Source organism: Cryptomeria japonica, chromosome 8 (assembly GCF_030272615.1).
Source record: "Cryptomeria japonica chromosome 8, Sugi_1.0, whole genome shotgun sequence".
In the NCBI taxonomy this organism is placed as follows: domain Eukaryota; kingdom Viridiplantae; phylum Streptophyta; class Pinopsida; order Cupressales; family Cupressaceae; genus Cryptomeria; species Cryptomeria japonica.
In genome coordinates, this window is record NC_081412.1 from 517,382,938 (window position 1) to 517,671,295 (window position 288,358).

General features: G+C 38.3%; 1 protein-coding gene across 3 annotated transcripts; it reads right to left on the reverse strand.

Moving 5' to 3' along the window:
- Nucleotides 1-23,896: 23,896 nt before the first annotated feature.
- Nucleotides 23,897-234,388, reverse strand: LOC131056045 (ribonuclease J). 3 transcript variants are annotated; one of them, XM_057990359.2, is made up of 18 exons: nucleotides 234,090-234,382; nucleotides 233,851-233,946; nucleotides 164,035-164,263; nucleotides 113,200-113,323; nucleotides 89,222-89,278; nucleotides 88,639-88,830; nucleotides 88,468-88,545; nucleotides 78,974-79,156; nucleotides 78,713-78,793; nucleotides 78,194-78,259; nucleotides 78,001-78,093; nucleotides 72,973-73,098; nucleotides 44,836-44,949; nucleotides 44,583-44,678; nucleotides 44,365-44,462; nucleotides 28,273-28,745; nucleotides 24,815-25,191; nucleotides 23,897-24,473 (listed from the first exon to the last, which is right to left on the reverse strand). In XM_057990359.2, the coding sequence occupies exons 1-18, from the start codon at nucleotides 234,130-234,132 to the stop codon at nucleotides 24,393-24,395; spliced, it is 2,607 nt and encodes an 868-aa protein (XP_057846342.2). In that variant the 5' UTR covers nucleotides 234,133-234,382; the 3' UTR covers nucleotides 23,897-24,392. The 3 variants fall into 3 exon arrangements, 2 of the variants coding, with proteins under 2 accessions (XP_057846342.2, XP_059065582.1); XR_009358649.1 differs by lacking the exon at nucleotides 23,897-24,473 and adding an exon at nucleotides 27,751-28,062 and having other exon boundaries at nucleotides 25,054-25,191; nucleotides 233,851-234,388; XM_059209599.1 differs by lacking the exon at nucleotides 72,973-73,098 and having other exon boundaries at nucleotides 233,851-234,383.
- Nucleotides 234,389-288,358: the final 53,970 nt, after the last annotated feature.

The window sequence follows — 288,358 nt, forward strand, 5'->3', positions numbered from 1 at the left end:
GAAAGTAAGAGACTTCCCCAATAGGATGATAGGCAACCGCTCTGATACCACTGTAATATCCCTTGCTAAATCTGATCTCTAATTGTTGACTTGGACCTCAAAGAATATTGTCAAACAATTGTCATGAAACCTCTATCTTGTTGTCTTTTGTTTTCAGATTGTTTTTGCTTGCTTGAAATGGTTTCAAATGAAGTTTAAATGTTTGCAATTGATTGCTAAAACATCTAGGCCAAGAGCTAAAATGCAAAAGCAATCCTTTTTTGCCTTTTGAATACACACATATGATTTCCTCATGTAAAATGTGCACCTACAACCAATGGACATTTTAACAAACACTTCTCATGCATCCTAAGATAACCAATATGCAACAATTAAGCATTTTGAAGAACAAATGGCATGCAACCTTATACTATATTCATTTAATGCTAAACCAAATACAAGTTGGAGTGCACAACGCATATGATGATTTCAACTATCCAATATTCAATGCCAAGACTCTTGGCTCACAATATAAATGCCTTCACAAGTCAGATAAAAAATGTGCATCTACAACAACAATTAGCAGATCAGTATGACAATGCAAATAAACAATAAAGAACCTAATGTACAAATCAATATGCTCTGTAACAATGTTGCAACCCTTGATGCTGATGAAACTTCACAATATTTGATGAAATTGTGCCCTCTATGTATGTCGCCCTTGCTGTAGTATATCAGTCCTCATAATTAATTAATTGCAGTTTTGAGACATCTCCGATTTATTCCAAAAAGGACCTCCAATATTCACAAATTTGACTGCTGGTTACAACAAACTCAAAAGCAACCCTCAAAAGATCTTTCACCACCTCAGATTAACTGTCACAATGAAGATACTACGTTCTCCAATGCCCTAATTTACAGAAATGCAGAAACCCTTGGATTTGCCTTCTCCAAATGCCAAGAAATCATAAATGTCAAGTTATCAAATGCTCATAGAATGAATGAAATCCCTTTTCAAATGCCTTTATATAATATTTAATTTGCATTTGGCTTCATCTCATTTAATTTCACTTTAATTTCATTTACTTTTCCCTCCATTTGATGCACAATATAAAGTATACTTTATTAACACTTATATCTCCCTTTAAATAACACTTTATCACTCATAATAAAATATACTTTTAAAGCATTTAATATATCATCTCTTAAAGTGGGCCCCCAATATAACTTAAATGCACTTTAAATAGTTGACTTCATATTTCATTAAATAACCCCTTCATAATAAAGTCAATTAGATATTTAAATGATGTGCATTTTATAATTAATTAATTAATTATTATTATTAAAGCATAACTTTAATAATAATAAAAATGCCATAACTTCCACAATAATGCATATAATTCAATTCCGTCTGCTCTAGGACGTAACCCACTGCATCCACTATGCATCCAACCACCTTACTAAAAATAGTAACAATCCCTCTCTAACATCCATTGACTTGCTATAAATAGTAAATTGAGCCCAAAAGAATTCCAATCTCAGCCAAACGAAGACCAAACTGGAACAAACCGAATTCTGGAGAAGACAAGAACCTCCATTAACCAAGCCTCGGCCTCAGAAGACCCTCTATCCACAATTATTAGCCTGCAAGGGTTAGAATGATAGGCTAATCACTCAAGAATAGGAACGAGCGAAAAAAGGGACATTACATAAACCTTTTAATATGTAATTGCAACTCATTTGAAAGGATTGGAATTTTTTTTGAAAATCAATACAAAACAACTTCGCTTCACTTTTAATTTGTGCTTTTCTACTTCTTGTGGTTTTCTAATTTCTAAATATGTTATCTCTTACTTGTACACTTCATGGATTTTGATGAATTTGAAAGCTAGAACATAAAAAATATTTTTAGTCCTTTGTATATGGAGGATATTTCTTCATCTTGCACAATGAGTTGGGTGTTTGAGCTTGCAACTTTCAATTTCAATCTTTTTTTTTTAAGATCCACCATCTTGCATATTGATTCTATTATTTTAGGTTGCATTAAGATTGTTTTGAAATTGAATTCATTTTTCCAACAAATGGTGTATTGAGTTAGCGAATAACAAACTTAGGCTTCTTTACCCTTCTCTTCTCATTCAAACTTAACAAATTTTTATATTATTATTGGATAAGATTAATAGGTAAAGATTTTTGTTTTATTTTCTAACTTCAACATTAGGGTTTTATGATGATGAATTTCTTCACAAATCATGTATAAAATAAAAAGTATTTGCTCATTTCTCATGTGTAGCAACTATGGTTTCAAAGTTAATATGTTGTCAAGTTTAAATGCACAATCTCTTTCAAATTTGTGCCAAAGTAACTAGTAGTAATGCTTGGGACTACAAATTATACTTGGTGTGAATTCTTGAATATGTAATTACACATGATAAAATGTATGTTTGAATTGCATATAAGCTATTTTGCAAAATCACACTCTTAGACTTTTGTGAATGATTCTTTGTATTCTACTAATACCCCTTGAGTAGGATAGCCAAAATGCTCACTTGATTTCAAGCAACCATGGAATTTGCAAACCAAGTAGAGGGACATTTGTCATTGCAGTGTGTTGGCATGTCAAAATACATATCAATGGAACTTTCACTAGAAGAAGGGTTAAAATGAGGAATCTAACACATGTTCACAAATATAAAGTTTTGTTTCAAAATTATTTTAAATTACCTTAACTTCATTAAAATTCATCATCAACAACAAAAAAAAAGATGACGATAAAAGTAAAAAAGTAGGAAAAAAAAGAAAGAAAACAAAGATAAACATACAATGGAAGTTGGGTAGTTGTCCTATAAATATCATGTACACCTAAGGATATTTATGAGCGAATTCCCTCATGCACACCTGGAGATTATCAAATTGCACTAAAGCATGTTCATTTCATAAAAAAAAATGACTATACAACACCAAGTCATGTATAAGGATTTTATTTACCATTTGTTTGCTAACACATTGAGAGATGTTGCATGTCATTGGTATGTTAGCCTTGCACCAAATTCCATATATGTTTGGGCTTAATTAAAGAATGCCTTCTTAAGACAATTTGAACAAAATTTAGATCTATGAGAAGCGTTATTATTGTTTGCAATAATTAGAAGACAACCCAATGAGTCTATTTCCTAATTGAATCAAAGATTTTAAGAGGCACTTGAAAGAGTAAATATTGCACATAGGCCAAGTTATGTTGATGTCTTGAGCCATTATATATGGGAATCATATCCATCATTTGTTGCACTTATTGATATACTCCAAGAGTAATCATTGTAGAAGACGATTTTCAAAGAGCCCTAGATTTGGCTCATTTGGGTTCATTTCTACTCAACGTTTAATGCAAAATCATACATGGTACAAATTGCAACAAAACCAAGTGGCTTATCAAGAAAATTTGCATATTTATGGCATCTAACAACACCAAATGGGTTATTGTCATCAACAAAACTAGACAAGTTACTTATTTTAATAAAGCCAAACAAATTTGGTATCTCAACTAAATTGACTAATTACAAAACCAATATGCAGTTCCTTATGCAACTAATATGTTCCAACTATCCATAGTGAAAGACAAGAAACTTACATATTTGAATTAGATGATGACTCAAATTGTGTAGTCATTAGTGTAGCTAATGCAACTAGAACTCTTCTAAAAGTGATTGAAAATAACAAAACAATACTTAATGCAAGTAGTTTTGGGGACATATTGGATGGACAAGTTGAAACAATGAAAACACAAGCACTCATAATGGAAGAGGATAACAACTTAGATATGCACACCTTTTGCTAACAAGATGGATGCATAGGAGGAGAGTGATGACAATTTTTCCAATGTTGAAATTGAGAACTTCTCAACAAATGATACTAAAACATGTTATGAGAACTTAGACCCGTCCCATGAACCTTGTCAAATAGTCATGCCAAGTATTGAATTGAATATTCTAGAGAAAATTGAGAAATTAAACACTATCAATTCTTATATTTTTAAAAACATTAAAAGCCATGAGTTTACATCATTAATACTAGCTCACAAGATACCTGAGCATGGATAGACTATTTAACCTAATTTCATCATCAAGTTGGAATTGGCCTTAAACGATATGATGAATTCATTGCCATCCATTGACAATATGATTGGTAACTGACATACTAAAGCTTGAAAAATAAGAACATGATCTTGTTTCACTTGGAGAAGAAGCTTGTGAACACATTCCACTAAAAAAAAAAAGAAGAATATCATAATTGCCAAGGTTCATTTGGTGGAGAAGATAATTCAATTATACTTGAATTCCAAAAAAATAATTCTCATGATGCTAACACACTCTGCTTTAGATTTGAAAATGGAGTTGAGGCAAATGATTTCACTTGGTTTAGTTTTGAATTTCATGGTAGTGTTGGATTTGATGTTGAAAACAATTATTATCATGAAAATTTGGAATCGACACGTTTTCCTGAAGATGTAAATAATGTTGATATACTTTGATTAAGCATGTGAGAACTTGTGTATTCCTTAATGGAGATACACGTTCCCCTTACAAAGAAAGAAAAGAAGACATGAGTTATCATTTACTAATGCCTTTGAAACAAGAATTTGGAATATCTAATGATTTGGTCATCACTTGTCCACATTGTTGAATATCCGAGCAACTGAAAGTTGGGGGGTGAATCAATTGACAACAAATTTTAACTTTTTAACCTTGATGCAAAGATCTGGAATATTAAGTAGAATTAACAGAATTAGGAAACACATGCAAAATTCAGATTAGACACAAGAAACACCAAAATTTACGTGGAAAACCCAAGATGGGAAAAACCATGGAGAATGCTAATTCTCAATAAATGAACACCGGTTAAGGTGACTTTTACAATGGGTGGCTCACTACCAATGTGCTCACTATTGGTGGGCTCACTGCCCTAAAAAGGCTCATTGCCAATATGCTTACTACAAATGGGCTCACTACCCTAAAAGGCTCATTACCGAAGTATAAAGAAAGACAACGAGAATCCACCACAAGAAAAACAAAGTTTGTACTGCTAGAACTGCTTCCGGTAAATATCTCACAACACTACACTCACACAATCACTGGATTCCTTCAATCTTGCATGTCTTCAACACAAAAAGCCATATGTAAAATCATTAAATAACACTCCTATATATACTATCTTCGGAAATCATAATTCTCAATGTCAGCTGAGACAAAGATCTAAAATAGGTCTCCACTAAACATTCTGGTGGTGGCAAGGAATGAAAAGTGAACCATATCACACTGTTCCTCCTCGAACATATCAACACGCTACATACATCACCATAGTCTGTCCTAAAACGTATCCGCATGCTATACATCCTCAATATACGATCTAAGGCCTTGAGCTCTGGATCATGCTGAACCCAAAGATAATATAGAAAAACATCTTCCGAGATACCAAATGCATTCAGTGAAATTGGGAAACCTTCAATTGTACAACATGCCTAAATTGAACACTCCTTCTCATTATACCACATTCAGACTTAATCCAGCCCCAAAGGATTTGACGTCAATGACAACACATAATGCAATGCTAACAATCTCCCCCTTTGTCATTGATAGCAACATCCATCAACAACAATCGACAAAAGATCATCATTGAGTGCACAACCATTTCTCTCTCCCCCTTTGACAACAATGACAGAGGTGGTCAAAAACTCCCCCTAAGAAACTCACTCCTGCTCCCCCTGAGAGGAAGCACATCAGAGTCAGTCTAGAAAAGAATGTACATGTTGCTCACTGGACCAATGTACACTTGAAATGCACATTAGTTGAATCCAGTAGGGGGTAACACCCCTAACTTCTGCCTGAGATACTCAAAAGTATCTTTGCATAACGACTTTGTGAAAATATCTACAATCTACTCTTTTGTGGGCACATACTCAAGTTTGACCTCATTATCTAGAAATTTTTCCCTCAAGAAGTGATACCTGATAGATATATGTTTTGTTATAGAATGTTGTACCAGATTCTTGGAAATGTTTATTGCACTAGTATTATCACACATGATTGGAATGGGGTCATCAAATTTCACACCAATGTCCTTCAGAGTCTGCTTCATCCATAAAATCTAAGCGCAACAAGAAGATGTTGCAATGTACTCTTCTTCTGTCGTAGATAAGTACATAAAATCTTTCTTTTTGATTGACCAAACGACTAACTGGGAGCCAAGAAAGAATGCTCCTCCACTTGTGCCTTTTCTGTCATCAACACTTCCAGCCTAGTCTACATCTATGTAAGTTGTGAGGTTAAAATCTGAATTCCTAGAATACCATAGACCAAACTCTTATGTACCTTTGAGATATTTGAAATTCCTTTTTACTGCCACAACATGTGATTCTTTTGGTTCTTGCTAAAACCTTTCTACCAAGCATATTGCATACATGATATCCGGTCTGGTAGTAGTCAAATATAACAATCCTCCAATCATTGACTTGTACCGACTTGCATCAGCCTTAGATGATTTACCATCTTTAGTTAACTTGCATCCGGTAGTCATAGGTGTACATATTGGTTTGGAATTATCCAACCCAAACTTCTTCAACGGTTCTTTGACATACTTAGACTGAGTAATGAAAATTCCTTTATCATTTTGATTATCTTGCAATCCAAGGAAAAAATTCAACTCACTGATCATGGACATCTCAAATTCTCTTTGCATCTCAACAACAAATCTTCTGCACATATCTTCATTTCCTCCAAAGATTATATCATCAACATTTATTACCACAATCAAAATTTTGCCTGATTCTATCTTGAAATACAAGTTATTGTCCATTGAATCCTTTTGAAATCCTTGATCAGTTAGATACTTGCCTAACCTCCCATACCAAGCTTTAGGAGCTTGTTTCAGTCCATACAAAACCTTTTTCAATCTACAAACAATGTTCAAATCATCCTTCAACTTGAATCCTTCCGGTCATTCAATGTAAACTTCTTTTAATTCTCCATTAAGAAATGTTGATTTCACATCCATTTGATAAACCTTGAAATCTTTGAATGCTGCAAATGTCAGGAACATCCATATTGCCTCCATTCTTGCAACTGGGGCATAAGTTTCATCAAAATCAATTCCTTCAATCTGAGTGTATCCTTTGCAAACCAACCTTGCCTTATTACTCACAACCTTTCCATCTTCATCCAACTTTTTTTGGAATACCCATTTAGTATCGATTACATTCTTGTCTTTCGGTTTGCTGACTAATTCCCATGTCTGGTTTTTAGTAGTCTGATCTTGTTCCCCTTTCATTGCCTTCATCCAATTTTGATCTTTGCAGGCTTCTTCTACTGTCTTTGGCTCAGTTTCAGATAGCAGACATAGCAAGACTTGTTCTTGTGTTGCTTTGCTTCTTGTGATAACTCCTTTGCTCGTCTCCAATGATGTGTTCTTCTAAGTGATATTTCTTGACATACCTTGGAGTCTTGGATGCAAATGCCAGAGCATCCTGATCATTCTTTTCTTCACTCCTGGTTTCTTCCTTCCTTTCCTTTTCTTTGGACTCATTTGAGTCATATCCTGCTGCAATTTTTGATTCCTTTGAAGTGTTCTCATCAACTTTTACACTTGCACTTTCAAGAAATCTTATTCAATCTTTTGTTAAAACATTGATATGCCTTGCTCTTTGTTGAGTAACCCAAAAATATACCTTCATCTTCCCTACTGTCAAACTTTCCAAGATTATCCTCATCTCTCCTAATATAGCACTTGCTTCCAAAAACTTTGAAATATTTCACTATCAGAGTTGTGCCATACCATAGTTCATAAGATGTCTTGCCATACTTTGTCCGATACAAAATTATTTTGAGTGTGTATGTTGTTGTATGAATTTCTTCTTTCCAATAGACTTCAGGTAACTCTACACCTTTTAACATGGTTCTGGCTGCTTCTTGTATAGTCTAGTTCATTCTTTCTACTACACTGTTCTGTTGAGGTGTCTGAGGAGTTGATAACTATCTTTTGATGTCATGCTTTTCACAAAAGTCATTGAACTCATCCGAGATGAATTCTCCTCCTCTGTCAGATCTGAAACACTAGATTTTCCTGCCAACATCATTCTCAACTTTTGCCTTAAATATATTGAACTTTTCTAATGCTTCAGATTTTTCTCTAAGAAATGCAACCCAAGTCATTCTAGAATAATCATAAATCAGTAACATGAAATACCTCTCACCTTGCAGGCTTCTTGTCCAAGTCGGACCACAAAGATTTGTGTGAACCAAATCTAGTAATCTAGTGGATGAGTACTCATTTCCTTTGAATGTGCTTCTGGTATGCTTTCCTATTTGACATTACCTACAGATGTTGTTCTCTGGTTTAGACAATTTGGGCAAATCTCTTACTGCACTCTTTGAACTGATCTATACCAAATTATCAAAGTTGATATGGCACATCCTCCAGTGCCATAGCTAGTTGTGACCAAGTTGTGATATCAAGCAATGTTTTGTAGAGCCTTCCAACTAGTACATATTTCAATTTGTCCTTCTTCTAGATGCAATAACTATTCCAGAATCCTTCCGGATCTCACATCCATTGCCCTAAAAGACATTATATCCATTTTCACACTTATGTCCCACACTTAAGAAATTATGATGCAAACCTTTCACATAATAAACATTGTCAGTGTTATGCTTTCCATGTAAGGTAATTGAAACAATACCAATGATTTGTGTTGTCTGATCATCTCCAAATCTAGCTGAACCTCCATCATACCTTTCAAGTTTTATGAATTTACTTTTATCACCAGTCATATGATTTGAGCATCCACTATCAATCAACCGTTCATTCTTATCTCTCCTAGCATGAAATGAGTTAGCAACAGTCTTAGAGATATCATAGATAGGAACATCCTTTTCTACAAAAAAATAAACAATCACCATCTTCATAGTCTAATTCATCATCTGAAATGCCAGCATCATCCTTAACATAATATGCCTTCTTATTGAACTTTCTCTTGTTTTCTTTAAACTTTTGTCCATTTCCCTTTTCTGGACATCTAGTTGCAATACGACCAATCTTACCACATCTAAAACATTTAAAGGGTAACATACCTTTGTATTTGCTAGTGCCTTTCTTTAAATTTCTTACAAAGTTTGTTTCTATCTCATCTAGGCTTTCCTCATCACCTGAACTGTCTTCAGATGCCTTGAATGCAGTTTCTAACTTGTCTTTATCCTTTCCGAATTTCCTTACTTCAAATGCAGTCAGGGTACCAAACAATTGCTCTCTGGTGAACTTCTTTGGATCATAAGTTTATTCAATTGCAGAGATCTTGTCATTGTAGCTTACCACTAATGTCATCAAAATCTTGTCAATCACATCTTCATCGCTCAAAGTGCCTCCGAGTTCTCTAATCTCGTTCACTATGGTATCAACCTTCTCAAAATAGCTCAAAATAGCCTCTCCTTTTTCCATCCTCAGGTTTTCATATCTTCTCTTAGCAATTAATCTCTTTGTTAGCTTGACTCTCTCATTCCCTTCATAGAGTCTTTTAACTTCTATCAGACTTCATGAGTAGTATTCAAAGAGATAACCTTAGTCAATTCAGTTTTTGATAATACACTGAAAATAACACACCTTACTTTTTCATTTTCTTCATAAGCTTGAATCTCATCTGGAGTATTGAGTCCATTCATCGGAAGGACATACTTAGTCTCCACAACCTTCCAAGTATTGTAACCTAGAGAAACCAAATAATCTCTCATCTTCACTTTCCAGAAACAGTAATCAAATCCTTAAAAGATAGGAATGGATAACTTGTGTGCAATTGAATCAGGATCTACCTCAAGCGATTAAGCTCTATATCAAGGAACCACAACTCTGATACCAATTGTTGAATACCCGAGCAACTAAGAGGGGCGGTGAATCATTTGACAATGAATTTTAACTTTTTAACCTTAATGCATAGATCCAAAATATTAAGTAGAATTAACAAAATTAGGAAACACATGCAAAATTCAAATTAGACACAAGAGACACCATAATTTACGTGAAAAATTGAAGAAGGGGAAAACCATGAAGAATGCTAATTCTCAATATACGAACACCGGTTAAGGTGATTTTTATAATGGGTGGCTCACTATTGGTGGGCTCATTGACTTGAAAGGCTCACTACCAATATGCTTACTACAGATGGGTTCACTACCCTGAAAGGCTCACTGCCAAAGAAGAAAGGAAGACAAAGAGAATCCACCACAAGGAAAAAACAATCTGTACTGCCGGAACTGTTTCCGGTAAATATCTCACAACACTACACTCACACAATCGCTGGATTCCTTCAATCTTGCATGTCTTCAACACAAAAAGCCATATGTGAAATCATCGAATCAAACTCCTATAAATACTGTCTCCGAAAATCATAATTCTCAATGTTGGCCAAGACAGAGATCTAAAATAGGTCTCCACTAAACATTCTAGTGGTGGCAAGGAATGAAAAGTGAACCATATCACACCATTCCTCCTTGAACATATCAACACGCTACATAAATCACCAAAGTCAGTCGTAAAATGTATCCGCATGCTATACATCCTCAATATCCGATCTAAGGCCTCAAGCTCCGGATCACGCTAGACCCAAAGATAATACAAAAAAACATCTTTTGAGATACCAAACGCATCTAGTGAAATTGGGAAACCTTCAATTGCACAACATGCCTAAATTGAACACTCCTACTCATCATACCACATCTAAACTTAATCCAGACCCAAAGGATTTGACATCAATGACAACACATAATGCAATGCTAACACACTTTACTCTAAAACAAGTATGCATGTTGATAATCAATCTAGTGATGATATGTGTCCCAATTTTGTAACCAAGGATATGGATTTGTTGTTCCTTAAGGTTGAAAATGTGATTGTGTTGTTAGATGATATATCTCAAAAACTAAAATGAGAAATTCATAGAGGATTTAGATTCGACAATAAAGTTGAGATGAGTGATTTCTCTCTATAAGACTTTCAAATCTATGATAATCTCGTTTTTGAGGATGAAGAGAGCGACACAATTCTAAAAGGTTTATAAAAGTACTGATATTGACATGCTTGATGGACATAACCTTAATAAATCACATGTCAAATCTAGTTAGGTTGCAATGATATTCCTCACTTAGGTTTTGAATAAAGAGTTATCTATGCATTATAATTTTCAAGGAACAAGTCTAATGAAAAACAAGAAAATAGTAAAGAACCTTTGGTTGATTTGAAATAGTAGTATTCATTGCTAACTAATGATTATGTGGGTAATATGCATACAATTGTGGAGTACATTGAGTTGGATGGAAAGAGATATATTGTGGATAATGAGAAGGATGGTGAGAAACACACTTCATGAATGGATGTCATCATGGTACAAGATATCTCTAGGCCCTTCCTAATGTGTAATTAATATTATTTTTCTGATTTGGATGGTAAGGAAGATGAAAGTCTTATTATTTTTACCTAATAGAAGAGGTAATGGAGATCAACAAATAATTGATTTTAATTCTTGTAATGATGGCTTAATTTTAATTGATGTTAACAATAAATGGTTAGGATCTAGCCATGAGGCTTTATTGCAACTTTACTTAGATTTGATTAATAATTCTTTGAGTCATGATGCTATTTGAAATTGAAATGAATTTATCTTTGTAAATATTTCCTAGTGATGGCCATGAAAAACATAAACTTTGTTATCATTTTGATTATGTGAAAAAAGCTGAAGTTTATGGATAGAACAAAATAATAATGAGTTGCCTTAACTCTCAACTTTACATGATGGACATTTGGAGTATGATCCCAAGTTGCATAAACTCTCAAAGTCTTAGGACAAATTTTCTAGGTTTAGGACCTTGAATATAAAGCTCTTATTGCTAGAAATCATGAGATTGATACTATCCATTGTCATAAGACTTCACACTTGTATGGGGCAAGTACCTTAGTTTTTTATTAAGAAAGCAACAAGAACAAGGGTGTTGACCCTTAATACAACAACCCGAAGGAAGTAAGAGAGATAACAAAACATGGGGCAAACCCCCCAAATAATAGTCAGACGGGCTAAAAGGAAAAACCTGTCAAACTAAAAACAACAAGAAACCCCACTCAAGGAGAGGGAGAGACACCCAAAACTTGAGGAGGGGTTTGGGGGAGGGGAGAAGGCCTCCCCTTCCACCTGCAATAGAACATGGTCTAGGAAATACTATCATTAGGACCATCACTAGAGAGATCAAATGAGGAGGACCCTGCCAGAATACCATCAGAGGCTAGCAAAGTGTTGTTGTAGAGGAACAACTTCATGAGAAGATTCAGTAGGAGAAGAACGAAACTGCAAAACAAGAGCAACAAGAGTTGAATCCTCAAGGATGACAACATCAACATCGACGATAGCATCAATGATGGTAAGAGGCACATCATCTCAGGAGGAGGTATCATCCTCTAGAGAGGAGTCAACAAAATCAGAAGCATGGATAGTCAAGTGATCAATTGTAGCATCCTTCCACTAAGTAGCAACACCTTTGTGACACAAGAGAGAGCAATCTGAAGCTAAATGACCTGTAGAGAAGCATTTCCAACAGCGAAAGGGGAGACTCTCATAATCCAATGCTTGAGTCCAAGGTCTATCCCCAACCATGAAAACCACATACCTAGGAAGAGACGAAGAGATGTCAATATTGATTAAAATGCGGGAAAAAGTGAAGTGCCCCATAGAAGATGTGGCATCATCAACCTTCATGAATTAGCAAATAGAGTTACCAATGGCCTCGTAACAAGAATGCTCCCAGAAATGGAGGGGGAGATTAGGAAGGCAAACCCATACTGGATGCACATTAAGTGGTTTAGTAAGGGGATTAAAAGAAGTAGTCCAGGGCTTGACAGAAATAGAGCGATCTCCCCAAGCCCACAACTTGCCCAACACCAAATCTCTATCTAAGAAAGAAGTAAAGGAAGCAATGAAAAAACCTTTAGCACAAGGAAAAAGCTCAATGCTATGAGCAAACAAAGTCTTCCAAGAGTCACTCACCCAACGATGGAGGTCTAGTAAAGAAGGTCAAAACCTAGAAAACTTGTACAACAATGTACAACGTTGATAGAAGCCAATAATATCCACAACATCCTATCCACAAACCACAATTAGTGAGGATTTGGCACAAGGAAGAGGATGAAACCCTTTGGAAGGATGAGAAGCAAATATGGCCATGTGAGCAAAACTTCGTCCACCAGCGAGAGGAGAAGGTTTGGGGGGGGGGGCATGACACCGAAAACACCAGTAGAATCCAAAACCTCGACATTAACACTAGAAGCAATAGGAAGAACCCTTGAACCAACAACCACAGCAACACCAACACCCATGGGAGGGGCGAGGGGGAGGGATCCATCCACGACAGGAGCAGAAAGAGTCAACCCAACAATAGACGCAACATAGAAGGGAGTGACAACTACAGTGGGCTTCAAATTTTCCTAAGCGGAAGCACCGCTTAGGGCAGAGCAGGAGCGATCCATGCTAAAAAACCTTCAAACCAAAACATCAAAAATAGGCAAGTAGATTAGTTGTTTCGTGTGTTCATTTTTTGTTTTAGTTTTTCTCTTGGTTATTTAGGTGTTTCATTTTGTTCTTCTCTTCGAGCATTGAGTTGATTTTTCTTTCCTTTTCCCATTCTATTTGTGGATTAATCAATTCTTGAAGCATATAACATTTCATTAAAGAGAACAAATCATGTATAACTTACATCCATAAGTTCAACCTCCTTTTTTCTATAAACAATTCCACCGTTTTAACATTTATAAAAGGTTGATTTTCCAAAGTCAAAATGACATGGATTAGTTCATTTGTATGTCTAAGGATGCATTTATACTTAAATAAGTTTGGTTGGTTCCAATATGTTTTATATATTATTACAGTAGAGGTCTTTGAACTAGAGATAGAATTCAATTCTTGTAAATTGAGAAAATTGAAAAGAAACAAAGAAAAGTGAAATAAATATATGGCATTTAATCTCGATAATCTAGATCACCTCTATCAGATCTATGGAAGCTTGACTAGAAATAGAGCTATGTTTAGAGTGAGACTATAAATAACTCCATTGGAGCTTTGAACATTTGACAGGTAGTAGAGAAATGCCTACATGATCAAAAGCCATGTCAAAGTGGTACCCATGTTATATATAAAGACCCCTCCTTAATATAATGATAACCTATAGATTATGATATCTTGATATTTGAGTTGTAATAGGTAGGTATTTTAGATAAAAGAAGGAAAATAATAAATGTGCACCCACTTGGGTGAAATGGATGCTAGTATTATTTTAAAGTCTATCTATTTCGACTTGGATATGAACATAGTTATCCATGCTTCAATGCATTGTTTATCAAATACTATTCTCCAACCAATCATCTTATTTTGACAACATATTGGGATGTATTTTCTTAAATAATCTTTTTGGGGATATAATTATTGGTTGGTCTTGAAAAATGGAGCATGGTTTTGCTAATTCTTGAGGGGTTATTTGTTCTAGGATTGGGTTAACTTTTACTTTGTTTCATTTATGATTCAATAATAGTTGGTCTTATAAGAAAGTGCATTTAGATTTCTACCCTATTTATAAATCATTTAGAAAGTGATTTCTTGTTAACCATTCATTATAGATCTTCCTAACTTATTCATTTTCCATATATCTAGTGTTCATATTGTATCAAGTTATGTGATGATTTGTTGGGATTTAATTGTGACTTCAATACAATCTTCAATACCCATATTTCATGAATATTGTTTGAGAAGTACCTATCTCTCAATGACTATTAATGGTCCAATCGACACTCATTGGAAGCACCAAGCATTCAAGGAGGTCACCCATACCATACTAGTTTGGATAAAGTACTCTTAATGATGTAGTTTTCCCTACAATCAATTCCACTTAACTAGCTAATCTAATTGCAAAATCTTAAGAAAGTATTGTCATATGAACCATTCATTATATTGCTTCCTAGCTCATTTAATTTTACACATGATAAAAGTTTATTAAATTATGTGAGGACTTATTAATATTCAAATATATAGTTTCAATTTATTATTGATTGATCCATATTTCATGAGTTAATTCACAAGTACCCATTTCTTATATCCATGAATAGTCCACTTAGCTCTCATTGCGTCTAGGTGATGCTCATAGGGGTGAACCACTAAAACTTCATATGATGTATACCCTCAAAGTAATACTTTGTATTGCACACATTTAATGATGTTTCTTTCCTCACAATCAAACTCACTTAGCTCACCGCCCTATTTGGAAAACCCAAAACAAGTATTGCCTTATGAATTGTCCACAATAGGGGTGCCTAGCTCATTCTTTTCAAATATAATGCGCTCTTGTATGTTTCAAGTAATGTAATTATTTATGAGTATTTAACTATGTGTTTTTAAGTTAATCTTCATTGACCAATATTTCACGTGCATTGATTCATAAAATTTATCCATATATCATGACTAGGACTAGTCTGCGTAGCATTCATTGCATCCAAGATATGTTCACAAGGTTAATGCACTAAAAATTCTTAGAAGATCAACACTAAAATGGTTCAAGAAAACTTAACCATTTATTTTCCCTCACAATTGAGCCCACTTAGCTTTCTATCACATTAACAATGATGAGTACACAATTATACAAAGGGGGGAGGGGGTGAATTAGTATAATGCAACTTTACCAATTTAAAACTTTATCAATCAAAATAACATCATTTACTCAACATCAATAATCATGCACATGAGAATAACACAATAACACATGATATTTACAAGAAAATCCTTAGGGAGAAAACCACAAAAAAAATATCATTTTTTTTAATCTTCTTTTTACAATTTTGTAGTCACCAATGCCTCATTCAATTTGTGAGAACCAACCCACTAGAGGCACTAACCTCTCAATTCATAGGCACCAACCCTCACTGCTAAGCACCAACTTAATGAGAGACAAAAATATCTCCTTTCAGAAGCACCAATTTTCAAAGAAAATTACCACCTTCTATGTTTCTCTTTCAATGGATGATCAACACTACGATGATATTATTTATCTCCTACATATATTCACCTTATGGTTCTCTTCTTCTCATTAACTTTAATATAAATATACTTGTATGTTAACACACACTTGCATATTCTTCCATATATTCTCCTTATCTTTTCACATATATATACATTATAGATCTCCCATATATATTTTATAAATTTGCTCAAATCTGATTCAACACTTGTATATTCTCTCCACACTTGATCTCTTTGAGTATTTTTTTATTCACTCCAATGTTTCACTCAAATCATGCATATTTTCCTCTTTCAAATTTGCATATTGAATGATCTTTTATGTCTTCTTTATGTATAAATCTACTAGTATGTATATATCCTTTTCTCCACTTGCACTTATCTCCAAAAACCTCACTCACATCTTATATCTTTATGTCTTCATGAAATGATGCATCTCTTAGAAAGTAGACAACTATTTGAATGGATGAGTCTTTTAACTACAAATCTGTCTTGATCATGTATATATCTTCCTTGCAAATCTCAAATCTGTCTTGTCTATATATTTCCTTCTTTATGGTATTCTCTTCTCCTCAAGGTCTAGTATAAGTCTGTTTACAAATTTGCCACAATATTGCCAATAAATCCATCATAATGTCTTCCTTTAAATTCACTCTAATAGTCCTCACAATCCCTTCATAAAATACACAAATATACTCCTTAAGATCTACTCTTCATATGCTTCAATATGTTGGTGCATTAATGATATATTTCTATTTGCCTTCTACACACATCTCTCACTTCTTTCATATCATATTTATATTTCCATATGCTAGAAATTTAATTTATTATCTTCATCCCTCCATGAAGAGAGGCATCTCTTTGAAAATATATCACCCTTTGTTAATAATCTTACCTTTTATAAACTAATAATTGCTCTTTAAACCTTTTATTTATCTTCAAATATTTATTGTGATCTTTTTATATATTTTATTTTCATCACACTTCACAAATTTGATGCAACTATTTCTATATATTTTCTTTCTCAAATCTGCATGCTATCCATGGTCTATTGTTGTGTATTTTATATTACATGTTTTAGACACCATCTTAATTCACAAACATCTTCTGTATCTTCATATCCTAGTTGAAGGATGCATCTACTGTAAGAGAAATAACCCTTATAAAAGTCACCACCTTTTCATTATCTTTCTTTATCTTAATCGTTGCGTTGTAAAATGTTGTTTATTATCTTTAACACATCTCTAAACCATATCCCCGCATTTGTGCCCTTTCATAGGGTCTGTCCCATTGAGGAGGGTAATCATTGCCTTCTATAACAAATGATTACCTTCTAATAAAATTTAAACACAACCTTTAATAATAAATAATCACCTTCCTCTTAAATAATTGTTACTTCTTTGATTCAATATCAAGCAACAATAATCCACATACCTACACCTATTAATCACATTTAAAGCATGTTTAATTTTCATTATAATGTGATCACTAAAATGCAATGATAATAGCATTACTATATCAAGCAACAAAGTCATTGCGATGTCTAAGGAGGCTTGCCTTTGCAAAGCTTGAATTTATAGTTTAATATTTTTCTTGTGATGCCCATCTCTCCATCATGACAAACAAAAGTTTACTATTTCAATGGCTCTTTGAAATCATTTCATATCATTCAAGTCTCGGTATTTATGCGATTCTATCAATTTGAAATTTGTTTGTAACTACATTCTACCATGTAATATGACTACGTTGATGTATGTCAACCTACTCAAACTACACCATTTGATATGATAGAATGTATCATCTCAGATGTGGAAGAATCATTCAATAGAAATCTGCATTTATCTTTTGCATTTCTTTTAATCCCTCAGCGATTTCACTAACCAGATAATTTCTTCAAATCCAATCTATCCTTTGACATCAATGATTGTATCAATCATCTATATACCTTTGACATTAATGACTATATTTCAAACAATCTATGTCAATATTTCGAACAAACAAAACTTTCAACAAGTGCCGTGCCTTATGAACTGCTCATTATAGAGCTCATTGATTGATTCATTTTCATTTTGAGAGTATTTTAATGAGATTATTTTGTAGACTTTAAAGATTGGTAGATTCAAGCTTTTAGTTTTTTTTTCCTCTAGATTTAAAAAAAAAAAGAGAATTACTAACTTTCAATTTTTAAAGGGTTGTGTCTATAACTCCCCCTTGCCCCAATAAATTTATTAAATCATTTGGGAGGGGGGTGAGAGGTGAGCAAAAGCAGGCTAGGTTTCAAATAATTGACCTTGCTGCCAACAAGTTACTCAATCTAAATTAGTCCTACTAACCAAACCCTTCCTCAATAACTTTCACTATACCTTATTTACTATGTAGGATTCTAAAATCTAGTATTAAAAGATGTTTATTTTGAGTAGATTAAATCACACAAAATATCAAAATTTTCCCTTAATTCTTGTAATAATTGAACAATTTCAATAAAAGATTCTCAAATAAAATTTGATGTGGAATTTCGAAAAATTTATTTATATCTAAAATTTCTATTTGAAAGGGCTTTAATATTAATGATTTTTTATTAGATCATATATTCCGAAAGCTTTCACAAATTTCTATTCTACAATTACAAATTTTATCATGTAGATTTGTTCTTCACAACATTTTGCATTACTTCAATCAAAATATATTGTAAAATTTGTGTTCGATTCTCTATATACTAAATTTTAATCCTTTTTTTTCACTACTATTGAATGCTTCCTTAAAAATAATCCATTGATATTCCATTACCCAAATGATAAATATATTAAGTTTCAAATTTATTCAAATCTTCTTTAAAGAATGAATTTAAGCCTTTGAAAAGATGAAAATAGAAGTATTCAAGAAAGAGTGAAAAGCATTCCGTATACAAGAGGGATTAGTCTAAGTGAAAACAAATCACCTAAAGTAAAGAGATTTTATATCTTTATACATGCCTCAAAGTGTAACATGCATTAGACATATGCTAATGCAAGGGATGATTGATATATACTTAGAATTATTAATTGTCTAAATTATATCCATCATCACATTCAAGCGTAGAAATGCCAATATTACATAAGACTTGTATAGAAAACGATACCAATTTCTTATGTGAGACTTCATTTTTTCTGCAAATATTGCTTGAACAACTTGAATGGTCAAAACTTTGCTTATGTCTTGTGTAAGTTCTTTGAAAAAATCTTTGAGTGAATAACAAAAACAATTTGATTTCTCATCTTCAATAGTGTCTTCTTGAACAATTAGATGAATGAGAGTGCTTCTTTGCTCTTCAAATGCATGTTTGGCCTCATCTCCTTTAGAGTGCATATAAAATAATGGGTTCTTTCATCAACAACCCAACCTCAAACTTTGAGCAAAGTAGGTAAGATCTCTTATTCTTAAGAATACGATAGTTCTAATTGTAATTTTCCTTTTTTGCTTTCTTTTCAACTTTCATTCATATCTAACTTGTTAATTTTGTGAACACAAGAAAGAATTTAGTAGATGAATGAAAAGTATTCCTTACCTTATCAAGTTTATATTTAGTGTATCTCATCATGAAAGAATTTGGTAGATGAATGCAAATTATTCCTTACCTTATCAAGTTTATATTTGGTGTATCTCATCATGAAGTTGTCATCTCATTCAACTAATAGATGTTGAGGATCACTTGAAAACCCTTGATTAGTATTTGAAATTGCCAATAACTATTTGAATCTTTGCGTTTTAGAACTAACTTCTTCCATCATGTTCATATGTTCCATGAAACATGCAATTGTGCACGATGAATAAGATACCCTTGATATGTGAATGAGAGTGCTTCTTTGCTCTTCAAATCCATGTTTGATCTCATCTCCTTTAGAGTACATATAGAATAATGGGTTCTTCATGAACAATTGAGCCTCAAACTTTGAACAAAGTAAGTAAGATCTGTTATCCTTAAGAATACGATGGTTCTCACTATAGTTTTCCTTTTTGGCTTTCTTTTCAACTTTCACTCATATCCAACTTGCTAATTTTGTGAACACAAGAAATAATTTAGTAGATGAATGAAAAATATTCCTTACCTTATCAAGTTTATATTTAGTGTATCTCATCACGAAAGAATTTAGTAGATGAATGCAAATTATTCCTTACCTTATCAAGTTTATATTTAGTATATCTCATCACGAAGTTGTCATCACATTCAACTAATAGATGTTGAGGATCTCTCGAAAACCCTTGATTTCTATTTGAAATTGCCAATAACTATTTGAATCTTTGCATTTTAGAACTAACTTCTTACACCATGTGCATATATTCCATGAAACATGCAATATGTGCACAATTAAGAAGACACCCTTGGTACTAGCTTTAACAAAAGAGTGGGCAAAAATGACCCTTTGTCATTATAATTGTTGAAAGAGCTATTTCTCCTTAAAGGTGGTGGATACTATTTAAGTGATGGAATGTTCTAGAGAATTGTTTTCATATTTTCCAAACCATTTATCACTATTTGCAATAACGAATCTATTGATTTTTAGTCTAGTGGCCTAATTGAATCTTTTGAAGTTAAGTGATTAAATAATCCCCCAAAAATTGTTTGTTATTGGGCATCCTTTGGTTCAATAACATGCCCTATATTGATAATCAACAACAAAAATGAAAAACAATATTTGGAGACAACATTTATGAAGCAACTTAAAAGAATCTCAAATATGGCTTAAGAATGTTTGTGATGTTGACAACTGGATTAAATTTTGCAACAAACTCCTTCCAAGGGTCATTGTCTTCTTTTTTGGCACTTGAGTGAACAAGATATGACTATCTTTGATTGGTTTGAGGTGCACAAGAAAATTATCATTCAAAGGGTTCCAATTAGTGATATAACGAGCTTGAAGATATTGAAATCAGTTAATAGTTATGCTTACAAATGTCTTCACAAAAATCAAACCACAACACCCTCACAATCAACACTCAAAATTCCACATGTGAATGTTGACATATGCTTGTCCAAATATTAGCTACTATCATTAAAAAGCTATGGAACGCCCTTTCATGATAAGGTTGTGATATCCTATTAGAACCAACAAGAATTAATTTTCTCCTCAAGACAAAGAAGGATGAGGTGGACCTTTTCCATTATAGTTCTTGCTCTCTTGATCAACCATCGCATGTAGTGGTTCTTCAAATTAGGTTAGTTTTTGATACAAGACGATTCCTCTATAATTTGAAGAATGATCTATTGTACACATTTTAGTTTGTGTTGCATAAAAATGTGCAGATCAAAACACTAACAATGATTAAAATCATAGATGGAACACTCGCAGAGTACTCGGCGAGTTTCAAAAACTCGTCGAGTTTTTGAGCTCTACGAGTTTTTACCACTTTAACTCGCCAAGTAATCGTAAAAAACTCGGCTAGACTAAAAAAAGAGGCCCAAACATGTCAAAAAAATATCTATTTTTGTTTTTTTAGGTCAATTTCATTCTCTTCATCAGAATATATACATGAAATATAACATTTAAGTATAAGTTCTTATACTTTTAAGTTATATTTCTGCATGAATATATTGGTAGGATGTTTGAGAGTGGTTTTAGATCTCTAGGAGTTAAAATGCAAATTCTAGGTTTTAAAAGATCTTTTAATTTTTCAGACAGTCAAATTTCAGTAATCATTATGCTCTTATTAACATTCTTTCGCTCTCTTTATCTCACTCACTTTATCTACCTTGAATTTTAGAACTATCTATCTCCCTATCACTCTTCCTCTATCCCCCTCTCTACCACACTCCATCTCATTTTCTCCTCTCTTCGCCAAGATCTAGACCTATCTCTCTACCCCTCTTTTTCTCACCCTCAAACCCCGACGAGGGGTGCTACTCTCAACCTAATTTTAATTTGCAGATGTTTGGTGGCAAAGTTGGGGTAGAAATACCCCAAATCTCAAAAAATTTGCCCTCAGAATCTTATGTCAACCTTGTAGTTCATCCAGTTGTGAGTGCAATTAGAGCTTGTTTGAAGCCATCAACACAAAAAAGAGGAGGAAGTTAGCTCAAAAATGCCTCAATGACCTTGTCTTTGTGCAATATAATCTTCGATTGCACGTAAGGAAGGTAGAGGAAGTAGCACACGGTCCACTTGACTTGGATGCTATAGATCCTTACATTGATTGGACATCACAGAAGCAACCTCCATTGTTTTCTGAGGATGACATCACTGATTTGGAGAGGCAGGCTATTGGGGGGGGGGTGTGGATTTGGTTTCACGCTAGATGACATTGAGGAGGAAGAGGATGAGGAATGAGGAGTCATTTCCAATGCCAACCATCCAGGATGGAGGATGAGCCAACCATACCGAGCAAGGAGGCACAGTCACGCCCACTGTAGATTTCTAGGACTAGACCTTCTAGTTTTACCTCTCCCCTAGTTTTTGCTAGAGCTGGGAAGAGGAAGTTGTAATTGTAATTTGTAATGATGTATTTACTTTTGGTTTTACAAAAACTATTTACTATTTTGCTTCCAGGCTTCCGGCCATCAGCATTCCTCATGAGGATGCGATTTTGTAGACACTTTGTATTTAAATATATCTAGAATCAGCTTGTTTCTTTTGTTTTATCATTTATTGACTCATTGGATGCATCTTCTCATTAAATTTAAGTGTGTATTTAAGTTGCCGAGTTTTGCCGAGTTTTTGTAGAGTTTTTTTTCCTAGGGGCTTGGCGAGTCGAGCCGAGTCGAGCCGAGTCGTGAGTAGTCCAACTATGATTAAAATCACCACCCATGAACTATGAAAAAAAAAAGTCCTAACAATAACACAAGACACAATGCATGCACAACTCATGTTAAATAACTTGCCACCGCACTATGGTATCTATTGCTAAGTACACATTTTGCAATCTATAATAGGAAAATGAGACCCATAACACACGTAAGCAAATGAGAAAGGGAAAAAAAACCTTAGACCTCCTTAAGATTTTAAAGGAGTAACCTTAAAACAATAGCTTTTGGTGCACAAGAGTCCTATAAGATATTAATTGACTTACTAATTTGAAAGCTATGATGTTTCATGATGAATTTCTGTGCCTCTAAATTCTTCTCTTCCATGATAAGCTTTCAACCTTACACCTATGTGTTCTACTTGTTCATCTGTTCCTCCGATAAAATGTAAATCAAGTTCTTTACTGTTCTTTATAAAGAAATCATTCTCTTTATATTGTTATAAATCATGCTCCATTTGAAATATATATCAAATTAATTAATTTAATCTAACTTTCTCCATCAAATATTTACTAATTAGATAACATAAAAGGAAGTTATTTTACACTGTATAATTTTTTTTTTCAATCTTTGATTGAAACGTTGTAAACTGCACTACATTCAGATGCACATAAGACATGAACCAGTGCTACTAATTATTTCATTAGTTTGGAGTTTTCATAACGCACACCTCTAGTTGTATGGTCTGTATGTCAATTCCCCCAAAATTGGGTATTTCTTACAATTTCATTCCAAACATTCGTTGTAAATTAAGTGAAGTTCTAAACAAAATATAAAAGTGCATCTGCTCCAACTGACAATAATATGCATGTTAAGACTAGAAAATAAACACTCCCAAAATGTAATGTAAACTCCATGACGCTTACAGTGTAAATTAGGATTGCGGAAGACAAAATGGCTTCAATATTAAAGTGTATTTTATTTAACTGAAAAAAGATAATGACTACATAAATAATAAATAATGATTTGTTACAAAGTATAACTATATAGAAGAATCACTTTATGCTACGCTCATTTTGATCAGATAAAGTAAGAGAATTATGTTACTTGGAAAGAAACTGTTCGAAAGAACTATTTTCAGATTATTGAATCAAGGAGCCCAATTTATTAGGCCATGGGAATCCCAAAGATTTCTTTGCATCAAATTTTGATGATATACAAGTCCATGACAGCAACCATTTTCTTCTAATGTCGCTATCCAAGCAGAATTTAATCTGCTGTGTTTTGTTTGTTGTGGCACCATTTAAATTAAAGCATATTTTGTGGACACTTCCCACTTACAAAAACATGGAAACTAAAAGGCTTAATGGATAATTTTGTGAATTGTAGATGATACAAACTACTAAGAGGGATCGAACAGTCAAATAATGGAAGATACATCCAGCAGATATTTTATACAGCCAGGTATGGAGCATTTGTCGATTTGGGTTCAACACAAGTAACCACTTCTTATGTGTACGTTCAGCACAAAATGCTTTTAATTGTCTCTCTAATAAAATGAACATGCAGTGATCTTTAAGGTAGGAGGCCCTCAGAAAAGTACTTCTTTCATGTCGTTCATGATTGATTTGATAAGATCTTATCCATGTCACTGAAGAATGGCCATTTTTTTTTGCTCTGCTCACCTTGAAGAATGCTCTGTGCATTTCAAATTTAAAACGACACTTCAGTTTATGAAATAGGATGAAAAGTATAAGTCTTTATACAAGTACCTAGGAATGGCTGATCCTCTAAGAGGAGAATTGAATTGACAAGACGGATATAAACTATTAAAAATATTATTTGACTTCTTAACTACAAATACTAAAAAACAGGAAGTAAACATGAGCACAAATGATGAATTTTGGTAAAATCATTAAAAAAACATTTAGGATGATCATAAATTGCTTGCAAGGGTCAAATTTTAATGTAATATCTGGAAAGCATAACCACAAGTGGGAAGGGAAGAGAGTGAAGGATCATAAGGTTTGATGCCTAACCTCATGTTTCTTCACTAGAGATTGCCAGAGAGATTTGCACTGGTCTGGACCACGCTCAATTCCATGTTCCAACAAAGTCTTTGAGACCTCTTCCCAGAGGACCTTTGCCTTCTCTGTTTTGAATTGAGTATCCATATTCCCTCGTATTTCAATAAGCAACAAAGTTTCATTTCGCTTCCATTTGTTCCGTTTCTTAGCTGGAGAGTGAACTGTCACTGATGCACTCAAACTTTCAGTGGATTGATAAGAAAATTCAGCACTCCATTTCTCATCTCCAACTTTGGAAGAATTGTCTAATATTATAGGAGGCATGGATGAAGATATTCTATCAACCTGATCTTTATAATATCTTGCTTCTGTTGATGTTTCAGGTGTACCTGCAGCAATTTTGTTTCAAATAAATTTCATAACTTCAACTCACCATTTCCAAGTTTGAGAACAATAAGAACAATTGAAATTTTTTGTATTTATCTGAGGCATCCTAGAGATCAGATTATTATATACTGATTAAATAGTGTAAGTGTAAATGTAGACAAGATGAGGAGGGAGCAAAGTCTAAGCAAAATGTTATCGGAATTAAAAAATAGTTGCAGTTGATAAGCACGTATAGCAAATATTAAAGAAAAAACTACAATATAAGGAACATAAATATCAGTACATTGTATATATGGCTATAGTAATTTCATCTCACAATTCGCAATTTTTTTAAATGACATTTTTTGCATATCTTGAATTTTTATTTCAGTACACTTTAGAGTTCAGACTGTTAAATTTCCAATAAATCATGTCTAGAAGATAAATAGAAGGGAATATCACAAAAATATTTCAATGCACAACAAATTTGTGTTTATCCTTTGCAAAGCCTATCTTCTATAATTTTCCTTATAATTAGTGATCCATTTAGGAAAACATAAAGTGGCAGCTTTTTCTTGCTGCTGATCCATTTTATGTCAATTGTATCGGTATTCTTAGCTTTCACCTTATTTCCATTATTTGTACGATATATGTAATGTCTCCATTTTCAGGTGCTCTTGCAGTGCAGCTGGAACTGACTTTCTAGGTTTGTGTCAGCTTGATCAAAGGGGTATTTTGATGTTACCAATGAGTTCAGATGGTTTAGTATTTTATGCCACTTTCTGGGGTGATTTCTGACTTTTGGTGTGCTCTCTAAGAATCTTGGAGAGGCCATCTACTTATAGTAAGTCATCCAGTCAGCTCCATTTGTCATTATTCTCCGTTGGGATTACTCAAGTGTGATAAGATTTTGATTCCAATGCATTTCAACAATTTTTGCTAAATTGGTGCATTATGGCTTATTATTATTTCTTTTACTAAAGCTGCTAAAAATTAATTAAAATGTTTAAAATGCACCTTAGTGTGATAGTTCATCAGAACCGAGGCACAGAGTTTTAAATCTTGGATGCATAAAACAAGGACCTTGTGTGTCAAATGGTCATTATTTTAATGAAAAGGTTATTTTCAGAGCTAAAAGAGAGTTTAAATTAATATAGTGATTTTATAATGGAGTTTTTAGAAAGTTCCCTGAAAAACTTATAACTAAAAGGTTTGAGAGGTCATTTGGTATGTTGAATTTATTCCATTTCTCTGATTGAAACCCTTGTGGTTTTGGAGTTTGGACTTGTTTCATCTCAACCTCTAGAGGATGAAAACCCTTTTAGGAAAGTCAATTTCGGTGAAGAAAGATTCCTTCCTAGCTGGTGATTTTGGCGGAGTCTCTCAGATTTCGCAGCTGGATTCGGTAGTGCAACAATTCTACCCTAGCCAGTTTGTCAGAGATATTATTTAAGTATTTCATAGTGCACTCAGTGTTACAGATTTTCCAAATTGTGAAGTCTCTTTCAGAGATAATTTGCAGAGTTTATTGGAGATTTTGCTTAATTTATTTCTCTTCAAGATGGGCACCATATGGAGGGTCTTCAATGAAGATTTAAATATCCTTATGCTAGCCGCCTAAAGGTAAATATGCGTGGATGCCAAACTTGAGAGGAAATATTATTTTCCTTGGATGAATATTATATAACCTTCATTATGCTTAGATGCCATGAATCAATAAAGAAAGACAAGGCAATTAGGAAGCTAGAGTTTGTATGAGGAACTCGTGGGTTTGTAAGTGCCAAATATCTGGTTGATTTGCAAACCAGGCCTAGCGCAGCTTCAAAGTCATGAACCTCTTTTCTGGAAGATAAATGATGCATCTCTTGACTGGGCATTGATTTTCTAAGCTTTTTCTGGGACATGGCATGAAGATTTGTTCAACAGTATGTTGATTCAAGGTTTCCTTCAAATTCTTGCTGAGTTATGCTTTGCTAAGCTCCAGGGTTTGAGGAATCAGATTTCAGTTTGGGCACTTCTATTGTTGGATGTGGTAATACCATCTTGGACGTAAAGGGTGAATGAAGGGCATGGAGCATTCTTGGACATGGGCATGATCTCTATTTGCTTCTATATCATTTCCAGATTTCTTATATATTGTAAAGTGATTGCTTTGCATTTCTGCTTGCTTCCATAACTTTCCCAGAATTGGAATTTGAAATATATCTGCTGAATAATGTTTTTTGAGTTCTATATATATCCATCTACAGATGGGTTTTGCAATGAAAGGTCAGAAAATAAAATATGCTCCATGTATTTCTGACTTGAGTATTATTCTGATTTTATTTCAGTAATTTGTTTAAGTAAAGTTTGCATCATATTGGTACATTGAATGCATGGAAATGGATGTATCTTGAACTTGGAAATCTTGGCATTTCTTGAAACACAAATCTGCAATAAGAACGATCAGCCTTTGCAAACAAACATTAAAAACATGACTCCATACATGCAAACAAACAGTTTGACGAAATTACATTTTAAAAGGACTATTTATAAGCTGTAAACTCATACATTTATTTCTTATGAGATTATATATTTTGTACCTGTTTACTGGTGTATGTTCTGTGTTTGTAGTTCGTACAGTTCTTAGCCACCAATGAGCATTAATTTTCTTTATTCCAAAGCTAGACAAAGGTCTACTAATTGCCAACAATGAACAAATATAGATAATACAAACTCGAAATTTGACATTGTAAATCTGGTTTACCATGCATTTTTGAAAAAAATAAAAATCTGAAAACGGTTAATGGCAATGTCAGATTCCCTTTTCCCTACTATTAGCGATGTTGCTGTTGACAGTGGAAAGCAAAACGAAGGTGTTCTGAAAATGCTGAAGTAGTGTGATATGTAAAGTCCTGGACAAAACATATTTATTTACTTTTTAGGATCCAACTCACAGTATGCATTTCAGCACTCCCAACATTGAACATCAAAGCAACAGAAAGCATAACTTCTAGGATAACTTAATTCTTATATATACTTAGAGTATGCCATACATTGTCATTTCAATTAAGGACAGCAAAATCTGTACTCAAAAAGAAAACAATAATATAATGTTTTTTCACCTTTATTGTCATCTTTCATGTGGGAACTTATCACCACTGCATCTGTCACATCGCTGATTGTAGTACCTAGTTTGTACTTATCATGGGAAGAAATTACTGATAGAAGATTCTTCAAGTCTTGATGCACGTTTGGACCTTTTGTGGATCCTTTTAGCTTTGTATTGTTGGGAGTAATGTCGGTAATATTATCCACAGCCATTACAATTACTTCTGGTCTTCTATTATTGTACTTCCTGACAACCTTCCTCATTACTGTAGACATGGTGTACTCTACATGAGCAAGTGGACAATTTGGCGGGCAGCTTTCTAATGCTGCATGTGCAGCCTTCTGTAATGCATCCAGAAGTTTTCCATTATCAACCCATAAGCAACGAGTTGTGATGCGTATTTTTCCTTTTAGCAGTGCCTGTGATTCAGATTCTCGATTGCCAGCTGAGTCCAAATGGGTTTTCTGAGGCCGCATAACTTCCACACTGCAACACAATTAGAATCAGTAAATATCTGAATAGAGCACTACAAACAATGTGTTTGCTACGATCTAAAGTTTAAAAGTAAAGGGAAGTTCAAAATAATCTATAAACAAGGTGTTAGTCTTATGCCTCTTAACTATTTAACCCCCACTTCTTCCGAAGGCCTGAAAATAGCCTATTATCATATAAACTGCCACAAAACATGAATAGAAGCTTACTTAAAAAAGGTTAATCTGACTCCCATTATTAAGTTTTGACTCTAGCTCTATCAAGTGAACTGCATCTCTTACTTTAGATATGTGATTTTCATCTTCTAAGAATATTTGCATTGGTAGAATGCAATGTTACTGGAACCAATAGTCACATGATCTGGAAACATTGTAGATCTAGTTTTTGTTAATCCCTCAAATGCCGGCAAACTGCATCCTTCAACCACTACTAGGTATATCATTCTAATAACAAGTAGCAGCACACATTTGCACATATTAGCTGCTGTTAATGGGGTTAATAGCATAACTTATTTTTGCAAGGCAAGGAAAGATACCTCCACCTGTGCATTTGGCTGATTTAGGAACACAAACGATGCTGATGTTTGTCTGCTTCTCTATGTAGATTATTTACAATAACATATACTTTCGGATTTTTCCTTCAGCCCTTCATGCGTTTATATCTGCTATCATTTGAATATTAGGTTATTTTTTAGAATGTAGCTGTTGTGTTCTCTATTAAGCATTTTCTACACAATTAATTGCAATTTAGTTCACAAGATTGAAACTGTTTTACTTTTACATGCTAATGTCAACTAAGGTTTTAGAGATGTTCCCTGGAGTAGGCATGTCCCAATAGCAGTGGGATGGGGATGATACATCCACTCATCATCTCTTGCATCTAGAGCCCATAGGGGCTTATCACCAAGACAACTGTGCACATGCAAGGATGCCTTGCCATCCCCAAGATGTCCGAGGAATGTCCAAACATCCTTTGACTGTCTCAAGGTTGGTAGGACTTCCTCTGTTCTCCTTAAAACAAACCTTGGAACTTAAAAAAATGTAAATCCCCTCTTGCCCCAAGAAAACCCTAACCCTAAACCTTTAACGAGGGCCTGCCAAACCTGCTGCACCCTAGCCCAAGGTCACTGCTGGAGACTACCATGGACCATGCACCATGGCAACTATTGGAACTTACCCTCCCAAAATACACCACAAAAGCAGCTCCTTTTTGGTGATCATCAATAGAGGAAGAGAGGAAGACCACTAATAAAATTAAGAAAAATGACATGCACCATAAGGTCCTTGTGGCCCAAAAGGCCTGAATTAGGTTTAAAGGTGAGGGCTCCACTCCTCAAACTCATCTTGTATTGTGAAAAGGAATACGCCAAGAGTGCTGCCTTTTGACGGGGGCTGCTGCCCTTAAACCCTGACTTTGGTTTTAAAAAGTTATATATTTTGGTCTGTGCTGGATAGAAAAGTAAGCTTCATTCCTATTATCTGGCTTGAAATAACAGAAGCAGTATTTTCCTCACTTTTTAATAAATATTCCAGCATTTTAGGTTTCCTAAGTTTTTCCTATTTAAAACCCCTATTAATTGAATTAAATTTGTACTTTTGGTTTACTGAAACTAAGATCCCATGCCAAAAAAATTTGCACTTCCTCCAATATTTAGTGAAAAGTATTTTGTCAAATGGTTTAAGTGCAATATAGTTTTGTGAAATGTAAGAATGCTACTGCTTTAATAAATTGATAGAGTTTATGCAATACGAATCCTTGCTATAGAAATTCATATCCATCAAATATTTAAAGTATAACATTTAACATACTTGCAAAATGAAACCATATTTCTGCTGTGAATGCCAAGCACTCAACCTCATATATTGCTGCTAATACCCACAAAGTGATGGGTCTCCAAATGCCAACACCGTACTCAGCAAACACCAATAATGGTGCTCAGCAGCTCACACATCCTCTTGGGATCAACAACAATTTCCAACGCCACCTTTTGAGGTGCAAAAGCCTTTCAATCTGTTCCTCACACCACAATCTGGAATAAGTTGTGTCAGCTAAATGACTACCTCAGACCTGTGCCAGCCCCCTAAAAAGGCTCTAAATTCCACATGAGCTTCAATTTCTTCAACTATGTGGCCCTACAAATCCATCAACCTGTTTCTCTTTTCCCACTCCGAGTTAGGTTTTCAATGGCAGCCAGCAATATTTCTTAATCTGCTCCAACTCCATGCCCAGTAAGAAAAGGATCAATTCCCAGCCAAAGCTATTTTTCACACCCACACAATCTTCCAAATACATCATCCATCTCTCCTGTAAATCTTTGCATAAAATTCTAATAATTTGTCTTGCTTGCAAGACTTCACAAATTAACCAAACGTTTAATCCAAGCATGAAACCTATATGATTCCACCTGCAATCAGGTAGGAAATATATTGCACCATTGAAACTGATTTCCCTTAGGGTTTTCATCCTAGGGTTTTGCTCCAAATCCACCATAGAGAAAAATAAACAAGCATGCCCAAATGCGCTCCCAATTCCTTTTTTTATATTTTCCCTTGGAACATCCCACTTAAAATATTTCATTAAAACACTTTAACAAAATGACTTTTAATATTTCCTTTTAATTATATTTTTTTGGTCGATAAAGGCAGAGCCGAGATGTTTATATTAAGGTACATTATCTCTTTGATGTTGTCATTATGCAAGTAACAAGTGTTTTTGATGGACAAGGCAACACATGTCAAGTATCCTCAGATTTTGTTCTTTAGAGATAGTTAATAGTGTATAATTTTCTAGATACCCTTTCCAAAACCATGCTGATGACTATAGAGCAATCCTAGATCAAGATATAAAAATCTTTAGAAAAACATAAAATCAAGATTTTGTGACTAGGGTGCTAGAAGCCTAGAAGGAATGATAGTATATCTTCAGGATCCTAATAATTTCAGTTTACCCAGAGTTAAATTCTATCCCTTGAAGGAAGACTAGACATCCAGAGTCGTCATCAATAATTCTCAAGTCATGGTGAAACCTGCAGTAACAGGTCAAAGGAAAAAATGAGATCAAATCCACTGTGGGATGTTATATCATCTGATCTTTGGATTCTACCCAGATGACTCTAACAAAGATCACTAGCATGTGTTCCTAGTGCTAGGAACATGGACTTAGGATGATCACGTAGAAGGGATAGTGGCTCACTTCACACTTTATATCCACATATTACTGTACTCTTTTGGCCACTTCAAAAACGATTGTCGGCTATATATAAATATTCTTGTACTTTTGTTTTCTGCCTTAGATTTGGCATCTTTTGTAATCACTGTTGATCCGTTCTGAGAACTTGATATAAATAAGGGAAGAGGATGAACAAAAATCAGAGGTATAAGAAGAGTTTTGGGAATAAATAGGATAGTTGGGGGATGTAGACTAGCAGAATTCTACTATGTGATACGTGTACTTAATATTTTTCACATAACAAGATTGTCTAGTAATAAAATGTCAAAAAAGCTATAGAAAATCGAGCATTCAAAAATACAAGACCCATAAAGGCATTATGTTGAACATAGAAAGATAGATTTCTTTGACCCATTCTCTGGGCCAATGGTGATGGTATTTGCTTCTATGGATTCATCTATGGCTTCTTCTACATATGACATTTTTTAGGATTCTTCCCATCTCTGGCCAGCCAAACACACTGTTTTTCAAGGTATCTATGTGGACCATTGAAATCACACTATAAACCCACAATGAGTTAGTGATTTAATTCTCATTTAATTTATAGTATATTTTATTTTTCCATGCCAACTGTCACTTTTTCATTCATTAATTCCTTTAAACTCACTAATGTTTTATTTACTTCTTGTGGAATGCTCACCAAGAGCATGTTTATTGTCAGTCACTGGTCATTTCAGTAATCAATAACTGGTGTTCACTGGACATGTCCCTCCATCAACATCCGCTGATTATGTCTTCGATTCTTTTGTTTTCCAATCCAATTATTGGTCAAGCATCATCCTTGGGGTCCAAGATGTATGTCAGCTGCTTATGCTTGAGCCTGATAGAAGATCAATGGATAGTACTACCAATCAACAAATGTTGTTCCACAACAGCATATATCATTTCTCCATGATTGTAAGTGGTTCAATTTTTATTAAGTTTGTTGTGAGTTTCTGTCTCACATAGTATTATCCTAATTTTTGGTGCACTGATCAATGTTTTGTTCCATCTATGCCATCCATGTAGTCGGGAATAATCAATTATGTTATAGTGTCGTCATTATGTTGCGTCATCATCGGTAATTGTGTGTTATGGGAGTCAGTTAGTTCACCCGAAGGGCAGTTGGACGTGACGGTTGGTCGTACCCCCTTGGGTATTATATATTGTATCTTGTTCCCTCGGGAAATCATCATTGTAACTGGAGACTATATGAAGGAAAATATACTTGTTCTTTGTAGTTATAACACTTATCTTATGGCATACTAGCATCTCTTATTTTGTACTATGCATTTACTTCTTATGTCTCTGAAATAGTTTCCATAGGTGAAACATCTGGCGCCATTGCCAGGTCTAATCCGGGCATACATGGCTGAAGGATAAATGGGTCAACCTATCCGCGAGAACATCGTCGATGAGGGTGATGAGCGACTAAATGAATTCTATGAAGGAGAGGATGCATTGACGAGAGACTTCGTAATCCGGTTCCAGGTGGCTATAGAAACCTTCGTGTGGAGAGAGGTGACACGGGAAGAAGTACTGCAGGGTGCAGTGTGGGACGCTCTCAACGTCAGTCCAGCGGCAAACAGACTGTTGCACCAACTCCCTTGTCTCCTGGCCCAAGCATCCCTCGCTCACCAGCACCGAAGGGAGGAGATTGAGCGAGAACAGAGACGACAGCAAGTTCTCCGTAATTATGAGGAAAACAACCGGTGATGGGAAGAAGAGCGTGATGAAAGACGCCGCAGGGGAAACTAACACCTGAATCCCTACGGGAGGAATAAAGAAATACTGTAATAATCCCGACACAATATTGACATGAATTGTGGCCGAAAGGGAAAAATAAAAGCTTTTTTTGTTTTATGTACATAATGTGTGCTTGCTATGTACGGAAGTGATTTATGCCCAATATACTAAAAAAGGACAAAAATAAAAAGATACAAAGTGACGAATGTTGGCGGTATTATTGTACACGGGAATAATATTAGTTAAGTGTAATTGTTTTGGTTAGTTGGCAACCGAGGGGTGGAAGTTGCGGTGCGACGGTTGGCGCTCGCACCCCCTCGGTACCCTTTTATACTTCGGAATGTAACTTGTAAAATGGACTGATGATGAATAGAACATCTGATACACTTTGTCTCACATTTACGACATTATTCTGCGTTATGTTCTTTATGTCTTAAGTTATTCACCCGAGAGGGCAAACATTTGGCGCCTTTGCCTAGACGAACTCGGGAACGGAAGACACGGATGGCGCACAGACACAATGGGCCTACCCATTGGTGAAGTAAACCCGGAGGCCGACGACGTGCGGACAGAACTTTACACAGGAGAAGACACAGCAACGCGAGAATTTTCAATTTTGCTCCAGGTAGCCATTCAGACCTACGTCCGACAAGAGGCGGCGGAGGCAGAAATCCCACCAAGTGCCGTGTGGACAGCGCTAGAGGTTAGCCCGGCAGTAAACAGGTTGATGAACCACCTCCCCCGGTTGCTTGCACAGGCATTGCTGGCACAACAAGCCCACTTGGAGGAGATTGCCCAGGAAGAGCGACGACAACAAATCCTGCAACGCTACGAAGAGAACAGCTGACAGGAAACGGAACGAGATGGCGCCAGGCCAGGAGGAAATTGAACCTTGTAATAATCCCGACACACTGCTGATATAAATTGTGGCCGAAAGGCAAAATAAAAATAAAAATAATAAAAGTTTTTTTTGTGTACATGGCGTGTGTTTGCTGTGTATGGAAGTGACTTATGCCCAATAGACTAAATAAGGACAAAAATAAAAAGATACAGAGTGACGAATGGGAAGTGGCACAAACCGCGTTGAATCTCAGACAACAGATAGAACGAAGGCGTAGGCTAAGGCAGCTTGCCGAGGGACGACCGACCGAGGGGTTGCCCGAAGGGAACCCAGGAGGTGTCACGGAGGTTGCGGAGGCAGAGATAGACGGAGAGAACTACACTGTCTACACTGTTGTAGGGCTGCCAAAAGGAGTCACGGAGGGTGCCAAAGGAGAACTCTACAGTTCGCCAGAATACCACCGTAGGGTAAGAAGCCGCGAAGAGTTGGTGGAACAAACAAGGCGAAATCTAAACCTAATTGATGCTACTAGAGACTTGCTAAAGAATTTGTCCATTTCGGAGGACAACCGGAGGGAGACAACGGAAGGTGACGGTACGACCGAAGGTGCTGAGGGAGCACAAGGGTACTGTACGAGAGGCAATTTGTTTGGTTCGGTGCCAGCAACTTTTTCCGGAGGACCCACGAGTGGAGGTTCAGTTGCAGGAGGCGGAGGATCACCAAGTACAAGCACACAAGGAATTGGAGGAGCGAGACCCAGCGGTGGGATGATGAGTAAACAAAAATTGCCAAAGTTCACAGGGGAGGGCAAGGAAGACCCCTTACGGCACTGTCGTACATGTGAAACCATTTGGTCCGCCAACGGAGTAACAGACCAGGATGACTGGGTACAGCAGTTCCCAGCCACGTTACGAGGAGTTGCCATAGATTGGTACTCCGATGTGGACAAGCAAAAAGTGGCCACGTGGGCTAACCTACAGAAGGAATTCACAGGGGAGTTTCGGTTGCTCCGTGATGACAATGAAATTGTAACGGAGATATACAGTACCAAACAAGGTACCAGGGAGACAGTACGGGCATACAGTCGGAGGCTGAAAGAACTCTTGGGTAAAATGGAAAGCTAACCCGCAGATGGATTGAAGAAACGATGGTTCGTTGAAGGGTTGAAATCTTCCCTACAGAGGAAGATGAAAATTGTACCCCCAACGTCATATGACGACGCTTATAATAGGGCGATGGACCTGGAGAGCGAACACAAAACATCAAAGAAGAAGAAAAGTAATAAATCCTCATCCGAGGACGATGACTTTTCACAGGATAGTAGCAGCCACGACGAGGCTGGCAAACGGGTGCAAGCGCTCCAGAAAGACATGGAGCGAATGAGAAAGGAATTCAAAATAATGAGAAGCATTGGTCGGAACGAAGGGGACATATGGTGCACTGAGTGCAAAGAGGAAGGGCACACAAAGGGTACTTGCCAAAAGAAGGCATTTTGTGAGATTTGCCAAGTGATGGGACACTCCACCAAGGAGTGCCCATACAACATGAAAACCCGATGTACGCAAATGAACCAGGTGATGTTCACGGAGCAGGCCACAACATCCGCACCAGCGGGTACTAGCCAACATACTAACACAACGGCATCATCTGGAGGATATCGGGACAACAGACGCGGCGGCAGAAGGAATAGCAACAATACCAATAACGGAAGCCGTATCCAGTATGACACCAAGGGCCGGCTAATTATCCAATGTAGGGCCTGTAATCAGTGGGGGCACTTCGCCCGTGATTGCACGAAGGAAGCCACCCCTCAACACCTCTGCCGTTGGTGTGGGCCAGGCGACCATGAGGATGCAAATTGCCTGCAAGCAGGGGTTAATCTCCTCAACATTGAGAAGGCTGAGAAGACTAGCGAGAAAGAAGTACTGGCGATCACCCGCGCCCAGACGGAAAAAGCCACTTATCCCGACCCCAGTACGGAGAAGGAGAGATTACGGGAGGCAAAGGCCAATATTGAACGTGAGACGACGACCGAACGATGGCACCACCGACGGTGGAGCCACCGACGGTGGAACCATCGTGCGGTGGAGCCACCGACGGTGGAACCATCGTGCGGTGGGACCACCGACGGTGACACCACCGTGCGGTGGGACCACCGACAGTGGAACCATCGTGCGGTGATCACATCGACGGTGGGGCCACCGAAGGTGGTCATCGCAAGCAGCCGCGGAAGATTAAAACACCGCCGACGAAGGATAAAACACCCCCGTGCAACATAGAAGCCGCACAACGCCAAACACCGTCGAAGGCACATCATCGCACAGCCAGGAATAAAGGGAGAGGAAGACGCACCGCACGGCTCGACCACACACCGCACGGCCCGATCACACAACACGCACAACAAGGGTTACACGCAGCAGCCACAAACGGAAAAATAGACCAAGTCCGCACAATCCCACGCAGCCACGCCACAGGTAGACCAAGCAGCCGCACAAAAAAAAAAAAAAAAAAAAAGACGACGACGACCAGATTTAAAATGATTCGCTGGAGTTTGAAGCCAGGACACTGGAAATTCAGAGTGGAAAAGAAGGGTTTTTGGCATCTTAAAATATCACTGAAATGCTGTGCGCCATGGACTTTCGTATGGTTCTGAGGGTTGTAAATTGCTGCCCCTCGACCCCGCTGGGGGCGTTGCCCCCAGACCCCCAGTTTATTTTTGAGCTATAGAATACCACGAGAAGTGTTGTGGTTGTCTGTACTGTGAGAAAGAAGTCTGCAGCTAAGTATTGGCGGGGACGCCATAAGCCGTAGAGGGAGACGGATTTGGAGGTTGCAAACAAACAGAGTTTGAGGGAAGGCATTGCAGGTCCGTGCAGTTGTATGACACCAGGGAGTTATTCAGTTCAGTTTTTAGCCTTTGGGGAGTGTGATGGAGGATTTGAGGTGTCTCCTAGCATTTGTGCCAGCGGATTGTGGCCACCTCCAGGCATGATTGGTACGCTTTGAGGAACTCGGAGTATGTCTCGGCTGGACGTGAGGTTGCCTTGGTGGATGCACAGAGGGCTCGGGAGGAGCTGACCACCAGGTTGGAGGCAATAGTCGCGTGAGACTTAGTTCAGCGTACCCAGGAGTTGGATGCCGGGAGAGCAGCTCGGGTGGCTATCAAGGACAAATTGGCTAGGGAGACAGTATCATTTGCGTAGTAGTTGGTGGAAGCTGAGACTGCAAAACATGTTTTGCAGACAAGTTTGGGTTAGGCACAGGAGGACTGTGATGGCAAAGGAAGCAATATTGGTGAAATCCGCACTTGAGCATCAGATGGTAGTAGAAAAGGGTTTTCGGGCGAGGACGCAACAAGTGTATAAGATCCGGGAGGTGGTGCACCTTCGATGGCAGAGGCAGTACCTTCACAGCAGGATACAGTACTGACCGTTCCTCCAGGGACTTCACAGCCTTCAGCACAGATGGGGGAGGATGTTGAGACCTATCTAGCTAACATGGCTGATATGGTGACAAGAGGTAGGCGGGTGGTGGCCGCCGCCCAGACGCAAGCAGTGCAGCAGGTGGTGGTGGAGCTAGAGCAGGTCTTACAGTTTATGAGGGTGGGCTGCCCGACAGCCTTTGCTACCTACTTTGAGTCTCAGGGGTGGCCGACTGCAGAGACAGAGGAGATGCTCCAGGCTTGGAGGCTGCGTCAGCCCGTTGTGGAGAGTCGGGTGACGACAGTTGTCCGCGAGATCGAGCAGGTCTACCGGGATGCCTACTATACATTGAGGCGTACACAGCAGGAGTCTACAGTCAGGGAGGCTGCCCACGTAGCGTTGGAGGAGGAGGTGGCCAGTCGGCAAGCCTCCTGGGCAGCCGAGAGGGCGCAGTTGTTGGCACAGCTAGAGATGGCCCGCACAGAGATGGCTGAGACCCGAGCAGCGATGGCCCGCACAGAGGAGTTGCTGGAAGCCGCACACATGGTGAAGACAGCTTTAGAGAAGGTACTGGTGGCAGAACGAGATGTGGCTGCACGCACTCAGCAGGTGTACAAGCTCTGCGCCCGCTTGGTGGCCCAGACACCGACATCTCACGCTTCTGCTTCATGGACGCTTTCTCAGCCCCCTCCCTAGTCTTTCAGATATATTGTATAGGTTGCATTATCTCCATTTTTGTAAGTCGCCTGGAGACGACTTTTCTTTTTGGGGGGGATGATGTTGGTGGTATTATTGTACACGGGAATAATATTAGTTAAGTGTAATTGTTTTGGTTAGTTGGCAACCGAGGGGTGGAAGTTGAGGTGCGACGGTTGGCGCTCGCACCCCCTCGGTACCCTTTTATACTTCGGAATGTAACTTGTAAAATGGACTGATGATGAATAGAACATCTGATACACTTTGTCTCACATTTACGGCATTATTCTGCATTATGTTCTTTATGTCTTAAGTTATTCACCCGAGAGGGCAAACAACGAATGGGAAGTGGCATCGAAGGAGTGAGACCCAGAGGTGGGATGGCAAGTAAGCAGAAATTGTCAAAGTTCACAGGCAATGGCAAGGAAGATCTTGTACGACATTGTCGTACATGTGAAACAATTTTGTCGGCCAATGGGGCGACCGATTATGACGACTGGGTGCAACAGTTCCCTGCCACGCTAAGAGGAGTTGCCATCGATTGGTACTCTGACATGGACAAAACTAAGATTGACACATGGGAGAAATTGCAGAAGGCATTTAAAGCAGAATTTCAGTTGCTAAGAGACGATAATGAAATTGTAGCCAAAATCTACGGTACCAAGCAAGGTACTAAGGAGACCGTCCACGCATATAGCCGAAGGCTAAAGGAATTGTTGGGCAAGATGGAAAGCCAACCAGCGGATGGATTGAAGAAACGGTGGTTTGTGGAAGGATTGAGATCCTCCCTGTGTAGAAAAATGAAAATTGTTCCACCAACATCATATGACGATGCCTATAATAGGGCGATGGAATTGGAAAGCGAACATAAAACATCAAAAAAGAAGAAAAACAATAAATCTTCATCGGATGAGGACGATGACTCTTCCGAAGGGAGCAGCAGCAGCGGGGAGTCAAGTAAAAAGGTGCAAGCGCTCCAGAAAGACATGGAGCGAATGAGGAGAGAATTTAAAGCAATGAGAAGCACGGGTCGGACCGAAGGGGATGTATGGTGCACAAAGTGCAAAGAGGAAGGACATATGAAGGGTACTTGTCCAAAGAAGGCTTTCTGCGAGATTTGCCAAGTGATGGGACACTCCATCAAGGAGTGCCCATACAACATGAAAGCATGAAACCAACAAGTATTGCTTACGCAGGAACAACCAACTACATCAAGCGGTACCGGCAGCTCCCAGGCGAACAACAATGCAACATCGGGAGGCTACCGAGATAACCGGTGGGGAGGATGAAACATCAATAACAATACAAGGAGCCGGATCCAATACGAATCCAAAGGCCGACCGATGATACAATGCAGAGCGTGTAGCCAGTGGGGGCACTTCGCCCGAGACTGCCTGAAGGGAGAGGCCACACAATATTTGTGCAAATGGTGCAGACCGAGAGACCACGAAGATGCCACCTGCCCAAAGTCCAGTGTCAACTTGCTCAATATCGAGGAAACCAAAGAAGAGGAAGTGCAGGCCATAACTCGCACCCAAGCCAGACAAGCAACATGCCCAGACTCGGAGACGGAGAAGCGAAGGGTACGGCAGGTACTTCCAGCCGACTGGAGGCGGAGGAGGCTATACTAAATCAAATTTTAAAACTGGAGGTGCCTATGAAGGTACACGACCTGCTCCAGAAGATGCCTCAATTACGAACGGCGTTGCTAAATAATCTCTCCCAACCATGCACCAATACCAATCACCGCACGGTTGTTCTTGGGGGGTCTGCAATAGACCCCAGGCTGCTGGCAGTTAACACTGGAAGGAACCCGACCATTGTGGAGATGGGTATCCTTGGCACCATTCTAACTGATACCATCGTCGATGGTGGATCGGGAGTGAATGTTCTTCCAGAAGAAACCTGGCGGAAGCTGTGGCCATCTACATTCAATCTGTTGGGAGCAGATCAGCATGGAATCAAACCCATCGGGACACTGATTGGCCAGCAAGTTACCATCGAGGCGCAACCCTTCATACTGGACTTCATGGTAATCCCACTAAAGAAAAAAGGGTATGATGCGATCTTAGGGAGAGGGTGGCTAGTGGCAGCCAAGGCCATCCACAACTGGAAGATGAACACTCTGTCTATGGAGAATGGAGGAAGGAAGTTTATCATAGACCTTGGGATGCAGTTGTTTAGTGAGGAACTGGCATCATCTTCGAAATCAAAGGGTGAAGGAGAAGGGGACCTGAGGGGTGAAGGACGGGGTTGCATGGAGCCCAACGACGAAGGGATTCTCAAACTAGGAGAGTGCACCAAGGATGAGACAGGGTCATTGAAAGGGCTCTTCCACTGGGAGATGGAGGATTATGAAATGTTCTACAGCTACAAGCTCGAAGTAGAGGAACCAGAGCAAGTAATAGAGGAGGTGTACCTGCTGGAATACAGAGAATATTGGAAGGGAGACGCCCGTGTGAGTGACACCACCGCACACCAGTTCCCAAAGGAAGAACCCATCAAGTATCAAGAGGTAAAATTGAAGGAGACAAACCTCAGTGACGTAGATAATCCCAAGATCATTCGTGTCGGCAATGATTGGAACCCTCTGTGGAAGGCCGCAGCCTTCAAAATATTTATTCTTCTTCTTCTTATGTACGGGAAGGAGACCGTGGTCCCTGTAAAATTTATGGTTCTAGGTCTTCAGATGGCCATTGAAAATAGAGAAGCTTGCAGGGGACCCAAGAGATTGAAAGGACACCCGAGAGTCCGAAAGGGGACCTGAGAGGCTGGGCAGGCGACTTGAGAGGCACGGGACCAAAGCGGGAGACTCTCGGGCGAGGCAAACCAAGAAGGATGAAGGGCGATCCCAGAGGCACGGGACCAAAGCTGAAGACTCTCTGGACAATTAGATTAGGAAATTAAATTAAAAAAAAAAAACGTCGACTAGATTGAAAAATCATTCGATGGAGTCTGGAGTCAGGACGCTGAAAAAAAATTAGAGTGGAGAAGAAGGTTTTTGGCATCTTAAAATATCACAAAAATGATGTGCACCATAGACTTCCATGTGGTTTTGAGGTTGTAAATTGGTGTTAGGGAGTCCACTGGGGCGCTGTCCTCGACCTCCTACCCATACATCAACTGGAAGGGTGTGGGGGAGTTCGTATCCACTGTAAAGGCGCAGGAATTGGGGAAGGATCAGACAAGTACTATGGGCGAAGAGGAATGTTGGCTAAGGGAGATGGAGATAACACCTATGTCGCCTAGGCCGGCTACTACCATTTCTCCCCCACAGGCGACTTCTGGGAGTAGGGACCCTCGGGAGGACGTAGAGGTGGGGGTGGTTGACATAGACAGCCACGATTCCCCTGGAGATATGGCACATTCGACAGAAGTGCAGGGTAGAGAGTTGGCACTTGAACAGAAGACAGAGGTCCCATCAGACAGAGTGGAGGTTCACACGGAGAGCAGGCACCCAAGCAGGATAGACGTGGAGGCTTACCTCCAGGATGTGGTTGGTCGAGGGCAGACATACTTCTAGGAGATGGTGCAGACTTATCTACAGGACGAGTTACGTAGAGGGCGGGAGGTCATAGCATCCCTACAGGCAGAGGCCTCGAAGAGCACCGCCTAGGAGTTGGAGCGGATGCTCAGGTTTGTACGGGAGGGGTGTCCTCAGGCATTTGCTGCCCCGTTTTGAGATAAGGGGATGCCCAGAGACTGAGACAGCAGAGATGCTGAATGCATGGGCAATGAGGGAGCCAATAGTGGAGAGTAGGGTCGTGTCTCTCATGAGGCAGGTTGAGCTGGCTTTGAGGGAGGAGTATTACACTCTTTGCCGTACGGAGCACATTTCTGCAGGGCATGAGATTGCCTGAGTGGCCGCAGAGAGAGCTCGGGAGGAGCTGACCACCAAAGTTGCGGAGTTGCAAAAAGATTTGGATATCGAGAGGGCTCAGTTCACCACGGAGAGGGCTCAGTTCACTACCGAGGAGGACCAGTTAGCAACAGAGTTGGAGGCTGCCAGAACGATGAAGATGACCCTGAGTACAAGTTTGGTGCAAGCTAGAGAGATCATGGATGAGAAGGAGAAAGTACTGGAGGCTACCAGGATGGTTAAGCTTGCCATAGAGAACAGGAAGATTGCAAAGCGGGACTTGAGGATACAGACACAACAGGTGTACGACCTGCGAGCACAGCTGGCATCACCATCTTCCTCAGCCCGCCACCTACTGTTGATTCAAGGATGCCTTCTCAGCCCCCTTCTTCTGTTCCGTGATTTTGTCTTTGATAGTCATGTATGTCATCCCTATTTTGTTTTGAGTCATCAAGAGACGACTTCTTTTTTTGGGGGGATGATGTAGTCGGGAATAATCAATTATGTTATAGTGTCATCATCGGTAATTGTGTGTTATGGGAGTCAGTTAGTTCACCCGAAGGGCAGTTGGACGCGATGGTTGGTCATACCCCCTCGGGTATTATATATTGTATCTTGTTCCCTCGGGAAATCATCATTGTAACTGGAGACTATATAAAGTAAAATATACTTGTTCTTTGTAGTTATAACACTTATCTTATGGCATACTAGCATCTCTTATTCTGTACTGTGCATTTACTTCTTATGTCTCTGAAATAGTTTCCATAGGCGAAACAATCCAAATGTAGTGATACATCATCAAAGATTTCTATAATCTATTTTCATCAATGTTTTCCAATTCAAATAGCCCGCCTTGCAAACTTTCTTCATCACCTATCAATCTTCTATCGCCATTCTCAAGCTAGGTATGAAATCCATTGGTGCTGCAGATTTCTAACCATGAGTTGAAACAAGATGAGCTCGGATCCTGTCTTAAAAGTCACTCTGTACCACTGCCTTTCAAAAATATGGCAATGATAAATAAACTAACCGTAGGGAAAAAGAATACAACTGGATGGTAAAAATTGCATGGGGATAGAACAGACTCACCCCTAAGAGAGTAGAAAACTGATTGTTTTTCATAGTAGCCTTTGTCTCCAAACTAGAAAGGCTTTAGAGTATGCAATTCAACCAGAAATTTATGGCATGTACATCTAGAGGATGCTGCACAATCCATCAGGAGGATATATAGATAAGAATATAAGTTTGGTGGTTGGATATCTTCAATCAGCACAAGTGCAGTGACAGGAAAGAGATGAACAAGTATGAAACCTTATGAACAATTTAGAGGCAGATGACCAAGCACAACCTATTTGAGCCATATCAGCAAACATGATAAATTGTGCTAGTTTTAGTTTTTTATGTATCAATCTGATGTAGTACAAGACTACTGGATGAACTATTGCAATTAAGTTTAACATTTTTTGTGTTTTATTTGTAATCATAAATACATCATTGCTTTTTTATTTGATTTTAGTATTTTCTGCTACTATAAATGAGAATATCAATGATTTCATCGAACTCGTTTATTTTGTCTTTATTTTACACTTGCAAATGTTGCAACATTAATTGAATTTTTTTATTTTCTTTATATTTACTTTTATATCACCATCCCCTCAGATGTCCCCATTTCCCTAATTATTTGCGGGAGCTCCCACACACTTCTTTTTTGTGTCCTCACATTTCCAAGTTCCCCTAAAAAGGGGACTATGTGGAACAAAACAAAGAATCTATCCATTATAGTACAAACTAAAACTCCAAAGTAATAATGTAGATATTATTCAACCACTCAAGTATGTGTACCTGGCAATTACAATGCCATCCAATGCTATTTTCATCCTCTCATCAATGCAAAGTTCTGTTGAATTTCCAAAAGCTTTATCGCCATCATTGTACATCAACTGTGTTTTGCAAAAGAAAAATTTTAATCCAAGGGAAGATGCTCAAATTGGCAAGACAATCATTAAGCAATATTCTGCAATTTAAAATCAGAAAGATTGTTTTGTAATAATCAGGCCAACCTGTAAGTTCTCCTTGCCTAGAGGAGAAAAACCATTAGAAAGAACTCTTCTGTTTCTAAGGTGAGAAACTCCCAGCATCTCACCGTTTTTTATTACCTAGATAAAAATATACAGAGGCAATTAGAATACGTGAAGCTATTATTCCTTGTCAAGCGACTAAAAATTAGTAATAGCATATAAAAGGGCATTCTCATATCTACCAAACGTTTTTTATTACTTCATGGATATAAGTAAAAAGTTGCCCATAACTTACACTTGTATGTTGAATCCCAGTAGACTTTCCAAGTAGTTCATGTTCTTTGAGGAAAGCAAATTCACCATGGATAGGTAAGAAATGCTGGGGCTTTACCATCCTAAGAACTTCCTCCTTTTAAGACAAATTATATAAGATATTAAGATTTGAACTAGATGATAAATACATTGAGAATTTGAGACATGCTTCTTCAAAACAAAAAAGATATATTTAATGTATTCTCTTCATTGAAAAAGGCACAATAAACATAATATCAAAGATTCCATCTTAGGAGAGAAATTCCCAGCAAAAGACTTTGAGCTAATCTTTAGAATATTTAAGTGGAAATGCAACCATTTCCAAATTTGTTGAGTTGGGAGGCATAACTAGTAATATCCCATAGGATGATAAATTTTCATCTATATAGTAGCAACACAAGAAACAAAAAGATAAAGTTAGAGCACATCCATCCTGCTCAAGCACTAAAAGCACATAAGCCATAGAACATTCATCTAGGATCAGTATACGGGAGATGTCCCTAGAGACATGAACTACAACCATCCAAATCTACAATTTAGTTCCTTGTTCAATCATGTGGCTGTGCTTCCCCTGTTTGTGATCCATAGCTTGAGAATGCCTCATACATGACTCGATCATTCACCATATGGTACTATTTAAAAAATCCATTTACCCTTCAAAGCAAGGTCAAAAGAGTTCAACTGTGCGTGGAAGATGCCCCAAATTTAAGAAGCTACATTCATAAATAAACCAAAAACGATTCATTATTGAAAATCAAAATGAATATTCATCATGCGCAGGGTACTCTGACAGTTTTAGTCTTTACATTTGGTTAGCTTGACTGATAAGATTAAATAATAGATAAATTCTTGGATTTTTCTGAAACCCTTAGACTCCACTCTATCATCATTAGGGAAATTACGTTAATACTGTGTTTTAGTATCTCTCTAACTATAAATGCTCTTTGGAAGTCAGAAACTAAAGACAAAAAAATTATTTGTAGCGAAATAGTATCTTTGAACCCTGAACATAATTTAGAAAAAAATCAACCAAAGTATCAGACCTCTGACAGAGGTTCTAACCAAAAACTAACCAGTTAATTGACTGCATGGCATTTGAACCTAAGCAAATCCAACATCATTACATTTAAGCAAATTTTTTTCTTTCAAAGTTGAAAACTACTCAATGCTTCAAATATTGTCTGAAAAACTTTCATGGATGCTAATCATCCCTCTGTGCCATGCAGTTATTAATGCATTGATGACAAACTATGGGATTAATGGTCTGTAATTATTTGGATATCGCATCAAAATAAAAACCACAGATTTACAGGAAAATAATAATAGTGACGAGAAAAATACACAGAATCAATTAGCTTTACCCTTCCATGTGTGAAGCCAGATATAGATTCTCTTAAGTTGGAAGCAAATATCGCATGGAAAACCAGATATTAATCAACAAATCAGATTTTAAAGGCTAAGCAGACCATGAAATTTTCAAAAGTTAATATAAATTGACTCAGACTTGATAGCCAATTGACTAGTGATCAATCTTAGGAAACATTTATCAGTGTTTCACTATTGCCCTCAAGATGTTTATGACTGTGTACAGCCAAAATGTTTCTGACATTTTTTTTCACTAAAAGAATTCTGTGACTGACAAATTTGAAAGCTTTCCATGGGAAAAAATATCTGCAAGCGTGTTCTTTGAAAATTAAAACATTTATGCAATTTTCTTTTGTTTTTTTAGTTGTATATCTTTTGCATGTTACAATATCTATTCACAAGTGGTGCATAAGTGCTTCATGTTTAGGTGTTTTACAGTAGACATGTGTATATCTAAGTTGTAATGTGTTTGTAAAGTAAAGTAGTTGGATGGCTAGTTTGCAAAGAAGGCTAAGGAACAACAGCAGGACTTGGCTGCAGTGCTGCACAAAGAAAACATGGAATGAAGAGTTCTAGAAACAATCTTAAAAACCGTGGTTCAAAAACAAAACAATAGAGCTAGACTTAACAAAGGCAAAAAGAAATCCATTAAAAATATTTGTAGCATGATTTTGTAACTCAAAGGCGTCACATGAAAGCATTCAAGCCTAGTTGGTAAAGATACAGATAAATTTAAATTCTGAGCATTTCTTAAGCAGAATGCCTTGGAGCCTACAAATATTATTCTTAGAGATCACAGATTGCTGGAGAGACACAGATGTTGTTTTTATGATCAGAATTCAATTAGACAGAGATAAAACAATAATGAACAATAATACACAGTCAATACCCAGCAGCAATTATATCTCTTATATAATAAATGAAGGAGCAGAAAATCTGCTTTACAATTTAGCCACACACTTGGCTAATATGAAACAATAAGAATAGCACCTCTCCTAGGTGCGATTATACAACGAATGATAAATTTTCTTAATCACAATCTGCCTGATAAAAGAGATGTCGATCTCCCTGTGGTAGTACGCACTTGTCTTAATGAATTGATTATCTTTATAGAGAGAGCAGTGCCCTCTACAAATACTAGATGATATGGACTCTACCAAACAATGCGTCTCTCCAAGATACGTCGGTCTCTTGCAAAATGACATATCACTTACAAAAGGTGGTGATCATTAATGAAGCACCTCTTCACGAAAATGGGCTCCAAATAAATATATATATATAGCCACAACTTATTTATTTGCTTATTAATTATACTTATTTATTTGCCTATTAATTAGGTCGATAGAAGGATGAGGCTCAAAGCTATATCATCAACACTCCCTCTTAGCTAGGGAGGAATCCTTCTAGATATTCAATGTCATGGAGTCTCTCAACATAACACCCACAATGGCTACACCCATTTGTGGAAAAGAGCTCATCAAGGAGTCACTCTACTTGATATCATCATGGAGCCACTCAACATGACGTCCACCGTGACTACACTCATGTATGGAAAGAAACATGTGCACAAGTGCCCATCACGGAGTCACTCAATGTGATGTCATCATGGAGTCTCTCAACGTGATGTCCACCATGGCTACTCCCATGTGTGGAAAAACACAAGTACAAAGAATTCATCACAGAGTCTCTCAACGTGATGTTGTCATGGAGTCTCTTAACATGACATCCACCATGGCTACTCCCAGAGGGTGTAAAGAACCACATCTGTAATATCCCCACTTTGAAATAGAATTTAATAATAAATTATAATAATAAAATTAAAATATAAAATGATATAATTAAATATGATTAATTAAAAATTAATTAAGTTAATGAAAAGTCAAAAGACATGAAAGGAAAAGTTGTGACTCCCTCAACAATGATATATAAGAGGGAGAAGAAAACCTCATTTGAGGGGGGGATAATTTGGTAATGAGAAGTGCATATCTGATTTAAATAATAAGTGCAGATTTGATTATGAAAGGTTGTGTCCCTTTCAAATGGTAGAAATAATGAAGAGTTGCACTCTTTCAAAGGGTGATAATGGTGAAAGGGTGTGTCTCTTGCCAAAGGGCATACATGATGAAGAGGTGTAACCTCTCCCTCAAATTGAGAGATATAAAGGGAAGGAATCAAAAGCATCTAGTGAAATCACCATTGATAAGATTAGATCAGAATTGTTATCAAGTTATAGGAAGTAACATTTGTGTTCTTTGTGGTATGCCTCCCAATCTGCAGGCAACATCTACAATGCGAACTCTGACCGTAGGCTACAATTCGCGTACAGGTAAGAGGGGTTAAGAAATCTTAAGGTATATATGTGTGTGGACATGTGTGCCACACACACACATATATATTAATGCATTTTTATGAATACATATATCTCTAATGATTACTTATATGAATGTAGCAATAAAGATAGGAATCTATGTAGAATATAAAGATTAAAGAATATGTAAATTATGGAATGGAAAACAGTAATGAATTATAAAATGTAATATTAATGTGATTATATGATGGAGGCTATAGGGAAGAAATTCCCTTAGCCTAATGGAGGGATTATGATAATCCCTGGTAGGCAGTATATACTGAATATCTATATGCATATATATGGCTTGGTTGACTAAGTTCATCCAAGAAGAGACGGATTTGGCCGGTCCCCTCAAATGGACTTGGATGATGAGATGCATCATCCAAGGCAAGGAATTGACATATGGTCTTCCTTGGATGGCTTGAGTGTAAGAAATTACACCCAAGACAGGAATCAAATTAACTTTCGATTTCCTGGATGGCTTGGGTGTAAGAAGTTACATCCAAGACAGGAGTCGAATTAACCTTCGATTTCCTAGATGGGTTGGGTGTAAGAAGTTACATCCAAGACAAGAATCGAATTAACCTTCGATTTCCTGGATGGCATGGGTGTAAGAAGTTACATCCAAGACAAGAATCGAATTAACCTTCGATTTCTTGGATGGCTTGGGTGTAAGAAATTACATCCAAGACAAGAATCGAATTCACCTTCGATTTCCTGGATGGCTCGGAACCAAGATGGGTTCCAAGAAGGCAAGCTTCACAGCTGCCTAAGGACATATCTTCGTATGGCATTCGTATCCTTTTTATTTTAAAGAATTGAAAGTAGTGTTAATTAAGTAATTGAACTTTAATTGCAAATTAGATTAGTTATGTATATATATTTTTGTTGTGTTCTAACAATCTGTTTTGCAGGACAATGATCTCTAACTAGTAGGGACATTACAACATCTCCCTCTCAGAGATTGACAAGGGCTTTCACCTCAAATTTCTCCATCTCAGAGAAAAATGCATTATAGCAAATCACAAAAAGATCACTAATGCTGAGTATCCCTCTCAGCAAGGGCTTCATTCTCCAAAACTCCAAAGCTTGTCTCGAAAATGAACAAACTTCACTCTAGAGAGAGGATTGGTGAGAATGTCAGCCGCCTAATCATCAATGCAAATATATCTCAACTGAATAGCTTTCCTCAATACCATATCTTTGGTGTAATGGTATTTGATCTCAACATGTTTTGTTCTGTCATGGAACACTAGATTGACAGATAGCTTCACACAGCTTTGATTGTCACAATGAATAGTAGTAGGCTCCAAATATTGTATAAATAAACCTACAAAGAACTTTTGAAGCCACATTGCTTCTCGAGTTGCTACACATGCTGCAATATATTTGGCTTCTACAGTGCTTAGAGCCACTAAAGACTGCTTCCTGCTACACCAAAAAATCATGGCAAACCCCAAACTAAAGCAACATCCAGAGGTGCTCTTCTGTCAGTTACACTCCCGGCCCAATTAGAATCAGAGTAGCCTTGTAACTTCAAATCTAACCTGGAATTATATCTCAAGCCATATCCTACTGTGCCACGTAAGTATCTCAAGATATGCTTTGCTGCAACTAGATGAATTTGCCTTGGTTCACTCATGAACTGACTGAGGGCACTCACTGCATAGCAAATGTCTGGTCAAGTATTGACTAGATACATCAATGATCCAATCAACTGCCTGTACATGGTGGGATCTACCAGATCTAACTAGCTGCAAACTCACTTAATTTCTTCAAATTTGTTTCCATTGGTGTAGACATAGATTTGCAATCCAACATCCCAAATCTCTTCAAGATACCTATAGTGTACTTCCCTTGACTTAGAATAATCTCATTGGGTCTTTGCCACACTTCAAGTACTAGGAAGTAATGCATAAGACCTAAATCCTTCATCTCAAACTCAGAAGCTAACTCCTCCTTGCATTTGACAATGAGATGTTCTTCTCCAGTAAAAAATAAGTCATCAACATAAAGAACCAATATTAAAGTCTCACCATCAATTACCTTGAAGTAGAGGTTTGAATCTGCATCATTCTTGGAGAATCCCAAGCTCATCAAGTATCGATCAATCTTCTCATACCAAGCACGAGGTGCTTGTTTAAGGCCATACAATGTAATGTCCCCTTTTCTAGGCGACATGAGATAAGAAGGGGTTGACCTATCATTTGAGTTCCCGTAGGTCAACGGTATGGTTAGGGGACTCATTCTAAGGGTCATGGAGCTTTGCAGGGGCTCTACGAACCGTTTTGGTCCTTCAGACAATAGTTCCTACTTTTTAGGGAGGTCTGCTATTTTTTAGGGAGAACTAGCAATTGACTGAATGACCACCCGGGGGACCAGGGAGCAGAGAAGGATCCTTTGAGCAGTTACAAGTGTTTGGAGAGAGGTTCCTATTTTTTAGGGTGAATCCCTACTTTTTAGGAGGAACTGTCAATTGGCCTGCAGGACTTAGGCAACATCAATGATCACAATGCTTCAGATGGAATTCATATCTGAGTCACGGATTTCATTTTATTAAAATATTTCCTAAGTTGGATTAAATAAATAATAATAAAGTGGAATAATATAATCACTTTATATTAATAAAGTGGCCCCTTGGCACATTTTCCTAGAAGTTATAACTTAAAGGTTATAACTTAATAATATGGCCACTTTTAATGAGGAATTAGACCCTCAATGGGTCAAACCACTTGGGGGAAGTATTTTTTTTAATAAAAATAAACCTTTTAACATGTTTTATGATGCCAAAAGTCCAACCCTAACCCCAAATTCGAATTAGGGTTTGAGGAATGTTAAAAGAGGATTTCGGAGTTCATTTGTGCATTATGTTGGATGATTTTTTGGAGAATCATTTACTTTCAGCAGGTCTGCAGCAATTTGGCAGAATTCTGCAGCAGATTTGAAGACGAAAACCTTCAAATTGCAAGTGTAGGACGAAAACCCTTCCACCTATCAGCATATTGATCTTCATTGGAGGCTATTTTCAAGTCACTGGGGCCAAATTTTAGAGCAAATCAGAGAAATTCAGCTTCACAGAGGAATAAATTTCAAATCTGAAGAGAGAGATCACAATTTCCAGCAAGTTTGTAACCCCAATCAGCAGATTGTACCTTCCCCAAGCTCGCCATACCACCAAATCTTGTCTAGAGTTTTCAATTAAATAAATACAAGGGTTTTAACTAGGTTCTTTGGTACCAAAATTATTGTTAGCAGCTAATAAGAAGAATTCCAATACTCATTTGGTGAAATTGGTTCATAATTCATATTGGAGGTACAGGAGCAAATCAGTGGGTAGAAAGCACACCAAATTGGAGTCTCTCCTGCGGAAAGTTCAGGAATTGCATTGGAATCAGGATTTCTTCACAAATTTGTTTTAGATAATTATTCAATAGGTGAATAAAGCTCATTGGAGCCATTAGTTGCAGCTGGAGGTGCTTCATTCAATCTTTCCACCTGTTCAAGCCAATAAGTCACCTTCAATTCCTAGCACTGGACTCCTGGTAGGCCATGATTGGCTTGGGTTGTTAAGAATAAACATGTATTTCCATTTGTTCTTTGCTAATAAATAAAATCAGAAGTCTGAAATTCATTTTCAGTCAATTATTTTATGTATTGCATTTGTTATTCATTTTGCATAGTCAAATTCCAAAAGTCAATAACACGCAAGTTATCCTAGAAACCTCAAACTGCATTAAAAAACCCAAAATTCCAACCAGTGCTCAAAGAAATCAGACTCAAAAAAACATATCAGATTGTTCCAATCAGCATTGGCATCTTTCATACAATGCCCTTTTTAATCTACATACATGAGATTCCTTTCCATGAATCACAAACCCATCTTGTTGTTCAATGTACACTTCTTCAATCACACCATTAAGGAATGTTGTCTTTATGTCCATTTGGTGTAGCTTCCATCCTTTAGCTGATGTAATAGCAATAATAGTCTCGAAGGATGTATAGCGAGCAACAAGAACAAAGGTCTCCTCATAATCTATTCCCTCTTTCTGAGAGAATCCTCTAGCCACAAATCTTGCTTTGTACTTTTCAATGCTCCCATCAGCTGCATGCTTGATCTTGAAAAGCCACTTGGAAGATACAACCAATTTACCTTCTGGTCTAAGAACAACATCCCAAACATCATTCTTGAGAATGGACCGATACTCCTCTGTCATAGCATCTTTCCACACTTGTTGACTTCATGCCTCCTCAACACTGGAAGGCTCGGACTCAATGATGTGACTCATTAATGCCACATAGCCTAGAAAATTTTATGGTCTTTTGCTTTCTTTGAATGTGCCTCTAGGAGTTGCATACTTCTCTGCATCTTGCATAGTCTGTCTAGCCCATAGAGGTCTCTTTCGACCTATAGCAATATCTCTCGGACCATCAGTAGGTTGCAAAGGCTCAACTAGATCAATAGCCTCTTTTGGTTCAGAAGACTCCCTCTGAACCTCAAGAGTATGATCAACGTCCATGTCCTCAGGAGTCTCTTGTTCTTCATTATCTATCTCCATGTAAGAACCTTTAGATCTTTTGAATGCAACATCTTCTTCAAAAGAGACATCCTTGCTGATCTCTATTTGTTTTTGTCCTGGAATGTAAATCCTGTAGGCTTTTGAAGATTCACTGTAACCCACAAATATCCCTTTCTTGCCAAATGGTTCTAACTTAGATCTCTTATATTTAGGCACATGAATATAAATAGGACAACCAAAGATTCTCAAATGACTAACCTCAAGTTTCACACTTGTAAATGCTTCTTTAGGAGTCATATTTTCCAATATTCGATAAGGGCTCTGATTTTGAACATATATTGCAGTTTTGGATGCTTCTACCCAAAGGAAGGTTTGTAAATCTTGATCATAGGTCATGGCTTTGGCTGCCTCTGTTTACCCTCTAGGTGAACAGTTTAGAACATACAGATAGAATACTCAATGCAAAACAATAATGCCATAGATACTAGATAAGATCAAGTGAATATAAGAGATACTATTTAATTCATAATCATGTGTCTTTACAAGTGACCTTCCATGGTATATAAAGGTACCGAGGGGGTGCGAGGGACAACCGTCGCACCCGTAACTACCATCCCTCGGTTACATTACTAACAAAGTAAAGTACTACCTAATTAACTACTGTTTTATTCCCGCACAATATTACTACCAACATCATCCCCCCCAAAAAACAAGGTCGTCTCCTGACGACTGAAAACAAAAAGGGATGATTAACAACAGAGCATTCAAGACTGAGAATGGGGTGGAGGAAGCGTCCCTGGTGAGGGGGGTGCCGACGCACGGAGTGTGCCTACCAAGCGAGCTTGTAACTCATAGACCTGCTCAGTCCGTAGCTTGAGGTCCCGCTCCGCAACCATATGGCACTCCATCGCTGTTTTCACCATCATCACCGCCTCCAAGACCTCTTTATCTTTTTGCTCTACCATCTCCAAGGCACTACACAAGCGACTCTCCAACATAGCCCTGTCCTCGCGAGCTTCCGCCAACTCTACCTCCAAGGCACCCTTTGCCGACCTCTCCTCGGCTAACACTGAGTCCAAGGTAGCGTGCTCTGCATCCCATGAGGCCATCTCCCGAGCCAATTGCTCTTTGTGCGACTCCTCCATCTGCTAGAGTTGAGCATCCAACAACTCTCGTGCCAACACAGTCTCCTGGCGCTGGGTCTCGGTACTCTTAGCAATGTACTGCGTCCTCTGCAACTCATAGTAGGTCTCTCAGAAAACTTGCTCTATCCTCCACAACAAGGACTGTCTACTGGTCTCGCAGAGGCCCCAATCCTCCAACATCTGTAAGGTTTCCATAGCAGGCCATCCACCAAACTCAAACACTGCGCAAAGTGTGATGTGCACCTTCCCCTCATAAACCCAAGTAGCTGCTCCAACTCCTCATCTGTCTAAGCATCTCCCTGAGACCTCGCAGATGCTACCATTCGTTGGGCTTCCACAACCATATCCGCAAGGAATTGCTCCAATTCCCTATCGCCCTCCACTCTCAGAGATGCTAGGACACCATCTCTGTGAGGACTCTGGAATGGCTCGTCAAGCGGGGGGCTCGGGATCAACTCCTCCTCCTGTCTAGGACTCAGCACCAACTCGCGAATGGGTGAGTGGTCGTTCTGCACAATCCGTGATGTCTCTGGTGAACTGTCTCCGACCAGGTCCACAATCTCGTGCGGGCTCGGCTCATGCCATGGAGAGAGGACTGCTACCTCAACTGGTGCTAGTGGCGTCATTTTGTACCAACTCAGCCACACACTCATGTCCATCTGGGAAGGCATATTCATCTGGGAAGGCGTACCACTCCCTGCAAGCTACTTTGCTCGTATGGCCTCCCTATCCACCTTCCCGCTACTGTCCCCAATCTCCACTGCTGCCATGAGACTCCTATTGTCGACCACGTGATGCTTTGGTAAGGCTACCAATGCCGCGACTGCTTGTGGGGGGACCATAATCACGGGTGTCCGGCCCTGCCCAAAACCAGGAACCGGCACTGCCAATATTGCCGCTCCAGAAAGAGGCTGAGTGGTACTTGTTGAGATCGTCTGCTCGGGTAACTCACCCGAGGGTCGTGTGGCTGCTGCTGGCATAACTAAGAGAGGTGGAGGTGTGGCCGTCTGTGCTACTGCAGAAGATGTTGTCCTCGTCTCCTCCTCCACTTGTTGTTTGCCTCTACCCACCATTCTGAAACTACCCCCGATGGCCTGTGATGTATCACTAGAGTCTTCTGCCTCCTCACTCAGGTCACTAGACACGGACTCTAACTCTGTCTTCGCCTCAGACACCACCACCCATCACTTCCATTTCTTGCCTAATTGTGTATCTCTGCTCAGTGCCATCATATCCAAGTGAATCCAATAAAATATAGGGGGTTGCCTAGGGTGTACACGGCCTTGTGGTGCCAAGTGTTGTGCGTCCGGTGAGCCCTGAACGCGTACCGCATCTAGGAAGAGTCCAATCGCATGGTAGGGCATGTAGAAGGTCCTGTGCTAGAGGGTCATGAATTCCTCCATCCTATCTGCGAGTACTAATGCCCAGTCATAAACCACGCCATTACGGATGCCATTCACCAACACCACCTGCGCCATGGCAATATCTAAAGCCCTACTCGCTCCCATCAGGCGGCTCTTCAATACATCGACAAGGCACCGCCATATCCCCTCTCTCAAGAATGACTTCTTCAGACCTCTTCCTTTGCTTGCATGTTACAGACTATCAAGTTCCACTTGTGTGAGGTTGTCACGACACATCAGCTTGAGAAGTTTATCTTTTAAATCTGGGGAGATTTTCTGCCCCTTGTCCACTGTCTTTCCTTGCATCCCCGTAATACCAAAAACTCTTGTAAATTCTATCGAAGCAAAGGGCACTGTAATCTGTTGGTGCTCGTAGTCAAATACGGACTGTCGCTTGTGTGGGTCATAGGCACCAATCATGGCCCGCAGCACCACCTCAAAGTCCTTAATGCAAAAAATGGGCATCTGGATGGCCCACAGTACTTGTGCAAGTCGTAGTTGTGTCTTCATAGGGTCATCATGCGGGGTCTCGTTCCACCAATTCCTACAATTTGTTCCAGTCAAACCATCAAAGGTAATGGTGTCCATCGTCACATCATTCTTTGCTGCCATCGGCTGCTGCACTTTGGATTGCACCTTTTTCCCTTTACTTTTGTTGTTGTTAGCCATGCCGCCCCTGACCTTCACACCTGAAGGAAGAATCCAAACAACCTTCTTATTCCCAGAGGTTGACGGCACTGTAGCAGGTAACTGCTGTAACTGCTTTTGCCAATTTTTTCCACCGCTGGTGTCCATTAAATAATTCTGCCTTTGTCTTTTGTGCCCTCTTTAATATTAAAAAATAGGGTTAGAATAACAAGCCTTTGCACGTGCCTATTATCCTTGTGGGACCTTTCCTCCAGATGCTGCCCCTCGAAAAAAAAAATTCTTTGTTTTAAATGCTTCTGCGGGGGTATAACATAAATCCCACTACCATGGGAGCACAGGCTCCACCATACGGTGAGCACATGGCTCCACCGCACGGTGAGCACGTCGTGCCACCGTGCAGGAGCACGTGGACTCCACCGCAAGGTGGACACGCCGTGCCACCACACAGGAGCACGTCGTGCCACCACGCGGGAGCACGCGGGCTCCACCGCACGATGGACACGCCGTGCCACCACACGGTGAGCACGTCATGCCACCACATGGGAGCACATGAGCTCCACCACACGGTGGGCACACGGGGCTCCACTGTAAAGTGGGCACGTGGTGCCACCGCACGGTGAGCACGCAGCTTCGCCGTACGGTGCACTTTTCATTTCCTTTTTTTAAAAAAAATTCTTCCATACTGTTGTACGTTTTTTTTTTGTATTTTTTATTTCTTTGGGAGGGTTCGAGGTCGGACGATCGCCTCTGCTCGTGATACAGTTTTAATTTCAACCCATTGGTGTTGCCTACAACCTCCCGTCCATCGAGTGTCCACAACTTCACTGCTTCGTTCTCTGCCACCTCGCGGACTTTATATGGTCCTAACCATCATACCTTGAATTTACCTGGTTTAATCTCATTACACCCATTATATTTCAGTACCAGTTGTCCTAGAGCAAACCTCATTCGTTTCAAGTGCTTGTCGTGCCACAACTTCCTCCTGTTGCCTCTATAGCCCACTGGGCCATCATTCTTTTCTCATCCAGCTTGTTCAAGAAATACAATCTCTCCCTCAAGCTCTCCATGTCCCCCAGTCTATTCTCCATTGCAATGCGAAGGCTTGGTACCATGAATTCTGCTGGCACAACAGCTTCCTGCCCGTACATGAGTTGGAACGGAGTCTAGCCGATGGTCACCTTGTAGGTTGTGCGGTAGGCCCACAAGACCGAAGGTAATTTTTCTTCCCAGTCTTCTCCCTCGACACCGCACGACTTGTAGATTACCCTCATGAGAATCTTGTTGGTAGCCTCGGCCTGCCCATTGGCTTGCCGATAATAGGGGCTGGACAGTGAATGAAAATTTTTAAATTCAGTAGTGAGGAATTTAATAACGTGGTTCACAAGATGTCCACCTCAGTCGCTGGTCAATTGCATACGGATACCATACCGTGTAATGATTGGCTCATAAATGAATCTTGTTGTACTTACAGCCGAGTTGTCAGGTAGGGCCCGTGCTTCAACCCACTTGGTTAAATATTCTGTGGCTACCACAATGTAGCGACACCTCCTGGTGCGGCTGGCCTTGAGTGCCTGATAAAATCCAACCCCCAACACTCGAACAGTTCCTAAGCATGGGAAGGGTTGAGGGGCATGAAATCCCTCTTCAGCGGCTTCCCCGCTCTCTGACATGTATCACAACCTACTACCCATTCTCTAGCATCGTTATACAATGTGGGCCACCACAGGCCTGCTAGCAACACCTTTCTTGCCGTAGTGTTTGGTCCCATATGGCCTCCCGCTGGCCCCTCATGTGCCTCCCTCAGAACACTTGGCACCTCTTCCTCCATCACACACTGACGTAACACCTAGTCGGGTCCCATTTTATACAACAATCCATTAATCAACTAAAACGTGCGGCTTCTCAACACGAGTTTTCTTCATTCTCTCGATGGCATACCTTGGGGGAACACGGAGGTGGAGAGATATTCCCCAATGGCAGTATACCATGGTGGCAGTACTGCAATCTTGAATAGGTGAGCATCTGGAAAGTCGTCATTCATCCCCTCTGGCGGTTCTCCGGACCTAATCCGAGACAACTGGTCAGCAATGACATGGCTCTTGCTTGGTTGTACAATTATTGTGAATGTGAACTCCTGAAGGAGTAGTAGCCACCTACTTATCCTGCCTTGGATGATAGGTTTGTTTACCAAGTACATCAAAGCCTGGTGGTCCACATAGAAAGTGAAGGGTGTCGCTAGCAAGTAGTGTCGAAATTTCTGTACGGCATAGATCATTCTGAGGGCTTCCCTCCCGGTGGTACTATAGTTCTTCTCGGCTTTCGACATCAACTGACTGGCAAAGTAGATGGGATGATCCAACCCATGTCCCTCTTCTTGCACTAGTGTAGCCCCAATGGCATAGTTCGAGGCATCCACGTGTACGTGGAATTCTCGGTCCCAATTTTGGATAAGCCAGAATGGGTGCTACCACCAGTCTCCTCTTGAGTTCTTCGAATGCTTCCCCTTCTGCCGATTCCCATATGAACAGTTCACCCTTCCTTGTCAGTTTGTCCAGTGGAAATGAAAGTTGGGCAAAGTTCTAAATGAACTTCCGATAATATCCGAGGTGTCCCAAGAATGACTTGACTCCCGTCACATCAATGGGCGACTCCATTTCTACAATTACCCGTACCTTATCCGGGTCAGTTTTCAGCCCAACTTTACAAACGATATGGCCCAGCAACTTCCCTTGTGGTACCATAAATCTACATTCCCATGGATTTAAGGCGAGCTTGGCCGTTCAGCATCTCTCCATGCACTCTCTTAGCGCTACCAAGTGAGCGTCTTCGCTACTGAAAATTGACCAGTCATCCAAAAAGGCTTTAAAATTTCCCACCGACATCTTAACGAAGATGTGAAGGACTATCCTCTGGAAGGCTGCAAGACCATTGCACAACCCAAACGGCATTCGGTTGTACGCATAGACTCCGTCCTCCACCACAAAGGTGGTCTTCAACTTGTCCTCCTCAGCTATCGAAATCTGGTTGTATCCTGAAAAGTCGTCGAGAAATGAGTACATTTCATGGCCTGCCACATCCTCCAGGATGCGGTCTATGAAGGGTATAGGAAACGGGTCCTTGATGATGACTGCGTTGAGGCACTGAAAACCCACACAGATACGGATTTGGTTGGCCTCCTTCTTGAGTGAGATCACAATCGGCGAGACCCACTCACTTGTCTCCACCCGAAATATGATGTCGGCCTCTAGCATCCGTTCGATCTCTTCATTCACTTTGGCAACATAGCTCTTATTCATTCGGTACAGCCTCTTCCGTACCGATTGGGCTCCCAGGACCAATGGTATCCGGTGGACGCACAATTCTGGCGGGACCCCCTTCAGATCCTTATAGGACCAGGTGAATACGTCCTTGTATTCCATGAAGATTTTGAATGTTGTGGCCTTCAGCATCGGGCTCCAATCATCGCCTACCCAGATATTTCGAGGGTTGGCAGTGTCTCCTAAGTTTGTCTCCTTCACAGTGGGTTCTTCGTACCGCATTGGTTTGTCCTTCGAAAATTCGTACGTCGGGACATCATCTACTTTGGCATCTCCCTCCTTATACTCTGTGTACTCTGGCGGGAAGTCCTCTTTCTCGCTTGGCTCATCCTCAATCTATAGCATGTGACAAGCAGGGTGAAACACTTCATAGTCTTCCATTTGCCAGTGGAAGAGTCCATTCAATGAGGAAGTGTCATCTTCTGAGCATCCACCGAGTTTAAGCACTCCTTCCTCGTTTGGTTCCCTCTCGTATTTACCTTCATAGGAGTCCCACTCCCATCTGTTTGAATTCTCCGAATCCGAGTCAGATGACGCAAGTTCCTCGCTGACAACTTGGGTCCTCAGATCAATGGTGTACTTCTGCCCCCCTTTCTCCATGGAAAGGGTGTTCTTCTTCTAGTCATGGTTCACCTTTGCTGTAACCAGCCACCCTCTCCCTAAGATGGCGTCATACCCCTTCTTCTCGAGTGGGATTACCACAAAATCTAATAGGAAGGGTTGTGTGCCCATGGTCACCGGTTGGGCCATCAGGGTGTTGAGTGGCTTGATGTCGTGTTGGTCTGCACCTACCAAGTTGAATGTGTGTGGCCATAGTGTTGGCTTCCCGAGCTTCTTCAACGTATCCTCCAGCAACACATTCACCATCGAACCTCCGTCCACGATGGTGTTTTTGAGGATAGCCCCGAGAATTCCCACCTCTACTACCGCAGGATGCCGACCACTATTTAAGGCCAACAACATTGGGTCAGCCGAGGGGCTGACTAGAACTTCTGCTTATGTCGCACCCGAAGGTGCCTACGCAATGGTTTGTATGGAACTAAAAATGGCGGCTCTCAACTGTGGCATTGTGTCTAGAAGGTCCTTCACCCTTATCGGGACCTCCATCTACAGTACTTGCCCAACTATGTTATTTTCGGCTTCAATACGGGATGATGTACTCACCACCTCTTTGTTCCGTCGTTCGACCGTCATCTCATGCTCAATGTTGGCTTTTGCCTCCCGTAATGTCTCCTCCATACAGGGGTCGGGATAGGTGGCCTTTTTGGTCTGAGCACAGGTGATTGCCAGTACTTCTTTCTCACCAGTCTTCTCAATGTTGAGGAGGTTAACCCCTGGCTTCGGGCAATTTGTCTCATCGTGGTCTCCAGGACCACACCATCTGCACAAGTGTTGGGGTGCCTCCTCTTTCTGGCAATCCCACGCAAAGTGTCCCCACTGGTTGCATGCTTGACACTAAATCATCAATCGTCCCTTGGCATCATACTACATTCAACTCCAATTATTACTATTATTGTTGTTGCATCTTCCTCCCCTTCGGTTGCCTCTGTAACCGCCAGCTGATGTAATGTCCCCACTTTAGCAGCTGACCAAGTGTATGTGCATTAGCCTAGCTCTACGTGGTCCCGAGGGCTAACGAAGGGTTTAAGGGGATCCTGGATTGTTTTGACCTAGTCATTTCCAATTTGGGCTCAAACGGAGTTGATTTACTTAGTTTCAGGTATACTTACTATTTTTAGTAAGTCAGTAGGACACAACGGAGGCTAGCTTTGGTGATTGGATTCGATACTTGTCGGCGAGAGCTTTCTGATGAGCTATTACTCACACTATTCGAAATCTGATTGCTAATATATTTTAATGCCTGAAGTGTTATTAAAGTAACATTTAATTTAATTGTAAAATATTAAAGTGTTACTTTAATATTTATTTTTATGGGGATGTGTGCAAATCAAAGGGGCACCCAAGGGAGACATAAGTGAATATTTTAATATGTTTTATATTGCACATCTTTTATCCCACATTGCTCAAGTGAGTTGGGTCGACCCTTGGAGAAAGAATAAAAGGAAGCTTTTGTGGCTTCGTTCGGCATGTTGAATATGAGAAGAAATTGATGTGTGAGTTGCACATCCATTCTTGGCATTAGGGGACATCTATCCTCTCTTGTGACATTCTAGACGTCATTCCTTTGGGGTTTGGCCTTTGGGATCCATTGCTATCAGCTTCATTAGCAGGCAGATTGGGTGCATCTCCAGCTACAGGTAGATTTGGTGTTTTGCTCATACCTTCTTCACTTCTTGTCCAATGCTTATGCCATTCTGAAGGGATGATTTTATGAAGATATTGGACTGATTGAAGACTAATTAATACTGTAGCGCAGCACTATTCACGTTACTGTAGCACGACACTATTCACACCACTATAGAGCGGCACTATTCACGTTACTGTAGCATGACACTATTCATGTTACTGTAGCAGCAAGATGGGAAGTCATTGTTGGAACATTATGTCAAAAATGCTGGAGTATTTAGTGAGTTGAAAAATCTACTATGTATTTGATTTTATTAATTCTCGAAATAATAACATATCAGCAGTAGTTCAATCTTCATGTTGCATGTTATTGTAATTTCCTTCTAGTTCATGTTATGTGATTTTAAATCTATGCAAAGACTTAAAAACAAACATTTCATTTCCGAAGCCATAAAGGGGTTTAAACATTGAACGAAGAAATAAGGAGTTGGATGCAACCTGTTTGACTAAATTCCTATCAGCGATTGGTTTAGTTTTTGGGCATTCTAGGGTGTCCATTACAGTGGTATCAAAGCTTGTTTTTCCTGCCATCCTGTGAGGGTTTCATGCGTCCAGCACATCAATATTACTTGAGGAGAAACAGGTCAAACCAAAACTTACAGAATTCATCAGAGATTGAAGAGGAGGGTGACCCTTTTTCAGCACCAGCCATGGGTGACAAAGATGGGGAAATGGGAGAACCTAGCACTAAGGAGATGCTCAGTGATCTTGCTAGGGGTCAGAGGGAGCTCCAGGCTACATTGCAGCAGATGGCTATAGCCATTACACAACATTTGATGAGAGCAGATCAAGGCAATAATGCCAACCAAGGTAATAATGGCAACCAAGGTAATAATGGCAATCAGGGTAATAATGCTAACCAGGGAGGTGGACAGGGTAATGGAGGTAATGGAGACGCATCGGTTAACAAGGGAACCAGGACATATGCTAGAGCAGGTTCTTCTACTACGAGACCACTCATGCCACAGTTTCCTCCAAGATAAAATGACCAGAATAATGTCAGTCCTACACAGCAAGAGATTCAAGATATGATTATGGATGATTGGAGGGACTCTAGCCCTGAGTTACAGGCTGAGATGACATTCAGGGAATATATGGATGTTAGACTCAAGAATATGCCCATGAGAGGAAACCGACAACAGAATTATGAGATGAGGAAGAAGTTGGGAAAGTTGTCTATTCCATACTATGATGGTACAAGGAAGGCTTCAACACGGACATGGGTCCAGAAATTAGATACTTATTTCCAGCTTAATCCCATGCTTGAGGAGGATGCAATTAAGTATGTTGCATTGCACTTGGATGGGAGTGCACACGAGTAGTGGCACCACAGTATGGTCACATTGGGCCATAACCAGATAGACACATACGCAGAGTTCACTGAGAGGTTGATTGACAGGTTTGATACGAAAGATCCAGAACTCCATTTCAAGGAGTTAGCCCAGTTGAGACAGTGGGGTCCTATCGACAGTTACATCTCAAATTTCCAGAGTCTATCAGTGTTGGTTACAGACATTTCGGAGAGGAGGTTGATTGTACTATTTGTGGATGGATTGTCAGAACCTCTTCGTGTTTGGGTGAAGGGACATGATCCCCTCACATTGCAGGATGCCATTCGGAAGGCGAGAGATCTTGCACCTTCCGCTTCTAGGAGTAAGTTCACTCCTAAGGATCCACACTTCAAGAAGGATAAGGATAAGAAACCTCTACATAAGGATTCTCAACCTTAGAAAAAAGAATCAAAGAGGTTCGACGATGAGACACTGAACGAGTTGAGGCGGAAAAAACTATGTTTTCAGTGTAGGGAACCGTGGGATTTATCTCACAAGTGTCCTCTGAAGGCTAAGGCCAACTAGATGGAGTACTTCCCTGCTGAGGAGTAACAATTAGAGGATGAGGAGCAGCAGTCAGAGTCTGATGGTGAGAGCAGTGCCACTGAGAATGGTTCAGGGAATGAGAAGTCCCTAGCTAGATTGACAGGTGCTCAAAAGGAAATTACTTTTAAGGTGTGTAGCACCATACATGGACAGAAGGTGGTTGCTTTGTTGGACACTAGGGCCACACATAATTTCATAGATTCACAGTTAGTGGCTAGGAGAGGGTGGCAAACTGAAGAACATTTAGGATTCCGAGTCATGGTAGCTAGTGGTCACAAGTTACTATGCACACAGAAGATTACAAATCTTTGCATCAGATTGGGAGATGGTTATGAGCTCCAGGATGAGTTCTATGTTGTGGACATGGGTGATTATGACATTATCTTAGGGATGACTTGGATGGCATCGTTGAGAGAGTTTACTCTCAACATGGAGAGAGTAGAGATGAGGTTCCAGCATGAGGGCAGGACCGTGGTACTCAGAGGATTATCAGATGGCAATTGTAGGGTAGTTTCTTTGAGGAGGATGGAGAGGTTGTTAAGACATGATGATGTTGAGTGGGCAGCGGAGTGCTTGATTATGCCAGCATCACCAGAGCCACAGGTTAACAGTTACCCGCCTGATATGCAGGACATCCTTGATAGACATGCCAAGGTATTTGGCAGTATTCCACATGGCGTTCCTCCAGATAGGGGGATAGAGCACATCATTGAGTTAGAAGAGGGGGCTAAGCCCATTATGATCACGCCCTATCGTCATCCAAAGAAACACAAGGATGAGATAGAGAAAGCCATCAAGGAGTTGTTGGAGATGGGGCACATTAGGCCAAGCAAAAGCCCTTTTGCTTCAACAGTTGTTTTGGTTAAGAAGAAGGATGGAACAATGCGCATGTGCATTGACTACAGGGCTTTGAACAAGAAAACCATTAAGAACAGGTACCCCATTCTGAGGATAGATGAGCTGATAGATGAGCTACATGGGGCATGCTTATTCACAAAGATAGATTTGAGATCAGGGTATCATCAGATCAGATGAGAGCAAAGGACATTGAGAAGACAACTTTTCGGTGTCACTATGGTCATTTCGAGTTTCTGGTTATGCCATTTGGGCTAACCAATGCTCCTGCTACTTTTCAGAGTTGCATGAACCAGGTGTTTAGGGGGCATTTGAGGAGATTCGTTTTGATTTTCTTTGACGATATTTTGGTCTTTAGCAAGACATGGGAGGAGCATTTGCAGCATCTTGAGGAGGTGCTATCTATCTTAGAGAGAGAGTCACTGTATGCCAAGTAGTCTAAGTGTGAGTTCCGGATGACAGAGCTTTTGTACCTTGGTCATATTATCAGTGCAAAGGGAGTTCAGGTGGATCCTGAAAAGATTAGAGCTATTGTTGATTGGCCCACGCCTACGAACCTTACTCAGCTTAAGGGGTTCTTTGGCTTATGTGGTTTTTCTAGGAGGTTTGTTAAGGGGTTTTCTCAGATAGCTGCTCCCTTGACAAATCTTACTAAGAAGGGGGCCTTCATGTGGACAGGGGCAGCACAAAGGTGTTTTGAGCATTTCAAGCAAGTGATGTCTTCATGTCCAATCCTAGCTCTACCAGACTTCACGAAGCCTTTTGAGCTTCATTGTGATGCATCGAGTGATGGGGTTGGAGCAGTATTGATGCAAGAGAAGCACCCCATCGCTTTTGAGAGTAGGAAGCTCCGAGGTGTGGACAGGAGCTATTCTATTTATGATTGTGAGATGTTGGCCATCATGCATGCCTTGGCCAAATTCCGATAAAATTCCGATCCTACTTGGTTGGAGGGAAGTTTGTGATCAAGACGGATCACAACAGCATAAAGTATTTCAAGAGCCAGCGAGACTTGAATGACAGGCAGCAAAAGTGGGTCACTAAATTGCAGGCTTATGACTTTGACATTGAGTTTGTCAAAGGGAAGAAGAATGTAGTAGTTGATGCCTTATCCAAAAGACCTCACATTTGTGCTCTTGCAGAGATTACGGGAGATTGGAGGGATAAGATTATAGCAGAATATGTCGGAGATACTTGGGTCATCACTGGTTTACCACGAGTGCAGGGAAGAGATGGCATTTATGTGGTGGTAGACAGATTGACGAAGTTTGCTCACTTCTTTGCTATTCCTTCTACTTACACAGCAACTCAGGTGGCAGATTTGTTCTTCAAATAGATTTTTAGGTTGCATGGGCTACTGAGATTTATTGTTAGTGACAGGGATAGCAAGTTCATGAGCGCCTTTTGGCAGGAGTTGTTTAGGCTGTGCGGTACAGATCTTACACCTAGTACGAGCTTCCATCCTCGGACAGATGGGCAGACGGAGATAGTAAATAAATTGGTGGAAGGTTATTTATGGAACTATGTGACTGCACAGCAGAGAGCTTGGGTCAGGTGGTTACACATGGGGGAGTATTGTTACAATACCACATATCACATGACCATTAGGATGACTCCATTTATGGCATTGTATGGGTATGAAGCACCAAGCTTCATGGATTTGGCTTTGGGGGACAGCAGAGTGCCCACAACCAAGGATCTGTTGCAGGATAGTCAGGATATCCTGAGAGCGCTCAAGGAGAATATACAGCAGGCTCAAAATCAGCAGAAGTTGTATGCCGACCAACATAGGGTAGAGTGCAGTTTTGTGGTGGGGGACATGGTGTATTTGAGGCTACAGTCATATAGGCAGTCATCGCTCAAGAGGAACGGAGCAGAGAAGTTGAAGCCTAGATTTTATGGTCCCTACAAGGTGATTCACAGAGTGGGCGTAGTCGCCTATTAGCTTGAGCTTCTAGAGGGCAGTCGGGTACACAATGTATTTCATGTGCCTAGGCTTAAGAAAGCCATTGGTCAGAGTGTAGTACCTTCTGAAGATTTACCCCCTTTGGATAAGGAGGGGAAGCTCGTGTTAGTACCTAAGGCTATTCTGGACACCAAAGAGAGGAAACTTAGAAACATGATAGTGAAGGAGTATTTGGTCAGATGGAGAGACCTGCCGGAGGAAGATGCTACATGGGAGAATGAGTAGGTGATATAGCAGGCTGGACTGAGATTGCTTGAGGACAAGCAATTTCAAGGGGGGCGGAATGTAATGTCCCCACTTTAGCAGTTGGCCAAGTGTATGTGTGTTAGCCTAGCTCTACATGGTCCCGAGGGCTAACGAAGGGTTTAAGGGGATCCTTGAGTGTTTTGGCCTAGTCATTTCCAGTTTGGGCTAAAACGGAGTTGATTTACTTAGTTTCAGGCATACTTATTACTTTTAGTAAGTTAGCAAGACACAACGGAGGCTAGCTTTGGTGATTGGATTCGATACTTGTCGGCGAGAGCTTTCTGATGAGCTATTACTCACACTATTCGAAATCTGATTGCTAATATATTTTAATGCCTGAAGTGTTATTAAAGTAACATTTAATTTAATTGTAAAATATTAAAGTGTTACTTTAATATTTATTTTTATGGGGATGTGTGCAAATCAAAGGGGCACCCAAGGGAGACATAAGTGAATATCCCACATTGCTCAAGTGAGTTGGGTCGACCCTTGGAGAAAGAATAAAAGGAAGCTTTTGTGGCTTCATTCGGCATGTTGAATATGAGAAGAAATTGATGTGTGAGTTGCAGATCCGTTCTTGGCATTAGGGGACGTCTATCCTCTCTTGTGACATTCTAGACGTCATTCCTTTGGGGTTTGGCCTTTGGAATCCATTTCTATCAGCTTCATTAGCAGGCAGATTGGGTGCATCTCCAGCTACAGGCAAATTTGGTGTTTTGCTCATACCTTCTTCACTTCTTGTCCAATGCTTATGCCATTCTAAAGGGATGATTTTATGAAGATATTGGACTAATTGAAGACTAATTAATACTGTAGCGCAGCACTATTCACATTACTATAGCACGACACTATTCACGCCACTGTAGCGCGGCACTATTCACGTTACTGTAGCACGACACTATTCATGTTACTGTAGCAGCAAGATGGGAAGTCATTGTTGGAACATTATGTCAAAAATGCTGGAGTATTTGATGAGTTGAAAAATCTGCTATGTATTTGATATTATTAATTCTGGAAATAATAACATATCAGCAGTAGTTCAATCTTCATGTTGCATATTATTGTAATTTCCTTCTAGTTCATGTTATGTGATTTCAAATCTATGCAAAGACCTAAAAACAAACAAACATTTCATTTCCGAAGCCATAAGGGGCATTCTAGGGTGTCCATTATAGCTGATGTCGTGGTGTTGGCTTGAGGCTGCGATGTGCCTACAGTCGCTGATGACTGCTCTTGCGTGAAGAGCACTTAGTTCCCACGTGTCTTCATGTTGTAGGGACATTCTTTGGTAGAGTGTCCCGACACTTGCCAAATATCACAAAAGGCCTTTTTTGGACAAGAGCCTTTTGTGTGACCTTCCTCCTTACATTCTGCGCACCATACTTCCTCATTTTTGCTGTTACTTCCCTTTGTGCTCTTGAATTCCTTCATCATGCGATTCATATCCTTTTGAAGGGCTTGAACCTTTTTACTCGACCCCTCGTCACTACTACTTCCATCGGAGGAGTCCTCTCTAGAGGATCTGTCTTTCTTTTCCTTGGATGTCTTCCCTTCACTCTCCAGGTCCATTGCCCGGTTATAGGCATCGTCATAGGATGTGGGGGGTACAATTTTCATTTTCCTTCTGAGTGACGATTTTAAGCCCTCCACAAACCACCTTTTCTTCAACCAATCGCCGGGCTGGTTATCGATTCTTCCCAACAATTCCCTGAGGCGTCGGCTATATGCTCGGATGGTCTCACTTTTCCCTTGCTTGGTGCTCGGGATTTCCGCTACAATTTCATTATCATCTCTAAGTCGAAACTCCTTTTCGAAGGCTTTGTGCAATTCATCCCAAGTTGTTAGTTGGGTTTTGTCAGCGTCCGAGTACCAATCGATGGCTACTCCTCGTAGGGTGGCGGGGAATTGCACCACCCATTCTGCCCCGTCGGCCACGCCATTGGCCAACCAAATTGTTTCACATGTACGGCAATGCCGTACGGGATCTTCTTTCCCATCTGTGGTGAACTTCGGCAATTTTTTGCCGATTCGCCATTACATTTCTTGGTGGCAGCCGAGTCTGCCCTCCGGAACTCGAATTTGACCCTCTAGGAACTCCTGCAGACAGTGGTCCTTTTGAAGGTACTCCGCCGAGATTTGGTCCGTTGGGTCCCACCAAGTTTCTCTGACTACCAAGGTGTGATGAGCCTGCCCCGAATAGATTGCTTCTACTACCGTGACCTTGCGTCCTGCCGACACCTTCAGTCACACTGGTATCCTCGGCCTCTCTATTCTCAATCTCTGTCTCGTCTTCCCTCCTGGTCTTGGCACCTTTGTATGGCATGTACGGCTCTACCGTACTCCCGTCACCGATCTCCTCCAATGTTAGGGAAAGGTCCCCCAACCGTTTCCTGGTGATTTCTATTAGTGTGGAAACTTGGCCCTCGCCAGAGCCATTGCTGTCATTTCCGTCGCTTCCTTCCTCGGCAATCCTCTTGAATCTTCTTCTTCGTTCTACTTGTTGTTCGAGAATTAATGCTCGTTGGGCGGCATTAGAGTCCCCTATGTATTCCTTCTTATTTTTGTCCTTATTTGGCAGATTGGGCATTAATTCTAAATTCTTCTTATGCAATAGAACAAGGCATCATATTGAAAAGAACACTTTTATTAATTCATCCCTGGTATACAATGTATGTCACTACAGTGGGGGTGTTCTTTGTTTTATTCTCCTTCGCCCGTACACATTCAGGGATTATTCACCCCTTGGTCGGTTTTATTGCGCTCCTCCTCTTGGCGCTCATGAAACTCCCATAGGATTTGTTGGCGTCGGTTCTCCCGATAGGTGTCTTCCCTGTGGTTTTGGAGAGCCAAAAATGCCTGTGCCAGAAGGTTGGGCAAATTGCTCATCAACCGATTTACCGTCGGGCTTACACCAAGCGCACTCCACACAGCGTCCTCTGGAACATCCTTGGTGGTGGCTTCCCTTCGTACATGTGTTTCAATCGCCACCTAGAGGATGTAGGAGAAATCTTTCGTGAGTGCTAGTTCTCCCTCGAACAGTTCTTCAGGTTCTTCGTCCAGGTTACTGCTCGTCCCTTCGGCCAATGGTTGTCCCATTATCCGTGTGCCATGTAGTATACTCCCATGCTCCGGATAAATTTCAGCAACGGCGCCAAATTTTTACCCTTTGGGTGAACAGTTTAGAACATATAGATAGAATACTCAATGCAAAACAATAATGCCATAGATACCAAATAAGATCAAGCGAATATAAGAGATACTATTCCATTCATAATCATGTGTGTCTTTACAAGTGACCTTCCATGGTATATAAAGGTACCAAGGGGGTGTGAGGGACAACCGTCGCACCCATAACTACCATCCCTCGGTTACATTACTAACAAAGTAAAGTACTACCTAATTAACTACAGTTTTATTCCTGTACAATATTACTACCAACATACACTGTAGTTTTAGATGATTTTGCCCAAAGGAAGGTTTGTAAATCTTGATCATAGGTCATGGCTTTGGCTGCCTCAACTATGGATCTATTCTTCCTTTCTGCAACTCCGTTTTGCTAAGGATTGTAAGGAACACAAAACTCCCTCTTAATCCCTGCCTCAATACAGAAGTTACGAAAGCCTCCAGAGGTGTACTCTCCTCCATTATCAAATCTCAGAATCTTGATCCTTTCCCAGGACAAATTTTCTACTTGAGCCTTAAATTCTTTGAATTTCTTAAGTACCTCTTCAAATTCCTTAGACTTCAAAAAATAAATCCAAGTCTTTCTAGAGTAGTCATCAATGAAAATTAAATAATACCAAAAACCACTCAAGGATGCCCCAGACATTGGTCGACACAAATCAGAATGAACAAGATCTAGAATACATTTTGATCTACTTTCACTACTATGAAAAGAACCCTTAGTATTCTTACCCATTGCACATCCTCTACAAGTACCATCATGCTCCTGACTGAGTTTCGGAAGCCCAGTAACCATCTTCTCCATGGATGGAAGAGCTTTGAAGTGAAGGTGAGTAAGTCTCCTATGCCATAGCTCACTCAAACTGGAAGAATCATGCAGCAATGCTTTAACTAGGCTAGTAGAAAGTCTATATAGACTCTCTTGACGAACACCAATCACCTTAGCTGGTTTGATGTTAGAGTTCTTTGGCCAAGCAAGAACTTTCCCTTCTGAGAATGCAACTTGATATCCTTTGTCCTCCAAAGCTGAAATTGATACAAGGTTCCTTTTGATGCCTGGTACGAACAAGACATCACTCAAATGAAGAGGGATGTCGGAATCTAGATGAAGAGAGGTGGCTCCAACACCTTTCACTGAATAGCAAGCATCATCTCCGATTATCACTTTCAAGTTGGTTTCTCTTTCTACCAAGTTAGAAAGATGCCCTTGATATCCTGTAATGTGACGTGAAGCACCACTATCAATCAACCAAGTGTTACTGTCAATTGGGACATTGCTTGAAAGAGCTGAAATGAATAGAAATCCTTCTGAGTTGTCTCTAGATTCCCTTTGAGGTGACACTTCATCTACATCAGTCGTAGAAGCATGTTGTTTTGGTCTTGTTGGACAATCTCGAGCATAGTGACCATACTTGTCACATCTAAAGCATTGAATGTGAGAGAGATCCTTCTTCTTTGGTTCAGGAGCAGAATCTGATTTTCTATCTCTATTCCTCTTTAAATTTCCTTTTCTTCTGGAAGTATGAGCAGCAAGTACCTAAGTGTCTTCATTGTGAGAGCTTCAACCAATCCCTCTTGCAACCAATCTAGATTCCTCTTGAATACAATCAGCTCTAAGGTGATCAAACTTAGGTAGCTTAGATCTTCCACTGATACCTTGGATAAAAGGTTCCCAAGAGTGAGGAAGACCATTAAGTGCCAACATGACTAAGTCTTTGTCTCCAACTATATCTCCAATGGCATATAGTTGATCCTTCAATTCAGTAATCTTCATGAATAAGGAGATGGCTGAATCTCCTTTATCCATCATGATGTGGTGAAGTTGTTGCCTTAAAGCAAGGGCTCTACTAGTGTTATTGATCTCATACAATCCCTCCAAGGTCTTGAACATGTCTCTAGCCATCTTCATCTTGGAGATGATAGGCACAAGGTGATCCTTCACAGAATCAATCAAGATCTTCTTGGCCTATGTGCCATTCTTCCTCCATTGAGTTTTCTTAGACTCATCATCAGGTTGGGGCACCTCTCTTTCCACGAATTCGAGAATATCTTCATAGAGAGAGCAGCGCCCTCTATAAATACTAGACGATATGGACTCTACCAAATAATGCGTTTCTCCAAGATACGTCGGCCTCTTGCAAAATAACATATCACTTACAAAAGGTGGCAATCATTAGAAGCGCCTCTTCACAAAAATCGGCTCCAAATAAATATATATATATTATATATATAGCCACAACTTATTTATTTGCTTATTAATTATACTTATTTATTTGCTTATTAATTAGATCGATAGAAGGATGAGGCCTGAAGCTATATCATCAACAACAAAGATAAATGCTTTTCAAGCTTCCAATTCAAAATATGTTTTAGGGACTACTACTATGACTTCCCTATGTCACCAGCTGCTATGTCAACTGAAAATATAGAGTCTACAACTCAGCCAACTTTACAACCTATGTGAATTGCAAGGCCAGATACACACAATGATTCACCATCTTATTCTGGCATAAATGAAACACCGTCCATACACAACCCTCCTGTATAAATATACGCTTCTAGTAGGACATGGAGTATTTGAGAGTGCGAAATGCAGGCCATTTTTTGGTATTAAGATATGTTGTATTGCCCACATAATAGACTTATAACATTCACATCATAAAAAGGAAATTAGAAGCCACATACTGGGTTCCCTTTGGTGTTTTTGTGATAATGACATCTTACCTTATGTATAAATGTATACCAGATCTTAGCTACATCCTTGACAGCTCAATATTGTTTCACATCCACTAAACAGGTTAATTCCTCTTATATGTTAACTCATAAAGTGCAGTAGATACAGTGAGAACAAAACAGATTCCAAGAATTATGTAGGATCTTAAGTTAAACTGCCTTAAAAGCCTGTAAATCAGCATAAAGGATAATTTAAAATCGTTCTCACCAGTTCCCCACGGTAAGCATGGCCAGAGGTATGCAGCTTCTCCCCCCTTCCCATCACTATTGTAGGACCAAGCTCTGATATACGATTCATCATTTTAATTACACGAGGTTCATTCCCAGGAATTATCTGTAGTATGTACAGTTACAGAAATTAGTAAAAGCAAACATGTAATCTATCCTCCAAATAGATTACAATAAACCAATAACATCTCCTGCCATAACATGTAAACATCATAGCCTGTATAAGATAAGATCTTGGAAACTCAAAGACTACTGTCTACACTTCATATTACCACTTTCAGGACCGACAGAATTGAGCAGGCATTCTATCTCCTGCAGGTAGCAAGAAGTTCATATTTAACTTTGTTGAAACCAGGTCAAAGCGTTTAAATGGTTCATGTAGTGTGTGCCCAGAAAGAGAAAAGACATCAATTCAAACTAAGGTTTTTCCATAGGGCAGAAGATACTAGGATGTTTACCCTTTTTGACAGGACATAATGAAAACAAGAAAATCTGCACTCCCAAATTCCCGATATTACCACTTTCAGGACCAACAGAATTGAGCAGGCATTCTATCTCCTGCAGGTAACAAGAAGTTCAAATTTAACTTTGTTGAAACCAGGTCAAAGCGTTTAAATGGTTCATGTAGTGTGTGCCCAGAAAGAGAAAAGACATCAATTCAAACTAAGGTTTTTCCATAGGGCAGAAGATACTAGGATGTTTACCCTTTTTGACAGGACATAATGAAAACAAGAAAATCTGCACTCCAATTTCCCGATAATACAAAAAAAACAACCAGAAGAAACTAAACAGAAATGTTGTTGCAAGGCATCGAGTTAGAAGAAGTTTTATACACAAAAATCTGCTATCCTGTCAGGATAGTTTTAGTTCAAGAGATAACATATCTGCAATTTGATTGATAACCTTGTGCACATGTTTGAACCCAGTATAAGTTGTGTATATGAGGATTTGGTTGCTGGCCGCTCACATCAATTGGTGGGCATTAAAAATTCATGGATGAATAAACAAATTTTGTAGGTCCATTGAGGTTGGGAGTCTTGACTTGGTGGTCAGCACCTCCTTCGGGGTTCACGACATGGCTTAACCGCCTCCCGTAGATCTGGGTAAGTTTGGTGTTTGTGACGTTCATTGACAGCTCGAGCTTTTGGCGCAACGTCAAACCTACCAACAATTGGTATCAAAGCCTTGGATCACGGGTTCGAATCCCGGGAGGTCTCCTTCATTCCGTCGGTGCGGAACCCTCAATCGGTGCTGAGGGGGAGATTGTTGACTTGGTGGTCAGCACCTCCTTCGGCATTCGCGACATGGCTTAACCACCTCCTATAGATCTGGGTAAGTCTGGTGTTTGTGACGTTCATTGACAGCTCGAGCTTTTGGCGCAATGGCAAACATACCAACAGGGAGTTGGTATGAAGAATTGGTAGGTTAGCAGGGGAGACTTGGATGCCATTCTTGCTGATTGGCATGTGGACCAACATCTACTGCTAGTTTATCTCCATGCTTGCATAGGCGTGAGGATTTATGAATGTGCAGCTCATAGCCTGCATTAAATCTGCTATTGAAAGGTAAGAATATCATAAATATACTCCTCTATGCTCTGCTGTTCGTTACACCTTGTTTCTATATGACAATGTTGTAATTATTAATCATTTTGATTAGTTGATAAACTCAGACTCGGCAATGACTTGGCTGGCCCAAAAAAATTTAAAATTCAGGACTCACCAAAAAACTTTGGAAAAAATTAGCAATAGCTCAGAAAATTTATCAATTTTTTTAAAATATATAATTTTTAAAAATATTCTTAAATACACGTACACTGAATTTGTAGAACATATTACTGATTTCCATCATATATAAATCAAAATTTGAGTTAAATATAGATCATGGACCAAAAAGCAAGTGCAACCTCAAAAACCTTAATATTTTTACTAAATACATATTCTTACTACATCAGAATTTGAGTTAAATACATATCATAAATTAAATTATTACTATTAATATGATTATTTTAATTATTGAAATTACTATTATTCTTGCAAACGATATTATATTATCAACATAAATTTATTACTCCTAATATTATTATTCTTGAGGGAATGATATGTGAATGGAGAAGTGTGCCCTTATTCACATTTTCTAATGCCAATTCTTTCTTCTTCCTTGCAATGCCCTCGAACCTTCTTTTCTGCCTCTTACTAATATGAATTAATCCTTGGAATGAGACAAGAGATCATAATGATATTCACAGTGTATAGATATCTATTTCTCTTTACTCTGAGCAACTGATTTATGTTACAACAGAAAATCATGTCAAAATGTTGCCCTTCGCAACAGCTGTGCCCTCTTATCAAGCACAAATTCGCATCCAAAATGGTTTTAAACATTTAGGGTTTTTTTTCAGCCGAGTTTTATTGCCAATTTGAGCAATTTCCAGCAATTTTGTTTAAATTGCTGCAAGTTCACAGTATAACTCATTGGCGAGTGACTTGCTGCCAGTTTTAGTGTCCAAGTACTCACAAGTTACACAAGTTCTGCACAAGTTTTTTCAAATTTGATTAACACAAATGATGGTCAAAATGTTCAACAAATATATATATATATATATATATATATATATATATATATATATATATGTGAAGTTGCATGAATGTTTGAACTTTGAACAATACCGTCTGAAAGCTCTTCAAAAGATTGCATGAAAATTGTTTGACAAAATGGCTATTCTATGAGTAATAGGAAAATGAAAACTTTCACATAGATTTTTGGCATGGAATCTTACATTTTTGGTTAATAAATATTTTTCTGCCGTAAGTTATCAAAAAAATGGTTAGCAATAATTGATCTGATACGTCATCATCTTAGGTGAAGTGAGTTTATTTTGGGTCTATAAAAATTTATATATTAGTTTACAGTTTTATTTTATTTTAGATTAAACATATTTACTAATATTTATATATTCATGAAGACAGAGATATAAAGCCTAGGTTTCAGTATGTACAATTTAAAAATAGTTTTAGAAGGTTTAACTGAGGCTTATATAGTTTTACACTTTTGGATGTTCAACACAGAATAAAGGTTCACAATGCAGATAGAGATGTTGAATGGTTAAAAGCGAGATTAATTAAATGAAAAATCCTATGGGTTAAATATTTCAGTTAAAAAAGGTGACTTAACTAATGTAATGGTGATTTATGTTGAATTTATGTTGATTAAACTAAGTTACTGAACTGGAATTGGGTACAGGTATGGGTAGATGAATACGATACGCTGGTATGGCAATTCTTTTGGGAAGGGGGCTGGGTACGTTCTAGGTAAGTCTATACAACACACACACACACACATTAAGTTACTGAATTGAGATTGGGTACAGGTATGGGTAGATGAATATGATACTCTAGTATGGCAATTATTTTGGGAAGGGGGCTGGGTACGTTCTAGGCATGACTTAAGTAATGTAATGGTGATTTATGTTGATTAAACTAAGTTACTGAATTGGAGTTGGGTACAGGTATGGGTAGATGAATATGATAGGCTGGTATGGCAATTCTTTTGGTAAGGGGGCTGGGTATGTTCTAGGCATGTCTGTACAACACACACACATGTAAGTTACTGAATTGGGATTGGGTACAGGTATGGGTAGATGAATATGATATGCTGGTATGGCAATTTTTTTGGGAAGGGGGCCGGGTACGTTCTAGGCACGTCGGCTGGTTTGCCACACCAGTAGACATGCCTAGAGGCTAGAACATACCAGGCCCCCTTCCCAAAAAAAATTGCCATACCAGCATTACATATTCATCTACCCATACCTGTACCCAATCCCAATTCAGTAACTGACATGTGTGTGTGTTGTACAGACATGCCTAGAACATACCCAGCCCCCTTCCCAAAAGAATTGCCATACCAGTGTATCATATTCACCTACCCATACCTGTACCCAATTCCAATTCAGTAACTTAGTTCAATCAACATAAATCACAATTACATTAGTTGAGTCACCATTTTTAACTGAAATAATTAACCCATAGGATTGTTCATATAATTAACCTTGCTTCTAACCATTCAACATCTCTATCTGCATTGTGAACCTTTATTCTGTGTTGAACATCCAAAAGTGTAAAACTATATAAGCCTCAGTTAAAACTTCTAAAACTATTTTTAAATTGTACATACTGAAACCTGGGCTTTATATCCTGTCTTCATGACTCTGTCCAGAAATAGTCACAGCTCCCAACTACGTGACTGTGGTCTGTATTGCATATTTTCAATTCCTGGCGTGAATACATCAACTTTGCACTCTGTTGATTCTAACTAGACAATGTAGCTCAAAATCATCACCAAGGACCTTTGGTCCATCACAATGACTCTTGTCGATAATTTGATGGCCCAAGTACAATAGTTTGGGGGCTTTTATTCTCTGTCTGCATGACAAGCATTCCACAGCACCAACATGCATGAGCATGGTCTATATTGCAGAATTTCAATTCCTACTGTATATTCATCCCATCTGTACACCCTGTTGACTCTAGATAGAAACTGTGTAGCTCATGTTCATCAGATAGGAACTTTATTCCTTCACTCTGACTTCAGACAATAATTATGAACCCAGTATAATAATATTCGTTTTGCAGTGTATATCTACTTGTAATCAATTCACTTCTTGTGTATCAGCAAACTAATCTAAAACAGTTTGGTCCCAATTAACGACTAACAGTTTTTATAGCATTTCTAGAATATTTGGTACTTGAAGCAGAAGGCCTTTGATAAAGCTGAAGAGATTTTCCTGCTAAAAAAGACTAAGTGATCTTTGAAATGTATCTGAGCTTGAACTGTGAGGGTGAAAATTGAAAAAGCTATTCCATGTACATACTCATATTTGAATTGTATCTCTTTTGAAACGTGCAATGGTCTTGTTCTTCTAATCTAGTTTTAACAGAGTAGCTAAAGTTTAACTCAAACTGCATTATGAAGAGTATGAAGAAAGAAATCCAGTTATCCAGTTATCTACCCGAGCTGAATACAATATCAAATCATCTTTGTTGAGCTTGAGCGAGTGACTGCTTCCAAATGAAGCAAGATTTAAAGCAGCACGCGGTTCTGCCTGCATCAACACAGACTAGGTAAGTTTCATGAGGACCTTTTTAGAATCTAGAATCTGATGAAATATTACTTACAAGCACCAAACTCCTCGAGAAAACTACCTGTGAACCTGTTGTCACAATCAGAAGCTCTTGTGGTGCATAAGCATCCATGTCTTCAGGTTTGACCTGCCATGTAAAACCAATGATAAACTTCTCAAAGAGAGTTTTTGAGGTTTGTGCAAATGGTTCTGATTGGAACTTCGTGTGTTCTCTTGGTCACACAATTAACTAACCTACTAAGAGTAGACAAAATTACACATATATACAAGAATACAACTGCATGTGGGCAATCAGTGGAAACCTGAAGTAATATTTTACTGATCTTTAAATAAACAATTATTTATTACAAAGTAAACTGATTACATACACATGAATGTTTTGAATGAATGTTGATGTGCTACCCATGTTTCTGGAGTTGTCTTTCCCAAGCATGAATTCTTGTTATAGCTCAGGTTTAGGAAAACTCTCAACCTTATGAAGGGATAAAAAGTCCTAAGTAAACTTCCAGGCTTAGACAAAACATGCAATGTTGAGACACACTTATCATATGGACTTGGAAAGATGGATACCATTGCATACCAAGGTAGATGGATCAAACGGTGCTTTCCCATCCCTCCAAGCAGCATCCATGTATGTTCTCAATGACATGCCAACAAAGACCTGCATGGTTGTAAAACAATTATACAATTTAAAATCATATAAATAATTTGTGCCAGTCTTTTTAAGTATTTTCAAGCATATGATACTTTACAGTACCAGTCATTTGTTTTGCTACTTTTCCCAAAATTGTCTCCATTTAAACAAACCATGAAGACTTAATCAAAATCTATGACATCTTACCAGCTTACGGCCAGTACATTCAGCTGCTGCTTGCACACTGCCAAGGCGATGAACATTGGAGGCAAACTGTGTTGTTATGACTCTCCCCTTTGCAGATGCAATACGCCTTAGCAAACACTCAGCTACATCCATTTCACTGATAGTTCTTCCAGGAGAAAGTACATTGGTGGAGTCACTCATCATCTGCCAGCATGGTCATTTTTTAAAATTAATAAAAAAGGATTGCAATAATTCAAGATTAGTAATGCAAATGAATAGTGTATCTGGGTACCCATACTTATTGAAAATACAGAATATGTAGAGGAACAACCAGTAAGAGATTCTTTGCTAATTTTACTCCGAACATTGTCAACTGATCATTCTTGCTCAGAAAAAATTTTAACACATCTAAAAACAGAGTGACAATATAATTGTAATGGAAAACAAGAAAACAAGGCATAAAAACAAATTTTACTCATGTTGCTTTCTGTGATGATGTGCTCCCCATTCTCAAGATGGACTTGCCTTCTTTTAGAGACTTTGTAGAATGTTAGTAAATGCAAAGAAATGAGATAAGACAAATTGGCTAGCTTACTCCACAATGAGTGGAAGTGGCAATATATAGAACTATAAATGTACTACTACAACTACTATATTAAGAGGCAACACCACAAGCTCATTACAAGCTGCAAAACTACATTTTATAGCAACCTTACTAGAGGGCCTACACCTAACCACACTTATTACATTATTACACTAATATATACATAAATTAATACCTCCACTTAATGACTAAATCAGAAACAACACCAAGCTTGCCCTGAATTTTGAGAAAGTAACCAGGACCAAGTGATTTAGTCATTAAATCAGCAGTCTAATCATGAGAAGAACAAACGAGAAGAGAAATCTCTTCACAGTCCACCAATTGCTAAATATAGTAATGATTTATCTCAATGTGTTTGATTCAAGAATGATTAACCAGATTCCTTAACAACTTCAATACTTACTGGTTATCACAAAAAAGCAGAGGAATATGTTGAGGTAACTGAATATATATCATAATTTTGCATGACCAAACTGCTTTGGAATTGGCAGCCACTACTATTTTGTATTTAGCTTCAATCAAGGATATAGATATGATTTGTTAAAGCTTACTTTGCCAAGAAATCGGTCTTGAACCGAAGGAGAATTACCCAGTTGTCAACTGCCAATTATCCACAAATCTTGCCCAATCAGGATGTCTATATACAAAATCAAAATCTGCTATTGTTTGATAGAGTATGCCAAAGTCAAGAGTACCTTCCAAATATCTCAGCACAAGGGGACTTACGTTTTGCAACAAGGTGGTGTGTTGTGATTCCCAGACTACAAAATAAAATCAAAAGGGAAGGGTTCAAGAAGCCTAAGGACAAGGATGATAACAGCTGATGCAGCGGGTAGATAGATTTCGACAAACCAGTTCTTGTTTCGCCAAAGATACCCTCACAACTTGACAAAAACGTTGCAAGCTCCAAGGGATGAAGGATTTTCAAACCGGAGACACTCGTTTTAGGCACCCAATTCTGGCACAGCCTAAGACGAACACCTGCAATTGAACTAAGCATAGTTTTGGGTTCAAACTAACCATGCACGGTGACCTACAATCAGCAGACCCCCAATGGTATGAACCAGAAATGCATCAAATACCCCTCTACACTTCACCATTAAAATCCCTGCACTCTAAAATTTAACCAGCTGAAAGAAACCATGCAAACAAACTCAAACAAAGACAACAAACACCATATTTCATTGTTCATATATTTGCTTTAGCTGCCATTACAACAATTTCTGCAACATGTCTATGCTATGCCTAGAATCTAACCTATTCTAACTCTAAAATCTAACTACAAAATTCTAACCCTTTACAAAAGAAATGCCTCTTCCTTTTATAGAATTTACAATTTTGAATCGAAGCGCAGGATTGACTGCATCCAAGGGCTGCAACCTGCCATCCAGAAGCTGGCAGCCTTAACCCATGCCCATTAAACTCTCAGTCATCTATCCAACCACTATTTCAACTACCTACAACTATCTAGATTCAATTAGAGTCTATCTGGTAGTTGGACATAACTGTCCACAACTGACCTGTTTCCCCTTTGTTTCAAAATACCTTGAGTAGGGCCCACAGGCAGTTTTACAATAAAACAATTTCAGTTTTCAGAAACTGAACTTCTGGAATTAAATCCAATTGTGTATTTCTCGAGAATGCATAGACTTGCCGCATTCGGAGTGTTCTTCGGTCTTTGCTCCAGGTGGTGGACTTTAGCTTCGTGGTTTGGTGGCACAGCAGCATGCTTCCCAATGCTCGGTTCAGATCTCGTGCTCCTGCAGCGCATTCCTACATCTTCTTCTTTAGCTTTCAGTGCCTAGCTCCTTGACGTTTCAAACCTTCTCCTGGTTCTTGGAGACGATGCCTTCGACCTACGAACAATCAATCTCACTTTAATAAATCAATTTGAAAAATTAAAATTAATTTGACAAACATTAAATTTTAACGTTTGGCTCGAGAAGCTCTTTGTGAGATGAATCTTTAAATGTTTTTCGCTTGATAGAGGTGAAATGTGAGATTTTATTTTAAATTCTCATTTGCCTCTCTCTTTGGAATTTCGTGCATATTAGGCAATTTGAAACCTCTTAAGCATTTTTTGAATTTTGACCTATGAGGATTTCGACTTATTAGATTTTCGGCCAAAAAGGCCTTTTGCAAAGTTATTAAAATGCCTCTCTTCTAACATCTTCACGATTTCAGCCTAAAAGGCCATTTTGCCAAATTTTAAGCGATTTTGGCCTAAAAGGCCTTTTTGCCAAATTTTAAGTGATTTCGGCCTAAAAGGCCTTTTTGCAAACTTTTAAGTGATTTCGGCCTAAAAGGCCTTTTTGCAAATTTTAAGTGATTTCGGCCTAAAAGGTCTTTTTGCCAAACTTTAGTTAAAATGCCTTTACTTCTCATTTTTGCGATTTCAGCCTAAAAGGCCATTTTGCCAAATTTTAAGTTAAAATGCCTTTACTTCTCATTTTTGCGATTTCGGGTTAGAAGGTCATTTTCGGCCCAAAAGCATATTTTCACGATTTTAATGATTTTCGAGACTCGTGACATTTTCGGCGATTTAACCATTTTGCAAGATTTTTAGAGGGCATGAAACTTCCAAACTTTATCCTTTTGCTCATTCTGTTAAGAGAAATTGGGTTTCTAAGGCAACTCACGCGATGTTTACTTCAAAGCATTGAACGCTTGCTTCATTTCTCTCCCACTACACGGGTAGACCAGACTCAAAACGGGGGTCCTTGTCAATGACGGGGTGTGTGTGCTATACGCACAACACGACCCTGCTCTGATACCACTTATACGGAGTTGAGCTGGTCGTTTCTCTCAAAAGATGCATCTATTCAAGAAACCGATACCATCCCAGTTAAGAATCTCACAGGAGGCTATTAGGCCATGTCACGAATCTCGAGGGGATATGCTAGACACTTACCAACAAGTTCTATTGGCTAAATCTGCAGTGCAAGCAATCCAAATACTTAGAGAAATTTATTGAGATAACAAAGATGAGGTTATAATTGATGGAAGCACAAGAAATCCCTGTTGAGCTCTAAAGAACTTATTGTGTTGTAAACACACACGCCCCATTGCAAATGAAGACCCCTCTTTTTTGCTCATTAGCTTAGTTGTTTTGCTTAGTTTTGCTTAGCTTGGCAATAATTTTAGTTTCTAGCCTTCGAATGAAGGGTTTCATTTTGTCAAGTCTAGGAGTAAGTCGAGGGTTAAAATTGTGAAAATGTGACACTAAAATCATTGCAAGAAAGTTATGAAATTTTGATAGTGCAAAGTTTGAAAGTTTGAAAGTAAAAATTTCCTTGCACAAAAGTGTATAGGCAATGTGGAATCAAGAAAGAAGTTGTTTAAACTTGTTAATGCATAATAGCTTCGGTAAGATAAATGATTGAATGAGAGATAAATGAAGTCTCTCATTCAATCATTTATCATATCGATAACTATGATAAAACCATCAAGCAATTAATTCATCTTTGATAGCCATTCTATACTTGCATATGGGCAATCTATTGATAATCACACTATGTATCTTCCTCATGTTCATCTATCCAATGAATCATGTATTTAGATGAATATCAATTAAACATAAATAATGATGATACCGATTAATATATACCGAATTGAATATATATTATATCGGGTTACATATAATATTATATCGGAGCGCATATAATATATATCGGGCTATCGGAATGCATATCGGGTGGCAATGTATTAGTCACCGATAGTTATCTGTTGTCAAGGCTAACACACCGATAACTATCGGCTGTTAGCATTGACAGCCACCGATATACTATCGGTTGTTAGCGTTGGGTTAATACACCGATGAACTTCGGTTATAATCACCGATTGGCATTTACCGTAACATGCTTTTGTTAGTATAAACAAAAAGGTACGATCAAGTAATGTCTTGATCGATCATGACCGATCAAGGCATTGCTTGACCATGCCTTCTTTGTCATATACTTATAGTAAGTGGCATTCTTGAGATAGGATATAGAAAATATTAAATGCTCCTCTCATCTGCCACAAGCAAGAAGATAGTTAGATATATACAATAAGAAATTAAATAATACAAAATTAGATAATAGAATTATAACTTGCATATTGAATGTAAATTGAACATCATTTACAAAACTTGCAATGAATTCCAAAATTCATGAAATACATTGTTCAACATGGCAAAGTAAAAAGGTGAAATTTTGATTGAAGTTGCAAAACCTAAGTGAAAAATTCCACTTCACATTGTTAAACCACTTTGCAATTTTGATCAAAAATAAAATACTAAGATTGAAATTGTAAAATTGCCTTGAGCGGAATTACAAGCAAGCATCATATGCATTTCCTCCTCAAATCGCAAAGTAAATCATTCCAAGAGAGGAAATAAAACTGCAAGAAATTTGTGAAAATTTTCAGCAAGACAACCTTGCATTTTCACCATATTGTGCAAGACAACTTTACATTTTGCACTTTTGTGCATGCAGAAATGAAATCCCCACCTTGAATTATTGAAATTTTATACATGCAAAGAGGTTAATCTCGCCAAGGAATGCATACACAAGTCTAAGATCTGATTGGGAAGGCATGAATAAGTCTCATTTCATCTTGCATTTTTGTCAAGTTTATACATGAGTGAGTCAAATCCCCAACCAGAATCATGCATGAACACTTAAAATCCACAAAATTGTGGAGCAGGCAGAAATTTGTTGGAATTAGTGATTAAGCACATGCATATCCGTTTGGAGGAAATGAGCGCTCAACCTTACATATATATCTCTCAAGGCATGGGTAATAATGCAAGAGAAAAGGAGGGCCGACTTGGATTAAACCACCAAAAAGTGTGAAGGGGAAGTTAACGCTAACATGAAGGAGAATCAATGAATCATAAGGCCGACTTAGCATAGGTGAAATTCTCTGGAAAAGTGCAAATGTGTAAGAGGATGGAGGCCGACCTATTGAGAAGATAAACAATTACCTTCAAATCTCTATGAAAGAGAGGCAAGGAGGATCGACTTTCCCATTCATTTCAGTTCAAAACAATTCCAGCAGAACAGAATGAAGGAGTGATTTCCATCAGAAGTGAATGGTGAGTTTTGACAAAGGAATGCAAGGGAAGGTCTGAAAACCCCCCTTGCAATGAATGCACATTAAAAATTGCCGATTTCTCCAATGCATGTATTCTCCAAATCTCCGAAAAATTTAATACATGACTCTCAAAATCCCCGAAAAAGTTCATACATGAGGAAGCAAAATCCCAAAAAAAAGTTATACACAAGAAGCTCTCATCTCAGCTATGAATGGTTGCCTCTAAAACCCGCTCAAAAATCTTGCTCAAAGTCAGCTCAACATAGAATTAACTGCAATGATATACAATAATAACTGACTTCACAAAAGAAAATGCAATTGCCTTTGACTGCATATAAGGGCAAGAACAAACAAGCAGTTGTATATCAATTCAAAAACAAAGCAATAGCAGAGCAAAAGTCAATGAATTCAATAGCAGATTCGAGAAAGAATTAAAGGCAGAGTGAATTCCTCATCAATTAAAGAGCAGAATAAGGAATAAGTTGCAGCAGAAGAGTGTGAATCTGAACAGGAAAATCAGATTTCAAATCAAGTCAAGCGAAAAGGAGAGAGGTGCTTGAATTTGAAAAACCAAGAGCATAAGAAGTTGTTGTTGTGAGTTGAAAGGAGGTGATTCCTTGAGCAGAATTCAAGTCTTCTACATACAGATTTGAAGGATCTTCATCTCCAGTTGGATTATTTCCAGATCTGGAGCATCATTTTCAAATAATTTCAAAGTATTCCAGAACTGTTAAGAGATAAAATCAGAAGATAATAAGATTCATTTATTTGCTAGAAAATGGTGACAAACAGCAGTTTTAAAAGGTTTTGTAAGATGTTTTAATGCTATTGATAAAATCCAAGTGAATTTGTTGTTTAAGATGAAACCTATTTCACAACCTCCCTTTGAAGATTTGTTGGTCGGGAAAATTATTTTAAAGTTCTCTACAATTCTCTTGCATTTTATTTTTCATTTGAAACCTTGACCCAAGGTGTTCTTTTTCTTTGCAGGTACGATTACATGGAGCAATGGCGAGTGACGGAGAAAGGACTTCACAATTTGGAGGTGCTCAAAGTCAAAGACATCAAGGACCGAGACATTGATGGAGACAAGGAAGATAGCAAAAGGATTTCAAAGAGGAAGATGAAATGCAAAGCATCACAAAGAATTCCAAAGATGAAGAAGAAAATGCATAATGAAGACAAGGAAGATAGTTTCAAAAGTGTTAATCAAAGTTAGAAATTCAAGACTTCTTTATGATGATACAGAAGTGGAGTTGAAACAAAGAGGAATCATCACAATCAGTCAAAAGCTAGATGATGTTGAGTATCAAGAGATATTGCTAGAAATGCAAGGAGGAGAAAGTTTACAAGATATGCAAGCTGAGGTGGCGGCTCCTCATCTCCAACCAATCAAACAATTCAAGGTAAAGATGTTTGGATTCATCAAACCTGACTTATCCAAAGGAAAGCAAGTGGACATGTGGATGCATTGAATGTAGTGTCATCATCTACTCCTTGTAAATTGTGCCATTGAGGCTATGTTAATTTTCATTGGTCCTTTTCCTTCAAAGGACGTGCATTCAAAGACTTGCAATTTTCTCATTGGAGGATTTTAAATGTATCGGGTGGTAGTTATAACTAACTCCACCTTAGAATTTCATAGAATTATCTTGGCTGTTGATTTAGAATCAATCTGGGCCCTTCATTTTGTAACTCAAAGTCTATATAAGGCTTGGCCTTTGCATTTGTAAAGGTTAATAATAGAGCAATAGAATAGCAGTATAAGTAGTAGCACGATGAGATCAGAAACTATTGCCAAAACTATGTTGAAATTAATACATAATTTTCATTGAAGATATGGTGGATCTTTGTGTGTTGTTTCAACATTTTGCATGATTTCTACTTCTCAAGTTTTCGTTAAAGTTCATTGATTGTAATGGTGAAGTATTAAGCTATTTGATGAAATCCTTGGTTCATACCATTTGTAGTCTGTTGATTGCAAATTGCAATGTATGGTTAGTTTGAAGCTCATTTTGGTAGTAGTTCGATTGTGGATATTCATTTGGATTGCGCCAACATTGGGTATTTAGATGGATGTTTGCAATATGAAAATCTTTCACTACCTTGAAAGATTGCACTCTTTCTATGGCATTGTAAGCTATCTCCAGTTAAGTAGAAAGTAGTTACATAAGGAATTTGTCTTTCTAAAGCACTATCCATTATCATCATTGTTCTTAGATTCTAAGATTAGATTTGTCTAACCCTTATCCCTTTTGTCTTTATTTGAAGTTCAAGTCAGTTTAGTAATCCAGTTCCAATGAAAAGCGTAAGTCCCTTTGTGTAAACAGCAAATCACATCAATCATTGAGTCTGTCCATTACATTGTCTAGATATAACATTTGTAAACCTTGTGGTAGCCTTAATCGATCACATTGTTCAGCATTTGAGGTTTTCTTGTTCAAGAGAGGATAGAATACTTGGTATTTTGTTCTATGTCGGAGAGTGTCATAAAACATGCATCAACAGAACCCTTACTTGGCATAGCTTGGCTAAATAGACACTCAATTTGTAAATTCTCATCAGATAGGAAGAGCTGTACAAATGGTGTGTGGACATTTTGTATGAAGTTCGAAATAAGTGTATCTTCATCAAGTCAAACACAGAGGTCCAATGGGATGAGGTCAAGAGATAAAACAGTGAGTCTTTAATAATGAAGAACTAGGTTCAAAGCCCCAAGAGATATGTTACATGCATTAAAAAAAAGTCGAAAGTTGAATTAGGTAAACTACCAGATTTAATTCCAATTTCCAACAGATGAGGCCAGATGAAAGTCTTGGGTGAATTTGACGGAAGAGACACCCCTTGATCATGGCATCTAAACCTAACAACAGCCCACAAGGCAATAGTGACCAGTCCGACAAAAAAAAATAATCAAACAAAGAGCATAAATATGGAGAAGGTCCATGAGCTCACCATCAAACTATCAAAGTCTCATGAAATATTGCTTCTCCAAGATCCAGGAGTGTCTCCCTCCAGCAAATTCTGTCATTTCTCAAAAAACACTGAAGAAAGTGATATTGGAGCCTTCTGCAATTAAGTGTTTTAGGACGTCCACCATCATTCTTGGTGTCAAACAGCAGTCTATATCCATTTTGATACCAGCTAGTCCCCTACATTGAATTCTCTAAAATTCATTATTTCCTTAGAAGATGAGAAACTTTGCATGAGAACAGCTAGGCAAAGCATCCACTGCAAGGCTGGTAACAGAATCCAGAAGATGTCTCTTGTCATCCAGAAAAATCAATAATGGACAGATCCTATGTACCAAAATTTTATGCTACTATAGCTAAATTCTTTTGCATATAGAAGATCACATATCATCTACTTCTTATTAGTTGCTGTGATCACATACCTTGAAATACGTTATGTTTCTCTCCATAATCCATATGACAAATGATGAACATTAAAAGCAGCTGTGCAAAAGTGACTGTAATCAGTTGATCTTAAGGTCTGAGAGTTCTCGAAACAATGAATAACAGTTATTCTGATTCACAGAAGAAATCTCAGATATTTTGTATTTTGTACATTTAAATTTTTATATAAATATAGATTTTTTAATGTTTGACATATTTATAAGCTTCCAATGCAAACTCTTTTATTTTCTTTTTAAAATTTTAATGTACCACAAAAATAAAATTAATTCAGGTATGACAAACAAAATATTGCTGCAAAGAATCACATATCTTCTCAAGATAATGTTTGTATAAATTATAACTTCAAACTGAACAAAGAACAAAATCTAAACTAAATAGAAAGTTAGAATTCCACCGCTAACAGAATTACATTGACTCACCAAAGTAACACCTTCCTTTGCCAGTTCTTCTAGAGCCATCCGATCAAAAGTGTTTCCATCCACTGGTGACTCGTCAATCTTTAACAAATGCAGGAATTAATGTATTTATATCAGAAGCATAATAAGTTTATTTCTGTGTTACATTATTTGCTAACAAAAGAGTTCTATTACCTTCCAGTCTCCAGTATGGAAAATTGTCCCATCTTTGCATCGAAGCACCAATCCACAACAATCTGGAATGGAATGTGTAACCCGTATAGGTTCGATTTGAAATGGCCCAGCATCGAACCTCTCTCTCATTTTAAAGAGTTTAAATCTTCCATTAATTGGAATATTAAACTCTTTTAATCGTCTCTTTATAAGCTGCCCATAAGTGACATCCCACACATCTATTTTATTAATCTCTGTAACTGTTCACCATTTGTCATATTATCTGATAAGATGAGAATTTGCATCATAAAAGAAATGACTTTTTCCTCATATCTCAATCCCAAAATTATCATTCCATGGTTGCATGTTTCTGAAACAGCTAATCTAGAGCTTTGTGAAATTTGTTAGCCATCAATGGAAATAAATTGCCCATACAATTTCCATGTTAAGAACACTTCAAGCTCAATCTCATCTCCATCACACACCCAAACAAACGAGCAGCTTCGACATTCCATTAATGAATTCCATTCTTCAAATAGCAGTAGAACAGAAACTCAAAATAATATCTATTGACAAGCACATTTATTTACATCTAAAAGCATACCTCCATTGTGAATGATGACGAGTAAACCAGTGTATGGGGATCCAACGCTGGAATAACCTATTCCAAATAGCAGTGACATAGTTTAAGAAAATCCGTGAACTTCTTCTGTATTGCAAGCAAACATTCAATGACAAACATGGAACAAGTGCACACAGTCTTCCTATTATGCTAACCTTAGCCAAGAATTTCACTTTGAATTAATTTATTGATCAGTGACCAATCCAATCAACACAAAAAAAACAGGGAACTACACCTTATTACAACAATAAATTTAGCTCCACTGAGAGGTAGAGGATAGCAGAAACCATATGCAAAGTTGTTTCCCTTTTACTTAGAAAACTATTAAAGATTGAAACAAAAATATCAAATGAAGAACTGCTCTTATATGTATCAGTTATACACCTGTTTTTTATTTTTCCGAAAAATAATTTGATAATTACCTATTTAGATGGTTGTGATGATATTGTTTGGAAAAAAAGAGCACTGGGAGATCTTTTACAGTCCTAGTTTTCATCTTAAGTGTACCATCAATCCCATAAATCCTCATCTAATGTGTCTTTATTTAAGCTCAATACTTAAATCTAATCTAAGAAAGATGTTATTGAATCATATTACACAAATGGCATAGGTCAAGATGTTGCAAGCAACTAATGGTAGTAAATTGTAACTCACTTGTTTGAGAATGTTACATAAAGCATTAATTTCAGAAAAAAACAAAAATAATAATAACAAACCCTAGTCTAGTAACTTAGTATAGTAAAAACATCTTAAAGGACCCTAATAAGAGTTTAAAAGCAAAGTTACCCCGAGTTTCCCGGACGGGGACGGCAGGGGACGGCAGGACGTATTTCCGGGACGGCAAATTGTTTTGCCAAATTTGGGGACGGCGGGGGACGGCAAAGGGGACAGTTATATAAAATATAGGAAAATTTCAAAATTCTAAATGTTCATATGAAAACATGGATAAAGCATGCATACATACATTATATTCATATGAAAACAATAAAACATGGATATAGCATGTGTATGATACTATGAAAAGTTGAAAACATTTTAGAATGTAAATTCTGAACATACAACATTGTTAATACTCAATACACAATATGCAATTATGCATTCATAAATCAGAATTTCAATTCATTCACATTGTCAATATGCATATCAATAGACTCGGAGGTTAAATTTTCCCTACTTCGATCGACGCAGTTTCCCCCCATATTTTTCAACGGGGGTTTGGAGGCAGCGCCCCCAAGGTGGGGTCAAGGGGCAGCGGGTGCTATACTTTAATAAAGGCGTTGGGTGTTATTTTTCTATTGAGTCGCCGAGTTTGGCGATTTTCTAATCTTTGTGTCAAAATGCCCAAAGGCTACATTGCTGCCATATAGTTTCATTGTCAAAATTATGAATTAAATTAATAAATTTAAAATTTAATTAATGTTATCTTTTAATTTTTTTTATTTTTAATAACAATTTGAATTAATAAGGGGCCTATATTAGAAAATTTAAATAAAAATTAAAAATACAACTTTTTTAATTTTTTTAATATTTTTTAAGGGCCTTAGAATGGGGGACGTCTGGCCGTCCCTGGGACGGATTGGGGACGTCCCAGCCGTCCCCAGCCGTCCCCAGGACGTACGAACATCCCCCAAAGCTAGGGCAGGCGTCCCCCCGTTTCGGGGATGTCCCCTCAAAAAACAGGGCAATTTGGGGACGGGGGGAAACGTCCCCTGGCCGTCCCCAAGTCCCCGAAACGTCCCCAGGACGGGGACGGGGGTTTTCAGGTCGGGGACGCGTCCCCGGGTAACTCTGTTTAAAAGGCCATTGAAAGAAATATGTAATGTCCCCTTCCGCATAGTCGCACCAGGAGGACTTATTAGACTATTTAATTGCCATGGGCTACAGTCAGGATAAAGGGAATAAATTAATTTAATTATTTAATATTATCCACCAAAAGTCTTTTATAGGGGTAATATTAATTAATTAATTTTATAAAGTTTATAAAGTAACTTTAATGGTAATTTATGCCCAGCAACGGAAGTTCTTATGGGAAGGGTCAAACAATAAAAGAAGGGTGCCTCTAATCGCATGGAAAAAAGTAACCAAATATGAAAAAATCAGGGGGAGCCAATATACAAGATCTAGGACTATGCAAAATGGCTTTTGGGACTAAATTGGTGTGGAAAATTTTTAAACATCCAGAAGCACTTTGTAGTAAATTACTAGCCACAAAATATTTGGACACAAAAGGCCCAAATCGTATTCTCACTGTTGCAAATCCGCCCAAAGGATCTGCAACACGGAATTTCATCGTTAAATGCAGACATATTATTAGAAATCATCTCTCTTGGAGGATTAGAGATGGGGCACAAGCATCCTTTTGGCAGGATTCATGGAATGGGTACTGTGCACTGGACTCCTATACAAAGCTGGTGACTGCCATCCAATCTACGGAGCAAGCATATGGGGAAGGATTGAATAATTATTTTAAAGTATATCACAAAGATGGTGTCCCATCCATAAAATGGAAGGATTTTGAAATGGTAGAACCAGCGTGCAGGGACTTAAGAAAGTTAGACAAAAGGAGGCTTTGGTTGACGACGGGGAAAGATGAAATAATATGGTGCACAGCTAAATCAGGGAATTATTCAGTCAATATTGGTTTCAAAATAGCTAATTCAGAACAAGCACAAGATTTGTGGCCCAAAGACCTTTGTTGGGGGACACAAGTACTCCCTAAAGCAGGGGCTTTTGTTTGGATGGCTCTCCACAATAGGATCCTCACAAGAGAAAGACAACAGAAAATTGGCATTGTGGGACCCCATTGGTGCGTGCTATGCAAAGAATCAGAGGAATCAACAAACCATCTACTTGTACAATTCAAGGTAGCTCAGGAGTGCTAGTCCCATGTATGTAGTAAATTGGAATGGTATGGCCATCTTCAAAATGATCTAGTGAACAAATTTAACAATAGGCCATAATTGCTTAAAGGTTCTCTGTGGGAAGAACTATGGCAAGAAATTCCTGCACAAGTAATATGGCATTTATGGAAAGAGCGTAACGAAAGAATTTTCAAGAAAAAGGAGACTTCAATCAGATCTTTGATCAGCAATATAGAAATCGGTATAAGTGAACATCTAAACACAAGAGTAGCCAACAGAAAATGCATATACTTCAATGCATGGGATGAAAAAATGATGAAGAAATGACCTCATTTGATCAAGCCAAAGCGTGACTTCATAACACCTACAAAAAGAAACAATGTTCACAGGACGCTACCCCCTTTGGGCAGGCTCAAGTTAAATTTTGTTGGGGGCATCACAACACAATCCAGGACAGTCCGGTGCCGGTTTCATATTAAGGAATGACAATGGAAATATTGTATGGGTAGGAGTGATCAAACTCCCTATCCAGTCAAACAACAATGCCGAGTTTGCTGCTCTTCATGCTGGCCTCAAGTTATGTAGGGAGAAAAATCTAAATCAGATAGATGTGGAAGGTGACTCCTTGATAGTAATCAATGTAATAACTAAGCGATCAGCTCCAAGTTGGAAATTTAATGCATGGATCGAGAGGATAAATCTATTCCTAGATTGAATGGAACGGATAACATTATCACATGTATATCGAGAGGCAAATGAGGCTGCGGATTTCCTAACAAAAAGTACCATCCACCAAGAACAAACATAAGTCATTTTGGATACCATCAAGGACTGGCAGGGCTTAGAACAAATCGTAAAGATAGATGCTGGTATGGCAGATATTGATAGGAGGAAAGGAAGATATCCCAATGAGAATCTGGGCAAACCAAGTGCTGTCAAAAACCCCTAAAATATCTTGCCAGTCGATTCTCGTCCAAAGAAAACAACTTAATGGTAATGATGGTGCTTCCAACTATCACACTGGTTCCAGCACAAGGTTTTGTAGGAAGTATTTTTGATAAAAAGTTGTTCAGAAGGAGAGGATCACAAAGAAAGCTCTAAAAATGTACCAAGCGAGCTTTGAGGAGATGTCACTTGACCAATCAGCGACTTTGTAAGCAAAAACGGAGATTTATTCCCTCCAACACAACTGGAAAGGCTCATAGAATGTGCTCAAGGAATTATGATCTTCATCCACATTTTTTTGTAATTTGTATTCAATCTCAACATAAAAGGAGCTGTCCCCTATGACAGCATTTACCAAACTAAAAAAAATAAAATGGTAATTAAAGTGAGATTTTTATAAAGTCGCTTTATTATTTCCTTGAGCATAATTTTAAATTAAAAAGAGAGGGAAAACCTAAAAAGTGTCTCGAAGCTTCTCTAGTGGTTATAAAAGAGCAGCTTAAGCATCATTTGAGATATGCTTGGTTATTCTCTCTTATTGATTTGAAGAACTTCTTGGAGCTTGAAACACTAGGACAAAAACCCTAAGGGATTGCTGGTTTTGGTAGTAAGACCATCTACCCTAGCCAGGGTTGGTGATATCAATTACATATTTCACAATGTTTGTACAGTTGTTTTCTCTCAAATATGTAAAGTCTCTTTCAGAGACAAATTTGCAAGGGGGTTCAGGTTTATTTGTGAAGATCTTTTGATATGGACGCCTTGCCTAGAGACATAATTTTGGATACTAGAAGATTATAGTTCTGATGATACTGTCATTATCGAGGTTTGCATTCATTGTTGATTAATATCTTAGATACTGGCATGGGATTCTGCTGAGTTGGGCGGCTTTGTTATAATGATCTAGCATGACCATAAAGCAAGCATTATTAGATGAGAAATATATAAAAATCTAACTTCTAGCTTAAGAATAGTTTTCTTGCACATGAAGCATGCTTTATTGCACAATTGCCTACAAATACAAAGACCTAAAACAAGCAATCTTTGAATTGATCCCTCATAAGGATAACTATCAACTAATAATAGACCTTATACAAGGTTGTCTAAATATAGCTTGTCTAGAAATAGACTCCTCAAAATATGCTCATCTCCTTAAAAATGGTGGTAGCTAAAAATGGCCAATCTTGACATGCAGATCCAGAGACAATTCTGACAAAGTTCTTCCACTCTAATCCTGGCAAATCTTTTCAAGAAACCATGAAATGCTGAAAATTCACCCACATTGACTACGCAAATACAAAACACTTCTTTGTTGACCTCTCTCCACCAAATCCTAAATGAAATCCACAATCTTAGACATCAAAAATCTTAGAGCACATAATATTCTACTTTCCGAAATACCAATATGATGATGTTATGCATATTGAACTCATGCCTTTAAACAACCAAAACCCTAATCATATTCTGGAAATGATCACCAAAAGGATTAACTTGTCATAATTGAAACCTTAGCAATCTAGAAGTCATCAGCAGTACGTTTGATAAGCAAGATCATTTTTTAAACCCTAGACACTCAGCAGCAACAAAAATATGAGTTTTATTCGTAATAAAAATCTTGCTAAGGTATAACATAACAGTGAACTACTCAGTTGACAGCAGCCTATGATTCCTGAGAATTGATCGATACACAGGGCACTATTTGTGCATCTGAAAAGTTGAACTTCATTGTAAACAACACCCTGCTGGAGATGAAATTGTCCTGGACAACTCAAAATACACCTGCTGCACCATGGTTGAAAGCCACTGAAGGTCATCAAAACTCTGCAGTAATGATAAAAGCCACTGCTTTTCAACCTGCAGATCTCCTACTTACATTTTCAGATGTGACTCTGGCTCTGCTGAATAAAGTCTGATGGGAAATAGTGAAGGCTTGTGTGTTCTCCAAGGCTTTGATTTGGGCTTGGTTCTACCGAGTGACCCCACAAGGGATGCTGCCCACAAACCCCCATGACGGGTGTTTCCCCTCAACCCCACTAGGGGTGCTATTTCCAAACCCCCACATTTCACACTACTACTTGTTGTGCCTTGCACACACTCCCTATCGTCAACAGGGTCCCCCCCCCTTTTTTGTTGTTTGCCTCGTTAAGGTCCTATGTAGGAGTTTTGTCTTATATGGCAGAATAGATTGCAAGAATAAGAGAGTTGAGCTTTGAAAGATGATTCAACCTGGAATTTTGAACTGGCCAGAGTCCTAAGTCCTGAAAATTCGCATTTTCACCTAGAGACCCGAGATTACAAAAGCCCACCCAAACTTGAGTTTGCTTGGATGCTCCTTAAAGAAAAGTCATCATGTCAAGCGTTCATGATAGACAGGGTGTTTTAATCAAAAAGAAGCTCTTGAGAGAGCTAGACCCATCAAAGTCGTCATGTCAAGCGTTAGTGAAAGACAAGGTGTTTTAAGCAAGACGCAGCTCTTGAGAGGTTCTCGCTTCTTTTTAGATGAAGATTTAACTGTTAGACAACAAGAGGAGAGAAAAGGGGAGATGGCAAAGGTTAAAGCAGAAAGAAATGAAGGAAAAAGGGCATGGTTATACAAAGGCAAAGCTGTAATTGCTTGTTTTGGCCCTCAGTCTAATTTAACACGGTGAGCAGATAACAGTAAAATGGCAGTGAACTCATTAGGGGAAAGTGAAGCAGCAAGGCCAGCATGGTCAAATAGAGACAAAGACTCAACTTTGAGTCTTGTGCACCAAAACAAATAGCAATCAATCCCTACCCAGGTTTCCATGAGTGTAGTTTGTTGGAATTGTAGAGGGTACCCTTGGAGGCGTGGGCCTGGGTTAGGTCCTATTGCATAAAATAGGGACATTATTTGTCTCATGGAGACACATGAGCATGATGGTTGTAAAACTCCTTTGTTTGAAGGATATTTAAAGATGGCAGTGTGGAACAAGGCAGCAGGTAATGGCAAAGGACACGGAGGTTTTATGGTTTTAGTGAGAGAAAAGGAAGGTCGCATAATTCAACTTGAAAGGGAGGACCCAAATAAAGAGTTTCTTTGGTTCAAAATCTCTGAAAATGATAGTCTTGTTAAAATTGCTGCTTGTTATTTTGCTCCAAAAGTTTCAAAAACCCACAATTTTAATGGGTTAGATCGCAAAGACCCCTTTGGGGCCTTAAAGAGAGACATTGTTGAGTTTGCCCAGCAAGGTGATGTTCTTTTGGTGGGCGATTTCAATGCTAGGACTGCAAGTGAGCAAGCTATTATTTTTTGTAGCAAAGATGATTGCAATCCTATATGGCTTGTTGAAGCGAGCATGCATCAGTGGACAAGAGTCTCGGAAGACATCAAAGGTTACAATCACTTTGGTGAGGAATTGCTTTCCTTGTGTGGTGGTTTTGATCTAATCATTTGCAATGGTTTAGCTAGATGGGCTAAATCAGGTAGTTTCACTTGCAATACTTACAATGGGGCAAGTGTTGTTGATTATGCAATTTGCTCTCATAGCTTGTGTGAGAAAATGGAATAAGTTCTAATTGGTGAGCAGAATTGGGACTTAAAATCAGACCATAGACCGATTGATTTAACCTTCTCTTGGGCTGAAAAGCAGCAGTATGGGACGAATTCTCAATGTTCTCAGCAATCACCTGCAAAGGGTAGGATTCTTTTGACTCAAAAAATTGTAATACCTTCAAGATAATACTTGAGAGGTTTTCTAAGAAGATGAAAGTTTCGTCACATGGCCTTCATAGTCACGAAATAACAGATTTAATTCATAAAGCCCTTGCAGTGTGCAAAAGAGCAAAAAATAAGAAAGCTAACACAAATTGCTTTCCGGTCAATGCTTGGTTTGATGAAGAATGTAAGATGACAAGGAAAATGTTGAGAGACTCAAAAAAGGCAGATTTAGATATTAAAGCTTACAAGCAGATTTCTAGATTTTAAAAAGAAAAAAAGCTGATATTATTGTCACAAGGAAGGAGGAGCTAATCTTCCTTGGTAAAAATAATCCCAAAATGTTTTGGAAAGAGCTTCAGCCAAGAAAGAAACAAACTGAAAATAATTTTACAGCCACTCAAAGGTTTGATTATGTGTTGACGTGGATGAAATCGCACTTGCTGCAAACTCCATACAGCCAACGCAGAATAGAATAGCCAACTGATTATCCTACTCTCTCTTGATATAAGGAAGTCTCTAATGCTGTTTTATAAGTTTGATCAAAGGAGACAACCTCAAGGTTTCTTTTGTCAGGTCTTGACTGCGGGATCTCTCAGTGGCTTGATGTGTTTTTGCTGGAAACACAAGGGGGACTTACGTTTAATTGGCAATTTACAGATAAGTTCCCTGGAACTTTTACGATCTTTCCATCGGATGATATTGGTTAATTTGATGTTGTTTTGATAGGACTACGGATTTTCTAAAAAAAAAAAAAAAAGGGGGAAAAGGAAGGAAGGATAGAGAGGGAGAGAAAGAGACGAACTGCAAACTCTAACTAAGACAGCAAATTCAGTCAAGCAGACAGACACCTCCAGGAAACTAGATTAAACATCATCAGCTATTTAGACACAATGTTTGCATAAATCCAGTGCAATCTTCAAAGGAGAAACTAGATTTTCATATTATCAAGTATGATATTAGAACTTCTACATTCATAGTATGTATTTGATAACTGAACCGAGCATGAAAGGGTCCAGATTAACCATGCGGAAAGAAAAGCAGTCAGCTGTTCTCTAATGGTATGGACTGTAAAGATTCTATCAGATGCTTGATTAGAAAAAAACGCTATGTAAAATAAATAGACATAACTGAAAGCTTTCTAAATTAAGTGAAGGAGACCATGCACTCACAAGGAAACTTGAAAGTAGTCTTAATTCATTGTATTAATTCGTGCAAATCTCTTCAGAGCTTTCACAACAATCCAAGAACTTCTTACAAAAAAGAGGGAAAACCAATCCCTTAAATAAGCTTCAAAAAGGATGAATGGCCTAGATTTAATCTAAATAAGTGGCCTAGATTCACTATCTACAGAATAGAAATCTTGACCGGTTAAGGTCTTACAAATATGCTTGTTAGGAGTAGACCCGGTTAGGAGTCACCCGGTTAAGGGATTTAATATGATGAGCCCTATTAGGAGCTTTGACCTGTTAGGATCAACCTTGCAAGAGGATTTAAGACTCTGATATAGAGCTACCCTATTAGGGGATTTACAAATTAAGGCCTGTTAGGACCTACCCAGTTAGGGGATTTTACTGCTGCAAACTGTTAGGAAAACAACAGTCAAATGATCTTCATGTAACACCTCTATGTCTAATAAGATTCGCTTCAGATCCTCAAAACTTCAACAACACATCAATATAGAGCTTCACTAATCACCACACAATCAAATTTGCATCCTTCGCTAATGATCTCACACTCTTTATACACACACCGACTTGATACCTCATCATACTTTTTATAAACATCTCTTAGTCGGCTACAACCTTGGAACAATTTCCTAGGTTCAATGAATCTAGACATTCTTACATTACACGCCTTACTTATGTCGGCCACTGACATAAGAAATCAAAAACAAGACAAAACCTATGTCGGTTTACCGATCATAGTGACTTTATCACTACCGGCTAAGTGTTCTTCCAGATAGCCTGTTGTGTACATCAAATCTCGATCATCCTATTGAATCTGCTAATGCGGTCATGAATATAACACCAAATACCTGTATCCATCACTCCTGTAAAACCGCATCATCCAACTCTTCATCAATCACCTATACCGGTTGCATGAATGCAACTCTGTCTTTGTTTACCGGTTGAAGTCCTAATTACCAATTCTCTGTTAAACTGTCTTCTATACCGGTTATACCTTATCGATTGGCTTCCAAGACTTAGATGACTACAAAAACATTGTTGCCATCAATGACAGCACAAGACTTAGTCATCAAACATGAATCTCAATCTCTTCATCACATTCACCAATCAATCATATCACCAACAGTCTTTACCAGTTCAGTCAAATGCCAACATATATATGGCATGCCTAATAAACATGTTACGCTATATTCCATAAAGTCTCGAAATGGGGTGGATGAGGGGGCCAAGGGCCTAGATTTGTTGCAGTGGGAAGACAACAATACAAAGTTATATACTATATAATACTTGAAAAGTTAGTTATAAAATCCTATAAAAGAAATAACAAATGTTACTTTGAAATACTAGAAATATCGCATTGAACAATGAAAATGTTGAATACCAATATATTTATACTATAATTAGAATGATGATTGCATTCAAAATCCAAATACAATTGGCTAATCTCCCAATGGCTCTAATCATCCCCAAACTCCTCATCACTCAAAATAGTGGACTCCTCAAGATCAAGCTCCTCCAAACCAATACCAACTAACTCTATCTATGACACGTCATCATCAATCTATATTGACTCATCTAGCTCTACCTCCCACTGGACTATTGCACTCTCCTTGTATGTAAGCGTGTTGTGGTCAATGAGACACAAAATGCTATATAAAGCTACAAGCTTCTCCACCCTAGAGGTAACCTCATTGCTCTTAATAGAGGGGATAAAGCTATAAGTAGACCAATTCCACTCAAAAGTACATTAACTAGAAACCTAGGACAACAATAAAAACGATTGATATACTTGTCAAAGAAGTAGCCCCCTCCATAGTTTGCCATTAAATTGAATAATCCTATGCCATAGTCTCCCTATGCCTTCACTATTGCCAACACCATATCCCCACTCTTTCCAACCATTGCATCCTTCTAGCAAGTGTTTCCTTGAACCCCCACCTTCTTGCATGCACTTTTACACAACTCCGCAATTCCAATGGACTTACCCACCACCATCAACAAACAAGAACACCATTGATGGGTTCAAATTTGAATGTAATAAAACGGTGGGAAATCTAAGACCTTGCTAGGTATCAAACCTCTATATAAAGCCAACAATTTCATCAATTTGGATCTTCTTTGGACATTATCTCAACAAACCCAAAATTGCAAAGTTGAGCACTTGTGTTCACCTTTTGGATCCGAGGACAAAAACCGTTAGGTTTTGTAGATTAGAGAACAAAACCTCAATGGTTTCCTAAAACTCAAAGAATGAATCCCCTTTGGATTTCTAAGGACAACATCACATGGAGGTTGCATCTGTACTTCAAGCTTAGTGGATTTGAACGCTTGGGCATTTTAGAATTCTAACTCTTGTAATCTTTGTTATCAACAAACAATTGAAGCAACAAATCTTGTAATCATTGAATTAACTATTTGAAAGAAATACTCTGTTCTACGAAATCTATATATGCATATCTCTTTATCCTATGTGAGTATTTTGAATCTAAATTCTTTGTATGAATGTTTTGGTTGATTTTCATTGCATTTATCTATATCTAAGCAATTCAAATGAATATTCTAGTTAAACGGTCATTACAATTATATCAAAGCGTTGATCTTGCCAATCTACAAGGCAAACAAAATCGTTGATGCTTTCTAGTAAAAGGGAGATCAGATATGTCATCTCCCCCTTTCAAACTAAACGAATAAATTGGCAACCCATAGCCTATTTTAGTTCCCATAGGCTAAGGGATAAAATAAAGGAAATTATAATGATATTTTAAAGTTATGCCCAATCACATTATTTAAAAAGGCAACTTAAATATTATATTTAAAAGGTATTTTTAACACTTAATACATAATTCAAGAAGTGTTACTTCAAACACTTGATGTGATATTTTATTTAAAAGTCTTTTTGAACAGTTAAAGGAAAAAATAAATTAGAAGTGTTTGTAATGTCCCCAATTTTAATAAAGTGACTTAATTAAGTTAATTAATTAAGTGGTCCTAAATTTTAAATAATATCATAAGGACTTATTTAATTAATTAATTTAATTATTAAATAAAGGGACCCAAATTAATAAAAAAGAAAACTATTGTCAGCCAGCTTGTAACCCTTCGGGAAACTTCCCGGAGCCCATTTATAAGGCTGAGTTTGGCATAGTTGTGGGTATGGTGAATTTTAAATTTTCTTTGTATCTACGAATTCCAATTGGAGTTTGGCATAGTTGCAGTTTCGGAGGTCCAAGATCCTCCCTATTCTGTAGTTGCAGTTTCGGTGGTTAGCAGCCACCCTAGTCTGTCGTTGGAGATATCATTTCTGATATTTCACTTGTACTTCATTGTCGGATCTATCTCTACCGTGTGGAAATATAATTACATATATCTAGTTCTTGGCCATTCAATGTTGTTGATGAATACTCTGTGTTGACAATATCAGATTTGGTAGAGCAATCAAATACTTCATTTGCATTATGGGAAGATATTTATAGATGAGCATGACTGCAACAAGATGCTTAATCTGGCACTCACGGGTTAAACAAAATAACAAATACAAGTGCCTAAATAGACTAACAACCCATAACAAATTACAAACAAATAAACAAACCAAACAAACAAGCCTACGAGAATGATGTGATATCCAACATTCCCCCCTTATTACATCATTTATTCAAAGTACTAATAAGAGAATCCTGAAAACTTTCAAACTTCACACGTGCAAGAGGATTGGTGAAGATATCAGCACGCTATTCCTGAGTTGAGCAGATGGAGTTGAATGTTGTTCTATTGAACATGTTCTCGTATGAAGTGACAGTCAACTTCAATATGCTTGGTCCATTCATGAAATACTGGATTACAAACAAGCTTGAGAACACTCTGATTGTCACAATAGAGGACAGTAGATTGATTTTGAGGTACCCCTAATCCTTCTAATATGCGACGTAACCAAATTGCTTCACAAATTGTTGCACGATATTCTGCCTCTGTTGAAGAACGAGCAAGTGTGGTTTGCTTCTTACTTCCCCAGGAAATAGGTCATGAACCCAAGAAGAAAACAAATCCAAATGTGGATTTCCTATCATCAACTGAACCTGCATAGTCTGCATCTGTGTACCCTGTCAAGAAGAATTGATCATTCTTTTTTATATTCCAAACCATGATCCATTGTACCATGTATATACCTTAAGACCCTTTTTGTTGCATTCCAATGAGACGGTTTTGGTTCTTGCATGAATCTGGATAGATAATTAATAGCAAAACTAATGTCTGGTCTAGTATAAGTCAAGTAAATCAAACCTCCAATCATCTGACGATAGAGAGTTGCATTCACCTGAGAAGATGTATCAAATGCGAATAGCTGCAAATCTGATTCCATAGGTGTAGACATGGGTTTGGAATCCATCATTTTGAATTTCTCAAGTAGGATCTTGGCATATTTTTTCCAGTGACACAAAGATATGGTGATGTGTTTGCCATACTTCTAGGCAAAGACAATAGTGTAGAAGCCCAAGATCTGTCATATCAAAAGCCTTCTTGAGATCGTTCTTGGTTGTTTCAACCATTTCTTCTGAGCTGCATGTGATAACCAAGTCATCAACATATACATTAATGATCACGATATCCCCCCCTTGATCCTTTAGGTAGAGGTTTGGATCATATGGATGCCTAGTGAAACCATGTTATAGCGAATGCTCATCAATTTTGATATACCAGGCTCTAGGAGCCTGTTTGAGACCATATAGGGATTTTACAAGTTTGCACACCTTTTCTAGTTTTCTTCTTTACCAGGTGCAACATATCCCTCAGGTTGGGTCATTAGACCTCTTCCTTAAGGTCTCCATTAGGAAAGACACTTTTTACATCCATTTGCTACAATTTCCATCCAAATTGGGCAGCTAAAGCAAAAATCATTCTAATGGTTTTTATCTTTGTAGCGGGAGCGAATGTTTCCTCATAGTCTATACCTTCTTTCTGGGCATAGCCCTTGGCTACAAGTCTAGCCTTATGTTTATCTATACTACCATCTGCTTTATACTTAGTTTTAAAAATCCATTTACAACCAAAAGCTTTCTTACCAGGTGGTAGATCAACAAGCTCCCAAGTATTGTTTTTAATCAAAGATTGATACTCTGCATCCATAGCCTCTTTCCAAGGCTTTGATTCAAGTGCCTCCTAAACAGAAGATGGCTCAAAATTTTCAACAACTGAAGTCATTAGTGCAAAATTTACCTCATTACGGGCCATGCTGCGAGTCCTCGAACCTAAAGTTGAAGTGTCTGGAACTCCATCTAGCTTTGCATCTCGAATGGTACTAGTATACCATTTTGGCGATGGTTTTGTGACATTGATGGGTGGTGATTAACTATATACATTCCCATCATTTTTCCCATCCATGTTAAATATGGGAGCACTGTTTGAAGTAGGTGATGATGTGGGAGGAGAAGTTGACTCACTCTTCTCATCAAATATTACATCCCTACTAATGTATATTTTATGTGTGTTAGGATCCATAAGCCGATATGCCTTAGACTCACTACTATCACCAAGAAGAATACATTTCATGGATTTTTCATCAAGCTTCTTTCTTTTCTATTCAAGAATGTGCATATAAGCAGTGCATCCAAAAACACGAAGATGTGAGATAGAAGGCTTCACTCTTGCCATGCTTCTTCTGGAGTGATGTCATCAAGGGCTTTGGTTGGAGCACGATTCAAAAGATAAAGTGCAATGTCTACAGCTTCAGCCCAATATGGACGCTCTAGTTGTGAATCTTTCAACATACTGCGGACCATTTCCACAATGATGCGATTTCTGCATTCTGCAACACCATTTAGTTGGGGTGTGTATGCTACAGTCAGTTGATGTCGAATGTCGTTTTCCTTCAGATATGTGGAGAATTCAGTGTTGTTATCTCGATCTGAGCGGAGGGCACGAACACAGTGTTTCGTACTTTCCCCACCTGGCGTGAAACTCTTTGAAATAGGAAAGAGCTTCATCTTTAAGTTGCAAGCAATATACCCACATTTTCCTTGTATGATAATCAAGAAAAAGTTGAAAGTACTTGTATCCATTGTGACTAGGTGGCATGGGACCGCACAGATCAGTATGCACCAACTGCAAAGGTTGGCTTGCACGATGCTCATTGGGATAGAAAGGTGCTCTGTTTTGTTTTCCAGCAATACAACTAGAACAAATTGCATTGGATTTTTCAAGGGATGGGAGCCCTTTGACCATGTTATTTTTACAAAGTTTGAGCAAGTAACTAGTGCTCAAGTGACCAAATCTACGATGCCAAAGCAATGAAAGATCATTATCTTTAGTCACTAAGGCTTGATTATTAGCAATGGTATCAAGCCTAAACATTCTACTTGATTATTAGCAATGGTATCAAGCCTAAACATTCTACCAACCTCAGTAGCACTAGCAACAATCTTTTCATTTTTAGACTTATCTTTGACAAGACACACCTTTTTATCCTTACTTGAATCAAATTCAATCCTAAGATTATGATCAAGAAATTGAGTAACAGAGAGAAGATTTTTGGTAAATCCTCACACATACAAAATCTTAGTAATCCTGCACTTATGTATGCCAAATTGTAAAGAGATGTCACCAATAGCTTTGATTTCATGGGTGGTATCATCTCCAAGAGTTATTGTACCATGATGAGGTTTTAGTGTGAGAAACCACTTCTTCAGTCCTGTCATGTGCTTTGTAGCACCTGAGTCCACATACCAAATGGAGGGAGATTGTGAACCATCTTCTGAAATGTGAATTGACAGCATGTATTCATCATCTGGAGAATCATCTACTTCAGCTCTTCTGCTCCTATCGAGGTTTGCCACTCTAAAATGGCTTCTTTGGAGGTGGTTTATTGGATGATCCTTTGTTCAAGGAATTGTACCAACAATCCTTCACATCATGTCTAACTCTTTCACATATTGGACACTTCTTTTGTCATCTAAAGGAATTTCTAGATTTGGGACATTTACTAAACTGCTTCATAGGCTTCTTACCTTTATGATGAGTAGTCATGGCATGAACCTCCTCCTCATGTTCGTGCCTTAGAGATTCTTCTTTTTGAAGAAGACTCACCAACTTCTCAAAAGTGGGTGTTGTCTTAGTGACATTCAAAGTTGTCCCAAAGACTTTATATCTAGGAGGAAGTGCCCTCAGAACAATAGGCACCAAAAATGCATCTTCAGTCTTTTCTCCCAACACTTGTAAGGAAGCTCTCAACTCTGCAATCCTTTTGAGAAGGGATTCTAATTGTTCTCCATGCTTCATCTTGAGGCTATGTAGCTGACTTTGCAAATCCAGGATCTGATTCTGGTTCTTTGCCTCATACACCATGTTGAGCTTGTCCCATGCGTCTTTGGCTGTGGACAAATCGCGGATGAAGGGCTGGACATCATCAAACACACTGAATAGGATGATCAATTTGGCCTTTTTGTCGGCTTGATCAATTTCTTTCTGTTCATCAGCATCTGTCTTATGGCGTGATGTGGCACCACTAACCACATCCCAAACTTCCTCAAACTCGAGTTGAGTTTTGAGTTTGGTCTTCCATGCAGAATAGTTATTCCTGCGTAGTAGCTGAGAGTTTGGAAGAAGGAATTTGGGAGAACTTCTTGTCATTTTAGAGATTCTATTTTGGGCTTATTTCTAAAACACCTTAAAGAGAAAAAATAACACCTCCCTTGACAAGTTGAGAGCTATACATGTTGTTCCAAAACAAAGGCTTACTATTTGCTCATTGTGAGCTTAGTGTAGAAAAAGAAATATAAAAAAAAAACTTTTAAATAAACAATGCCATCACACATGACATATTCCTATTTGAAAAACAAATGAGACATCTCAAGTTTGGACTAAGTCAAACTTTCACACACTCAATATGGAGATCTCGATGACAATATAAACAAACCTCTAACACCCAATACTACAAGCGCTAGATAATAGACATGAGGAACTATTGATACAAAACTAATGTGTAGCATCGATGTAAAAACTAATAGACTTCGGGAGTACTATTGACATGGCCATGAACTATACAGAAGAAATTTTGTATATTAGTTAGAACATCCTTACCAATATACTTGTCCATTTAAAATATCTACATGTGGGTAGGCATTCTTGATAGTAGATTGCAACTCAGACAAACTGCTTCACCTGATATATGAATCGCACACACCATAACATGTGACCAACTCATTTTTGACCTCTGTAATTGGCGTCAATCTGTCTTCTCAGCAGGGATGATGCCCGAATTCCAAACCAAATCGCACAACTGGCAGGGAAACTATAGAAGATAAACTCCCTGTCTACAATGATCCTGATTTTGAAAATTCAAGACCTATTTCTCTGCGAGGAGTGAAGAGCATCAATACCATAAACCAGACAAATCTAACAGAGTGCAAAAGATATTTGATTGGAGGTTGGAAATCAATCCAATGAATGAGAATCGATCCACAAGAATGAGAGTCTGCCACAATTCAAATGAATGGGTTGCCAAATACAAATGAAATGCAGCCCTGTAATGCGGCCAACACTATTGGTCACGATGCTCCTCAACCAGCAAATGTATGAAGCCTCCTGCCAAACGAGAAACTCCACAATAAGACGTCTCTTTCATTCCACAAGCGCTGAAAACTCTACGAGCCAAGATTATCTAGCAATATTCGTGTCAGAAGCCACCATGATATGTGTGTTTCCTAGCCTTTGAAGCTTCACGAATAAGAGGAGTAAGATGGAGTCCTCTAGATTGGAGTAGCCGAGTGCATCTCCCTCTTCAAAATATATCTGCAGATCTTCAACTCACCAACCGAATTTTCCTGTTCGCAGTGGCAATGGAGATTCATAATAAAAAGCTTCTTGATAGGCTCATGTAATTCATGTTTGCCTCTTCTCTCGATCTCCAAAATCTCTCAAAAAGAAAAAAAAACATGGCACATTTCCAAACATGCACAAAGCCCAATCACATTTGCATACAAGCCATTCAACCACAGCCAATAAAAATGACTTTCTCTCGCCTCACTAATCCCTACACCTACGCTCTGATACCACATCAGATTTGGCAGAGCAATCGAATACTTAATTTGCATTATGGGAAGATATTTATACATGAGCATGAGTGCAACAAGATGCTTAATCTGGCACTCACATGTTAAACAAAATAACAAATACAAGTGCCTAAATAGACTAACAACCCATAACAAATTACAAACAAATAAACAAACCAAACAAACAAGCCTACGAGAATGATGTGATATCCAACAGACAATTCATTCCCGTATCTGCAATAATCTTATCGACGAAGGAATTATCTACGGTTGGATCCTTCAGTGGAAGTAACATTGTCATACAAAGTGTTTGGAAGTGTGCGGCCTACTTTCCGTATGAGTGGAACTTTACATCCGGAGCCAAAGGGTGTTGAGTGTCGTTGATTGAGGGCCGAAGGTGTCTTGCCCTCGAGTGCTTCCCTCGAGTACTTCCTATTAAGTTTTGATGATCAGATTAGATAGATAGAAATCAAACACAAATGCACAGAATTTACCTTGGGAAAACCTTCCTCTTGAAGGTGAAAAACCCAGCAATAATGTTACTTATCGTATTTATCAATATAATAAATGTCTTTACAACGAATTGGCTTCACTCTTGAAGCTATATATGAATGGTAACAATCCACAATAGAGAATCTACTATCTGCTATAAGACTCAATCTTCCTTAGTTAATTCACCAACTACTAAAGATGAATATCAATGGACTACTGTAGGATGTATGCACTTTGATCTGCAATAGAAGGAACACAATCTGTTGTAGATGGATGAATCACTGTTTGATGACCACGCACTGTTTTCTTTAAGGATAATACAAACTGCTGTATCGATGACTTGGAGGAAATGAATGATCGAACTATATACCTACACATTTGCTAAACCAACCAACATGTCTCATGTTAATGTGTTCACACACTAATAATTAACCTGACTTTAACAAGGGTGGCGGGAATTACACATAACCAAAGATAACGACAAATCGATAAATATGCATACAAGGCGATCTCATGAAATGTCTAAGGCCGGAAGGCCAATTAGACATTTGGATGTGTTCAGTCGATTTATAGAAGAGTACTGAGTGACGCTATATCATCAACACTTCCCTCGGTAATTGCCCTCGAGTACTTCCCTCGGGTGGGTATACTTCCATTGGGTACTTTGCCCTCGGGAATTTCCCTTAGGTACTGTGTCGTAAGAGAGAGCCGGTACATCAGAGTGGTACGTGACGTGCGATGGAAATTTGGGTACCGTACGGTTGGGTACATTACAGTGTTTTTTAACACTTGGATTGAAAAGTAAATTCAAATGGAAGGTCCAAAAGGCAATTATAAAAAGAGCCATTTTCTCAAAGCAAATCATCTAATTTTGTTATTACATTATTCCTTCCATTTTGGAGATTGAAGCATTCAAGGATGAAAACCCTTGGTGTAGGAGATCTTAAAGAGGAAAACTCTCCTAGTTTCCATATTTGGATTTGCAACAAAACTCTCGTCCATGATAGGTGATTCCATCCAAGAATCATATGTGAGCTTATTTGTTAAAGAAATTGTTGAAAATTTGATCAAGGATTGGATCAATAGGGTATATGCAAGCAAATCGACTAATATCATCATACTATTCACATTTGTCGTAATTTGAAGGGCAACTATTGTTGTACTCAAATTAAGGTGGTTGTATCATCATTTGGATTGCTGAAATTGGATCTTGGTTGCTGTTTGAAAACATTTTACTATTAAGCCGCATTTGGATCTGCCAAAATTAGAATTTTCAACAGCCTACGATCATATAATTGCATATTTTGAAGGGGTTTCAGATATTGCTTTTGATTTATGAGGGATTGTAGACATTTATTGAAAATTTCCAACCATCCATTATTATTCCGGCCACTATACCAGCTCATTTTCCAGCTACACCTCTACAACAGCATCATACCTTATGAGTGTACTTACAGTGAAATTTGCTATAATTAAGTAAATGTTTTGGCAAGCCAATTCACAAATCTCATTCACAATTTTGTGAGATTTTGGTTTGCTATGGTTTTTGGATTTGCCTAAATAACTCAATATATTTAGGCGCCATAATTGTTCAATTGCAATTTGTTCTTTTTAAGTGATTAAATATTGACTTATTGACTACAATATCAGCATTACTTTACTGTATCAGCTACATATGATTAATGAGTATATGAGGGTTTTAGAGTTAAATCAGCTCACGAGTAATTCAAAGCTGTTGTTACAATTGGTTAATTTATCATTTGAGGGTTTCAAAAAATTCATATCAGCATTGTTAGTTGTTGGATTCACTAATATTTTAATTCATAAGGTTCTTGCAAGGTTGTTGCAAATTATATTGCTAAGCAACATTAATTTCAATGGGGTTTGGCATCTATTTTGGTATTTGTTATCATTTCAACTTGCACACATTAGAAAAGTTGTTTATTTCCTTAGGTTGTCTGACTGGCGACATTAAAGGGGTACCAAAGCTTTGATCTTGCTAACCTACAAGATATAGATCTACATTTTCTGTTGACACATGCAAAGCAGTGGAATAGAATTTAGATATTGTCAAAGGGTTAAGCACTTGAATCAGAAACAGATGAAGTAATCATGTAGGAAAAAAACAAAACAATTCCTCTACATGACATGAACTCTTTGCACAAAAACACCAATCAAAGTCAAAGGGATATAGCTTGCAGATTCAAAAGGAACATACAAAGATACATGCGAGAGTTGGTGTAATCTTGAAGAATGATCAAAATAAGACAAAACAATGAGAAGGAAGCTATTAGGGTCACCATCAAATTTCAATCAACCTACGTTCTGAAACCTTTCGACATGAGCTCTTGCAAAGAGAAGAATAGTTGGAACAGGAAGAACTATCATCAAATAAAGAATGACCAGACATTTCATGAGAAATATGAAGAGCTAAGCCAAAACCTTTGAATGATTTTACTTTATGGGATTTTTGTGATCTAAATATGATGAACATATCAAGGAAGGGAAGGAGAACTAAACAAAAGCGGCCCCACAAAGACAGCCAACACTATTTGGGTAAGGCCATTATTCATACATATGATAGATCTAGCAACAACTTTGTCAGATCTTGGTTACAAAAATGGATACCTGCTTCTAATAAAATTTGATGTTTAAAGAAACAATTTTGTTCACTTCCCTCCATGTAAGAGTAGCTTACAAACGGTGCAACCATGGGATGTTTACTCAAGAACATAACTCCATTTCCACATTGGAAATGTTGTTTTGTGAAGGATTGGTAAAAGGCTTGAGAGGAAAGATCCAAAGGTTCACTTTTGGGAGTGGCTCAAATCAAGCAATATGGAACAAATCTCATGGATTATGAAATCTCTGTCATCAAAAAAAATATCAAAACTAAAAATATAAGTCTACAGCTCAGAGGACCCTACATCACTAGTCCTAACATCATGGCAAGTCTTGCATTGGCATCTAAGATAAGTTTTGGATGATGATGTAGCCATGATATTTGCTTGTGTCTCAATGACACCAACATCCAAGGGGTCTCCTTGTGCTCTATCCTCCACAATGCCATGACTACTAACTTTGCCTCTTGATCCACCTGATCAATCCATGCAAGGTCCCCATCACTAAAGATAGGATCATCAACCTCAATAATCCAATCTAATTAAGGATCAACCTCCTCTAGACTAATGGGAGATAAGTCAATGCACAAGATTTGTTTGTGATGGAGGCAAAGGTTGTAATGAACATACAAAAAATCATTCAACCTTTGCACTAAAAGCCTATTGCACTTCTTGGAGTGTAAGGGATTGTTTTAAGTGTTTATGTTTTAACACTTTATGTTTTTTTTTATTATCTTTTTTAAACATTTTCTTTCCCCAACCACGGCCAAGTCTAGGCCACACGACTCACTGGGTCTAACGAGTCTCCCAAACTCAACGAGTACTCGAGTCTCACCCATGGGACTCGCCGAATACTGAAATCTCAAGTCCCCAAGACTCAATTAGGGTCACTCACTTCAAGACATGCTGTGTCTTGTTGAATCCAAGCAAGTCTTGTAACAATGGATCTATATATTAAATTTAGAGTTATTTGAGGATTTTTGTGAATCTTATAGCTTGGTAGTTGTAATCAACATTTATATGACAAGTTCAATTATTATTCCAGTTGTGTTTGTTTCAGGAAAATACAAAAACTCATAAACTAGCAAAAATTATAATTTGGGGACATTACAAGCAAATTTATGAAAAATCCTAAAATTGTGATAATTCACTCAATATTGATAATTAGTTTCCTTATCTGATCCTTCAACTTTAGTAAAAATTCCAAAAAAACATTTGCAAATGTTTGTGAGGTATAATTGAATCTTCAAAAATTAGAGTTTTCTCCTCACTTTTATCCAAATTGTAGCTCAGATACTACTTGATAAGATCCATACATATAATAGTTGAATAATACAATGTAGAAGAGATATTAACACAACACAAGATTTTTGTGGACCAAGATACCCTAATATCCAATATGTGTGGAAATAAAATTAACCTTGAGGAAGGCTAACACCGTGCAATATGCCTTATGGAAGAAGCCACTCCATGCTACATCTCCAAGAAATCCTAAATACATAACATACTTTTCACATATCCTTACAGTGATATTCACCTCCTTTATATAGACTTTCTCCTAATAACATAACAAAGGGGTAAACCATTAAACACACATAGACCTACTCATTATTAATACAACTTGTTGACATAACCCAATATAACTGGTGGAATCTCCATCAATCTATATACATTATAATATCAATCTATATAGAAGCAATGGTGTCCATGCTTTTATTTCTGCTATGTATCTGCTAGAACAATCTCAATTTAAGGGCTAAAACCTGTAAGAAACTTCATGAGTTCTTCAAGTAGAACCAATGGTCTTTCCTTGGAGAGAAAGGATAACTTTTCATATTATACTCTCTCCAAATACAGGTTTTTATAGATGTATATATCTATATCAGAGCTACAGATAACAAACCTAGGCTGGCAATTGTATGCAAAGGAGAGCTCGGAAAACAGAGGAGTATTTGTGAATATTACAGGTAGGTAAATGCCTCGTAAAAATCACAACGAAACATCCTCTAGCTGGTCATTGACTTTTACATGTCTTTGATGGTAACAAACCATGCAAAGGATGAATGATGCATGATGCATGACCAGCCTTAGTCATGTCCAATTTCATGATAGGATCATGTACATAAATCTTGTAGAATTAATGTATAGCATCTCCGTGTTTTATACATGTTTAGTTTCATATGTGGTTAATATATGAGCTGTGCCGTGTAAGGCAAATTATAACTGTCTTTTGAATGGATAGTGAATCAAGCTAGAGGTGGAGGCACAAAATGAATATCTGCTTAGCATGATACCTCAAGATAGCTTTTAATATTCTATGCAACAAGCCGGGAGCATTGAAGGCACTATGCAAAAATGCCATGCTCGTAGTGATATGACAAATGGATTAGATAAAAACAAAGTGGTACCAACTTTTGAAATTGGGATTCTCTGAAAGATTTGACATGGCCATAGCTCTTTCCATAAAATGGTAATTAAGTGATCATGCCACGTGATGGATCACACAACCATAGGTCTAATTAAGATTTCAATATATCCCATATGGTTTTAAATTAAGAACTTGTATTTTTATTGTCCTCCTCTTTCATGGGCACCCCTCAGTAATGGCATTCCAGTACAAAAAGAGAAGTGCCCTTTAAGTTAAAGAGGACAGACATATGCCTACAATAGTCCACAAGACTGTCATTAGGAGTAGAAGTAATCATAGAACTACTTTAACTGGTATGTTTGTCCACAAGACTGTCATTAGGAATAGAAGTAATCATAGAACTACTTTAACTGGTATCTTTGTCAATTCTGTAAATTATTACTTTTTGAGAGAGAAATCTATTTAAGCTACACTCTATTTAGTGTTAACCAATAAAAACATGATAAAAAAATCTAGACAGCTTTTAGCTTCTAAGCATAACAAAAACGCATTAGATTTCCACAGCCAATAATAGATACTATAGTAGAATGAAGAACAGATAAGACTGCTAACTTCTAGATTGAAAATCTTGAGTGGTTTTTTAAACTGGAACAACACACAAAACAAGAATAGGTAAATACGATAATAGAATTATGAAATAACTACAATGTTATGAATCTTTAATTTTAAAAGGGAATTTTGAAATACAGAATATGAGGTGTGTTACCCAAGGCAGGGCCCCTATATGATCCTCGTGGCCATGTGTTATAACAACAGCTTCTATCTTATGACTCCAACGTCGAATAAAAGTTGTATCAGGTAATACTTTCTGCACACCAAGCTCATCATAGCTGTTCACAAGCATAATGATCAGCCAAGTGAACTTATAGTAAATTATTAGTAGAAAAAGATTATCAAAATTTAAAAATCAACAGAAGAAACTTTCAAGTGAAGGAATAGATGTACACACAAACACACAATTCATAATTTTTTGAAATGCATATTATTTTTCTGTGAACTTATATAAACTCAATTAAAAAAATAAGTGTAAACTAGAGGCTATGAATGCAGAACACTGTAGTCAAACGTTTCCAATGAATAACAATAAATGCATCAATAGCATTCCACAAAATGGCCAGAAGCAAACACAAACACACACTTTGTAAATTCTTCAAAATGTGTATCATTTTTCTCTAAACCATTATGATACTCAATAAACAAGATATGTTCCCATTCATGGGGTCATAATCTAAGAGAAAATAGTAGAAATGAGAAACAGAAGTCTACTTTAGAAGGGATTAAAATGAACATTGATGGAGCATCAAATGGTAATCCAAGAGTAGCAGGAGCTGGTTGTGTCGTTAGGATTTTGTCAGTCGATATGCTGATTGGAGGTTCTATGCATACAGGTTCTAAAACTACTAATGAGGCAGAATCGAGAGCTCTCCTTGCAGGTACTGTTATCACTTGAACCTGCACCCCCGTTTGCTAAGATATCAACTCAGCAGGCTTGTGACACGTGGGAACACTCCTAGGCCTGTGGGTTGCCTAAAACTTGGAGTGAACCTCTAGAGAAAGCTGGTTCTTAGCTGGTTATCACCTAATTCTGACTACCCTAATGATTTTTGTTGAGAAAAGAGGAGGAAAACATGAAAATGAACCTACTGCCTAACAGGTGATGCACCAAACTGAATATCTGAAATTTTAGACAAACTGATTAACACACAATAAAGCCAGTAATAAAAGGAACTCTTGCACAACTTAGAAAATTCATAACCTCTGCATTAACACTTCATAAGAAGGCTGAAAAAATAAGAATCTCAGTAGGAGAAAAGATGTTTCTCACAACCTGAGGTTACTCTTATAACTGGCACAACCTATGAACTGCAAATAATTAGAAAACCCCTGCATAAAGGTGCTGACAGGAACACAATCGCAAGGATAAAGAACATCACTTGAAACTGCATTAACACTAAACACACTAAAACAAGAAATCTGAGAAGGCAAAATATGTATTACTGTCAAAATGTGTTACAAAGCTATCAAAACTCTCTGAAACTGAGCTACAAACTCTTTCCTTCTGCAAAAGAACTCAGAAGATTACAATATGCATGAAGCAAAAAAGTCAGAACCCCTGAAAAAATGAAGTTCTGCAGTATATATGCTTTTACAAAAGGTAGTCAAAAGGACTCCACCTCCTCATTTTGGGTCGAGCAACCTCAAAAACCCCACTTTTCAGGCCCTAAAGCGGGTCTGAAAGGGAACACACTTGAGCAAAAGTCAAGCCAGCCCATGCTACTACCATAAAAGCTCCTAAATGCATCATAAATGGCCCCAAAATATCAACTGACAGGCCTGCAAGCCTTCATTAATGCAAAAAATATCCTTGACTTTAACAATAAATGCAAATAAATATCTAATAAAGTGAACACTTTATCAAATATTCATTTTATTCCATTTGTATATTAAATCAAGAATTAATAAATGAAATAAGAAAAAATATTTAGTAAAATGACTTATTAATATCACTTTAAGAAATATTTTAATCACTACATTTATTAAATTTGTTAATGCATTAGTAGCTTCTGCAAGATAAGACTTTCCTAACCCGTTAATCTTCTCTATTCTGTTTTGGTTTTACTCATCTATGCTATTAGATTATCTGATTTATGGTTTCCGAACTGAATATGTTTATCAGACTGTAACATTGATCATGATTATGATATTGACATTGGATAAAAGATGGATTAGATCGACGACTTGCTTAACATAGTTAAGCGTCGATCTAAATGCTATCGGGCTAGTAACCCGATAGCATATGTAATGCTATTAGTTATTGGGCTTGTTTGCTTTGATACCAATTCATTATCGGGTGTGTTTATATCGATATATTATCATTTACAATGGCACCGATTAGTTATCATAGACACCAAGTGGATCGGTTGACATTTGTAAGAGTCATGACCAAGTGACATCTTGGTCGAACATGTCTAAAAGACATGTCTGATCAAGGTGCCACTTGATTGTGACTACCTTACTATATATGCATCATTCAAAAGAAAGGGGATGACATCGAAATCGATACATGTTCATCCTCCATACCTGCAGCAAAAGAAAGACAACAATATTATTGTCATAGTCATAATACCAAAATCTTAAATACACCATCTTGCATATAACTTGTTCATTAAATTGGAAACTACAATAACATTTACAAAATTAAAATAAGAAAATTGTTTAATAAAGTGATAAATTAATAAGTCACTTTAATAAATAACTGTATTGTTTCATTTATTTAATTTTTGACTGAATATACAATAAAATAAAAGAACATGTTTGATAAAGTGATTTACTAAAATTATCACTTTATTAAACAACTTTATTTCATTTTTACATTTAAGTCAAGAATTAATAAATGTAATGAGGAATATATTTAATAAAGTGATTTTTAATATTTCACTTTATTAAAAAAAAATTTTATTACATTTATAGGCTTTTTTGCTTTTAAAATTTCTAATACTTATTAAGCTTATATATTATCACAATAAATAATAATAATGGCATTATTAAGTGATAAGATATAATCACTTAATAAATTCCTTTACAAAGGCATTTTAAAGAGCCCCCGAGACTTTCACGGGAAATAAAAGAGGGAGGGAAAAGATAATAAAACAAAGGCAAAAAAAATGCCTATGCAACTCGATGATATTTTGGGGGAAAAGCAACCCTACACTCTTCATTTCTCCTCCTCACATTCAATTCATTACATTTGCTCTGCTGCTGGAAACCTCACGCCATGGGGGTTTGAGCTTCGATCTGCAGATTTTGGTCAATTCTGAGTGGCTGGGCGTGATTTTTCTTTGATCTTCTCTGCTGCTATGCAAATCCTGCTGCCACGAGCTAGAGTTTGGGTGATTTTTTGAAAAAAGAAGGCGTTCATAGCAAAATAAAGGGCACGTTTTGATAATTTTCTGCGTGCTGGGCGCCACTATGAGAGCTTTCTCCTCCTTTTTACTCCATTATCAGCCGCTTCGGGTATGCTCATCTCATTGAGATTGCCCACTTGGATTTCGAAGCTTTGACTACTCCTTTATATTTCTGAAAATACTGATTGTAAAGAAAATAAAGAGGAATATCTTCAAAATGTTATAGCCATTTCAATGAAAATTTTGCAAATTTGTCAACTACTAATAGCTGATTGCTTTCCATTCGAGGGTTTCCTGGAGCTTAGACCTTTGGCAATAACCTTCATTTTATGATTGGTTTGGGACTGATCATAAGTTCTGTGATGACCAAATATCTTGTTGTTATTACTTTTTAATCAACGAATAACCTTACTGCTTTCCATGGTGCTTGTTGTGCTTTGATTGTCTCTCTGAGATACCCTGCTACAGCTCTTTATGTTCAGATTTGGGACTGACCTCCCATAATTGCAGACTTTGAAGATGCTGCTAAAAAAAACCAGTGATATCATTGTGCAGGCCATGACTCCTTTGTTTTCTGTATTTTATGTAGATTGTCATGGATGTTTTGAATGTCAAGGCCGCCATGTCTTACGTAATGTTCATTGAGTGCACTACTATCATGTGTATCCCCTTTTAATAAGGATAAATTGTTGTCAAATAGCTGCTGCTTTAGACTGTTACATCATGATTGAACTTACATGACTGCACTTTGACCATGGGCTTATCATTTTCACCACATGAACACTGTAACCTTTACTTGTAAATGGTGCGTCCCTCTCTATTATGACAGCAATTTAAGATCCAAAAGATCTTCCAAAACCATTAGCTACTGCTACTTTTCTCATTATCTTTACTGCTTGTGAGGTTCATTTTTAAGCTTGAAGATTGTACCTTTCTGATCTTTTCCATTCTTTAATGAGTATAGCTCTGAAACTCATTTTATCTACTCCTTATTTTTCAGAACTCCCAAAGATGACATCTGAAAGCTGCTCATTGTACATGCTGCCTTGAAAATACTCATCACTGCTTTTATTCATTGTAGTTGCCTTGAATAGATACCACTGCTTTGTAATAGTGTAAGAATCAACTCACTGTCATGAATGATGAATGTTTGATCGATACAATTATAGGCATGTTGGGCTCAACCCTTGTGGGAGCCCATTTTACCCCACATACTAAAAATGAACATGATCAGATCTGTAGCTGCACATGAAGCAAACATGTTAGAAATAATATGCCCATGTGTGATGATTTTCTTGATTCTCTTGGCCACCTAAAATATGCATCTCCTTTGCAATGCACATCAAGGCTGATTTATACATGTATTAGTGAATGTTCATGTATAGTGTATGACCTTCAGAGAAACGGGACTCGCCCGGACTCGCCCAGACTCGGCGAGTCCGAGTACGAGTCATGCTCGACGAGTCCTAGGGACTCGAACTCGGACTCGTCCGAGTCTGGGGAGTAAACTCGCCAGACTCGCTGAGTTGGCGAGTTTGGCTCAAAATCGCCAGACTTGGTGAGTCCTGAGCCCCAAACTCGGCTACTGGCTGGGTTAATAAAATGACAAAAAAAAAACATTTTAAAAAGTTTTTTTTAAAAGTAATAAGTTTTTTTGGAAGGGTCAGGAGTGAAATTTGACATTTTGGTCTCTTCGTCAGGATTATTTTATGGAATATAACATTTAAGTATAAGAAAGACTTATACTTTAAGTTATATTCCATATATACTATCAGGATGTTTGAGAGTGGTTTCGGGCCTCCAGGAGTTCTATTGCAAAATCTAGTTTTTGGAGGATTCTTCAGTTTTCCAGACTTAGTCAAATTTCAGGATCAGGACATTCCAGACTTAGCCAAATTTCAAGGCATTTGAAGATCAGGTTGACATTCCAGACTTTATCACTCACCAACTTGACCTAGCTTGGACCTTCAAGAATGATACTTACTCACCAAGCAAGACCCAATTAGCAACAAGAGCAAAACCAGGCCCTAAGGAAGACTCTCAAAGAAACCCTAATTCAGACTTGTAATAAGTTTTTTTGGCCTCGCGGGGCGCTACCCCTCGACCTTGCCCTATATCGCGACAGGGAGCGTGCAAGGGGCACTGCCCCTTGACCCCACCTTGGGGGCGCTGCCCCCAAACCCCCGTCGAAAAATATGGGGGGAAACTGCGTCGATAGAAGTAGAGAAAATTTAACCTCCGAGTCTGACACTGATTGGATCGACCAAGTAGATATAGAGGTTGAGACTATAGCCATGGCAGAGGAGGTGCGGAGAGCACGAGCACAGACAAGAGATTCAGAGGCAAATAGTGACACGGATGTTCCTGATGTTGGTGAGCATGGCATGGTGTCACGGGGAGCAGCTATGGCAGTTGAATCATCCAGGACCTACCTTAGACGCCTTCGCAGGGGCCGGGGCCCAACAGTGCAGGCTCCTCTGAGCCATAGACTTGTAGTTGTATTTACCTTTGGTATTTGTATGAAACATTTGATGATGATAATATGATGACATGGATTTTTTATTCCATGAGTTTTGTAATATTGTATACATTTGACAATATTTATATATCTATGTTTGTTATTTTCTTCAGCTACAATTTGCGTTTATGCTTATGTGATTGATGTATACTTGTGTATGTAATCAAATGAGCCGAGTTTGATGATGTTATTGTGTCTTTAAGGTGTATTCAATAAAGGGTGTCTGAAACAAGTTTTAAATATTTAAAAATCTCTAAATTTCTTGAGTTTTTCACTATCCCGAGTCCAGCCGAGTCTGACGCCAAGTCCCGAGTCCGAGTCCGAGTCAGCCTTGCCGAGTCCGAATCCCGTTTCTTTGATGACCTTTCATTGCTTAGAACACAGTTCTAACTTATTGCCTATCTCTTAATGCAGGAAACAGGAGCATTGAGGACCTGGGGAAACTAGGAGGAGCGAGACAACATCAATAGATTTATGGATCAGCCAACCAGCGCCAGTCATTCAGGCAATGAATGGTCACCCTCTAGACATGCATTTTAGCATTTATTCATTTATGTGTAATTTAGCTTTCATGTGCATCATGCATAGTGAATGAACAAGGTCAGTCTCACGGCTTATTGTGTGAGACATGCATTCTATCGTTTTAATAAAGATTACATTTCTTCAGAAAGGCTTCCGTAATCTTTCTATGCTTCGTACATTTATATTAATGAAATGATTTCACTTTGCAATCTTTGCTTTTTGCAATCTTTTGAGGTTACTTCCTTTGTAATTGAATGCAACATAGAGAGGCTATGAAATACCACCTGCTCAAAAACTTAGTGGCTCTACCTGATCGAGCCTGTACGTGAAAATCTGGCAACAAGTACCAAAAAGCAGTGCATGTGTAGAATTTGGAAACCAGAAATAGGGGACTCCAAAATAGTGATATAAGCGACCAAGAAAAAAATCTTCCGAATTGGAATCTAAGGTCATACTTAGAGAAAGTAATATCCTAGATCAAGAAATTCAATTAGAATTTCATCTTTGATTGCCTTTGAGAATTGAATGTAGTGGTAGATTATTTAGCTAATGAGGAAGTCCTAGATGTCTTTGCATTTTTAGATTGAAATGATGTGAATGACTAGGATGATTTAAATAAGTATATCCTTTTGGCTCATTCCCCTTAGGTTTTGTAGTGTAATAATGTAATGGTGGTGCAAGGGTTTTAATGTGTTGACTTGGTAGTGGAGTTACTCTCACACCTATATGAAGTAGTTCATTATTTCTCCTCCATCTAGAGGTGGCATGAGTAGTTCAATAAGGTAGTGAAAATGTGTGTTATTGCCATCTGGTTTTTGGGTGTTATGTAAGAACCCCTACCACATAATTTTATACAACTGCCCATTTGAACAATTTTTTTCTTGATCGGAATTTCGTCAAACAATTTGCAACAGGCTGGCCTGAGATTGTTTTAAACTTATTTGAATTGATATTGTAAATAATCAACCTGACAATAATTTGTAAACTTCATATATTGAAGTCAGCTTCATTGATACAGAAAATAGTGCATATAATAATCACAATGAGTTTCTTTATTACTCTTGATATTGCTGTAACAAACTATTACACCTCAGAAATTACAAACAACATAGAGTTATTACTTATTAATTAAATTCCCACTGCGATCACCTTTTGGAAGAGTTTTCCACATCCTTGTCAGCTCCCAATCAGTAACATTTTTCCATTGAAGCTGTACGGCAGATTTAGTTCCTTGTATATGAGTTATGGCCCCTCTAGGGAATGTACGGCAACCCCTCCCAATGCTGCAACCTCCTTTTTATTGTGTAAGGCAGCCTTTGGGAATTGTTACGATGCTAAGCAAGCCTAAAAGAAGACTTTAAAAAGTCTTCAATGATTTTTATTGGTCACTTCATGAAGAGAGTGAGTGGTACGGCACAGAGTAGAAACCCACAAATAAAATTAATATTTGAATTTAAAAATCAATTTCTTCAATGCACACAAAGCACTAAGTTCTCTTGTCAAATTTTGCTTGCACCCACTGCACTTTAGTTTTCTAATCTTTCACCATCACACACTACAATATGCAAATTTACAATTTGCTAGTGTAGACACCCAAATCTGTCCACTTAATTAAATGAATACTTAGCACTTATTTGATTATTTAACCATCGATCAACAATTAATTAAATTCGCCCTAACCCTCTTCTCCTATTAATTAAATAATAATTCAATTTATTTGATTTTATTCACTTGTTTTGACAATTAATTAAATAAATAAATCATATTTGTTTAATTAGATCCCTCTCTCACATTTAAATAAATCAACATTTGTTTAAATCCCTAAAATCCTATCCCTCACATTTAAATAAATAAATATTTATTTAAAATCCTAAAACCCTCACCCACTTGTACTTTCTAAAAATGCAAGTTGCATACTAACCCTTCACCTAATCATATTGAAACCCCTATTATTAGGCTAATCCCCCTCTAAGTGTTTGCACATTCCTAAATTAAGGGATTAGTGAATAGTCACTTCTCAAAACATTTAAGGCCCTTACAAAGCATTAAAAGCCTTTTCTCTTCCACAAATTAACCCATATGGGTCTTTGACCAAACTAACTCACCTTTGACTCTTGGTTAGAGGCTTACCCATTAATCCAACCATCCATAGCAACCCTCAAGTCCCCTCAAGCCTTAAAGGCTTTGACCAATCTAACCCTTTAACCCTTGCACATTCCTTTATCCCTTGGATAAAAGCTTTATCCATTAACCTAACCACCCATTGTAACCATCATGTCTCAAGCATTTAATGCTTTGTCCCTCTCCTCTCAAGCCTTCCCTTGTTGACACTTGTCAACATGGGATTGGCTTGAAGAGGAGCACATGGATTGAGGATCGCCACTTCCTCAAGCAATCCTAACCCTTCCTCAATCCACTCAATCTCAACCCTTCATTTGCCCATTTCTTCTATAAATAGGGCTCATTCCTTCATTGTTGAGGATACGCACACATAAAGAAGGGAGTTATCCATGCATTGTTATTTTGCAGAGATTTTCACTAAGTTGTTTGATGTTTTAGCTCTTCCACTAGTTGGAGTTGCCAATTTACATTAACACTTCATTTGCATCCTCATCCACACTTGACATAATCGACCATCTCCCATCCTTCATTTGGCATCCCATTGTGCTAGTGCTCAAGCTGAGGGCATACTCCACATAGCAGCAAGATCTTGGAGAGGAGGAGGACAAGGAAGAACTAATGGCATCGGGAGTGTCATGAGAGAAGTATTAATAGTTAATGCGTTGATATCTTTCATGTGCTCTTATGTTTAATCTTCCTTGATAATGCTTTTAAATGGTTTTAGTTTTATGTTGACGACTAATCTTGACTAACCATTTTATGGTGTTTCAGCTAGCAATTATAATAAATTTATACCTATAAAACTTAGAAAACCTGCGACTTTGAAAGATAGATTTATTTGCTACAAATCCTCCAAAACCAAAATCATTCTACACACTTGTGAATCCTATATGAATCCACCAAGGTTAGCTGAAATGGGTTCTCATCATAGGGTTTGTTGAATTGAAAGCAAAAGCTCTCAAAGCTCTCCAAGAAAGTAACAAATCAAGAAGAAAATTCTTTTTGGCTCTCAATCCCTTTTATATCCCATCTTTGAGAGAATTACTTTATTTTATTTTCTTCTATTCCGTTTTCCTGCTCATAAAGTGACTCACTTTATAAATTTCCATTGACATAAAATAAATCCACTTTATTAATATAACCAAGATTCAACCTGTAATTAACTATAAATGATCTCAAGAAGCTTGGGACTATTTAAAATTTAATTAATTAATTATTCCTTTAAAATACCCTCCTTAGTCTACAAGAATAAAATAGGCTAACAATTTCCTATAAATACCTCATTCGGAAGATGGGAACATTACAATCCCCCCTACCCAACGATTGCGTGTCCCAAGCAATTTAAACATGTATGCCAACACCAAGATCCCAAATGAACCTATAGAGTGCTTTGTCATTTCTTTGTTGCACCAACTTGATACAACTTAACTTAGCAACTCTGCCAATCTCTGGTGCATTGTGAAGCAATCCATCAATCATATTAATCCCCAAATCCGAAAGCCAAATTGGGAGTTTTCCACACCCAATACCATGATCTCTCCTACTGCACCACTCTCGTTACAGCTGGAATACCAATGTGCCAAGCCTTTGTTTCCTACTTCTATAACCTATCATAATATCCATCCTGTAGAAGCAAAATAAGAGACTTGGAAGATTTGGATTATTTTTCTATATAAGGAAGCGCCTCATACCAAAGTGATCTATGTAATCCTTTATCCACCCTACTCTTATGTGTCATTAGAAACATGGTCAAATCATTTGTATGTGGAATGAAATATAAATGATGAGCATACCTCACTGTAATATCCCTTGGCTAATCTAACCCTGTTTTGCTTATATGAACACCAAGGAATATTGTCAAACATTTGGCATACAATGTTTGAAGCCCCTGTAGTGAATTCTTTCTTTGTCTTCTTTGGGTTTGTACGCTGCAAATGAAGTTATGGAAAGCTTCTAACAATGCAAAGTTGTTATAGAAATGATATACTAGCTGTTTTAGACCTTTCCACACATATGTAATGACTGAAATTAACTAGTACAGCTAGTTGACATTAAGACAAACACTTGTCATGCATCCCAAAGTACACCTACAGCCATTAGGCATTTAAGCAAACAATTGGCATGAAAGCTAAATGGCTGATCAATGTTGAATGTTACCATGAATGTGGAATATGCAAATTATATCTCCATTAAACATATGCAACCTCCAAATATTTCATGATATAATCATAATAGAAAATGATGCAATGAAGTAATGATTTTCTAATACAATGACCATAGATAGAAAACCTAGTATTTCAATGGCTGCCTTGATATATTGGTTTGATTCTCCTCATCTGCAAATCCCTTGTCAAATATATATAGCTGTTCAACCTTTTTAAATCCCCTTCTATAGAACTCAAACTACTGTAGCGCACTGTTCACGACACTGTAACGCACTGTTCACGGCACTGTTCATGTGCACTGTTCACGGAACTGTAGCGCACTGTTCACAGTACTGTTCATGCGCACTGTTCATGGCAGTGTAGCAGCAAGAACAAACTTGCAATCTGCTCTTAAAACCTTGAATAATTTGTTGATAATCTCTCCCAACAAGAATGATATAACTCCATGTGCCAAAGAAGGATGATTCACAACCAACTATAAATGTTCTTCAACAATAAACTTCAAACCCTTGTAGAAAACTTCACCAATTTGCACAAATGAAAGAACTGAAGTATTCTTTCCCACAACTGCAATAATTCAGGTGTTATTTCACACCTTCAAAACTGCTATCAATAGGAAGTTTTTGTTTCCTATGATCAAAGAAGAAAATTGCGAAAGCCCTAGGCTCCACAATAAAAATCAATCAAAATACTATTCATCAACTGAATGCCGAGAATGAACTCTTGCCTTTCCTTTTATTCTTTCCTTAAGAGAGCTCAAACACCTTCCTGGCCAATGTGGGATAAAAGATTTATTTCCACATTAAATTATTCACTTAACGCACTTTATTATATTAAAGTGACTTTATTATTATAAAGTTACTTTAGAACTTTATAATAATATTAAAATATTAAATAAATCACTTAAGTCACTTAAACTTTAATATCTCTTGATGTACTTGTCTGATTGCTAAGCCGTCTGAGCCAGAAGTCGACTCTCCCTGTTCTCCATGTGATTGGATGCCTGTCTAAAAATAGAAACCCTGAATAGTGACTTACTATAAATAGTAAGTATGTGGAACTGAGTCTAGAAATAGCTTCAAAGGCCCAATCAAGGTCGACACTGCCAATAAGCTCTGCTCAGGTGTCTTTCTATTAATAGGAACCCTGACTCTCCCAAAATAGTAACTTACTATAAATAGTAAGTGTGCCAATCTGAGTCAAAAAACCTGTGCAAAGGCCAAAACCTGAATCCAGCTGAAGAGTAATGTCTCTAATCACCAAATAACTGCCACACGAGGCCCTCTATCAATAATTGTTAGCCTACGAGGGTCAAATGATAGGCTAATTCTTACAAACTCTAATGCTCGCAAAATGGGGACATTACACTCACAATGCAATCAATGTGAAATTCACCAGCTTACTCCATTGGAAATCTTGAATAGTCACTTGGATTCCATATCTCACCATTCCAATCACATGAATCAAGAGGTCTCACAAATCAGATCATGAAGAGATGATTTTGCATTAGAAATGGAAGATGTATCATCATGCAAAATCTACTTATCAAGCACAACAAAATTGCACTCATGATGGTCTTCCCAAGTGTTATCCTCATTTTGAATCTCGATGAAAGAAAAGCTGATGTAATCACTGAGCAATTCTTCATCACTCCCTAGCTCATTAATTCCTTCAATCATCCATTTCACCTCCGTAGTCCCTATATCGAATTCTTGTTCCTTCGACGTGGCTGCAATAGGTGACTAATTTTCTACTTTGCAAAGAGAAAAACGAGTTAAACTTAACAAAAGAAGTTCATCAACTTCTTTATCCTTTTCTATGAATACTCTATAAGACTTCTTTGCAAACTTGATGGCATGAACTCTATCTGAAAGCAACTGCAAGTAATCTGATTTCATTACTTATAAACCATGTTTGATAGTCTACAAATTTGGTATAGTAGCTCCACCATTAAACCCTTTTGTCTCTCTTCAAATTGAGCCATCCAAAGGCGATATTTAATGAGCTTGTGTGTGCTAAATGAGTTAAGGTTCAACCCACCTTTCCATCAAAGACCAACAATTGATTCTTCCAAACTTGCAATCAACTAGGCCTTTGATCAAATTCAACCAATGGATTTGGCTCTTCGTACAACCACATTTCGAAATTGTCTTCATTAGCACAATTTTCAAAATCAGCTATCTATCTAACATTACCTTTGCCCAATTCTTGGATTGAAGTTAAGACAGCTCTAGTCTCAATCAATGGGTCATCAAAATATCCATACCTTCATGTGATTTATCATGAGTTGTTGATTAGAAAACTCCAAATCAGCATATCCTTCAATCTCAGCACTGTCATGAAAACCCATGTACTCGAAATGATGGTAATTGCATGATTTTATTAAACAAATAAGATGTACATATAGGAAATTACACAAGGATGTTTCCTAAAAGAAACATTCAATAACTGAAAGCAAAAAATAAAAAAGAATCTAATCTACCTATAATACATTATTGACCATTAAATAAGATAATCAAATATTAATCCAATACCGTCCCTTAATGGTCAATCTGTCAACTACACCAAGTTGCCCCCTAAATTTTTCAAACTTGTCCGGGCTCAAAGACTTGGTGAGGATGTCTGCAATTTGATCCTCAGTTGGAACATACTACAACTAAACTGATCCATCTTCTACAAGATAGCGGACGAAATGACAATGAAGCTCCACATGCTTGGTTCTTTCATAGAAGACTAGATTTTTGGCAAATTTGAGCACCCCTTGATTGTCACAATAGATGGGTGAAGGACCTGCTTGAGATATTTGCATGTTCGAAAACATCCTTCGAAGCCAAACTGCCTCACAAGATGCTTTAACAATTCCTTGATATTCTGCTTCAGTCGAGGAAAGAGCTACCACTTGCTGCTTCTTGCTGGTCCATGTGACTGCACTCGTTCCCAAACTAAACATATACCTAGATGTAGACTTCCTGTCATCAACAAAACCTGCCCAATCTAAGTTTGTGAAACCAATGAGTCTAGGATCTTTGCTTCTACCATACAAAATGCCAAAGTCAAAAGTGCCCTTCACATATCTCAACACACGATTCATTGCAACCCAGTGATCCGCTTTAGGAGTTGTCAAGAAGCAAGAGATGTAGCTCACTGCATATCTGATGTCAGGTTTAGTGGCGGTGAGATAGATGAGATTGCCCACTAGTTGCCTGAACGTTGATTCATCCACCACAAGTGAATCTAAATTGGCTAACAACTTCAACCCTTTTTCCATAGGTGTAGAGGCATGTTTGCAATCCTGCATCCAAAACTTATCAAGTAGACTCCTAGCATACTTCGACTAAGATAAAGATACTGCCATCAGTCTACCAAACCTCAACACCTAGGCAGTAATGTAGAAGTCCCAAGTCTGTCATGTCAAAGGACTAGCCCAAACTCTCTTTGAACTGCTCAATCAAATGTGTTGAACTACCAATGATAATCAAATCATCAAGATAGATGACAAGTAGAAGAATATCACCACCAGTAGTTTTGACATACAGATTGGAATCCAAAAGAGTCCTCTGAAAGCCTTGATCATTTAGGTATTTATCAATTTTTATGTACCAAACCTGAGGAGCTTGTTTCAGGCCATAGAGTGCTTTCACCAGTCTCCATACTTGGTGTTCTTTATTGGCAACCTTGAATCCTATAGGCTACGTCATATAGACTTCTTCTTGCAACTCACCATTGAGGAATGCACTTTTGACATCCATTTGATAGACTTTCCAACCAAACTGGGCTGACATGGCAAGGACAAGCCAAATTGTACTCAATTTTGCTGCAGGAGCAAAAGTCTCCTCATAGTCAATGCCTTCTTTCTGTGAGAACCCTCTAGCAACTAGCCAAGCCTTGTACTTATCAAGGGTTCCATCAGCCTTATACTTAACTTTATACACCTATTTGCAACCAATGGGCTTCTTCCCGGGTGGAAGATCAGAGAGAACCCAAGTGTTGTTCTTCAAAAGACTACAGTGTTCATCTTCCATAGCCTATTCCCACTCACGTATACCTTTAGCCTCTAAATATTTCTAAGGCTCATAAACTGTATGTTGTCGTTTGCTCTTGTTTCTGGACGATCTACCCTCAATGAGCTCATCATCATTAAGATCACCAATAGTCTTGGCCAACCACTTAGGCCGGAGAGTAGAAGTACCAACAACTAAAACAGGTAAATCAACATCACCAAGAATGTCAATAACAAAGTCATCAAGATGTTGCTCAAGATTCTCCTAAGGAAAGTCGGGTAGTGCAACAAACATGTCGAGGAGACTCCACAACTTCAGAGTCAGAGTCTACTGAATCCCTCCCATCAGGTGGACCTAAGGGAAAACGAACACCCAAATCCTTAGCCTTCAAAGGCTGATCCTCAAGGCTCAAAATAGGAGAAGCAAGTTGAAAAGGCCTTTGTTCTTCGTCAAAAACAACATCCCAATTGAATATGAGATGATCAGTGTCTACATCAATCGGTCGGTAACCTTTGTAATTATCATTGTACCCAGTAAACATGAGTTTTTGACTCTTAGAATCCAGCTTTGTGCGCTTAGCATCTGGAATCCAAACATAAGCTATAGAGCCAAAAACTTTCAAGTGGCTGATTTTGGGCATCCTCTGGAGTCTTCTTCTTCGCGGCCTGTGTGGGAGACCGGTTCAAAAGATAGACAACAGTGCAGACTGCTTCTTTCGAAAATTTCTTTGGAACACTTCTATGTTCCAACATAGACCGAGCCATCTTCGTTATTGTGTGGTTTCTCAGCTCAACAAGACCATTCTACAGAGGGGTGTAAGGTGCGGTAAGTTGACACTTGATGCCACGACGTGCACCGACATTGGAGAAATCGGAAGAGCAAAATTCCCCCCCATTGTCTGACCTAAGAGTTATAATATGTTGACCAAACTCTTTCTACTAAAGCCTTAAACTTTTGAAACATACCAAACACCTCTAATTTTTGCTTAAGAAAATACACCCACATTTTGCGACTAAAATCATAAACAAATAACAAGAAATACCTAGACCCAGTAACTAAAGGAGTGTTCATCGAACCACAAATGTCAACATGAACCAATTGCAATACCTTAGAAGCTTGCAAAGAATCACCATCCATAAATGGAGTCCGATGCTGCTTTCCAGCCTAACAAACTCCGCAAACTCCATGATTTTGAGTCTAAATCTTAGGTAAGCCAACAACCAAAGCCTCCTGAACTACCTGAGAGAGAGTGTATGTTCAGATGCCCATACCGCTAATGCTAGAGATCGTTGATGGAAGAACTTTTGGCTGCCATGGCATGTTCCTAACAATCACCAGTGTCAACAAGTCTATAAAGACCATTATCCTCAATGCCCACAACAATTATAGTGCAAGTCACCTAATCAACAATGTTGCACTTGTGTGAATTGAACACCACATCAAGCCAAGGAGAGTGTCTCATAATCTGACTAACAAAAAGAAGGTTAAGTTCCATGCCTGGAACATAGTATACATTGAGGAAAATTAAATTCCTCCCACCAAACTAAATCTACACGTTGCCCTTACCGACAACAGTATACTCTTCCCCTCCTCCAAATATCATTTAATCGGTGAAAGGCATGTATTATGTGAATCAATCCCTCTAATGAGTCAAGTGTCGACAAACACCTGAATCAAAGTACCAGGCAGAGGACTTAACATGAGCTACAATTCTTTTAGCCATAAAGGTGTAAAAGGCAGATTCCTTTTGCTCAGTTTACTTTGAAACATTAGCTTTCTGCTAAGACCGTCCCTGCTTCTTCTGTTCAAAAGCCAAGCATTGCCTACAGTCTTTCTTCATGTGACTATACTTGTGGCAATAATTACACTGAATGTTCTTTTTCGTGGAGCTATCTTGGGATTGACCTAAGCCTTTCTGTTGAGAGGACTGACTTTTCCCTTTATCCTTAGCAAAGGATTTAGCTGAGAAGGCTTGTTCTGTGGAGGACGAACTAGCATGGCTACCGAACTACTGTTTCCAACGATCTTGCTGCAGAAGTTTGTTGCAAAGTTGAAGTTGATCTCAGCTTCCTAAAGTTCTTCCTCATCAATAATTTGTGCTACAAACACATCTGAGCTTGTGATGAAGTCGATGATGTGCCTGTCCTCATCGAACACTTGGAAATTAGTGACATTGTCCGGAATGGACGGGACAGCTGTCAACTCAACCGTGAATTTCTTTAAACTCTGCATTGACAGGGGTTCCAATGAGCTCGCAGCTTGTGCCAATGAATCAGCAACCTGATTTTGTGACCGGAGAATAGCTTTGATGTTGAAAGCATCAAGACTTTCCATTATATCCCACACACGGTTGCGATAGCCATTGAGTCTTTTATCGTGACATGTGTACCGCTTCCTAACTTGTCTGACCACTACCTATGAATCCCCAAAACAATGCAATATCCGGGCTCCCTTTTTCATGGCCAATAGCAGTCTATGAACCAAAGATTCATACTCTGTTATGTTGTTAGTGCAATGAAATTGCAGTCTGTAGGCAGCCAAAAAAGTTTCGCCAGTAGGGCTTATTAATTCTATTCCTGCCCCGGCTCCTCGTGTGGATTTTGAACCATCAAACATTAATGTCCAAGTTTGATTTGGGTCAGTCAGCCCACCAGTTGGAGTCTTCGGGTTCTTCATTTCATCCTTTTCTGATTTAGGGACTTCCTTTCAGGGAACTATGGGCGTAGCAGTACCTTCTTGGCTAAATGTATGGGTGCTTAACACATCCGGGTGTCTCTTGCATACTTGGTTTAATGCTGCCCTACATAATGAACACATTATTTCAGAATGGGCAACATTGTGGACCCTGCACCAGTTGGGTAAAAGCAGGTCTTCAATGAAAATTTTGTAGTTCAAGTGTTGTATTTGTTCTGTGCATTTGCAGAAAAAGTCTTTGAAGCTGCTAAACAGCTCATTTTCCTCTGGTGATGATGTCACATCATCATGATCCTCTACAATTCCTTCCAAATTCAGAACTGGATTCGAACATTGAACCAACAAAACTTCATTTGTTGAACTTATGTCAGCTTTGTAAGTTCCCATATCAAACTCCAAAAACAGAGTCTCATAGGTTTAGTTATACTCAGTAATCATTAGCTTAAGCCTGGGTTCAGACTCAATTCGGATTTGGTTTGCTACTCCTCTCCATGGCAGCCACATATGGGTAAAGCTTGAATGCAACCAGCCGTTAAGGACGCGGGTCCAGTCTTTGCTGAGCAACATACCATATGCTCCTGGAATGTCCACTACCTGGATATCAATGTACATCTGGATGCGCGGATCTGCCGTCAGCTGCATATGGATATTATTTAACTCACCCACCACACTTGCCTCGGATTTATCTAATTGTGTCACTTTCCGGTTAGTCTTGGTGAGTGTTAGGCATAAACCAGTGCATACAGACAAGGGCATAACATTAGCTAAAACTCCTGAATCTATGAGACAATTGTGTAGATTTTTGCCAAAGATTCTAAGTGTCAGTAAGAAAGGTGGGGGTTCCAACTTTTCCGTGAACAAATTGATAGTGGGTTCTATTGGGACTGTATCATTGTTCATTACCGAAATATCCTGAGCTCTTCCTCGTGCATGCACTCCAAAACCAGTTCCCATGGACTGATCAACTGAGGATTCCGCCTGTGCAATGTAATTCACCGTTGCACCTCTAGGATTTGTCGGTCCTCTTTCTCTTACCTCATTATTGACTTTCGGAGGTTGTTGTGGTGGAGCTCTTTGTCCCGGGTTCTCATCGCCTCCCTTGGATTGAGCCGGAGATGACTCTCTAAGATTGCCCAAGACCGTATCTCTGACCTCAGAAACCCTCATTAGTTCAACAAGGGACAAACTGATTGTGACCTTCCTGAATTCATCTGCCACCAATTGGCCCAACCTAATAACTTTTGCATTACTTGAAGGTTGCTCTACTTGAGAGGATTTAGCATTTGGGCTTTGGTTTGCGGCAGCAATTGGTTGGTTTGGGAAAAGAGGTGCCTTAGGGGAAGCATACGCTTTTTGCTGCTGACCTTGGCTTGTGTACTGTTGCGACGCCCTGGGATAACCTGGGTTATTATTAACGTTCTGGTCTGGGGGAACTTGAATATCCTTTGGAGGTGTGGAAGTGCCACTATTGTTGTTCTTATTGTTATTGGATGTAGTGTAACCAGTGCTTCCTCCCACCGGATTTGAAATAGTGTCGTCACCGAGGTATGATACAGCGCTTGTCTTAGAGACCTACATTCCCCCGTTCTTCTTCCCTAATCAGGATGAAAATGAGGTGGCGGACCCAAACCAGCCTGCTGATGTGAATGCATTTCAGCAGTACCAACGCGGCAATCGGGGGTATTACAACAACAATAACCAGAACAACAATAGTGGCCCTTATACTACTTCCACGCCTCCCAAAGATATTCAAGTCCCTCTATATCAGAATGCCAATAACAACCCAAGTTATCCTAAGGCATCGCAACAGTATGCAAGCCAAAGTCAACCGCAAAAGATGCAAGCCCCTCCGAGAATACTTACTCCTCAGAATCAACCGACCGCTGCCACAAATTAGGGCTCCAGTGATAAGCCATCCAGCAATATAGAGATTACTAAACTAGCCCACTTCAACAGTTGGGAAATCCCTTAACAGGGTAGCTTTAACCGGCTTACTGTAAATCCTTTAACAGGGTGACTCAAAACCATTGAGTTCTTGAAATCCTCTAACAAGGTTTAACCCTTAACCGGGTATTCTAGCCATCCCTTAACCGGGTGATCCCTAACAGGATCGGTTCCTAATAGAACCTGTTGTATCAGTCTTTAATCGGACAAGGCTCCTAACAGAGCAGACTTCTAAAGAGTTCAAAAACAGCTTGTGGGTATTCATCCCCACCGTGGTTTTTCCCAATTGGGTTTCCACGTGAAAAATATGTGTGTCATATGTGATGTCCTTTTCATGTGATGCTATGTTGTTTTCTGTCAAGCAGTGAATCATGTTGATCTAGCTGTTTATATATATATCTTTGATGGTAGATTACCTGTTCATGCACTAGGGTGAAATGGAAATGAAGTATTAGATTGTATGAGAAGATAAGTGTCAACCGGTTTATGCTTGTCTCAGTTATTCTCTGTTTTGCCGGTTGTACTTTGTTTAAGACCGGAGTTACTGTCTGTCTGCCTATGCACAATGTATGTTGACAAACCGCTTTTAGGATTGTGTTTTTGCCTGTACTGATTCACCCCCCCCCCCCTCTCAGTACCAGTTTGGTACTATCCGTTCATCATTGAGTTATCAGATTTCCATCAAATACATGCATAAATAAACTATCTAAAAATAAATACAATTGCAGAAATATAAAATAGATGGAGAAGAGGACCATGCACTCACAGTAAAAAAGACAGCTTTAACATCCATTAAATTTTGTATATATTTTGCCAGAGTTTTTGCAACAATCTTTAACTTTCTGCCTGAAATAAAGGAGAAACCAACTCCTTTATATAGATTTCTCAAAAATGGATGAATGGCCAAGATTAAACTTAGACAAGTGGGCCACATTCATCCTCTATCAAAACTGCCCATACCCATAAATGGGAGGCAAAATATCAACAACAACAAAAGGGGAAACAATAACTACCAAAAAGGTAATCAATAACTACCCAAAAAGCTGCTCCAAAAAGTGCACATATACGGAGCTCAAAATTTACAACAGCTTTGGTAGTTAGGAAAGAACTTTATGTCTAAAAAAGTGCACTTTAAGATTTAAAAAGAAACATATACTTTAGGAGAGCACTTTTTCTTTCTCTGTTGTGGACCCTTTCTTCCAAAAATTCAGCCTCGCCGTGCAAATACTCCTTCCAAATGTCCCGACCTGCTATATGCTTTGCTCAAACGTAATCCTGAAATTTGATGCATAGTTGGAACAACACCTTGCTTGGAGGCATAGGAGGATGGCGTATTTTGTATTGCATAGCCTCCAGGTGGCGATATACATGCTTCAATCCATCCTCCCAGTCGAACCGATGAGCCTCAAAACTTAATATGTCCACATGCAGCCCACTGGCAAATTCCAGGTCCTCTATGGAGTATGCTACCTTATCAATTCTCAGCCTATCCTCCCACCTTGGTTGTACTTCATTATAGGACATACTATTCTTCCAGCCAAGGACCATTGACCTAAGGATCTTTCCACCAAGATCCCTCATGTTTGACAAAATTTCCTCGCACTCCTGCTCTTTATTAATGGTATCTTTCGTATCATTTTTCATGTTGGCAGTCCAGTACCACTCCTTGAAAGTGCTGATGTCATAGGGATCTAGGATGGTAGGCAATGTGGGAAAGGCAATGTGGGTCCAAAAAAGAGCCCTTATGAGGGGAACAATCACACCAACCACCTCATGGACCTTGAAACATTCCCTCTTCACTTCAAACATCTTGACATGAATGGTCTCTCGGTGGTGGGCCATTTCCTTCACATCTTCAATGATCCGCTCTCCTTTTTCTTTAATGTCTCGAATCCATTCCCTGACGGCCTTGGCGGTATCACGCACTCCTTCAAACTCAGTTGTAGTCCTTTGTGCCAATGCCAATGGGGGAACATGAGATTCAGCGGCATGTTGCAGCGGTTTCAGCAGGTGATCAATGTACCCTCAGCTTGCTCAACATGAACTCGGTACATGTCTCTCTTAGCGGTCATTTCGTCGAGTTGTCTGAGCATATTCTGCACATAATCTTTGAACTCTTCCCTTTCGTGCTCTTTGGTGGCTCGCCCTATTGGGATGGTCACAATACTATAATCAGCTAATGCAATCTGATCCGCTGGTTTATCTGCATGTGGGGTGGCAATATGAATGGTGCAATTCCTTTGCTCATCCTTAGTGATCCTGGAGTAGGTCTTGGGCTTTTTCTTACCTTTGCATTTTATTTCTCCTATGCGAGAGAAGATATCCTCCAGGTTAATAGGTGGCTTGACGGCTAACTTTCGTTGTGCACGAGCAATTAGCTAGTCCCGAGGGATGGTCTGTCCAGATGTAATTGCCAAATTCCCACTCTGTTCCTTGGAGGCTTCAGCTAGCTCACTGCCTACCTGCAATTGATCGGTCATAGAAGGAACGGATGCAGTATCCAATCCCTTACTCATGTCTGAGTTCTCTCCTACCTCCCTGAACAACTATCGGGTATCCTCTTGTGATGGTTGTTCTTCCGTTTTGTCAGGTTCTTGAGTCTCATCCTCCTTTTGTTCTCCCTCAACAGTGGTGTAATCTTTGCCACCACTATTCAATTGCAATTCATGCCTACTTCCCTGTGTGAGCTCATGCTTACCAGCCTCTTGATTAGGTGCAATCTCTCCCTCCTCAACTTGATTTCCAAGTTCATCAGGGCCAACGACCCTTACCTCTGCATCTTGTTCATCTTGTGCCTAAGGATTATTTGCCACGAATGCATCAACATCACTCTGTGAAGGTGGAGCGGGTATGTAGTCAAGTTCAACTACATCATCCTCCGAACAGGGGTCTCTGGATGATGAACTAACTTCTGGCCTCCTGATAGGGATCTTTTCTCTCCTTGTTCTTTTTGATGTCTGAGTCCCTCTATTGGCTCTGGCTTTCTTCCTCTTCTTTCCAGGTTTCTCAACCTCTTCCTTTGGTGCGCTTGAGGTTCCTTCATCCTTCGAAGACTAGGAATCGAGACTGCCCATCAGATTGTATGTGAATTGGGTCCCTTCATGGGTCAGTTTCTCAATTTGTTGGGATAGCCAATAAACGGTATACCTTCTTGGAGCTTCCATGACTACCTCAAAATCAATGATTGGGTCCTGAGTCCAATCAATGCTTGGCAAGGGGTATTTAACTGCCTCAAATTCTTGGACTTGCAAGTAATTACCATAATTCGTCACCTGATCTGGGACCTAACAATACTCATAAAGCCACATTTGCTGGACACTTAGCCTAGAATACTCACGCCGTCAGACCTCAAAGTCATCGGGACAATTGCTCCAATAATCCTCAAGTGATGCCTTCGCCCTGTAGCGCCTTCCATAGGCTCTCTTTGCCAATTTATCATGATCGAAGCACTTCCTAGGGAAATGTTCCTGTAGGCCATATGATGCCAATTCACCAAACGACTCCTCAGCTTGCACTGAATTTTTGAAATGCACATCAAGGGTACCCAAAATCATGGGGAAGGTGAACCCGGACTGCTTCTTATATCTAAGTAGACTGCCTGCTGGGTGTGTCTGTCTTGCAACTTCCATGAGGACTATTTTGTCTGATGGATAGCGTGGAAGCCGGAATAGTGTTCCCTCAAAGCCTACTATTCTGATGTAAGTGAACCTAGGGAACTGGATAAACCATGCACCATATTTCTGGATCAGAATGATAGCCTATTTTGAAAGCCTTATGTTCAATCCTCCTTGCATTAATCTGACCAAGCGCATCATAAAGGCATCATTGACACGCTCATACTGACCAATTGCGTAAGCAATGTTATTCTTTTCTCTTTGAGCAATGTCATAATAATGCAACTAAGGGTAGCATTCATACACCTTTACCTGATTTGGCCCATTCCCGATTTCACCTTTCTTGATTAACCCTGTCAATGGCTGGTGTCGAGCAAACATGTAAATCAAGTAGGAAGTCATGGTAAAGTACTTCTTTTCTTCAAGCTCCATCAGCTGTATATGGATATTGTCGTTGATGATCTGAGTCCACTCGATTTTGGACTTCCAAGCAAAGACCTGCTCAGTAAAGTAGAACATCCATTCCTCAAAAAAATTAGACTGAGGGAGTCCCATAACCCGGCTGAGTAAGGTGACCATATCACCATACTCGTTATGAAAATCACTTATGGGGGTCTTTTTACTGATACTAATGCTTGGGGGCCTTCTTTCTTTGTACCATTCTTCCTTTATCAACGTCTTGCATTTAGCAGGATTCATGTCATAAGCAACCTGCACCTCATCAATAGTTGTAGCAATAGGATTATTTGGAAATGGGATATCAAATGCCTCCCCAATGGCCTCAGGTGTGAAATTAGCTAGCACCATCCCTTCTAGCACCACTAATCTAGTTTCTAGCTGATAATGTCTAGCAGCCTCAACCACTAGTTCATAATTATGCACGGTCGGAGGGAAACCTGCTGCCTGAGCAATACCACTCTCCATCATCTGCCTGGGCTTGCCATAGGCGTTTGGAGAGTATATCATGTTCCTGGAATCTTGAATGTCTATGTGGCCCAAATCCGTGTCTCCTATGTTCTCCCATACACTCTGGACCTTGGACTCCCTAACTCCTCCCCTTTGGTATTGGTACTTCATTTTCTCGCCTCTGCAAGGAATGTGAGACTTGGAAACCCGTGACGTTCCGGTTGCACCAAGTGTTTTTGAGGATTCAACCGTCGATCTAGGCATCTATCCTGCACAACCGAACACAGATTACGAGACGAGATAAAGCAACATAACGGTTTAGCCAAAATAGAGGACGACGTTAGCACATAAAACCAATGATCAATGGGAAAAAACAAGTTTGAAAAAGAATGACATTTCAATAAATAGAGCCTGATTATTTGGAAACGAAATGCTATTTGAAGCAGAAAATTAAGTTGGTTTCGTTTAAATTTCGCTGCTTGGAGTGGGTTTCACAAATGCTACTTCCGATTGATTACGGCGACAAGGGCAAATGTTCTAGCTTGCGACTCAAGGTTCGAATGTTTTGATGATTGCCAATCTTTCGCACTTGGAAAAGAGTTTTCCTTAAGTTCAGATTTAAAATATTCAAAATTTCTCTCTGTCTGAATTTGTTTTATTTCAACGGTTAATTTCCATAGCTGGCTTTTGTTATTGCATGCTATGCTTGATGTTTCTAAAAATAATGACCTACAAAACTTCACTTTCTGATCCACTCTCTATCATTCAGCTAAACATCATGACCAACTTTGCACAAATTAATGATTTGAAGGAGAGAATCGAATCTTACTTGGCGGACTGCCCAACGTAGAATGATCTTCGGCCAAAAACGACCTTCTGCAAAGTGCGATTCTTGAATTTTTGGAGGCTTGGGCGATTTTGCAAAGTCTAACGCCTTTCAACTTCTCTTCCTTATGCGCAACCTTGGACTACAAGGGTTTTTTGGGCTGACGAAGGCTTTTGAAAAGCCTAAGAACAACGCCCCTTTCTTTACACGCGATTTTGTATTTCGGTATAAAAGAGGTGAATGCAAAATTTAACACCTTCACCACACTCTCCAACTTCGTATTTTCGGCCTCAAAAAGACTTTTGCAAAGGCCTCAAGATCATACCTTTGATACGTGATATCGAGCAACAAGGGTTTTCGCAAGTTTGAAAATTTAACGTTTTTCCACACTCTCCAACACGACCTCGGCCTCCTATTTTACTTCGGCATGAATGCTTACTCCGCGATTGATAACCTAATGTCTTTCAATACTTCAGCCTACTTGGGCGTTTTGAGAGTTTGCTAGCTTTTCACAAGTTTCGGCTAGATGAGCATCTTCGCAAACTTTGGGGATTTTCAGCCTAAAAGGCCATTTCGCAAAGTTTAGGTTAACCGTTTCTCCCTATTTTCACGATTTTTGGACTGGAAGAGTTTTAAGTTAAAAACGCCTTTCACGTGATTTTCAAAATTCGGCCTAAAGAGGCCTTTTGCAAACTTAATGGAGATTAAAACTCTCTTACCTCTTCCGCGATTTTTGGGCCAAAGAGGGGGGGTTTGAAAAGTTTTTTTTAAATTAACGCCTTCACTTGACTTGCATTTTCAGGCCAAAAGAACAAAATGCAAACTTAAAAAAATAAAACGCCTAACTCATTTATTTCGCGATTTCCATGTTTGCCCATTTTTAGGCTGAAATCCACTTTTGCAAACTTGTTTTAAGTTAACGTCTTCCTTGCATTGGCATTTTCGAGTTAAAAGGATAAAATGCAAACTTTAAAAAGTGACGCCTAACTCATTTTCGAGCTGGGAGGCATTTTTGAAAAGTTACAAAAAAATAACGCTTTGTCTTATTTTGAAATTCGGCCTAAAGGTCTATTTTGCAAACTTAATTAAAAAAACGCCTAACTCCATTTTCGCGATTTCGGGCCAAAGAGGCGGGGGTTTGCAAAACCTTTTAAAATGACGCCTTTCCTTCTATTAGCGAATTTCGGCCTGGAAGGCATTTTCGAAAAATCTTAACTTTAAAGCCAAATTCGGCCTAAAAGGCCTTTTGCAAAACCCATGGACAACTAACATTCTTGCCTACTTAGCCTATTTTCAAACTCATGTGACAAATAGTCTTCCTAATGAGAATTTTGAACATTTAAAATTGCACGACTCTTTGCAAATTCACCCCTTGGCCCTGCAACTTAAATTAACAGATGCCCCATCTCCTTGTACAGCTCATGATTCAACCCTCTCATCCCAGAGAGGATCATGCCCAAGCTTTGATACGAACTCCTTGGGACTTCAAGAACCGAGCAGGCTAACTCTCCTGCAGGATCATTTCTCACTACTACCTGTTGCATCTTAAATGGCGTTTAAAAATCAAAATCCCACACTTGGGGCGAGACGAAAATCAGAAAAGAGAAAGGGGGGGACCCTGTCGGCGACGGGGAGTGTGCAACACACAACAACTACCATGTCTTCTTCCTCCATCTTTTGACCAATCGCCTCCAACTAATCATGAATGTCCTTGATTTTCATGAGATGCTCCTGCAGAGACGTCTTTTCAAGCATCATGATGGAAAACAGTTGGTTCTTCAAAAAGAATGCATCACTCTTATCTAATGTTTCATGGAGATCCTTCAAATGAGTCCAGATCTCTACAATTGTCTTGCCTAATGGCACCTAAGGCAACTAATCATCAATAATAGAAAGTTTGATAAGCATCATAGCTTCCCGGTTGCGCTCATCAAATTTGTCCAAGTCCTATCTAGCTATTGTAGGATGAGTTTCCTTACCAAAACGAGTGCATCAAAGTGCAAATATTCAAATATGGTCATCATTTGCTACTTCTAGGTGATGTAGTTTTGGCCATTGAACCATTGACTACCTTCCAACATAATGTTGGTCAAAGATACCATCTTTCACGCTTTCTAAGGCACTAAAAACGAGGTGAACAGAAAAGGCAAAAATCCATTTGCACGAAACTTGAGGCACAGATCCCAATGCACTTAAAATAGAGGCAGATTCAAGCACATCATGAGATAGAAATGTCAGCTGGCACAAATTCCAAGGTAGAAAACAAATTCAAAACCTCAGCACGGATTTCAAGGCACTGCACAAGATGGCACGAATTTTGAGACAAAAACCCTAGTTCCCAGAGAAGAATGTAGAACCAAAAAAAATTTTGCAACACCTAGAGAAAAAAATGCAATCCCCAGGTCACAGAATAAGTGCAAAAAATCCTCAAGAAAAAATCAATTTAAAATAGAGGGTCGAATGTAAACCTGTAGTGGTCCCCCCTGTTTGTACCAAAAATATTCCTCTTCTTTCACTCACTTAGCTATGTGGGTAGTTTGTCAAACAGATTGCAATCATGTCCTGAATAGTATTCTCAGTAGTTGTTTTCAATGTCTCATCTATCTTATTGCAAGTTTTGGTATTAATCAAATTAAGTGAACATGCATTCAATCCAATATATATGACAATCCGCAATAAGACTGCTTTTCCACAATGAATCGAGTAGAATATTATTTCAGGCTACTGAAATAAGTAAGAGTATTCATATAAGCTGTATTGAATTTACAGTGCTAAGAATACTCCAATAGGAAATTCACTTTGAAATATGAGTCAGAAATAGTAATATTATATTTAAATATTCTGACCAGCAACAAAGATATTCATAAAAGCAAGCTGACCTCATAAGCTGATCTGCAGTCCCTTATTTCAAATGATACTGATTTTTAATTTGCAAAATGATGATGTGGCATTGGAAAGAGATAATAGAGAGGACCCAAAAACACAAATAAAAATCTTGCTGACCCTTCACAGCTGGCTGTAGGCATAAGAGTTCTATTTAACTTTTCTAAGGTTCATGACAGCTGGCAAATGAGATAGTAGAGTGAACCAAAAAAATGCAAATTGTTGTCCTCATTTTTGTTTCCAAAAATGAAGGACCACTACATGAAATTTTTGTGAAAAAATGAAAAAAAAATTGCTCTATGGCACACTTCCCGAGGGAGAATTTCGACTAATACTTGGACTGCCTTAATCCTCAGTCCATCTTCGAACTGCGTTTCGAATTTCGTCAAATTCTGGGTTCGTTTGCTATGTCTTTCCTTCAATTTCGGGTTTTAAAATCCCGACTGCAGGTGGAGAATTTTCTTCAAACTACAAGTTTTAATGATATTCATTTTTTTGGTTGTTGTAGGGGAATTTTTGGCTTATTACATGTGCGCTTTCATTAAAAGATGTTACTTGTAATTTGTTTTAAATTTTCCTTTTATTGTTTTTATTGTTTTTATTGTTTTTGGTCTTGTTTAGTTAAAATAGGGATTTTTTGGCTCAATTACAAGTAAACTTGCAGTTTGGTCTAAAAATCCCTACTTTAATGGTTTTTACATGTAATACGGATTTTAAATCCTCATTACATATGTGCAAGCATTTCTTACTTGTTCTAGGGATTTAATTTCCCTTTTACAAGTAATTAAAACTTGCATTTCTCTCCAAAAAACCCGATTTTATGCATTAAGTGCATTTTTGACAATTTTAAACTTTTCATTTGCTCTAAAAAACCCGATTTTGGCCTAGTAAGTGAAAAAGTGAATTTTAAACATGCTATTTGCCTAAAAAATCCCGATTTTGACTAAATATAATGAAAAAGTAAAATTAGAACTTGTCATTTGTTCTAAAAAACCCGATTTTCACATGTTTGTGCATTTTGAACTTGTTCTTCTCCTCCAAAAACCCGATTTTCAATTGCAAGCGAAATTGTTGAAGTTTTCAATCGATTTTTGTGGAGATCTTCAAGGAAGGAGAGGCGTTTTGGTTTCTATCCTATTCCTATGCATTTGAAACCTCTTGTCACGCCATTTGGGGGTTGTATTGACTGGTTTTTTGCTCCAAATCAGCAAAAACGTGTTTCCAAAATGCCACAATTTGGGGGATTAAAACTTAATGAAGCTGGATTCTTCTAAATCGATTTGAACTCTCCTACCTAGGCGTGGAGTTTGGGATAAGATTTAAGCTATCTAATGACCCATCAAAGATGCATTGAATACCACGTTTTGTTTTGTTTTTCTCCACATGATTCCTTTGGCTGCATATTGGAAGCGTTTGATGCCACGAATCTCAAGGAATTGAATCGTTTTTGCCTTTCATACCAAGGCATTGAGGGTTAAGGAGGATTCAATCTTTTTCCAAGACATTCTACACTCATTTGCTTCCACCTTTTTTTTTCATATAAGGCATTTTTTGCAAAACATGGCTAGGGTTTGGCATCTCGGTTTGTCCTTATTTATTTATTTTGCTTCTTCATTCCAAAGATTGTTGCATTTTTGGAGAAGCATTTTCAGTTTCAAGAAAGGTATGTTCTCTTTCCTTTCTTTCCTTCATTTTGTTATTTTTTTGCTTTCTTAGTTGTATTTTTGTAAAAATGTTGTTCTTCCCCCAAAAATCGGTTTTTGTGAGAGAAATCTTCCCTTTGGTATGCAATTTTTGAATTGCATTGTTGTTCCCAAAATTCCCTCTTTACTTGTATTCGGGATTTTTAATCCCGATTACAAGTTCGCTTGAAATTCTTGTTCTTCCCCTACGGTTAAGGAATTTAACCATTTTTAGTAAAAATTCTAAGTTGAAAAGTGTGAAATACCTCTCCCTTTCAAATTCGGGTTTTAAAAAACCGGATTACATGTTGAAGAGTTCTTCCCATTTTCATGAAAATAACTTTCCCGGATTTTCCCATTTCTATCCATTCATGTTCCCCATATTCGTACTTTCCATTTCCGTCATTTTCCGCAAGTCAAAATCTCATTTTTCATCCATTTCTCCATTTGCAAATTTACAAGTGTACTTGCATTCAGGTTTTAAAATCCCGATTGCATGTATATTCTTTCCAACTTGTATACTTGCGAAAATTTCCCCAAGATCTGAAATTGGTCAAAGTCAAGATTTTCCCATTTCTACATATTTTCCCTCTTCCTCTCACAAATTTGTAAAGTTCAAGAATCGAAGTTTTTCCCATTTGGAGAAGGAAGAATGATATTTGCAGTTGACTATGATGTTGTCTTAACTCTTTTAAGTCTTCATCACAGTATTCCAGGTTCACAATCAATGTCATATTTGCCGGCATCTCCAGCTCCAAAGAAGATGAAATATAGATATGACAAATATCATAACGAGGTTGCACCTTCCAAGGTTTCTTCTGCTTTGGATCGCATTAGAGACACGGAAATAGGGCACGTTGATATGTCGGAATTCGTCAAAAGGGTAGAAGATCCACAAGATAATAACTTGCAGCGGTTGTTGGGCAGCCATATCCATCATGCATCTTCTTTCCCGGTGGCTGCCCTAGAACCCACCTTTTGTACAATCGGTCTCTTCTTGTACATAGTTAGTTTAGGTTTTTGTTCGTTTTTTGTTCTTTTAGCTTAGATTTCTTGTTTTCTGCTTTAGTTTACTTTGCTTTCCGTAGTGTAGGTGTCCTTTCAGAAGGGGTTGTCTCCCTGTCAGTTTTTGAAGGGGTTTGTTTGCTTTTCCCAGCTCTAGTGTACGAAGTTGGAAAAAAATTTCCAGCTCATTTCTTGGATGCCAACTTTGGTAGAGCGCCTAATTGACGGTTGACCTCGTAGTCAGTCCATTTTGGTTTAAGGCTTAGTCAGTCTAAAAATTTAGTTGTTTACTGCATCTTGTCACCAACGTTGTGATCACTGCACTTTTAAACGCTTAAGTCTGTCGTTTTATCAAAGGGAGGTCACTGCAAGTGAAAAAATTATGAAGCTCTGCTTCAACGACCACTGTAATGCTCAATCCCACGTAGGCTTCACTACTTACCAGCCAAGGTGAAAAAGTAAAAATAAAAGAGAAAAATCAAAAGAAAAGAAATTGAAAAGCAAAGAAATATCAAGTTGCTTGGCTTTGGGAATGCAGACACCTTTGTCGATTTTCAATAAGAAAATTTATCGGAAACAGAGCAATCTTAGTGAGCTTACAGGCGATAACTCCGTCGGGGCTATAGACGCTTGCTGGCAACGGGGCTCTATCCAGGTTGCTTTTGAAGTTAGAGTCGCTCTACGTAACTTGCATTAACTAAACAATGATATCTCGACCTTCTTTAGGCTTGAATGAACTTCACTGCACACACTCGATTTCTCAAGGTTGGTGACTTGATTCAGTTTGCAACCTCATTTTTACTTTGAATCTATCTTTTGTCATTTGGGTTGTTTTGTGGGGTATATACCAGAGATTCTCGGGTTCGATCCGGATAGTCATCCTTGAAATGTTCAGGAACATTTCCCAACCGAGTCGCCATTTGTTGTGCGAATCGCACACCCATCCTCGTCTTGGACAAGGACCCCCTGGTTTGTGCCTTTCTGTCTTTGCGGAAGAGGAAGGGAATATGAAGGGTCAAGTTGGTGAGTGATGGAGTCTGGAATGTCATCTTGATCTCCAAATGCCCTGAAATTTGGCTAAGTCTGGAATGTCCTGATCCTGAAATTTGGCTAAGTTTGGAATGTCCTGATCCTGAAATTTGACTAAGTCTGGAAAACTGAGGAATCCTCCAAAAAACTAGAATTTGCAATATAACTCCTGGAGGTCCGAAACCACTTTCAAACATCCTGAAAGTATATATGGAATATAACTTAAAGTATAAGAACTTATACTTAAATGTTATATGCCATAAAATGATCCTTCGGCGAGATCTTGACAAACTTGCCCAAGTGCCCAAGCTTGCACTTCTTGACAAAAATGTTTAAAATCACTAAAATGCCTAATTTCAGACCCTGGGGCAAAAAGTTGAAAATGCGAAATGTTGCAAAAAGCGGGTTTAGGTCTGAATTTCACTTAAAATGCCCAATTTCGGACCTTGGGGCAAAAAGTTGAAAATGCAAAAATGTTGCAAAAAGTGGGTTTAGGTCCGAATTTCACTTAAAATGCCCAATTTCGGACCCTGCGGCAAAAACTGAATAATGTGAAATGTTGCAAAAAGACCCTTTAAGTCCGAATTTCACTTAAGTCCTCCAATTTCAGACCATGGGGCCAAATTCAAAATTTCCCAAAAGAAGCTTTAGGTCCGAAAATGCTTGAAAAGTTGCCAAAAGACCCTTTAGGTCCGAAAATCACTTAAGTCTCCCAATTTTGGACCCTGGGGCCGAAATTCGAAATTTTGATAAAGTTGCAAAAAAGTTCAAACACTCTGAAATTTGCAAAAGGTGGGTTTAGGTCTGAAAATCTCCAGCTCGCCAAAACACCAAACATCCGAAATTTGCAAAAGCGTCAGAGGTTCGAAATTTACCTTGAGTTTTTGAAAAGGTGGTTAAGGTCCGAAGTTTTAAAAGAATTTGCAAACATGTTTAATGCTCCGAAAATCTTCAAAATCCCAAAAGCGTGGAAAGGTCCGAATTTATCTTAAAAATCACGAAATTGCCCAGAGGGCCAAATTTCGGACCCTAAGGGCAAAATAAAAACTTTTTGAAATTGGCAAAAAACTGGAAACATCCGAAGTTTGCAATTTCCTTGTGAGTGTCAAAAATCGCTAAAAAGGGAGTATTACAGGAGAGTTAAGTTAAAGAGTTTAAAATTTGCAAAATCGCCAAAACCTCTCCAAGGTCCGAAATTTGCCATAGTGCCCAGAATCGTGACGCACAGGCCCAAATATAGGGAATTCGAAATTGATAACCCCCCCCCCCCTCCATTCTCCGAAATTCACCAGAAAAGCATGAGTGTTAGAATTTTAAAATTTGCAGAGGCTCTTCAAACCTCCAGAATCACGCTATAAGAAGTTTTCAAAACGCCATAAACCCATTCAAAACGCCCAAGACTCCAAAGGTAAAATCATGCAGAAGTAAATCGCCCAAACACTATCAAGACCAAGGATCAAATTTCACATTTGAAGAGAAAGGAGAAGCATTTTCAAGATACATCTCACAAAGAGCTTCTCAAGCTAGACGTTTAAAATTTAATGTTTGTTAAATTAAATTATTTAATTTTTCAAATTGATTTATTAAGATAAGGTTGATCGTTTGCAGGTCACAGGACGTCATTAGAGAACCAGCAGAAAGACCTAAAACGCAAATCGAAGAAGGATCGTAACCAAGGCCAGGCGTTGAAGACTGGAAAAGAAAAAAGATGTGGAAACGCGCTGTAGGAGCACGAGAGCAACCAAACCTTGGGAACCGTGTCGTTGAACAAAGATGAAGTCCACCACCGGGGCCAAAGACCAAAGAACACTCTGAATGCTGCAAGTTTATGCCTTTTCGAGAAAAAGCACACAGCTGGATTTAATTCCAGGAATTCAATTTCTAAAAAGCTGAAATTGTTTTATTGTAAAACTGCTTGTAGGTCCCACTCAGATATTTTGAAAGAAAGTGGAAACAAGTCAGTTGTGGACAGTTATGTCCAACTACAGGACAGACTCAAATTGAAGCCAAATAGTGGCAGGTACTTGAAATTGTGGTCGAATAGATGAGTGAGAATTTAATGGGCATGAGTTAGGGCTACTAGTTTCTGGAAGGCAGATCAGGGCCCTTGGATGCAGTTAATCCTAGCCTTTGGTTCGTATTGTAAAATCTATAAAAGGCAGAGGCCTTTCTTTTGTAAAGGGTTAGATAGTGAGATAATCAGAGCTTGTTAGAGAGTTAGATTTTAGAGTTAGAATAGGTTAGATCTTAGCAGTAGCATAGAGATGTTGCAGAAATTGTTGTAATAGGCAGCTGAAATCAATATATAGACATTGAATTGGTGTTTATTGTCTTGTTTTCATCCTGTTTGCATGGTTTCTCTCAACATTTTAGATAGATCTTTCTATTTTGGGTGTACAGGTATTTGATAGATTCAGGCTCATACCATTGAGGATATACTGATTGTGTATCCTTTTGTATGGTTAACCTGAGCCTTTAATTGTGCTTAGTTCAATTGCAGGTGTCTGTCTGAGCTGCACCAGAATTGGGTGCTTAGCCGTGGTCTCCAGTCTGAAAATCTTCCAAGTCCCTTTGAAGATTGCACCATTCCTGCAAGGTTGTGAGCTATTCTGGCCAAGCAGGAATTGGTTATGTTGAATCCGTCTACCCACATACCCGTGTTGTTAGTTTTAGATCTCCTAACCCTTTCCTTTTTCTCTTTATTGCATAATTCGAGAATCACAGCAGACCAGTTTGTTGCAAACCGTAAGTCCCCTTGTGTTTCCAGCAAAAACACATCAAACCACTGAGTAGTCCCGCAGTCAAGACCTAACAATCAAAACCTTGAGGTCTTCCCCTTTGATCAAACCAAAAACAACATTAGGAACTTCCTTATCTCAAGAGAGGATAGGATACTCAGCTGGTTATTCTATTCTGCGTTGGCCGTATGGAGTTTGCAGCAATGCGATTTCAGACACGTCAACAAGTTCTTTTACTCCAAAAAGGAAGAAGCAAGAAGTCTCACCTGATGCCTTTGATTACTAGCAACTGAAACAGTCCAGATCCAAAGTTGCTAAGAAGGCCAAGACTATCTCCAGAGTAACTGTTGACAGCAACAAGATGAAGGTAGCTGAAATTGTAGAACTTATTGCAGATAAGCAACTTGATGAAATGTCAGCTGCCGATTATAAGGTTACAAGGATAGAGTTGGGAAAATAGACGCATGAGGTCATTAAACATGATGCTCAGTTTTCTGTTGCCTCATTGGTGCAAAGGTGTAATGAGCTTCTAGCGAAGAAAGACAAGCTAGAAGAGGAAAACCGACAACTTATGGCAGCCATTCATAAAATCACAAAACCTGCTGCTGAAGGGAGTAACTCCATAGGTTCTTCTGGTTCCCAAGAATCAATTCGTGGAGTGGAAAGGGCTTCTTAGAAGGTACAAGCACTGGATTCCTGGGTTGATCAGCTTCATGATCTATGTGCACAGGTAATGAAAGACATTTTTCAAATAATGTCTAAGTTGGAGACCATTGAGGAGAAACTGGATCAGACTTCTAATACTTTCAAAAAGAATCTGGAAAGTGTTGAACGAAGTTTGACAATCTGGCGTACCATGCCCCAACAACAGCTGAGTGTTCTACAGGAGCATGCCATCATCTCTTCCAGGATCATATACTTGGAATTTGAAGAACTCCTGGAAAACAAGGCCCTTGTTCTTAAATCCCTCATTGAGGAGATTGGTGATGCAAAGAAATTTCAAGGCGAAGTTTACTGAGATATTGTCTCACATTGTGAAAGGGCCTCTTGTAACATAGTAAGACAGGATGGAGAGTTGATTCCAGAAGAAGAAGTTCTTGCTGATTTACAAATGAGGATTCATAATGAATGGAGGAGCGAACAATTCTCGAACACTTCAATTCAGACATTGATGAAACACCAAGTCTTTCTGCATGAAATCCAGTCTATCCTGGATAAAAACAATTTTGCGCTCCTCCAGTGTCATGACACTATTGTGAAGACCATGGTTGTTGCCAAGAACACCCATGAACCAAATCCCGAGGAACTACAAACGAGCATCCAGAAATTTCAAGGATTTGTATCTTCACGTGCTTCAACTTAAGTGTTTTTCAACACATAGTTGAATTTTCCCTCTTTTGTAATCTTTAGTTGTAATTTTGTTTTGACAAGTTACATGTAAAAGTATTTTTTTGTAAAATGCAAGTTACACATTACTTGCACTTTTGTAATTACATGTAAGGCAACTACAAGTTGTGTCCAATTAGGACTGTAGTTGGAATAACTCTTAGTAAGTTAATGAAGTCTTAGTTAGTTATTGAATAAGTCTTGGTGGTTGAGAGAATCTCTCAAGTTAGTTGGGATCCTCCCACCTTTTTCTCAAGGCTCCTCTTCTATAAATACTTGAGGGGGTCTATTGTAATTTTTTATCTTTTTGGAAAGCAAGCAAAAACTCTGCCAAATTTACAACAAGAAGTCTTTGAGCTTATGTATGTGAATTGAAGGTTTTGAAGAATAATAAAGAAGGATTACTCAAGTTTTGAGTCTTTGAGCTACATGTTTGAGTTTGAATCTTTTTATTTCTTCTATGCAAAGTGTTTCTAAAGGAGCTTAGTCCAATCTGATTTGAAGTCTTTGAGCTGCAAGTAGAGAAGATTAATTAAAATAGGAAAATCTCTAGAAGGAGCAGCAAGTCTTTGAGCTTGCTTCTATTCTTGAAGAAAAATTATTGTTTGATAAGAAATAGCAGCAAGTCTTTGAGCTTGCATTAGTTCTTGTCTTTGTGTTGAAAGAATAGATTATTCCAGTCTTTGAGTTGTTGTCTTTTATTCGTTGTTAAATTTAGTATAGCAAAGGGTAGATAGGACTTCACATAATCAAGTCTTTGAGCTTGATATTGCTGTCCCGTCCTGAAGAAAGTGACGGAAGTCTTTGCGCTTTCAGGAAACTTCATTTCGTTTGTCTTATTTCACTTGAAAGTGGTTACTGTTGTTCATATTCAATCGCTATCCTTTTCTGTGAAGAGAAAAGGATATTGTCTTTCTTGAAAAAAGAAGAAAGATTGCTGTCCCATCCTATTTTATTTCCAAAGTTGTAGTTAGATAGGGGGAGCCTTCCCTTAATTAGGAGAGTTTTTACTCGTGTGTTGTGGTTGAAACCACAATTTTGTATATTTCCCCAAGTGTACAAAATTTTCAACCAACACAAATAAATTTTTGTAGCTTCCCTTTAACCAGATTTTACCTTGCTAGTGGAGGAGATTAAAAAACACAACCAAAAACTTTATGATCCTTCACAGTTGGTAGCAGGCTTAAGTCCTCGATTTGAATTTCTTTTCCCTTGAAGTTTCATGACAGTTGACAGATACTATGTTTAGTGGAAAGGCCCCAAAACACAAATAAAAATCTTCAACAACAAGGTTTGGAAGACTCTTACACCCCAGATGAAAGCCAATTTTTCCAAACGTTTTACGGCAGCCTTTTTGATGGACTAATAATAGATTTCAGATAATAATATTTAATTTGTTTTGTCTCAAAACCAAGCTGGCTATTCAAATATATCTTGAAACTATGCCACGAAACCTCTGTCTTTTTTCGTCTTCCATATTCCACGACACCTAATTTGTTACTATGTGAGGTAAGTGCCCAATCTGCAAGAGGATTCACGCTAGCAAGGATAACGCCCAGCAATGATTAAAGTATAACTTTGGAATTTTACCACCCAACTATCCTCAAAACAAAACTTCGATCAAACTATAATCTTTATGCTCAAGTAAAATATTCTGCAATAATCCCCGGTTTCTTCTTAAAACTTGATACTAACAGTTGCTTTCACGTTTCAGTAATCTCAAACTGGCAAACCTGAAAAATTACAAAAACACACCAAGAACGAGGGTTTCCATCCTCGCTTCAACCTTCAGCTCTCTGTCAATCCCTGAATGGAATTGCTTTGTGTAGCAAAGGGTTTCCATCCTAAACTCCAATGTACCATTGGGGTTTTCGTCCCACTGGCTAGGGTTTGGCTCCCAGCACAAACTCTGAAAATCTCCGCAAAGAAAATAAAATCTTCAATCTTCTGTATCGTTACAAATGAGACCCAACGCCCTTTTATAGCCTTTCTTGGAAACTTCCAAAAATAAAGAATTAAAATCACTTTTTGATTTAATTCCTCCTTATTTCTCCAAAACGTGGCTTTATAAAATATTTCACCTTATATCTCCCACAAGTGAATTTTCTTTTAAATATTAAATATCTTAACCTTAGTCACTTAAAACAATTAATTAAAGTTTTCATTTAATATAATTTCGTTCGACAACTTAAAAATTAATTAATTATTTTGTCTAAAAAAAAGGGGACATTACAAAACCCTATCCACACCAAGAAATTACAAGCGATTTTCTAAAAGAATCGCATCTACAACACCACAGAAATCCAAAAATGGTCACGCGGAAATTCGTCTATAAAAAAAACACGTTTTTCTTTAAAAATGGCACAACGGCGGCCACAAAACGCAAACACACAGACACACGAGCCACATGAAGCTCAGACGCAGCCTACGATTTTCAGGAATGTGAGCACAAGATCGCGCAAAAATATCACCTTCGCCCGACAACGGATGCGCTCAGAAGGTGACCAAACACGCAATAGAGTAACGACTTCATGCAGGTTAGAAAACCCAATGCATAGACGGAGCATAGAGCCCTCGAGCTTGGAACACGAACAAAACCATAATAATTCAAAAAAAAACGTGGCACAGAGACCTGCGAAGTAGACACCCGCGTTTTTTATAAAAAAAACTTTGCACGCAGACGTGACAAACACAACCATCAAAGTAAAACACAAGCACCAAAAAAAACGAATATAAAAACCCTTGTCAAGTTTTTAAAACTTTCACCAAAAAGATTTTTTGGAATTAGAAAATTGTAATGTCCCCTTCTCCCTAGTCCACAAACTTTCATGGAGTTTGGCTTATTACCTGACCCTTGTAGGCCAAGGAATTGATAAGAGGGTCACGTTGGCAGATACTTGTGGCTTCACATCTCATTTATATATGATTTTCGGTGAGATAAGGTGTTTTATGTATGATGTCATAATTGCACTTTATAATATAATGTTATTTTAATAATATCTAAAGTGCAATTAAATTAATAATGTGTAATAAAATAATATGAGGAGAATCTTCTAGAAGGGGACCAATCGGTTGGAGAAAAAGAATAAATAGAGGGGGTTGGTTGATTATTGATCATCGGTTATTTGACATCTTCTCTTGTGTTTAGATTTGTGGAGCCAAGGGTTCATGTATACTTGATCATTGGGAATGATACCTCCCTATGATTTGCATAACTGAGGTGGTGAGAGATCCTCCGAAGGGTTGCAGCTGAGAGTGGAGGATAAATTCAGTCCTTCACATTGTGCTTATTGAGTTTTATTGCATCTTCATGGTAGACGGGGTTGGATGTATTCAGCTCATCATTATTGTGTCACCTAAGTGCATCGACTTCTATTGAGGAGGCTAGGGATTCTCCTAGAAGCAATTTGAAGGAGAAATTAGGAGGTCGCGGGTTGTATAGCAAGTCTGAAGCAAATCAAACTTCACCTCCCATACCCACGATTTTGCTTATATCAACTTGCTTGAGCATCGAAACCATCATTTGATTATAGCGCTCTCATTGGGGAAGGTCAACGATGATATTTAGTGGTTGAAAGGAGACTTTATTGCTGGCCATCAATTGTTATCAGTCATTCACATCTGCAGCAGGGGCGATTTGGAGAATAATTCGATTTGGCTCAAGGGAGGCTCCAAAAGACAAGATATTGCTTGCTTCTTCAATCTTTGACCTAGGTGATATTTTCCAGGTTCATTTGGCATTAATATTTAATTGTATTCAGTTTGTATGCATGAATCTATGGCTGCCATGTGTCTTCAGACATTCTCAAAATCATTGTTAAAAAGCCAAGTGTTTGGCACTTGTTTGGACATTTGTAATCAGCCTATTATTTCTAAATAAAAGAGAGATAAGGTTGCATCTCATTTACATATTGTTATATGGTTGCATGTCAACTGTTTCTTAAAATTCCAGTCAGCTGTACGTGTACATCCTTACATCATGATTCATACAATTGCAATCGGAAAAACACAAAAACAATTGCACCTTCATTCTAGAGGATTGTCCTATTGTTTAGTAGCTGTTTGCAAGTCATATTTTGATTGAAAATCGTGGTTAATACTATCATACAAGTCTAAAGTTTTTTGAATCAGTCATAAGCTCAAGTGTTTGACATAATATCCAAGGCCTAGAAATCAGAATTGGCTAGGGATATTATAAAAATTTCTTTTAGCCTGCTCTGATACCCTAAAATGATGGTAATTGCAAGATTTTATCAAACGAATGATAATGTACATATAGGCTATTACACAAAGGCTGTTTCCTAAAAGAAACATTAGATAACTGAAAGTAAAAAATAGAATCTATTATAGGATCTAATCTACCTATAATACATTATTGACCATCAAATAAGATAATCAAATATTAATCTAATTGTACTCCTCTTTCTTGACGTGTTTTTTAGGCACATGCGAACACAGAATAAAATACCTTAAGTATCTTATCCTCTCTTGAACAAAATCTCTCGGATGCTAAAGATTAGCTTAAGGATCATTCGAGACGACTCCAAGGTTCATGAATGTAGGCTCACTACGTGTGGATAAGCTTTGTTGGTTGATGTGATTATGCTAGAATTACAAGGGGACTTACATTCAAATGCTTGATTTGCTGAAACTCGATCATCTGATGTTGCTATATGGTGATGCTCTTTGTCCTAAACTAGCTTGATTTTGAAAAAATGGCAAAAGGTAAAGGGTTGAGAAGGTCTATTGTAAGGCCTAGAATGTAAGAACATAGATGAATGACTATATGGAACCCTACCGAGCGAGGTCTCACCATCAACTTGAACAATTTGACACAAGCTCAGTGCAATCTTCTAAGGACATTTCAAAGATGTTCGAATCAATACCATCAAACATTGATCACCATTCAAATTAATGCATAAGCAATGGATGGATAAGATTCGAAGTTAAGCTCATATCATTCCAATTGACCACACAAGGCACACTTACAATCAGTAAGAGGCTACTGGTATGGACTGGGCAGATTCCACACAAATGCATTCAACAAATTCTTCCATTCAATCTAATTATGTATCATCTAACATGAAGATCCAACAAGAAACCATGCACGTTCTAAAGAAACAACACACTTCACCATAACTTCAATGAAAATGGAGTTCATTTACAACTTAGGCAATAATTTATGCCTTCTCCTCCTACTCTACTCTAATTGCTATTCTATTCTCTTAAGACTATCTATTGACTATTAGCTATTCTACTTGCTATTAACCTTTCCAAATGAACAGCTTGAGCTTTATATAGAGAGCTCATTTACAATTAACAGCGAGGATAAAATCTCTATCAATGGCTAAGATTTTACAATGAAAAACCCTAATCTCTATCAATGGCTAAGATTTTACAATGAAAACCCTAATTAGGGTTTGTTACAACAAACTCTCTTTAGCCAATTTACATTCAATGAGCATGGACCAATAGATGTCAAGGGTAGGTACATCAAAGTTTGTGCCTTCATATATGAGCTCGATTCATTCAACTTGGACGTGTTGATTTGGACCCCTCAGATTGGTGGAGTAGTGACTAAGATGCCACCTCAATCTTGCACTTTGTAGACCGGATATATTCATCATCATGAAGGGATATCAAGAGATATCTCTTGATACTCAACATTCTCTAGCTTGCTCAAGTAGTGGTGATGGGAATTATTGATGTAGGTGAGTCCTTCTTCCACCCTTGCTTGCTTACCTTGGAGTGATTGTATGACTTCTCCTTAACACTCCTCTGATCTCTTCATGCCTCCAGGGTGTGGTGAGAATCTTTGAATATCTTGAGATCTTCTCCTCCTTGATGTTTTTGTATTTGTTGATGAAGCTTTTTGAAGGCATCTTCCTTGTATCTTGTTCTTGATGCTGAAATTTTCTCCTTGAAATTCTTGTTCCAATCTTCCTTCAACCTGGCCCATTTGATCTCTCTCCTTGCCTCCTGCAAAATAAACAATTGGGCATCAAACATACATGGTATATAACCCTTACATACTATCATTTTGACTTAATTCCTCATTCTGATTTTATGTGATTTTCTTTATATATGATCAAAAGAGTATTGATAATAATCAAGGAACTCGTTGTAGCTGAAGGGATTTCGCCTTGTGGAAGATGAATTTGCTGCTCTTTAGATAAATTTGGATCGCTCAATAGAGAAATTCGCTTCCCTTTTGATAAATTCGCTCCTCCTAAACATCAGATCCACATCTTCAATGCTCGAATTTGTCTTCCTTGATCATCAGGTCCACACCTTCAATGTCTAATTTCACCCTTGTGTCGCAGCAACTCACCTATATTCTGATAAAATTCGCTTATGTGCCGACAAAATTTGATGTCTAGCTAGAGAAATTCGCTGTCTTGCTGATCAGATTCAGTAGGTCTGCTCTCAAATTTACACTTGGAGAAAAGAATATACTTGAATTAATGGTTGAGATGAATGTTTTAACTTCTCCTTTATAGGCGCTTAGGGTAAAGATCATGTCTTTTGGGTATAAGGCTGACTTGCTAAAACAATAAATTGCCTTCCTCATGCTAGCCGGCTCAACACAAACTCTCTTCATCTCCTTTGCAATTCAAATTTTGAATGAGTTTAGGCGTCAAAAAATGCTTGTCTTATTGAATTAATAGCAAGTAGAATAGCTAATAGTCAATAGATAGTCTTAAGAGAATAGCTAATTGAAATTCTTGTTCCAATCTTCCTTCAACCTGGCCCATTTGATCTCTCTCCTTGCCTCCTGCAAAATAAACAATTGGGCATGAAACATACATGGTATATACAATTCGCTCAAGGACCTTAAGGAGGACAAGGTCAAGGTGATGATTTCGCTCTATGTCCTTTCCAAGGACAGGACCTAACATGAAAATTCGCTCTTCGTCCTTAGGAAGGACAGGACCTATAATGAAAATTCCCTCGTTGTCCTTAGGAAGGACAAGACGTATAATGAAAATTCGCTCTTCGTCCTTAGGAAGGACAGGACGTATAATGAGAATTCGCTCTTCGTCCTTAGGAAGGACAGGACCTATAATGAGAATTCGCTCTTCGTCCTTAGGAAGGACAGGACCTATAATGAGAATTCGCTCGTCGTCCTTAGGAAGGACAGAACCTATAATGAAAATTCGCTCTTCGTCCTTAGGAAAGATAGGACCTATAATGAAAATTCGCTCAATGTCAATTAGAAGGATGGGACCTAAAATGAAATTCACTCAATGTCCTCTCCAAGGACAAGATCTAAAATAAGGAAGTTCACTCTTTGTCCTTTGGAAGGACAAGGTCTTGGTAAAGATTCATTTTAAGACTTCTCCAAGGTACACATATCCAAGTTTGCTCTAGACCCTTAGTAAGGACAAGGCAGGAAGTTCGCCCTAGGACCTTTGGAAGGACAAGACTTGAAGGAAAATTTCACTCTATGCCCTCTGGAAGGACATCAATTCAACATCCCCCTTAGGACCTATCCAAGGAATTTCGCTCAATGTCCTTAGGAAGGACATGATCTTGAAGAAAAAAATCGCTTTTTGACCTCAGCAAGGACAAGACTTTTGAGTTCACTTTAGGACCTTAGGAAGGACATGAATCAAGTTCGCTCTAGGACATTAGGAAGGACAAGACTCTCCAAATTCACTCTTGACCCTTGGCAAGGTACAGGCGCTAAATGTAAAATTTTGCCCTAAGTCCTTAGAGAGGTACATGATCTCAAACAACCTTAAACTCAATCCTTTACTTTCCTTCACTCTACTAGATCATATCCCAAATCTTCACGCAACGTGTTAACTTTTACCATTCAAGAACGCTCAAGGAAGGAATTCGCTCTAATCTTGAGGCAGAGGACGGGTCTAAGGCAAGTTTTCTCCAGCAAGGGACATGACCCCATGTAGACACTTCGTTCAATCTCTCCCCTTTCCTATACTTTATTCATCCAAACTTCCAATTCTTAAGTCACTTCAACGTCCATCTCAAATTAATCTTCAAAAGTGACCCTAGGGAAGACTCCTCATTCAATCCCTTTCCACCTGAATTGATGAATTCTTTGGCTACTCAAGAAATTATATCCCTTCAATGCAAAGATTAATAGCAAGGACTCTAAGACAACCTAGGATTGAGCAAAAAGGACTAATCCTAGAAAGCGAAAAGTGGGGGTCCCCATTTGCAATGGGACAATGTGTGAATACCTCACAACACTCTCCACTTGACGATGCACTTGAAAAATTAGCTTCATCCTTATTTTTAGAAACAACATGACCTTCAAGATAAGTTCCTCTTTCTATGTTTCCTTACAAACTTTCAGAACGGATGGCATGAAAGCACTAAAAACTTTAGCGGGCTCAACATTAGCATGCTCCTCTATTGAAATGTCTTGAAAGGCAATTTGACAATCTTCTTGTTCCATATTCTCTTTTTCAACCTATCATTCTATGACTTTTGATTCTTCCTCTAACAACTTCACTTATTTATCCTTGCATGAGAAGCAAAGATTTCTTCTTCTGAGTTCATTCCTGCTACCTTCATTTTCCCTTACAATTAAAGAATTCTCTTCGCTTGTCCCTTCTTTCTTTCCAACTACAAGGTAAGGTTCGAATATCTCAAGATTCTTTGATAATGTGGTTAGATTTTTCTAATATTCTAGAAAGACTTGCAAAAATTCTGTCATGAGTTCTTGATTAGTCTTCATCTTTTTGCTAATCACTATCTGAACTACTAAAATCTGCAATAGGACATTGAAAACCACAGGTTACAAATGCTTAAGCTCAAATACCACTGTAAGAACCCCTATCAAAATATTTTAATCAAACTGGCCACTTCCACAATTTTTTGCTTGACATGTATTTCCTCAAACAATTTGCAAAAGGCTTTTTTGAGATTATTTCAAACTTGTTTGAATTGATATTGTAAATAATCAATATGACACTAATTTTCAAATCTCATATATTAAAATCAGCTGCATTGATACAGAAAATATTGCATAAAATAATCACAATTAGTTTCTTTATAACTCTTGGTATTGCTATTACAAACTATTAAACTTAAGAAATTACAAACAACATAGAGTTATAAATTAAATTCCAAATTTGCTGACCTTTTGGAAGACTTTTCCCCATCCTAGTCAGCTTCCAATCAACAACATTGTTCCCTTGAAACTGTATGGCGAATTTATTTCCTTATATATGAGGTATGCCTCCTCTAGACAATGTATGGTGGCCCTTCCTAATGTTGCAACCTCCTTTTTATTGTGTATTTCCTTTGGGAAAGGTTAAGATGTTACGCAAGCCTAAAGGAAGACTTAAGAAAGTCTTCAATATTTTTTATTGATCACTGATGTGAGTGAGTGGTACAGCTAAGGGTAAGAATTCAGCGATAGATTAATATATAGATTTTTAAAATTATTTCTTCAATGCACACACAACACTAAATTCTCTTGTCAAATTCACTTGCACCCATTGCACTTATGTTCTGATCTTTCACTATTATGCACACCATAATATACAAATTTCTTGTTTTCTAGCAAATCTAATTGATTTGTACCTGCAAACCTGGCAAACCTGTGACTCTCAAAGATAAATTGATTTGCTCCAAATCGAAATCTTGCAAAATTTGAATCAACACTTGTGAATCTTATATGAATCCACCAAGGTTGGCTGAAATGGGTTTTTGTCCAATCAACCAAGAATCACAAGGCTGTTTGCTGACCCAAAAGCAGAAGCTCTCAAAGCTCTCCAAAAAAATTAACAAGTCAAAAATGAATTTGTTTTTGGCTCTCAAGCCATTTGATATCCCATCTTTGAGAGAATCACTTTATTTTATTTTCTTTTATTTCATTTTACCACTCATAAAGTGACCCACTTTATGAATTTCCATTGAATATAGATAATCTCAAGAAGCTTAGGACTTTTTAAAATCAAATTACTTGATTATTCCTATAAAATACCCAGATTAGACTACATGAATAAAATAGGCTAATAGTATCTCATAAATGACTGATTTGGAAGATGGGAACATTGCATGTTACTCCATACTAGTTGTGTGATGTTCTTGCCATGTGTAGAGGTGTCATAACCCCTCTTTGGACATGGGATTAAATAAAGATGATAATTAAAACATTTATTAATTAACATTAATAATATTGGAAAATCGTCTCATTTATGAGACTTCACAATTTTCCTCTAATATATGCTTATTAATGTTTATTATTTGTTATGATTATTATTTATTATTATTGTTTTAATATAACGTTCATATTTCAATTATTAATATTATATTAACTATTAAAGAAGTTTTACCATAAAATACTATTAAAACATAAAATAGATATATTGAATATATTACACTTACCATATAACGTGTTATTTAATAAATATAAAATATAAACATGAATTGTCAAAATACATTATGAGTATTATTTGGAATAATATCGTATTAATACAATGCCATTAATAGAACGGATATACAATATAAATTATTTATGCTCTCCTTAAACCACACTTAAGAAGAGCGAATATAAAACCTGAATTGAATAATTATTACTAATTTAATATTTATTAATGAAAGATTAATTGAAATTATTAAATAGTTGTTTATTTATTAGATAACATTATTTAATTAGTATTTATTAATAATAATAATATAAGTAATATAAATAAATAAATAATAATAAAATAAATACCCGGTGAGTGCATACGAGTAAAGATAATGCCAAATTGATATCAACAAAGAAGAATGTGATGTTCCCACCCTTGTCATCACACTATTGATATTTCACACCACTTATCAATTTTGTGGAGTCTCTAAAAGAGAAAAAAAAGTAAAAGGATAGACAGTTCGAGTATGTGAAGTCTGATGAAAATCACTGATACATTTTAATAGCAATACCATTACCGGTCTCCACCGATATTTTCACGACAACTATGATGTCAAAGATAGGATGAAGTATATTATGAGGTAAATTGGTATCAATGGTTTATAAGATTCAAATTGAGAAGGAATGAGCGGAAGATTATTAATATTCAGTCCTCACATCGTAATGGCATGAAAAAAAATACCCTATAGGAGTTCTGGAAGCAATGATATATTCTACTGAAGTTTATGTAAGCCCACATATGACAAGTTTATAACTATCAAAGTTATATGCAGATATTATCATTCCTTGTGGAAGAGACAACCGTGTTGCTACTGAATTGATAGTGCGACATACCCAAACAAGCTTGGGGAACGTGAATTGTAGAAGCTGATATCTCAAGAGCCCTAATAGATCGAATAAGAAGATCATCCCTTCATCACAGTATGAGAGGGAATATCAAGGACTGATTTGAATTGCCAGTCATTCCCTCTAATTGTAACAATAATCTTCTACGAATGTAGGCATAACGATCCTCAAGGAAGAAACATATATGTTTGATATCAAAATCACTAATATTATTTGAAAACACAAGCTATCGAAAGGATTAAGGAAACTACCATCTCAAGAGGATAATGCTCGCATTAACTAATCACAGTTAATTAATTAATTAATGAAGAGACATGAATGAATAGATATTGCAAATAGACGCAAAATGGGACACATCCACTCACCTCATAACTCATCATGGATATTAAATGATGGTCATTAACTCCACCCAAGGACGTCGTGGAGAATTTAATATATTTTGTTTTATTGTCTAGTGTTGGATCGCTCATAAGAGCAAAGGCCAAAGGCCCAATTATCTTGTGCATAATCCGATTAGAGGCATATATCAGAAACAGCACCAAGCACTGTATCGCTGTAAGTGATATATTACCTTCTGCATATTCATAACGGAATATCAGAAACAGCTACCGTCCAGCATAGCATACTTTTTCATTGTCATATCAGAGAAAGCTAATATCATTTAGCAGTAACATGTATTAATGTAAAGATCGAGATAATCTTATCATTATTGAATTGCATTCAGTGTTAATAATCATTATTTGTCAACCAAATTACAAGTATAACCCATTGTATGTTATAAGTATTATTGGTTAATTGAGGAAAGAAGTCTCTTGCAATTGGTCTTTGCAAGTTAATTGTCCTTGTTTATAAGTTATTAAATAACGGGACATTACAAGAGGGATAGGATTGTGGCAAAAAAGGGGTACACAAGGGATCCTATTCATCATGACGTCTTTGATCACTATCTCAAAATGATTTTCAATTCTTCACAATCACAAAATTATTTTCCATTCTTCTACCTAGGGCTCCCTCAAGGTGGTGAAGGCTTTTAGGATCTAATGGGCTTAGTGGCAATGGTAATGGGAGGTCTCGTAAAGAAGTTTCCATATGTGGTAATGAATGTGGAGGTTAGGGCCAGTTTGGTAGATATTCATCTTCAACCAGATAATGAAATTATGTAGGCTTAGGATGCCAAACCATTCTTTCTTACTATGGTGCAGTATAAGAAAGATTTTGCTAGGGCAAAGGGAATTGATTTGAGTTTAATAAATGTGAGGCTTTTGGGTCTAATAGACCATGTTTATTCTTTATATGTTTACTACAAAGATATTGCATTGTAATTAGGGATATCACACTATAACGTATAAAGGTGTACGCAGATGCCAAAATGTGGCACACATCCATTTAGTTAGTAATATTGAGTCATGACTAATATAAGGTGATTAGAAAGCCTACGTGGATTTAGTGGTTCACCCCTCCATATGTTATTAGGAGGAGGTCCTTATAAAGGAAATGAATATCATTAAACAGTGTTACCCTACCTTAAGGGTTTATTCTATTTCTGTGTATATTGGATATCATGCCATCTTGGTCTACGAACATCTCTTGTGGTATGTGTGATATATATTCTACATGGCATTATTTTTCGTTATCATATATATGGATATTACCAAGTGGTATCAAATGTAATGTCCCCAACGAATTGATTTCTGAACTTTTAGCTCAATTCCTGAGTTCCCGTAGGCTAATTGGTAAGAGAAAGGAGGACTCCAAAGATCTTGGAGAGCACAGATTCAGTAATTCAGGATTTCTTTTTTTGGCATTGAGCTCAGTTAGCAATGTGGATCACAATGAAACTGTTGAAAGTGATTTCTTACTCCTAGGGTGTTCCCCAAACTTCTTGGAGAGCACGTCTATTTTTAGTAAGCCGTGTAGTTGAGTTCGATCATCATCCCAAGCATTTAGTATCATGTTGGTATGATCTAAATTGGACTCCGAAGTCATTACAATGCTTTCTGCACTTTGGGCAAGTTATTATCATTTAATTATTTGATTTCAATAATATTGTCTAAAGTTGAGAAATAATTATAGTACAACTTTGTGTAATAGCATGTTGGAATTGTGTAATGTCCCCTTTTGGGCTTTCCACTAACTTTGCTATTTAATGAGATTATTATACTCATGATGCTTATGGACTCGATTGAAATTGCATAATGACTCTAGACAAGATTCAATTAGAAGACCTTATATGAATATTAGATGTTCTTCTTGACAATAATATAACCTTTCAAATCTGATGTAGATTCTAATATAATGTTCCAAAAGAAATCTGTTGTGAGATCAAACAAAAGGTCTGATAATTATAGATGTATGCAGAATTATCTGTGATTGCTATGTTCACCACCTTCATTATTGATACAAAATATGTCCTTTGACCCTCTAATAATAAGATCGTTGTATCTGGTTGGTACCTTTTATATCATGCGATTTGAATGTCTCTGAATCAAGATTCTGATCCCTGATCACTCTATCCGTTATGTCTCCTTCTAAGAATGCAATCTTGACGCTATTTCTGCTTGTTAAATCTTTTTTTGGCATGCGTCTATGGCCTTGCAAACTGGTGTATACACCACCTTCACTTGGCTGACTTAGTACTCTGCTATGAATCAGTAAAAATAACAAATATCCATGCTTCTTGTCTACAATATGATCCTCCTTTAATATCTCTTCTAGCGGTCATGATGTGAGGGGTTGTATCTCCTCAGTCATGTCTTTTCAACAACCTAAACTAATCAAACTTCTAACAGTTTTGACCATTTGTTTATCGTCCATATTATTAACTTAACTAATCATCCTTTGATCAATCTTATTGTTCTTCACTTAATTTGTTATTAGTTAATTAACTAACGCAGATCGGAATTCTCCTTTTTTAACAGCGATAAGGTAGAGGATAATCGCTTGTTTGGGGATCGATCTATATTACTTCCTTGACAGTGATTATGTGGAAGACTCTTTACTTGTTCATGCGATCTGTAGTGTCTCCTTTGAAAAGGGTTGTGTGTGAGATGATTTGTGCCTAGAATTGACCCATTGATAGTGATCCATTTCTTGCTTGTAACTTAATAACAGTTCTGATCTGATCTGATTGATGGTCATGTCACTGGATGCTTTTGATTCCTTTTCTTTATATCTCTCAATGTGAGGGAGAGGTCAAACCTCTTCATTATGGATGCCCTTTGGCTAGAGACACACCCTTTCACCATTAGCACCCTTTGAAAGAGTGCAACTCTTCATTACTTCTGCCCTTTGAAAGGGACACAAACTCTCACAATCAGATCTGCATTTCTTATTTAAATCAGATATGCACTTCTGATTCCCAAATTATCCCCCTGAAATGAGGTTCTCTTCTCCCTATTATATCTCATGTTTGAGGGAATCAACTTTTCATTTCATGCCTTTGACCATTCATTAACTTAATTTAAATTTAATTATATTTTTATATTCTTTTATATTTTTATTTTTATTTTATTATTATCATTTATCATTAAATTGTATTTCAAAGTGGGGGCATTACAAATTGCAATCAAGTGTTTTATAAGTCGGATGCCTAAATAACAGGGCCTTTGCATATGAAAAGTTATTTCATAATACAAAAGGTCTTTTGAGGGATAAATGAACCTTTTTTTAATTGGCGATTGGTTATTTTCCCTGCAAAAGCTATAAAATGAGGTGTCGGGGCTCATTGTTGCATATGTTGCTGATTGATATTGTTATGCTATCCAATTGAACCTATGAGTTCTTCCACAATCTTCAGAGGACAAAAACCCTCTCTAGATTTTTGGTTTCAGATTTGAAAGATAATCCCTAATTGGATTGGGTGTAATTTCATTCAAGAATCACCATTGGGATTCAACCAAAATTTACAATTTTGAATTTCCTAATAGAGATATTTGATGTCTTCTAATAGCAAAGATTTTTGGGAGTGTTGTCTGACATTTTGCAAAGTTTTTGAAGGTGATTTGAGAAGTTTCCTTGGTAGGCCATACCCCTTCTCCTAGTTGGGTTGTACTTGTACCTATACCTTGCACATTGGATAATTTCTAAGCTTGTTTGGAGACTAAGTTTGAAGGTGTTGCTCAATCTAAAACATTGATGAAAATATACAAGTTTTCTCTACTAGCTCTTATAAATCTATCTCATGAACCATGGAAATCTCATGTTCTTTATAAACCCTTCTTATCAGCTTAAATAACTGGAAGTGCTACAACTAACCACTTTAAGGCAAAGGTAAAGCCATTGTTTGTAAATATGGAAAAAAGTTAGAAAACTTTAATATGAAAAACAGTCAGAAAACTTTAATATGAAAGACATTTAGAAAACTTACTCTGGAAACATAAGCCCAGCATCCACTAGAATATAGCGATCATAATGACCTACAAGCATACAGTTCATTCCTATTTCCCCCACACCTCCTAATGGTAGGATACGCAAAGGTGGACCTTCAAGTCCTTCATGGAATTGCTCCAATTTACGACGCACGCCATCTTCAATGCTTCGTCCAGGCCCTTCAAGGCTCTGAACTCCTTTTCGTGATCTATCAAGGCGTTGAGAATCTAAAATTCAGAGGCAAAATCAATCAGAAGAAGAGACATGAGGAAAATATATCTATCAAAATAGCAACTATCAAACATTTATTTAAAAAGAAAAAGTAAAATTTCAGTTATACATTTAGCTAACCTGACATAGGCATGCACTCTTTTAAAATCAAAATGGAAAATGAAAAAAGAACAAGTCCGGTAAAAAGTACTTAGGTTATAAGAAGCAAGAACACAAGCTAGCAAACACGAGATACGCATGCTTGGTTAAAAAATATAGTGATAATAGTAACTAGAGAGTCTGCAACATATATTGTTCAGAACTGGATACTGTGTCAAAAAACTCTGTAGAAAGTGATAACTGGTATTGTCAAGAAACAAAAACGTTGGGAGCTATGTATGATGATGACAAGATTTGTCAAGAAATTTTGAGCACAAGGATACACGGAGAAGAATATTAAGGGAGAGACCTGCATAGAGGTGATTTGAGTTTTTTGATCAAATTTTATTCTTCTACCGGGCATTCTATGCAATGCTTTGTGAAAGATATCGCTTGCCTTCAGTTTTAGGATTGTTCAGGCTAAATTTTCTTTTAGTGCTGGTATTCTTGACCTTTTTATCAAATATAGATTCAATACAGTTCAGAAAGCATAAGCTGCTTATTATATTTAAATTTCAGATTTTTCTATCCACAGTTTTTTAAGATTAAGTTTTAAGTCATAGGCATTTGAACCAGACAAACATTAGAAGCAATGCTCTTAAAGAATTTCAAGCTCTCAAAGCTCCATAAGAACCCTGCAAAGCACATTATTTAACAAGATTTTATTCATCCGAAGTAACCAACTCAGGCACAAGTAATCCCTATATAAATTAAGGGCCAATGGTATATATTAGAAAATAAGTTCAAATATTGTAAAGTCCCCTTTCTGGATTACCTTATATTTTGCCCTAAATTCACAAATCCAAATGAAACAAAGAATATAATATAGTTAGAGATATAATTCCAATCCAAGAATAAGATAAGACAAGTCTGTTTTGGAAACCTGCAATCAAGTTAGATAACATTGAAGATATAATTCATGAGATAAATCCATTACTAAGGTCAAAGGAAACATATATTCATAAACATACGAAATATCTAAACTATTATGTGGGGTTCGACCATAGTGGAGGATGAGATAAGGTGACAAAATATCCCCTACCATAGGCCCAAGAGCGAATACCTTGTCCCTCTTGGCCTCATGTGGCCTATTGCCATCTCCATGAGGTGGTGTACCTAGTGAGGCCTCCATAGCCATTCCCCTTTATCATGCCATCCTTCTCACCCTCTTATGATTAAAGGTCCCTTGAGTTTATCCCAACAATTGATTAATATAGGGGTTGTAGGGGAAACTGCAATAGGGTGCCCTAAAATGACCCTCTACCCTACGCCCAAGAGTGGAAACTCTGTCCCTCTAGGCCCCATGTGGCCTTCCGCCATCTCATATAGGGTGGTGTGCCTAGTGAGGGATCCCTAACCTTTCCCCATCCTTGCATTCCCTTCCTCACCCTATCATGACCAATTATTCCAAATAGAAAATTATATAATTATTCATAATAGTATTAAATACATGGATATATATGTTACTTTAGCACATTATGATTCATATATTCATATCTGCATCCAACTGATATAAATATATAAATTCACATCTACATACTACTGATATAGATACGCATATATATGTTAAATAACTATTTCTTCATACCACAAGAAATTAATGTCACTACTCAGATCGCGTCTTCTGCATGTGAGAGTATCTGCTGTTCATCGATCTGCAGATTCTATTTATCAAATCTGCTCAAAAATATATTCAAGTCTGGGGCAATATATTTATGTCTTCTGTAGTGCTATATTCATATCTGCTGCAATTGATATGTTTATGTTTGATCTGCTCCTATTTCCCTTCCTTCCTGCCTCTTCCAGTGAATGGATCTCCCTTTTTATATCCCCCATCAAGAGGGGTTATACCTCTTCATAGGGACGCATCCTTAGACTGGTCAGCCCCTTTACATAACAATTTCTTTTTATTATTATTATTTCATTTGCCTTATCTCAGGTCGGCTGTGTAGTTGGCCAACATGTGAGGTCGGCCCAAAACAGATAATAATGTACTATTAATATATAACAAAGGGAGTTGGCCCAATTTTTAATATGTTTGCCTTATTCTAATGCCTTTTCCTCCATAGGGTCGGCCCCATACACTCATTTATTTGCTTAAATTTAAAGGCGACTAGGGTTTTACTAGAGTTTATAAATGTTGTGACCAGGGATTATGGCGGCTGTGAATAGGGTCTAGGACGGAGTATGACAGATATAGATTGCATGCATTAGGAAGTCGATAAACATTTGTGCTACCACCAGTTGAGATAACCAATTCACAAAGTCCAGTCAATATCCTGTAACGCACACTCTTACAGATGAGCATGCTTATTGAGCAGCTTGTCCAGTGCGAAACTATGCCATATTAGTCATAGCAGGTCATGATAATGAGAACCTGATAAGGTTCAAGAAAAATGGTGGCTTGGAGTAGGCGAAAGATGTTCCATGCTCAGAATTTCAAAAAGGTTCGAAGCTAGGGTGGTGGTGGTTGTGGGTAATTCAAATATATTTTACTATCATTTTCACATTCTATTTCTGTGATTATGTATGAATTGCAGACACACACATATAATTCATAAATAATCACAAAAATAGAATATGAAAATGATATTAAAATTATTTGAATTCCCCACAACCACCACCACCCTTCCCTTTTTAATGGGTTAGTTGTTAACATTTCTAAGCATAAGGTATAGTCTTGGTCTCTTCCTAAGGAAGGATTAATAAGACTTTGATGGTGCAACAAGAGGTAATCCAGGCACGCAGATGCTGGGGCTATAGCTTGATCCCCTTTGGTCCTATATATTAGAAGAGGCTCTTTCTATCTGGGTAAAAAGTTGAATAGAGAAGCAGAAGTTCTTGATCTAGATGGTCACAAGATGGCAGCTTCTTTGGCATACAAGAAACTGGAAAAAGGTGATTCCATGTTAGTTATTCAAGGAATGCAAAATAATCTTTGGCTGGTTGGAGGTTAAGAAACATCATTGACGAATCTAGTCTGATAGCTTAGCCTTCTGCAGAAAATTGTTGCAGGCAATATTACAGTAAGGGAAATAGGGTTGTAGACTTCCTTAACTATACTGGTATCAAGCGATTCCCATTCAGTGGGAAAATCGGCAACATCCTGGATGAGTGGAATATTTTGCATTTGCTCAAGGAGGAATCCCTCCCTCATTAAATACTCATTATTCTTTCATTAAGATTCCCATCTTTAAAATTACATTTGGTGCAACATGATACAAATAAGAGCTCAAAATCTAGAACATTGCATATCCAACAAAAGGATTTAGCACACTTGTGATAAAATCATGGCATTTGCTGCCTTTTCCTACTGATGCATATGGGAAAATGTTAATCCTCCAGCTTTCATTCCATTAGCATTTCTAGTTTGTTCATTATGTCTTTCTTTCTGCTACTTTTGTACTTTGTAGTTTGTTATGGTCAAAGGAGTTTAAGTACAGCAAGATGCTTCATGGTGCTTCCTCCAAGAATTTCCCTTGCAATGGAGCAGTCGCAGGCATTGCCTTTGAAAGGATTTCTGCATCCCAAATGTGGCTACCCATTAATTTGTCAAGATTATTCAGGAGGGACTAAGAAAAATGGGCATGTAGTTGACAAGGGCCTCCATTGTTGCAGATGCTGAAGCTAAGCTCAGTGCTTGCAGTCTGGGTGCAACATCCAGAAATTGGATCCTCAACTGCATCATACCCAATGAGGATGACATATTTCTAGGAGATAGTGCAGATTTTGGTTTGCCTAATAAGAAAGATGCCCCTGTTTTTCTCCAGTAGGCAGAAGAAATTGAATATCTAAGTCCTGTTTCCTACTCTTTATCTAAGAAATGTGCAGATTTAGCATTGTATTGCAGGATCAGTTCTCGGGGTAATCTTGACACTTAGCCAAATATCCATCATATCCATCATTCCATTCCTCTGCATGTGCATTCTTTGTTCTATCACTGCAATCTCTTCCTTGGATGATGATATCATCCACTCAACGATGTCCTCTTCTCAGCATCCAAAGTCTTGCTCCCCGCAATGTACCTGAAAAAGACAAGGAAACATTGTGAAGTACAAGTACCAATCAAGTTCATAGTTAGCAAAATGCAAAGTTCTAAGGATAAAGCAATAAGCACAATGCATTTCTGAATACATCAAAACCCTAATTCTCAACTCGATGACAACATTAAGACTGCATCCTATCTAGGCTATATATTTCTTAATAATCCATTCCCTACTTAGTAATTTCATTAATTTCAAAGATCAAAATCTAGACCGACAAGACCTTACAACTCATTCCTTAGGGTCAAGAGACGACACAAACTAGAAAAGACTTCGTTTATTCAACGAAAAGAGGGGTTTCCCATTTGCAATGGGGCAATGTGTGAAAACATCACAACATCTAGCACCAATTCTGATAAATGTTCCTAAACATTTCAAAGATAAAAACCCAATCCAAACCCAAAATCTTTGGAAAATTCCATCCAACCTATCAAATGACTAGAAAACAAACTCAAAAAGGAAGCAAAATCTCAAGTGCGATTGAACTCATCCCGACTCATAAGACCATTAATGCTCCTAGAATACACCATGGCAAGCTGCATAATTATCTTAACTCCAAAAACATCCTCAACATTGCCTTGCTCCCAATCAAGTGTCCATAGCCCCAAAGAGGTTATTGTTGTAATTCCCACGAACATTGCTCCACTGCCAATCGTACATCCATAGCCTCGATGGAGATATTCATAAATTCCCAAAGCCAAATGACTTTGATATTTCTTTTCATTTCTCTTTTCTCTTTTTCTTTTTTTTCTTTTGATATTACTTTTCTTTTTTTCTTCGTCAATTCCGCAATTGGTTTTTAAGCAATGAAGCTCACAATGGGTTTGAGAATTACAGTGGCACTGAAGCAAGATTTAGGATTTTTCAATAGCCACGACTTCTCCAAGGAAACCCCAATGACTTAGAGAAATTGATTGTGTAAAAATATAGTAATCAGAAGATATCGGTGTCAAGACACAATAAGTGGTTCCCCTCCGAGTCAAGTACAAGCCCTAACCAAATGATAAAACCAGAAAAGAACAACCTCTTATTCCAACACACTTTGTAAATAGTTATTCAAGAAATAGACTGAACATAACTAAGTGCAAACGCTTGAGCAGTTTTAAGATAACAATGCCTTTCTCGCAAAAGGGATCCCCCAAAGGAAACCTAAACTAAAAGACAACGACGCGAGTCAAACAACTCGAAGCAAACGGAAAGGAAACCTACTCTAACGAAAACAAATAATTTGAACAAACAATACTCACAAGACCTAAATATATACAACTCCTAACATGCTTTCTTAGGATGTGCACAAGCAACATGGCATTAGTCATGGTTTGAAGCCTTGCAAATTCATTTTTAAACTTGGAAAAGTATTCTTTCATAATACAAATCTCAAACTCAAAACTTCAGGAAAGATTAGCAACTGGGGCAACTCATCCAGACCATGATTAATCCATAAATAAGTTGTTCTTCCTAAATTTCCATAATCAAATTCATAGCTTTCAAACTCAAGAGCAAGGAAAGAGGCAACCTGGTGTTTTTGTTCTCGGGCACAAATTCTTGCATATCGTATATTGCTTCATTAGGAGGTCGAAGTTGGTGATGTATCATCCCACTTGCATACGACACATGCATTTTAGAATTCCAATCCTTAGTAGGCACACGATGGCGAAATTCGGATTCAAATGGAAACTTGGATACATGAAGCATTTCAACCGCTTGCTCCATTTGAATCTTTAGCAATGGGTCTAGCCCTAACCCAAATTGCTCATCATAATTTTCTTCCATTGTGGTAACTTGCTCATCAATCAGCATTTCGTCCTGTTCAATTTCCCTTGGCAGTTCTCCCTGGATTCTAAATAGTGGGTCGAGCGCCAACTTAAATTGCTCTTCATACTCTGCTTCCATCTTGGTGACCTATTGATCATCAAATATTCCTTCCTGCCTTAGGTTGCTTATCATTTCTTCCATCTTGAGCATGCATGAATGAACTTGTTCATCAAGGATTATTCCTTCTTGCAATGTGTTGGAGTCAGTTTCTTCCTTTTTGGTTGATGAATCATTTCTTTCTTCCTTGATTGATAGATCTTGGCAATCCTTGCGACCACTTCCTTCATGAGCTAAGTTTTCCACTTCGGAATTCTTGATGATTTCCAGCAACATGCAATTCTTCATGCTCAGATGACTTCATATGTTGACTATCATTTTGGGCTTCCCTTCTTGGCTGGATATCTTTTATTGCTTCCTTGATCTTCACTCCAACAGATTCTTCCTCCGGTGTTATGCAGGAACAATCTTCTTCCACTTGAGTGCCTAATCTACCCATGCTATCTTCTTGTAATCCTTGTTCTCCCTTGCTAGGTGATGGTGCAATGCCTTGTTCTTTTGATGGCGGACTCGTGTTCAAGGTACTTGTTCCAAATGCATTCTGTAAGTAGCCTAAGTGAATTAGGTTGTAGTATCAGAACATCAATATCCAAATTATACTACCAGAGCATAGTAACACATTAACACGGAATCAAGAACACACAATACAGTATACTAAGATATATTCATGTAACACAGATTTCTCTATTATATTCCGTTCCAATCCAATGTGTCCAAAATGTGCTACGAGTTTACAATATAAAGAGTTCGCGGTTGGTAGGCCACCAACCGTCAGGCAACTAACTACCCATAGATATAACTTAATACTATTGTTTTCTTTTTAAAGCATTACAAAAGCCTTATTTACTAATTAACTGGCTTACATCATCCCCCCCCAAAACTTGTTCGTCTTCCAGACGAACACCACAGCAAAATAACAAGAAATATCTATTTAGAGGGACAAGAGGACGTCCTTGTTCCCGTAGTGGTCCGTTCTCGAAGTATCTTCAGATCCCTTTCAGCAAGGAGTTGCTTCTCTCGAGTGGCTTTCAGGAGCCTGAGTGCATCCATTCGGTCTTTCTCAGAGGCAACCAACTTCCATTCCTTTTCCAGTCGCGTGGTTCTCTCTTGAGCCATTTCTTTCTCTATGGCATGGATCCTTTCTTTCAGCTCACTCTCTCGCTGTAGGGCTAAGGTGTGGTCTCCTTCCATTTTGCTCACTTTCCAGGTCATCCTTTGGAGCTGTAAGAATGTAGTACGGAAAGTCCGTTCCATGGAAGTGAGAGCTCTCATTACTTCCTGATTACCTCTTGTATGCCCACTAAGGATCCGTGGTGCTCCCCATTCTGCTACTATCTCCGGAGTTTTCATGTCGGGCCAACCTTTGTTCCTAATATTCTTTGAGAACTCCCTCTCGCAGCCTTCTGTCATAAACGCCAGTAGTGCTTCCGTTGCTCTTACTATAACAGGCATATCAGATCCTCAAGAATGATCTATCATCCTCTCCGTGGCTGTCCTCATTACTTCCAACTCGGAAAGAAAATGTTGCACAACCGGTTCCCACTCTCAGATCCCCTCTGCTGGTGAGGATGTACTGTGCCCTTTCCCGATTTCTTCAATCCTCGGGCTCTCCTCCTATTGATCAGGCCCCAGCGATGGTGAAGGAGGTGGAACCTCTATGTCCATCTGGAATCTCGCTAGTAGGCTATCTGCTTCTGTCTCTATGTCTGTTTCCTCGGTCCCCTTTCCTTTGTCTCCCTCTGGCTCTTCACAGTGTATTCCCCCTTCGATATTTCCTAGCCATCGAAGTCGAAATTTACCTGGTCGGAGTTCATTCTGGCCATTGTACTTGAGTACCAGCTGCCCCAACAAGAACTTCATCCGCCTTAGATGTTTATCATGCCAAGCTTTTCTTCTGTTCTGAGCCACTTCTATGGCCCATTGTGCCATTAGGCGGCGCTCATCTAATTTTTGCAAGGTCATGAGTCGTTCCTTTAGGCTTTCCTCATCCCCCCATCTATTTTGTACTGCTATCCGCAAGGTTGGCACAGTGTATTCTGCTGGCATCACTGCCTCTTGTCCATACATAAGCTGAAAGGGAGTGTGTCGTTGTCGCCTTGTACGTTGTCCGGTAGGCCCACAATACTGTAGGCAATCGCTCTCCCCAATCCCCTTGCTCTACTCCACACGTCTTGTATAGAATAGATACGAGTACTTTGTTGGTGGACTCCGCTTGGCCATTCGCCCTGGGATAGTACAGACTAGACAATGCGTGGAAAATCTTGAATTCTGTTATCATATTGCATATCACTTGATTGACAAAGTGTACCCCCCTATCACTCGTGATTTGCAGGGGTATCCCAAACCGGGTCACAATGTGTTCATAGAGAAACTTGGTGGTGCTCAAGGCTATGTTGTCGGGTAAAGCTCTGGCTTCGACCCACTTAGTGAGGTATTCTGTAGCCACCACAATGTAGTGGCATCTATGCACCTTGCTCGTCCTAAGAGATCCTACAAAATCCAGTCCCCATCTTTCGAACAATTCCTGTGGTTGGGACGGGAAGAGAGGCATGAAGTCTCGTTTGAGTGGCTTACCTGCCCTTTGGCATGTGTCGCAGCTGGTCACCCATTCCCTTGCGTCTGCATAGAGTGTAGGCCACCAAAGCCCTGCTAGCAAGATTTTTCGTGCTGTGGTATTCGGCCCCATATGTCCTCCCACTAGTCCTTCGTGAGATTCTCTTAGGACTCCAGGAATTTCTTCCTCCAGGACACATCTTCGCAGGATACCGTCCGGCCCCAATTTATATAGGAGTCCTTGGATCAATTGAAACGTGGTACTTTTTAGTGCTAACTTCCTTCTCTCGCTTGGAGCCATGTCGCCTAGAAATGTTGCTATAGAAAGATACTGCCCAAGTTTCTCGTACCAAGAAGGTAACACGGCTATCTTGAATAAATGACCATTAGGGAAATCTTCGCTCACCCCTCCCTCCGCTGGCTCCCCGGATTTTATTCTAGATAGGTGGTCAGCCATTACGTGACTTTTCCCTGGTCGCACCACGACATTGAAAGTGAATTCCTGAAGCAGGATCAACCATCGGCTTACCCTTCCTTGAATAACCGGTTTGTTCACCAGGTACATGAGTGCTTGGTGATCCACGAAGAATGTGAATGGTGTGGCTAAAAGATAATGGCAGAACTTTTGTACTGCATATACCATTCCCAAGGCTTCCCTTTCCGTGGTGCTATAATTTCTTTCTGCGTTTGATAGTAACCTACTAGCAAAATATATTGGGTGGTCCAAGCCTGAGGATCCAGGTTGCGTCAAGGTGGCCCCAATTGCGAAGTTAGAAGCGTCCACATGTACATGAAATTTATTTTCCCAATTCGGGTATGCCAAAATAGGTGCACTGACCAATCTGGTTTTGAGTTTTTCGAAGGCTTCGTTCTGCTCCTTGTCCCATACAAATGGTTCCCCTTTCCTTGTTAGGCGTTCAAGCGGAACGGACACTTCTGCAAATCCTTTAATGAACCGTCGGTAGTACCCAACATGGCAAAGGAAGGATTTTATCCCTGTAACATCCGTTGGGTTATCCATCTTGAGGATAACTCCGATCTTATCTGGGTGTGTTTTTAACCCTGCCTTACAGACTTTGTGGCCGAGTAATCTCCCCTGTGGTACCAGGAACCGACATTTCTTGGGATTGAGTGCAAGTCTTGCTCGTCGGCACCGGTCCATGCATTCCCCCGATATCCTCAAATGGTTCTCCTTATCACTATATACTGACCAGTCGTCTAGAAAGGCCTTGAAGTTCCCCGTGGCCATTTTGTCAAAAATGTGGAGTATGATCCTCTGGAACGTGGTTGGGGCGTTGCATAGCCCAAATGGCATATGATTGTACGCAAATACTCCATCTTCTACAATAAATGTGGTTTTGAGTTTGTCCTCCTCCGCGATGTTGATCTGGTTATAGCCGAAAAAGCCGTCCATGAAGGAGTAAATCTCATGCCCCGCTACCTCTTCGAGGATACTATCAGTAAATGTTATGGGGTACGGGTCTTTAATGGTTACAGCATTCAAGCTCCTAAAGTCCACGCAAATGCGGATCTGGTTGCCTTCCTTTTTCAGGGAAATAACAATGGGGGAAACCCATTCACTAGTTTGTACTCGGAAAATGATCCCAACCTCTAGCATTTTTTCTATCTCTTCTTGCACCTTGGCCGCATAGTTCTTATTCATGTGATAGGGGCGTTTCCGCACAGGCCTTGCCCCCTCCATCAAAGGTATTCTATGTACGCATAATTCTGGGGGTACTCCCTTCAAATCCTTATAAGTCCAAGCGAACACATCTTTATACTCCAAGAATATCTTAAATGCCGCCATCTTTAGCACAGGGTCCCAGTCGTCTCCAACCATTATTACTCTTGGGTCCTTTTCATCCCCCAGGTTGGTGCTCTAAACCTTTGGTTCCTCGTATTGTACCACCTCTTTATCAAATTGATGTGTCGGGGTTCTATCTACCTCTGCCCCTCCTTCCTCGTATTCAGCAAATTGTGGCGGATAAGTGTCATCATTTTCCAACTCGAGGATTTCCAACACATTGCACTCTAGCTAGAAGATCTCATAGTCTTCCATCTGCCAGTGGAATAGTCCACTAAGAGAACTCGTCTCATCTTTTGAACAGTTACCGAGGCGAAGCACCCCTTCTTCATTCGGCTCTATCTTGCCTTTTTCCCTTGCGGTATCCTCCTCTGAGCCAGAATTTGAGGCCACTTCTTGACTCACCTGCTAGTTCCGAAGGTCAATGACATATTTGTTCCCCTCACTTTCAATGGAAAGGGTATTTTTCTTCCAGTTGTGGTCTACTTTGGCCGTGATAAGCCATCCCCTTCCCAAAAGTGCATCATATCCTTTCCACTCCAACGATATGACCATGAAATCTAAAAAGAAGTGTTGTGTCCCGATAGTTACCTTTTGGCCCATAAGCGTGCCCAATGGTTTGATGCCATGATGATCGGCTCCTATGAGGTGGAAGGCAGGTGGCCAGAGCGTCGGCTTCCCCAAGGTTTTCCATGTCTCCTCAGGTAGCACGTTTACAGCAGACCCACCGTCTACAATGGTGTTAGTAAGCCTGAACCCGAGAATCTCCATTTCTACTACGGCTGGTGTCCTGCCTACCCCTACTGTCATCAACATAGGGTCATTGGTCTCCTTTGAGTGGTTCCTTTCTTCCATTTCCTCCCTGTGGCTCGGCATCTTCCTCTCCTTCCTGTTCTCCTCCACTTGGTTTATAGCTATCCGCAGTTGTGGTAGTGTCTGCAACAGATCCACTACGCGGACCGGCACGGTGGTCTGTAGCAACTGTTTCATTATGGTTGCTTCAGAGTCCGTTCGTATGGTGTTGGTGGTTTTGTGGGATACTGGCTTTCTCTGTTCCTCACTCATTTCCCTTTCTACTTCCTTCTGTGCCTCCTTTAGTCTTTCCTTTTCTGTACCTGGGTCAGGGTATATTAGTTTCCTTGTATGGGATCGGGTAATGGCCAGTACTTCTGGTTCTGGCCGTACTACCTCTAGCATGTTCACACCTTTCTGCTTTGGACATTCCGCATCTTCGTGATTGCTCGGCCCACACCATTTGCAGAGTAGTCCTCCTTGTCCAACACCACTCTGGCAGTCGCATGCAAAATGGCCCCATTCGTTACATCGTCGACATTGTATCATTGGTCTGCCTTTTGCATCGTCTTGGATGCGACCCCTTGGGGTATTATTATTACTGTTGTTGTTACTCCCCCTCCGGTTGCTCCTGTGGCCACCTGGTGATGCGTCTGAGTTTGTGTTCCTGGAGGGTGTAGTGGGTGGTGTTCCCTGTTCTTGAGTATATAGTACCTGGGCACTCCTTGCCTTCAAGTTGTAGGGGCATTCCTTAATAGCATGCCCCAACACTTGGCAGATGTCACAAAAAGCTTTCTTTGGACAATTGGTTTTTGTGTGTCCCTCCAGTTTGCACTCTGTGCACTAGAGGTCCCTGCCCTCCCTACTTTCTTCCTTTTGCATCCGCATTTCCCGCATCATCCGTTTCATATCCTTCCAGAGTGCTTGTATCGTTCGTGACTCCTCCTCGCTTTCCTGATCACTACTATCTTCATCGCTTGTGCGCTTCTTGCCCTTCGATGTCTTGTTCTCGCTTTCAATATCCATGGCTCTATTGTATGCCTCCATGAAAGTAGATGGAGGTACTACCTTCATCTTTTTCCGAAGGGATGGTTGCAAACCCTCGATGAACCATCGCTTCTTTAATCCGTCGGCCGGGGTATTGTCCATTTTGCCAATTAATTCTTTTAGTTTGTAGTAGTAGGACCGTACCGTCTCACTTTTGCCCTGTTTGGTGTTGTATATTTCTGTGACGATCTCATCATCGTCCCGCAGTAGCCGAAACTCCTCCTCAAATGCCTTAGCAAGTTTTTTCCAGGTATCCTTCGAAGTGGTGGGTAGGTCCGTGTACCAATCAATGGCAATTTCACAGAGGGTGGCTGGGAATGCTTTCAGCCAGTTATCCTCATCATCCTCGCCATTGGCCTACCATATGGTGACACACGTTTTACAGTGGCGAGCGGGGTCCTTCGATCCTAGTCCATTGAATCTGGGAAGTTTCTGTTTTTCGGGGTTATGTGCCATCTTCCTCGTACCCCCCGAGTTATTCTAGGAATTGTTGAATGACTCGGTTGGCGTGGTTGTTTGTTCCCAATTATCACTACTGCCTATTGCCTCTGGGCTGATGTGACTCCTATCCCACTCTTGTGTATGTTGTCGAGAACCTTCCGCCAGGCTCCCTCTTTCCTCAACTATCCAATAGAGTTTCAGGCGCCTCTCCAATTGCTCCTGGATACACAGGGATCTACTCACTGTCTTCTTGGTTCCCTTCTTGTTCGTCTGAGGCTTGTCGGCTTTGATCTTTGTCGAGTGTATTTGGCATTAATTATTGGAACTGCGGTGGTTTCATCGTTGTGTGTATTCCCTCTGCTCTTCTTCCCTTTGGTTCCTTTCTCTATACTATTGAAGCACTTGCTGCCTCCGTTGCTCCCTCCATGTTTTCTCTTGTTCCTCTTCACGTTCCACGAGTACATGTGCCAACAACCGTGGAAGGCTACCCAGAAGATCGTGCACGGCCTGGTTCACGTTGAGTTCCGCCCATACCGTACCAGCCGAGACAGCGCTCAGTTCCGCTTCTCGCTGTACATACCGGTCCACGGAAACGTTCCACACGTGAATCAGGTCTTGTGTCAACTGATCCTCCCTGGTTACTTCTGTATTATCCTCTACGTCACTGTCTGTCACTAGGATGCTTTGGTCGAATGGACGACCCATTATACTTCCATCCCGCCAGCTGTCCCTCCTGAGACCTTCAGATTCGACCTAGGCAACGGCGCCAAAATGTAAGTAGCCTAAGTGTTGTAGTATCAGAACATCAATATCCAAATTATACTACCAGAGCATAGTAACACATTAACACGGAATCAAGAACACACAATACAGTATACTAAGATATATTCATGTAACACAGATTTCTCTATTATATTTCGTTGCAATCCAATGTGTCCAAAATGTGCTACGAGTTTACAATATAAAGAGTTCGCGGTTGGTAGGCCACCAACCGTCAGGCAACTAACTACCCGTAGATATAACTTAATACTATTGTTTTCTTTTTAAAGCATTACAAAAGCCTTATTTACTAATTAACTGGCTTACACATTCCCTTGGTAATTCAGGTGACCCAAACTGACATCTAGCTGGGTCGATGGCCTCTTCACATATAGGACAAGTGAATTCTGAATGTGGTACATTGTGAATCCGACACCAACGAGGAAGCAATATGCCTTTGAGTCGTATTTTACCCATCTCAATCTGATTCTGAATCCTCAACTTGAATCCTAGGAAAGGATCATTCCATTGAACTCGTCGTCAGGCTTTATGCACAATTCTGGTTTTGGAACATCCCAAAAAGAAGATTTTTCCTTGTCAGACCAGTTCTATCCTTGACAAGAATGTCAAGCAATTCATCTCATCATGCTTGGTGGTTTCATGAATCCAACACCTCCCTAGTAAAGCAAATTGAGACAAATTCCTAGGGTGCAGTTGTGCATTCAAATCTTCCTAAATCAGAGCGATGTCCACAAAGAGACTATCCTGACAGCAAGAAATATGAAATGGTCACCCATCCATTGAGAAATCTTCTTTTTGATTTTCTGTTTTCTGATTTTTTTTGGATTTTTTTTTGGATTTTTTCACTTATTTTGAATTTTTTGATATATGAAAGATCTAACATATCTTTGATCTGGCAATTCAAAGCTCATACTGATTTCGACCAGTGTAATATCCCCTGTTCAAATGGTGACTGATGACAAGGGATATTTTGCTAGCAATTTCTGATTGTATTCAAATAATCTGCTGATTATTCTTGTCTCAGATCTAAGGCATGAATTATCAGATATTATGAATAATTTGTGGGTGTCTATGATGCACCAAACAATAGATTTCCACACCTAACTAGACTCTAGGACAACAATTTCAGATTATAGGCATTATGATAAACACTAGGCCTACGTCCTCAGAAAACAAATGATAAAAATGCAACTTTTATTCAGTTAAAGCTTATTACACTGAGAACTCAAATTGACAGTTAATCAGCAAATTGCAGTCTGAGAACATTGACACCTTTTCTGATTTTTCTGAAGACACAAGGCATTCATTAATCTGGAGCATCCAACTCAAAAATTACAATGAAAGAAGATGATCCAAAACCTGATTTGAATTTACTCAGCTTGTGGCAAGAAGATCAATCAACTTCCACCATTATTTGGAAGCTCCAATGTGCATACTTCGGCCTATGTCATAACCCGCACTGCTGCAGCTAATTAAGGACTGAGAACTCCATAATCTCTGCGTATTGGTGTCCAGTTGTTGCCTATAACTGATCAACCTCCATTAAAGATGACAGCGCTATCTCCATCTGCAATTTTTAAGCAATCACAATCTCCAAATGATGAATATCGTTGCAATACTAGAGGGCGGACCTGCTACAGTTCGGTTCCTTGAAGGAATTAAAATGGACACTTATTCATCCAACAAAGGTCCCAAATGTATCACCTCATCATCCTATAAATTTAGGGATCTTTATTGGTAGAAATCGGTGTACCGTAGGTGAGATATGAGGAAAATCGTGGGTTCCTGACTGCCATATATAATTCTGATCTGAAGTATATTAAGAGCCGTACTATCATTAAATCACCTCCATTATATTCCTAAGATGATCACCTAAGCCTCATGCATTTCGGACCCAAATGGAAGACAAGAGCAATGTATGTACCATGAGTTACAAACCAAAATGTGTTGACCAAAGTCTGCAACAGACAACAGCAAGACATAAGTTCTTCGATCTGCCTTCAAAACTTCTTCAGAACTCTTCTACAAATCTCCAATAGGTATCGCTTAGGGACTAGATGTATATTTGCCCAAGAATATGTCTTCAATAAGGTGATTATTAAACCTGCAAATCTGAAGCACCACAACCACCCAAATCTGATATGTAACTTCAATAAGCTCAAGTGAAAGGACTGATTTGTCCTTCCCAACCGTCATCAACTCGTTATGCACAAATGTGGAAAACTAAGTATCTCCCACTCCCAAGAAGTAGCTAGGGTTTCGTCCAACTCTTCTACAATCTGCTGAAGGTTTGCATCCTCAAAGATTTCACCAATGCCACACATTAGTCATTTCTTCATAACCAAAACTCCAATCTGCTTGATCCCCTAACATCCTCTTCTATTTATCCTTTTTTATCACCCTTCACGAGGTTCCTTCTAGAAGAGGGTAGGTACACTTTATTATTTAATATTATTTAAGTGACTTCTGTTGCCGGGAATAATCATTATGTTATGTTGTCATCGGTTATAATGGGCTATGGCAGTCAGTCGGTCGTCCCGAAGGGCAGTTGGACGCGACGGTTGTTCGCACCCCTTCAGGTATTATATATTGCATACCTTCCCTTCATAGTAGCAGCATGATAGTCGTATCTGGGTGTGATGGTGTAAGCATTTGATGCACATGGACTGTTGAATTAATACAGAAGCTGGTTCTTTAATATATTTCCGTTATGTTTTGTGCATTTACTTTCTGCGTTTAATCGTTTACCCGTATGTGGCAAACATCTGGCGCCGTTGCCTAGACATACTCGGGAAAGGAAGGAGCGGATGGCGTATAGACACGATGGGCCTAACCATCAGTGAGATTAACCCAAAGGCCGACGACGCACAAATGGAACTCTACGACGGAGAGGACACTGCAACGAGGGAATTCTCAATCCTGCTTCAGGCGGCCATCAAGACCTACGTCCGAAGAGAGGCCACAAAGGCTGATGTCCCAACAAGTGTCGTGTGGACTGCACTGTGAATCGGTTGATGAACCACCTCCCCCGGTTGCTTGCACAGGCATCACTGGCATAGCGAACCCGCCTAGAGGAGATTGCTCGTGAGGAGCGACGCCAACAGGTCCTCCGACAGTACGAAGAAAACAATTGTCGTTGGGACGCAAAGCGTGATGGCAAGAGGCGAAGGGGAAATTGAACCCTATAATAATCCCAGCACAATGTTGACATAAATTGTGGCCGAAAGGGAAAATAATAAAAGTTTGTTTTTTTTGTGTACATGGTGTGTGCTTGCTATGTACGGAAGTGATTTATGCCCAATATACTAAATAAGGACAAAAATAAAAAGATACAAAGTGACAAAAGGAAAGTGGCACAAAGAGCGTTGAATCTCAGACAACAGATAGAACGAAGGCGTAGGCTAAGGCAGCTTGCCGAGGGACGACCGGCCGAGGGGTTGCTCGAAGAGAACCCAGGAGGTGTCACGGAGGTTGCGAAGGCAGAGATAGATGGAGAGAATTATACTCTCTAAAACTGTCGTAGGGTTGCCCGAAGGGAACCTAGAAGGAGTCACGGAGGGTGTCGAAAGAGAACTCTATAGTTCGCCAGAATACCACCGTAGGGTAAGAAGTCGTGAAGAGTTGGTGGAACAAACAAGGCGAAGTCTAAACCTGATCGACGCTACCAAAGACCTAGTAAAGAACTTGTCCATTTCGGAGGACAACAGGAGGGAGACAACCAACCGGAGGTAGACGATCGAAGGTGATGGTACGGCCAAAGGTGCCAGGGGAGCACAAGGGTACCGTACAGGAGGCAATTTGTTCGGTTCAGGGTCAGCAACCTTCTCCAGAGGACCCACAAGTGGAGGGTCAGGTTCAGGAGGCGAAGGCGGAGGATCACCAGGTACAAGCACACAAGGCACCAGAGGAGCGAGACCCAACGGTGGGATGGCAAGTAAGCAAAAGCTGTCGAAGTTCAACGGCGACAGGAAGGAAGATCCCATCCGCCATTGCCGCACTTGCGAAACTATATAGTCAGCGAACGATGTTATCGACCAGGACGAATGGGTAGCACAGTTTCCAACAACCTTAAGGGGAGTGGCCATCGATTGGTACTCCGATATGGATAAGGCCAAAGTCGACACATGGCCCAACCTGAAGGAGGAGTTCGAGATAGAGTTCTGCCTCCTCAAAGACGACAATGAAATAGTAGCCGAAATCTATGGCACAAAGCAGAACAAGAACGAGACGGTCCGAGCCTATAGTCGGCGGCTCAAGGAACTGTTGGGGAGAATGGAGAGTCAACTAGCGGATGGGTTGAAAAAGAGATGGTTCGTGGAGGGACTGAAACACTCCCTCCAGAAGAAGATGAAAATTGTTCCACCAACCTCGTACGAAGATCAATATAATAGAGCAATGGATCTTGAGAGCGAGACCAAGACATCCAAGAAGAAAAAGAAGAAGGATAGCTCGTCTGAGGATGATGACTCGTCCAAGGGAAGTAGCAACGATGGCGAGTCCGGCAAAAAGGTGCAAGCCGTGCAGAAGGACATGCTGAGGATGATGAAAGAGCTGAAGGTTATGAAGGGAGGTTTGAGCAAGACTGACGAAAGGGAGCTTTGCTGCACGGAATGTAAGACGGACGGCCACATGAAAGGCTCTTGCCCAAAGAAGGCCTATTGTGATATATGCCAGTTGATGGGGCATCCCACCAAGGAATGCCCCTACAACATGAAGACACAAAACCAACAAGTATTGCTTACATAGGAACAACCAACTTCATCGGGCGGTACCAGCAGCTCCCAGGCGAACGACAATGCAACATTGGGAGGCTACAGAGATAACCGGTGGGGAGGACGAAACAACAATAACCACAATAACAAGACAAGGAGCCAGATCCAATAGGACTCTAAAGGCCGACCGATGATACAATGCAGAGCGTGCAACCAGTGGGGGCACTTCGCCCGAGACTGCCCAAAGGGAGAGGCCACACAATATTTGTGCAAACGGTGCGGACCGAGAGACCACGAAGACGCCACCTACCCGAAGTCCGGCATCAACTTGCTCAATATCGAGGAAACCAAAGAAGAAGTGTTGGCCGTAACCCGCGCCCAAGCCAGACAAGCAACGTGCCCAGACCCAGAGACGAAGAAGCGAAGGGTATGGGAAGCACAGGAAGAAATTGAGAAAGAGATGCGAGAAAGGGCGCAGGCGAAGGGTGCGGTGGGTACTTCCAGCCGACTGGAGGCGAAGGAGGCTATACTAAATAAAATTTTAAAACTGGAGGTGCCTGTGAAGGTACACGACCTCCTCCAGACGATGCCTCAATTACGAATGGCGTTGCTGAATAATCTCTCCCAACCAAGCACCAATACCAACCACCGCACGGATGTTCCTGTGAGGTCTACAATAGACCCCAGGTTGCTGGCAGTTAACACTGGAAGGAACCCGGCCATTGTGGAGATGGGTATCCTTGGCACCATTCTAACCGATACCATCGTCGATGGTGGATCGGGAGTGAATGTTCTTCCAGAAGAAACCTAGCGGAAGCTGGGGAAGCCGACATTGTGGCCACCTACATTCAATCTGCTAGGAGCAGATCAACATGGAATCAAACCCATCGAGACACTGATGGGCCAACAAGTTACCCTTGAGGCGCAACCCTTCATACTGGACTTCGTGGTAATCCCACTAAAGAAAAAAGGGTATGATGCGATCTTAGAGAGAGGGTGGTTGGTGGCAGCCAAGGCCACCCACAACTGGATGAACACTCTGTCTATGGAGAATGAAGGAAACAAGTTTATCATAGACCTTGGGACGTAGTTGGTTAGTGAGGAACTGCCATCATCTTCGGAATTGAAGGGTGAAGGAGAAGGCGACCTGAGGAACGAAGGACGGGGCTGCAGGGAGCCCAATGACGAAGGGATTCTCAAACTAGGAGAGTGCTCCGAGGATGAAACGGGGTCATTGAATAGGCTCTTCCACTGGCAAATGGAGGATTACGAAATGTTCCAGAGCTACAGACTCGAAGTAGAGGAACCAGAGCAAGTAACAGAGGAGGTGTACTTGTCGGAATACAGAGAATATTGGAAGGAAGATGCCCGTGTGAGTGCCACCATCGCACACCAGTTCCTGAAGGAAGAACCCATCAGGTATCAAGAGGTAAAATTGAAGGAGACAAACCTCGATGACGTAGATAATCCCAAGATCATTCGTGTCGACAACGATTGGAACCCTGTGTGGAAGGTTGTAGCCTTCAAAATCTTTATTCTTCTTATTCTTCTTATGTACGGGAAGGAGGCCATGGTTACTGTAGAATTTATGGTTCCAGGTCTTCGGATGGCCATTGAAAATAGACTTGCCATCAATGGGTCCAAATTGAAACCCTACCACGACAAGCGCGTAGGGGACCCAAGAGACCGGAAGGACACCCGAAAGTCCGGAGGGGGACCCAAGAGGATGGAAGGTGACTCGAGAGGCCAGGCAGGCGACTCGAGAGGCACAGGACCAAAGCGGGAGACTCGAGAGCAAGGCAAACCGAGAAGGATGAAGGGCGATCCTAGAGGCACGGGACCCAAGCCGAAGACTCTCTGGACAATTAGATTAGGAAAAAAAATTGAAAATAAAAATGAATAAATATATATTTTTTGCAAGTGGTGGTGGGACCACTGTATGGTGGAACCCCGTGCGGTGGGACACTGTACGGTGGAACCACCACGGTCGACCACCGTGCGGTGGGACCCCGTGCGGTGGGACACCATACGGTGCACCACCGTCAACGGAGGTCACCGGCCTCTGAGGGAAGAACTCGGCGGGTATTCATCCACCGTATGGGAGACCAATCACCGTACGACACCAAGCTTCGGGTGACCCCAGTCGTCGTACGGCTCAGCCACCATATGGGTTCACTCCACCGTACGACAGACCACTCCATCGTACGGCAAATAACCTCTGTACGGGCTCGAGACATTACAGTCCGTAGGCCTGAAGGAGCATGGCAACGGCGGTTTAAAAGAGGGTGAAAGGAAAAATACCACGGCACAGCAGGGATAGACAGTGGTGATGGCACGTGAAAAAAAAAAAATGACCAAATTGAAAAATCATTCAATGGAGTTTGGAGCCGGGATGCTGAAAAAATTAGAGTGGAGAAGAAGGTTTTTGGCATCTTAAAATATCACAAAAATGATGTGCACCATGGACTTCCGTGTGGTTCTGAAGGTGGTAAACATGCTTTTCAGTCTCAACCCCCGAACCTCGCAAGGGGCACTACCCCTCGACCCCACTGGGGGCACTGCCCCCAGACCCCCAGTTTATTTTTGAGCTACAATACACTTTTTGAGTTGGGCGAAGGGCATCCGAGAAGTCACAGTAAGTGTTGGGGTTGTTCCGTACTGTGAGAAAGAAGTCTGAAGCTAAGCATTGGCGGGGAAGCCATAAGCCGTAGAGGGAGACGGATTTGGAGGTTGCGAACAAACAGAGTTTGAGGGAAGGCATTGTAAGAATGCGCAGTCGTACGGCACCTAGGAGTTATTCAGTTCAGTTATTAGCCTTTGGGGAGTGTGATGGAGGATTTGAGGCATCTCCTAGCCTTTGTGCCAAAGGGTTGTGGCCACTTCCAGGCATGAATGGTACGCTTTGAGAAACTCGGAGTATGTCTCGACTAGACGTGAGGTTGCCTTGGTGGATGCACAGAGGGCTCGGGAGGAGCTGACCACCGGGTTGGCCGCAGTAGTAGCGTGAGACTTAGCTCAGCATACCCAGGAGTTGGATGCCGAGAGGGCAGCGCGGGTGGCTATCGAGGACAAATTGGCTAGGGAGACAATATCATTTGAGTAGCAATTGGTGGAGGCTGAGACTGAAAAGCATGTTTTGCAGACAAGTTTGGTTTAGGCACAGGAGGATTGTGATGTAAAGGAAAAAAAAGAACTCCTTGCGGAAGCAATAATGGTGAAATCCGCACTTGAGCATCAGATGGTAGCAGAAAAGGGTTTTCAGGCGAGGACACAGCAGGTGTACGATCTGCGCACATGACTGACACCAGCATCATCATCAGCCCTACCACCTGCTGCTTCAGGGACGCCCCCTCAGCCCCCTTCTTCTATACCTTGATTTTGTTTAGTGTATGAACCTCATCTCTATTTTGTATTAAGTCGTCCGGAGACAACTTCTTTTCTTGGGGGTGATGATGTTGCCGGGAATAATCATCATGTTATGTTGTCGTCGGTAATAATGGGTTACAGCAGTCAGTTAGTCGTCCTGAAGGGCAATTGGACGCGACGGTTGGTTGCACCCCTTTGGGTATTATATATTGCATACCTTCCCTTCGTAGTAGCAGCATGATAGTCGTATCTGGGTGTGATGGTGTAAGCACTTGATGCACATGGACTGTTGAATTAATACAGAAGCTGGTTCTTTAATATATTTCCGTTATGTTCTGTGCATTTACTTTCTGCGTTTAATCGTTTACCCGTATGTGGCAAACAACTTTTAATTATTTTTAATTTTTATACTTAAGTCACTATTTAATTAAATTAATTGAATATAGTCACTTTTAATAATTAATTTATTTTAATGACTTTATAAGAAATTAATTTAATTAATTCCTCCTTATATCACCTATTAGCCTAGCAGCTAAAATTGGGGACATTACAACCAGCTTGAATATATTCACTTGTGAAAATGAACAATTTGATGTTCATGTCCTTCTAGTGCCAATTTTCTTGAGCACGGAGGAGGGTAAAAAAAGTCTTGAAATAACTTCTACAAATATGAATTGATAGAATCTGGAGTTCAGTTGTTCATGTTTGTGCCCTCCTTCTAGCACCAATTATGTTGACCACAAAGGAGGGTAAAAAACTTGAGATAACTTCTTCAAATGCGATGTGACTTGACAAGATCCGGCATTCAAATGCTCAGGGCTTCTAGCGCCAATTCTATTGATTGGTGTTTTGTGACCACACCAACACAGAATAAAATACCAAGGTATCTTATCCTCTCTTGATCAAAATTCCATGTATGCTAAGATCGTGAAAGATCATAAAGGTGACTTCAAGGTTCTTCACTATCAAGTTGATGTGTGGATAAGCTCAATGGTCATTGTGATAAGCTAGTAACAAAAAGGGATGTTTGAATCGTTCTTCACTTCTTTTGCAATGCTAGCTCGAACTTCTTCATCGGATATTGAAATCTCGTAATGCTTCTTCAAACAAACATGACTGAAATGAACTGAAATTAAAGGGGAAAGGGTTAGAAAATCTATTCTACTGCTAAGGGCAATGATATCAATGGATAGTGCTCCAATGGACAAATTCCACTAAACCAAGTTCCGCTTCGCCAAGATCAACTACAACACAAAAACTACTGCAATCTTCCAAGGGTTATGCAAAGAATTTTCATATCATAATGAACACCATCATAACGAACAACGTACATTCAATTATCGAAGTTAAGCATCCATATAAAAAAGGTTGAGGCTATTAACATCAATGTACTTCTAACAATTTGAGAAATCAAAGGAAAACCATGCAACAAGTTGAAATAAACTTGAATCCACCATATCTTCAATGAAATCAAATTTTATTTCTCCAACTCTTACAATGTCTTCTCCTTCTCCTACTCTATTTCTACTCTAAGGAGCAAGAGCTCTTTGCTTCTAATGAATTACAAATGAGAAGGTAGAGCCTTTTATAGAGATCCTCCTACAAATGAACAGCCAAGATTGATTTGAAATCAAGGGCCAAGATTCCAAGATGGAGCCCTATTTAGGGTTTGACCCAAAAATGACCTATGTAGCACAAGGTAGTGGGTTTGGTAATTAATGAGGCAACACGCCCACTAAGCATTTAGTAGCCCATCACTTAAAACAGCACACCCACTAAGCATTTAATGTAATGTCCCTTTTTCTACATGCCCTAGTTTTTGCCCTAAAATCAAAAATCCAAGTTGAGATCCACAAGAATTATTATTTCACATCAACTCACAATTGTAATACTAATATCTGTATGCCTGAATCTGATTATATCAGGTCTGCCCCTGTCCAATCTCATGCTGCTCATAAAGTCTGAAATTAACTTCTCATGAAGTCTGAAATAATCTGCTCATAGTCTTCACACATTTCTGTTCAAAAATATTCCTTAGATCTGCTCTAGGGTCTGTTTATTATACCTTAAGTAGATATGATATTCAATGGAATGCTTATAGTCTGCTGTATTAATATATTTATATGTTGGATGTAATAGGCCTGCTCTGATTTGTAAAATCCTGCTACTTTTAGTTGGTCTGATCTGATTCAATTCCTTCTTTGATGCCCTACCTTGGGGAAATTGTTCTACTTTTATATCTGTAATGTCCCCTACTAGGAAGCTGCCAATTCCTATAACTTAATGACAGTTCTGATCTGATCTGATCCGATCGATGGTACTGTCACTGGATGCTTTTGATTCCTCTTCTTTATATCTCTCAATGTGAGGGAGAGGTCACACCTCTTCATTATGGATGCCCTTTGGCAAGAGACACACCCTTTCACCATTAGCACCCTTTGAAAGAGTGCAGCTCTTAATTACTTCTGCCCTTTGAAAGGGACACAACCTTTCACAATCAGATCTGCATTCCTTATTTAAATCAGATATGCACTTCTGATTACTAAATTATCCCCCTCAAATGAGGTTCTCTTCTCCTTTTTATATCTCATGTTTGAGGGAGTCACAACTTTTCATTTCATGCCTTTAACCATTCATTAACTTAATTAAAATTTAATTATATTCTTTTAATTTTTAATTTTAATTTTATTATTATCATTTTATCATTAAATTGTATTTCAAAGTGGGGACATTACAGCCCACCCCACTCAAGATTGCTTGTCCTCAAGCAATGATCAATTTAACTAATTTTTCCCTATGCAAGGATTCCTCACGAACCCTTGAAGATTTGTAATCTTAGGACAAGTTCTCTCTCATCAATTGTAATCTGTGTTTGATTGTTTCTTTGAGACAAAGAAAGGTGGAATCCTCATTCATTGAGAAGAGGATTAGAAGCATGACACACATGTAAGACCTTAATTGCAATATTCTTTCCTAAATAAACTCATCTTTCTAGGTCAACAAAAAAATAGAATTCACATTGATAGAAATCAGTAATCATAAATATTCATGTAGTGGATATGCCCAACACGGAGTATACAAATAAAACACAAAGCATACACATGAAAACATGGAGTATACACAAAGTAGACACATGGATAGATACAAGCATACACATGCAGATTAGTTTACTTAGTCCACAAGAAGCAGGAACATCCAACTAGAACTAGATCCATCCCTTGGGCCAATCAATATATCATTTTACCCTCAAGAGGCAGGTTCGTCCAGTTAGGACCAAAACCATCTCTTGGAGGAACCAATCCACAAGAAGCAAGAACATCCAACTAGGACTAGATCCATCCCTTGGGCCAATCAATCTATCATTTTACCCTCGAGAGGCAAGTTCGTCCAACCAGGACCAAAACCATCTCTCGAAGTAACCAATCCACAAGAGGCAGGAGCGTCCAACCAGGGCCAAAACCATCTCTTGGGCCAATTCACTTTATCCACAAGAGGCAGGAGCGTCCAACCGGGACCAAAACCATCTCTTGGGCCAATTCACTTTATCCACAAGAGGCAAGAGCATCCAACCAGGACCATAACCATCTCTTGGACCAATTCACTTTATCCACGAGACGCAGGAGCTTCCAACCAAGACAAGAACCATCTCTAGGGCCAATTCACTTTATCCACGAGATGCAGGAGCGTCCAACCAGGATGAGAACCATCTCTTGGACCAATTCACTTTATCCACAAGAGGCAGGAGCGTCCAACCAGGACGAGAACCATCTCTTGGGCCAATTCACTTTATCCACAAGAGGCAGGAGCGTCCAACCAGGACTAGAACCATCTCTTGGGCCAATTTACTTTATCCACAAGATAATTAATCAATCTCTTTATACAAATCTGCATAAGATAACTCTTTATAACTCTCTCTTTTCTTGCTAGTGTTTTAATATATTGCTTTATTCTTCACACCCTTTGCCCACCACAATTCACAATCCTTTTTATAGACTCATCAAAAGAGGCAACTTGATGAAGAGACAACCTTTCAAAGGTTGTCTTTTAGGATAGTCATAGTTTCATTTATTAAGAACAGAACACACCCTTTACTAATTGCTACGCTCATTATCTTAATAAACTTGATGTCTTCATTCAATTTGATTTTCTCTTGTAATCGCTGCTAGCTGCTACCTTTCTATTTATTATAAAAGAACTCTTCATCTTTTAAAAGGCAATTGTCACTATTTTATTGTTTTTCACTAACAAATGTGTTGTCTTCTAATAAATCCAATTGACGCTTTATACTGATTGCCTTAAAGGTCTTTAATAAAATCACTGCCCTTGTTATTATTTATCTTCTCATAAACTGATCACTTCCTGTTCTTTACTTTGTGCTTTGATAATTGTTGTGTATATACTGCGAAAGTCAACCAGACTTAATGAAGCAATCACTGCTTATCTTCTTTGCTGCAAACAATCAAGTAAATCTGTTCTATGTTCCCTCAGGCTGGCAGGAACATGCTCTGATACCACTTGTAATATCCTTTTTCTACACCCCCTAGTTTTTGCCCTAAAATCACAAATCCAAGTTGAGATCCACAAGAATTATTATTTCACATCAAATCACAGTTGTAATATTAATATCTGTATGCCTGAATCTGATTATATCAGGTCTGCCCCTGTTTGATCTCTTGCTGCTCATAAAGTCTGAAATTAACTTCTCATGAAGTCTGAAATAATCTGCTCATAGTCTTCACACATTTCTGCTCATAAATATTCCTTAGATCTGATCCAGGGTCTGTTTATTATACCTTAAGTAGATATGATATTCAATGGAATGCTTATAATCTGCTGTATTAATATATTTATGTGTTGGATGTAATAGGCCTGCTCTAATTTGTAAAATCCTTCTACTTTTAGTTGGTCTGATCTGATTCAATTCCTTCTTTGATGCCCTACCTTGGGGAAATTGTTCTACTTTTATATCTGTAATGTCCCCTACTAGGAAGCTGCAAATTCCTACAACTTAATAACAGTTCTGATCTGATCTGATCAGATCGATGGTCCTATGACTGGATGCTTTTGATTCCTTTTCTTTATATCTCTCAATGTGAGGGAGAGGTCATACCTCTTCATTATGGATGCCCTTTGGCAAGAGACATAGCCTTTCACCATTAGCACCCTTTGAAAGAGTGCAACTCTTAATTACTTCTGCCCTTTGAAAGGGACATAACCTTTTACGATCAGATCTGCATTCCTTATTTAAATCAGATCTGCACTTCTGATTCCTAAATTATCCCCCTTAAATGAGGTTCTCTTCTCCTTTTTATATCTCATGTTTGAGGGAGTCACAACTTTTCATTTCATGCCTTTGACCATTCATAAATTTAATTTAAATTTAATTATATTCTTTAATATTTTAATTTTAATGTTATTATTATCATTTTATCATTAAAATTGTATTTCAAAGAGGGGACATCACATTTAATAGCCCATCACTTAGAATAGCCTGCCCACTATCCCGCTCTCTAGCAGCAAATGCAATGAATCGGGTCATGACAGTTTGGAGACATTTGATTGGCCAAAGAAGGTGACGAGGCACTACCTCAGCATGCTGGGCGCCATGTGGACCCAGTGACTCATCACAAGGAATATTCTATTTTGACTGATTGTGATGGAGTATATTCCGAAATTGCATCATCTGGACCAAGGTTCTAACTTTGATCAACTCTTCTAAAATTATCCATTTCCACATACTTGGGTTCGAGAATTCACCTTCTTGGAACATCTTTCCTTGTCGACCACTATTATTCCTTGAGTCTTTTCCTTCTAACTTTTGGTTTTGGATTTTAGGAGGAAATTCTTCCTTCTACATTTGCACTTGAACTTTAATCTTTAAGGTCTTGAACTTTGAATGCCTTGAACTAGAAGTTTGGAGTTTGAATGTCCTCCTCGATGTTTGGAACTAGAATTCTTCCTCCTTGTTCTTTCCTAATTGGGATCTTGGATTACCAAAGGAAACTCAAGATAGTTGTAAATTCTTCTCATTTGTACTTGCTTGAATCTTAAAGTCTTTGAATTGGTGTTCTTTGGAACAAGAATTCCTTTATGCTTTTTGAACTTCCTTGTAATGATGTCCTTGAACTAGAGAGATGAATCCTCGATGCCCACTTTTCATCCTTTGACTTGCCAAATGCCATGGACACTAGTTGGCGATGGACTTCCTACAGGACACCGTTGGGTTTGAGGAAGAGATGGCAGAGATGCAGCAACAGGAGCAGGCCACTACTGAAAGCCATTCGAAAGGCATAGAGGTATTTTTGGCAGAGATGGGAGCTAGTGCGCAAAGGATGGCAGCAGAGGTGGAGGCCAGCGCACGGAGATTGGCAGTCTCTATTCAGGAGTGGACCGGAAGGTGTGCTGAGGAGTTTGGGAGATGTTTTGAGGCCAGGGGTTGGCCTCCTATGGAGACTCCCGAGATGTTGGCAGATTGGAGGAGTGAGGAGACGGTTGAGGTTGGTGGAGTACACTTGCTGCTACAGCAGGTAGAGCAAGCCTTCAGGGACGGGTACTACCAGCTCAGACGGACCCAGCATTGTGCTTCGGCAGCAGAGACAGAGCGAGTGGCGGCCATCATAGCTCGGGATGAGCTAGCCACTTGCCTACATACGATGGAGATGGAGTTAGCACAACAGAGAGCCCGAGCGACCAGCCTAGAGCAGGAGTTGCCTTGTGCCAAGGTAGAATTGGCTCAAGAGACGGCAGGGCGTGCACACGAGGTAGCAGAATGGGCAAACCTTGAGGTAGCAGAATGGGCAACCCTTGAGACCCATCTTACATCTACTTTAGAGGCATTGGATGGGAAACAGAAGGAGCTGATGGAAGCAATTTTTATGGTGAAACGATCCAGGGAGAGGCAGTTGGTAGCTGAGCGAGATCTCCAGCATAGGACACAACAGGTTCACCAGCTGAGGGAGCAGTTGGCACCACCACCACCACCGGCCCCTTCTTCATCGAGGACGCCCTTTGTACCCCCTCAGCTTTGATTTTCATGTTTGGTCTTAGTGTCATTTCTCATTTTGTTGTATGTCGTCAGGAGACGACCTTCTTTTTGGGGGGGGATGATGTTGTCGAGTAATTATGTCATATTGCAATTAGAATGTTACGTGTGTTAAGGGTCAGTAGTTATGTGACGGTTCACCGCAGTTGGCACGGGACAACCTACACCGACACCTATATATGTACTTGGTTTCCTATTTCAGGGAGTAGATATTGTCGAAGAAAGTTATGTTTTGAATGTATTGGCATTTGGCATTAATGAATACATACATCTGAGTTCTTCTGTTTACTTGCATTGCTGTATACTGTCATATTTCCTAAATTTTTGTACTGTTATGCATTGTTAAAAACACACGCCCCTCGAGGGAAAACAAACATCAACAGAATCTTATTTGCAATCTGGATATTGTCTTCCAATAAGTAAGACTTCACAATTTCCCCTCTCCCAGCATTAATCATGATGCCAACAATAGTCTGCATTACTACAGCAGGACATATAGAACCAGGATTACTATATATTGAATAATATTTGCTTGTATGGATTGTTCCTCCTCAATCACAACGATCTCATCTAAATCAGGACAAAAGATTAGTTAGAATAAGCAACGATGATTATAGAGGAGCGATTCATTAAAGCAAAAACAAGACATCTCAAGCAAGGATTAATTATGAAAAGGCAACAGCTAGCAGCAAAGGGATGCTTCTCCTACCTACCGTCACATCCGTGAGAAGTATCATAACCCACCACCACCGATGAAGGGGTATAAAGGACAAATTCAACATGGAAGGAAGGGCATCGCTGAGGAAGTAGATATCTGATCTGAGTAAATAAGATTCAGGCCACACAGCCACTGTATAATATAAAGCAATTGGTATGAAATTGAAGTGTGTTATGCATCAGTCCTCCTATATGTATTTATAAACCTTGTTTCTAAGAAGAACACTACTTGAATTATATTTCCTTAAGTAAATAAACCATATATAATTATTCCATAATCAATCAAATGTGAGTTGGAGGAAATAAGCTAGGGAGATGCGGTTTACCGGCTCCCCCGAACTGTAGACCACCCCAAGGGATGGAACTGGTCATAGTTGAGCATTCCTCCTGCTTGTGAGCCGAGGGACGAATTGTCATAGTTGGATGCTACATGCTCTCGAGCATAATTGGGTTGTGCAGTTTACTAGCCCCCTTTTGAGTTTTCCTACCAGACTAAACTATGATTGACTATGGGGTAGTTAGATAGTTATAATGTTTAACATTCCATATGATATACTTGTTCACTAATCTATGTATTTGTTCATTATTTCTTAAATTATTAATGATTAAATGAATTTACTTTAGTATGTTATTGTTAAGAATAAATTATACTATTGGAATTGTTAATTTTGGGCACAACCAGGTTAATTCTAAATTGGGGAAATTGCAATTGGTATCAGAGCATCGTTTCTACCAGTCTAAGGGATGGAAAGTAGTTGATACAACTTATTCAAAGAGCTGTAAGGGCTCTAGAGAGGGAAAAAAAGAAAATTGCAACAAACAACAACCTTGACCAAGACAACACAAGGAGTGCACAAATGGAACATGAATTGAAAGCTTTTATGGAGCAAAATAATCAAACAACTCAAGCCCTTCTTCAAACCCTACAAAATATAAACACCACCATGAGTACTCTTAGACCCAACCAAGGAAATGGGAGGTATGTCACCCCTAACCAATCTGAAAAATTACAATAGGATTACATTAAGATCCACCCCAAGAATAATTCAGCCTCCCTTCTTACCAAGGGAAGGACTATCAGGGGAAGAAGAGGAGATTGACACACCTAATCCTGATTTGAATGAACTTGCCGAAGCATATGCAAGGCTTGATCTTGAAGTCAAGAGAAGCATACCATTCACGGTATATTGTGAGGCCAGGGCAATAAGTACCCATAGAAGGGGGAGGAATCAAACTAATAAAAACTTAAAATACAAAGTAGGCAAATTGACACTCTCTAACTTTGATGGGTCGGGCAAGGTCATGGCTCATTCATGGATCCAAAAACTAGATGCCTACTTATCTCTTAAACCCATGTTAGAAAAAGATGACATTAAATTTACCATATTGCATCTAGAAGGGGTCACCCATGATTGGTGGCACCATGGCTTAGTCACCCAAAACCATCAAAGCATAAAAACCTATGATGCCTTCATAGAAAAACTCATTGGGAGGTTTGACCAAAAACATCCCAAAAGATATTTCAAAGAGTTAACAAGAATAAGGCAAGAAGGGACCACTGAAGATTATGTGGCAGAGTTCCAAAGACTAGCAATTATGGTGCTCAGGATATCCGAGAAAAGGCTCACCTACGTACTTATAGAGGGATTATTAAACACCACCCATGACCTAGTAAGTGCTTTGGACCCTACCACACTCCAAGAAGCAATCCTAAAAGCCACAAAACTTGATACTACCCAAATAAGGGATAAGGGACACTCTAAATATACAACATCAAAAGATAAAACTTTCCTTGATAAGGAAGGACATAAAAATACCTTTATTAATTTGGTGATTGAATGTCATATTAAACAAAGGAGAGGAATACTCTTAATATAGAATATTACAAGAGGATTTTTCCATAAGTGAAACAATTGAAAACAAAAACAAGAAAGGAAACATACTAAAAAGAAACTAAACAACTAAGATGACCATTATAGCAATATCACAGTATTACTTTAATGCCCTCCCTTAATGGTCATTCTATGACTACCCTACAGAAGACTTGACATAATCTGCAGGTTATTTGGCCACTAATGCATAGAAGGTTGACTCCTCTTCAGAACATTGTGTGACATGAGCCTACCGCTGAGACCCTCCTTACCTGGACTTCTGATCAGCCAAGCACTTTCTGCAAAACTTATTCATATGACCAAGAAACGGAAACCATCCATCCAACATGATGTTGGGAAATGAAGCCATCCCTCCCGCTATCCAGAGACACAAAAACCAAGATCAACTTCTCAAAACTTCAATTTTTGTTCATAAAAAAATCGGCAAAAAACTAAAACCTACAATTTTGTCCAATAAATCGTCACAAAAGTTGTAAGATAGCACCAGATTTCATGAAAAAATTGTCAAACACTAAATGCGATGCTGAAATCACACACAATTTTGCGAAAAAATAGGCAAAATACCTTCATTTTATGCAAAAAACAGTAAACCATGATCTGAAATCATGCAAAATCCCCCTGATATTTTTTGGAAAAAAATCATAAACCCACCATGATTTTTTTTGGATTAAACCAAAAAACCTGCGAACTTGGAAATCTGGAGAAAAAGAACTCAAGATTTTTGTACGAAAAAATTGTGCAAAAAACAAACAGAAAAACCATGATTTTTGAAGAGAAAATTGTGCAAAACCCTAGATCGAGCAAAACACCCACGATTTTTGATAAAAATAGTGCGAAAACGAGCAAAAACAACTGAAGATCATTGCCATAAAATAATAGCCTCAACCCAAAAAAAAACTTTCAAGCATCATGCACAAAAACAAAACAAGCAGAGCCAACATACTAAAATACGCCCAGATCACGCGGACTAAAATCTCCACTAGACCCGTCATAGGAAAGAAGAGTCGTTGCGAACCCTACTTGCAACTACGTAGAGGCCCATGACTTGCAGAGAGGTTGTGTTGACGTGTATTTTGTACACCATCATACATAGAATAAAATACCTAAAGGCATCTTATCCTCTCTTGAATAAAGCCGCTAACTGCTGAAGATTCGCATGAAGGATCAGTTAGGATGACTCCAATGTTCTGGTTAGTAGGGTCTCTACGTGTGGATAAGCACCAGTGGTATGATGTGATTTGCTGTGTCCTCAAGGGGCCTTACACTCCGAAAGTCTTACTAAACTAAAGAAGCTTTCAAAAAATAACAAAAGGATAGGGTTTTGCAAGAAGTCTAATCTAATCTAACCCTAAGAATGACTTCATGTGGACAAGACTTGGCAAGATTCTACCAACTTCAATTTTGCCATAAGATAACAACTTAATTGAAATTGATGCGATCTTCTAAGGTAACAAAATGATTTCAATGCATCAAAGATCAAAGACACTACCACGAAGGTACATATCCAAGATACGATAATGATTGAAGGTTAAGTGATTAAAATATCTCCAGTTGACCACGCAAGGCGTTCCTACAATCAGCAAGAAGCTAGTGGTATGGAAAACGAATCCTACCAAAGATCAAGTCTCACACTATGAACTTCGAATTAACACACTACTTTGATTGAGCATGATTCAAGTAAATTGAACAACCATGAAGATAACTTAAGAAAGTTGCAACAAAACACCATAACTTCAATATTTCATTGATTTCAAAGTCATCATGTACAACAATTGCTTGAATTTCTCTCCTCAAACTCAATCTTGCTACAAAAGTAAAATTGCTTCTAACTCTAATCTCTCTAATACATCTAACTCTCTCTCTAATCTCTAATTTTCTGATTTTCTAATTACAAATAAAATGAAAATGAGGGTATAAATAGCATCCTCAATTACAATGAATGGTCCAGATTGAAAGCAGATCAACGGTCAAGATCATGACACCTAAACCCTAATTAGGGTTTGTTACAAATGGCCTCCTTTTTACTGAACAATATTAAATGCATAGCCAAATATTAAATTTGGCACAAAAACCTAGGAGACATAAACCAATGACAATTAAGGTGCCATGTCATCTATAACAACCTCTCATCTAGAATCTTATTCCCTTTCCAATGTTCCTTTTTAGCATATGCAATGAATCTTGATACGATTCCTTCGATCTCAGCAATTGGAATCTCGGGAAGATTCTTCATACTTTCTTCCAAGTGGATGACCTGATCGAATGCATCTAGAAGAGCTGTGTCCCATGAAGATTCAAGTTCCTTTGTTCTTTCAATCAGGAGCATGGTGGCAAACATCTGATCATATTGCTCGTCTGTGATATTAGTGTCCTTGCAAAAGATGACCTTGATTCTATCCTCTAATTCCTGCATATCCACATCTGTCTCGACCTCGATCCTCCTGCCAAGAATGGTACGAGGTACCTCAAATACTCTGTCCTGGATCGGATTGATCACCTCCTCAACTTGGCTACATCTAGTACTGATGTCCTCAAAGAAAACACTCTTCATATGGAGTAAGGTTGACCACTGAAGCAAACTGTGAGGTCCTCCATCCATGATCTTTTCTTGCGCTAAGACCTTCCTTGATGTGTGTCTAATTACTTTCAAGACAGGAATGATAACATCTTTGGTATGAGCAAATGCGGCTACTGTTATCATCAAATTGTGGATTATCTCAAGAACCTAGATAGCTTGATGAATAGTTTTCATCATCCTTGTTACAAATTCTACGGCAACTGTATGAGATTTATCCATCCAAGTACTCGTACACTGGACCATATTCCTGAATCTTTCTGCCTCATTAATTGATTGAAGGGGAAGTGCCTGCACTGGTGATCTTGCTGGATCCTGACGTCCCAAAGGTTCATTGAGATGACTGAAATATGTCCTCCATGCACCGACCTCTCTCTCAAGCTTTCTATTCTTCTCCATTTCTTCTCTAAGCTTGTCTTTCAATGCCTCAAATGAATCGGTAGCATCATCTAGTGTCTGCTCTGCTGTGGATGGTCCTAGCTCAAAAGTTTGTATATCATATTCCTCTGCTAAGATCTCACCTTCATATTTGTCTACTGCCGGTGTAGCTATCTGTAGTTTTCTGGATCCAGTCTCATCTCTAATCATCTTGGACATCTTGGTAGCCTTCCTCTTCTCTGTTACTTCGTGAGAACGTCCAACAAGGCTCTCTAAATCAATTACATTATCCTCATCCTCTATCACGATCACCTTGGTTAATCTTTCCTTCAACCGATCTGGGATGGCCGATCTTGTCTCTTGAACTTGAATTTCCTTATGCACTACTTCTTCTTCTCTGGGAGGAGATGTTATTTCGTTGCCTTCTCTATCTTCATCTAGCTCATAATCTTGGAGAGATCCATCTGGTGACCCTTGCGGTGCCTGTCCTTCTTCCTGCCTATCGTTCTGTACCATCGACTCCATGGATTCTTCCACTTGAAGTGTTCTTTTCTCTGGTCTAGAAGAAGTACCGGATGAACGATCTCGGTTGGCCCCTTGCTTCCTCTTGGAAGATTCCTTCTTTTCTGATCTTTCTTTCCTCTTCGAACCTCTTGGATGGATATTGCCTTCACTAGCACATCGAAGGTTACCTTCACCTACATTTCTAGGATTAGGATTGCCTTCACTCACACTGGCTCCACCTTCGGCTGGTTTCTCTTCCAAAGTGAAAGTCATAGCTATGCCTTTCTCTCTCAACTTCTGATGCTGTACGTCAACCCATCTGCGAGTACAAGACAAGACTGGAGCCATCAAAGCATCTAGATCCACGACCTCGGGCTCATTCCAATCTAACCTTATTGTTTTGCTTTCTCGATCATAGGATGATTGGATATGTCTGCCACTGTCCTGTGCTTGGTCGGCCACTCTGTAAATCCTGCATTTCCTGATGAAATCCAAAGGCAATCTAGAATGCATTTTTCGTTTCACTTCAAGATCATCTAAGAGATTCATCATAAAATCTTCTATTTGATACTCATGCTTAAACTTCCTACCGACTGTCTCCTCTAAATGTCCATGTGGATCAAAGCTTTCTCTCAAACCAAAGGATGAAAAAGAATACAAGGCTAACTCCTTTTCTGCGTCATCCATAGCTAAAGCATTAGGACATACCTCAACTGAATTGCCCAAAATGATAGGTACCGGAACTCCATTCCCATGTCTGTGTCTGAATGCCTTCGCATATGCTGCCAACTGTCTTGTTACTTCAAGTAACACAATTCTGTCTGTCGAATATCTCGGCAACATGTATGGAGGTGAAGGACATCCATGCACTCTGATATAAGTGAACTTCGGAAACTGAATAAACCAAGCACCATACCTCTTTACTAGCTCCTGTGCATCCTGGGATAATCTGTTGTGAATCCCACCTTGCAACGTCCTTGTGATGTTCATCGTGAAGGTATCATTAACTAGCTTATAGTTGCTTCCTAGCGGATGATGCAAGTGAACATAGGAATCACAAACTTTGACCTCGCCGGGTCCTCTTCCAATCACTCCTCTATGAGGTAGTCCTGCATACTCAAAACTCCTAATCAAGGCATAGATGACGTATGAACTCATGTGGAAGGACTTGGTAGCCTTGAGTCTCCTCAACTGTACGTCCAAGCAATGGCTAATTATTCTAGCCCAATGTATGGTTCCCTTTCCCTGAACAATCACCTGGATGAAGTAGAACATCCACTTCTCAAAATAGAAGGCGTGAGGGGCTCCTGTAACTCGGTTGAGCATTGTGATCAAATCTCTGTACTCCTCCTGGAAATCAATCCTGTGTGGTGTGTTCGGGATCTTGCTCAGGCGAGGACGACTCTTGAGTAACCAGTTCTTGTTGATAATACTTAGACAAGCATCTGGATCATCTTCATACATTGACCTGGCTCCTTCTATGCTCTTGTATATCATATCCCTGTGCTCTGGAAGATGGAAAGCTTCACTTATAGCTTCCTCTGAAAGGTACGCCAAAGTGTTTCCTTCATTAGACACGATCGTTCTGGACTGAGGATCATAATGACGAGCACACTCGATCATCAATTCATGGCATTGAACTGCTGGAGGGAAGCCGGCCGCCTTAATGATGCCACTCTCGATTATTCTCCGGGCGACAGGTGATGGCTTGCCAATGTAAGGGACCTCTCGAAACTTCTTCGTGCTGAAGTTGCCCAAGTTGGTATCTCCAATGTTGCTCCACTTCGACACGATCTTCGTCTCCACTTCTTCGGTCCTTTGATCTTCTTTCATGAGAGCTGGACGACTGGTGGATGCTCCCGCCTTCAGGGTTGCCATACCTACACAACATTTCATAATAAGAACTAGATTTTACAATGAATAACATAGATTAGAGAATGAATTTTTAGGAAACATCATGATGAATCTTTGAGTTATCATTTCCTAAAAAAACGATTGAGCTAGGGGAATTCAAAATTTCAAAATTCAAAATTTAGGCTATGACGATAAACAATTCAAAATTTAAACAATAAAACCAATATCGCCATACCTCACTAGAGAGCTAACTCTAGAATGCAAAATAGAGGAATTCGCCTAGGAAAAATTAACGTTAGATAGCCCTTTGCACGTGAACGTCCTTCTTATCAATTTCGCCACCCTTGGAGATGTCTTTGACGTGGTCTTTGGAGATGTTTGCGCCTTCCTTTGTATATTCCAAATCGCACTCTTTAAACACAATTCGCACTTGAATGAAGATGGTAAAATGATAATGTGAAAATGCAAATCTTCACCTCCCTTTATAAGCGCTCACACCACAATTACCTTGAGGCCGACTTGGTAAAAATAAGGTAATTAAAACGATTTTTAAATAAAAAATAAAGGCCGACCTTACAATCCAAGAGCTCCATTTAATTTTTTTATTAATTAATAATTAATTAATTAAATGCCTTTGTTTTTTAATTTAACAAATTCGGTTTTTTACAAGGCAAAAATAATTAATTAATATCTTGCGCAAATTTTAAATGCTATTTTTAATTGAATTTTCAAACTTTATCGATTTTTTAGCATTTAAATAAATTCAAAAAAAAAAAAAAAAATGTTTGTTTTGGCGCCAAAATTTGAAGATGAAAAATACAAACCTCATCGCCCTGGTCCCTGACTGAGGGACAAGAGCGATCTATCAACTTAGTCTTGATTTTTGCTTTTTTGACGTTCAAAGTCTCCATCCTTACGTTGAAACTGGCGTTTTTGCTAGGAATTCCAAACTTGAGCGACTTGACCTTGAAAACGAATGTCCTTTTGAGGTGATATCGCCCTGGTCCCTTGGAGAGGGACATGAGCGAATTTGATGCTTTCTCCTTGATCTTAGCCTCTTTAATCACTAATCTCTATCATAAGGCGAATAATAACGTTATTTCTTCATTCCACGTTTGTTTCACTTGACTTCTACAAGGCATATTCGATGTTTGGAGGATTATCGCCCTGGTCCCTTGGTGAGGGACAGGAGCGATCTTAGTGCTCTTACTTGAAATTCTTCGTTCTTGATTTTAACTCCTTGTTCATTACCTTCCAAAAGACGATCTAAACCCTTTGCAACTTTGTTCTGACATGATCTTCGAAGGATAACAAGTGATTTAGCAAATATCGCCCTGGTCCCTTGGAGAGGGACAGGAGCGATCTTTGAAGTTCTAGCCAAAATTCGCTATCTTTTAACCTTTGCTTCTTGTTCATCGCCTTCCAAATGGCGTCCTTGATCCTGTGCGACCTTGTATTGTCATGATTTTTGAAGGAACATGAGTGTTTTAATAAAATCGCCCTGGTCCTTGACTGAAGGACAGGAGCGATATAGCTTCCTTGGCTCAACTGATAGTCTTTTGACGTTTGAATCCTTTGTATATCACCTTCTTAAGACACCCTAGACCTTTTACCACCTCGCACAACCTGGACTTAACGTGATTTTTGAAGGATTTGGCAACTATAGTAAATATCGCTCTGGTCCCTGACTGAAGGACAGGAGCGAATTTCAATGTCTTAGGCTCATGCTTGCTTTCATCAACTTGCTATTACTTTCATCGTATAAAATGAAGTCCTTTTGATCCCCTTGGCCACTTGATACGCGATCAACTTTCAAAATCTAAGCCCTCATGAAAATTTCACTCTGGTCCCTGCCTGAGGGACAGGAGCGAACTGGGTGTCTTGGTGTAATTCCTTCAACATTGGCGACCTTGGATACTTCATTCTTCATTGAGACGTTTCAAAACGTCCTTGCCACCCTTCACCTTGACTTGGAGTGGTTTGAACTTGAAGAAAAGGCAATATAACCATCATATCGCCCTGGTCCCTGGCTGAGGGACAGGAGCGATTTTGCTCTTGTAGGCTTCATCTCACTTTGCTAACCTCAAAAATTATCTTCAATGGTCTTGTAGTACTCCGTTTCACTCATCCATGCCTTGGAATTTGCCCTTACTTGGCAAGAAATTTGTCTAAGGCAAAAATCGCTCTGGTCCCTGACTGAGGGACAGGAGCGAACTTGGGCATTTGGGTCCCTTGTTGATGTTTTGTAATCTTCAATTTATATTCAACGGATTCAATTCACCTCCTTTCTTGCCTTCAAACTTAAAACTTGCTTGATCTTTGCCTAAAACATGCCTTATGAAGAATTTCGCTCTGGTCCCTGGGAGAGGGACGGGAGCTACAATAGACTTCGCCCTGGTCCCTGACTGAGGGACAGGAGCGATTTTGGCATTCTGGCCATTTTTCTTCATGTTTGTGCCTTCAAATTATATTCAACTGGTAAAATACATCTCCTTGGACCTTTTCAAATCGTCAAGTTGTTAAAATCCTGCAAGGACAAAGCAATATTTGATTTTGAGCTCCGATCCTTCACTGAGGGACAGGAGCGATTTTGACTCCTGGGGCATTTCCGTGTTCATGAAATTCTTCAATTTATATTCAACGGAAAGATCACGCCTTTCTTTACCACTTCCACTTGAAAAATCATCTTGATCCTGCAGAGACAGTAAGATTTTTGAAAACGAGCTCCGGTCCTTCACTGAGGGACAGGAGCGATTTTGCTCCTACAGGCCAAAATATCATGATTTCAAAGGTTTAATCACTTCACAAGGCAAAAACAAATCATTCCTCATGCCCAGGATCAAATATCAAAAAACTCAAAATTTGGTCAAAAATTACCCAATTGAATAAAATTCACATTTTCATCATCAACACTTAGACAAATTAAGACTCTGCACTCAAAATTCCAATTGAAAATAGACCATTCTGGCGAATTCATTTCATTCAAAATTGCATCCTACAAAAGGAAGCTTAAAAAGCTCTCAAGACTGACTGGACTCTGGCCTGAAAAGATCGAAAAGGGAACCCTAAGGCTTGACCCTAATCCAGACAACCGACAAACTACCAAAACCCTAAAAAAAACGAAGCGAAAGGCAAGCGAAAAACGAGCAAAAAGAGGGGGTCCCCATTTTAAATGGGGCGATGTGTGAAATGGTCACAACAGGTTGCAAAGATAGCAAAACTGCCTGACAAGAAAAAAAACAAGTCTAACAAAATGTCACACGACCGTGGAAAAAAAACCTGTGTGGTAGAAAACAAAGAAAAAACCCGCATGAAGAAGCCAAGAATGCTGCAATTTTTAGAGGAGAGGACCCATGATCTCAAACCTGCACTTTTGAGATAGAAAACCACTCGAATTTGCCATCATAGAATGCCCACAATTTTCACTTTGATTTCTCAAAAAAATGACCTTCAATTTTTTTTTAAAATAAGCGAAAAACTTATAAAAAAATTCAAGTAACAACACGATTTTTCATAAAAAATCATAAATAACTTTTGGAAATAAATCCCAAGTAAAGAAGCTACAAATTTTATTAAAAAATTCACAAAACAATTACATCTACTCCGATACCATGAAATGATAATTGAATGTTCTATTAAACAAAGGAGAGGAATACTCCTTATATAGAATATTACAAGACGATCTTTCCATAACGAAAACAATCGAAAACAAAAACAAGGAAACGTACTAAAAATTAACTAAACGACTAAGATGACCATTATACAATATTACAATACTACTTTAATATTTATTTCTAGAGATGACCATGATAAACTAAGAAAAAAGAATTTACACTTCCATTGCAAGGAAAAATGGGGGCCTAGACATATTTGTGAGCAAGACAAGGGTAGGGAAAAGAAATTGTACTACAAGTGCAAAAAGGAATGGAGAGATGGACACATTTGTAATCTAAAGGATCTTAAAAAGAAAAATTTGTGTTTCAAATGTAAAGAAAAATGGGAACTAGGGCACGCATGTGTAATGTCCCCACTTTGGAATAGAATTTAATGGTAAATAATAATAACAAAATTAAAATTCAAAAGAATAAAATTAAAATAGAAAAGAATATAATTAAAATTTAATTAAGTTAATGAATGGTCAAAAGAGAGAGAATGAAAAGTTGTGACTCCCTCAAACATGAGATATAAAGGGGAGAAGAGAACCTCATTTGAGGAGGTGATAATTTTGGGGAATCAGAAATGCAGATCTGATTTAAATAAGAAGCGCAGATCTGATTGTAAAAGGTCGTGTCCCTTTCAAAGGGTAGAAATAATGAAGAGTTGCACTCTTTCAAAGGGTGCTAATGGTGAAAGGGTGTGTCTCTTCCCAAAGGGCATACATGATGAAAAGGTGTGACCTATCCTTCGCATTGAGAGATATAGAAGAAAGGAATCCAAAGCATCTAGTGGGATCACCATGGATCAGATCAGATCAGAACTACTATTAAGTTACAGGCAGTAACATCCTTGTTCTTGGTAGTATGCGTAGGGTTGGTCTACAAAAGTAAAACTTGCGTATGCCCAAAGAATATATCAAGAATATGATATACTCTCAGACAGTAGCAAATACCACATGCATACACATCAAGTAATATCAGGAACAACAGTCGATCTATATATATACTGCAGGTTAGAATAGTTGAGATCGCATTCACAATAAGAGGGTATAAACACCATTTGCAAGCAGCTATTTATCAGCATAAAACAGTGATTATAATGAGTAATCAAATAGCACAAACATTAATGAAAATGGTGCGATGTTTGATTAAGGAAAATAACAACCAATGGAAGGGCTCAATCCATAACTAAGAACTAATAGTAAGTATGTTTTGCCTATCAGATACATTGTTCAAAGAAAGGGTGCGATCAGAAGGAGAGTGATATGCATTAATGAAAAGAGATGTCCCTCAGAGAATCATCCTTCTTGGAAGGTATAAAATGGATAGGTGGAGGAATTCAATTTATTATTGATGATATCCCATTATGGAGTACTCAAGGAACAGCAAGGAGTTATTCCTAGATGCATAGGAAGTTGATATTATATCAGATATGGTTTCTTAAAAATAGTCTGCATGTCATAAGGAATTTTAATCAGGAAAAGCAACCCGATCAAAGACTTTTAATTCCGTTACAAAAAGCAGATATATATTTAATCATATTGCATGATTTTAGAATCATAAATATGGAGCAACACTTTCAGATCTGCAGACATCATGGGTCCTATCAATCATAGCATCTCTCCCATTGTCAAAACAAAGAACGTTATCAGGATAAGTTCTACCCTCTAAACTATTTTTAGAATTTTAAGTCAAATGTTATAATGAAATATATATAGTTTTGATGAAAATATGTTTATTAATATACTACAACTCTCACTTTAAGTTAAAATTGTTGTCTCGGGACTAAATTAAGGCAATTCCCAAACAAAGACATTACAGCATGTGGGAAAAGAAGCCAAACCCATAATATTGAGGCAATATCCAATGAAGAAAAAGAAGTAGAAAACCCAAGCAAGAGAATGATGCACGATGAAGAGGAAGAGGAATGTGGAACCTTAGCTTCCAACTCAAGAGCATCCAAGCATCATCCTTTTAAAATCCGAGGTGTTATTAAGGGGCAAAAAGTAGCAACCCTCGTAGATAGTGAAGCTAGCTTACCGGGTTCGCCTCCACACCCCCCTGGTTCGGGTCCGATATGATCCGGGTCCCTGGTTTGGGTCCGGTCCGGCCTTGGTTCGACCAGGGTTCGAATTTCCCAGAGGAGGTTCGACCTGGTTCGAACCCGGGTGGACCAAGATCGAACCAGGTCGAACCCGAGCGGACCCAGGTCAAACCCGGACGGTTGGGCGGCCCAAAATGGGTTTTTTTATGCAAAATTTTTTTTTTAAATTGAAATCCGCCATGTAAAAAGTCAATTTTATACCCTAAAAGTGACTTCTAAAACATAATCTTGGCTCATTTCTCCTCATTTGTGTTGCAAACAAAAGTTTTTTGACAGCAGGTTGAAGAAAGGGTGAACAAAGTTTGGCTTCCAAGATCAAATAGGAGGAGTTGAAGACTGATTTTTCAAGCTTCAACAAGTGTTGCAGCATCATTTCCATACATTTGCAAGCTCCCATTGGCTACAAGAGGTAGGTTTTTTAACATTTTTTTCCAACTATTTTTGTTTCACAAATTGTCAAACATGAAACATTAATTGTTTTTCATTATTTTGTGTTTGTTTTTTAATATGTTTATGTTATTTCTTGCCATAGGAACTAGAATGGCATCTACCTCTTCCTCCGTTGGCAATGAACAAACAATAACAAAACAAAGAAATGATCTGAATTCTCCCTTATGGAAGTATGTTGACATTTTAAACCAACTTCCAGGAGGTGGGGGATTCCGTTGGAGATGCCAAGGATGTGGTATTGAACGCAATAGTTCATATTATCGAGTGGTGGGCCATTTGTGTGGAATAAAAGGAAGAGGCATCAAAAAATGCCCTGGAAAAGATGGTAAACCTATACCAGATGAGACAGTGATGAAATATTTTAAGAAGCGTGAGGAGGCAGAAGAGAGAGAAGCCCGTAGATTGAATCAAACCGCAGCAAAGAAAACAAGGGGAATGCAAGCCCCATCTAATCCCGATGTTGTAGTACAAGACCACCCCTTCTTTTCCACAAATGAACCTGAAAATGAACCACCCTTGACACGCAAAAGAATAAAGGGGCCTTTAGAAACCGCATTTCAAAATGAGAGTAGAGACATTGCTGACCAAGATATAGAAAGGTGCATTTGTGCAAATGGGTTGCCTTCCAATGTTGTTCGCTCCCCATATTGGAAGCAAATGATAAACAGTGTTAATGAAGCTCCAAGAGAGTATAAGGGCCAGAGGTTATGAGAAGGTACGTGGAACATTATTGGACAAAGAGGTGAAGAGGGTTGAAGATGCATTGAAACCCATATGGGATTCATGGGCTGAAACAGGTGTAACAATTGTTTCAGATGGGTGGAAAGATGCTAAAAATCATCCATTGATCAATGTCATAGCGGCGTCCCCTAAAGGGGCATTGTTTTTGAAAGTTGTGGATTGTGAGGGCCAAGTAAAAGATGGCCAATTTATTGTAGAAATTCTCATCTCCGCCATTGAGTCAGTGGGACCTCGCAATTTTGTCCAAGTCATAACAGACAATGCAAGAAATTGTAGAGCTGTTGGTTTGTTGGTTGAAGAACGCTATGATCACATCTATTGGACACCTTGTGCGGTCCATTCACTCAATCTTATGCTACAAAGGATTGGGACTAAAATAAAATGGATCAGAGATGTGTATGCAGACGCTGAGGACATCCAGATGTTCATCACAAACCACCACATGTCTCAAGGGATTTTTAGATCCTTTTTGAATTTGGAGCTATTGAAGGTAAGTGAAATAGCAATTTAATTTTACATTTTCTGATTTTTTTAATTTCAATGTTCATTATATCATTGTGTAAGCTATATTGTGTATTCTTCTTTAAAGTTTGGCTTTATTTTTTTATCATTTTGGCATTAATTTGAGTTATAGGTAACTGAGACCCGTTTTGCATCAAACACAATCGTCTTAAGACGACTTGTGAAAGTTAGTGTGGCACTATGCAATATGGTGATCAGCAACAATTGGACTGTATGGAAGCAGAGTAGCAGTGAGAGGGCAGAAAAAATTAGGGAGAGAATATTGAATGAGAAATGGTGGGATCTTGTTACATATCTCCTAAGTATCACTAAGCCCATTATGAGTATGATTCGCTATACCGACATGGATAGGCCTTGCATTGGTGAGATTTATGATAGCATTGACTCAATGCTTGAAAAAATAAAGTTCACTATAAATGCAAAAGAGAATGACCCCGAGGAGAAATTCTTCAAAGAAGTGAAAGCAATTATTGTAGAAAGGTGGAATAAGATGACCACTCCTTTGCATCTTCTTGCCTATGCCTTGACACCAAAGTACTATAGCAATCAGTTTCTTGATAAACCAGGAAGGATTCCACCATGGAGATATCTAGAAGTATCTGATGGGTACAAAGCAGCATTTCTTAGACTATATCCTCCTGATGATTTGCAAGATAGTGTTACAAATGAATTCATAGAATTCGCAAATGGGAATGGTCTAAGTGTTGAGGAACTTCGTCATAGATCCAAGAAGGATGCTCATAGCTGGTGGTACTTCCATGGTGCATGCTTCCAACACCTACAACCCCTCGCTGTAAAAGTTTTATCACAAGTAAGTTTAATTAATTAAAATTTATCACAAGTTTATTTATAGTTTACTTTGTCTTCATAGGTTGCTAGTAATTTTTAATTTTAATTTTATTAATGTATAACTTTAATTGTTTACTTTGTCTTCATAGGTTGCTAGTTCATCTGCTTCAGAAAGAAATTGGAGCACATACTCTTTCATCCACTCTGTAAAGCGAAATAGGTTGCTATCAAAAAGAGCGGAGAATTTAGTATATGTGCATTCCAACCTACGTCTTCTTTCACACAAACAACGTGACTACACATAAGGGGAAACGAAGATGTGGGATATAGAGCCAGAGCATACTGATTTGGATGCTCCCGCTTCTCAACTTCTTGCATTGACACTTGATGACTTGGAGGGCGAGCAAACTTATCGTGCAAGTGCAAGTGGCGTTGGCTTATCTAATGTCAATGTCAATGATGAGGAGGAGGATGAATTAGCTGATCCATTTGATGATTAAACTTTATATTGTTGAAAGTTGAAACAATGATACTTGAATATTTTGTCATTTTGATATTAAACTTGATGTATATGATGCTATTATGGTATGATCATGATGCTATGATTACAAGTTTATGTTTGTTTTGTTGTTTATATGATGTTATGTGACATGCTAATCTTAATTCATGCTTACAGGCTGCACAGATATTAAACTATATATATATAAAATAAAATAAAAATTACATGTTTTTGTACTAACGAACCCAAACCCGTTTTCAAAATTTTGCCGTACCGGCGTACCAGTTCTTCGAATCCGAACCTGAACCGGCAAGCTAGTAGTGAAGCAACCCACAATTTTATTGATGAAAACTTGGTTGCAAGAAAAAAATTAGAAACATAAGACTTTAAAGGCTTTAAGGTAGCTTTGGTTGACAAATCCACCACCCCACGTACAAAGAAAATTCCCCAACTAAACATCACTTTGGGTAAATATCCTGTCAAAGACAAATTTTACAGTGAAAATATGGGGGATACTGATGTGATTTTGGTACCCCATGGTTACACTCTTTGGGCTGCTATATCCTAGACTTCCTGAAATTGGAAATATGTTTTGAACATAATAGGCAAAAGGTCCTTTTACAAGGACTATCCAATGGGGCCCTGTTGTGACGTTTTCACACATCGCCCCATTGCAAATGGGGACCCTTGCTTTTTTGTTTTTTAGGGTTTGTTCTTTAGGTTTTTTAGGGTTTTGTCAGTTAGCCTTTGCATTTTGAGTGTCGCCCAGGGGATCACATGGATAAGCAAGTCCGGCTTGAGTGAAGTCCTGATCCTGAAATTTGGCTAAGTCTGGAATGTCCTGATCCTGAAATTTGACTAAGTCTGGAAACTGAAAAACCTCAAAAAACTAGATTTTGCAATATTCCATAAAAATTATCCTGATAGAGAGTTCGAAAAGTCAAATTTCGCTCCTATCCTTCACTGAGGATCCAGAGCGAATTTCGCTCCTGTCCCTCTCAGGAGGACCAAGGCGAAGCGCTCCTGTCCCTCACCAAGGGACCAGGGCGATAATACTTATTTGAGCCATTCCTGACCGTGTTTGGACGAATTGAGACATCAAAGGCATGGTGAAGGACGAAATGAGCATGATAGAGCATCCAGACTTGATCAAAAACAATGAAATGATGAAGTTTTTGCCTAGAAGGTCAAATTCGCTCCTGTCCCTCACTGAAGGACCAGAGCGATTTTCTTTATATGCACAATTTTAGACTTTTTTTTGGACATTAACTTTTATTCATAGCATGAGGCAGGATGATATCTTCCCTAGCAAGGACATTTCATGGTGAAAAGTGAAGCATTTGGGCTTGGAGGACAAAAATCGCTCCTGTCCCTCACTGAAGGACCGGAGCTTGAAATCCAAAATTTCCTTGTCCTTGAAAGATTTGAACGATTTGACGACTTGAGGAGAACCAAGGAAGTGCTTTTTACCAGTTGAATATAATTTGAAGGCACAAACATGAGGAAAAATAGACCAAAATGCAAATTCGCTCTTGTCCCTCAGTCAGGGACCAGGGCGAAATCCAGTGTAGCTCCCGTCCCTCTCCCAGGGACCAGAGCGAAATTCTTCATAAGGCAAAATTCAGGCAAAAGCAAGCAAGTTTTAAGTTTGAAGGCAAGAAAGGAGGGTGAAACGAATTCGTTGAAGACAAAATTGAAGATTGCAAGACACCAAATGAGACCTATATTGGCCCGGGCGCTCCTGTCCCTTAGTCAGGGAGCAGAGCGATTTTTGTCTTAGATGAATTTCTTGCCAAGTTTGAATGATTTCCAAGCCAAAGATGAATAAGATGGGGCACAACAAGACCGTTGAAGATAATTTTTGAAGGTGGCAAAGTGTAGTTGAGCTTGAAAGTACAAATTCGCTCCTGTCCCTCAGCCAGGGACCAGGGCGATATGCTAGTTATGTTGCCTTTCCTCCAAGTTCAAACCACTCCAAGTCAAGGTGAAAGGTGGCAAGGACGTTTTGAAGCGTCTCAATAAAGAACGAGGTATCAAAGGTCGCCAATATTGAAAGAATTACACCAAATGTCCCAGTTCGCTCCTGTCCCTCAGGCAGGGACCAGAGCGAAATCTTCATGAGGGCCTAAGGTTTGAAGGCTTATCAAGTATCAAGTGTCCAAGGGGGATCAAAAGACTTCATTTTACACGATGAAAGCAATGGCAAGTTGATGAAAGCAAGCATGAGCTCAGGACACTGAAGTTCGCTCCTGTCCCTCTCCAAGGGACCAGGGCGATATTTACTATATTTGCCAATTCATTCAAAATTCACGCCAAGTCAAGGTTGTACAAGGTCACAAAGGGTCCAAGGTATCTTAAGAAGATGATATGCAAAGGTTTCAAGCGTCAAAAGACTATCAATTGAGCCAAGGAAGCTATATCGCTCCTGTCCCTCAGTCAGGGACCAAGGCGATTTTCACAAGATCCTTCATTTTCCTTCAAAATCATGTCAAAGCAAGGTCGCACAAGATCAAGATCGTCGTTTGGAAGGCAATGAACGAGAAGTTAAAGGTTAAGTACGAAGAATGTTGGCTAGAGCACTAAGATCGCTCCTGTCCCTCACCAAGGGACCAGGGCGATAATCTTCCAAACATCGAATATGCCTTGTAGAAGTCAAGTGAAACAAGCGTAGAATGAAGAAGTGACGTTATTATTCGCCTTATGATGGAGATTGGTGATTAAAAAAGCAAGATCAAGGAGAAAGCATGAGGTTCGCTCCTGTCCCTCTCCAAGGGACCAGGGCGATAATGGTCATAAGAGGCACTCGTTCACACAAGCAAGTTAGTCAAGTTCGAAATCTCTAGTGAAAACGCCAGTTTCAACGTAAGGATGGAGACTTTGAACGTCAAAAGTGCAAGAATCAATGGTAGATCGCTCCTGTCCCTCAGTCAGGGACCAGGGCGATGAGGTTTGTACTTTTCCACATTTTGAAATTTTTGGCGCTAACAAACATTTTTTAAATTTATTTTAAATGCTAAATTCGATAAATTAAAAAATTCAATAAAATAGCATTTAAAATATAGCGCAAGACATTAATTAATTGATTATTGCCTTTTAAAAATCGAGTTTGTTATTTAGAAAACAAAGGCATTTAATTAATTAATTATTAATTAATTAAAAATCAAATAGAGCGCTTGGGTTTATTTTGTGAAAGTCGGCTTTGTTATTTATTTAAAATCATTTTAATTACCTCATTTTATAAAAGTCGGCCTAAGGTAATTATGAGAGGTGAGCGCTTATAAAGGGAGATGAAAGATTTTATTTTTACATCATCATTTAATCATCTTTACATGCGATTTGAGGAAGATAAAGGAGAAGTGCGAATTGTGTTTAAGGAGTACGAATCTCATTTCAAACAAGGTGTGCGAAGTGTTGGCAAAGGGGTGCGAACCTTAGTTTCCATTTGAGCGAACTTGCCAAAGACGTCAAAGACATCTCCAAAGGTGGCGAGATTGATAGGAAGGACGTTCACTTGAAGATCACGTCAAAGTCATCTAATTTCAAATTTTGCCTAGGCGATTTTCTTCATTTTGCATTCTAGAGTTAGCTCTCGGGAAAGGTATGGCGATATTGATTTATTGTTTTGATTTTGAATGTTGATCGTCATAGCCTCAAATTTTGAATTTTGAAATTTTGAATTCCAGTAGCTCAATCTTCTTTAGGAAATGATAATTCAAGGACTTATCATGAGGTTTCCTAAATTTAATCTCTAATCTAGTTATTCATTGCAAAATCATGTTACTAATTTTGAAATGTTGTGTAGGCATCAAATGGAGATCTCATCAAGGAAAATCAAGCCGGATCAAGGACGGTCTTCGCCGGGACGATCAAGCCAGGACATGGGCAACCTCTTTCAATCCAACGTTCCAAGGCGAGGTACATCATCATCCTGCACATCAAGGACACAAGGAGTTAGAACAAGGGCTCGTTGAAGAAGTAAATAGTTCCAGATGAATTAATTAAAGCAAGCTTCTCAACAACATCAAGTTGAATATCTACCAAGTTACAAGTGTCAAATGAGGTGGCATCCTAGTCATTATTTCTCCAATCAGTGAGGTCCACCTCAGCATGTCCAGATTCAACGTACCTAACTCATAGAAGGTGGCACAAACTCCGATGTACCTACCCCGGCTATCCATTGGTCGAATTTTTCAGAGAGGACATGTGTCCAAGCAATACAATTTTATCATTGGTCAAGCATTAAATGTTATGTAATGGTTGTAACAAACCCTAATTAGGGTTTTTATTGTTGAATCTTGGCCATTGATCTTGAATTGATCTAAGCCATCAAATTGTATTGTGGGCACTATATAAGCCCTGACATTTCATTTTGTAAAGAGAGTTAGAGATAATATAGAAATAGTTGAAAGTAGTTAGTAGATAGAGAGTGGTTAGAAATTGATAGAATAGCAATTAGAGTAGAATAGGAGGACAAGGCAAGAAATTGTTGCCATTGATTGTAAACAAACTACATTTTCATTGAAGTAATGGTGAAGTGTGTCGTTTCTTGCAATTTGCATGGTTTCTTGTTGAGTCTTCAATCCTAGATGGTAGATGATTAGATGAATGGAGGAAATGTGATTGATTGATGGTGGAATTCGTATATCCATACTAATAGCAGTTTGTTGATTGCAGACTTGCCTTGTGTAGTCAACTGGAATCGTTCAGCTTAAGCTTAACTTCAATTGTCGCTTCTTCATTGATATGCATCAACTTGATGGTGTCTATGCCTGCAGTGATGATTTGAACATCATAAAGCTTCCCTTCGAAGATCGCACTAGCCTTGTGGAGATGGTCCTGCGATGTCAAAACAAGACCTAGTTAGAGTTTCATCAAAGATCAATCATTGCTCCTACATTCTTAGTATTAGGATTAGATCTTCTCTTCGCCCTCATCCTTTTTCCATTTTTTCAAATCTAAGCTAGTAAGAGCCTGTGTTCCAGCAAAGCAGATTAGAAGTTCAATGTAAGTCCCCTTGTGATTCCAGCAAATCACATCATACCACTGGAGCGTATCCACACGTAGAGACCCTACATCAAAGAACCTTGGAGTCATCCTGATTGATCCTTTTTCGCGATATCTTCAGCAATCAGAGGCTTTATTCAAGAGAGGATAAGGTACCCTTCGGTATTTTATTCTGTGTTAGGCAGTGTACAAAATACACGTCAACAGGCCCCAAGAGTAGTTTCATCCAAAAGGATGGAGAGAACTTTTAAGCATGGTCAAGTAGAATGGGCCACCCAACGTTTGGTCCTAAACAAATCCTCCACCAAAGGAAAATCAATTCATGTTGACATACAGCCACTATTGAACAAACATAAGAAGGTCTTTAGTAACATCCCTCTGAGACTTTTGCCAAAGCAAGGCTTTGAGAATTCTATTGAGTTAGAGGAAGGGGCAAAACCGCTTATTATGTAATGTCCCCTTTTCTAGGTGACATGAGATGAGCAAGGGTTGACCTACCATTCGAGTTCTCGTAGGTCAACGACATGGTTAGGGGACTCATTCTAAGGGTCATGGAGCTTTGTAGAGGCTCTATGAGCCATTTCGGACCTTTGGACGAGGTTTCCTACTTTTTAGGGAGAACTAGCAGTTGACTGAATGACCACCTGGGGGACCAAGGAGCAGAGCAGGATCCTTTTGAGCAGTTACAAGTGTTTGAAAAGAGGTTCCTACTTTTTAGGGAGATTTCCTACCTTTTAGGAGGTTGTGGCAGTTTCCATATTTGAGGTTCCACGGGACCATACTATGGTTTCAGTTTTAGGAAGATTGGCTGTGTTTCCTAGTTTCTAGGAGCATCCCTAGATTTTAGGGATGGGACTGCCAGTTAGCTCAGCTTTTCCGACATCGGTCACAGATAGGTGACAAAGTTATATTCATGATTGTTTGGTTCTTTTGGGCTGTTATTGGATATCTGGAGATATTTTAATATATTTAAATATTTCTTAAGTTAGAGATTAAATAAATTAAAATAAGGCTATGTATTTAGTCATTTTGGAGTAATAAGGGGTTTTTGGCTTCATCTGGGTTGATATGCCTATGTGTTATAGCTCGTTGGAAAGGTCTTGAACTTTGCTACATGATTCTCACCTTCTGGAGTCTTTTTGGATGCCTGACGCTATTTATTTGCAATTTAGTGTTATTTTCCTATAGTTGACGCCATAATTAGAAAATAACACTCTTTTCATAATGCGCCAACTTTACTCCCTTTTAGGGTTTGGCTTGGAAAGGAAAGGAGATATAAGGAGATGAAGACCTAATTGTTCATTATCTTTTTACACAATCAAACTTATTTTGTGAATTTGCTCTGAGTGAGTGATTCTTCATCTGGGACGCAAACCCCTAGATCTGGACTGGCTAGGACATAGCCCTCAGCAGTTATTGGCATTGGATTCTTCAGCCAAAGTGCATAGTTGACAGAGATTGAGTACGCCATTCTTCATTGTGGATTCAGGCTGCAGAGTAAGGGTTTCAGCATGGCAGATTGATTCTTCAGCTTGGGCGTGATCCTTGCAGCCTTAGGGCCGCCATTTGCAGCAGGTACATCCCACATGGAATGGAAGGAATGCATGTATTCAGCCTTAGAGGTATTCTTGATTCATGATATATTATTTTGTGAAGAACTTGGAAGTTGCAGGTCTGCAATTTACAACAGCAAGCAAGTTTGAAACGGAAACCTCAAATTTGGTCTTCAGGAGGACGGAATCCCTTCTACAGGAGGCACGTGGAGCACATCAGAAGCTTGTTTCAGGCATATTAAGGGTCATTTCAACAAGCAAACTCAGTAATCATTAGCAGCAAGGTCATTATATCAGATCTGAGCAAGAATACATTCAATTTCAATGCATTACTTATTTCTTTTGGCAGTTGTACTGTTTCCCAAGGGGGTCGTACCATTACAGATGGCTGTGGAGTGATAATAAATAAAATGGAGGGTTTTAACTCCATTTCTTGTTCTTAACTTCATTGTTAGGATCAGCAAGGACTGTGTAGAAAAAATCACAGTCATCCGGCTTGAATTGAGATCAGGGTGAGCAAAACAGTGAGAATTTAAGGCTAAAATTTCCAAATTTTGCCTGGCAGAATTTGGATTTCCAGCTGGTAATTGGGTTTTTGGCCCAATTTGTTATTGGTAATTCATTTGGAGGTAGTATAAGTGTATTGGTACATCTGGACTGCCCTTGTACCTTCAACTCATGCCTGTATCCATTTCTGGATAGCAAATCAGCAACAAACCCCAGCGCTGGATCCGTGGTATGTTTCTAATTGTTTTGGTGAATGTATCTTCACTCCTAGTTGAATGTAATCTGCTGTCATAAATAAAATCAGAAGCTGATATCTTATTTTGAGTTGAATTCTATGTTATTATTGGTTAATGGTTGCAATCCCCATCACCAAAAAATAAACAACACTTTCTGCATCTTCTGTCTAGTCTCTAAGAACACCAAAAGGCTCTGAAAGATAGTTTATTAATTAAAACTTATCCAGAGTAGCAAAGAACCCATTTAGGGATCTTTCATATTACCACTCCCTACTACCATCCTCAAAGATGCAAAGAAGAAATTGAAAAATCCATAAAAGAGTTGTTGGAAATGGGGCATATCCAACCTAGCTCTGGCCCTTTTGCCTCTTCTATTGTACTTGTAAAAAAGAAAGATGGCACCATGAGAATGTGCATTGATTACAAGGCACTTAATAAAACGACAATCAAAAACTAATACCCCATACCACATGTCAATGAACTAATTGACAAACTTCATGGGGCAGTATACTTCTCAAAAATTGACCTACAATCTGGGTACTATCAAATTAGACTAGAGGAGGAAGATGTACCCAAAACAACCTTTAGATGCCATTTTCGTCACTTTGAATTTCTTGTCCTACCTTTTGGACTAACAAACACCCCTACCACTTTTCACTCATGTATGAACCACATCTTCAGGGGGCAGCTAAGGAAATTCCTCTTGGTTTTCTTTGATGCCATTCTATTTCATTATAAAACTTGGGAGGAGCACTTAAGACACATAGATGAAGTGCTAGGAATACTTGAGCAACATTCACTATTTGCCAAACTATCCAAATGCAAATTTGGATTGGAAGAAATTTTGTACCTAGGGCACAAGATTAGTGCTCAAGGATGTTGAATATCCGGAATATTGAGAGGGGAGGGGTGAATCAATATTCCCTTGAACTTATTAAAACTTCTAACCTAATAACATAATTTAAAGACAGTAAATGAAATTGACACACAACACATAACACCGAATTTTATACGTGGAAAACCCAATATGGGAAAAAACACGAAGAGAGTGTTCTCTCAAGAATGATGCAATATGCAACCGGTTACACAATACAAAGGGTGGCTCACTGTCGATTTGGGTCTCACTGTCTGAATGCAAAGAGGCTTACTGTCTGATAACAGAATATACAAAGTTTGAATTGTTGGAGTTGCATCTAACATATGCATAAGTTACAATTCCTTTGAAGTACACAAGTTGTCTCATACATTCGCACATCAATATTTACATCCACATTCTTTTTGCATATACACAACACACAAAATAGTTGTTTTTCAACAACCATACCTCTAACATACATCACTGATGGCAATATATACCCACATCAATTATTCTGATGAGTCGTCTCATCCAGAAAGGGTGAGATTGGACTTACCCACATGCTATAGTAACCAAAATATCTTCATGCGGCGTCAGCGTCCAGCTTGAATCATTAAACAACTAGTAGAACATGCTTCCGGCATATCCAAATAGGACCGGATCTATAACACCTTGAAGAATCTGCTCTCATTATATCCGGATGGGACTGGATCTAAACCAACTTCTGGTAAAAGTAAATACCGGATCTCAAAGTTGTGCATCCATACATTATATCAAAGAAATATTGCATACTTGAAGCAAACTTCCAAACTGAATCATCTACATACATGCCAAACCAAAACATGACATCCATGACATCAATGACAACAATGACAATAGGCCAACAAAGGAGTCCTTGTTGATGAGGAAAAGATTGAAGCCATAAGAAGTTGGCCAAAACCAAAAAAACTTTAACACACCTCAAAGGGTTTTTAAGACTTTGCAGCTACTATCGAAGATTTGTCAAAGGATTTTCAAAATTGACTAACCCACTAACCGACTTAACCAAGAAAGGGGCATTTTACTGGAACAAAGAAGCACAAGCAGCCTTTGAGAGACTTAAAGAAGTAATGAGTTTCTGTCTTATTTTGGCAACACCAGACTTCACCTTTTGAATTGAATTGTGATGCTTTGGGAGAGGGCATTGGAGAGGTGTTAATGCATAACAAGCACCCCATAGACTTCAAAAGTAGAAAACTCAAAGAAACCAAAAGAACCTATTTTGTTTACAACAAAGAAATGCTAGCTATCATGCATGCCCTAGCAAAATCCAAATAATACCTAATCTATGGGAGATTTGTAGTGAAAACCGATCATAATAGTCTAAGGTTTTTCCTAAACCAAAAGAACTTGAATGATAGACAACAAAAAAGGATAAGCAAGATACAAGCATATGATTTCAGCATTGAGCACATGAAGGGAAAGAACAATGTTGTAGCTAACACCCTTTCACGAAGACCTCACCTTGGCTCCATGAAAATAGTATCCACAAAGTGGAAAACATCCATAATTACAGAATATGCAAAGGATGTATTCTCAAGTTCTGCATTAGAAGGAAAGGTGCAAGATGAAAGATACCAAGTCATTGGTGACCTCGTCCTTTACAAAAATAGAATATACATCAACCCTAGGTCAAAAATAAAAGAGAAAATTATGAAAGCCTAACATGACAACCCCTTGGCAGGGCATCAAGGATACTACAAAAATTACAAACAAATCAAGGAAATTTCTCACAGTAGATGTACTAAAACATACCAGGGAATGCATGGTGTGCTAAAGAAATAAAGAACAAACATTCCCAACAGGTCTTCTTCAACCCCTGCCCATACCAAATCAGAAGTGGGAGAACATTTCTATGGACTTCATAACAGGACTACCTAAGGTACAAGGCAACGATTGTATCCATGTGGTGGTAGACCGTCTAACCAATTATGCTCATTTCATGGCCATATCAACAGATTTTAGAGCCCCTCAAGTGGCCAAAATTTCCTTTAAATAAGTCTTCAAACTGCATTCTCTACCTCAAAATATTGTAAGCAACTGAGACAACCATTTTCTTAGCCTATTTTGGCAAGAACTATTCAAATTAGTTGGAAAAGAATTAACCCCCAACACCGCTTATCACCCACAAACAGATAGGCAAACAAAGATTGTCAATAAATGGTTGGATGGATATTTAAGGAACTATGTCACCGAGCAACAAAATGCATAGATTATATGGCTACATTTTGGAGAGTATTGATACAACATCATCCACCATATGTCTATAAGGATGAGTCCCTTTCAAGCATTATATAGACATGAAGCAACATCTTTTGGAGATTTGATCCTCACAGAGAGTCGTGTGCCAGAAGCTAAAGATTTTATACAATAGAATGTAAATATCACGAATACACTTAAGGGCAAGCTGCATCAAGCACAAAACCAGCTAGAAAATGTATGCAAATAGAAAAAGAACCAAATGGACATTCGAAATCAAGGACTTGGTCTTTTTAAGATTGCAACCATATAAACAGTCATCAATCAAAGTGGGAAGAAGAAACTTAAAACCCAAGTTTTACATACAATAATTTGAGGAAAATAGGAGAAGTTGCCTACGAGTTGGAGCTGCCTATAAATAGTGTAATATCCCAAAATTTTTTTTTTTTTTTTAGGCCAATAATAATCATCCACAAACAGATAACCCGTTAAGGTTAGAAAGCATAAACTAAAAACTTGCTGGAAAATGCAACCCTTCCACTTTCTGATCACCAAGTGCCCAATGTGGGAAGGTGAGAGCATACGGTGTTGAGGGGATCGTTAGCTTCAAATAACTGGAAACAATACAATGCTTGGGCGGCAAGCCAGCCCCTTCTGCTTATCCAGCGGGAATGCAAGAAACTTGGCGGTGAACTAGCCAAGAGAAACATACAAAGGCACAAATCACTCAACCGCGACATTTCAGCGAGAGGACTGAAATTACAAAACAAACTCAACTCAACCGCTTATGCAGCAGGAGGACCATTACACTCAGACATCACTCGACCACTTATGCAGTGGGAGGACTGAATTACAATTTACTTGAAAATAGGCGGCAAGCCAGCCTCTTCCACTTTTCAGCGGGGTGAGAGTTACAAGCCAGAATTGGTTAGCAGTACTACTTAACCTTACAATAATCAAGATAATGTGAGAAGAGAGTAATGCTGAATATCCAAATAAGAACATGAAATTTATGCTAACATCAAAATCTGCAAGCTGGAATTCCAAAACCAGCAGCCTATGAATTCACTAAAACTCTCATAACTCTCATTACTCACCCAATTCTCCCAAAATTTGTTCTAAACAATTGCTATACCCGCTACAAAGAAAACAAACCCACGGAAACCCATCGAAACACCCATATTTATTTTGCACACTTCCCAATGCATTCACAAAACCCAACGCCTAACCTGGGAAGTTCGATTTTCAATATAAAAATCCACACTCAAAATAAGATGCTAAAAACTTACAAAATGCATCGCCAATGGTAGGAAGGAAGGATGAGCCGGTAACCAGAATGATGGAATCGCCTGGCCAAGTGGTGTGAGCAAAATACACTTTCAGCAGTCTCGCGACCAGCAACCAGAAAACACTCCAATCTCAAGTAAAACACTCCACAATCTGCAAGTCACTCACCAACAGCACTGGGAATACATGGGCACAGCTAGGTACTATCTTGCAAGTACGAAACTGAGACTTATCTAAGAAGCCACACTTCGAAGCTCAGATTTTCAATCACCAATTCGATAGCATAACGATGCAAATTCATTTCATACCAAATGAGAGGCCAAGCACCTGTATTTATAGATTTTTCCCTCTGAAATTCAAATGCAAATGGCACCCAAAACCATTGAAATTCAATTTCATTTCATGTCATAGCCTCCCCTAAACATGGCGTTAATTTTCCCAAATTCCCTAGGCAAAGTTCGAACTTTTTCTTAGGTGACAACTTTGGCGATATAAAATAATAAAAACATGAAATATTTCATCTTTCTCAATGCCACCTTTTTTAATGCCATTGACTTAGGAAAATAACAATATTGTTGGCAGATAGATATTTTTCTTAAGTTGCCCCATAACACAATTAATCAGTAATAAAAATAATTAAATATCAAACCTTAGGATAAGGAATTAATATTTAATTAAATAACTTATAACTCCAATACTGATTAATACCAAAATCAAGGATGAAGTTGTGCGATGAAAACCACTGAACTGTGCTAAGTCAGGACCCTGTCCGAGACTGCTAAAAATAGAAATGCTCAACACAGCCACTTACTAAAAATAGTAAGTCAATAAATACTACTCCGAAAAACATAATCTTCACACCCAGAGAAAGAGCTTGGAAAGCTCAGTAGAACTGGATCAACCAAACAGCCAAACCCTAACTTACTAAAAATAGTAAGTTCTAACTTCACCAAAGAATCAAATGCATGTTGTGTCAACCTAGAGTTCATGGAAAACCCAGAAGGAAACCATAAGCAGAACTGAAGAATTCCCTCCTGACAAACCCTAAAAAGCTCGTGCAGAACTCTAAAAAGGTTGGAAACCCTAATTCTCTCTTCCAAATAGCCTATGGGTCTTCGGAATAGGCCAATGGACCACTGAACTAATCACTGCGGAGAAGGGGACATTACAATCCGCCCTTCCCAAAATTGTTTGTCTTCAAGCAATGCCATCACAACTCCCGAAAATTTTAAACTAATCCGCACCAAAGCAAGTACGATCCTAGGGTCCCATGCCCGTCTCAAGAAGAACCCACCATGTTGATGTTGTGCCACTCTAATAACATCAGTGAAAACATCACGCCAAAACTGCATTAACCTCCCTTGTAACTCCAAAATGTCACCATCCATGATACTCAAACTGAAAAATCTTAAAGGACTGACATCACTATCGTGCAACATCTCATGCCCATAAAGCTCTGAGTAATCAATATCAACAATGCCACTAGCTATCACAAGCCTAGGCAATAGGGAAAATAGTCTACTCAACTCAAAATCAAACTTCTCAGCACGTCTCCATATGGTATCTAACAGAGCCACAACTGCCAATGTGACATCTCCAAATCTTTTTGCAAAGAGGAAAGCATTCCTTTGCAAGAGCTCGACAAACTCATACTCATAACTGCACATGAATCTACTAAGCCACCCCAGAATTATTCTGACAAAACTATGGAGACTTCTAAAATCTCTTACAATTCCCACTCCAAGAACCTCAGAATGAAGAACCAAAGAAAGCAAAGGTTTACTGTACCAATCATAAGTAGAAGAAAGGGCATAAGTATAACCACTAGTTAGAGCTTCAACACTTCCCATACACAGATACTGATTGCCCCAACTCGCCATACCTCTCATTTGAGACAATAAATCCGTCCTACCAAAAGACTGTGAAGTCTGAAAAAAAGTACACCAACAGCCCACCAAGTCTGAAATGATTGACTTGAGATCTAATTTCAGGAAAATCAGCATCCTTGAAGATGAACAACTGTTGCAACATAGGAAATCCTCATCCAAAACAACACATCTGCTCACGTCCAAGGCTGGAAATATCTTCTCTAGTGACTCCAACTCCACATGGAACCATCCTTTGCTTAGAATATCTTCCCAATCCACTAGTTGATGAGCAAAAGGAACCATCAAATGTCTGGTAAAGAAGGGAACAACACCATCAAGTCTGAAAATTTGTTCCTTATCCCTCCAAAGATCCTTCTTTCCACATGTAATAAGCTCCATTAGACCTTGTTGATGATCTCGAGCCTGGACACCCAACCGACAGTGATCTTCAACATACTGAAAAGAAAACTCCAAACATCCCCAAGTGCTAGTAAGAACCAAGAGCATACTTAAGAAATTGATGTCTCCTCTAGCAACCCCTTGAAGCCTAACCATGAAAGCTTCAACAACATTGGAGTATGGAACAAGTGTTGCCCTCAAATCCAAATCCCAAAATGGACTAGTATGAGCCTTATTATTATTCAACCCAAGAAATGGGTTACCAAGTGTGCAATCACCACGTTCTGGTCCTTTCTCCCCTACTTTGTGAGTAACAAATCTGAAATCTTCACTCCTTGCTACTGCAATGAAACCTTGGACGACTTCTAAACTGTGTTTTGACAACATCTTGATGCCAAAGATGTTGAAATCATCTAGCACAAAGAGAGGGTTTTCAAGAACTTGGAAGCCATCACTTTCTTCTTGCTCACTTCCATCTTGCTAATCCGAATCTGCACATGCAACCTTTGTTTTTCTTGTGAAGTTCTCAAGATCAAATTCTTCTTGAAGACTATCAAGCTCACCAATAACTTGCTCGATTTCTTCAGCTCTTTGTGCATTCTCTTGCTCCCTGAAAAGTTCAAAATCAGCAAACTGATCTTCTAACTCCATTAGAGTCAACTGAGTCTTTTCTAACATGTCCTTTGTTGACTCAAGCTCAAGAGTAAGCTCTTCACGTTTCCTCTCTTTTCCTTGTAAAGCACTAAGGACCTTCTTTGCAAATTCAATGGCATAATCACAATCTGTGATCAATTGTATGCACTCTGATTTCAATGTCTCCAAAGAGTCTTTGATGAGTTGCAGATTGGGGAGAGCAACTTTATCCTTAACTCCCTTCCGTCTCTCTTCAATTTGAGCCTTCCAATAGAGTTCTTCTATCAAACTATGTGTATGGTCAAACCCAAATAGAACTCGCACCTCATTCTCAAAGGACCTCGTGACTTTATCCTTCCACTCATGAACATTTAAAGGTGGTGTACTAGTCATTGGCTGCAACTGAAAATCAGAACTTTGTTTCTTGTCTTTGCTGCCCACAAAGCTGCTCCAAGACTCCTTTTCTTCACCACCCACTAGCTGCAATTGCTCAATATCATGAAGAGGATCAGATTCTACTAAATCTTCAACTTTTTGCTTACTACCAACTTCATGAATGGGTGAATCAGATTTGCATTTTAGAACCTCTTTAAACTTTCCATCATCAAAAACCATATGGTCCTTTAACTCTACAACACAATCTTCTTTTTGAGCTTCATTAGAATCAAAGGGAAATTCATCCCACACAGGTTCCTTGTCATCGCTAGGTGCCATCATACGCAGATCCCAAGTGCTAAAGGGCTGATTACTTTGTTTAGTTAAAAAGTGCTCCCTATAGCTCCAAGTATCATCCAACTTAGATCTTGAATCTTCTCTTAATTTCCACACATTGCTATTCTCACCAAGAGCAATGCTAGAACCAAGTGATGTTCCATCTTCCCACTCAAAAAGTGGATTGTTATACGTTTTCACTATACCCATCTCAAACAATGGGTTATCAACAATCTGAAAAGTATTTCCTTTTTCCAACTTAGACCAACTATCTTGTTGTCCTAAATCTGAAAATTCCAATTTAGGACACTGCTCCAAGTCAAAGACTTTCAAAATTTGGTCAAGCTTATTCTTCAAACTAGGAGTCTCAACACCATTATTCTGAAATGCAATTTCTGATTGGTCCTCTAAATCTGCCCCTTGAATGTCATCATTTTGGTATATTTTAAACTCACAAAATAGGACAGCCTCTTGGTCATTAGGAACTTCATCATTAGCTGCAATATTTTCAGCTTCATAACATGAATCTCCATCCAACAATCTGTTAATCTTTCCCTCTTGTTTAACATCCTCAATTTTCATCTGCTCTTCCTCTAGAAGCACATGAATGCATTCAACACTGTCACTAGCTCCATAAGAAACATTAAGAGATTCATCATGCACAACCTCAAATATTGTTTTTTCTTCTTCTTGAATGACAACCTCATCAATGGTAGGTGCATGCATCACCAAAGAGTCTTCATGAAACACTGTCTCAAAGTTAGGTGTCAAAACACCAACTCCATCATTTGTATTTGTATTAAAGATATTGTTTTCAAAAACTTCCTTATGTTTGGATTTTGCAAGAACCTTCATGAACCCCATTTTAATATCTGGATCCTTCATCAAGTTAATCAACCGTTGCATTAACTCACAAATAGACTTATCTGTAGTAGACATTCTTCCAAACTCTGATATGCAACAAAAAACCACAACCCAACAGGATGGCAGAGAGAACTTGTGCTCTGATCAATTTGAACACACAGGCTGGCAGGAAAACCAACTCTGCTACCACTGTAATATCCCAGTTATTTTTTATTTTTTTTTAGGCCAATAATAATCATCCACAAACAGATAACCCGTTAAGATTAGAAAGCATAAACTAAAAACTTGCTGGAAAATGCAACCCTTCCACCTTCTGATCACCAAGTGCCCAATGTGGGAAGGTGAGAGCATACGGTGTTGAGGGGATCGTTAGCTTCAAATAATTGGAAACAATACAATGCTTGGGCGGCAAGCCAGCCCCTTCTGCTTATCCAGTGGGAATGCAAGAAACTTGGCGGTGAACCAGCCAAGAGAAACATACAAAGGCACAAATCACTCAACCGCGATATTTCAGCGAGAGGACTGAAATTACGAAACAAACTCAACTCAACCACTTATGCAGCGGGAGGACCATTACACTCAGACATCACTCGACCACTTATGCAGTGGGAGGACTGAATTACAATTTACTTGAAAATAGGCGGCAAGCCAGCCTCTTCCACTTTTCAGCGGGGTGAGAGTTACAAGCCAAAATTGGTTAGTAGTACTACTACTTAACCTTACAATAATCAAGATAATGTGAGAAGAGAGTAATGCTGAATATCTAAATAAGAACATGAAATTTTTGCTAACATCAAAATTTGTAGGCTAGAATTGCAAAACCAGCAGCCTATGGATTCACTAAAACTCTCATAACTCTCTCATTACTCACCCAATTCACCCAAAATTTGTTCTAAACAATTGCTATACCCGCTACAAAGAACACAAACCCAAGGAAACCCATCGAAACACCCATATTTATTTTGCACACTTCCCAATGCATTCGCAAAAGCCAACGCCTAACCTGGGAAGTTCGATTTTCAATATAAAAATCCACACTCAAAATAAGATGCTAAAAACTTACAATATGCATCGCCAGTGGTAGGAAGGAAGGATGAGCCGATACCCAGAATGATGGAATCGCCTGGCCAAGTGGTGTAAGCAAAATACACTTTCAGCAATCCCGCGACCAGCAACCAGAAAACATTCTAATCTCAAGTAAAACACTCCACAATCTGCAACTCACTCACCAACAGCACTGGGAATACATGGGCACAGCTAGGTACTATCTTGCAAGTACGAAACTGAGACTTAGCTAGGAAGCCACACTTTGAAGCTCAGATTTTCAATCGCCAATTCGGCAACATGATGATGCAAATTCATTTCATACCAAATGAGAGGCCAAGCACCTGTATTTATAGATTTTTCCCTCTGAAATTCAAATGCAAATGGCGCCCAAAACCATTGAAATTCAATTTCATTTCATGTCATAGCCTCCCCTAGATATGGCGTTAATTTTCCCAAATTCCCTAGGCAAAGTTCGAACATTTTCCTAGGTGACAACTTTGCAATATAAAATAACAAAAACATGAAATATTTCATCTTTCTCAACGTCACCTTTTTTAATGCCACTGACTTAGGAAAATAACAATATTGCTGGCAGATAGATATTTTTCCTAAGTTGCCCCATAACACAATTAATCAGTAATAAAAATAATTAAATATCAAACCTTAAGATAAGGAATTAATATTTAATTAAATAACTTATAACTCCAATACTGATTAATATCAAAATCAAGGATGAAGTTGTGCGATGAAGACCACTGAACTGTGTTGAGTCAGGACCCTGTCCGAGACTGCTAAAAATAGAAATGCTCAACACAGCCACTTACTAAAAATAGTAAGTCAAGGAATACTGCTCCGAAAAACATAATCTTCACACCCAGAGAAAGAGCTTGGAAAGCTCAGTAGAACTGCATCAACCAAACAGCCAAACCCTAACTTACTAAAAATAGTAAGTTCTGACTTCACCAAAGAATCAAATGCACGTTGTGCCACCCTGGAGTTCATGGAAAACCCAGAAGGAAACCATAAGCAGAACTGAAAAATTCCCTCCTGACAAACCCTAAAAAGCTCATGCAGAACTCCACAAAGGTTGGAAACCTTAATTCTCTCTTCCAAATAGCCTACGGGTCTCCGGAATAGGCCAATGGACCACTGAACTAATCACTACGGAGAAGGGGACATTACAAATAGCAAAATTTACAATGTGTTTCATGTGTCTTGCCTCAAAAAAGTATTGGGACCACATATTACCCCATGTTCAGAATTGCCTCCACTAGATGATGAAGGCAAGTTGATTTTGGAACCAAAGATCATCCTCAATATGCGAGGGAAGAGATTAAGAAATAAAACTATTGAGGAGTACCTAATCAAATGAAAGGGTCTACCTATGGAAGGTACTACTAGAATAGAAGTTGAGATCTTCGATCATCCAAACCTAAAATTGCTTGAGGACAAGCAATCTCAGGAAGGGCGGACTCTCATACCCCCGCCATGACACTAGACCAAAACATCAAACAGAACCTTATTTGCAATCTGGAAATTATCTTACAATGAGTAAGACTTCACAATTTCCCCTCTCCCAACGTTAATCACAATGCCAACAACAATCAATGTTACTACAACAAGTTGTATAGAATAAGGATTACTATATATTGAATGATATTTGCTTGTATGGATTGTTCCTCCTCCCTTAATGACAACGATCCCATCTAAGTCAAGACAAAATATTAGTTAGAATAAGCAATAATGAATATAGAGGAGCAATTCATTAAAGCAAAAACAAGATGTCTCAAGACAAGGACTAATTATGAAAAGGCAGCAATTCGCAGCAAAGGGACACTTCTCCTACTAATAGTCACATCAATGGGAAGGATCATAACCCACCACCATCGATGAAGGGGTATAAAGGACATATCCAACATGGAAGGAAGGGCATCGATGAGGAAGTAGAGATCTGATCTGAGTAAATAAGATTTACGCCCCACAGCCATTGTGTAATATAAAGTAATTGGTATGAAATTTAAGTGTGTTATGCATCAATCCTTCTATATGTATTTATAAACCTTGTTACTGATAAGAATACTACTTGGATTATATTTCCTTAAGTAAATAAATCATAAATAATTATTTCATAATCAATCAAATGTGAGTTGGAGGAAATAAGCTAGGGAGATAAAGTTATCCTGCTCCCCTAGACCACCCCAAGGGGTGGAACAAGTCATAATTGGACATTTTCGCCGCTTGTGGGCCAAGGAGTGAGTTGTCATAGTTGGATGCCATGCGCTCTCAAGCTTAGTTGGGTTGAGCTGTTTAGTGGTGCCCTTTCGAGTTTTCCTACCAAACTAAACAATGATTGGCTATGGGGTTTAACATTCCATATAATATACTTGTTCACTAATCTATGTATTTATTCATTATTTCTTAAATTATTAATGATTAAATGAATTTACTTTAGTATGTTATTGTTAAGAATAAATTATATTATTGAAATTGTTAATTTTGGGCACAAACAAGTTAATTCCATATTGGGGACATTACAGTGACATCTTTCAATTACATGAACAAACAGCTAAATGGACAATGGGGGCCCACTTTTTTACCCAAATCTGATTATGATTGCCCAAAAACTCTCTAATTCAACACATTCAAAATTAGGTCGGCCCCAACAGAAATATTTTTGTTAAAAATAATTAATATTATTATATATATTATTATTTGTGTTAAAAGATACTTTTATTTGATTAAAATAAGATATCACTGAAGTGTGGTGGCACAGGGAACATGACAGTTCTCCCACCCCAAATATTGCTTGCCCTCAAGCAATTTCAGATTTGAGTAATCAAAGATCTCAGCTCCTTCCCACCTGACATCTTTAAAGGATAAATTCTTCCACTTCACCAAATATTCTAGAATAGCCTTATTTCAAAGACTCTTCTCTCTCATCAATGATAGCCTCAGGTTCCACAATTAATTTCCCTTCATCATCCAATGGTGGTAGTTCTAAAGAAGATGTGACTTACTATCCAAGAGTCTTCTTAAGCATGACACATGAAAAACATTATGGATTATGTTGTTCTTTGGGAGTTCTAACTCATATGCAACTTCACCAACCCTCCTTATGATCTTATAAGTTCCATAAAATCGAGGCTTCAATTTCTCAACTCCACTTCCCTTGAGGGAAGACTGTCAATAGGGCTGTAAGCTTGAAAATACCATGTCTCCCACCTCAAAAATTCTTTCAGTTAGTGGAAATCAGCATACAACTTTTGTTGGTTTTGTGACTGTTGTAAGTTTCCCTCGAGTACTTTCACAATATCCAAACTTTGTTGAATCAAATTTGTAACCCTTGGAACTCTACCATCTTAAAGAATTAAATCCATGAATGAAATAGCATCATAACCATCAAGTGCCTTGAAAGAACTCATACCTATGGACATATCGTGAGTAGAATTGTAACAATATTCCCCGAGATGCAGCCACTTTACCCATGTTGTTTGTTGTCCTATAGCATAGTTCCTTAAGTAATCTTTTATCCATTTGTTAACAATTTCCATTTGCCCATCTCTCCGAGGATGATAACTAGTTTTTGGGGTCACTTCGGTGTCTGATAATCAAAAGAGCTCTTGCCAAAAGAAGCTGATAAATCTACTTCCCTGTCACTCACAATGTTCCTTGACAGCCCATGAAGTCCAAAAATTTCTCTCCGGAACAAATCAACCACTTGTGGAGCCTTCTACTTGTAAAAGATGTCCAATTTACATTCAATATGCAAGTTATATTCTATTATTTAATTCTATGATTGCCTTAATGTATATATCTGAATATCTTCTTATTTGTGGCAGGTGAGAGGAGCATTTTATATTTTCTATAAAATTGAACAGCCTCAGGTTCGATTTAACCTGGCTCTGATACCATGTATATACATTAAGGCAATCATAGAATTAAATAATAGAATATAACTTGCATATTGAATGTAAATTGGACATCTTTTACATGGTATCAGAGCCAGGTCCAAGCTAGGAGCCCCAAGCACACGAGAGGTGTGTTTTAAGGTGGGGTGTTGGTGTTGGAAATAAGCCACACCCAGACCGACGATGGTCTGGTCCAAGAAGGACAAGTAGCTCAGTGGTAGAGCACTCCAGCAGCGTATGGAAGGTCCTAGGTTCGAGTCCTAGCTGATCCATGTCTCAACACTACTCTGAAGATATAGCATGAAAATGAACGTGTTTGGTTATCCTATCAACAACACATGATACAATTTTTTCCTTGCACCTTGGAGTCGTGATGAGTCGTGATGAAACCCATGGATATACTCTCCCATTTCTGGTTGGGAATGGGTAGGAGTTGCAACAAAGCAGCTGGAAATGTATGCTCTATTTTGTTTTGTTGACAAGCCAAACATTCCCTAGCATGTGATCAATATCCCTTGTTTGGTTGTGAATAAATTTATCATTCTAATCAATTAAGGGCATAGTCTGCCCCTGCTAGGGTTAGCAGAGAATTGACAGTTATTGTTTGACTTTGTTGAAACTGATTCCTAAGAGTGAAGCCCTAGGGACATTACACAAATTAATTCCTTAAGAGGCAGTGATATCTTTCTATGTTAAATTCCTTTTCTGTCTTTAAAACTGTCTGACAATGGTCCATAGAAAGTTACAATCTGCTACCAGTTGTAAGAATGTTCTAATTTCAACTTGGATTTGCACAATGGAGATCTCCATGTGAAATAACTCTTGGGAATTGTGGGTTTTTGTCCTCCAATTCAAAACCTAGAGAGAATTTTGCCCTCAGGTTGGTTGAACCATAGTTTTTGCTTCACAAGAAGTGATAATCCAATATAAAATATATTCTCAAAGATGCTCCTTTCCCTGCTTGGTCCTCTTAAATACTTCTTTCCTCCAATGGACATAACCCTTCACATACCCCTTGATATTATTGAAAATTAACTTTAATTGTAATTTTTATTTTACTGCAAACTGTGAGAACAATTATCTACACAGACGCACACAGAAACATGACATCTGATATCAACAACTGACCAGCATAGTCAATCCTCTACCGTCCCTCTTCATAATCCAGATTATAAGGCAATTATTTCTCTAGGTCCGCATAACCCAATTGGCTCACTATTTCTGGAGGACAGTTAAGGTGTGATTAGACTCTGTGTCGGCCCTTTCCTGGTGATAAACAAGAATGATGGCCATTCTTCTGCTACTAATTTGAGGCATCCAAGGACTTTGTTTTCTATTAGGTACCTTCTCTTGACTCTACTAGCAATTAATTTGACAAGGGACCTTCCTTTTCAAAGATTGTACCAGCATTCTATGGCTTTTTGAATTGCGTATGACCCTCACTTATTTAGTTTTATTGCTTCCAGGTTTAAGTACTCGTGATTAGTGTTTTCACTAAGGTCTGCACCCTAGGTAAGCCTAGACTCAGCTACCCTGTGACACATGGGTCTAGACCCTAGCTCAGCCTAGACTCAGCTAACCTGAGTCTAGACTTAGCTAGGGTGCAGACCTTAGTGATAACAATTAGTCACTGAAACTTGATGTACTTCTTGTTGAAATGGTTAGCTAGTTCGGATCATATTTTAATGTTGCCTTGTGTCAATTAAAATATTATCTTATTGTAATAAGGTTAAGCGATTTATGTTTATAGGGCTGGGCCCAAATGTAACATGTGATTAAGCATTTCATAGGGCTGGCCCCAAAAAGGAAACGTGTCACAAGTTGCAAGTTATGTAGGCCCCAAATTGGGCGCCAAAGTGCAAAGTGAAATATGTAAAGTAAAGGGCATTGGTTAAGGCCGACTTAGAAGACTTGAACATGAATGTTGTATATAAACAAGATTCATTCTACACAACAATCATCATTTTTAAGTGTCGTCAGCCTTATGCAAGAACAGTCAACGAATCTGGCATGATAGAGAGCGATCCATATCTTCATCCTAGAGCGAATCCATTGGACAACCTGTTGGGCAAGGTGGTGCACTATACTTCAGTGATCTCCCTCTTCAAGTGGTGTCAATATTCTGCTCTCTCTGAAAACACACTGCAGCTGCATATACTAGGTTCAGTCTGCCCTAGATTGGCACTCAATCAGATTAGTAATCTGATTCATGTAATCTGGCAATCTGCTTATAAATAAGGAACTGATCTGAATCTTTGATGCTGGGTTTTTCCTCCAAGAGGGAGGTTTCAACAGGGTACTTGTGTCTTGTGCTGTGTGCTTTTATTATTATTTCTGCTCATTCTCAGTCTGTTTATAATTTAAGTAACTAGATTAGCATCTGATTACCTAAAATCAACACTTCTGAATCCCAAAAAACTTATCTTGTTCATTTGTGGACATTAATATAGTCTCAGAAACAAGTAACGAAGAATTATGCTACTTCAAGCAAAAGATTGTACTTTTAAAACTGCCTATCCCTTTCACCAAGTTGTATTTCTTCAATGCTGAGTTGCCTTGAAATTCAGTAGGCTGTTTAGACCAATTCACACCACAATAACTGATATTCATTGTAAACATCGAAAAGGATGACAGCAAGTAGTAAAAGCAGGTGAGCTTCCAAAAGGGAGTGCAATGTTCAGGTCCAAGCAGGCATGCTAAAGCATTAAAATTGGATAAAATACAATATCCAACATGCTGGCTGTGGCATGCTTGAAAAGGTGAGAGTACGAGGTGGCTTTGATACAGGAGATACCCCTGAGTTGTGGCATCTAGCTGCCCCAAAAGAAGAATTCACCAAATCATAAAGAATGATATTATTACAAATACTAACCATTACAAGAATAATATAAAACGGATAAAAATAGTATTTTTAAATATTATCAACATATTAAAACCATGTACTGTGATTATCTCCAGTGTTTTTACTCTATTCTGTTTTCACAAGCATGCTGCAAAATATGCAAATCTCATCCAAATGCATACTACTAGACCTTCCTCGGGTGGGACTTTACCAGCACAGACAAATTTGAAGCATTCATCAAATTAGCTCAAAACATTTCATTAATTAATTCAAACGAAAGCAAATAAGTCCCAGGTCTGTGCTCCTGGCAGTGATTTGAAAACTAAATAAATATTTAATAAATTTTGACACTCACTCACCTGCTAGGGAAACTCTGCAAATATTTGTCTTTCTTGCGTTTGTGAAGTGAATGCTTGAAAGTCTGTTTGGAATAAGAGTGCATGGCCACCCACAATCTTTCTTCAGGTGAAGCGCACCCTCCCACGTCAGCGAATTCATCCTTGAAACTTTTTTAAGTATTTCCGTAAAAATGAAAGGAATTCAAGGAAGGCAATGTTTGAAGTGGATTTTTATATGGATTTTCAAATGGGTGAAATACCTTCGTTTTTTTTGCCTCCAGTGTGAGGCATATTTCTACACATTGCAGCAATCTTATCCTTCGTACTGCTACCGAGTGGGAAAAAAAATACACCTTGTGTTCTGAAAGATTTTTGCTAGAATTTTTTATTTTTTTTAATTTGGGGTTCTCCCGAGTCCCTGATTCCCGACTGCTTAGTAATCATATACGTGGTGATTATATTCAGGATTAAGCCTTACAAATGTTTTCCTTTATCTCAACGGGCTATGTTTGTGACTAAGACTTTCTTCTCTGTAATTTTAATCGCCATATTTGATTTCATAAATGGAAAGACATTTATTGTGAGAATAGAATAGAAGATTTATAAGTTCACGAGGTTAAAGAATATAGATTTGAATTTTGATGATTTTATGGATGTAAGGCAATATGAGATTTAAGCATAGTGTATTTTCATATATATCAACAATTTGTTTAAAAATTAATTGTTACAAGAAGGTTGTTTAGGTTTTATTTATTTTTATTAGGTATATGGTTCAAAATTTAAAGAGTGTAAAATATGAGTAATATATTAGAAAAATTAGAAATATTATTTTGTTTTGTGTGGTTGAGATTTTAAATGCGAAAAGTCTCTCAAATATACATATCGTTTAAATTATTTGATTATTTTAAATTAAATACAATATTTATAATACACACGTATAATTTTAAATTAAATACAATATTTATAATACACATGTATGCACACACACACACATGAATCACATTTAATAATGGCATGTTAAAAGTCCATAATAAACACCATATAGTGATGAGAGAACAAAGGTGAAATGAAAACCATTAGGCAAACCATGTGGTGGTTGGTAAGGCCGACCACCACAAAGTGGCATGCCCCCTACCCAAGGAGAGGGGGATATTAATACCCTTTTTAACAACCCTCCTTAATAAGTGGTGAAGCATGATCGATCAATAATATTAATACTATCCTTTGTAAGAGTCTAAAAACAACTTGCTTAAGTAAGTGGTAAATTAGGGATAAGCATATTTTGACTTAGTAAAATTCTAGGAGTGATTGATTAGTAGAATAAAATGGGACTTTATATGTGTCAATTTTATAGTTATTTTGGAAGCCACATAGTTTAATAAATATTATAAACTAAGTGGTGGCATTAGAAGGGAGAAAGGTGTCTGATTTGAGAGCATAATTGTAGCATTAAGTCTCTCAAATTCTTGTATAAATAGAGTAGCTTCTCTACCTTGAGAGCATACATATTCACTCATCATTTTCTCATTATTTTCTCATCTCTCATTTTTGCAAGAGAGAGATTGTTCAAGTCTTTAGTAAAGAAGTAGGTTAGATTGTTTTGTTGAGAGCTTGTGAGAGGTTAAGGTTGAGGATAAGTTGATTCTAAGAGGGTAAAGAAAGCATGAATTAAGCTTAGGAAGCAATATCTTCATTTGAGCTATAAGTTCAAGCATGATGATTTTATCTGTTCTTTTTAATATTGAAATCATAATTGAATGCAAGTGCTTGAAGAAATATGAAAAAGATGTTTTATCGATATTATTGTTTGGTACTTAAGTTTTCTTGTTTGAAGAAGTGTGCATGATTATTGGTAGAGTCTCGTTACTATAAAACCCTTTTGAAGATGGAAAAGATGTTTTATTGATTTTGTTGTTTGGTACTTAAGTTTTCTTGTTTGAATAACTATGCATGATTATTGGTAGAGTCTTGTTACTATGAAACCCTTTTGTTTGTCCATATAAGTGTGTGTGTGTGTGTGTGTGTGTGTGTGTGTGTGTGTGTGTGTGTGTGTGTGTGTGTGTGTGTGTGTGTGTGTGTGTGTGTGTGTCTGTCTGTCTGTCTATCTGTCTATGTCTCTATGTATGTCTAGTTGTCTATGTGCATATGTATGTGTTTGTGTGTGTGTGTATGTCAAAATTTGTGTGTTAGAAATGAGTTTAGGTATGGTTAAATTGGTTGATCTTGGGATTAGGCTAATTCGTGGATGGAAGTAACCTAGTTAGTCGTTTTATTATCAACTTTAGGGGATTGAATTATGTTAAAATTGGAAAGAGTATGAATGGTCAATATACCAAATTGAGCTAGGAAGTGGGTGAAAATACGACTCTCACTTGAAGTGTTGGGTGATGAATTATTTGGCCAAAATAGTGTAGGTTGCCACTCTCTACACTATCAATTCACTATGATCCAGGTTTACATACTAGGCTAGGAATGTCATACATGTAGGTTGTAGCCAATGTAAGATAGCTCTATGTATGTAGGACACAACACTATGCTCACGAGGCTATTATTATGAGGTCACCAAACCAATCTCTTCATTGAAGAGTCAAGTCTCTTTCAGTAGGAAGAGACATGGGGGACTATTAAGTCTATGGTTGGGTGGAAAAGAACTTGAGTGATGCTCTTCCTCATGTAGTATGTGGCCAAAAACTTGAGGATGTATGTCAGCAAGGACATCTAGATTGTTTGTATTTCTTATGTAAGCTCATGGAAGCTATGAAGTATCTCTATGATATTTGGAAATTCGAAATTGAAATTGTAAATATTATCGTTCATATGATTGTGAATATGAAATTGTAAATGAATTATGATGCAATGGAAAAGTTATGAATGGGATTTATTTCAAATATGTATCTTGTTTATGAAATAGAAAAGAAAAATTTCATTACCTAAATGTTGGTATTTTAAACTATTAACATGTGGGTTACAAATTAGTAAATTGAACGGGTAGAACAATTGGGCTTGTTACACTTTGCTTTCTTTGTAAGCACTTCATTGTATAATTATAATTCATCCTGTAATTTTGTATTCTTTGATTTTGAGTAATATAGCATTCATTTGTGTAGCTCTCGTTTGTGGAAGGTGTTTTTATTTTGCCACTTGATCTTGTAGGTGCTTGTGTTGCAATATCTTGTGTTGCAAAATTCAACATGGTGTCAGATCGTGGATTCGATAAGCCCCTTTTCAAGCTTTGAGTGCTTCTTTACTCAAAATCATTACAAGGTCCCAGATTTGCTTTGTTTGTGGATCTAGTTATGGGTTTTTTTATCAACTTTGGATCAAAATGGGCATCACCATTGAGTCTGCAATGTCAGAAACCCTTAAGATCAACTTTCATTTCGTCAAAATCTAAGCAATTGAAATTTGGGGTCAAATTGGCTAAGGGCACATTTTGTGAGGCAAGTTTTAGGGGTACCTAGAAATCTAGTCCGGCTGGGTCAAAATGGATGTCACCATCATGCTCAGAAGGCCCAAAAACCCTATGATTGCCTATCAAATTATCGAAATAAAAAATTAGCAAAAAAATTTGTCGATTTTTTAGGGCACGTTTTTAGTGCAAGTACAATTTTGTACTTTCATACCATCATGCCTCTTCCATCAACTCTACTTGCACACAAAAAATCCATGGGCAAAAAAAATCACGTTTTTTTTGTTTTTGCTAAAAATTTGATAAAATTTTCATTTAAAAGGTGCTTTTAAAAAGTCAAAAGAAGGTTTAATTTTTTAGTTGTATAAAGGCAAATCAAAGGACAAAGGGTTGAAAAATTTCTTCCTTTGTACCTGTGTAGGTGCCTTTCTTATCTCAGCATGCAATTAGCACTTTTTGGTTGACTTTTTTGGTGTTTCATCTATATTTAGCACTTTTCTATATTTAGTTGGCTTTTCGAATTTTAGCAAATGGAGTCCAAAGAATATTTTGGTAGGATCTTCTTAAAGGGGAGCATATTCCTTTTTGGAAAGACTATTCTCTACTTGCATCAACACTAATCAGGTCACCATATGACCAACGGCAGAATTTTTAGCCCCTAATTGTCTTTGTGAGCACTTTAGGTGCACTTCCAATAAACTGAGCATAACTTGGGCAAATGAACTCTTTTTTAGACTTCCATGATAAACTGATAAGGCACTGAGAGGAGGGGGTGAATCAGTGCAAGCAAAAACAACAACACAAATCTGATCACCACTTTTATCAATTTGAAACTTAACATGCATGCAAGGAAAATAACCACATAAGCTAACACCCAATAAAGCATGCAACTCATAACACAATGTTTTTCATGTGGAAACCCAAATGGGAAAAACCACGGTGGGAATTAGTACCCATAAGATCAACTATCTGCATAATAGGGATCTGACCAGTTAAGGTCTTACAACTGCTCTGTTAGGAGCACACCCGGTTAAGAGTGTCTTCACCCGGTAAAGAGTTATTACAATAAGGCCTGTTAACACCAACTCTGTTAGGAGCTACCCAACAATGGGATTTAAACAACACAAGTTAATGTGTGACCTTGTTAAGGGATTTAAACCTTCGGACCTATGAGGATCCTACTGCACCCTATTAGAAGTGACCTTGTTAGAGGATTTTATCTTGTTGCAACTATTAGGGAACAAGTGACTGATATGTTGTTAGCACCTTTGTGCCTAATTAGATTCACTTCAGATCTACTTCTAACACTAACTAAACATCAATATAGAGCTTCACCTTTCACTGCACAATCAAATTTGCACTATAGATCTCATGTCTAATTCATCATCATACAATATACTCCTTTTTATAAACAGCTCTACTAAGTTGGCTAAGAACCCTTGAAACAATTTCCTAGGTTCAATGTATCTAGACAATCTTGCACATTACGCTTCACTCATGTCGGGCACAAACAACTTAACTCAAAAAAATAAAACATTAAGTCTATCGGTTTACCGATCTAAGTGACTCTGTTAAACTGCTTATGTGTTCTTCATGACTGACTACTCAAAATATCATAACTCGCTCCAAACTTTGAATTTGTTGATGTGGTACCGGTCATAGACTCCTGCCAATGTCATGAACATACATTTCAAACTGCAACACTTAACTCTTCACCAATCTTTCGTACCGGTCGCTTGAACATAGCTTTGTCACTGTTTACCAGTTCACTGTTTAACTACTTCCTCTACTGGTTAGGCTTTACCGGTTGGACTAAAAGACTTATATGACTAACAAAACATGGTTGCCATCAATGACAACACAATACAAGTCAGCAATCAACCTCTTACAATAAAATCATCATCATCAAGCCAACAATCTCCCCCTTTGGCATTGATGGCAACACTTAGGAAAAAATTTATCAACTAAGTGTCACATTACAAAAATTATGACTCGTGACTCAAAACTCAAAACTCCCCCTTAGCATTTGCAAAATTTTAACTGACCAATACTACTCCCCCTTTGATAGCAATGACAAAGGTAAGCAAATAGATGTGAAACAAAATGAATACAATAGACCAAAATTTGTATTACCGGGGCAAAGTATATAAGAGTCAATAGGTTACATATTATATTTTTGAAAAAATGTCATCAAAATTAATCTTCAAAGCCTGCAAGTCATTATCCCATGTTTCCAAAAGAGTGGATGTGATCTCAATGTCTGTCCAGATCTGGTATACAAGTTCCTCCATAGCATCTAGACTGCTCATCTCCGGTGTCAGCAACATTTTCTCTATTTCCTTGTAGCGTCTCTGCAAAATTTGTAACTTGGGAACTATATGTGTTTGTAACTCCTATAGAGTTGTAATCCTCTTAACCTTTTCTACCTCAGATGACTTCAACTTATGTTGTACACTTACAATAGAATGACCAAAAATTGTAGTTGAATCATTTAGAGGATCAAATGAGTCACTCATAACCTTTGTTGCTTATTGTTCTGCCTTGATCTTCTTCTCTATATCATCAAGAAATAATGAAAAATTACAAATTGTAGACAGTATTTTACCTTTGGTCTTGAGTGCATCTTTTATCTGTTCCATATTATCACTAAGACCTACCTTGTCTTTGTTAATTTCCTTGATCAAAATTGCACTCCTTCTCTTCTCATATTCCTTCTCAGCATTCTTGCTTGCAGCTTCTTCCAGGCTCTTCATCTCCTCACCTACTGATGTAACCAAATGTTCTAGTTTTTCAATAGGTGTAGGAAGACTGTCCATATTAGTCTCCAATAATATACTAGAAAGTATATCTATTGCACTTTGAATAGTTTGTGCTTCTTTTCTTTGTGATTTCATAATCTTTTTCTATCTTAGATTGCATGGCAGATGCGATCTCCATCATCTCATTAGGACTCAACATATCCATGATTATTGGTCCTTGTATGTTCACAGTGTCATCTTCTTCATCTTCATCAATTATCTTCTTTGATGTAAGTGAGTGGGAGGTCACTTTCTGTTCTTGCTCTTCTTCTTGCTTCGATTCATCTTTTTGCTTCTCATCTGTCTTTACCAGTGGATCTGTAGTTTTCTCAACATTTGTATTCACCGATTGCTCAACATTAATCTATTCACTTTCCTTCTGCATTTCTTTTGTATTCACCGAGGGCTCAGTAATTTATACATCATCTGTTTGTACATTCATCGGTTGCTCTATCATTTCTTCATCTTGTTTTTGTGTCATCTCTATATCTTCTTTACCTGTACCAGTTAGATTCACTTCCGGTAATGTTGTCTCATCATCAGTGATAGTGATTATTTCTTGTTCAATGTGTGTATCAACTGTTGTGTCATCAAACACAATCTCATCCGGTATGATTTCATCAATATTCACATTATCAGGGAGATCTTATCCCTTAAGTCTCTTTGGTTCCTCTTCTTCAGGAATAAGTCCTAAAAACTTCTTCAAAATCTCTTCAGCCTCATCTTGTACTGACTAGGATTTTCCAACAAGTAATCTTGTAAGCCTTTTCTTTGATCTAAAGAATGGTTTTGAATTCAATAAGATATTTTGCAATTCCTCCTTTGAGGCTTCCGGTTGTAAACTTACAAGAACGAATTCAATAATTTCCCTATCTTGTTTTAATGCAGCTTGCCATATTGCATCTAATTTACTGTATGAGGAATTTGGTATTTTCCCTTGCAATTCAATCAGAGCTTTACTAAACTTATTCGTTAACAAAACTATTGCATCTGCAATTTGCCTTTTCTCTTCTTCACTAAATTTGTCATAAAGTTTATTCAAACCAGCTATTATAATACTCCTTAATGTGTACTACTAATTTTTCAAAGGGGGTAAGTTTAGTTACCAATTTCTTAACTGATTTTACAGTAGACGCTCCAATAACCTTTGACTTCTTACCACTGGCTCTCATCTCTTTCTTCTCTCCTTCAGACTCTGTTTCTTCTTCATCTACAGCTCTCTTTGCTTGCTCCTTCTTCCTCTTACTAGTGACTACCGATGCTTTAGGTGCAGGGGGCTTGATTTCTTTCCCCTTTCTCTTGAATTGAATTTTAGAAGGTTTCTCCTTAGCAGTTGTGCTTCTTGTTTGTCTACTAGTACTGGTACCTATTGGGGTACTAGAGGATTCAGCAGCCTTCTTTACTTCAAAATTAACTCTAGCCTTAGGAATCACCTCTTTAGTAAATCCCTATGAAACAACAAATTCTTCCACCTCTTTTCTGACTTTCTTTGCAATGACCAGTCTAGCAAGCTCAGAATGAACCTTAATAGATTTCTCCTTACATGTTCCAAACCTTGTTGCATTTGGATCTACCGATGTAGATAGAAGATGATCAGCATAAGCAATCAAAAGATCAGGTTCTACCTCATAACCCATCGGCATCACCCATGACGTCCCAGGGTTTGTTGCCTCCATCTGAAAAGTTTAAGTATCAACCATGAAACAATACGAATCTTAATACCTTTTAACAACTTGTTCCAGTATTATTTCTCTTTTGTGCATCCTCTTCTGAAAGTATTTGAAATATCCCCAAATTACCTTTGTAAACTCATTACTAATCATTCTGATGTTGTTCTTGATTTGTAACATTGTCGATGTACCTTTTGACCATTATATATCACCCATACCAGGAAAGGAGTTCTGGAAATAGAAAAATAAACCTATGATCAACTATCCAAATTTAAATTTCTGCCTTTTATCCTTCTTGATAGATTCCATATTTAATATCAACTAGGTTCTCAGGGCTTCAACAAGATCATAGTCTGCATTTTCTTTAATCATCTGGTAGGTAGTGTGAATCGCAGCTCAGGGAATATTGTTTGTTCTACTTGAATGATAAACCCTATATCCAATGACCATAGATGCAAATTTCACCTCAGGGTCTTCAATCTCATTTATAGTCATTTCTCGACCATCCCATTTATAGTCATTGCTTGATCTAAAGTAGATCTAATTAGGCACAGAGGTGCTAACAGCACATCAGTCATTGTTTACTGGTTCACTGTTTAATTGCTTTCTCTATCGGTTAGGCTTTATCGATTGGACTAAAAGACTTAGATGACTGACAAAACACAATTGTCATCAATGAAAACACAATACAAGTCACCAATCAACCTCTTACAACAAAATCATCATCATCAAGCCAACATTCCACATATGATTGGAAAGTTCTCAAATTCCCCTATCCAGATCTACTTCTATTTTTTGCATATTTTTCTCCAAGTAACGTTTATTCAATCTTTTGTGTTTTTCACTTCATGGATGATTACTTGGTCATTTTGGCTCCTGGAATCATTTTGTTTACAGTGGAGGGCTTCTCTTGGGTTGTTCTACATGTATTTGCAAAAAATTTCCCTATTTGGAAATTTTGAACATCATTTATGTAATCCCCACCAAGAAAACCTAGAGAATTAAGCCAACTAAAAACTTATCTAAACATCATAGTGATTTTTTTTTAAATAAAGAATTAACAATGCATTTAACTAAAAGGACCACATCATCTTAAGTGCACAAATGGAAATCTAAGATACAACATCACATTATTTCTTAAGGAATAATATATCTATTAAACTTACATAATTACATATTACTTAAAGCACAAGCAGTAATAAACTCTAACATCTAACTTGCATCCTCTAAGGTTCTTAACATCATTACTAGTAAAGAACCAACTAAAAGATACTTGAGATATTTCCTACTTAAACCATTACCCACAACATAGAAAAGTTACCATCCAAAGTATACAATTATAATCATGAGAAATAACTTATCTAAATCTTTTAAGCTACTACATTCATTTCATTTCACGAATATCCAATTGTTCTTAAGCTATTAAAATATTCAACATGATAAAACCTATCTGTAGACACCCAAAATTGTCCAGTCTAAATAAATAAATTTTATTTATTTAATTATCTAAGCCTAATTCTTCTATTAATTAAATAAATTCTTATTTATTTAATTAATTCATTTATCCTCTTCTAGCCTTATTTCTCATTTAAATAAATACATTTATTTATTTAAATTATCCTTTTCCTAAATTAAATAAATATTTTATTTATTTAATTGATCTCACTCCTTCTATTAATTAAATAAATCTTTATTTATTTAATTAATTCATTAACCTTTTCTACCCATGACACGTGTCATTCATCTCTTAATTCATACACTACCTACCCCTTTCATTATTTTATTATTTCTTTTACCTACCCTCTAATCATAGCCGACCTCCTTTTACACCTCTCAATCTTATCCCTCCATTTCATATTGTGTCTTCTATATAAGGAGATGCTTCCTTCATTATCAAACCCTAACTAACTACTTGATTAATTTGACTACTTGGCATATGTGATCCTACTTGCAACCACATTTCGTTCTTTGTTGAGCTCTTGTGCACATAAAATCTGAGAGCAAATATATCAAGCAAGATCAATGGAGATAGGAAGAATGGAGATCCAAACCCTATTGGACATGTGATGGTATAATCTTGGTGATTTCATTTGATTTGCATTGTCTTAGGTAATCTTCATATGTTATGGTGGATCTTTGTTGTTGTTAGGCTAGGGTTTTGTGGTTGAATTCAGTTAGCCTTTCAATATCGTTATTATTGTTATCCATTTTCACCATATACATTTTGGCACGCCCGATGGGACTCTTGTCCCTTTTGCATTTAACATTTTGTTGTAGATTTTGTGTTTGAAGTTGCAGATCTGACATTTTCGACAACATTTCGACATTTTCACATCTGCGCACTTTCAGGTCACGTTTTTTATTTTCTGCCACGTCTGCATCCTCGACAACATTTTTTTTTTTTTTTTTTTGCAGATTCTAAAAACCGCATCTGTGTTCCTCAGTCGCGTCTGAGGTGTTTTTAGACGCGTCTGTGTCCAAAAGTCGCATCTGGGTTCTGGAGCCGCGTCTGGTTTTTGGAGCCACGTCTGTGTCTCATAGAAGTGCGTCTGCATTAGATAGCACGTATATGTTTGGGGTAACCGCGTTTGTGTGCGTTGATCTTTTTTTTTGGAGTTTTATTGATTCAGTTTTTAGTCATTTAATATTTCAGATCCGGTTTATTTTGAGCTAACATCTTCAGATCTAGCTAACGAAATTGGTGCAACTTGTCTTGAAAGAAAAATCGTTTGGTTGAAGGCCCCTATTTTCACAAAGTCTTTTGGATCTAAAATTTACCTAACTTGTGTGTTTGCAGGAAGGGGTGATTATTTCAAACAATCCAAACTACTAACAAATCTTTGTTGCAGGTCCTTGGCAAGGGTTTTTGATTTTTTTTTGTGTGCTTTGTTTTCAATAGACTAGCAAACACTTCAATTGGTGCACTAAAATTGAATCATTGTCTTTTGTGTCTTGAGCAATAGGCTCTTTTTGTTTAATCTTTAGAGGGCATGTCTTCCCGTGTGGTCATTAGGACTAATAGTGAGAAGAGAACGACCCAAGTGGTAGCAAAAGAAAAGCCATCTTCTTCCAAACCATTATAAATAATTGTATTCATGGTGAAAACTATGAATAACGTGTGTTGATTAGTTCATACCGACACTATGTCTCCCCATAAACCCATTTGATCAAATTTATTTGATCAGTTGTAGGGCGTAACCCCTACCGGCTAGGAGCCTTCTGTATTTACAGAGCTGAAAGTGCCGCATGTATGGCCACATGAGTGGATGCCCTTACTAGCACCTTTTTGTTTTAGAAGCCAAAATCCTTCTAGTTGTTGGGGTAGGAGGTCAGACCTCTGGTAGCGGCCCACACACATACGGTTCTTAGTAGAGATACAAAGTTCACCACGGGGAGTTTTCGTGGGGACTGATGCTTGGCTGACTCGAGAAGTGAGTGCCGAGGGTGGAGCCAGTGAGGTCAAGCATCTAAGTATCCGCTCTGAATAGCATAGCCTCAAGGGTAAAACCCCATGTGGGATCAACAACTATTATCTTGGCCAGCCATAAGAATTGTGCTTGACTTATTTTAAACATTCAAAACATTCAAGACCAAACAGCAAAACATTGTGTCTTTTGTGTCTTCAAGTGTATGCAAAACATTTTTACATCAAACGACACACTTTTCTTGGAGTCATTTTGAGTCTAAACATTTGCAAACATTGAGTCCTCATCAACACTGTGTCCTCTTGTCACGAAAAATAGTCAAACTGTCAGATTTGGTCACAACAAAATAACTTCACAGATTAGAAAAATTGCACAAATTTTGCAGAAACGCGTCTATGTCTGACATAATAGCGTCTGTGTTGTATAACCACGTCTATGAAGGGCAAAAACACGTTTGTGTTTCTAGAATCAATAGTGCACTTTACAAAAATCTCAGAAACATGTCTGTGTTAAACAGAACCACATCTGTGTCAGGAAATCGCATCTGTGCAGTATACAGGCGCGTCTGTGTTTAGAATTGAAAAACTTTTATAGTCCAGCAAACAAACACAGTCAGTTTCAAAATTCTTGAGCTTCCTAGGTTATTTCTCCAGGGTTTCATTTAGCATTCAACCTGTCTTTGGGTCTCACACAGTCCATCATTGCTTTACACCTTACATTACATTCACATTTGTCTAAAATCGAGTCAAAAGGTCACTTGCTTGTCCTCATCAGACTTTTTCAACACACTACATACAACAACATTTTGCTAAGTGGTCCCTCATCGAGGTCTATCACCTTTGGGTTTCATTTGGTTTTACTTAGAGTCAAGGTCAACTTACCTCATCAAGAGAAACTATCCTCTCTTTGGAAGTCACACCTACTCTACTACATACATACTTGGTCTTACACTTTGGACATTGCAAGTAAACCTCAAATTCATTTACATTCCATCCAACTCTAAGTCTTCCATACTCTCTCCATTTTCATCTAGTCTCACACATCCCAGTCAATACCTAGTTCATGGTTGAAACCCGTCTTCAAAAATCTAGGAGAGAAATTAAAGAGGCTCAAGAGTCTGCAAACATGAGTGTCTATGAGTATGACAATGATGTCTTTTTCAATACTGATCGTAACACATTACCTGACATGGATGCCTATAGAAACATTCCAAATGTTGAGAACATGGACACTACAAACAACAATGATACACACAGTGACAATATGGACAACTTTTCAGTACATTTAGCAGATGTGGAAGAATCCATTATGGACCCCCGCTTCAATCGATTGATTGAGGAAATAATGAAGAGAGATAGACAATACTTCTTACAAATGATGGCACAAAGTGGAGCCAAGATCCCTCATGATTTTGACATGTCTCAAATAATGGAACATAAACCTTTGCAACAAACTCACTCCAACATGGATCAAAGGAGGCTTAATAGTGGAGGCAATAGAGGACCACATATGGTACCTGAATCACCATCATCTTTGTTTCAAAAACCAGAGGTCCAACACACACATGGTCAAGCATATGATACTCACCTTCGCAGACCACTATGGAAGTCTTATGCAGAGAAATATGCTCAATCACATATCAATGCTAAGGATCAACCACCAAAGCAATTGGATATTCAAAGGCATGCTCAAAATTTGGACACAAGAAAACCCCATGTCAAATTTGGGGGCAACACATTAGAACATGACATGCCTGTAGAGTATGGTATACATGGACAAAATAGATATTCCGTTCCTCAACATGAATCTATACCAAGTGGTCCATATATGCAGCATCACTATAGACCTCCTCCATATGAACATGTGTATGATCAATATCATCCATATACGCAACATGCTCCTCCTCCAATTGGTGCCTCAAGCATGGGGTATGGTTCATGAAGTCGATCTCCACCTAAGAGCAATTTGGAGCAACAAATCAAGGACTTACAAAAGAAAATGGAGGACATAAATACACCGAAGCCAACATACACAATGAGAGACATATGTCCTTATCCATTTGACAAGAGCATTCCAATGCCTCCTTTTCCTACACACTTTGTGACACCTAAGTTTGATAAGTATAGAGGCAAAGGGGATCCTAAGGCACACATAAGACAGTTTTTCATAGCTTGCATTGAGGTAGCAGCAGAAGAGACATATTTGATGAGATTATTCCCACGAAGCCTAGGTGATCAAGCTATTGAATGGTTCTCCCAACTTCCACCTGGTATTAAGTCATGGGGTGACTTAGCAGAGGAATTTATTCAACATTTCTCCTACAACATAGAGACAGACATATCAGTCACTACTTTGTGCAACACCAAGCAAAAAGAGGGTGAGTCTTTTGCATCATTTTTACAAAGATGGAGAAATCTAGCCAGCAGATGCTCTTGTGAAATTCCACAAAAACAAATGGTAGAAATGTTCACCCAAAATGTTAACAAAGACATTGGCTATGATTTAAGAAAAGCTTGTTTGTCCACCTTTAAGGACGTCATTGAAAAAGGCTTAGTGACAGAAAAGGTCATAATTGAACAAGGAGTCATTAAGATATTCAAGGAAAACAAAGATGACTTTAAAGGAAAAGACAAGCCAAGATTTTGGAACAAAAACAAGAACACAGTCAATGATGGTGTTGTTGATGCCAATACAGTGTGACCCAAATTTGTTTTTTCTAGATCTACAAACAATCAAGTGAATACTCAAACAACTTCCAGATCATGAAGGAAGTACACCCCATTCGGAGAACCACTTGAGTCAGTTTTCAAAAATCTAGTGGCAAACAAGGTAATCACGATTTCAGATTTTCCTCCATATGAACCAAAGGTTAAACCAAATTGGTGGAATGATGATGAATATTGTGAATTTCATAAGAGCAAGGGTCATAAGATAGGAAATTGCCATCGACTGAAGAACATCATACAAGATCTCATTGATAGGGGTGACATTGAAATTGAAGGGCACTCATCCAATCAAGAACATGAAATGTTTAAGGAACCATTCCCAAAGCATGACAAGGGAAAAGCTAAAGCCATAGATGACCAAACCAACTATACCAGAGCAACTTATAACTATGATTCAACTATCAATCACATTTCGATGGACAATTACGTCTCTACCATTATCATCAAGGACAAAAACCCTGAGAATTCTACCCAGAGACCCAAGATTGTCCTAAAAGGTGTTGGATCTTCTTCCGAACCTACCTCTAAATGTCATGTCACAACCCGCCGAGGTAAATTCACTTTGCAAGGTGCTCCAGCTAAAAACACCGCTTCCTCATCAACCAAACCTGAGTATGACCTTGTAGAACAGTTAGGGAAGACACCTGCGCTCATCTCCATACTTGAAATCTTGCGCATATCCCCTGCACATAAATCCATTCTTGACAAAATCTTGAGAGACACTGTCGTTCCTACTAATCTGAACGTGGACTAGTTTCAAGCCATGGTGGGATACCTTTCTGTTCCACACTCTCTTACATTCACAGAAGCCAATGACGCCTCCGTGAGCCGACCACATAATGCACCACTACACATTGAAGCCTTCATAGACAAACATCGAATAAAACGAATCCTAATAGATGGAGGAGCTGGTCTAAACATTTGTACATTGAGCACAATTAAACACTTGGGATATTCTGATAAAGTTGTGAATTCTACAAACAAAATCACCATCAAGGCATATGATGATGAAGAGCATTCATCCAAGGGCACAGTCACCTTACCTCTTAGAGTTGGGCCAGTTACGAAGGATGTGGTTTGTCAAGTCCTCGACCTAGATCTCACATACAATATATTGCTAGGACGTCCGTGGATTCATGAAATGAGGGCAGTCCCATCTACATATCACCAATGCATTAAGTTTCCTCACAATGGAGTGGAGGTAACAGTTAACAGTGATCCTAATCCATTCATATACTGCAATAACCTGAGATCAAAAACTGAGACCATCATTCCTAGTAATCGCGAAGCTGTTCCTTCTTCAACATACATTGATCCTGAGTCATTAAAACCTTCGACATCAAAACAAGGTGAGCTTAAAGGCAAATTTCAGGACAAGGGCATGGGGGAATACACTTTAAATCAGACCATGTACTTACAACAAGTCATGAGTTCCCCAAAAGAATATGGAAGACCACATCCTAACAAGCAAGTATCCATCATTGTACTCAAATGGGACCCTACTACCTTTCAAAGATGGGGTGAACTGGAAGAGGAAGACTTATACAAAATTCTTTACAAAGACCTTGAAGATGATACACAAGATCACATTAGTCTACCATGTGAGAAATATGGCAAAGGTTTTAAAATCCTACAAAAATTTGGGTATGATGGAAAAAGCCCTCTTGGGTTATGAAAGGAAGGCATCATTGAACCTTTACAACCTAAATTGACGTTCAAAAAGGAACGCTCGAAGGGACTTGGTTTCTTAACTTCCAAGGTCCACACTCAAAGGACATAAGAAGCCTTACAAATCAAAGCTGCCAAAATTCAACAAGAGGATCGCTATTCCACAGACTCCAACAAATGGGAATGGGGTTTAGACAAATCCTCCAGTAACTACGAGCTCACTGAGACATTCAAAGAGCTAGATGAACCCACAGAAGAAGAGGAATTTTATAAAAGATTCAAAGTTGGTCAAGAAACAACCCATGACGATTCCACACAGTCCTTGTCTCAAGGTCCTAGGTTGAAATCACATAGGATGAGAACACCTATCCCAGAATGCGCTACTAGTGATGATAATTTGGATTTGTTCATGATCGAGACTGATGAGGAGAGTGCCAATGATGTCTTCGATAATTACCTTGACATACCTGAATATAACTGCATCTTCACTCTTAGCCCCGCTAACTTCGAAGACATTAAAGGCCTTCCCCTTGTTCACCACCAACTCATTGACTAGGATCACGAAGGACCTGCATAGTTTGACACATTCCAAAATGATGAAGCTTTTATTGACTATCCTGGCATACGAGATGATCTTCCCCCTGGGGACCATAAAGCGGGATACACTATAGAACTCAATAGCGTGGCATATTTTGGTGAGGGCGTCGGACCTTCCAGTCGCAAAAATGTGAAAATAAGAACAAACCAAGGGTCTTATGGTGAAAACCACACTGTGGCGCTGTCTGACCCCAAAAAAGTAAAAAGAAAGGACATATTTGAGGGCGAAAACCTCTCTGAGGCACCCGAAGATGGAAGGCTCGACATTCTCCTAGCATCATATGAGGAAAAGTCATCCATGTTGGTAGAGGAGACTATCAAAACAAACATTGGTACAGAAGAGGTTCCACACAACATATTCCTGGCTCAATCGTTGATGGGGTCAGAAAGGTCAAAATTCATAAGTTTCTTCAAAGAATGACAAATCAACTTTGCATGGTCATACGCTGATATGCCTAGATTGGATCCAAATTTGGTAATGCATCATTTGACAGTTATACCGGGGGCAAAACCAATGAAATAGAAATTAAGAAAGATGCATCCACGAGTGGCATTACTGTCAAAGCAGAACTTAAGAAATTATTGGATGTCGGATTCATACGCCCAATTGATTATCCTGAATGGATCTCCAACTTAGTACCAGTCAGTAAACCAAATCGCAACATCAGAATATGAACAAATTTTAGGGACATCAACAAAGCTTGTCCTAAGGATGACTTTCCATTACCAAACATAGATTGGATTGTAGATCTCACAGCAGGTCATGAAATGTTATCGTTGATGGATGGATTCTCTGGTTATAATCAAATAAAGATTGCATCTAAAGATCAACACAAAACATCATTCACTTGTCCTTGGGGAACTTTCTATTGGAATGTCGTGCCCTTTGGGCTAAAAAATGCAGGTGCTACATATCAAAGAGCCATGACTACTATCTTTCACGATCTCATGCACGTAACTGTGGAAGATTATGTTGACGACCTCTTGGGCAAATCAATAGACAGAAATACACATTTGGACATACTTTCAGTCATCTTTGATCGGTTGGAAAAATACAAAGTAAGATTAAATCCCAAGAAATGTGTCTTTGGAGTAACCTCCGGGAAGCTCCTAGGATTCATTGTATCAAAAAGAGGAATTGAAGCTAATCCAGCAAAAGTCAAGGCCATCCTGGAGATGCAAACACCAAGAAATATCAGTCAACTTCGGTCTTTACAAGGGAGACTCCAGTCCATACGAAGATTCATAGCGCAACTTGCAGATAGGTGTAATCCTTTTCAGCACCTGCTACATAAAAACATCAAATCCAAATGGGATGATAACTGTCAACAGGCTTTCCAGACGCTCAAAGATTATCTTCTGAATTCACCAGTTCTAATGCCACTAGTTCTAGATCAGCCTCTATTACTATACATATCAGCTACTCCAACAGCACTGGGGGCACTCTTAGCACAACAAGTTGTTGAGGGCAAAGAAAAGGCAGTATACTATATCAGTCGCACATTGGTAGGATATGAGCTAAACTACACACCAATTGAGTGTGCATGTCTCACCGTGGTCTTCGCTTCACAGAAATTATGACATTGTATGCTCACTCATAAGACTAAGTTGGTTGCAAGGATAGATCCATTGAAATACCTTCTCAATAAAGCAACGCTTACTAGGTGACTAGCCAAATGGGTAATGATCCTGAGTGAATTCGACATTGAGTATGTGGACAGAAAAGCAATAAAAGGACAAGCCATCGCAGATCAATTAGCAAATGCTCCCATTATCGATGATGTTCCTCTAAATTCAAAATTTCTAGATGAATCCATTTTAACAATGTCACATGCAAAGCCATGGCAACTATACTTCGACAACTCATACACACAGCATGGGGCAGGAGCTGGCATCCTCTCTATAACTCCTCAAGGGGATTCTATTCCAAAATCATACCGCTTATCATTTCCTTGCACTAATAATATAGTGGAATATGAGGCATTAACAACTGGATTACGGATTGCAGTTCAGTGGAAGATCTAGGAATTTCATGTTTTGGGGGACTTTCAACTTGTAATCCGTCAAGCAACTGATGATTACCAAACAAAGGATGAAAAATTAATGCCTTACAAAAAAATGGTGGATGACCTGAAACAACATTTCACAAAGATAGACTTTGAGCAGATACTAAGAGAGCAAAATTGAGCTGCAGATGCCATGGCTACAATTGCTTCACTAATCGATCTACCTCCAAATGAGACCCGCTATGAGTTCTTGGTGGATAACCTTTTGGTTCCTTCGTATGTAATCATTCCTATTGAGATGATATGTGTTGTCGGTCCTGAGTCCCAATTATATGGTTCCATCTTCACATACCTTCGTGACAATACCCTACCTCCTGATCTATCCAATAACCAGTGTCGCACTTTCATTCACCAATCTTCTTGATACGTCATTTTAGCTGATATCCTATACTGGCGAGGTCTAGATGGCACTCTTCTTAGATGTTTAGAAAGTGATGAAGTTCAGATTGCATTACGTGAAGTACATGAAGGGATATGTGGTCCACATGCTAGTGGTCCTACCTTAGCCAAGAAACTCATTAGGACTGGATATTACTGGCCCAATATGGAAAAAGACTCGTATCAGTTTGTCAAGAAATGTAGTCAATGTCAAATTCATGGAGACCTCATCCATGCACCAGTGCAAGAACTTCAACCAATTGCATCTCCTTGGCCCTTTTGTCAGTAGGGACTCGATCTCATAGGCAAGATTCACCCTCCTTCTTCCAATGGTCATAAATTCATTATCACTACCACAAAGTATTTCACAAAATGGATTGAAGTCGTGCCTCTTACACAAGTCACTAGAAAACAAATTGCTACGTTCATCCTCAACTATATCATTTGCCGATACGGTATTCCTGTTTCCCTTATCACTGATAACTGGCGTCCCTTCAAAAATCAGGATGTTCGTGAACTTTGTGACCGCTTCCATATTTCCCATCGTTTCTCCATGCCATATTACCCCCAAGGTAACGGTCAAGCTGAGGCGTCTAATAAGACAATCCTTAAAATCCTGAAAAAGACAGTCGACGACGTTGGCCATAATTGGCATATCCAACTTAATCCTGCACTTTGGGCGTACCGCTCAAGTGTCTGCACACCTACAGGAGCTACACTCTATTCACTTGTCTACGGCGCTGAAGCCATCTTGCCTATTGAGGTTGAGCTAACTTCTTTACGATTCTCTTTGCAAAACATTATCAGTGATGAAGACTATAGGGTCTCTCGCTTACAAGAACTTGAACTCTTGGATGAACGAAGACAAATTGCTTTTAATCACCTCAAGGCTTATCAACAACGAATGAGTCGCAGCTACAATCACAGAGTCAAGCCTCACATATTTGAGGTAGGTGATTTGCTTCTCAGAGAAAACCCCAAAAATCAGCAAGACCGAGAGAAGAAGGGCAAGTTCGAACCGAACTAGCTTGGTCCTTACATCATTACAACAACATATGGATCTAGGGCATATCAACTCTCAACTACAAAAGGTGAACCTTTGGAGGATCCTATCAACAACATGCACCTTCGCAGGTTTTACACATAGCTCTTCAAAGTATCCTAATTCAAAAATACAAAAAAATAAAAAATTTCAAAAATACAAAAAAAATTATAAAAACATAAAAATCGTTACTTGATGAAAACCTGGCAAACAGGCGCCTCGTGACACAAAAAACATTGAAGAATCGAAAAAAGTAAAGAGAAATAATTTCGTCCAATGGTGAAAACCACTTCGGTGGCACCCTGGGCAAGTACCATGGTGAAAACTGGGTCACCAACGCCATGTGTAGAGACATTGCTCCTCCCTCCTTCAGGATTCTCTTTTGTCACTTCACTTTGCACACTCTCACGACCAATTCATCTATAATAAACTTACACATTCCCATCATGGCTTGTTATTGATCTACCCAAGATTGGTTTGCCATTCATAATAAACCTCCCTTTTCACTCCCTTTCCATCCATAATAAATTAGATCCTATCTGTGGCTAAGGCAAATCCTACGTCTAGTGATGGGTGTGGAACTGAGAACATCACATGTTTCGAGGAGTACAGTTTCTTCCAACTTCCTTCAGTCTATCCATGCACAATCTGTAATAAAGCAACATTTGCATCACAGATCCGCAATAAAGTTTCGCTTTCTCCGCAATAAAGTATCAGTTTCATGGATTCAGTCAGTTTCAAATGAGACACAACAACAACAATGGGCTTCAACAAATCAAATCTTTCAACAGAATCAGACAACATATGGTTCAGTGCTATCTATCCTTTCTGTGAAAGTAAACATTGTGACCACAATCAAATCATACTTATACAAGTGACAAGAGACACTAAACTTGAGGACTACAATGGATGTTGGTGTTGAGTCTTGGTTTTCTTTTGATTTTATCTTTTGGTGACATGTCTTTTAGCTTTTCCAGGATGTCTCTGACTAGAGATTTTATCTCCAGGATGTCTTTGACTAGAAAGGTGAGGATGGGGTATCGTCACCTATTTGTATTTGTTGTCTGTGAATTATCTTTTAGTAATGCTATGACTTGTCCAAAGATACGAGGACACTATGAGTCTAGTGTGAACTGGGGCATTCCTTGTTTGCGACTGTCTTATCTCCATGCAAACGGGTACAATGACTTTCTGGGTCGAACATATGCCTCGATTGTCATAACCTACTTGCCATAATAAAGATCAATGATGATAATGCACAAGAAGCTCTTTCACTTTCATATCTTCTGTCTTCCATCCCCCTTTCTTGATTGACCTTCATCGTCCTTCTTGAGTCCGTGTAGCCTGCTATCACATGACTGAGTATAATGACACACCAAAAACATTTGCATTTCATGTAGTTGCACCTGCATTACCACATGTTAGCATTTCATACATACATATAGATATCGCATTTGCATTTCATGATGTAAATAATCATTTGCATTATCATATTCATTTGCATTTCATACATTAACATATGCATAACATATATAAAACATAAAAGAACAAAAATATTACATTTCATTATGTACATATTTGCATCCATATCATAAGCATCACATAGAAACATACATCATAGAAATACATAGAAGCATCACATAGGTACGCATGCATATAGCTGCCGCAAAGAAGAATCATCTCATATATATAAATCAACAGTGTCATGATACAATGATGTCAAAATCATATGGCTACAATCACCCGCAGGTGTCTACATCATCATACAAAATGGTACAATACTGATACATAGGGATCCTTCTATGGCTATGATGAACTCCCTCCCTCGGAGCTGCCTGGCCTTGACGGAATCTAAGCCCCCGAAGGACCCGCCCCAGGATCATCCCTCCTGTCCCCTCTATCTGGTGGTGGTGGAGGACCCATAACCCCACCGTTGGACGCCTGTCTCCTCTAGCTCCCTCCCGTAGCTGTCGCTATCCGCGATGGTCTACGGAAGCTCCTTGCTCGTTGATCAGCTGGCATTGCACCATAATAGAGATCCCACCAGTAGGCAATCTCCTGCCCTGCCCGTAGGACATAGGCATATCCAGCTCCTGTGTCCTCTGTCGCCTGCCTCCCAGCCCTTAGTGCTGTGTCAGCCTCTGTGTAGTGCTGAATAGCCTGGTCTCGCTCCCGCTGAGTATCTCTGAGCCACCTCCTGAGTCTATCCCTCTCCCTCTCCAGGTCCTGGATCTCATATGCCTATCCCTGGCAGATCTCTCTCAGCTCAACCAGCTCATCCTCCTCCGCCTCGGCCCCCTGTGCCTCTGCCTATGGCTCCCCTTGTACGGGTGCCTGCCCCTGTGCCTGTGCCTGTACTGGTGGCTGTACCTGTACCTGTCCCTGTCTGGGACCCTGTGCTGCTGGCACCTATAGTGATAATCCACCACGACCCCTCACAATCCGCACCTGTTTGTCCTCTCCACCCTCCCTCTGCGGTGCCACCCTCCTCTCTCCAACTGCACCCCACCTCCTCCGTCAGCCTCTCCCCCCGTCATCTCCATCATCATCACCATCCCCACCACCATCTCCATCTAGCGGCTCTCCTGGATCTGTCAGGTGTGGGAATGGATGCTCGACCCAATATGCTGTGTACTCTGCATCCATGTCGGCATCCTCGATCTCTGGCCATATATCCCAGGGTAGGGGCATCATCTCCACTAGTTGTGTAACAACCTGATCATATGATAGTAGCAGCCCAAACTGCGCCTGATCCTTGACAGTCTGTGCATACATGCCTGAACCCCGTGGCATCCGGTGGATCCTGCCAAACTGCCTGCCCACCCTGTCAACTAGCTGCCTCTCCAGTACATAGGGTGTCTGCCCAATTAGATACCTACTCTGGAAGGTGTAGGGTAGATCTACTACATCATCCTCCCACTACTTGCATCCCAGGTACGACCTCCATATAACCGTATTAATCTCATCTATAGCCTGCCACCAGTACTCCAAGCTGCCAATCCGTGGTTGCGAGGTGATCATATCATACAAATGCACGAAATTGCGTCTGTGATCTCTGCCCCTAAAATGTATCGGTCGTGTCACTGGTAGATGCTCATAGGCCCACACCTGTAACAATGTGACTTCGCAGCCCAATCCCACTGATCCATGGTACACAAACTGATGAAGCTCATAATATAGGTGTGCCAGCACACACAGTCCCCAGGAATATCTGGTGTGCTATGTCACCAGTGTCTCCAATGTGCTCCCCCAGCCCATAGCCAACCCTCATGTCGCTCTATCCGGACACAAGAACCCACTGATCGCTCCTCCTACCACTGGCGATAGTGCCAATCCTATCTGTGTCATGGTATCCCATGCCACATGCCCTGCCCTCATCTCCAGTCCTGGATCCCGGAATACTCATCTCAGGGCATCCCTGTCTCCATCTTGATCATAGGGAATCAACTCCCCGTCGATCGGTATCCTCAGAATCCGATATACATCCTCTAGGGTGACTGTCATCTCACCCATCAACAAATGAAACGTGCAAGTCTCAGAGTGCCACCTCTCTGCCAGTGCAATCAGCAATCCCATGTTCGCCAGAAACTCAGGCACATACAAAATATGTCTCAGACCCATAGCCTCAATAGTAGCTTTGTCCTCGAAGATCACCTCTGGTCGCAACCTCTGAGTCGATGGGAATCTCTCCCGTGACTCCAGCATAGGCAAATACCCCTGCAGTCAAGCAAATCAATCATGTCAGTCATAGTGGCATTCACTGTTCCTCACAAAATGCTACTTTTTATCTAAGTGCATATGGTACTCTATCCTAGTGACACTCACTGTTCATCACAAAGTGTTGCTTCTATCCTAGTGACACTCACTGTTCATCACAAAGTGTTGCTTCTATCCTAGTGGTACTCACTGTTCATCACAAAGTGCTGCTCACATTTGCACTCACTGTTCATCACAAAGCGCTGCTCATATTTTAGTACTCCTTGTTCATCACAAAGTACTATATCTTGGTACTCACTGTTCATCACAAAGTGCCTTGATCTATCCTATCCTAGGACCTCTGCTTGAGTGAATCCTCTTGAGTAGTTTCCTAATTGACAACGTATGTTCTATCACAAAATTGTCAATCCTAGCCCTATTTGCTATTCTAGTCTTCCCTAGAGGACCTGCTTGAGTGTATCCTCTCAGCAACTTATCCAATCGACAGTGTATGTTCATCACATAACTGTCGATTTGACCTTGAAGACATAAACGCGCCTTCATGACATAAACGCGCTTAGAGACTGCATAAATGCGCCTATTTTATACAGACGCGCTTGCAGGACACAGACGTACCTATGCCTAGCATAGACGCGCCTGCAAGACACAAACGTGCCTTCCTAGCACAGACGCACCTGCATAGCGCAAATGCGGCCGCATTCTGCAGAGACACCTTTTCCAGCACAAACGCGCTTGGCACAAACACAAACGCGCCTAGCGAGCATAGACGCGCCTGGCACCAACGTAGACGGGCCTGGACATTTTTGACATTTTTTTGGACCCTAACCTAGAGCGCATTTATTACCCTATCTAGCATGCATTAATGACAACAATAAATGCATCAAAGTACAAGGAGGTTTTGTGGTACTTATCGGCTCTCCTGCCTCTGCTGGCCTCTAATATCGACGAACGCGATCAAATCTATGAACAAATACCATCGCTGCTAATTGCTGCTACTCTATTTCGCTCTGCACTCTGCTCTCGTGGATGTGTGGATGACAATGAGGATGTATTTTCCCTCGTGGTCTATGTTATAGACTACCCTAGCCCTAGCCCTCCTCTCCCGAGTCAATCTTCATTATCCCGTGACTTTGTCACTTTATCTGGTCAGTCCATTCTAGCCTTTCTTTCCTATCGAGAGATTGTCTGTGGTCTTTTCACACATTTTCATCCAATCTCTTGAGAGGGCATATCATTCCCTTCTTGGGGCAACTTTGTATCAGTTCATCTTATCTTCTTTGAAACAACGCGACAAGCCGCATTGTCTCAAAGAGGGGCAAAATGTTGACACCCAAAATTGTCCAGTCTAATTAAATAAATATTTTATTTATTTAATTATCTAAGCCTAATTCTTCTATTAATTAAATAAATTCTTATTTATTTAATTAATTCATTTATCCTCTTCTAGCTTTATTTCTCATTTAAATAAATACATTTATTTATTTATTTAAATTATCCTTTTCCTAAATTAAATAAATATCTTATTTATTTAATTGATCTCACTCCTTCTATTAATTAAATAAATCTTTATTTATTTAATTAATTCATTAACCTTTTCTACCCATGACACATGTCATTCATCTCTTAATTCATACACTACCTACCCCTTTCATTATTTTATTATTTCTTTTACCTACCCTCTAATCATAACCGACCTCCTTTTACACCTCTCAATCTTATCCCTCCATTTCATATTGTGTCTTCTATTTAAGGAGATGCCTCCTTCACAATCAAACCCTAATCAATCATTCTAATGATCATTTTGGCTACACTACGATCCTACTTGCAACCACATTCCGTTCTTTGTTGAGCTCTTGTGCACATAAAATCTGAAAGCAAATATATCAAGCAAGATCAATGGAGATAGGAAGAATGGAGATCCAAACCCTATTGGACATGTGATGGTATAATCTTTGTGATTTCATTTGATTTGCATTGTCTTAGGTAATCTTCATATGTTATGGTGGATCTTTGTTGTTGTTAGGCTAGGGTTTTGTGGTTGAATTTAGTTAGCCTTTCAATATTGTTATTATTGTTATCCATTTTCACCTTATACACTATCTATTCCTATAATATAGCCAACACTAACACCAAATAGAATGAAAATATGAAAATATTATTACATTGCATAATACCTCTCATACATGGAATACATTATAGATATAAGTCAATCATTACAAATAGACTGTCATGATACAATGATCACATGATTGATATACAAATACAATTGAATAGATGAATCTTTACATATAACAAAGATTACATTCACATCTTAAATCCATAGCACTGGAACTGAAGAGAAGCAATAATATACATCACACACATGAACATCCAACAAGGAAAATCCCAATGGAAGAAGGCATCAAACCACCTAACTATGTGAAACCAAAAAGGTCCACCCCCGTGCTTCAAAGAATTACATAACGCCCCACACACATACTAGACCTAGGTAGACACCTAAACATCCAAGGAAATATAAATATACACAAGGAATAAACACATACACGAACCAAAACACAAAAAGGCATAGGCTCAACCACAAAATACAAACGCACCAAAGTCTTCTACATAAAACAGAGGTTTAAGGCAGCAAGACACATATAGGTATAGAGTCAAAAATTGCATACTCCTTTGCAATTCCACCTACACTTTTGTAGCCACTTTAGTGTCCTTTCCCCTAGCATTTGAGTAGGCTCATTTAAGCCCTTGCATCAACCTTTTCTTTCTCAAGATTCTCTAAACACCTTTTCAACAGTTATCCTTTAGCTTTTGTTTCATTTTAGCAATGTGTTTCTCTTGCCACCTGTCGTTTTTTAGCATGATTCATCTGGACACAAGCATGTCTATTTGTTGAAAATTTTGTACACCTGGGGGATGTACAAAATTGTGGTTTCAGCCATAGTGTGTGAGTATGATACTCTCCTAATTTAGGGAAGGCTCCCCGTAACTACAAACTAAATTAATCTAGTTTGGGTGAGACAACAATCTTTCTTCTTCTTTCAAGAAAAACTATACTCTTTTCTCTTCACAGAAAATAAATAAAAATTGGAGATAAATAACAACAAATATAGAAATGAGACTTTTTATAGAATTTTTGGAACATAAAGGGAATCAAAGTTTCCATGAAGGCACAAAGACCTTTGTCACTTCCCCGGGATGGGAAAACAGAAAGAAAGTTCAAAGTCTTCAACTATATATTCTCCTATCAACCTTTTTAGATCATTTTTTGGTAACCAAGTATAGTATGTAGCAGCTCAAAGTCTAACTACACATGCACAAGTCTTAAAAATAGAAGCAACACAAATTCTACAAGCTATCTTCCCACTTGAGCTTTCCACACTAGCTTCAATTATGATAAGCAGTTCAAAGTCTGCAAAACCAAATTTCAAAACCAAACATATAACTCTAAATATAATTAGCAGCTCAAAGTCTGCAAGATTGAATTTAAATCCCTCTTGAACAATAGAACAAAAATCACAATCAACTCTACAAAATGTCATCACATAACAACTTGAATTGACAAAAATTCTCAACAAAACTTGCCTCTTTTATTGAAAGCAATCTAATTTACATCTAAGCTCAAAGCCTTAGAGTGCACATACAAACTGGCAGAATTTTGTTGCATTGCCAAAAGATATCCATTACAATCGACCCCCTCAAGTATTTATAGGAGAGGAGCCTTGAGAAATAGGTGGGAGGATCCTAACTAACTTGAGAAATTTTCTCAGCCACTATGACTTCTTCCAACTACAGTCCTAATTGAACTCAACTTGTAGTTGCTTTACATGTAATTACATTTTACAAAATGCAAGTAAAAGTGACACTTGCAATTACAATTTTGACATTACATGTAACCTGACAAAACAAAATTACAAATGCATAATTAATCTAAGTGTCCAAAGACACGACTCCAACTGCATCATCATTTGTATGTGATGATCGTCATGTCACTTCAAGATGCTAGAACTCGAAGTATTCTGGATTGGTGAAGACATATTGAACCGGAACAAGAAATTGCATCCTTAATGATCTTTGTGTCCTTGGCCAATTAACTTCAACCTTATATTCTTTCTTGGGGTAGTACTGGCTTTTCAGGAGGGAAGTTCTTTGCAAGGTTGAAGTAAGAAGCATATCTCTATCTTGAAAACATTCTATGCTTGCAACCATGAATTATTGTTGTATCTCTTCTCTGTATCATCTTCCAATCTTGAAATTTGCTTGCAAAATAAGGCCCATGCCTTAATTCATTGATTTGGTAGGTCGTGTGTGCAAACCAGACTGACAAGGGACGGGATAAATTGATGCAAAAATGGGCTCACAAGTGAATTTCGGGCTTTGGAAACTACATTACATCTGTGGAAAATTAAGAGAATTAACTTGCAATTATGGAGGATAAGCATACAACTTCATATGTGTAATGGGAAAACACAAGTTTGCACTTGTAATTGGACCTTTAAGACTCATTTTTAAGTGTTTTTTAGTGCATTTTGGACCAATTTTGGGTTCTAGAAGGCTGACTGCAAGTGAAGACACAACTACAATCGGGTTTTAAAATTCTGACTACAAGTAGACTTTGAATGGGAAAAATGGATGAAGGTGTGAAATGAGTGGATGAAATGGCGGGAAAGGGATTTTGACATGAAGGAGAAAATGGAAAGAATGATACCAACCAATAATGGAAAACTTGGAAAATGGGAAAAACTCTTGTTTGCAATCAGATTTGTAAAACCCAAAATCAAATGAATGGGAAAAATCTTAAAGAGGGGAAAATCATGAAAATTACAAATTGCATTCAAAGAACTTATCCATTTGGGAAGATCACTTGGAAACCTGTATCCTTTCTTGGTTATAGGCCCTAGACCAAAACAAATGAGCTTGGTAAGAACTGAAATGTTCCATAAATAGACATGCTAAAAACCCTTGGCAGCCAAAAACAGATTTTGATTCAACCTCCTCCTTCAAAAACAACATCCAAAGAGGAAGAAAATCAGGTCAATACGCCCAAAAAACCATGTATGGAAGCAAGGAAACCAAAAATGCCTCCATTAATGTTGTAAATACAAATTGATAGGGTGCCAAAAACATGGCAAAAAGGGCCATGACTTGTTGTTTCAAAATGTCTAAGAAAGGGCAAAAATGTGGCAAGTAAATCACCAAAAACAGAAGCAAAAAATCCCACACCTCTTTCCCTCAACACTTGGTACCATCAAATCCGGATTCAAAGCAAAAGAAATGGATTCAAATTTGAACTTCTTGGGAAAAACTCAAGTTTGGTTCTTGGAGAGAAGGAACAAGTTTAAAATGCTTGCAAAAGACATGTAATCAAGTTTTAAAAACCCTTTTACAAGTTTTAATTGTTTCACTTTTTCAACTCCTAAGGCAAATTCGGGTTTTAGGGAAGAAATGACAAAAAGAAAGAGCAAAACAACTTGTAATAGTGAAATAAAATCTCCATTACAAGTTTAAAATGACTTTGACAAAAAGACTTGTAATAGGGAAATAAAATCCCTTTTACAAGTTTAAAAAGACCAAAACAACTAAAAGGACATAAAACATGTCATAGGGAAATAAAATCCCTATTACGTCTAAAAATCACTTAAGTGGGAACTTTTAAAAGAAATTACAAGTTCTTTTTTAAACTTATAATTTCAAATTCACTTGCAATTTGTCCAAAAAGTTCCTATAATGACTTAAAAGACATTAAAACCAAGTGGGGAAATAAAAAGTAAGTTACAAGTGACAAGTTTTAAATAAAGTGCACTTGTAATTGTTTTAAAGTTTTCCTACAACACTAAAACAAGAGAAAATCAAAATTTGCAATCAAATGAAAATTTTCCACCTGCAGTCAGGAAGAAAAAACCCGAGATTGAAGGAAAGAAATAGAAAACATGAATCGAGGATGGACCGAAGATCAGTTTCATTCACCAAGGAGCAAAATTTTTGCCTCGGGAAGTGTGCCTTAAGAGTAAAATCTTCAACATGCAGTGGTTGCTCTGAAACTCGAAATTGCACAAAAAGCTAGGAAAAAGAAGACCAAAACTCACCAAAATTTGGACAATGATGGAAAAGACACCCCCTAATGATTTGACACTAAAAAATGTGAGTTTTGCACCTCGTAAAACATGCCTTGGAGACAAAATGACACATTTTAAGCAAAAAAAATTAGGGGTTGTCACATTCTTGAAAATTCAAAAGTGAGGACAATAGTGTCGCATAGACATCTATGCGATGTGCATTCATCCTAAGATATCTTAATGTTCAAAAGTTGATTTTTCACATTTTGACACTTGTCACCTATCTTGGTAGGTGGAAATGGCTCAAAATCTTCTGAATGACTCACCAACCCTATTTTCCCTCTTCTTCTCTCTTTTAAATCTGTCTCTTTCATTCATGTAATCTCTCTTGCTTCTCCAAGAAATGTTCTTTGGGTTCTCTCAAGAAATATCTCTCATTTTTTGGGCTCTCATAGCTTTCTCTTGATCTTGCTCTTGTTACAATAGTCTCTAGTTTTCTATAGCACTCTTAAGTTCTAGCAATAAGCTTTTGCAACTCTCTTGGCTTTCCCAAGCCTCTTTGGTAATATCTTTCTATCATTCTATCTATCTTGTCTTTGAGAATCTTGGAATTTATCACAACCCCTATCTATTTGATCATCTTATCATTCTAGCTATCTATCTGGATTGTCTGTCGAGGAGGAAACATCGAAATGGGAGTCTAAATGACAGGCCTCTAAACGCAACCCCCAACATTTTTCCTCTTCTTCATGTGTGCATGTTAATTGTAAAAATTTAAATGCATGAGGGTTTGCTTGTGCATTATTTATTTCATTCATATTCATTTCCATTTATATTTATCATCTTCTATTCATTGTCACGTTTCTAAATTCTAAATTTTGTAGGTCAATCAAAACAAATAGTCGAGTTTTCTTGTTTTTGAGTCTTTTTTGTTCATGATCCATACGAGACTACAATGTGTCGTGTAGACATTAGTGTGCCACAATAGCATCCTTGACCGAGGCACTCAGACTTTGACTGAATACTCTATGTGTCTACTCTTTCAATTCCTCTAATTGGATAGCTTCACCAATTTCACTAGTTGGAGATATTTGAATGTATGTTGTGAAATTTCCTATCAAGGGAACATAGTTATTCCCTTTGTTGGGTCACTTTTGCACCATTATAATAGGGAAGAGTATTATCACATGTCACCAACAAGAGTTTCCCTGGTAGTCTCTCTCTAGACCCCGACACCCAAGTGATACCCATGCAAAACCAACTCAACCTTTCATGAAGACAAGGGAGTCAATCTGTCATATAGGGCTTCCCAATCTCATCTTGAGTCTAAATGAGCACTATAGGCCATGAGTGGGGCACCAACAATTATCTTATTAATATGTGTAAAAACCCAACTCAAATATTTGTATTTAATGTTATCACTTGATTAACCAATTCTCAATGAGATTCCCTGGTGGCCACTTGCAGGCCCTGACACTCTCTTGAGAGAAAACTTCCAATGAGATTCCCTGGTAGCCACCTAGGCCCCAACACCCACTTGGAAGCCACTCCCCCTAATATGCTTCTAAAACCTAGGGTGCAACAAAAATGACCACAACAATAACATAACATCCATGGCTCGCATAATGAATCATCATAATCATGTCTCGTAACCAAGAACCTCATAATTCCACATAAAATTTTATACATTGGATCCATAGCAAAATATGATCCACATTATCAAATTTGATCATAATACTCTACTTGTCAAATAGATCTCATGCCACATCAAATTGCCCAACCAATATACCAAAATGATTAAATACATAAGAAGGAAGGAAATATCACATAAAATCCCCATAATTAATCAAAATAGCCACTAGACAAATTACCATAGTAGATCAAAAATTCCAAAATAACCCTCTGGTTTGATCCAAATTAACACAGACTTAAAAAATTGACCAAAAATAGGAAAATAGTGAAATAGCGCTTTTGACAATTATGTTGGTGCATTTAAAAATTATTATGGCGCCTTTACAAGTTCTTTTTGGTGCATTTATGATAGAATAGTGCATTCAAAACATATAATGGTGCATACAAGATTCAAAATGACGCAAACCCAACTCAGACTAGCACATACACTGCGCTAAATAGCACATATAACAAACAGTTAGACGCTTACATCATCTAGACTAACACAAATATTCACCAGATTAGTGCTTACGACAAATAAAATACTACATACGATACTCGATTTAGCGCTTATAAAACAAAGAGTAAAATACGACTTAGATCCAAAATAAAATTAATCGACTTTAAGTTCAAAAAACATTAACACGAAAACCGACTTCAATCATAAATAGAAAAAGGGCATTTTTCCACCCAAAATCATAATTTAACATACACATAATGGAAAGCATAATTTATCCAATCACAAATACATTTTGGACAAGACCCAAAACTCTAAATTTCCAGCAACCAAAGTATTGAAAATAAAACACAAAATTTTTAGAAAGCAATAGAGATTTTTCCAAACACACAACATAGAATCCTTTTCCTTTTAAAAACAAGATGCATAAATAAAATCACATCAGAAAACACAAACCTGGAATAATGAGAATGGACAATAAAATTTGAGAGAAAGTTGAAGCATAGTAAATATGAAAATGCCAAATAAACCATAGCCCGAAAAAACTCCTTTAGCGCATGCACAGTAATAAATCAGATTCAAAAAACCAATCCAATCACCTCAAACATACGCAAAAAATCCTCTTCCAAAACCAAGATCAGAAAAAAAAAACTCTCTCCAAAAACTTCATGGTAATCCCTTATCAACCTCCTTCATAATAATCTAGAATAATCATAACAACAACAACAACAACCCTTCTCAAAATTTGAGAGAGAAAACAAATAAATAAATGCACAAACAAGCATAAATGCTCAACTAATATAATTCCACAAATTAATCATTAATTTATTATAAGCTCACAATAATTAAATAAATATTTATATATATCCATATTTACCATCATTTATTAATTTACACAAATGAATTATATATATAATATTTAATTAACTAATTAATTAATTGCCACAACTCCAAATAATCAATAAAATAAATAATTAAATTCATATATAATCATAAATGCTCAATTATAATTTAAACTCAATTACTAATAATATCTCCCACAATACAAATAAATATAATAAATAAATAAATTTTCATGCATAATTATAAATGCTAAATATTATAATCCTCGTAATAATACTAATACAAAAATATGGGACTTACAATATTCCCACAAGAATAATTAATTACTCACACAAAGCTAAGCATAATAATATATTTACTAATCACCACAACATCAATCAACAATTAAAAATAAAATAAAATACATTAAACTAAGACCACATAGAACCCAACAAGACAACAAGGCTTAAACACTAAAACTAACGAGATGTCAACTAGGTGTAGAATGTTGTAAGACCTTATGTCACCTTCGATCAACTGCCATTGGGATTTAAGACATGCTTAGAACTATGAAACCGGGTGAAGTCAATGTCTAGTACCTACATCCTGCATAACACCAAACATCTGTACACAACATATACATAAACATAAGATACACAAGAAGGTGAAAGAGATCACACCTTGCTCATATATGAGTGATGTGACATCGTGCCTTCCACATCCATAATAATAAGACATCATAGCAAAGACATAACATAATAAATAACATCAACGCCATTTGCATATAATGTAGACACTAAATTAGGGTTGGCATAAGATAAATCATCATAAGAAATAAACATGAACCACATTTCATAATTAGTAAATAATCATGAAGCTAATCGTAAACCTAACTTCAATAATTAAACTAGAGCATAGAATCAACATCATCATAGTAATCGCAATGAATCCACTAATATCAAAGAAAATATCAATATAAAGAATGAAACAAGAAGCAAGGAGTATCAAGAACACAAGCAAGTCCATAAATATCTAACATAACCTATCATAAAGGATAATTCAGCGAGGGGCACTACAATTTACACGCACTCAATTACTTGTAGACACACTGAGATAAAGTACCCCTCTTTTATATTGTTTTTGGAGATTTTGCACATTCAATTGTGCCTTATTTTTTGCATGCACTATATTATAAAAGGTCATGGGGGGTTGTGTAATGCCTTTTGTTTTGACATCACACCTTTGTATAGTGAGTGTCCCTCCACGACAACATCAAATTCTAGAGATTCTTGATCCATGTGTATGTGCATTAGTTGCATACCCTTTTTCAATTTCAGGTACTTTCTTGAGCACATTTAGATTCTCCTTCATGCACTTCATGGTGACACACAATTTCAGTGGACCTATTATGTCTCTCCCTCATCAGCATCATGGTGGGTTTCTACTATTGGTGTTAATGCTTCCTTGGTTTCAGCTTGGAGGTGACCTTCCCTCCTCAATTGATCAGAGTTTTTCATACTATTGGCACCTATATTTTCAACTAGCAATTTTCTCTTGCATGGTTGAGTAGTGTTGCTAGGGTCACTCGCGTAGATTCATGTCCCATTTGTATCTTTGACTAACATATGTTTTGGCTTTGTTTGTCATTTGATTGTTCGAATTGTGTTATTGGGGGCACTCGCGCAAATTATTGTCTTCTTGATCTTGATCATCATCTTGGTTTCAGAGGAGGTTCTTCATTAAGCTCTATAGCAATTAACATTCAATAGTTGTCTGCTGCTTCTTTGTGCTTCGAGGATGTTCTTCACATTCATATTGTTTTGCGACATTTTCTTGGAGGCTTCTTAGTCCTTCATCCTTTGAGTAGTTCATAATTATTTTCAGGCATTGCATCTCTCACTTTTGGAGAGGGGTTTTTTAAATAAATTATATTGCCCAAGTTCATATGGTAAACCCTTGGGAACTTGATATTTGATCCATAATCCCTAATAACGACTTTTTAAAATTTTGCAACAACTTTTGCCAACAAAGGTCATCTTTTTTTAAAAAATGTTTTTGGAAAGTTGGATCTGCAGTTTTTGTACTGGTGTGGGCCGTTTCTTTAAATTTTATTGTTTAATTCCAATAATTTTTTATTAAAGTTAGATTATATTTTTGGCTCTCGAGTTCATAACTTTTTGTCATGATCTCCACTTTTTGTAATTATTGTAATGTTGGAGAGGTATTGAGGACCTCCTTCAAGCCACCCATACACTTTTTTGGATTTTTTCCAAGTATATTTTATTTAGGTTTCTACTATATTTGCATAATGGAGAATCAATTGGGCATTTTGGTAACTAGGAATGTGTTTCTTTGATCAAATTAATTAATTTTCAACATACAACATATTTGGGAGTTTTTGTTGGTGTTGAGGGTTTTTGTCTTTGTAATTTCTCAAAGATCTGAGAGTGGATCATGTATAAAGGTTGTCAATATAAATATTGTGAGAGAAATCAACATGGGTGTGAATTATGCTCTCATGTGCCACATGATGCAATCCAGTTATTTCTTGAGAGTGTGTTTGGTCCATCACTTGATGCTATGTCAAAATATCAAGTTTGTTCTTCTCCACCTATAGAGATAATTATTATACCTTCATTGATTGAGAATATCACCATTCTTGTTCATCAAGGAAATCCAATCTCTATTGTTGTTTCAATGAGAATTTTAAGTGATTCATTGTAGTAGGTATGAAGCAGTCACCTGTTAGGAGGGACCTCAAAGAGATTAGTCTAGACCGGTCAACAAGAATAAACACAACAGAAACACAAAGACATGATGGAGGCGATGTAGAATAGATTGAATTATAATATGAAAATTGATTACAACCAACCGGTAATAACCGTGTTACAGAAACTGGCTCACAAGCCTGCTAAAACATACTCAAAGTACAAAATAGGTCACAACCGGGACCTTCAATCTTAAGATCTATCTTCTACACTTAGTTTAACTTCTTTGTTGTTACATTCTAATTCTCTATTACAATGATTTATATGATCCAGGGGATCCGGTCAGCCCAAAAAGGGATCAAAACCCAAGAACAAGACCTAACGTGCAAAACCAACAAGGTTGGCCTCCACTAAGAGATTTCATTGGAAAATCCAAAGGATGAAGTGTAGATCATGGGAAAAGGTTGGTCACATGCCAAGAAACATCAGAATCAATGCTTAGGGCTCTGCAAGCTACAAAAGGGATCCGATAGATTACAAAAGCAAATAGGTCCAGGCAACTGGTAACAGGAAACTGTCTTAGAAGCCGATAGTGATAACTTGCCGGAAAATGATCCAAATGCTCCATGGTTTGTGAATAAGGAAGATGATCAAGTCTTCAAGCAAAATCCAACTCCATAGGATCCGGTGAGCCAAATCCGGGACACACAAAAAGAAATTCTGAAACTAAAAACAAAAAGGAAAATATTTTTCGTTGATGCAAGATTGCTATGAACCGGAGATGCTCCTGCATTAGACATCCGCGGTTATAGAAAAAGCGAGTCTCTCACTTTTCTGGGGTCAGAGGAAAACCAAGGCGGTCTACCTCTGCCTAAGAAATCCAAGATGAATCTTCAACTAGTTTGTCCTTCCACTTCACAAGATACTCTTTATACTGACTACTCTAGGTACTACGCCCAATCCTACTATCCAAAATTTCTTCAATCTGATCCGGTTCCTTTTGGGGCAACTGTTTCTCCAAGTCTACAATATTTTCCTCACTAAATTCCAGTTCATGATACTTGTGAAGATCTAAAATGTTAAACATAGGTGAGATACTTAGACTATCCGATAACTCCACTTCATATGCATTCTCAGAACTGAACTTCCTCAAAATCCTGCAAGGTCCAAACTTTTCATCTAAAATTTGTTATAAGTTCCAACTGAGAATCTCTCTTTTATCAGATACACCATCACTTCATTGTCGATTTCAAACTCCTTATGTCTCCTCTTATCATCTTCCTTCTCTTTATACTTGATATTCATGTCCTCCATATGTTTCTTATCTTGAATATGTATGTCCTCCATGTGATCTACAAATTCTTCTGCTTCTGAGCTTCTCCGGTCTTCACTGCTAATATCTCTTAATTCTGATATACCTCTGGGATGCACTCCGGTAACAATCTCAAAAGGTGTTCTTCCAGTACTCGTGTTTACTGAATTATTGTAAGCAAACTCTTCTTGTGCAAGTATCAAATCCCAACTTCCGGTTTTATCTCCAACTAAACATCTCAACAAATTTCCCAAGCTCCTGTTAACTACTTATTTCTGTCCATCAGTCTGTGGATGAAAAGTAGAACTGAACTTCAAATCTATTTTCATCTTCTTCCAAAGTGTTCTCCAAAAATATCTACAAACTTAGTGTTTCTATCTGAAACTATGCTCTTAGGTAATCCATGCAATCTCACTACTTCCTTGAAAAATTGGTCTGCTACATGTAATGCATCTGATGTCTACTTACAAGGTATGAAATGAGCCATCTTTGAGAATCTATCCACTACCACAAATATAAAATCATTTCCTCTCGGTGTTTTAGGCAATCTAAGTATAAAATCCATGCTTATATCCTCCCAAGGTCTTACCGGTACTGTCAAAGGTTTATACAATCCCACATTCTGACTACTACCCTTTGCAACTTGACAAACTCTAAAACTTTGCACATATTTCCTAACATCCTTACGAATCTGGGGCCAAAAGTACCGCTCACTCACCAATGCTACTGTTTTGTCAATACCAAAATGTCTGGCTAATCCTCCACCGTGTTTCTCCTTTATCAGATTCTCCCTCATATAACTTTTGGGTATACACAACTGAACTCCTCTGAATAACATCCCATCCTAAATGAAGTAATCCAATCACTTGCTTCTATCTACCATAACCGGTTCTCTATATGCTCTCCAAGGTTATGCAAAATCCGGGTCATCATCATACAAAGTCTTCAATTCCTCAAATCCTAATACTGTCACTCTCATCTCTATCAGCAAATTCCTTCTCCTACTCAATGCATCAACAACTTTGTTATATTTCCCACTTCTATGCTTCAACACAAAGGTGTAGCTCTGCAAAATCTCTACCCATCTCATTTGTCTTTGATTCAACTTACTCTGAATGTTAAAATATTGCAAGGCTTGATCATCCATATACAACACAAACTCCTTAGGCAATAGGTAATGTCTCCACTTCTTCAAGGCTTGAACTATGGCATAAAACGCCTGATCATATACCAAATATATCCTCTGGGTATCATTCAATTTCTCACTGAAATAAGCTACTGCTCTCCCTTCCTCGCTCAAGACTTCTCCTATTATTGTTCCACTTGCACCACAATCCACTTGAAATACTTTATTGAAATCCGGTAAAGCTAACACACGCTGCTCAGTCACTTTCTGCTTAAATAGTTCAAAACTTTTGTTTGCTCCGGTGGTCAACTTGAATTCCTTATGATCTCCCCTCATGGTCTTAGTCATAAGGTTACAAACTAAACTAAAAATTCTGATGAACTTCCGGTAGAAACTAGCCAATCCATGAGATGATCTTAACTCTCCAATGCTTTCCTGTGTAGGCCACTCAACAATTGCTTTTACTTCTTAATATTTATCAGGAACTTTTCTTCTCTCAACCTCTGTAAAACTTGTCTCAAATGCAATAAATGTTCCTCTTTTGTCTTACTAAAAATGAGAATGTCATCCAAATATACAATAACAAACTTACCCAATAATTTCTTCAATACCTCATTCATCATCCTCATGAAAGTACTCGATGCATTAGTTAACCCAAAAGGCTTCACTAACCATTCATACAGTCCTTCATTTGTCTTGAATGTTGTCTTCCACTCATCTCCTTCTTAGATCCTAATCTGATGATATCCACTCTTCAAATCTATCTTTGTAAAGTATTTGGCTCCACTCAAACAATCGATTATGTCATCCATCCTAGGAAAAGGAAATCGGTATTTCACAATGATTTTGTTTATTGCTCTGGAATCGATACACATTCTCCACTCTCCATTCTTCTTTGGTGCTAATAATTTTGGTACTGCACAAGGGCTCAAACTTTCTCTGATCAAACCTTTCTTCAACAACTCCTACACTTTTCTATTCAGTTCTTCATTCTTTGTCGATGTCATCCAATGTGCAGCTTTGTTAGGCAAACTAGCTCCAAGAACTAGGTCCATGCAATGACTGATACTTGTCATGAGTGGAAATCCATCAAGTACATTATCTAAAATGTTGTCTTCATATTATATCAACAAATCTTTTATCTCTTCCGGTTGTTCCTCTTCATGCTCTTCATGCTCTGGATTCTCAGTCTTCCTAGGGATTAAGGCAAAGCACACATTCTCATGTCTTAATCCATCCAAGAATTTCCTTCCATCTACCAAACAAATTCTACCATTCATATAGACTTCATTCTTCAAAGGTTCCTCTAAGGGCAACAAGGTTTGCTTCATCCCATTGGCCACAATAATGTATGTATTCTTCCTCCCATCATGTATTGCTTGTCTATCAAATTGCCAAGGTCTACCCAACAAAAGATAACAAATATCCACAGGCATAATATCATACATAAATTAATCATGATAATTCCCAATTTTCAATTTCACCAAACATTTCTCACTTACTAACAACTTATGTTCATCTTGAATCCATGCTATCTGATAAGGTTTAGGGTGTTTCAATCTCTCCAAATTCAACTTTTTCACCATCTCTTCTGAAACAAGATTATCTGAACTACCACTATCAATAACAACTTTACAACACTTATCAGATACCTTACATTTGGTCTTGAACAAATTCTTCATCTGCAAGGGCTCTTCATCTCTCCCGATATGACAAAAAGCTCTCCTCATCATCAATAGTTCTCGATCTTCTGCTTTATTGTCTAATCCAATGGGGTTTTCTTCCACCACTGCTGCTCTTCTAGTATTCTCTATCTTCTTACACTCGAAAGCACAATGTCCTTCCCCTCCACACTTAAAGAAAGTTCCTCTAAATTGTCTCTTGTCTTGTCTTCCAAAATTCTCATTTCTGTAGCCATCTGGTTCTGGCCTCCGGTAGAAATTTCTATCATCTTTCCAATATGAATTACCTTCTTTGCTTACTTCATTGTCCTTGTTCTGATCTGTATAGGTTCCTCTACCTCTGGTATATCCGTTTTCTCCTTGGTATCTTCCTCCATAAAACCTTCCACCTCCTCCTCTCTGCCTTTGTTCATGTCTTTTGTTTAGCTTTTCTTCTGCCTTTAGGGCATACTGGTAAGCCTCTTCAACACTCTGTAATTTGATCAAACTGAGTTCATCTTCTATAGGTACCCGCAATCCATTCAAATATCTTGCAAATTGTTCAACTTCATCATCAACATGTCTGGAACTGATATTTAACTTGTAAAATGCTTTGATGAACTCCTTCACACTAGATTCCTTTTGTCTCAGATTTTGCAACTTCTAGAACAGATTCACTTAATAATCAGTTGGCATAAATTTTGATTTCAACTTAGCAATCACCCGATTTCATGTCTTGATCTTCTCTTTACCTATTCTCTATCTATCAACCTGCAAATGTTCCCACCAAAGAGATGCATGATCTTTCAACCAAGTACAAGCATATTTCACCTTCCTTTCTTCTGCAGTGTTTTCAAAATCAAAATATTTCTCCATCTCCAGGATCCTATCCATCAATTCATTCGAAACCAACTTTCCATCATATTCCGATGGGGTAAAATGAGGTTTAGTATCCACCCTACTCAAAACCCTCAAAAACCTTTCCTCATCTGGATCAATCACCGGGGGGTTTACTTGTTCTACCGGGGCTTCTTCTCCTTCATCTTCACTTACATCTTCAATGTCTCAGCCTCTTCTCTAGGCTGTCTACACGGCTTCCAACCGGGCTACTATTCCTTGCAACATTTCCATCACAACAAGGTTTGCATTCCCACGCACTCCACCATTCCTAGTTCCTCTTCGCACCATCGTTTACGCCAGTCCTCTGTAGTTGCAAGTCGGATCCTCAGTCCACCACCCTACAACAAAATTCTCAGGACAACACAATCTCTAGAATGAAAACTCACTCTAATACCACTTGAAGAAGTCACTGGTTAGGAGGGACCTCAAAGAGATTAGTCTAGACTGGTCAACAAGAGTAAGCATAATGGAAACACAAAGACATGATGGAGGCAAAGCAAAACAGATTGAATTAAAACATGAAAATTAATTACAATCAACCAGTAATAACCGGGTTATAGAAATTGGCTCATAGGCCTGCTAAAACATACTCGAAGTATAGAATAGGTCACAACTGGGACCTTTAATCTTAAGATCTATCTTGTATGCTCAGTCTAACTTCTTCTTTGTTACATTCTAATGCTCTATTACAATGATTTATATGATCCGAGGGGATCCGATCAGCTCAAAAAGGGATCAAAACCTGAAGACCAAGTCCATGTTGGAATCCAAGAACACTGAGAGGGGGGCGTGAACCAATGTTCTATCGGATAGAGTAATTTTAACCTTATTAACAAATCCACTTATTAACTGGTATGCATAAAAGAAAGTAATAAGAAGTAATATCAATGCAACCACATTAGTCAACACCATAACACATATACTTATACGTGGAAAACCTCAAAGAGGAAAAACCACGGTGGGATTGGTGACCCACAATATCTATCCACTAACCAAATGAATAAATATTACAAGAGGGTTCTGCACATGCAGAAAGGCACACTGCTCATCACAAAAGGAGCCTCACTAACTACAAATCTAAATACTGGATTAAAACAAAAATTGAACTTAAAATATGCATTTGCTATGCTCGATGAGTTCCAGTTAAAGCATTGTCTATACCAGTTAAACTGTAACCTCCATTATCGGTATCTTAGATCGCTTCCCAATTCTCTAGCCCAATAATCAAGGTCGGTTGCAGATCTTTACATTCGCATTCTATCAATCAAGATAACATCACAAAAAATTTCGCATCACTTATCTCCCATATATCCACATCATTTCAAAATGACCTAACCCGAACTGACTTATATACCCATTTACATGAATAAACACAAATGCCTTATGTTGGCTTACAAATATATCACAAAAGATAAGACACATGCCAGCCCAAATAAAATATAAACATAAAATAATATGATAGTTACCACTTCCACGCTTGTTGGATCAATCTCCTATGTCAGCCTTAGAATACCAGTTCCAAGTTTGTCGGTTCCCTGAATGCCGACGAAGTGAATGTCGATTACCTTGATTGCTAGATCTTCCATGAAGTGTGTTGCCATCAATTACAACACTTATAACCTAGATGAGTGTCAATTGCCAAAAGAGCTAACGTGCAAAACCAACAAGGTTGGCCTTCGCCAAGAGATTCCTCTGAAAAATCCAAAGGATGAAGTGTAGATCATGGGAAAAGGTCAGCCACATGCCAATGAACATCGGAATCAACGCTCAGGTCTCCGTAAGCTACAGAGGTCTCCCAGTGTGCAGGTTCAGGTGGCATTCGTTCCTCATCCTCATGTGGCTCTGGAGGGAAGCCTATCAAGAGGATTTGGTCCATCTTTTTCTTAGCACCCTTAGGCCTTCCACTCTTGTGCCTGGATAATGATGCACCCATGGTTGCAAGAGTATCTTCACTGTATGGACCCCATTTCTCAAGTTCTCCACATAGATTCTTGGCTTCAAAATATCTGACATATTCGTTTAGCCTTGTCATGCCAATTTGGGTTGAGGCACACCTTAATTCTTTGTTCGCCATTGAGCTCCAAATGAAAAAGGGTCGCGTAGGTGGTGTGTATTCACCAACATGGAGCCATAAACCACCAGGACTGAAGAAACCTTGTCCCTCCCTCACTCTCTCCATCAACCGCTTGAAACCACCTCGCCACTCCTCACGAATATGGCTCTCCACTAGCCAATGGATAATCTCCTTTTCTAGCTCAAAACACCATGCAATGAACATTGATGCTATATCCACATTGCACCTATATTTGAAGGTTTCCTTCAGTTACTCATCCCTTAGGATTATCTTCACCCACGTTAGGAAATCCATGTATTCAAACTTGAAGACATTAATGAGGCGCTCATCTGAGATAGCACCCCAAAATGACACCATTGGCTTTGAGGTTGTTAAGGAAAAGTTAGCCTCCATTAGTTGCAGAAGTTTTGTTATGCAGAGCGAGTTAAGAAATCGAGAGAATGACAGTCATTTGTAACTTCTCTCTCTATATTGCGTTCCTCAAGGAGCCCATACTTCCCGCCAACTCAAATCTTTAAATACTTACGTACTCAACAAAAGCCAAAAATTCTTGCCTTACAAAGTCCATTAATGAACTCAGGCATGTCATTCCATCTTGGCCTTCATCTTAGCCAATCACCGCCATCTCAATTCTGCCACCTTCGTAAATCAACTTTAGGGAGAGCCGCATTGCCTTCTTGGAGAATGTGGCCAACTCTTAACACACTTCACAAAGGATATGCATAGATAATGAAGCAGGCTTGTTGGCTAGGTAGTCTCAAAACATTAACTCCACCATCCTTTCTCAATGTTCAATGCCATTAATGGCATAAAAGGATGTTTTTACCTCACCCATCTAATGCGACTACCATTACAAGGGGAAATTTGAATTCAAAACTCATTGACAACTTGGCCGTTAGATTCGAATCGTAGGATTTGAAATTTGCCTTCCTGAATGTTGAAAGCATGGTTGGCACATGCATCGGCCTCCTGATTACCATCTATTCTAATGTGCGATACCTTGAAGTTTTGAAAATAATTTAGACTATATCTTATGGATTGAATATCTCTATTGATTTTCTAATTTTTTGCTTTTCCTTTAAGTATAGCATGAATTATCACTTATGAGTCACCTTCAAGATGGAGGTCGGAGATCCCTAAAATTCTTGCCAATTGGACGACCAGTAGAGATTCTTTAGCTTCTGCCAAATTGTTTGATCCCTTTCCCAAGTTTTGAAAACACTTTGCCAATGTGTTTTCATTAGCTTCACAAGTAATGCATCCTGCACTTGATGGTCTCAAATTGCCTCAGGATGCACCATCAAAATTTATCTTAATCCAACCCTCGTCCAGAGGTTTCCACAAGACAACAATATCTGGGTTATGAATAGGATTAACCCTAGAAGACCCATTAATGGGCCCTAATGCGAGAAATATTATTTGTAGATATTGGACTATGTTTTTTCTTTAGGCACTCACCATTTCTACAAGATATTACACATCATGGGGGTTTATATCAACTCTCTTTACCTCTTGTGGGGAGATCATTAAATGTATTTTCATGATAGATTTAATCATTGGGGGTATCATTTAGTCCTCCATCTTTCATCACTTGATTATATCTTTTCTCTTTTGGAGAGGAGTTTTATCTCAATTGGTTCTCTCCCTATCTCCATTTGTGAGAGATTGCATTGTAAATGGGTACCTAACATGGTCTGGTAGTCAAGACCCATAGTCATATCCATGTTTTACATCATTTCCATAACTCTAAGTTGCACTGAAGGAGGGGTGTCTATGTGAATAAGATATTTTACTTAACTAGTTCACTAGTAGGTCCCATTCACATACTTAATTTTATGTGGGTCCTTGGGAATCTTTATAGAATGTGTTACTTGTTATAAGATATTATATTATCTTTTGACATTTAATATTTGGAGTCTTGGGTCATTTAATATTTAACACTTTAGTTGTCTCTCATTGGATTAAGACACATGTCAAATTTTTGTCTAATCTTGTTCATCAACCTTGTCTTTATAATCAAGGCATCTCATGTATATTTCATATTCAATCGTCAATTCAAGAATCCATAATAAAGTGAACTATTCTTCCAATTTTATCTCTTGTGGAAGGTTAATTTATCTTGTAGGTGATCCTAGGGTGTGGGGAGTTCACTATCCAACTCCTACATAGATTACAAATATTTGTTAGTAAAAATTAAAGAATATCAAGAATAAATGTCATTCTTTCTTAGGCTGAGAGCATCACATTATTGATCAAAAGCTAAAAATAAAAACAAGTTACATAATAAAAATAGACAAAATGGATTACAATGTAAATACAAATTCCTACTGTAAATTAGCATACCCATACATTCGTTATAATATCAAATTAATATTTTAATACCCCACTCAACTATTAAACCAGAAGGATCTAGAAGTCTAGTCATTAAATTACAATATGATTCTAGATATGTTTAAAAATGTGAAGAAAAATTTGCACAAGAAAACTTCATGATAATAGATGCTAGAGTACAATATATAAAATGAACACAATGAACATTCTATGTGGTGTAATTAGTGATTATTTTTCTTGTCTTTCAAAGTGACATATCAAATTTGGTGGTCTATTAGACACACAAATATTGAGAGGGGGTGAATCAATATTTATTTATTTTTAATTTAAACCATGAAATATTCATAATATTGTCAAAATATTATATAATAGCACAACCACACAAGAGAATACTATATTTATGTGAAAACCCAAAAGAAAAAAGTTCACAATGAGAATAGTTGCTCGAATCTACTATCAAATATAGCCTCATAAAATTATATAGAGCTTGTAATAACTTTTACACACACCAACCCACCAATTCCTTCACAATTTGATTTGTAAGAACCAACCTAAAGGAGACACCAGTCCCCTCAAAATGAACCACAACATAACCATTGAGCATCAAATCAAATCAAGAGGCTCCAACCTCAACTTACAAAATGTATGACATGAAAATAACAAATCAATCCATCGCCAGGAACTTTACAATCTCACTTCACATTTACTTAATTCGATCTACATCATTTGGTCAACACCTTGCAACATGATGCACTTCACAATGCATATACAAATATGATCACGATGTGGATAGGATATTTCATTTTCATGGACACACACTCTACAACAACAACTCCCACACTAACTTACACGAGTGACTAGTAATATATATCAATTTCATTATCTTTCTAGCATCTTCCTATCGGCACTAGAACCTTTTAACACCATCCACAACTTATTGTGCTATGTCCAAGGGATAAAATTTGATTCAAAAAATATATAAAGTGTATTCAACTCAACCCCAAATCAAATGTGTTAACGTAGTAGCAAGGGAATTTCATGTGCTTCATATCATGAGTTCAACTGGTCCCATTCCGCCTTCTCACACTTCCTCTGTCTAAATCATGTTTCCTTTCTCTAGAACTTCCATCCAAACATCATTCATAGTCAACCAATAAAAATAGTACTCACTTTGTCACTTCTAGATCTTTGTCTTGTAATGAAAATCTTATATTTTTAGGTTGCATGTGCTCATTTGATCATATTTACTTTTGTAGTGGCTTTTTATTAGTAGCATATTAGCTATTGGATTTCATGATAACTTAGGTCTCATCTACTAGTGGTCTTTGTTTTTATCTATCCTTATGTTGATGCAAGATGTTATTCACATGTTATTTGATCCATCTTTCTTCCATGTGAACAACTCATTCAAATAAAAAGATTAATTATTTACCTACCTATGAGTCATTGTCCATTCTCACCTAGCTCAATCTTGTACTACAATTCACATGTTATTTTTAAATGTGAGAGTCCTATGGTCAACTTTATTGGTGGCTGGTGGTCTCTTCCCCTTTTAATATCTCATCCATATTTCCTTGATGTTCCTTGATAAAATATGCTATGATAGGGCATGTGGTTCAAATTTTCACCCCGGTCCATATCCATAACCATGATGGGCTTGTGTATTTCAAATTCTTCTTTGTCTACCTAGATGTGAGCTCAACGTTGATCAAATTATGGTTGGCCTCAAGGTGGTTTCCCACACTACTTTAAAATTTCTCTATACCATATTTTATCCTTGTGAGTCTACATTTTTTACAATGCAACTTAGGAACATGGTATATTTTATGCAATCCCTTGCTAATCTCTATATTAGAATATTTACTAATCATACTAATCATATTTATTGGATTAATTGTTTTCTTTAGTGCATGATTTGCTTAATGGATAGTTAAGATATATTATTTCATCTACGTTGTAATTTATCTTCTATTCTCAATTTATGCATGCATAGCTTAAGTTATGTATAGGATTATGAAGTGTATTCCTCTCTTACATCTTCTATTAAGTGTCATTTTACGGTTTGCTTTACTAAATATCAATGAATGGTGAAATATTAACTTTGTTACTCTTATAAAATAAAAGCAACCATTTGCAATTTTTTCAAAATGTTTTCATCCTACTACATTTAAAATATTAAACATTAGTAATAGTAATAGATATGGTTGGTCCAAAAAAGTGCATAAATTCATTGTTTCATTACCACAAAGAATTTTTGTGGTCCATAATCAACTTTCACAATGACTTATGCATTCTTATCTCTACCACATCCATGTTGAAATGAGATATTTCACCATATAATATCAAGGGGCTAGAAGAAGGTGTTTTAGTCTAGATTCATGGTTGGTACATCTACTTATAGAAGTGTGAAAACATTGGTTCAATATATTAACATATTGATACTCGATAATAGTCTTGATAGGATTTTCATATGCATTGCGTAAGGTTTGTATTTAAAGCACCAAAAATTGCACACCTCTACAATTTCACCTATATTTTATGCCACTTTAGAATTAATTCTCTCAGTGTTTGTGTAGGCTCATTTTAACCCTTACATTAGTATTTTTATCCCTCAAGGTGCTCAAAATTCATTTTTAATAGTTACCTTTTTATGCCATTTTTGTGTTAATCACATAGTTGTCTTGTCTCTTGCCATTTTGTAGCATGATTTGTCTAGACACTAGTGTGTATCACAACTTTTTTCATGTATCACTTACATCTCATGATAATTTACTGTTCAAAGATCATTTTTTAGCATCTTGCCACTTGTCACCTTTTTGGGTTAGTGAAATGGCTTGGAACAATTCATAGCAGCTCATTGACCCATTTCTTTCCCTCCTCTTATCATATTTAAGCCTATCCTTTAATATATTTTTAATCTCTCTTGGTTCTCTTGTCTTACACAACTTTCTCAAGCTCTCACACAACTTCATACATCTTGATACAACATTTTCACAACAACTCTTTTTGGATTACTCGAGCCTATCAAGTAATATCTTTCTTTTTGTCTTATGCATATAGGCATCTTAGAGATTTATCACATCCCTAATCAATCAAAATATTTCTTGGTTGTTGTGGAGGTGGAAACACCAAAGAATGGGTTCCACTGAGCCAAACTCCCAGACACTTTTCCTCTTCTTTATGTGTGTAGGTGTTTTGAAGGCATTTAACCACACAAAGCTTTGCATGTGTTTTTATTATTATTTATTTATATTATTTAATTGTTTATATCTCATTTATAAATTATTATTTTATATCTTCGTATCACCATATTTAATAGTATTTTGGTTTATGATATTTGCAGGTTACCCAAATCATAAACTTGGGTCATTATGCTTTTCTTGATGTTTTTATTCATATTTCATATGATACAAAAAATATCACATGTAGATGTTCACACATCGCACTAGTGCCCTTGGTCAAAACAGTTAGATTTCATCTAAAGGCTCTCTATTATTTTCATTTTTTATTTATGTAGTTGGAAAGTTAATTTCTTTCTATTAGTACATATATTCACTAGTTTAATTCTTATTAATAATTTTAACTAGTTAAATTTAATCAAGGTGTATGTCTGAAGTTTACTCTCAAAGATACTTAACTTTCCTTTTTTTAGAGTCAAATTTTAGACATTACAATATCAAGGTTATTTATATCATTTGATTTTATTTATCATAGGAAGTACACCTTAGGGAGCACCCCTCTTGGTCTAGCAAAACCTAAAGTAGGTGTTATTTTCCCTTATTAATTGATCCATTCATGTTGTTATCCAATCATAAGTCGTTCCTTTCACCTTTAATGGCACACCCTTGGCCCTAGGTGTAGAGACACGTTGTTAGCATAAACAAAGGTTTATGTGTAAGTACCAATAAAATGATACTATTTTGGAGGATATTAAATGTTGAGATAATTTTCTCTTTTGAGTAAAGAATAATAAATCTATTAAATTAAGCTTAGTTATATATCAAACATAAAAGTATGAAAATAGAGTTCACATAAGATAGTTCAAACAGACCTAGGATACCTTCGATGGTCCTCAAAGGATAAGATACGATATAGGGGATTACTTCCAGATTCCTCTTAGAAAATGTAGGACCCTTAAGGGAATGTTTTTATGTACAAGGTTATGTGAATGTGATGCGATCAAATTTGGATGACTAGAAAATGATTAATGACTCATCTTTTCTTATGTGTGTGTGTGTGCACATGCATGCGTGTGTATTAAATACATAGACACAATGTAATAAGGGTTGGTATAGAAACAAATTTCATCCTATATTTTCCAAGGGCAAACTCATACTTTAATTAATATATGTCTGACATTGTAAGGCAAAATTATTGCTTTTATGGATTGTAGGATTAGGTAGTTGCATGGTCATATGTCTCCATGGTAGGTTGTACTATTTTTGGAGAATCTTCAAATCAAGTTGTTTTTTCTCTTTCTAAATTTAGTAGGTTAATGTAATGAGGAGGCGGTTCATGCCATAGGTTGATCTTGTAATTGTATGCCCCACTTGTGAAACATCCTAATTTTTACTTGAAATCAATTTTTTTAAGAAAATTTAATGCTTTAAGCTTATAAGGGCTTTGTATAAGGGGTTTTGATTGAAGGGAGTTAGATAAAAACCCCTTGAATATAACCCCCTAGGATTAAATCAAACTCCTAATGGATTCTCCTCCACACCAATAAAAATATTAAGAAAAAGTGTTTTTCTTCACCGTTTTATATAGATCAAATGAATTTAAATAGAAATGGCATTTTGTGATGCAAGTCAAAATCTAAACAACCAAAACATTGCAAAAATATTTCTATCTACAAAGGCAATAGGAATTACAACAATTTAATAGAGCAAGAGAAACTAACATTTCATTATCAGTCAAGCGACTGCAACTAAAACAATCTGAATGAATATTTTTTTATTTCTATAGTTTAAAACAAAATTGTTTACAGACATCGACTACAAGTCTTGGTCACATGAATTGAGAAAAAATACTCACATTCTTTGTCTATTATTTTAATTTATTCTTTCTACTCATGTCCAATCATTACCAAAGATTAATCCTTCTCAACGTCTCTGACTCCTCTCACTACTTTTGTTCGATTCCCCATAGTGACCAATGTTATGTGTTTCGATTCTAACATGGTGTCGCTCTTCCTAGACACATGTTCCTTCCTTTGATCTCTTTATTTGATCTCTCCCCAAAATTGATGCTACTTCTCTCCATTAAAATCAATATCCCTTTCCACAAACAATCCCTTCCATTTCTCAACCATTTCACAATTCTTCTTGGTTTCTGGCACACTAATTTTCCACCAATGCCCACAACCCCTAACTACTCCATAACCAAATCTCCTCCAAAATGATTAGAGACCCAATGCTCCTTCATCAAACTCCCCTAGAGATGAAATAAATCATGTTCTTTTGCACATGAGGTCATGAATAGAATGACAAAACAACTTTTTATCAGGAGAGTCTCTATATTTGACCCCCTACATATGGATAAGCAATTACCTTCGTGCAACATAGAGTTAATCCAAGGTCCTTGATTTTGCTAAGAGGACTACTATAAACTTCATATGCCTCCTTAAAATCAAAAGAATCCACATGTAGATCCATCAAGCACTCAAACCCAACACTAATAGATTTCATGTCACATCAAACTTCTTTGACTCAACACAATTGCAATAACACTTACTAGCCTACTCAAATGATTCATCAAGATATCTATGCTTACAATAGAAAACTTATATCTAAAATAAATTTGAGAAATATCTTTAGAATATATGCATATTCTCCATCTTTTTCAGCACAAGGGCTAAGACACTCCCATATCAATTCTCTCCCAAGCAATTCTTCAACCTCTAACTTTGGTATCTCAACTTCTCTATTTGTTGCAATCTCTTCAACTATTTTAATTATGTTTTATGCTTCTTCTTTTTTAGGCACTACACACCTATCTCCGCATCCTCATTCTTTTTCTTCATGCTTACCAAGTGACATATATCTTCAACAAATTTATTATCTCCGACTTCTTGTCTAGTTGATTGTAATTACAACATCATTAGGAAAATACTTCCTTTCCAAGGTATCCATTTTACTTGCAATCATTTCCAATTTCTCACAAAGCTTTATTTTCTACACCTCATCTGACCCTTTTCCATGATGAGATTATTACGATATTTCACATGACCCATCTCATCATTCCCTTCCAATTCATCTAAATTTCTCTCAAAATTACAAGAAATCTTTTGTGTGCCTCTGCTCTGCTCTCTACAATCACATGTCTCCTCTCTCCTACATCAAAGTCTTCCAGGGTTCAAACCCTCTATAGTTACAAACTCCTCTTTTGCAACAAATTAGTTGAGACACCTTCATGCTTCTCTGCTCCTAGATCTTGTAGCTCTAACACCGAACTGATGCAAGCCAAAATCTAAATATCTAAAACACAACAAAACTATTTATGTCTACAAAGGCAATAGGAATTACAACAATTTAATAGAGCAATACAAACTAACATTTCATAATCAATCAAGTGATGAATTCTATAACTAAAATAACTTGATTAACTATTTTTTATTTCTACAATTTAAAAGAAAAGTATTTACAAACATTGACTACAAGTCTTAGTCACATGACACAAGAAAAACCACTCACATTCTCTGTTTGCAATTTTTATTCTCTGTCTTTGACTCCTCTCGCTACTTCTACCTAATTCTCCATACTACCCAATGTTATGCTCTTCATTTCTAACTTGGTGTCACTCTTCTCGGGTATACGTTCTTTCCCTTGATCCGTTTGTCCAATCTCTCCCCAAAGATGCCACTTCTCTCCCTTAAAATCATATCCCTTTCCATAAACAATCCCTCTTGTTTTCTCAACCATTTCACAATTGTTCTGAGTTTCTAGCACATTGGTTTTCCATAAATATGTATTATTTTTAAATATTATATATAACTTTAATTTTATAATGAAGTTATGTCAATTACAAAAAATAATGACCTCTAATCGAAACACTAGAAAAAATAACAATTTTTTTTTGAAAAAGATAAAAAAAAATTGCACTATATTCTACATAGATGTCCTTGTTTCAATGCAAAAAAAAACAAAAATCAATTTATATGTTAATAAAAAATATTTTACAAACTAGAAGAGGTTTACAAATTTTGTTAGTATTCATTAAAAAATGACTAACAAATAAAAATTTAATAAAAAAAAAATAAAAAATTGTGTGCATTAGACATTGGAATTAGTTTTATAATTTCAAGAGATTGTGAAATGATTTTATTTGTATTGAAATTTATTCAATATGGAATAATACCAGTCTATAAAAAAGAATTAAAAATAATAAAAATCTGATTTAAAAAAAATAGAAATAGTTCTTTAATTTTTTAAAAGAAATTGCATCTTAAATCTACATAGGAAATGCCACAACTAATTAATTTACATCATCTATAAAAAAAAATAACTCTTTGTTCCTTATAGCTGAAAAATGGTAAAAAAATATTGATTTTGAGCATCCCACTTAGGCCAAAAATTGAAACAAACTACTATGGGATCACTTAGAAGCATTATAATGCATTATAAACTATTTTGTAATAATATCTCTTTATTGCATGCAAGGTATAGTTGATATGCATGGAATTGCTAAGTATGTGTGTTCTACAATGTTTATTTGTTTTTATAATTCTATTTTATTCCCATATTGCTATTTTGATTTCTTATATGGTGTGACTCTATTTCTTAATATATTTGGCACTGATTATTTTTTTGCAGGTTCTAATCATTTTCATTTAAGAGAATTTGTTCTTGTTTCTATTGTAGCTTAGTTTAGTGTCCTACCAATACATTTAATTATAGTGCTATAACTTCTATTATACCTTAGGTAATCTATTATCTAGATCATACCTTTAGAGGGTTAAGAATACGTAAGTTTTTCTCATCCTTATAATTGATTCCTCTATAAAAAAATTGTTAGTGAGCTTGTGTCAAATAGATATCTAAAGGGCTAAGATGGTGACATTGCATGGTATGAGTGTGTATGAGAATTAAGGGGATTCATCTATACTGATTAGAATATATTGTATCTCTGGGTGCACTTGCATGCTTGCTCATGAATGGTGATAAAGAGGAATGTCATGTTTTTCCTAACTACCATTACAACATGCTAATCAAAGCCTTGTTCCAATTTATGGGTCATTATCTTTTCCCAAGCTACATTATTCCCCCTGTCTCAATTTGAATAGTGGTGCTAGAGAAGAGCATCTACAATCTTGAGATCCCACACACCATAGAGAGGAATATGATCTGGGAATTGGTTCAATTAGCTGAAGGAAGGAAACTGGTTGTTTATATATGTCTCTTCAAGGAGAAGTTTAGTTTAGAGGGCAAGGTTGAAAAAGACAAGGCACACTTGATGGTGAAGAGATATTCCTAAGTTGAGGCAATAGATTTTGGTGGGATTTCTCTTGTAAAATTAACCTCTATTAGATTTTTGTTGTCTACTGCTATTGTTTATGACCTAGATATTAAGAAAATGGATATTGAGTCTTTTTTACATAGAGGGTTGGAGGAGGAAATCTACATGAAATAGTTTAAGAACTTTGTAGAAAAAGAAAGAAAATTTAGTTTACATGTCAAATAAGTCTCTTTATGGTTTGAAGTAGTATCCTAGAATGTGGTATCAAAATTTTGATACTTATGTATTGAAGTTGGGATTTTCTATAGCAAAGATTGACTTTTTTAAATTTTTAGCATTTGAAATATAAAATCATCATCATTATTCTTTATGTTGATTGTATGATTCTTATTGGAAACAATAAGGATATAATAAAATATGTAAATCCTAGCTTTCACTTCAATTTCAATACAAACAATCTAGGAATTGTTGGGTTTATTTAGGCATGGAAGTCAACTGAGATAGAAATATATAAAAAAATATTTAAGCCAAAGGAAGTGTGTTCATTATGTATTGAAAATAGTGAGGTACATGATATGGGAAATGTTCCATTTGTAAGTGTTAGTAGTAACTTGATGTATGTTATGGTCTACACTAGACATTTAAACATTGCCTAAGTAATGAGACTATCAAATAGATATATGTCCCATGTGGGAAAAGAGCATTATGTTGCAATTAAGAGCATATTGAAATGTCTTCATGGAAGTTCAAAATATTCTATTTCTACCAAGGAAGACCTAATTTGAATAGAACAATATATATTTGGAGCTTTGTTTATGTGGTTTGTTAAGGTGATGTTGACAATAGAAATCCACAAATGGTTATATTTTTTAGCTTATTTAGTGGTACAATTATGTAGGCCATGATTTTTCTTTCAATTGTAGAAATTAAATACATTGTAGCTACTCATACAAGAGGTAGTGTGGTTTCAAATATTGTGTTTAGATGTTGCCCTAATATAAGAGTCAGCAAGGATTGACTATGATAGTCAAAGTGATGTTAGTTTGAAAAAGAAGCCCACTTTTCATGTATAAACAAAGCACATTAATGTGTAACATCATTTTTCATGACAAAGTGAAGGAAAAGAGGGTATTTATTGAGAAGGCACTAACACTTTGGATATTTTTATAGATCCTCTTGCAAAGCTAGTAAGCATAGAGAATCGTATTTGGTGTAGATTGCTACGTGGTTTAGTTTATCTTTGTTTGACACCCCCCACCCCCACCAACCTACAATATAAACAAGTAGGAGAATTTTGAAAAAAAAAATTGTACATCTTGCATGAAATATGAATAATTTTGTAAAGTTGTGGCTCATTTTGGGGTGTGAAGCCACACTTTGGGTTGCTCAATATTTCCTTAGGAATTTGTGGTATATGACATTTGAAATGTATTTAATGCATGTAGGTGTGCAATAATAAAATAT

What these genes read in the sequence shown, in the direction of transcription:
- LOC131056045 (XM_057990359.2), bottom strand. Translation starts at nt 234,132, where the DNA reads ATGTGTAGAAATATGCCTCACACTGGAGGCAAAAAAAACGAAG. An exon ending in TGATATTGTATTCAGCTCGG is followed by an intron (nt 73,099 to 78,000) that starts GTAGATAACTGG and finishes TACATACTACAG; the next exon opens with ATAATTCCTGGGAATGAACC. An exon ending in CTCTAGTGAAGAAACATGAG is followed by an intron (nt 24,474 to 24,814) that starts GTTAGGCATCAA and finishes TGAAATGCACAG; the next exon opens with AGCATTCTTCAAGGTGAGCA.